General features: G+C 43.4%; 4 protein-coding genes across 11 annotated transcripts; 1 reads left to right on the top strand and 3 right to left on the bottom strand.

Annotated features, from left to right (window-relative positions):
• Positions 1-78,989: 78,989 nt before the first annotated feature.
• On the bottom strand, positions 78,990-104,029 carry GCNT4 (glucosaminyl (N-acetyl) transferase 4). The gene is made up of 3 exons (XM_039544042.1): positions 103,652-104,029; positions 99,181-99,394; positions 78,990-83,964 (listed from the first exon to the last, which is right to left on the bottom strand). The coding sequence occupies exon 3, from the start codon at positions 83,961-83,963 to the stop codon at positions 82,596-82,598; it is 1,368 nt and encodes a 455-aa protein (XP_039399976.1). The 5' UTR covers position 83,964; positions 99,181-99,394; positions 103,652-104,029; the 3' UTR covers positions 78,990-82,595.
• An 11,467-nt stretch (positions 104,030-115,496) lies between these two features.
• Positions 115,497-250,627, bottom strand: ANKRD31 (ankyrin repeat domain 31). Its single transcript, XM_039544026.1, has 26 exons — positions 242,856-250,627; positions 242,152-242,423; positions 241,270-241,346; positions 238,378-238,466; positions 237,139-237,185; positions 228,705-228,787; positions 219,641-219,684; positions 214,493-215,161; positions 208,886-209,178; positions 208,369-208,508; positions 205,458-205,643; positions 203,217-203,359; positions 194,057-194,201; positions 183,309-183,370; positions 181,117-182,677; positions 180,285-180,545; positions 173,723-173,914; positions 170,035-170,177; positions 167,145-167,304; positions 166,548-166,657; positions 165,280-165,367; positions 155,240-155,336; positions 145,929-146,973; positions 141,762-141,902; positions 138,921-139,017; positions 115,497-117,147 (listed from the first exon to the last, which is right to left on the bottom strand). Exons 2-26 carry the CDS (start codon positions 242,253-242,255, stop codon positions 116,996-116,998), a joined length of 6,129 nt encoding a protein of 2,042 aa, XP_039399960.1. The 5' UTR covers positions 242,256-242,423; positions 242,856-250,627; the 3' UTR covers positions 115,497-116,995.
• LOC120407835 (vegetative cell wall protein gp1-like) lies at positions 199,584-201,873 on the bottom strand. 2 transcript variants are annotated; one of them, XM_039544044.1, is made up of 2 exons: positions 201,699-201,873; positions 199,584-200,365 (listed from the first exon to the last, which is right to left on the bottom strand). In XM_039544044.1, exons 1-2 carry the CDS (start codon positions 201,838-201,840, stop codon positions 200,115-200,117), a joined length of 393 nt encoding a protein of 130 aa, XP_039399978.1. In that variant the 5' UTR covers positions 201,841-201,873; the 3' UTR covers positions 199,584-200,114. The 2 variants fall into 2 exon arrangements, with proteins under 2 accessions (XP_039399978.1, XP_039399977.1); XM_039544043.1 differs by having other exon boundaries at positions 199,584-200,044; positions 201,708-201,873.
• Positions 250,628-250,710: 83 nt separating the features above from the next.
• Positions 250,711-280,736, top strand: HMGCR (3-hydroxy-3-methylglutaryl-CoA reductase). 7 transcript variants are annotated; one of them, XM_039544030.1, is made up of 21 exons: positions 250,732-250,834; positions 255,358-255,439; positions 258,442-258,628; positions 259,027-259,138; positions 260,699-260,786; positions 261,053-261,137; positions 263,696-263,801; positions 266,001-266,107; positions 267,832-267,948; positions 268,201-268,352; positions 269,112-269,356; positions 269,489-269,661; positions 271,173-271,367; positions 272,147-272,305; positions 272,452-272,609; positions 274,927-275,032; positions 276,111-276,281; positions 277,333-277,473; positions 277,567-277,725; positions 278,045-278,199; positions 278,340-280,736. In XM_039544030.1, the coding sequence occupies exons 3-21, from the start codon at positions 258,464-258,466 to the stop codon at positions 278,392-278,394; spliced, it is 2,649 nt and encodes an 882-aa protein (XP_039399964.1). In that variant the 5' UTR covers positions 250,732-250,834; positions 255,358-255,439; positions 258,442-258,463; the 3' UTR covers positions 278,395-280,736. The 7 variants fall into 7 exon arrangements, with proteins under 7 accessions (XP_039399961.1, XP_039399964.1, XP_039399962.1 ...); XM_039544029.1 differs by lacking the exon at positions 250,732-250,834 and adding an exon at positions 250,940-250,972; XM_039544027.1 differs by lacking the exon at positions 255,358-255,439 and having other exon boundaries at positions 250,711-250,834.
• The last annotated feature ends 252 nt before the right edge of the window (positions 280,737-280,988 follow it).

Here is a 280,988-nt window from a genome sequence, read left to right as displayed (position 1 = left end):
TGTTTTCTTCCTAGTTTTTGCTCGATGACTCCTTGGAAGATCAGGGAAGTGGAGCAAAACCTTCCTTATCCCTCAGTAGAATGGATGGGGATGTGTGTGAAGAATCTTTTATTACACCTATTAAGCATTTGAATTAAATAGACCTTAACAAAACAAGAGCTTTAATCTAACTAAAAATATCTCCCCCTTTCAGTTGCTCAGGATTGTCTCGCTTGGCCCTTTTAATGTCAGAGTTCCAGCCAGCCAGCCCATTTTCCAGGGAAGCAAAGGGATTGCTATGACCTGAATTTCTGACAAGCGGGGAGAGTTAGATATAAAGCAGGAAAAAAGCAAACATTTCAGGCCCTCTTTCTACATTATAAAGAGACCATAATCCTCAAATACTTTCATTGCGGGTCATCTTCAGTGTTGTATTAAAATAGTTTTGCATTTAATTCTCTCCTTGTTTTTTCATTTTGTTTCTGTGTTGCCCTTATTCATTGAGATTTCTCCCTGTAAATATCCACAAAGGTATCATATTATCCACCTACCTTCTGATTAGACCTTAAAACTCACCTCTCTTGTAATCCCTACAGAACTGTTGGCAATAGAGAGTTATGACCACTGCTTTTGACCTGCGCTTTTTATAATCATAATCAACTTACTATGAGCTTACACTCTTCTCATCTGTTTGTTGTATCCAAGAGTAGTCTCTCATCTCATACTTAAGACCCAATCCTGTGAACATTTATGCATGTGTTTAATTTTTCCACTTTGAGAAGTCAGGGTAAAGTTGTGTCGGTGTAAATTGCATAAGGGCATGGCTACACTTGTGAGTTAGAGCGCATTAAAGCAGCCCCGTGCGCTCTAACTCACGACACATCCACACTGGCAAGGCATGTAGACCACCCAGACTCCATGGCTAGACCGCTCCTGGTACTCCACCTTGTGGAGTGGAATAAGGTTTGATGCGCCCCCACTGGAGCGCTGCAGTGCCAGTGTGGATGCCCTGGTCTGTTAATGCGCTCTGCTCGGCCTCCAGAAGTGTCCCACAATGCCTGTTCTAGCCACTCTGGTCATCACTTTGAACTCTACTGCCCTGCCCTCTGGTGACTGACTGTCAGACCTGCCCTTTAAATTCTCTGGGAATTTTGAAAATCTCTTTCCTGTTTGCTCAGCCAGGTGTGGAGTGCTCTCAGTGAATCTTTCCAGGTGACTATGCCTCCACGCACCAGGTGATCCCCAGTATGGAGCAATGGCAAGGTGCTAGACCTCATCAGTGTTTGGGGGGAGGAAGCTGTCCAGTCCCAGCTGCGCTCCAGCCGTAGGAATTATGATACCTTCGGGCAGATATCAAGGGACATGATGGAAAGGGGCCATGACCGGAATGCACTGCAGTGCAGGGTTAAAGTGCAGGAGCTGCGGAATGCCTACCACAAAGCCCATCAGGCAAACCGCTGCTCTGGTGCTGCCCCCGTGACCTGCCGTTTCTACAAAGAGCTGGATGTGATACTTGCGGGCGACCCCACCTCCACTCCGAGTACCACCATGGACACTTCAGAGCCCAGTTCAACATGGCAGGAGGAGGAAGAGGAGGAGGAAAGCGGGAGCTGAGGAGGAGGAAGTCCAAAGGCGACGGTGAACCGGTGTGCCTCCAGAGGGGTGACCTGTGCTGCATCCGCAGCATTTCCCCCCTGCATGGACAGCCTTTTGGGGACGCTTAGCCTCCTCTGACCTCTTATACATGCCGCCCATGATTGTGATCACATCGTGTATTCAGTGCAGGTGCATGAACATTCATCTAACCATATGTTCAACTTATCTAATAACACACTGAAATATACATATTTGCCTATTCTATAGCGTGTAATCTTGGGAGAAGGTGGGGGTGGACTTGTCATTGGAGGAAATCAAGGGAAATTTGATAGCTGGGAGATAGTGACAGGTATATCACTGGTAGAGGGGAGGAAGGGGACAGGAAAAATATTTGTAATATTAGATGGGGTTAAAATGCTTGAAAAGCCAAGTTCTGTATAAAAGTTCTCACTGCCATCCATTAAGAGGGACTTTTGAAAAATGCCTCACAGTAATGAGGAAAACTGCAGGTTGCATCTAGCCGAACATTTTTAGTCTGCAGACAATGAGTCAAAGATTCAGGGCTTGAATGGGGAAATTTACTGGCATAACTATACTGGTATAATTATACTGCTATAATTTATATCACCATATCTCCCTCCCTGAACACGCACATTCTGGAGTCAGAATGCCTTTTTCCAGTTTAGTTAATACCACTTCTGAAGCAACATAAGAGTTTCCATACAGGGAATTACACAGGTATAGCTATACTGATATAATTATACTGGTAAATATTCCTGTGTGGATAATACCAAAGTTATAGGCCAATAGTCTTTGATCAAGGTACACAGATTTGCAGACCATCTTCATCTTCCACCCCTCTCTTTATACAAAGTTCAGATAGGATTAACCTCTCACAAGTCTAGGGGAAAACTGCAGGAGAATCATTGTGCAAAAGTTAATGTGTATACAGGTGTTACCAAACAGAGAGGATTACCAATTTTCCAAATAAACACAGAGCCTATTTGAATATCAAATGCAATCAGTATAAGTACACACAAATAGAAACACAAAATTAACCATATACATGCAGCCAAACACAAAAAATGCCATTTGCAGACGTATATGATTTTTAGGGCTGTCGATTAATTGCAGTTAACTCATGCGATTAACTCAAAAAAATTAATTGTGATTAAAAACATTAATCTTAATTAATCACAGTTTTAATCGCACTGTTAAACAACAGAATACCAATTCAAATTCATTACATATTTTGGATGTTTTTCTACATTTTCAAATATATTGCTTTCAATTTTAACACAGAATACAAAGTATCCAGTGCTCACTTTATACTATTTTTATTACAAATATTTGCACTGTAAAAATGATAAAAGAAATAGTATTTTTCAATTCACCTCATACAAGTACTGTAGTGCAATCTCTTTATAGTGAAAGCGCAACTTACAAATGTAGATTTTTTTTGGTTACATAATTGCACTCCAAAAAAATCCAATGCAAAACTTTAGAACCTACAAGTCCACTAAGTCCTACTTCTTGTTCAGGCAATCGCTAAGATAAACAAGTTTGTTTACATTTATGGGAGATAATGCTGCACTTCTTATTTACAATGTCACTTGAAAGTGAGAACAGACATTCGCATGGCACTTTTGTAGCCAGCATTGCAAGGTATTTACGTGCGGGATATGCTAAACATTCATATGCCCCTTCATGTCTTGGCCACCATTCCAGAGGACATACTTCCATGCTGATGACGCTCATTACAAAAATAATGCGTTAATTAAACTTGTGACTGAACTCCTTGGGGGAGAATTGTACGTCCTCTGCTCAGTGTTTTACCCGCATTCTGCCATATATTTCATGTTATAGCAATCTCGGCTGATAACCCAGCACGCTGTTCGTTTTAAGAACACTTTCACTGCAGATTTCACAAAATGCAGAGAAGTACCAATATGAAATTTCTAAAGATACTTTCACCTCTGGCTGTAGCTAAGCCGGTATGCCCCAGTACGGCATACCGGCAAGAGCCTATGTGCCGTACCGGGGCAGATCAGCTTCCCTGGCAGCAATTTAAAAGGCCTGGGGCTCCCAGCAGTGGCTGGAGCCCTGGGCCCTTTAAATTGCTGCCAGAGCCCTGCTGCTGGAGCCCTGGGGAAGCAGCGGGGCTCAGGCAGCGATATAAAGGGCCCGGGGCGCCTGCCGCAGCTACCACCCTGGGCCCTTTAAATCATCCCTGGAGCCTGCTGGAGCCCTGGGGTAGCTGCGGTGGGGCTCTGGTGGCTATTTAAAGGGTCTGGGGCTGCAGCAGCCCCTACCACCCCGGCCCTTAAAATAGCCGCCAGAGCCCTGCTGCTGCCACCCCAGGGCTCCAGGGACGATTTAAAGGGTCCGGGGCTCTGGTAGCCGCTACCACCACGGGCCATTTAAAATCATCCCCAGAGCCTACCGGAGCCCTGGGGTAGTGGTGGCGGCAATTTAAAGGGGCAGGCGCTCGGCCACCACTACAGCCCCGGGCCCTTTAACTTGCTGCCGGAGCACCATTGCCACTACCCCGGGGCTCTGGCAGCATGGCTCTGGTGGCAATTTAAAGGGCTCAGGGCTTTCACTGCTGCTACCCTCTGGGGCCCTTTAAATCGCCATGAGCCCTGCTGCTGGAGCCCTGGGGTAGTGGCAGTGGGGCTCTGGCAGTGATTTGAAGGGCCAAAGGCTCCCGGTTGCCGCTAGTGCAGTGGAGCCCCAGGCCCTTTAAAGCTCCGCCAGAGGCTGGGGCCCCCTCTGATGGTGATTTAAAGTGCCCAGGGCTCCACTGTGGTAGTAGCAGCTGGAGCCCCGGGTCCTTTAATCACCCTGGGGCTCCCAGCCGCCTCTGCAGCTGGTACCTCTGGGGTGATTTAAAGGGCCCGGGGCTCTCAGCTGCTGCTACCACAGCCCCAGCCCTGGGCCCTTTAAATCCTGATTTAAAGCACCTGGGTATTTAAAGACCCCACCTCTTCTGGTACAGACCACGCCTCTTCCAGTAGAGGCCCCGCCCCCTCCTAAGGACGCCGAAGTACCGGTAAGTCCTTTAAGTTACTTTCACCCCTGGCTACAGCACTAGACCCAAGATTTAAGAATCTGAAGTGACTTCCAAAATCCAAGAGAGATGAATCCGAACCACCAAAAAAGAAAAACAAACCTTCTGCTGGTGGCATCTGACTCAGATGATGAAAATGAACATGCATCAATCTGCACTGCTTTAGATTGTTATCGAGCAAAACCCATCATCAGCATGGACGCATATCCCCTGGAATGATGATTAAAGCATGAAGGGACATATGAATCTTTAGCACATCTGGCACAAAATAGCTTGCAACGCCGGCTACAACAGTACCACATGAATGCCTGTTCTCACTTTTAGGTGACATTGTAAACATGACGTGGGCAGCATTATCTTCTGCAAATGTAAACAAACTTGTTTGTCTGAGCAATTGGCTGAGCAAGAAGTAAGTCTGAGTGGATTTGTAGGCTTTAAAGTTTTACATTGTTTTGATGCAGTTATTTTTTTGTACATAATTCTAGATCTGTAAGTTCAACTTTAATAATAAAGAGATTGCACTGCAGTACTTGTATTAGGTGAATTGAAAAATACTATTTCTTTTGTTTGTTTTTTTACAGTGCAAATACTTGTAATAAAAAATAAATATAAAGTGAACACTGTACACTTTGGATTCTGAGTTGTAATTGAAATCAATATATTTGAAAATGTGGAAACCATCCAAAATATTTATATGATATTATTGTTTAACAGTAATAATAATGATATTATTGTTTAACAGTGTGTTTAATTGCACAATTAATCACGATTAATTTTTTAAATCATGCAATTAATCACAATTAGTTTTTTTAAATCCCTTGACAGCCCTAAAAAGAAAAGTTGGTCTTCAGTATGATCTTCCATCACATGTGAAATTACTGCGCCTATTCCACCGGGCAATGAGGTAATGTAGTGTGTAAGGATCCTTTCAGATCTTCTGAAAACTTCTTGGCCTCATCTAAAGCATTGGTGCAGTGTGCATTTCTGTCCACTGTTTAATAGTTTGTTTACAGGATGTAACAATTTCACTATGTTAGGCAAGAATCTGTAGTAAAAATTTATCAGCTTCAGAAAGGCATGTAATTGTGACACATTTTGAGGTTGAGGTGATTTAAGGATAGCTTCAACTTTGTCTTGTTATTTTGCAAATTATATTAATAGTATGGCCATAACTGAATCTTTGAAAAATTCACATCTTCCTTATTTGCTCTAAGACCGCCATCAGACAGCCTCGTCAGTGCCTTCTGGAGGTTTATAAGGTGCTCTTCATCATTAATTCTTGTGACCAGTATATTGCCCAAATAACAATGAGCCCCAGAAATAATCTGTAATACCTGGTCTATGGCACACTGCCAAATAGGAATCCTGGTGCAGATAATGGATTCAATTCTGGGACCCACCAATCAGTGGTCCTCAGAACTGTCCTATTGTTCTCATGGAACTGGTGCCCAAAAGGGACACCATTAACTGTTGGAGGAAAGTTGACCTACGTATTGATCATTTCTTTCAATAAGCAATGAGGGTTCCACAACCTTTTTAGGGGCTGGGGTAGGTACCAGCCAATCAATCAATCTAAAATGACCAGTTCCCTCTTCTCCTCACACCAACTTTAATTTTCACACTAAGACCTTGTCTAGACTTAAGAGCTTTGCCAATATAGCTATGCTGGCAAAACCCTCCTAGTGTACATGCAGTTATACCAACCAAACAGTGCTTTGGTAGTATAGCTTATGTTGGTTTGGTGAGCTCAATAAGCTATAACACCAAAAACATTTGTTGCTAGTAGAACTGTCCACACTGGGGCTTTTGGCAGCATAGGCATGTCATTAAAAAAAAAATAAATCAACCTCTAACCAGCATAGCTAAGCCTGCAAAACTTTTAAGCATAGATGTAACCCAAGAGGCCTTTCTAACAGACACCTTTCTAACGGAAGGAATTCTTCATCCAATGGCAACTGCACAAGCTCTGCCTCTCCTTTTCACAATTGGGTGCATTTAAGAGGATATGTATAAGGTTCTTTGGAGAGCATATTACTCAGGATTTGAAATAAATTTGGAATCCAGTGTTCATATATTAAAAAAATCACATAATTTATACCAACAAGGCGTGGGGCTATGAGGCCTTCTAGTCAGGCATGAGAAGGACAACTTGCCATCTACACCGTATTCATCTGTTTTCAGACATTTCCAGCTGAACTCAGTATGGTGCAAGGTTCTTTTTGTTAAAGAAAGAGAAATATTGTGCATGTTCAGTATGTCATTTTCAAACATTCATGACTTTATTTCAAAGCCATGTTTTCAACTAATGCAGTACAGTTTTCAATACTCATTTAAAAGCAAGAATATGCCAGGTTTGAATTTCTAAATTTAAGGCATTTTTTGAGTTAAGCAAGAGCAAAAAACATCTGACGTTTACATTAAAGGTGAATTGCCACAGTTTACAAACAGCATAAGGTTTCTGGCAAGCTTCCAAAAGTGGAAAATAGAATAAAGTCAATTTTCTTAATGAGGAGGGGGTTGAGTGTGCTGGCAAATACTGGTTGAGATTTTGCTGAGTTATGAAGATTTACATACGCTCAGTATGTTTTGGTTTTCTTTTTTTTAGACAATGAACCACCAAGTTTTCAGAGGATGTTAACTGGGCCTCACACGTAACCATGTAGCAAGCCTGAACGTCTCCCAAAGTTCTCATTAAGACTCTGAATCCTCTGCCCAGCAGCCAGTCCAAGCAGGCATGTTGGGCACTGGTTACATATACAAGAATTAAATGGGAGGGGGGTGGGATCCCACTCCCTGGGGCCCTCAAGCAGCTGGAAATCTACTCTTGCAGAGCATTCCCTAGTTCAACAGCTCAAGGAGGAGTCACAGTCCCTAATTAAGCTCACCTACATAGCAGAGGGTAGAAGGATTTTTGCAGTACCAGTTCCCTGATCTTGCACCATACTCCTTTCTTCCACCTACATGCTGCTACGCAGGCACTCCCACCTGGTGAATTCCATACCATGTTGGGCAAACTTATCTTCTGCACAGCCCCCTTACAACTAGCACCACCACTGCACAGCAAAACCACACGAAAAACTGTATAAATATTAATTTGTATCCCCCTCAGTTGTGTTACTTAGAAATCTCAGCGTGAAATTTGTTTTTAAATCTAATTTGTAATTCTCCAGTTTTACGGATTCTTTTAATATGCTAATTCCTATGCAGACTGAGGAAGTGTGCTTACACATCCTGGGACTTGCTGCTGACATGCACCAGCATGACGACATCAGCATTCATTGCTCTGGAAACCACATATGCACTCCCCAAGAAGCCTGTGTATGAGGAGAGCTGCTGCACTAATGCGTTAGAGAAGTAGAAAAATAAGGATATTAGATTTGCTTTTCTTTCCATCACTGTCAAACAGTATTCTGTGGGAGAAGCAATAGCATTTGGGGGAAGGATGGGAATCCCCCACAGTAGTATTTTGGGGGTGCAGTAACCAAAAAAGCATTTTCAGGGACGGTGGGGATGAGGCATCACACCAGCGCTGCAATAATATACTGGCAGGGGGTGGTGCATATTCCCCCTGCAATAGAATTTGGCAAGACCCCAGCAAGAACATTTTAGATAAGGCCTGTTCTGCACTAGCACCCACCATTTTTGGGAGGAAGGGGAAGAATGAAGGGGTGTCCAACATATTACTATGAATTTCTGCATCTTCTGCCACCCCACAACAGCTGGGGCTTTTATAGCTGCTAAGTTTTGCCCAGCATTGTGTGTGACATTTATTATTCGTGCAAATTATTTGCAAATATGCAAGATAATTTATAAGAATGGCCATACGGAGTCAGACCAATGGTCCATCTGGCCCAGTATCCTGACCTCTGACAGTGGGTGATACCCGATGCTTCAGAGGAAATGAACAAAACACCACAATGTATCGAGTGATCCATCCCCTTGTCACTCCCACTCCCAGCTTCTGGCAGTGAGAGGTTTAAGAACACCCAGAGCATGAGGTTCTGTCCCTGACCATCTTGGCTAATAGCCATTGATGGACCTGTCCTCCATGAATTTATTTAATTCTTTAACTCATTAAATTATTTGCTAATAGTTTGTAAATTACCGTAATTTTCATCTTAATACACTCTGTCCCATGCGGTAGCAAGGGTAGGACAATGAGACAGAAAAAAACGTGACAGTGTAGTAGTAGGATTCTACTACAGCAGGCGGGTGAATGCTGAGGGATGGGAGTAGTGGGCCTGGACTGTCTGGGTAATGTAGGGCAGTCAGAACAGCTGAAGACTGTAAGAGGGACTGAGTTCGCTTGGGGAAGCTGGGGTTGTGGGAGTGGCTGGGCAGATGATAGGGACAGCTAAGGAAAGCTGGTGTTGTAGGGGTGACAGCTAAGGAAAGTGGGGGTGACTGGGCAGGTGAGAGCGATAACTGAGGTAGAGGCAGCTAAGGGAAGCTAGAGATGTAGAGGTGACTGGGCAGGGGCTGGGGGCTGTGTCTGAGGAAGACGCTGTGGGGTAGCTGGAGAAGGAAGCTGGGCACAACAGGAGCAGGATGGGGCTTTTGAGTGGGAAAAAAAATTGAAATTAAATTGTCTAGACTGTTTCCATAATAATGTTTATTTCAATAAGGTGAATTTGTTTAAACAACACCATTTTGCTTATTTTTGACAAGTTATATTAGGATATTGATTTATGTATTATATTTAATATTTCAATAGTATCTATAAGATAAAAATGCCTTGCTTTGAAACACTGATTTGACATCAAAACTAAATATTTAAATAATCCAAAACAAAATTTCCTGTGGAACAAAAATTATAATGGTTGGGCTTTTGGTTCTAATTCAGAATGAAAAAAATTTCCAGTGGAACAAAAATTCAGTTTTCTGACTACTTGAGACAAGTCAAGTAAGGCTAGATAACACAATAGGACTTTTGCAATTATTTATGCAGAATAACTATAGACCCAACTATATGCGCAGATCATCATAGTATCTGAGCACTCTGAAGAGGCCCCAGAGTGATCTGGAAGAATGTCCTCATTTTGCCCCAAGCAATTATACTGAAACAAAAATGCTGTTGTCCCAGTTTCAGTATAATTAAGACATTGCTCATTAGCCCTATTTGCAATCTCCCACTATGCAATACCCCTCTGTGTACCTAAAATAAATTTGGAGAACAGCTGCTTCTGGTCTGACACTGCATTTCTATAGAACTGGCTGTGTGCTGATAAACAATAGGGTCCAGGTTACCCTATAACCTGTAGCCTCACAGATCAGGCCATAAAACACACAGACAAGTTTAGGACAGGAAGTGAAGAATACCAGACCCACTTGAAATTGCAGGGAGAACTTAGATAGGCAACATGTAATTATGCGAACTGAAATTAGGTCTGGCTACTGGGATTATAGTATCCCAGTTAGAAAGGAACATGAGATCTATAAAGGGACTTTAAAAAAAAAAAGATTGCCAGCAGCGTAATTCTAAAAGCAGAAACAGCCATTTTTTTTATAGAGATAACTTCTTCAATAAGTTTGTGAAGTATACAGGTATGAGATGCAGTTGCTAAAATTTTAATTTGACCAAACATTTTTGTCAAGAGTTCATCTGAAATTCATGTTACTCTATCTAAAGACTTAAGACTTCCTCTGTACTTATCAGTTTTATTAACCAAAATAAAATTAGAAAACAAAAGCAAGTTATGGAAAGTAACACAAATACTTCCATGACAGGAAATAACAAGAACTGAATGTCTGAAGTATAACTTGGGATGCTCAATAATTTATCAAAACTAATACACAAATTTAACAAATGTAATACATATAGTTATTCAGGCATGATTACAAAGCATTAACTTTGCTTAATTCTATTCTTCTGCCATGAGAAAAAACTTTTTTCCAAACATGGTTCCATTTAAGGTAAGGTAAGTTTATCCCAATTAGTATTTATGGACTGACAGTGACAATCAAAAATGAACACTAAAATTAGAAATTAAGGCCCAGATTCTGCAAATAATCTTATATTTAAACAAACAAGTCATTTTTGTTTATTCCAGTACCGCTCTTGACCATGTTTGGCTGGGCTTTCAAGAAATAGGTAGATTCTTCAGTTCATGATGTAACAATGACTGTAGTCTTTTCTCGTAATGCAGGTAGGCTTCTCTGTTCATGGACTGAAAGGGTATATGTCTACACTGCAGTAAAAACCTGTGGTGGCCCATGCCATCAGGCTCGCAGGTGGGATCCTGCACATAAGCCTGAACAGCCACATTGCAATTAAACAGCCCCTTAGCCTGAGTCCCACAAGCCTGAGTCAGCTGGCATGGGCCAGCTACAGGTTTTTAATTGCAGTGTACATACCCAAAGAGAGACAATTAAAGATTGTGCCTGTTTTCCAACTGATCTTAGTGCTACCAAATAAGGTCTTTCTTGATGGTCAGCCAGTCTGTCCAGCTGTTGTTCAGTTTACAGGAGGGAAGCAAAGATTTTGAGATGAGTGGGGTTTTCTATCCAGAACTGAAGGGTGCATCCAGCCTGTTACATCAAAGAATGTAGGCCATAATTTCAGGATGGGGACCCGATCCCTGGAAAGCAGCGACTCTGAAATTGTTTTGAGAGTTGTGGCATATAATCAGCTGAACATGAGTTCCCAGTGCTATGCTGTGGCCAAAAGGACGAATGCGATTCTTGGATGGATAAACAGGGGAACCACCATCACTCAGCTCCCCATCTGTAAAGTGAGAATAAAGAGTACTTCCCTACCTCACCAGGGTGCTATGGAGGATAAAATCCTTTCCTGATTGTGAGGCACTTGTTATGCAGTTCAGGAGGCAATCCAGACCAATGAGGGGTTATATCACCGTTTACTCTGTAACCCTGGGTGCCTTACAATGCTTTGCTGCTCCCAGCCTGAGACCCTCACAACCAACTCACAAGCATACAGGTCACACTCTGAAATGTCTGTGTGCCAGGTAGGCCTAGTTCAACAGCTCTGACTCCAGCAGCCTGCCTACAGCCCCACACGCCGATTCTGGCTTCCACCAGCCTTGATTACAACCGGTAAGGTGTCCCCAATGCGCACACAGACCTGCAGTTTTCCAAAACGGTGTGTGCTATAGTGTCCAGCCCTCTCCTAGACAGTTCAGGGAAATAATAAGGTTCATTTGCTGAGCTGAAGACACAAAAGCACATCCAAGAGTATTAACTTAACTGGGGTAAATACACCCTCCCCTTTAAACACTGCATTGAACGTGTTTATAGTAGGAAAAAAAAAGTTAAACAATAGGACATAAGTTAAATGATGCCAGGTAAAAGGAATAAAGTTAGAAAGGATTAAAAGCAAATCAAAGTGAAAACATGCACCTAAAACTTAATCTAGCAAGTTACAGGCTTTGTTCAAGAATGTTTCTCTCACCAATCTTCCTTCTTCCCAGCCATGGCTGATTTTCCCTCAGTCAGGACCTTCCACAGAAGTACAAGGCACTGGCTTCCCTTGTCTTCCTAGGTGAAAGATCTTGGCCTAAGGGGGTTTCTCACCTATATTCAGTTTCCAGAGACTTTGACACCCCCTTGGTTGAAACACCCACCTTTCTCAGCTTGCAAGAGCTCTGTTCCCTTGTGTCAGTCTAGTGATGGATGCTAAGGATGGCTTCTATTTTTGCTTATATCTTCCATAATTCAATGACTTTGTTTCAAGAGGCAGGATGACCTCATGATGTTTTTCCCTTTCTGTGGGCTACCCCTGTTTGTGAATGGGGCTTCCGTTGTTTTGATTCTACCATGCTTAATTTACATAGGACATTTGAAATGTTCACAGGACTCAGAGTGGAGGAGTTTGGAAAGGGAGTGCTCTGTAGCTGCTACTGCTACTGCAGCCTCGTGGATATAGTAGCCCCATCTCTGTGGTGTCCCCCCTTAGTGTGAGGGCTGGGGTAAAGAAGATACAGATCCACTGGCCCCTTTTCTGGCCTGCTTCCCTTTGCAAGACTTTCCTGTGTAATAGGATGCAGGGAGCTCAGAACAAAGCTGCATGGTACACAGAGGATATGTACCCTTTGCAAGGAGTTCCCTCAGTTTTGACTGACCATCACCTGCTATGCAATGGAACTTCACTGACAGCAATAACAGCTGTGTTCAGGGCCTTCCACAATTATGGTAAGGTGAGATGAAGTAGAATTTGCCCCATATGGCAGCAACAATCAGTTTTCAGTGTATAAATGACATGACTGGCATTAATATTTTACATTCTGAAAACCTAATGAATATATATACACACACACAGTATTATTACATAAAATGAATACCTGGTAAAGGAATATTGCTGCTGAAAGAATGAACTCCCTATGTCCCAAAGGGTAACGCATAACATAGCACTAACTTCATGAAAGAAAGCATGTGCTGAATGAATAAATACAATTTCTGTGCACCAAATTGAAATATTTTTAAAACTGAGCACTTTTAAATGGACACCTGCTAATCTTAATGGAGCATCGTTTTATACTTTTAGGAGATTTGTATACTTTGCCACTGACTTTAGTGGGAATAGGGTTGGGAAATGAAAGGACTGATGTGTATGAAGTGTACAGCTCTGACTTTAAAGCTGCATTATGGGGGAAAAGTAATTATCTTCCTTTCCTCTAGATGGTGCTGCTTTAAAACAGTTTGCAGTTTTTTAAAGGTCACATTTATGAGAGGGAAACTGGCTTCTCCCTCTCTGATCTGATAACTTCCAATTTTTAACTCATCTTAATTAAGATGTTCAAACACGTGATTGATTTTTTAAATATAAAGCTTGTGAATTGTCTTTGCTTAAAGAGTTCAATCCTGCTGAGCTTATTCTAGGAGATGCTGGGTGGATTCTCAGTAGCCTTAGCATGTAAAAAGTACATAACACCTGGTTCTGACTCCCTCCACATGCACAGACCCGTGGACCCTCAGAAAAAACTTCTCAGAAATGAGGGACAAAGAAGATCACTGACTGCACTACTACCACCACTTTCTGTGCAACTGAAGGATGAGATTTAGGGAATCAGTCTCAATTTTTCCAGCATCTAATCCTGGTTCTGACACTTGCTGTTTTATCCTGGGTAAATCACTAATCTCTTTGAGACTCAGTTCTCCCGTCTGTAAAATGGGGCAGATATTTACCTAATGGGCATTGTTAGGCAATACTGGAATGCCGGATTACAGGATCCCAAAGAGTGTGCTGTATTCTGAAACTCACAAAGGGTCTAGAAAGAGAGGCAGACCACTGCATAGATTTCAGGATGATTGCAAAGATGATTTATATCCTTTGGAATCTCTGTGGATGACTGGGAAAAGAGTGTAGAATGCTGCTCTGGTTGGCGGAGTCAGCTAGTAGATAGAGCAAGGTGTTGCGAGGCAGACTGGATCACATTTTGTGATGACTGGTGTCTGAGGAGGAAAGAATCTGCTGCTCGGATTCAGAGCATTGCTAGTGTGTGGGTGTGCCCTACCTGTGGACAGGACTGCCACTCATGCATCAGACTCAGCAGCCATCAAAGAACTCATCGGCTCATACACCATGTTCTGTGAAGAGCAATGGTGCCATTGATTGTTAGGCAAATAGGAATGGCAAACATGGCAGTTCTGGAGGGAGTTTGAGAGAGGCGTGCTTTTCAGGTGTGATTTGAAGTGCAAGTTGGTGGCTGTGCTGGAAGAAAATACTGGAGTCACCGAGGAAACAAAGAAACCAGAGAGGAGGCTTTACAGTTCATAACTACCTGACGCAAGAGAACAAAGCAGCTTTCTCCACAGCTGGAGGCAGACTAGTATGGGCAGTATGTGACCATCAGAGAGGACCAAGAGGGATTCCACACTATGAGAAGTTTCCAGTAGTTACCAGAGCCTGAGCATGGAAACTGAGAAAGATATCTCTGAAGATCCAGCTAGTCAAATAGATGGAGAGGTGTACAGGACACAGCTATGGGTGGCTGCTCAGCCCAACACACAAGACTATTAAGCATGCTCACAAAGATCTCCAACCTGCCAAGGAAGACAGATGATCCTTCTTGTGGATTTTGTTCTAAGAAGAATGGAAAGAACATTCTGCAAGAGACAGACAAGAGGATGGTGTGGTGTTTTCCCAGAGCTAAGACAGGATATGTGATTGTAAGACTAGATAGGCTTCTGAAGTTGGAGGGCAAGGATTCACTGGTGATAATACGTATCAGCACTAACCATAGGCCACAGAGCCAAGGGGCACCAAATGGACCATAGCCCAACCACTTTTTAACCTGGCCACATCCTAATGGTGCTTCAACCCTGGGTACCAGGTTGCGACAGCACTCAGTCAAATTTGGCTCAGCTACTTGGGCTCCATCATGATGGTGTAGCAGCCAGGCCAAATCTGAGTGAGTGGCATTGCTACTTAGTGCATGGTGTTACAGCAGCATTCAGAATTGGCCTGGCAAATTTGAGAGACCAGCATTATGACCTGGTGCAAGGGACTCATCACCACCACCCATATTTGGAGGGAGGTTCATGGGCTGGGAGGGAGGGTGATCAGGCTGCTGGTGTGGGGAGGGGCATGCCTGAGAAAGGAAGAGGAGGGTAAAGCAGGAGGTGATGCAAATCTATGCCCTTATCTACACCCAGCCTAAAGGCACTCTGCAGCCCCGGCACTAACACTGTTTCACAGGATACCTCACAGATTGGAGACAACTTCAGAGAACCTGGAAGAGTGCTGAGGGAGAAGAATGTCCAAGTGATCTTCTTGGAGATCTTTCCTGTCCCACAAGGAAAGAAAGACAAAGAAAGAAAGGATTCTTGAGGTGAACCGCTGTCTAGGTAAGTGGTATAAGGTAGAGGGGTTTGGTTTTGTAGAAGATTGGAGTCGGGATGGTCTCCATCTCAGTAGAATGGAAGCCAACCTTTTACAGGATTGGCTGGTCAAACTAGTTAGGAGAGCACTAAACTATTTTAACGAAAGGGAGGGATGAAAAAAGGGAACAAATGAACACTCATTTAGCACCAAAATCAAGAGGTTGAGAACAAAATTAATCAAAGCACCAACAGATGCGAAGAAAAGACATTTTTTAATTGCATATACACAAATGCTAGGAGCCTAGGTAACAAACAAGAGGAACTGAAAATTTCCCATTTATGAACATATGTTCAACCTATCACTGAAACCTGGTAGGAAGACTCCCATGATTGGAAGGTTATAACTGGTGATTTTAACATATTTAGAAAGGACTGAGTAGGCAAGAAGGAAGGGGGAGTGTCATTCTATATAAAAATGGCATTACCAGTTTCCAAGTAATGACAGCTGAGAAGCAAATGATCATGAACGCTTACGGATCAGCCTTCTAACAGATAAAGCACATGATGGGGGTATTCATCGGTGTCTGCCACAGACCACCAAATCACACTAGAGAAGAGGATAACTGGCTCCTTAAGCACTTATTTATAATATGTAAGTAAAAAAGTTGTGTTATCGTCATGGGGGATTTCAATATGAGTGAAATGCTGGCAGTCTCATGCTGCCAGTACTGAAATGTTTTTGGAATTTCTAAATATAGATAATTTTCTAACTCAAAAAAATGTTGCATCCAACATAGGGGAATTTTATGCACAAGGCAAAAGTGATCATGATTTGTTCACTATTCTGTCTGCACATTACAAATAAGTCCAAACCAGTGGTGCTTTAAAAGGGCCAATTTCATAAAGCTGAAAACAATTATGAGCCAAATCAATTGGGAGAAAGAACTTTAACAGAAAAATGTGAACGATAATTGGGAACTGCTTCAGAATGTAAAAAAGATAAACAAAAGAAATAGTATTTTTCAATTCATCTCACACAAGTACAGTAGTGCAATATCTTTATCATGAAAGTGAATTTACAAATGTAGAATTTTTTTTTACATAACTACATTAAAAAAAACTGCATTCAAAAACAAAATTTCAAAAACAAGTCCACTCAGTTCTACTTCTTGTTCAGTCAATTGCTAAGACAAACAAATTTGTTTACATTTAAGGGAGATAATGCGCCTGCTTCTTATTTACAATGAAAGTGAGAATATGTGTTCACATGGCACTGTTGTAATTGGTTTTGCAAGGTATTTATGTGCCAGATATGCCAAATAGATATGCCCCTCATGCTTCGACTTGCAAATATTTGTAATAAAAATAATATAAAGTGAACACTCTGCACTTCGTATTCTGCATTGTAATTAAAATCAATATATTTGAAAATGTAGAAAAACATCCAAAATATTTATAAAACATTTAAATTGGTATTCTATTATTTTTAATAGTGTGATTAAAACTGTGATTAATCATGATTAATTTCTTAAATCTCACGATTAATTGCGATTAATTTTAAATATATGTTTAGGTCCTACTGAAGTAATGCTTACACACTTTTCTGAATAAGGATGATTTAGGCATGTATTTAAGTGGTTTCCTGACTCAGGCCCTCCAACTGGTTTACACTTGCATGTGATTCACCAAAAAAGCCTTATCTGAAAGAAATTATCTTGTGTGCAGGAATCAATGTAATTTTAGACCAAGAAGTTGCTCTGCAAATTACATTTTTCAGCTGTGAAAAAATTGCATTAATCTCTGTAAATGAGCCATGGGGGACATTACAGAAGATCATAAAATTGCATTATGATTATATTAACTGCATTTGATTCGGTATGACAAAAACTTGTTTCACTGCTATGTTGATGGCTTACTGAAAAGAAAATACAGACCCATCTGTTATTAGATTCTGATATTCTTTTAATGCACCATGTGTAACTGTGCAAATAAAATAAATTACTGTTTTATGTGATATGTTCAATGGACCAAATTCATCCCTGGAGTAAATCCACTGACTTAAAAATAAAGACTATATTTGGCCCCATATCCACAACAGAGCAGTAGACAAATGAGTGGAGCTTTTATTTTTCTGTACTGTTAGGGGAATATCCAATAACAAATGAGTTTATTGTTTATTATTAATGTGGCTAGCAGATGGAAATAATTGCATTCATGCCTTGTCATTCTCCCTTTCGGAGCTCAAAAATAAACTATTGCGTACATTAAAGAACTGATCCAAGGAAGGGGAAATATACTAAAAAATCATCAAAACAGGCATCTGTTAAATATTACATGTGATACACTAATACACAAACACTAGGGCTCCAATACTGCAAAAAGAAAAACTAGCATCAGCCACTGCACCCCTACAAAAGTACTGTACACTCTTCAGAGCAAAGACTGTCTGCCTATCCGTTTGTGCAACACCTAGCATAATAGAGACCCAATTCTGGCTGGAGTTTTGGAAGCTACTGCAATAATAATTAATAATTACTTCTCCTGTTGCTTCTCCTGCTCCAATGCTAGCACATCTGTTTGCAGGCAATAATCACTAGGGGTGGGATTTTCAGAGGCACCTAAGGGAGATTGAGGCACAAATTCCATTGAACTTCAATGGAATTTAGGTTCTTGAAAATTCCAGCCTAGACTTCTAACACATTAATATAGTGTGTGATGATACATATTAGATATATACAGAAAATCCATGTGTCTGTGGGATGGAGGTATTTATATATTTTGCAAACAATCCCCATTCTCTGCATTTAGGTTGTTTCCTCCTACATCCATTGCTTCTATGAAGATGTCCTCCTGTTAGCTAAACCTTCATTTATTTGAGTTAATTAAATGTCCCTGGGATGGGCTGTTCACCCCACACCAGCCCTGAAAGGGTTAAGGAAGCTGAGAAAGGGTCACTTAGTGTGATAGGCCACACACGAGAAGATTAGGCTGGCAAAGCAACCCCTGATTACAAGATGAAGCTCAGCTGAGCAAGTGTGGGCTGAGCTAGTAAAAGCCAGGAAGCAGCAACAGAAATGGCTGTAGTGGGGGAGCCTGTAGCCACTCTCTGGATATTAGAGAGGGAAGAAAGGAAACCCCAAGATGTTATGGGATACTCATTCACCGGAGGCAGCACCTCTTCCTGGCTGTTCTGGGCATTAGCTCTCTTCCATGTCCAACGACTCACCTTGCAGGCTCTCAACTCACTGTCCTCTCTCTCTGCAGCCCCTTTCTCACTCCAGAAGCTGCAGGTCCTCTTCATGATTTGGCCTTCTGGCCAGGTCATTATGTGGTTTCCCCTTCTGGGGTACAGAGCCTCACTGGAGCCGCTGTCCAGCCTATGCCACTGCAGCAGTGCTGGTAGGGGAAGTCAGGCCGGCCCACTATTCCAGCTTCCAGACCAGGGATCCTACAATATTCAGCCAAGGTCTGCTCAATTCCCAACCTTGCTGCTCTCTCCCTGGGCTGCTTCCTACTTTGCCTCCTACTCTTCTCCACCCTTCTCGGTACCTCCTTCCCTCAGGGACCGGCTCCTAGGGGTTCCACTCTTTCTTTGGGCTCTCTCCTTCCCTCTGTAACGCACAGAGGGTGTCTGTTGACTTACTCAATGCAGCCCTTATACTAGCCCAGCTCACACTTGCTCAGCTGAGCTTCAGCTTCCAGTCAGGAGTTGCTTCTCCAGCCTAATCCCCTTGCGGACAGCCTATCACACTGATTGGCCCTTTCTCAGCTTTCTTAACCTTTTCAGGGCTGGTGTGGGGCGAACACCCCATCACAGTCCCCCACTCCTTTTGAATAGCATTATTAGTTCCTGTTTGTATTCTGGCAGCACCTAAAGACCCCAGCTGGAGCTGGTGCCTCCTTGTGGTAGGCATTCTACACACAGACTAGGAGACAGTCCTGTTCGGAAATGCTTAACCATGTAAAACGCAAGACAAACCGATACAAACAAAAGGTAATATGTCAAAATTCAGTACAATTTCCCCTACTTTCCATTCACATAATAAGCCAGCGTCCCCCTCACACACACCGTTGAGCTGCCGGTTACATTCTCTCACAACCCTTGCCTACCTCAACCATCCTCCTTTCTTTGCACCTCCTGCCCCCAGGAAGATACTCCAGCTCACTCTGTTTAGAGGAGTTCATCACAAATTTCCCCCACCCCCTAGGTTTGGCAGGATTGCCAGCCCTGAACATTCCAAAATCCCGAGTCAGGCCCTACAAAGTCATGGAAATGTTAAAAAGTAACACAATGGGAGTTCTTATTTGCCTTTTGGGTTTTGAGACTTTAAGATAAACTTGAGCCACGTTTTCAAGCTTTTCTTCACAACTTTAGAAACTTAGTTTAAAAAATGAAAGCTGAGATTCTTGCAAAATGATGAGGCTCTGGGTGAGCCGGGGGTAGGGGGCGGGGGCTGGGGGGGTTGGATAAGGAGCAGGGAGTCCCAGGGACAGTCAGGGGACAGGGAGGGGGCAGAGGTTGGGGGGGCGGTCAGGGGACAGGAAATGGGGGGGTTAGACCGTGGGCATTCCGAGGGTCTGTCAGGACTCAGCGGGGGGGCGGTGGATAGGGGTCGGGGCAGTCAGGGGATAGGGAACAGGGGTGGGGTCCCAGCGTGGTGGGGTCTCTGGGGAACGGTGAGGGGACAACGAGCAGGATGGGTCAGGGATTCTGAGGGGGGGCAGTTGGGGGGCAGGAAGTGGGTGGGGGTCAGATAGGGGGCAGGGCCTGGCTGTTTGGGAGGTACAGCCTTCCCTACCCTAAAGCTCATTCAGCAGTTTGAGGCTTGCAGAAGAGCCAAGCTGTTAGCTTTTCCGTTAGGGCTCCCATCCCTTTCACTTCTCAAATGCCAAATTATAGTCTATATGTAATTTCAGTGCCATAGGAAGATTCATGTCAGGGGAGGGTAGCTTCATTTAAAATTAGCCACTGGGGGAGGGACCACATGAGAAGAGCAATATCCTACACCACCTACCTCCTTCCCAACCCTACCAAGGGAGCCCCCCACACTGCATTCCCTGAGGCTTCAGAGGGGTTAATTCATTGGTTCTCAAACTTTGGTACTGGTGGCCCCTTTCACATAGCAAACCTCTAAGTGTGACCCCCCACTTAAATTAAAAACACTTTTTAATATATTCAACACTATTATAAATGCTGGAGGCAAAGCTGGGTTTGAGGTGGAGGCTGACAGCTCACAACCCCCAGTAATAACCTCATGACCCCCTGTGGGGTCCTGACCCCCAGTTTGAGAACACCTGGGTTAATTTAATTTTAGCACCCTGTGTCCATTCACATGCATGTGCTATTTTGAGCATTTCAGTTTTGACAACATAGGCTCATCCCAGATTCTGGAACAAGCTCAAATGCTCAGTTCGTGGAGTATGTACATAAGCTATACTAAAGACAAACCCACAGTAACCGTCTCCAGTTTGTGAGGGACCCCATGGAGCCAGTCTCTAGGAAACAGATAAATGCATAGAGGTTAAGTCCATTAATGGCTATTAGCCAGAATGGGTAAGGAATGGTGTCCCTAGCCTCTGTTTGTCAGAGGGTGGAGATGGATGGCAGGAGAGAGATCACTTGATCATTACCTGTTAGGTTCACTCCCTCTGGGGCACTTAGCATTGGCCATTGTCAGTAGACAGGATACTGGGCTGGATGGATCTTTGGTTTGACCCCGTATGGCTGTTCTTATGTTCTAACCTAAATGAACCCAAAGTTATGGAGACAGATATGAGTCAAGGAAACCAGCAGAGTATCAGAAACCTGGAAAAATCTCTGACTGGATGGGCTCAGGCGTTTGGTCACAAGCTGAGGTGGTTCAAAAGTTTTGGATTTTTTTTGATTGTTTCTTTAAACAATCAAACACAGCAAGCAGCAAATATTTGGCCACACACTTCTGAAATCCCAAACCATATTCAGGTTTTGGCAGACTAATTTCAGCTTTTCAATTAAAAAAACCACAAGAAATTTTGAAGGAAAGCAGACATTGTCTGTGATTTTTTTCTGCTTTTTAAAAACCCCTAGTTTTCGATTCAAAAAAAGTTTTGACAGAAAATATTTGCCCAACCCTTTTAATGAGCTTTAGTGCCTTTTAGCACTAGCTGATGCTGAGAACCAGTGATACCTTGTAAAGAAGTTTTCTCAAAATTGGGTTTGTGCTGAGATGTGGAAGGTTTATTTTTCCCAGGGCCACCCGTGGGGGGGGGAGCAAGTGGGGCAATTTGCCCCGGGACCCACAGGGGCCCCCCACGAGAATACAGTATTCTATAGTATTGCATTTTTTTTTATGGAAGGGGCCCCCAAAATTGCTTTGTCCCAGGCCCCCTGAATCCTCTGGGCGGCCCTGGGGGGCCAATGCTTTGCCTCCCACTCCCCCACATCACCGCCCCAGCAGCTGTGGCCGCAATAAAAGACTCTGGTGGCCACATGCAGCCACGGTGGCCACATTTGAGAAATGCTGCTTTAATCTCATTTTGTCAAATTATTATGGTCTCCTAGCAGAACGCTAGGCAATGCTGCCATCTGTTCAACCATGCTGTGTATGTGTGCTTTTGAAACAGCAGTTGTCTAAGTAAAGTAAGCTCTTTTCCGACATCAGAATATGCGTACAGGAATTTCTATGTGCCATTTCTGCCCTCTCAAAGATGATTTCATTTCCTCTCTGTAACAGCTTAAGCAAGTTCACACACACAATCTAAACAGCAGTAGTTGCTTTAGAAGATATAAATCTTGCTCTCTCTCTAGCTGCTTCTTGATTTTTTTACTTATTTGCTATGAACTTTTGTTAAAAGCTGCTGTACAATCTCTGGAATTCTCTTGATTAGTTAAAGCAACACAGATACAATTACTAATCATTTTATAAGGCTTTTATCATGTGCCTACTCTATGTTCTGGAGAATATTTTATCTGGGATTAACAGTTTGTCCCATGTAAATTTTAGACAAGTCAGTTTATAATTTCTGTTAGGGTGAGAGAAACCATAAAGGACATACTGAACTTTAAAGATGAACTAGCCACTAGGGGACAGCAAGTAATCTGCTATTGTGATACATAATAATCAGCTATAATGTAACTATAGATGTCAAAAGTAAATGTGTTGTCATATCTGTCTGAAAATAAGATGTCTCCCAGTTTACACTGGGGAATTACCCATCAGATTTAGTTGATCAGATAGTATAAATAAGAATTATTTATGATACAAAATGAAGAATACAGTAATGATTGTTAAAGGTCCTTATAGAAAACAATGATCCAATATTTAAATTCTATTAATCGTGACACAACCCTATATATGTGCAACATCAACTTTTAAATACATATAGGGACACATTTGTCCCTGGTGTAACTCTGTTGACTTCATGACCAGAGTTGAATTTGGTTCATATTGTAGAGAGGTTAAAAGTATCAAGTGAGACTCACACTTGTGACTACTTTTAAATATAGCTATTTAAATTGTGTCTGGACAAATTGCCATATTTTCAGGAAATCTATTCAATTAACTCCCATGCTGCAGCTATGGGGAATACCAGAGGTAACAATTTCCTAGTAGAAACTTGTGACCACTTAACAAGTTCAACTGATTTTTTTTTTCCCCAGCAGAGTGGAAACTAAAAGACCACATTTTTACAATTGCAACTCAAATATATTATACATAAGATTTATCTAAGGATGCTATCAAACTGAGCTTCACTTTTGCCACTGTTGAGTCTCCACCCACATTTTCTATACAACTCTCCTCTTCTAGTAAGCAATTGGGTCAGTCCACTTCAAGATTTCTTCCAAAGTTTTTAATCTGAATTTCTGAAAGCATCCTTTGACCAACATTTGTATTAAGTGATGCAATGCTTCATTGCCATTTAATGGATGTTTAAACAATGGGGCCTTTTGCTCATGTGCTTTGCAATTGCATACTGAGATCGACGCCAAATTGAAAGCAAGACTCTCCCACAAACATGGTCTGAAACCATCAGACAATAAATCATCTATTGCTGTTCTTGTTATAAGATATTGGTTTGAAACTCAATAGCTTTCATGGTTTCCCACTAGAGTTGATAAACATGTGTCTGGTCCCCAGGAAAGAGGTATAGTGTAAGACAAAGGAATAGTAATGTTATGATCTTGTAGTTTTCCCTTGCATCATGTGAATATAACTCCTTACTAATTGGCCTGGAAAGCAGATCTATCGTGAAGGGCATGGTAGCTGAAAGCCATAGGAGACTATTGAAATATTTCAATGAACAAACACAAACTAGTATGTATCATCAACCCGAGCATTCAAAATTTGTAAGTCAAGTCCCCACCCCATCAAGATATTGGCTTAAAAATCATGAGATTTAAAAAAAATAATAAACGTTGGGTTTTCTTTATTTGCTTTCTGGTTTTCAAGCCTTAAGTATTCATGCCTTTTCAAGCCTTAAGTCTGCAGACAATACCAAGCTGGGAGGGGTTGCAAGTGCTTTGGAGGATAGGCAAAATGATCTGGACAAACTGGAGAAATGGTCTGAAGTAAATAGGATGAAATTCAATAAGGACAAATGCAAAGTACTCCACTTAGGAAGGAACAATCAGTTGCACACATACAAAATGGGAAATGACTGCCTAGGAAGAAGTACTGCGGAACGGGATCTGGGGATCATACTGGACCACAAGCTAAATATGAGTCAACAGTGTAAGGCTGTTGCAAAAAAAAACAAATATCATTCTGGGATGTATTAGCAGGAGTGTTGTAAGCAAGACACAAGAAGTAATTCTTCTTTTCTTCTCCGCACTGATTAGGCCTCAACTGGTGTATTGCTTCCAGTTCTGGGTGTCACATTTCAGGAAAGATGTGGACAAATTGGAGAAAGTCCAGAGAAGAGCAACAAAAATAATTAAATGTCTAGAAAACATGACCTATGAGGGAAGATTGAAAAAATTGGGTTTGTTTAATCTGGAAAAGAGAAGACTGAGAGGGGCCATGATAACCGTTTTCAAGTACCTAAAAGGTTGTTACAAGGAGGGAGAAAGTTCCATTTCACAGGAACTCAGAACAGCCCTACTTGGCAAAGCACTGAAGCAGCAGAGTGAGCTTTTTTTTATTCTTTCTTATCTGATTTACGGCAAAGATACTTTTCTGCCTTGGCGATCAGACAACATCCTGTCCTGGGCACCACTCTGCAAATGTAGAAAAAGGCAACCAAGTAATTTGGGCCAAAATTCTATGCAACGTCCCAAATATGTAGACCAGCAGCTTTTCCTCTTGGACAGAAAGATGATAACTTAAAAGATGGGGTGCCAAATCCACTGGAGATCTTTTCCCAGGACCTAACACTACTGAACTTAGAACATCTCAGAATTAATTTACCTTCAGTTTTGAACAAAACAAATCAAGATCTACCTTTAAGATGCGCTAAAAATGCTTGTCAACCTCATTCCTACATAGTTAATGAAGCCGCCACCATATGCTGTATGCCAATTTGGGGCAATAATGAATAATTTCATACCTTCCATGTTAACAGGTGACTCAATGTTGAAGCCTTTATTATACATCCTGGAAGCTGAACTTAAAGCCGCCTCTCTAGCAATGACTTAAGAGTACAAACTACAATGTCTTTTGTGGTTAAAAAAACACCCATGTCCTAAATCTATTGACTGTACCAACAAAGTCGCTTTACAGATGTGGCGATAGGAAAGCTGAATCCCCCTTAACCTACTGAAAACACAACACAGAGCAGAGCTTCTATAATCTATGAGGATACATATATAAATAGCCTGTGACTTTGCTAAAATGGTAAATCAACTGATTACCACTTTAGACTATAGAGATACCCAAGTGTTTCCCAAATTCAACCTGTGGTCCCCAAAATATTATTAGCATTTAGTAATTAGATTTGTAATGAAGTTTAATAGGGATGTGAAGAAAAGTTCATTACTTGGAAACTTTAATTTCTATGTGAAATATAAATTGTAAAAAGGAACGAGACAAAACTAGTCATTAATGGATACTTCAGAAATGTAATAGTTTTCCTTTCCTTATTGTGATTTGATGTAACTTTTGGTATTCAACCATTTCCATGGAACTTTTTCTCTTTGTTTTATCCTAAATGCAATACAAGTAAGATTAGGAAAAAAAATAGTAAAGTAAGATGGTTTGCATATAAAAAATGACTGTGTTGAGATATGTAAGGGCATCCAGGTGACAAGAGGACATTATTTATGCATTAAGGAAAGGAAGTTTGGTCTGTTGCTATGGAAGGCAACCCCATCATATAATCCTATTCATAAACTTATCTTAAAGCTAGTTAGGTTGTTTGCTCCCTTTGGTGAGCTGATCCAGAACCTCACTCCTCGGATAGTTTGAAATCTTCTAATTTCCAGCCTGAATTTATTCATGGCCAGTTTATACTATCTGTTCTTGTGCCAACACAGTCCTTCAGCTTAAATAGCTCTTTTCCCTCCCTGGTGTTTTTCCCCCCGAAGTATTTGTAGAAAGTGATCATATCCTCTCTCAGCCATTGATTTGCTAGTCTATAAGCTAAGCTCTTTTAGACTCCTGTCATAAGACAGGCTTTCTATTCCCAAGATCATCCGAGTAGCCCTTCTCTCCACTTATTCCAGTTTCAACACATCTTTCTCGAACATGGGTGGCCATCCAGACCAAATGGATACCAAGCCATATGGTGGGGGTAAGTCTGTTACGTATTTTGAAATAATTGTTATTTCCCATTCCCTTTCAAACTGGCTGCAATGACTGGGGCATAGGCAGTCAGGCCTAGTGCTCAGAGAAGAGGGTCAAAACCAAAGACAGCATCAGGTGTCAAGCCAAAGGGCAGAGCCAGAGTCAAGTACCAGGCCAGGGGTCAGAGCTAGAGATAAAGTAAGGGGTAAAGTGGAGGAGTGGGGGCCTGGAGTAGGGCACAATAGCAGGAATGTAGAATAGACAGGAATCTGGGAAGGGAAGACAAGAACCAGGAGCAGGTCTCAGGTAGCCATCTGAGATCATCACAGCCAGCCCTAGTTGCTCAGAAAACTTCCTGCTATTACTTCCTGGTTTATATAGTACTCCTTAGCCAATTGCAGGCTGGATGTTTCCCCCCAATCAGGAGCTTTGCTGGCAGGGTCCTCTGCAAGTTAGCCCTTCACTGGACCCTTCCCTAGTTATTGGGGTGAGCTGCTAGTGGCATTTGTGGCCTGAGTGCTGTCTGTGGGCCTGCGTTCAAGGCCTGTGAACCTTCCATCAGTCTAAGTCCAGTGTTGCTTTTGAGGTTTACTCTGCTCGAGTTGAGCTATGCAGCCGTGCTGAATGTGTCCAGGATCCTACTTAATTATTGCCCATTTTCAAGAAGAGCTTTTAGACATCCTAGTGATGGCAGAGGAATTGAAGAAACAAAGAGCAAAGGGTATAATTCAAAGCCCGTTGAACTCAGAAACTTCCATCAAGTTCAAAGGGCTATGGCTCAGGCCCTAGAAGAGCTGAGAATAGCACATAGGGACCCTGATTGCCTGTTCCCTGCTCTAACCATTGCCCTTCCTGCCTACTGTTATTACAGTGATTACCAGCATGTCAGTAATTCTCTTCATCAACCAACCAATAAGGCTTGTTGTTTGAAACGTCAGGCTGGGGCCATGTTTCCTGATATCAATTTCTAGGAAGAGCATTAAAGGGTTTGTACTGAAATAGATTTCCATAACCCTCTGGGTAATATCTAAACAAAGATGTTTCTCTTCAGAGCACAAAAACATCTTCTCTGCAATCCATTGGCTTCTCATTTCTATTTTGATTGCACATGATTGTGTTCCCCCCTACTTTTTTTTTTATGAAGTGGAGAGACCTGTCATATCCTTTGTATCCCTTTTTCAGTAGGGAGGTCTCTTTGTATTCTCTCTCTCATATTACAATCTCATCTAACTTCATTATTTTTAAACATGAAAAATCTGTTCCCTCTTCATTGCACTAATTTATTTCTTTGCTATATGTATTACTCAATAATGTAACACAGTGGTAGAAGAGAAAAATGCAAATTCAACTTGCACGCAAAACCTACAGCAATGTCTGGGTACTGGTGAAGGGAGGAAGATGCTAAATATAGAAATTAAATAGCTTCTATAGTTAAGATAGAGCGAATTAAATATTTACTACAGAAATTAACTAGTCTACATGGCATTTAATCAGTAAACTGATGGGTCATGTTTCCACGTATAAAAACAAAAAATTGCTTGTTCAATATGTTTTCCAAGGGTAGCTGTTATGATCTGGAGCATTTTTTTTTTTAGTTTCTGTTCATTGTGCTCACAAATCTGGATCAGATGCTTTAGATCATGTAATTGTTTAGCCACTAGCCAGCTGAGGATTCACCCCAGGGTCTACCATGGCTTCTGCCACACCTGGCACCCAGAGGCTGAAAATCTACTGGGTAGAGGTTGCAAAGGCAAAAATCTGCCATGTCAGCAAGAGGCTACAGGAGCGACCTGAGTGTACCAGGCCAATTTAAGTACAATTCTGCCCCAGAACCATTGTATTCTATCTAAATTATTTCCTGTTTGATTTGATGCTGTAGTATAATTTTGAGTCACTGTTCTGCTGGCATCTGCTGCAATCCATGGATTAAATAGACTAAAACAGGAGAGGGAGCTCTCCCTGCACCAGCCAAAGAGGAGGAGGGGGAGCTGAAGGGAAACACTGCTTATCCAAGCCAGGGAGCTCCTTTTTATTTCAGAAGGGAGAGCTGACATCTTCTTCATTCCCAAGTTATTTAAGCCATGGCTGCTACAGTATCAACCTCTCCACCTTTGATATCTAAATGTAGTGCTTTAGGAGCTCTGTCTCTGCTCCATCTCTAGCATCATATCCCAAAGGGATCCTGAGGGTCTCCATTCCTTTTATTTCTGGGATCATTGTTTTAATCTATTCTTCAGTCTACCTTGCACTCTTTATCCAGCAGGGAGGGTGGCTCAGCACGACTGCGGTCTTACTTCTGGGCATAATTTATTCATCTGCACCAGTACAGTGATTCTCTAGAAGCCATGTCATAAAATCATTCTCCCAGTTCCACAATAAATACATAGCAGGTTTTGCCCCTTTCCCCCGATCCAGGGCCCAATTCAGGCCTCGGCTGCCCAAGTTGGGGTCAGCTAACTAGTAGCAGTTGCACTGGCTTCTTCCCTCTTAAAGGGCCAATGCTACCCTCTGACAGACTTAAGCATGGGTTTCCCACATCTAGAGGCGGTGCTGGCCATTAGAGGCCCTACACAGGAATATTTCCCCCCACTCACGCAACACATACTAAAAAAGTAAATGGGGACCCCCTTGATCTACTCAGGGCCCAAAGCAGGTGCTTAGCTCACTTATGCCTAGTGTTGGTACCTTTCCCAGACCTGAAGAAGAGCTCTGTATAGCTCGAAAGCTTGTCTCTCTCACAAGATGGTCCAATAAAAGATATTACCTCCCCCTACCTTGTTCCTCTAGTATCCTGGGACCAACATGGCTACAACAACGCTGCACACAATAATTTATACAGCTGGCATGTAGCAGTAATGTCATCATAAACACTCCAGATGTTTTAATGTTTACTGCAGCCCGTATTAGATATGTTTTGCTATGCCTAACAATGTTTTGCTGGGCAATAACACGACAGGATGGATAAAATATTGAGTGTGTTTGGAAACAAGTTCTGAAACCTGAATATTTCAGAATTTGTGCATCTCTTCTTCAGATGTTTAAACTGGAAGTTGAACGGTGCAATATATGCCATTAACAAGGCCTAGAGTTGCTGTGACTCCATTTTTATACAGTAGAGCAAATCCCTGAAAATAAACAAGCTGGTATCTTTTGAAGGTGCTATGTAATTGCTAAGTAATAACTTTGCTCCACACACATAGCATAGGAGACATAAAATTAAATAACCTCACAAATTTCTTCTCGGAAGGAAAAAGGGGAGAGAGAAAGACTCTCACATGATAAATACTAATCATATTGCTTAATGCATTTTTGCAAAGTGCTCAGATACTACAGTGATAAGGGGAGTATAAGAATCTGATAAGACTAGACTAAACTCCCAAAGTGCTTACAGACTATATGACAGAATCAATTCCCCTACCACTGAAATGAAGACATATCTGGGTTGAACACCATTTAACAGCACACAGTAACATTGCACACTGGTTTTGGAACAGAAGGTAGAGAATACCACTGAATTGCATAAATGTCATGATACACATCGCAAGAACTGAATACCTGATTTGTACTGTAAGGTGTGGTTCCACAATGCAGACACTGCCCTGTTGCCTATGGTGTGAGTGACTTTCTTTGGACTGTTTAATTGTGCACTGTGTAATTTTCATGCTCTTGAATTTTTCTCTCTTTTGTGGTAATTTTGTGGCAATTTTCACAGAGAAACATAGAACCAGCGGTCCATCTAATAGAATAATGATCAGACCCAGGCCCCTCCTTCCCACAAAAAAGTATTTAAGATAGAGTTAAGGTTCTAAATAAATATCTAGTCATTCAAAGCAACATCATTACAATGCTAGTTATTAAAAAAATCAAATTTGAAAGTGAGGCAATTCATAGTTAAGAAACCACAACCAGCTTTAACTTTGCCCCATATCCTTGCTCAGTCTCAGCCTAGGGCTCTGAAGCAAGAGGACACCTGCCCTACAGTCTCTCATATACATTTCTATGATGGGCCACAAGCCATCACCTATGGACCAGAAAGTCCAATGTACTCCATCCACCCTTCCCTTTACAGATTGGTTACTCCACTATAGCTTCCTTATTCAATCTCCCCACATGAATCAGAGACGCCAGCCTGCAGGCACAGACCTCACCTCCATCGTTACCTGATCCAGAGTAGCCCGTTCATGAAACTAGATGGTGACTCAGCAGTTCTGGTTTTTCTTGGCTTAGCTTTAAGAGGTCCTGCTGACTTTTAGTTTACTAGGAATCTCAGAGATAGTGACCACCCAAATTGTGGTTTTCATATGCAAAGTGTGAAATAAAAAGCTCCAAACCTAGAGCTCTGAGAAATGCATTTTCTCAGGCTCCGAGTCCTACCTGACTTCCCTATCCCCCCTAGGACAGGGGCGGCTCTAGCTTTTTTGCTGCCCCATGCACGGCATGCAGGCTGCCTTCGGCGGCTTGCCTGCGGGAGGTCCCTGGTCCGGCAGCTTCGACGGCTTGCCTGTGGGAGGTCTGCCGGTCCCTGGCTTCAGCGTATCTGCCACCGAATTGCCGCTGAATCCGCAGGACCGGCGGACCTCCCACAGGCAAGCCGCCAAAGGCTGCCTGACTGCTGCCCTTGCAGGGACCGGCAGGGCACCCCCTGCGGCTTGCCGCCCCAGGCACGCGCTTGGAGCACTGGTGCCTGGAGCCGCTGCTGCCCTAGGGTCAAAGGAAGTACAGAGCTTTTGTAATGTAACAATACACTTTAGCTCAGCACTAAAAGTAGCATTGGAAGATTATAGGATGCCCTACTATTTTTAGCAGATAAATTGAGCCTGATGAATATTAGTATAATTGGGAGAATAAGAAAGTGCTTTATCTCGACTACAGCGTATCTTCAGACCAACTGTAATGAATGGCAGCATATAGGCAGAAATATGTGTTTAACAGAGATGTTAAACTAATCTAGAGTTAATGCCAAATAACTCTGGCATGTTAATGCCAGCTTAACAAAACAGATGGTTACACTGTAATTTGCAATGTCCTGTAACAAAGTCCCAGCCCAATACAAGCCCTATGTCCAAAGATAATATAGATAATGCTAGTGTGAGACGAACATCCTTGCTGAGATCAAGGGGCCTGATTTGCCTCTCACTCCCACTGATGCCAGCAGGAGTAACACCTTAGAAATCAATGGAGTAACATCTACGTGCAACTAGTGTAAGTGAGAAAAGAATCAGGTGCCAAGGGAAGTACAGAGAGTCCAGACAGTGCAGTGCTGTGTGTTGTCACTGTGGGAACAGAGCCCCCCTCCCTCCCCCAGCCGGCCGAGCAGAGCAAGCCCTGGGCAGCTCAGCGCTTGCAGAAATGGGGGTGGGGCAGTGACACAACCCTCCATGCTCTCCCATGCTTTGCCTCTGTTGTGGGTATAGTTTTGTTGGGAGCATTTCCCACCCCCGTGTGCAGTTGACCAATCAGTTCATATCTCTGGTGTTCATATTTCCAAGGTTCTACTTTACTTGAATCACTGTGTTTTCTTAAATCAACTTCCACTTGATTTAACTATAAACATATCTAACTGCTGTGAGTTAAGAGGAGCACTGATCTGAAGTGGAACTGGGAAGCTGGGGTGTTCTGTTTGTTTGGAAGCAGCGAATCTGTGACTACCGCAAGTGTCCAGTGGAACAAGGGCTGGACACGCCAGGGAAATGCCCAGAGGGTTTGAGGGTTGGGTGTGTCTATCATTAACCCATAGAGAGACAGTGGGGCATAGGAGACGTAGGGATGAGTGCTTGTTTTGCCCAGGTCCAGTGGACTTGGTGAGCGGACCCTCAGCAGGCACAGATGAGGCTTCCTCATGCTAAAGGCAGGTGCGGTACCTCATAACCCTGTGTACCTCTGGGAAGCAGCATAAAGAATCAGCGTGAGGAAGAGGCCCAGTAAGTTGGAGAGATTGTGAATCAGAGCTGCCTCGGTGGTAGTCAGGGGCAGGTGAGAGCTGGCAGAGATTGTATGTTTAGGACCTGGGAGAAAGCTGAAGGCAGGAGAACAGCAAGAGGAGTTTGCTGGCTGGTGCCCCAAAGCCAGGAAGCCAAGAGCAGAGAGGGCTGATGGCCAGAAGCAGCAGAGGGCGATGTCTCCTGGCCCTAAGTCAGAGAGCCAGAGCCAAGAGGGCTGAAGGCAGGGGAGTAGCTAACTTGCTGACATCTCTAGGTCCAGAAAGATGGATCCCAAAGAACCATGAGAGGGCCACGGGGAGTGAGGGATGCTCCCCGCTTAAAGATGATCTCTCAGCGGAGAGGCTGCGGGTATCCCTGGGGGGAAGAGTACGGGCTGCACTCCAGGCAGAAGGGCTGGAGTCACTGTCCTGGTACAAGGACAGGGGAGGACTGCTGGAAAGTCTGGACATGATCAAAAGCACCAGTGTATGGAATGTGGGGCATTATGGGATGAGACATCAGGTTATCTTAATGATTGTTTGCACTGGTGTGAGAAATGAACTGTCTGTGTTTGGGAGTTATGTTTTGGACCATTTGTACAATGTTTTATAATAATGCCATCTTTGTGGCTGGTTTATTGTGTCAAGAGAGCTTGTATGGAGTTATTAGGGACTGTGAATGGGGAAACGGAGGTAGATGGTGCCTGTCATGCTGTGGCCTGACACAAGGGGGAGCTCACAGGTGGGACTGCCCTATGATAGGCACTATATAAATAATGCTGCTTAGCCTCACAACACCGATTCCTTTTCTAATTCCACCAGTAAGGGAATGTGCATTAGAGAGATGTGATGTCTAAAGTGCATAAACGTGTTGCCCACTAACTGGCCCATGTAGCCCCTGCTGGTGCCCACTAAAAGTTCCCTAGTGTACATTAATATAATGGTATTGAAACAGTACTATGCTAATGTGCACTAGAACACTTTTAGTGCACACCAATAGGGCCCAATTAGTGCACAGCTTCTGGGCACATTTAGAAACCACATCCCCTTAGTGCGCATTGCAGCACTGTGCAAACAAGCCATCTGTGGCAGAATCAGAAATAGAATTCAGGCTCCTGGCTCCCAGTCCCCTGCTCTGACAACTAGCCACATTGTAGAGATTATGGAAACAGAGGGCAGGATTTTCAAAAGTGCTCAGGGTTGGCCCGATGCTGCTCCCATACCATGGTGAAGAGAACAGTAATAGAACAGAAATCAAAGTAAAACTCCCATTGACTTCACTCAGAGCAGAGTTAGGTCAGAACTGAGCACTTTTGAAAATACCCAGTGATAGATATTAGTGCTAGAAGAGACCCTATTACAATGGACAAATTCCTCAGAATGCCTAAGAAATAATTATGCTGGTTATCCATTGAATTAACCACAGTTCCTTGTTATATATTTAGCATAAGTACATGAAACCAAGTATTTGTTCATACCCGCGGCCCACTGCATCAATCTATGAGAAGCAACAATACCAAACAGACTTTATATTGTGTGTCCTGTTTGTCATAGAAGGCTGTCATCATGAGTATAATCAAAAGTTACGTGTCTGATGCTAGCGGAGATTGTTCTCCTCAAGGGGTTGTGCTTGGGCTACAGACCGAGGGAGCTGAACGCTTGCTGCTCAACTGCCTTCCGCCATCTGATGAGCAGCATTGGAAAGGGACTCAGAGGAGGCCTCCGAGCTGCCAGAGAAGAGCGCTTTAATTACAGCCAGCAGGAGAGAGTTTGCAATGAAAAGGGTTACTGAAGAAATGGTAGCGCAGTTCATTCTCTCTTTGCAGCATGGCCTCAGTCACAATTTAGCCAGTGAAACTGTTGCACTCAATTGTGTAGTTAAAGGGCTTGGGAATTATCAGACAAAGTAATTGGGAGGCCAAATTCTGATCTCAGTCACAGCACTGCAAATCCAAAGTAACACAGCTGTACTCACAAGGCAGTGTCCGCACTACAGTTACTAACTAGTGTTAAATAAAGTACATCCACATGGCAACTTTAAAAAGTGCTTTGTCTGTGTTGAAGACTTACATTTGAGCTCTGCTAAAAGTGCTGCTCTTCAATTTTGTTCCAGATAAACTAGCTTAATTTTAGGATTTACAACAGAACAATGATAATGGGCCCTGCTAGGGCAGCAACCCTGAAATACACAGGACAACCCCATCAAGCTAGATGAAGTGCTTGCAGAGGGGAACCTCTTTGAAACCAGGAAGTAAAAGTGGAAAATAGAGGTGTGTGCAACCTGGTTCTTATTGAAGGAATTACGCCTATTCTGAGCCATAGTGATAAAAAATACCTTATTACTTTTTGGATCATTATTGCCAAGGAGAGAGACAAGCTTATTTTCTTCAAAAGAGAGAACTCATATTTCTTTCTCTTGCTGTAGAAACTAAAACCTCAAAGTCTGCTTAGTGATCTGAACTCCCTTCCCTGTCAAATCAGGTTACAGTTGGTCAATGTTTGAGTCTGTCCAGGCTGTACCCAGCACAGTGCAAGAAAGATAGGGTATAAAACAAATCTTCGTCAAGCAATTGCTTAGTTGATTGCTGGTATCACCTTTCTTACAGGTTTTTCATTTCAATTCCTTGACTAAAGGAAAGGATTCGAGAGCTGAATTTAGTTTTATATATTTTATGAATTATCCTTAACAACAGCCACTAATAGTATAGGATATAAGGCAGCAAAAGTTGTATTAAATTATGATTTGGTTACATAAATTAGAAAACTGATCATTATAACAATTCAGGTTTTCAGAATCAAATTACCCAACCACCATAGAGAATAATATTTATTCTTAATTACTATCGTGCGAAGGTGACTTTGCTTAGATTTTTTGACCAAGCATGCCTCAGAAGGAAAACATTCTCAAGCCAGATCATAATTTGAACAGTTACTTTCATGCCAATTCACCGAGGCCTCCTTCCCAATACATCTATGTAGTCAACCCTTTTGTGGTGCTGGGGCTTAGACCTACATATCAACTAAGACTGTCAGGTTTAATGCTGCTGGAATGTTAAGTTGTTAAAATTGCAATAAAGGATTTAGTGTTTGGACTTTCCTTAATGCTGGTGAATGGATGACTGTAGTGCTAAGCTCCAGATTTGTCTTGTTAAGAGTAATGTCTGTACATTTGTGTTATGTAACTCTCACATGGCTGGGACAGACCCCAGCATAACAAAAGGCATTAAGTGTTGCTGAGTTTCATCCATAGAACGAGATCCCTTAGGGGAAAGAGTGATCTATTAAGACGCATTAAAAAACAATGTTTCCCTGGGAAACACCAGTACAGCTGATAGAAACCAGTTGCCAGAACAATAGAGAAGGGATGAGTCTCACAGGATGACTTCACTGAAGAATTACCTCATGGACCTCTACCCTGCACACCCACCCCACCTTTGCATCTGGGAGCCCTGGGGTCAGAATGGTTACATGGCTGAGTTTTCAGATAAAAGCTATCTAAGGAAACAAGGTTCTTTTCACCAGACTTAATTGTAGGATGTAAAGACAGTGTGCCAGGTAAAGGAACCCTCACTGCCACAGCTGAGATAAGCCTTAGAATCTGGACCTATCAGACTTTGTTATGTTGAACAGAAGTTTTATAAGGTAATAACCAAAGTTTGTCTTTGTCTGGCTGTGTCTTTAGCAATGTGCAAATATCTCTTTATTAATTGATTGAAAATGAAGCAAGCCTACATACATTTATTACAGGTTCAGACAGAGCATTGCCTTATTGGGTAAAGGAGGGAGATCAAAGAAGGAGCTGACTTGTGGTATGTGTCTGTCTGGTCCTTTTGAACAGAAGACTTTGGATTTTCTGTGACATTACGGTGAAAGGGGCCTAATATCAGAGGGGGCTGCTTACTTGGTGTCAAAAGGGATTGGAGGTTCCAAGGAGACTGTTTAAACTTTATACTGAGGCTGGCAAAAGTCTAGGCCAGTGTTTCCCACACTTGGGCCGCCGCTTGTGCAGGGAAAGCCCCTGGCAGGCTGGGCCGGTTTGTTTACCTGCTGCATCCGCAGGTCCGACGGATCGCGGCTCCCACTGGCCTTGGTTCGCTGCTCCAGGCCAATGGGAGCTGCTGGAAGCAGCGTGGGCCGAGGGATGTACTGGCCACCACTTCCAGCAGCTCCCATTGGCCTGGAGCAGCGAACCGCGGCCAGTGGGAGCCGCGATTGGTCGGACCTGCAGACGCAGCAGGTAAACAAACCGGCCCGGCCCACCAGGGGCTTTCCCTACACAAGCGGCTTCCCAAGTTTGGGAAACACTGGTTCAGGCAGTTCAACAAGCAGTGTGGTTAGCCGGTGTGTCTAAGAAGTTAAAGACACAGCTGGCACTGGGTTAACGTCACTGCTACTGAACAATCTGTCCTGAAGTGGAACCCATGATCTTGAGATAACAAGGGGTGTGACACCTTTTAACTTATTTTCCAGTGAATTATATTAACTCTAGGATCTGACTAACACTTCTAACTATCCAAAATAAATTTTGACATTTGTGATCGACACAGTGGAGTTTAAAAAGCTTGCACATATGGTCTTGTTTTATATCTATATACACCTAGAACTTGACAGGCAATATGAAACCATTAACTAGGGCAGACACATGTACAGTGTTCTATAATCCTAGTTAACAATAACTTGGTCAGTTTGAGAGCTACTTTACAGCAATCTCAATTGAAAGCTGTTACAAGACAAAGACCCACACTGTAACTCTGACAATTCATTACAACATATACACAAGCATATCAGGGATCAAGGGTGGGGCTTGAACATCTCGAGGTCAGCTTTCCAGGCCAAGGTCAGTGGTGAGAACTTATGTTGGGGTTCCATGTTCAGAGGCAGAGTGAGGGTCAGACTCCAAGTCAGAGCCAAAGTCGATGCTGAGAGTTTGGGAGCAGAGAAGCAGAATCAATCATGGCAGCTCACTGGTGAGCCATGTTGTTGCTTGGATGCTTCCTGGTATGCCCATGAGATTGTATGGAGTCAAGGGGCCAACTGAGAGCCTCCACAACAGCTGCCAATTGGCTCTCAGGTGAGATTTTCCGTGGTATACATCTGCTGTGATCTGTGGGTTGCAGCCAGTTTACAGCTGCTGCTGAGTGGCAGTGTGGAGGTGTCTGTTGCCTTGTAGCTTTGATCACCTGGGTTTGAGTCTCACCAATCCTTACAAAGTATTCACACTTCCTTACTAATTAGGTGCCCTGTTTCAGGAAGCGCTCAATTGACTCATTTGCATCTTCACACAAGAACATGTCTCTGTGTTACTTAGCAGCAGATAAGCTTTCAGCTCAGTTATCAGTTCACAGCAGAGTTTGACACTGCAAACACAGGTGGAGAAAAGATAAGGCACAAGTGTTGTCTCTTCCTGGTGCCCAGCAGGCAACCTGAACTGCTGGAAAATATAAAGAGACAGTTAAAGGTGCCTATATCCAAAATAGGTATTTGATGTCACCAGGAGGACTCTCCACATGGCTGTCCCAGGGCTTCAGTCTTCCTCCTTCTAGGTGTCTTTGGCTTTGGGGAAGTGATATGCTGAAGGGTGATCCGACCTGGCTCCTCTTCTTGGAGGTGCTGGCATAGACCAGTCAGATGGTGACCCATACTTCTTATGAAGATTCAAAATTCCAACTAAAATGAGAGCTGTCCTCTTCCCTGATTGGATGGTGAGAGAGGACATCGGCTTTTGAGTTCTTGCAGCTGGGAGTAGAATTTTTCAGTCTCTCTGTGTAACACATCTTGTCACACTAGCTTGTGAAAGACAAGTTAGGCCATAACAATTGGTACAACCGTCTTGGGACATACATACCTTGAGCACTGTCTAGTTTGCTGCAGTCAGCAACTTACCTCTCCAAAAGCAGCAAAGAGTCCTGTGGCACCTTATAGACTAACAGACGTTTTGCAGCAGGAGCTTTCGTGGGTGAATACCCACTTCGTCGGATGCATGCAGTGGAAATTTCCAGGGGCAGGTATATATATGCAAGCAAGAAGCAGGCTAGAGATAACGAGGTTAGTTCAGTCAGGGAGGATGAGGCCTTCTTCTACCAGTTGAGGTGTGAAAACCAAGGGAGGAGACACTGCTTTTGTAGTTGGCAAGCCAATCACAGTCTTTGTTTAATCCTGAGCTTATGGTGTCAAATTTGCAGATGAACTGAAGCTCAGCAGTTTCTCTTTTAAGTCTGGTCCTGAAGTTTTTTTTGCTGCAGGATGGCTACCTTTAGATCTGCTATTGTGTGTCCAGGGAGATTGAAGTGTTCTCCTACAGGTTTTTGTATATTGCCATTCGTAATATCTGATTTGTGTCCATTTATCCTTTTCCGTAGGGACTGTCCAGTTTGGCCAATGTACATAGCAGAGGGGCATTGCTGGCATATGATGGTGTATATTACATTGTTGGATGTGCAGGTGAATGAACTGGTGATGCTGTGGCTGATCTGGTTAGGTCCTGTGATGGTGGTGTTGTTATAGATATGTGGGCAGAGTTGGCATTGAGGTTTGTTGCATGGATTGGTTCCTGAGTTAGAGTTACTATGGTGCGGTGTGCAGTTACTGGTGAGAATATGCTTCAGGTTAGCAGGTTGACTGTGGGCAAGGACTGGCCTGCCACCCAAGGCCTGTGAAAGAAAGGGATCATTGTCCAGGATGGGTTGTAGATCCCTGATGATGCGTTGGAGGGGTTTTAGCTGGGGACGGTATGTGATGGCCAGTGGAGTCCTGTTGATTTCTTTCTTGGGTTTGTCTTGCAGTAGGAGGCTTCTGGGTACATGTCTGGCTCTGTTGATCTGTTTCCTTATTTCCTCGTGCAGGTATTGTAGTTTTGAGAATGCTTGGTGAAGATTTTGTAGGTTTTGTAGGTCTCTGTCTGAGGGGTTGGAGCAGATGCGGTTGAACCTCAGTGCTTGGCTGTAGACAATGGATCGTGTGGTGTGCCCGGGATGGAAGCTGGAGGCATGAAGGTAGGCATAGCGGTCGGTAGGTTTTTGGTATAGGGTGATGTTAATGTGACCATCATTTATTTGCTCCATGGTGTCTAGGAAGTGGTCCACCCGTGTAGATTGGTCCAGGCTGAGGTTGATGGTGGGGTGGAAGCTGTTGAAATCGTGGTGGAATTTTTCCAGAGTTTCCTTCCCATGGGTACCTCTGCAAGTCACTTTCTGTGGGCCCCTTTGTGGTGCACGACTTAGCCAATTTTGCAATTATGCTTTTTCAAGTTGCAGTTTCTTCATCAACACTCTCCTAGCTGCTGAAGCGTCCAGTTTAAAGTATGTACAATCTGCACAAAAATCTCTCCATATTCTTTGATGCTCTTTAAACTTGGTTTAACAATCCATTATATAAAGTCACTTAAAGAACTCTTTGCAAGCCAGAACAGCTGTATAAATCTTCTGTGTCTGTTCTCGTGTTTTTACAAGAATGATAGGATCTTAGTATGTATGGCTGAGCTGACTCTGTGCATTATGAAAGAAACAGTTAATTTCGAAAGCTCATGCTTAAATAAATTTGTTAGTCTTTAAGGTGCCACAAGTACTCCTGGTTTTTTTAGTTAATTTCTGGTTATTCCACTCTGTGGTCAAGTGGGCTTATAAACATACTGTTTGATTTAAGTTCTTTTTATTTAAGTCTCCTTTCAACACAGGTATTTCATGAACTTGCTAGCATAAGCACGTTTGACTGCAAATATTAGCCTTACTTCTTCACTGTTACTAACTTAAGAGAAATCAATATGAATGCAAGCCCTTTCTTTCCCTAAAAGGATTGTCTGAGGTAAATCTTGTCATTAACATTTACAATATTTTGCTTACAGCTGTATCACTTATAGGTGACTTCCCTTTTATACACAGTTTAAATTAAATCAGATTCTATCATCAACTTCCCTAGTTTAGTACTGTATCTAGTATATCACACAATATCAGTGTTCAATATTAATGTAGTATGATTTTTAATTTATTAATAGACAAGGAAAAAATGGAAATCTCTTTAGCTGCTCCAGTGGCACACTCTTGCAAAAGGCAGCAGCAGCTGCATTTTCTCATGGTATGTCTACACTACCCACCGGATCAGCGGGTACTAGTGATCGATCTATTGGGGATTGCTTTATCACATCTAGTGTAGACGCAATAAAATTGATCCCCAATCGCTCTGCCATCGACTCCGGAACTCCACCGTGGCGAGAGACGGAAGCAGAGTCAACGGGGGAGTGGCAGCGGTCGACTCACCCCCATCCTCACAGACAGGTAAATCGACCTAAGATCCACCAACTTCAGCTACGCTATTCGCTAGCTGAAGTTGCATCTCTTAGGTCGACCCCCCTTCCCCCAGTGTAGGCCTAGCCTGACACTATTGAAGAAATCTAGATGTTAGATCTTGGATTTTTATTTTCTCAGCTTTCTATTCTATCTTTACTAAAAAGTCTTGAGACCTGGGTAATTCTTAAATAGCAATACCTCATAATTTGGGGGCCTTAATTACTACAACAGGATGCACCATCTGTACACCACCTTTGTGTCTTCCCCTCTCTGTGATCCTGGGGCTGAGTCAGCCCCACCCCTCAGCACAACTCTGAGCAGTCTCAATGCTGCTCAAAATTACACCCAGCTGCAACAACCTGTCAGAGATCACAGCTGCTGCACTCCAACCCTTCTATTTGCACCACTCTCTACATCAGGGGCTGTGAGGAGGAGTGGTGTAGGGCCAGCACACAGACCTGGGTGCCTCTGGAGGAGTCACTCAGGTGGAATTATCAGTTGGCCTCTCAGAACAGCAGACTTTGGTACCTTTTTCCCCCTCAGTCAGTCACATGAGTAGTTGATAACTAATCCTTCTAGTCTAGTCAGGTTCTTCTAATGCGCCCAGCACCATGGTATCCAGGTGCCCCGAGGTCCCTACAAGATGCAGATTGTCTTAAACTGACATTGACTTCAGTGGGCATTGAAAATGCTCAGCCCCTTGCAGGATTGGGGCTTAAATTTAGAGTCAGTTCATCAACGCTTCTTGCAACTGTTAATTGAGGCCACAAGTGAAAGGTTCCTCAAAAACTGATATCTGAGCACTGGGGTTGCCGTGCTGGGAGGATGCAATTGCTTGAGTACTAAGTCAGGAGGTCAGACTAGATGGCCATGGTCTCTTCTGGCCTTAAATATATGGAAGAGAAAGGGAATCTATGGAGAAGATTTCAATCTTCCTTAGAAAACAGGGCCACAGGAGGGATGGTGATGGCAACTGGGGGCCTGGGAAGAACTAAATGACTTGACAGGTACTCACCACCATTACAGGTTAGCTTACCTGTTCCTTCCATGAGTCCTTGCCTCACAAAGCACCTATGGCTGGTTTTCAGAGGTGCAGTGTGCTTTGGCTTGGTTGCAAGAGCAGTTTAATACAGAATGCTGTGCAGCTTCAGCTGTTAAGCTGGTCCCTTTTTAAAGTGGTTTGTCTTTTTTGCTTGGGAGGCTAGAGCCACAGGAACCCGCTTCGCTAACCACTAAGAAAAACAACGTTAATCTTTGATCTGTGCAAGTTCTAGCTGCATCTTGTTTCTAGCCCCATTTGAATGAACTTGTTCACAACCCAATTCTAAGACACGTTACCACGGAGCCCACTTTACTCAACAGTAGACAGGAAACAATAACATGTTATTCTAAGGTAATTCTCAACATTAAAATAGCCATGCACGACAGATCATGAGCTATGCTCAGCGGAGAAATGAGACACCATCTTCGTAACACTCTGATGGTAAAAGCTTAGATTGTCTCCTAAACCAGTGGAGAATGTTTGTGATTTTTGAGTCCACCATATACCATGGGATACATGGGCATCACCATCAGTCCAGAAAGCACTGACAACCTGGTAAAGCCTGACTTTTGTTGATGGTGGTGTCACATTACTGCAAGAAGCAGGGCCGGCTCCAGAGCCCAGCGCGCCAAGCGCGTGCTTGGGGTGGCACGCCGCGGAGGGTGCTCTGCCTGTTACTGAGAGGACGGCAGGCAGCTCTGGTGGACCTCCCGCAGTCATGCCTGCTGATGCTCCACCGGAGCCACGGGACCAGCGGACCCTCCGCAGGCACGTCTGCAGGAGGTCCACCAGAGCCGCGGGACCGGCGACCGCCAGAGCGCCCCCCGCGGCGTGCTGCCGTGCTTGGGGTGGCGAAATTCCTAGAGCTGCCCCTGACAAGAAGAGGAACAAATAGCTGCCTTGAACAGGAGAAGAGGGTGAAATCATGCCTATGGGACCCCAGAGGGCAGAGGTAAGGGTGTGCCTGATCAGGGGTTAGCAGGCAAATAGATATGGGGAGGATGCTTGTAGCCTGAGTCAATATGGTCACCAAAGAGGGCTCCAGGATTCTGACTGGGTACATAGGAATTATTTTTTTCAATGTGTTATTTTTGGTAGTGATGTAACAGGACTAAACAAATTCATGATACCTGGCAAAGGGTGGGGGAAAGCCTCAGAAGGGTGTGAAGCAACTGCTGGGAAGATGTAGATGGGAAAGAGGGGGACGTTGCCCTTTAATTTATGGTTTCAGGGTGGTCAGTTGAGATGTAATTTAAACTGGAGGGGATCGGTGAAGGAAATTCCTCATCCCTCCCCAAGGGGCTCTGACCTGTGATACTGTCAAGAAACTATTTTGGTATGATCATTGGAATTGTTTACTGACTAAATATATGAAGTTCAAATTAATAAGTAGTAACAGCAGATGCTCTGTCTAGAAAGTGGGCTGTCACAACTTCCCTGAGGTACATGTCGTGTACCCCTGCTCTGTTCTTCAAACGGGGAGATGACCACAATGGTCCCTTCTGACCTTAAAGTCTATGAAAAGTTCTGTCTGTGCCACTTCTGAATTGCAGATGATTTTATGAAGTTGTATCATGATATTTCCATAACATGGGAAACTTCTATGTATGTGGCTCCCCCCTGAGTAGGGTGACCAGATGTCCCGATTTTATAGGGACAGTCCTGATTTTTGGGTGTTTTTCTTATATAGGCTCCTATTACCCCCCACCCCATCCCGATTTTTCACATTTGCTGTCTGGTCACCTTACCCCTGAGTTAGCTGGGTTGTGTCAAAGTCTCTGCCAGGCCAAAGACAGTGGTGAGTGATCAACATTCAGCAATGGTCTACTCAAAGTAAAACACCTTGGAACAATGGGATTGCTCTAGCTGGGAGAGGACACCTCCCCCTCTTCTCTGAAGGAGAGAGGGAGGTTTGAAATAAAAAAAGTAATAGAGAAGTACTAAAAGGCAGATGAAAAGCAGCAGATGACCCTCCACTCCCCCCACCCCACCCTGGATTCTTTAAAGGGACTCAACAGAGGTGGGGGAAGCCAGTTTGCACCAGACTAAGATGAGGGAGGCTGCTGCAGAGGCAGGGTAAACAATGGGATAGAGGACCCTCCCTGCCTGATGGAACACAGATGATCCCCCCAGGATTCCCAGGGAAGGGTGAGCTAGTGAGAGACATTTCAGATGTTCTGTTGTTTTGTATGATCTGTACTCTCCAGTGCTTTACATGGTTAAACATAACATGTCAGACTGGATGAAGCGTGTGTGTGTGCTGACTGCTTCACAAATACCATGTGCACCTCAGGGAGTTACTGTGAACCAGAAGCTTCACACCTTCTGGGTGGAGTTCTGGAAGAGGGTGTGTTTTAAGTACCAGGGAGTCTGAAGTGTCAGGGCTAGAGGGGCTAGGTAACTGGGCAGCAGGTTCCAATACTCAGAGAGGGGTGCCAGAGATCTGCACCCTGTGTCCATGCCTAGGGACCCTGAGGTTGGAGCAGTGGCTGGATTCTATTCAAGCTCCAGGAGCCTGAAACATGCCAGGGATCCAGAACATCAAAGGCTTGGATTCCCCTCTCAGCACACCTACTGGGTGGCCAGGGAAGGGCGCTCACTAGGGTCTGTGACAGAAGATAGGGTGGCCTGATGCTGCATTGCTTAGACCCATGACTCTGCTAAGGGAACTTGCAAATGTAAACATGCAGGCATGTGAAGGTCCTGCCCATGTCACTGCAGCTATCCACAGAAGAGCTGCTGGACCAGGTCCTCTGGAAAAGGCTTGCCTCCCTTTCTGACAGATATAAACACTACCAAAGCAGACTGCTAGCATTCTACAGCCACCTTACACAGCTAAAAGCAACTACACAAGGCATAAGGCAATGGAGAATCAGAATCATCAGGGATATCCTTCCTGCTGCACCATTCATTTTAGTGGGCATCCCATTGAAAACAGCCATTCCGTGGAAAGGATTATCTTGAGAAGAGGATGGATTACTCTAGTCATGTGTCATTTTAGGGCTTGATTCTGCATATTCAAGGTGCAAAAAAAGTGTTGCACTTAAAATAAGTAGAAAGTGATGTACGGGATAGCGAATGTAGGGGAGCCTGATCCTGCATTAGTGAAAATGCTCCTATGCAACAACCAAGTGTCTCTTCTTTGCAATAGCTAAAAAAAATGGTCTAATGACCAGAGCATAGGACTGGGGCCAGAAATTCCTAAATTCTGACACCCAGCCCCCTCTGGAGGGGCATCATAATGATTAGTTAATGTTAAAATGTGTGGTAGATAAAAATGTCAAATAACTAGCTTTTTTCCCCTCCACTGGCAATTGTACCAGAATAATGAGTTTTGTTGCTGGTAAACAGCTGAAAGGTGTTTTCAGAAGTATATGATCATAGAATTACATATATAGAAATATATGTCCCATCATGTACTGAAAATTCACACACACTGAAATTCTACTTCTGTGTTGGATTCTAGTGTTTTCTTCTTCACATGAGCACGCTGAGCAGTTTATATAGACTCATAGGACTTTAAGGTCAGAAGGGACCATTATGATCATCTAGTCTGACCTCTGATACAGGTGATTTAAAATACATTGATATTGCTGATTCTTCTTGTAGAAGCTCAAAAGAGCTTGGTAGTTTTTCTCTGTCTGAAAAAAAGTGTTTCCTGAGTTGTAGTTGTAGACAGAGCTGTGAAACATTTAACCGGAAACCCATTCATCTGCCTATCTCACAATTCATTGATTGCATCTAGTACTTAGTAGTTGCATCCCCAGGGAGAAAATTGCCTACCCTACTAAAGGCTCAGTGTAATGTTTTGAGAAACACAAATGCACAGCCTTAGTGCTTAACAGCAAACTAGCTACAACTACCCTCAGTGATAATCTATTGATTTTTTCCTTTCTGTTTTTTCCTGGCACATTACAACATTGCAATCACATATTTTCTATTTGTTTCTCATTAGTTTAATATTTCACACCACATACCCACCCACACACTGAACACGAGACTTGTTTATTCTGAAAACTGAAAAGGCAATTGTGCTTTTTGTATTCCATATTTCAGAAGTTGAACAAACAAGATAAAATATGAATGAAATTATAAACCATAAATACGCACGGTATTTAACAGAGGAAAGATGTGGTCCCTGCTCAAAAGAGTTTAGAAGCTGATATACCTTATTCAGTTAAGCAGTTCTTATTCAGGAAAAGAATCTTGTTGGGCTAGATTCTGATCTCACTGAGATTGGTGTAAATAAGAGTAACTCCACTGAAGTCAATAGTGTGATTCTGGATTTATGCTAGTGTAAATGAGGTCATAGATTCATAGTCTTTGTCTACACGATGAGCTAGAGGTGCAAGGCCCCTGGTCACAGACACATACTCACACTAGCTCTCCCAGTAGCATGGGCAGTGGGAGCAGAGGCATGGCTTAGCTGTACTGAGCACATACCCACCAGTTTCAGGCGGGTTTGTGTTTGGCACGGCCAAACCAGGCCTCTGCTGCCTGTGCTACTGCAGCTACATACTCAGTAGCTCAGGGAGTTACCACAACTATGTGAACGTGAGCAGGGGAATCACAACCCGAGCTACTGGCACAGACATAACCACATATATTCCAAGACCAGAAGGGACTATAGTGATCTTCTAGTCTGACCTTCTGTATAGCACAGGCCATAGAACTTCCCCAAAATAATTCCTAGAGCAGGTCTTTTAGGAAAACATCCAATCCTGATTTTAAAATTGTGAGTGATGAGAATCCACCATGACCCTTGGTAAATTGTTCCAATGGTTAATTACTCTCATTGTTAAAGTTTATGCCTTATTTCCACTCTGAATTTATCTAGTTTCAGTTCTAGCCATTGGATCTTATAATACTCTTCTCTGCTAGATTGTAGAGCCCATTATTAACTATTAGTTCCTCATGTATGTACTTTTAGACTATACCATCACCCCATAACCTTCTCTTTTTTAAGCTAGAAGTGCTTTGCTGCCAACTGAGACCACTGGGCCAAATTCTGCAATAGTGTATATCCAGGGTAAGTTAACTGAATTCAGTACAGATTCCCTCGATTTATATCAGTGTAAATGAAAGCAGAATTTGGCCCCTTGTATTCTGCCACGAAAATGTTTGCACAGTTTGAGGGGTTTTAATGTTATTTTCAAAATCCCCAGAGACCATGTTATGTACAAAGTGAAATCCTAAGGATTTAACTCAGGCAACACCTCCTTGATGTCAATGGGAGTTTTGCCTAAGTAAAGATTATGTGGAAAGCGGAGACCTAAGCGTAAAACACTAGCACCAGTATTTGTAAGTGGGAAAATCCTATTTGGCAGCATTTTTAGTCCAGGCAGTGGAAAGTGAGGTCTGGAGTAAATATTACAGGAGCAGTACCTACAATGTGCTCTCTTTGCAGGGCTTAATTGAAAACAAACAAACAACAACAAAAAAACTTTCCTTTTAGTATGTGTACACCTAAGGGCGAGTCACAAAATACTAACCACTCCCAGTGCTGAGTGACATGAGAGCCACAGAAAAATAAATACTTCTGAAATAACTAGGCAAATATGTAACTCCTTCTGTGGACATGGCAGAGAGAGTCACAAATATTGAAAAACAGGTCACTCCACAGTTTCCCAGGTAAGTTCCAAAGAATCTGTGGTCTTGACTCCCATATCTTTTACAATGTTATGATACAGGCACTTCAACCATTCAAAATGTCTTAGTTATTTTACTGCTGAAAGCATAAATTGTACCCAGTTTATGTATAAGAGGATTTGCTAATCATATTATCATCCAACATGCAGCCAACTCAGATGAGGCAAATTACTATTCTAGGTTTACACTAATGCCAACCATAAGAGTTAAAAATTATGAGTCAAGCCCTCAAAATTTGAGATTATTATTTAAAAAAATCGCATGATTTTTAAGCCAAATACATTTTGGATTTTTTATTTGCCTACTTATTGAGTCTTTAGGGTTCACTTATTCGAGTTTTTATCCACTCCCAGGCATCTGGGGAGGGGCATGTGACCAGTCCTGCCTCTCCTTTGTGTCACTCCTGCTGGCAAGCATCAATGCTGGCGTGAGTGGAGGCTAGGCATGGGTGCAAGTAAAGTTCTGCACTGAACAGTTGACCCTAGTCCCTTGCAGGTCTACTCACTTACTTTCTGGAATATGGGGTAAATAGGGGATAGGGGTTGTGCAGAGAATGAGGATGGAAGGCCCTGTCTTGAGTGGCAAAAGTGAATTTTTCATTGAGCTACCTTAACACAACTGCAAAACACTCCCTTTTTGCCCATCAAGATAGGATCTCTGAGATACACTTAGCTACAAATTCCCCTCTTTGGTCTTATTCATGCTACCAGTAAGGAGAAAAGAAGAACTGTCAGCAATGAAGGATCAGGATCTCCTATGCTCCCCATTCCGCTCACCAGTGTTTACCATGTGTTAACAATATATTATGAGCTGGGTGAAACCCACAGTTGCCAACTTTCACTGGGTAAATAAGCACCCTGACTTTCACAATAAGCCAAAAATCAAGCTAATCCCTAAGAACCCCAACACTCTGTGATTAGATTCCCCCTGCATACAGTCTGGGACTGTAGTGGGCCCCCTGACTCTCCCCGCACCTTACTTCCCCTTGTCCCTAATTGCCAGCAGCTGATCAAAAAAAGAAGCAACCAGCTACAAGGCAAACAAGCAACCAGCCAAAAACTAGACAACAAGCAACTCACAAGCCAATTAAGCCAAAAACAAGCCCAATTTCTGTGGTTTTTTCACAGGTTTGGCATGTCTGGTGAAACCTTGTTAATGGGCGGAGTTAAAAACCCCTTGAGCGGCATAAGTATGAACTCATCCTTCAATTAATTTAGCTGTAAGCATAGACCCCCATTTAAGACAAAAGGTGTGTGTGAACTCATCTGGGAGCTTTTGGCCAAGTATTGTGTTTTGGGGAAAGGGGAGAGAAACACACACACACACACACACAAACTAAAAACAGACAGGAACAAAGGGAAGGCCAAGAAACCAAGCAAACGCATGTAAGCACTGTGTGACCCTGGAGAAAGCTAGAGATCTCAATTTTGTGTCTGGTGTTGGCTAAAGATGTAGAGGCTATAAGCTAAGAGCTTTCTCCTTTTGTTCTTGGTTCCTTCTACATTCAGAGACACAGAACTTTGTACAGTCCCTCCAAATAAACAAAACTGCATTAAAAAAAAAAAAAGACTCCATCAGTTTCTACTTCCAACTAGAACATCCTCAGGGCCCCAGATGTTGACTTCCTTTTTAATTAATTATCTGTGTTACTCTTCTCCAAGAACATCATGCAATGGACTCTGCTCTGTAGTGCTAGGAGAATCCATTTTTCTGAACTATAGCATCTGGCTTCCAAATGATAAGCATAAAAAATCCTGTGGGTACAAGCAGACTACATCTTCTGTGGATGGGCAAAAACAAACAGACCCTACTTTTACTGAAACACAAGACAGAGTGCAGAACCAGGGCCCAGTCGTGCAAAGTACTGAGTGCCTCCAGTGAGCGACTAAGCACTGGCAACTCCCATGAGTTACAGGGACTTCACTGGAAGTTGAGGGCATTTGGCTCCACACAAAAGGATTTCAGCAACTTGTAGAGTTGGGTCCTTAAATCCTACTGTTATGATAGATTAACAGCATACATCCAATGCCTCTACCACACAGATTTGCATTCCCCCAGGGGGAGACAGAGGAATGTTGGGAGGCAGAAGTGATACCAGGTGGCTTGGGCCAACCCTGCGCAGCCGGCTTGGGGAAGAAATGCCACCTCCACTCCCTGACTCACCTCAGCGGGCCACCCAATCTGTGGGTTGGTGTCAGTGCCGCTGTGCCCAGCACTAGCTCTGCCCCCAGAGACCATCGTGCACACGCCTTTTCCCACCTTGAAAACCTGAGGGGGAGGAGCAGCTATGGGGGGGGGGGGTGCCCCGCAAACAAGAATTGTAACTCAAAGGGTGGCTCAGCCCAAAAAAGTTTGAAAACTGTTTCTCTACCACTTCAAAGGTGGAAATTGGTTCCTTATTCATGGGTCCCAGGAGTCTAGTCAAAGGCCAAAATTATTTAAATATATATCAATGTTAGATTCAATTTTCAGAAATGTCAAATTAATGTGACTGAACATGATTAATTAATTACTCAATTTTATCAATGAATGAACTGGGTTTTGACTGACAATACATAACAAAATAAGTTGTGGGTCATCCCAAGTGACACATCCCTGTGGCCCTCAGACTGTTCTGAAGGAGCTGTAATGTGCTGCTCCCTGAAATACTATATAGATGGTCAGAGTAGATGATTTAATGGTCCCTTCTGGCTTTATACTATCTATTAGATGATTTTACCAGCCTTCTGCACACACACCTTTACCAAAGTTTCCCCTCCATCTGGCTGTTTGGTGCAGCAGTTGGTTGTGTCAGGCTTAAAGCTCATGAAAGTTTTAATGAGAGGCAAACAGCACCAAATTTTACAGGAATTCTATACAAGAATTAATGAAGAAAGGTCCCTTCTGTGCAAAACAGGGCCCTCTAATACAAATTCTTAGGAATGCTTTAATATAGGTGTCACCAGTGATCAGCACTAAGAACAGCAACAACAATTGTTCAATTAACAAAAAAAAGTTTGTAAAAAATAACTTCACTTATTCTACAATTTTAAAGTGCAGTGGATTACATCTGTTGAGTAAATCTCACTTCATTAATGGTGAACCATGCATCTTACTCATTCCTCTTGCAGTTAGGTTGGATCACAAAAAAATCATAAATTCAACCCTCAAGTATGTCCTTCAGAAATGAATGTGCATGATAGCTAGAAAGAGAGAAAGCAAGATGAACTTTTGTTGCTGTTATGCTTGCAAACCGGGTGCCACCTCATGCCAAGGCCCCTCGGCCCCACTGACCACTGACAAATGCATAGCTGGAAACCAGTCTGGCTCACCTGTGTGTTAGCATCGTTGAAACAGATGTAAAGTTTATAAGAATGTGTTTAGTGTTTGGATTTTATGAAATGCGTGTGAGTTGCTGCTTCCATTATTCTCACTTACAATATCTGTATCCCACGTTATAAGGTAAGATTTAAGTGTTTGTTTTGTAACTATAAAAGTGTTTGCTATGAAACTGGAAATTCCCACAGTCTGGAGAGAAGCATTACCAAGTGTAAGATACAAGTTTACCACAAGAGGTGTCATCTCCTGCCCAACAAAAGAAGGCCTATAGACACCAGATGAACATCGGTGGACAAAAGACTGATTGCTTCCCCCACATCCAGGAAGAGGGGACATACACAAACCCTCATCCCATCACAGTTTGAACTGAGGGAAGGGAATAAAAATCCCTGTCAAGGAGGAATTATCATCACTATGCTGCTTGGAATTTGGTGAGGGCAAAATTTCTAAGCATCACCTTATCTTGGGGTGGCCTTAAAGGACATATAGAGCTTGCACATTGCAGCAGCTTCTATTACTTTTTGAAACCTATGACTATAACTCACTTGTATGTGTATCTTTTCCTGCTTTAACCTTGTGAATAACTCATTTCTTTTCCAGAGTTAATAAACTTTAGTTAGTTTAATATAGGATTGGCCTATAGGCATTATCTTTGGTAAGAGATCTAAGGTACAATTGACCTGGGGTAAGTGACTGGTTCTTTGGGACTGAGAGTAGCTATGCATCCGATGAAGTGGGCTGTAGCCCACGAAAGCTTATGCTCAAATAAATGTGTAAGTCTAAGGTGCCACAAGTACTCCTGTTCTTTTTGCGGATACAGACTAACACGGCTGCTACTCTGAAACCTGAATATTGTGATTTTTATATAAGGGACCATCTATCACAAAGGTAGGTTTGCCTGGATGGCAAGATAGACCGGAGTGCCCAAGGGGACTGCCTGTGACTCCATATTAAAGCTGTCCTAGAGCTTGAGCAGTTCACACTTGATTGGTGAAATCTACTTCTAGAACATACAACCAGCTTGGTGTTTGTGCCCTGGTTTGTAACAGTCTGCCCTGAGGTTGGCACTCTCAGTCGTTAGCCACTCCAGACAGCGTGACCGTTGCTAAATCCAATAACTGAATGGCATCTTTTCAAATGCCATTCACCAGCTAGTTACAGAATGAAATACTGTAACCCAGAAAAAGCCTTCATCTGCACTCTAACTCTTTTCCATGTAATTTGAAAGTAGCATTATTAAGATAATAATTCAAGTATTTGACAGACGATATCTAAATTCTTTGCATAAATAGTTTATTAAAGCAAAGGTTTTGTCATTACAAATACAACATGTGGAACAATTTTGTATGCTTCCACAAACTTGATGAAACTCAGAGCTTGTGTTTCTGTGAGGAAGTTTTGGAAATAAAAAGGAAAGAAGAATTGTCCAAGTTCCTTGGAAAAGAACATGTATCAACCCTCGCTGCAGCTGTGAGAGTCTCAAAGCAATACTAAAGACACTAGCTGTTTCAACTAATTGTCATGTGTAGGAATAGTGTAGTATCCATTAAAGTAGTTTGTGAGACTTCTAGAGGTGCTCACTGTTTTCTATGTTCTGGAAGCTGTCAGAAACCAGTCAAAGCAGCAGTGGGCATTAGGCTAGTCTTATGTTTGTACATAGTTAATAGAGGATAGTTATCTGGGGGTCAAATGTGTCCAGGTACTTTCTTCATATTATTTTTGCTGTGTAATGAGCAAAAGACAACGATAATCATAACAAATGCATTTCTAAACACACTTAAATGTTGATAAATGTAGCGATTTTCCTCATCTAACCTGCTTTTAAAAATCTCCAAACACCTGTCAGGGATGGTCTAGATAATACTTAGTCCTGCCTTGAGTGCAGAGGACTGGACTAGATCCCTCCCCGATTCTATGATTTCTTAAAAAAAACCAAAAAAAAAAACCTACACCCTGTAAAATGATTGTTTTCTATTAAATTCTACAAATCTTTTCCATATAGGTTAATTTGTCCATCTAGGTTCTGAAACTGTCCCAGTGCCTCCAAGAAATGCCTACAAACTGTCTGAGCACTTTCACTGGGCAACAACAATTCAAAATCCATTCAGACAAAGATCTTTTGATTTTGTTTTTCAGAAAGCATAGAAGTCTGTTATTTATAATGTAATGGAAGGGAATCTTTGCTAGTACATGAGATTACTAGGTAGAAATTACCATTATTCACAGTTAATTGTCATACAAAATAAAACTATTGCCTGGTGGACATCAATTTTCAGCTGTACAGTGAGCATTATACTGGATTTTTATAAATAAATTGGACTCCCCAGCTCCCTATAGAAAGGGATGTTCCCCTCTCTGTTCTGACCTGAGGCCTGTAAAAATGCCACCCAAAGCACATTGCCCTTTCCTGCTGCTCCACACTAAACACATTACAAACTCTTATTTCATTGGTGGGCTTTGACCACCTCACTGCTTTCAGAATTACTAATGGTTATAGCTGTGTTGGTCCCAGGATATTAGAGAGAAAAGGTGGATGAGGTAATATCTTCTATTGGATTGGTCTTCAGACCTGAAGAAGAGCTCTGTGTAAGTTCAAAAGCTTGTTGTTCTCACCAGTAGAAAGATGGTCCAATAAAAGATATTACCTCACACATCTTGTGCCTCTAACTTCTAGGGTTTGGGTTTGTTTTTTTTTAAATGTCTTCCCCAAATGCATTAGCTTGCATTTTACCAAGCAGAACCTCATTTCATCTTCCACTTATGAGTAACCTCCAGCAAAGCAGTTGCTTAATTTTCAGCACCTGACTAGTTTTCAATGGGCAGATGCTTAACTGCTTTACTGAATTGGGTTCCAACTCCCTTTATATTATTACTCTGTCCTCACTGGCGTTCACGACACTTTCCAATTTTGTATCATCTGCAACATTCATGACTGTGTTGCTTACCCTCTCTACCAGATCATTAATGAAAACATGAAATAAGACTGGCCCTAACACTGAGCTCTGTGGCAAGATGTGAAACAATGTCATATTTATCATTCACTATTTGTGACATTTCTCATGCCATTTGGCAAAACACCCTTACGTTGGTGATTCCGAACGTGTGTGACCCACAGATATTACGGTGTTGTGTGCTAATCCCAGTGTAAATGTTCATGGAGATCATTGTATTCCATTATTCTTAGCTAGGCTGACATGCTGGGCATCTAGGAGGAGGTGCTGCAGAATGCTATTACCGCTTGCGTCACCCTGCACTGAATGCTCTACCATGGTCAACAGTGATAATCCCCGTGAACAAAAGCTGCCCTGGAAAATGTTCTAGGCAATATTTTAATAGCTCTTGCAGATATAAATACACATTAAAACCAGATGCTTCATGGATGTTTATACAATCACTAGAGCAAATAAGAAAATGTGTGTCGCACACCTGTTGTGCCATCACATTTCAGTATTACAACCAGTCTCAGGTTTTAATATGGCAGTCCCCAACCCTTCCCCTATTTCCCCTGTCATACTAAATGCTGCTTATCATAGCAACCTTCTCACGAGCTAGCCTCCCTTGCCTGCAGCCATTCCCACCTTGTGTTGTGAGTATATAAGCTAGACCCAATCAGTGTTTGGACTGGAGATGTCCCAGGAACGTCCAAGGGTTGCAAGACATGGTGCTGGTTGGAGGATGTGCCAGTTCAGTTGGTGGCATTTACTCCCTTTGAGTCACTGCTGAACTAGAGGAGTGGCTGTGCTTCTGGAGTCTTTCAAATGGGAAAGCCCAGCTCATTATGGCTTGAGATCATTAAAGATCCTGTGTCATTTTCCCCACAAGACTAGGAGGCTAAATCCTAGTATAAGCCCCAGGGCCAGAGACCTTAGAGGGCTTTAACTCTCCACTCCTTCTAGAGGGTAGAATGGTAAGAGCCACATCTAGACAGCTTTATTTACCTTAATTATAATATTGTTTACCTATAATTCCATCTGTTCAGTTTGTTGCAATGGTTGGAAGTATTTATGGTTGGATTGCATCAACAGATTATTGTTGTGCTCTTGAAAGGGCATAGAAATTGTGCAGGCTCTACCCTGGAATGAGTGGGTCACACTGAGCTTACAGGTAGTGGACTCTGGTTTGGTAACAAAACTCAAGCTTATCAAGGTGGAGGAGAGAAAGGGGTCTACCCTCGCAACAAAGCCTGCTTGGATCAGCAGTAGCACAGAGCTAACTCTGCAACAACCTGACACAAGGTAATAGTGCTAGGATGACTTCACAGCACACCAGGCCAGCCCATGCAGAGCTGATATCGCAGAACTAGACCAACTAGCTGCACAACAAAGCGGGCACTTGTGAAGCCGTTCTCTCTGCACTGGAGTGGCCTGGCATGAAAGACCCACACCTTGTCTGTCACTGGATCTACTTGGACGCAGGAGTGAAGGGTTTAGCTGGGAGGAGCTTGTGATGGGAATAAGGGATCTGGATCTCCTTAAATTAGACAATTACTTGGTAAAATTGTGGTGATGCCCAGACTCCTGCTTCATTGATTTGGGATGCCAATTTTCTGATATTTAGGTAGACTGAGAGGTTTCATGTTTGTTCGTATTTTTTTCCTTTTACCCCCAGATAAAAAGATACTTTGTAGTTGCACATTCCCAAAGGACTCAGTGCTTTTAAGTGGGGAAGATGATGCACCACCCCCATAGAATTCCCATGATGAACCATATTAATGTCCACCCAATCTGAAAGAAAATATTTAGTTTTGGGTAAACAAACTGGAACGGTTCAATTTGGAATGTTAAAACTTTTCAACATTCTTGAATCAAAGTTCAGAACTTTTCTTTCTACAAAAAGCTTCAGTATTTTGATGGATTATCATTCTAAAGCAGACCAAAGTATTGAATTTCCCTGAGATAGAAATTCCCTTTTTCAATTTGCTCTAAACTGAATATAGTATTGTTTGTCTATGAAATATGACCTTTCCTAATTTGTTGCTCAACTTAGCTGTGCACTGTTAAACAGGTGTCCTGTTCCAACCCAGAGGTGGATGCACTTCAGTGATGGGCAATTGATTCCTGAACTGCTCATACATTTTGTGAAGGGCTTTTGGATGCTCCATTAGGAAAAATGCAAGCATTTTAGATTTTTTTCCCCTTCTCTGGAGCCCATTAACATCATTCTGAGCATTAGCCATGATGGGAGAGGGGTTACCCAGACCCAGAAGGGGATGAATAAAACACTCCTAGCCATTACTAGCCCAGAGAGCTTAGGACACCAGCTGGCAGCATGCCACAACCTCCAATATTTGTATACTTTATCATGCAAACATTCAGATGACTTTTATAAGAATGTGCACGTTAATAGCTAAAAAGTAGGTTAATGTAGTAGGGAGAGAAGATGGACAAACTGTCATTTGAAAATGATTTCTTTAATATCCTCTGTTAGCTCTCTAAAGACAGTCTCAGTATGTTCAGTGTAAGTGGATGCATCAGGAATGGATTCCATGTTCTTGCTCAAGTCCGGATAGGATTTTGTATGTTCTGGTTGTCCCAGATTCTGAAGCATAAAATAGCTTTTGCTCTGCCTAAGTTCAGCCTTAGGAGAGTCTGCTGCTCCACATGACTGTCCTCACAAGCTCCTCAAAAGCTGCTCTGTGGGCTCTTTGGACACTGCAAGAGAATTATCTGTGCTGAAGAGGAAAAAATGTGCAGGACAGACTATTCCAGTGTCAGTGAGGATACAAACCCTCACAGCATGCCCTGAAGATTGCAGAGAGAAGGCACAACAGGAGCATTCTCCAACATATACATAGATGGATCTTCACACATTGGGCAAGTGGCTATTTAAAAATTAAAAAAAATAAAAATAAAAAAGGCAGAGGGAAGTTGCTATAAACCAACACAGAGAAAGAGCCTCAGAGTGACCTTTTCTGGGCTGCTGCACACTGCAAACATTCCCAAGGCTGATGCAGAAAGCATGATTCATTTTCATAAATTATTGAAGCAAAACAAAACTTCCAGAAATAAACATCACATCCCTGGCTGTTGTATTATTCACCATACATGTGCTGATTGCAAATGTATGCCAAGGAGCATGGAGATGAAGGAGTCAAATGCATTCCTAAGAAGCTACCCCATAGAGGAAAAACACACAGCTCATTTCCTATGCAGGCCCCATTCTTGTAAATAAGTCTTAAAAAAAAAATACTAGAGCTGAGGCCCAGTACAGAATTTGGATATGAATTTTGATTTCCCCCCAAATTTTGCTTTGGAGCATAGGGTGGGAGAATACAACAAGGAGACTCACTTTCCCATGAGCCTTTTTACTAAAAACGATTTACCTTCCTACAGAATCTCACACAAGCAGTATCACAAATATGCTTTGTGATGGAATTCTCCCACAGACAGATACAGGCAAGTCCACCAAACTGAATCGTTCAGACGTGAGTAGAAGGGTTATGGAGTCAACAAAAGAAAGAATGCATTTTTAGGGGGTGGATTTGAAGAGATTTTATCTGAGACAAGTTATTAGAACTACCAACACTTACAGCCAAGCACTGCTTTTGAATAGACATGCACCATTCTTATTAGCACTTCAAAGCATTTAACCAACATTAATAATCACTTCTCACACCATGGTAGCTGGTATCACAATGTCTATAGGGAAACGGATCCCTTAATCCCATCACAAGCGCAACCCACCTTGATGCCCCCACTCCTGGGTCCAGTTAGATACAAAAAGTTCTGTAGTGTGCCTGGATCTACTGCTATATTTTCTACTAGCGTTAAAGCAGTAGATCAAAGCACACTACTGCCAAAGAACATCCTAGAAGTGCATATGCAGTGTTGTTATAGCCATGTTGGCAGGAGCGACTCCAGGCCCCAGCACGCCAAGCGCGTGCTTGGGGCGGCAAGCCGTGGGGGGCGCTCTGCTGGCGCCGCGGGGGCGGCAGGCAGGGTGCCTTCGGCGGCTTGCCTGCGGGAGGTCCGCTGGTCCCGCGGCTTTGGTGGACCTCCCGCAGGCGTGCCGCCGAATCCGAGGGACCAGCGGACCTCCCGCAGGCAAGCTGCCGAACGTAGCCTGCCTGCCATGCTTGGGGCGGCGAAATGCCTAGAGCTGCCCCTGCATGTTGGTCCTAGGATATGAGAGAGACAAGGTGGGTGAGGTAATATCCTTTACTGGACCAACTTCTGCTGGTAAGAGAGACAAGCCTTCAAGCTACACAGACCTGAAGAAGAGTTCTCCCACCATCAGAAGTTGCTCCAGTAAAAGATATTACCTCACCTGCCTTGTCATTCTAGAAGCTGTACACACTAAGTTGTGTGGGCCACACCACCAAAGTAGCAAGTACATTTCATCTTTAATATAAACCATGGCATCAAAATATGTCTACTTACACTTGAGGATGGATGCACCTAATGGGTGTCTTTCAGTAAATATATAACTTGCATATTTAAAGAGGTACTATTAAATAGCATAGCCCACATATTTTGTCTTCCTAGTAGGGGTTTGGCCTTCAGATTCTAAATATCTATTTTTTAAGTCACAAATCTGTTGATGAGACTATTTTAAGCCATTATTTATGCTTGATTCTTCCATAGTTTTGCTCTGCAGCTTCAGATCCAGACATTCAGCATGCAGAGGGAGAACAAGCTAGCTCATCCCAAAGCTATGCTGATATCATTGACAATGTAGAGGACATCCTCGTGTTCCATAAGGAAAAGAGTGGGTGGAGAATTAATGTTGGTCATGGAAATAGACCAAATTGGTAGAATACAGTATTGTTTAAGCCTTTAATGGCATAGCGCAATAGACAGGAAAAACCAAAGGACAGTTACTTGACCATCTCTCTAATACATATTTTTAAGTGTGTTGCTCATTTGAAATTAGCAAGATTACTTAAAAATAACCACACAATATTTTTTGCTAATAAATGCTGCATCCAATATTATGGACAAAATTCACACCTGGTTTAAAAAACAGATGCCACTCTACCGCACTCAGTTCTTACCCTAGCTCTGTATTTGGCCCTTGATTTCTAATAACAATGTAAGTCCCTAGTCCTGCAACTGTGTTTCTGTGGATAGACCTCTGCACCAATATAGCATCCCACTAAAGTCAGTATGGGTCCTGGCAGTTTCAGGGGATTCCCCCTGCAGAGCCAGTTGCAAGAGTGGAGTCTAAATTCATGCACTGTAATGTAATGAGAGTCATTGCCAGTTCATTTAGCAAAGTTCTAAAATATTTATAATCACAGAGAAGTGACACTGGTGTGGGTCACTGGGTAGTTTTGGCAATGGAATATTGCAAGGCTTCAGTACATAAGATTATCATAAAGAAACTTGATGAGCCAGATTCATCTCTGGTGTAACACCTTTACAGGGCCGGTGCAACCATTTAGGCGACCTAGGCGGTCGCCTAGGGCACTGGGATTTGGGGGGGCGCCATTTTCTTTGGCAGCGACCATGGCGGCCGGATCTTCGGCCACCCTGGTCACCGCCGGCATTTAGGCAGAAGGATCTGAGGCAGGGGAGCGCAGGGAGGGCCGCCTGCAGCAAGTGGGGGGGGGGGGCGGCACGCAGGGGAACTCCTCGCCCCAGCTCACCCCTGCCCCACCTCCTCCCCAAGCATGCTGCTTCACTTCTCCTGCCTCCCAGGCTTGCGGCGCCAATCAGCTTAGGCGCTGCAAGCCTGGGAGGCAGGAGAAGTGAAGGAGCGATGGCTGCTTGGGGTGCTCGTGCTTGTGCACGGAGCAGGGGTGAGCTGGGGCGAGGGGGGTGCCTCAGGGTGGAGGGTGGGGAATGGGGAGCTGCCGCAGGGGGGGTGCCTCAGGGCAGGGGCTCAGGGACGGGGGAGGGCGCAAGGTGGAAGTTTTGCCTAGGGCGCGAAACATCCTTGCTCCGGCCCTGCACCTCTATAGTTGTTGGTGTTGATTTAGAGAGTAAAGGTACATATGTAGTAGAAGACACACAATGGCATTAAGAGAATTACATTTGTTCCATGGCTTGTAGTTCACATTTTAATTGTGTTTTCCCCTATTTAATTACATTTTAAATTCCATGTGAAAGACCCTGCATGGTGCCTAGCAAACTAGGGTTTAAAACACTGTCTCAGGCAACCAGAGGCTTCACGACTTCCCATTATTATTCTGGAAACTTCTCCTCCTATCACCTAATTGTCAGCAGATATCAGATTCCTTTAGAGGGTGGGAATATAAACATAATTAGGAGAAATTATTCTCGTAGTCTGAAGTGGAATTCTGCTTGAAAAAGAGAGATCAGACACAAGAGGAAGTGTTAATGAAGTGATGGTGCAAAAATGGCACCTATTGACGAATGTTCAGTTGCAGATGTTTATTTTAGGTGATGCATCACTGCAAGACTGAAAAACCCCCACATGCACACTTAAAATAAGGCTAGAAATAGGTGAAAAAACAATATTCCTCGTTGTTAGTGAAATGATGTTAAAACTTAGCCCCATGAAGAGCTCACTTTCAGTCCAGACTGGATTATTGTATAGATGACAGCTGTGGCATCAGCATTTCAAAATAAAAAATTGCAAACTTCTTGCTAAGTAAAAGATAGTGAAGTATTCTTGGCCATTGCTGTTAACTGGATGTCCAGGAGCAGATGCTGATTTGACAAGAGCCACAGTTCATAGACTTTAAGGTCACAGAGACTGTTATAATTGGGTGTTTCTACAGTAGACTCTTTATCTTGAGGCCTGGCCTTCACCTGAAAGTTTTCCCAGGAGCATTATTTTACTTAGGGCTGTGACTTTCCATTGATATAGTTGGGCTTGTACAAGCCCTAGCATGGCTACAGTTATACTATCTTACACCATTATTGCTTATTCCCCTTATTCTCCTGGAATAAGTTCATTGTTTATAGGTTTCACAAAAAACGTTCCATTCAATTACATCATATGAGGGCAGACAGCTGAATATTCAAAGAAAAAATTAAGTGCTTGTATACAAATACAAGAAGGCTAAATACTAAGATGGGTGAACTTGAGTGCCCAGTATTATATGAGGATATTATTATAAATAGGCATCACAGAAAATTGGTGGACTGAGGATAATCAAGGGGACACAGTAGGGTACAAAATATATAGGAATGACAGTAGGTCACGCTGGTGGAGACGGGGAGGGGTGGCACTAGATGAGAAAGAAAGTAGAGTCAAATACAGTAAAAATCTTAAAAGAATCAAACTGTACCATGGAATCTCCATGAACAGAAATTTGATGCTTGACTGGTAAGAGTAATATACTACTGATCACCTGAACAGGAAGGTGACAATGATTGTGAAGTGCTCAGGGATATTAGAGAGGCTACAAAAACATAAAATCCAGTAATGAGGGGATTTCAACCTGTGGTGACGTTGGTGGGGGAGGGGCATACAGGATCATATGCCCTGCCAGATTTCTGCCGGGGTTTATATGCCCTGCCCTGAACCCAGCTGCACACCATCAGAACCTTTAAATTGTGCCCTACCCCCCTCCCCCAATCAACAGTTACGTGCCATCTCTGATTTCAATTATCCCCATATTGACTAGGTACATGTCACCTGAGGATAGGATGCAGAAATAAAATTTCAGGACATAATTAATGACTGCATCTTGGGACAGCTCCTCCTGGAACTCACAAGGGAAGATGCAAGTCTTAATTTAGTCCTAAACCGAGCACAGGATCTGGTCCAAAAGGTGAATATAACCGAATCACTCAGTGACTACAATGTTAAATTTAACATCCTTATAGGGGGAAGTGCAAAATAAACCCACCATAGTAGCATTTAACTGCAAAAAAGGGGAACTACACAAAAATGAGGAGGCTAGTTAAATGGAAAGTAAAAGGAACAGCCATAAGAGTGAAATGCCTGCAAGCTATTAAAAAAAAAAAACAGGCTAGAACCACACACACACACACACCCCCACACAAATTGTGGGTGGGGAAGGAATGCTACTATGGCTAAACAGCAAAGTAAAGGAGGGGTTAGAGACAAAGGGGTATCCTTTAAAAATTGGAAGTAAAATCCTACTGAGGAAAGTAGAAAGGAGCATAAACTCTGGCAAGTCATGTGTAGTTAGGCAGGCCAAAAAAGAATTTGAAAAACAACTACTGAAAGACGCAAACTACCAGCAAAAAACTCTGTAAGTACATCAGAAGCAGGAAATATGCCAAACAATCAGTGGGGCCAGTGGATGATCAAGGTGCTAAAGGAGCTCTCAAGGGGAAAAATAAAATAATAATAATAATAATTAATTTAATAAAGGCTGTTACAGAGAAGCTAAATTAATTCTTTGCATTAGTCTTCATTGAAGAGGATGTGAGAGAGATTCCCCACACCTGAGACATTCTTTTTAGGTGACAAATGAGGAACTGTCCCAAATTGAGGTGTCAATAAAGGAGGCTTTGGGACAAATTGATAAAGGAGGAAGGAACTGAAATATGAAATTGCAGAAATACAAACTGTAGCATGTAACCTATCGCTTAAATCAGCCTCTGTACCAGATGACTAGAAGAGAGCTAACGTAACCCCAATCTTTAAAAAAGGCTCCAGGGATGATCCTGGTAATTACAAGCCACTAAATGTAACTTCAGTACAGGGAAATTGGTTGAAACTAGGGCTGCTGATTAATCACAGTTAACTCACGCAATTAACTCAAAAAAAAAATTAATCACGATTAATCGCAGTTCTAATTGCACTGTTAAACAATAGAATACCAATTAAAATTTATTAAATATTTTGCATGTTTTTCTACATTTTCATATATATTGTATTCTGCATTGTAATTGAAATCAAAGTGTGTATTATTTTTATTATAAATATTTGTACTATAACAGTTATAAACAAAAGAAATAGCATTTTTCAATCCACCTCATACAAGTACTGTAGTGCAATCTTTGTTCTGAAAGTGCAATTTACAAATGTAGAATTTTTTTGTTGCATAACTGCACTCAAACAAAACAATGTAAAACTTCAGAGCCTACAAGTCCACTCAGTCCCACTTATTGTTCAACCAATCTGCTAAGACAGAGTTTGGTTACATTTACAGGAGATAATGCTGCCCTCTTACTTATGTCACCAGAAAGTGAGCACAAGCATTTTCATGTGCATGGCACTTTTGTAGCTGGCATTGCAAGGTATTTACGTGCCTCGTATGCCCCTTCATGCTTCAGCCATCATTCCAGAGGACGTGCTTTCATACCGATGACACTTGTTAAAAAAATGCATTAATTAAATTTGTGATTGAACTCCTTGGGAGAGAATTGTATGTCTCCTGCTCTGTTTTACCAGCATTCTGACATGTAGTCCATGTTATAGCAGTCTTGGATGATGACCCAGCATATGTTCATTTTAAGAACACTTTAACTGCAGATTTGACAAAATGCAAAGAAGGTACCAATGTGAGATTTCTAAAGATAGCTATAGCACTCGATTCAAGGTTTATGAATCTGAAGCGCCTTCCAAAATCTGAGGCATGAGGTGTGGAACATGCTCTCAGAAGTCTTAAAAGAGCAACACTGATGCAGAAACTACAGAACCAAAACCACCAAAAAAGAAAGCTGGTTTGGATTGTTATTGAGCAGAACCCATCATCAGCACGTCCCTTGGAATGCTGGTTGAAGCATGAAGGGACATATGAATCTTTAGCACATCTAACATGTAAATATCTTGCGACACCGGCTACAACAGTGCCGTGCAAACGCTTGTTCTTGTTTAAGATGTCTCCTGAAAGTGAGAAGCATGCAGCATTAATTTTTTTAATCGCTTGACATCCCTAGCTGAAACTATAGTAAAAAACAGAATTATCAGACACATGAATATGATATGTTGGGGAAGAGTCAACATGGCTTTTGTAAAGCCTCACCAATCTATTAGAGTACCTTAAGGGGGGTCAACAAGCATGTGGACAATAGTGATCCAATGGACAGAATGTTCTTAGACTTTCAGAAAGCCTTTGACAAGGTCCCTCACCAAAGTAAGTAGTCATGGGATAAGAGGGAAGGTCCTCTCCTGGATCAGTAACTGACTAAAAAGATAGGGGGTAAAAGGTAAGGAATAAATGGCTAGTTTTCACAATAGAAAGTGGTAAATAGCAAGGTCCCCCAAGGATGTGTACTGGGACTTGTGCTGTTCAACCTTCTCATATATTATCTGGAAAAGGAGATAAAAAAAGTGAGGTGGCAAATTTGAAGAAAATACTAAATTACTCAAGTTAAGTCCAAAGCAGACTGCAAAGAGTGACAAAGGGATCTCACAAAATTGGATGCCTGAGCAACAAAATGGCAGTTGAAATTCTATATTAAGTGTAAAGTAATGCACACTGGAAAACATAATCCCAACTATACATACAAAATGATGGATTCTAAATTAGCTGTAACTCACGAGACAGAGCTTGAGTCATTGTGGATAATTCTCAGAAAACATCTGCTCAGTGTGCAGCAGCAGTCAAAAAAACCTAACAGAATATTAGGAACCATTTGGAAATGGATAGATAAAAGGGAAAAAAAATCCTAATACCACTATATAAATCCATGCTATGCCCACACCTTGAATACTTCATGCAGTTCTGGTTGCCCCATCTGTACCTTTTCCAATTCCAATACATCTTTCTTGAGATGGGGCAACCAGAACCACACACAGAATTCAAGATGTGGGCATACCATGAACTTAAGAGTAATTATGGTGTTTTCTGTCTTAGGCAGAAAGGTGTCTAAGGCAGGTATACTGATCCATCAGGAGCACTGGCATAATCTCCAGAGCCTTCTGGTTCCTTTCCCCACCCTATTAGCATTTATTTTGTCTTAAGAAGGTTGAGTCACAGCTACTTATCATAGAAGATTAGGTTGGAAGAGACCTCAGAAGGTCATCTAGTCCAATCCCCTGCTCAAAGCAGGACCAATACCAACTAAATCATCCCAGCCAGGGCTTTGTCAAGGCGGGCCTTAAAAACCTTTAAGGATGGAGATTCCACCACCTCCCTAGGTAACCCATTCCAGTGCTTCACCACACTCCTAGTGAAATAGTTTTTCCTAATATCCAACCTAGACCTCCCCCACTGCAACTTGAGACCATTGCTTCTTGTTCTGTCATCTACCAACACTGAGAACAGCCGAGCTCCATCCTCTTTGGAACCCCCCTTCAGGTAGTTGAAGGCTGCTATCAAACCCCACCACCACCACCACCATCCACCCACCCACCCACACACTCTTCTCATTTTTAGACTAAATAAGACCAGTTCCCCTTATTCATCCTTGGCCCAGTTTCTAGTCAATATTCAGTATGTGGCTTGGTTGCACCAGATGAGGTAAAGAACAACTGACAAGTAGTGCCTTCTGGAGCCTCTTAGGAAAAAAGTTACATCCTTGTTTTGTGTTTTGTGCAAACTAGAAAAGGGGAGCATGATCAGAAGCTTGCCCAAAATGTTAAATACGATAAGAAATATTTATCCTGACAAGAATTATAGAGCTTTCATCCAGTAACCAGGGAGAGGGAAGGGGCAAGTATGAGTCTGTCTCTCCAATGACACCAGAATTGTGATTACTGTGAAAGAATATAACCACCCAGCCTTTACAAGCCAGCATAGAGTTTTCATCTCTTACTTTTTGGATTTTGCTGCTTTGCAGTGGTGTTCAAGTTCCAGGAAATGCACTGGCTGGAGTTGTTGACATGTTTGGGGAAGGATGGAGGAGACATCTCTTTCTGTTCACATTAAACTTTATATCATAACTTAATGGATTGTTTCTTATTGGTGTGTGTAGAGACTTATCAAGATAAATTCCTTGAAGGTGCAAGATGGTAGAGAAACCAGGTAACAGTCTAAGGACAGAGATATTGGACTCACTGAGGTAGATCCACCACAATGTTCCTATTGTTTTACATCACTCTGGCAATACAAAGCACTGTAGGATATCTTAGGTACTTATAAGGCTCCCATTACCATAGTGTCTGAGTGCTTCAAACTTCAGTTATTTATCCTCACAATGTCCCTGTGAGAAAGGATGTGCTATTATCCCCATTTTAGACATGGGAAGCTGACGCATGGATGTCTAGATCCACAAAACTATCTTGAAATCAGTGGATGTTGGGACCCTAAATACCTTTGTGGATCTGGGCCAGAGAGACTAAGGCCTAGATCTACAGAAGGTTTGAGGTGCTGTTACATTCAGCATCATAATGCAACTTCTGGGTGCTTAGGGTTGTTCCTGTGATTTTCCTATGATCCAGAAAGCCTGAGTTAGATATCCAGGCTCCTTGTACAATGAATGGGGAGAGATAGGCATCTTAGAATGTGATCTACAAAAGACAGCACATGAGGCAGGGAGACTCCTACACTAGCCAATGGGAGATAATGAGGAGGGATGTGTCCTAACCCCACCCCTCTCATGCACATAGCCACCTATGCTCTTCCTACAGCTGAGGCTTACGTCTGCTAATGCTCCACAGCCCAGAACCCCTGTCAGGCAGCTTAGCTGCCCAAGTCATTTCTTGCAAGAATGAGTGAGGCAGGCATCTAATGCCACACAGCCAGAAGAGGAACTGGTGTTCCCCCTCCCCACGAACTTTTAGCCCACGGGTTAGAGCACTCTTATGGAGCGTGGGAGATCCAGGTTCAATTCTGCTCTCAGCCTGAGAGGGAGAAGGGAGACCTCTGTTCAAATCCCTTCTCCCCAGCAGGGAGAGAGGGAAATTGAACCTGGGTCATCTCACCGTACACATGAGAGTGTGCTAAGCCTGAGCTATGGGATATACTGCTGTGGGACTCCTCACTCTAACGAGGAAGCAGTTTCATTGTGAACAAATCTTAAAGAGTCATTGGGCCATAGATTCCAAGACCAGATGGACTAGACTAGACCTCCTGTAGAGCAGAGGGTGCATAAGAATCATTCTGGAGCCTGGTAGTTAGGGCATCTACCTGTGAGGCCCAGAACCTGGTCCCCCTGCTCCAATAAATTTTTTGTGGGGAGGGGTGGATGGGAAGGGATGGATCAAGGCCTAACTGCAGTGGCAGCTTTAGCATGGGCTCCATTGCACCCACAGAAACAAAACCAGCCATGCCAAACCTGAGCAATGGTGCGACCCCCACAACACCTGGAGCAGGGAGCCAGACCAGAGCCACCACTACAGGGTGAGTGCAGCTCAGGCTCACTTGCCAGTCCCCACCCTCCTGGGGCCTTCCTTCTTCACTGGACTAGGATTAGGGTTGTGGTGCTGGGGCGCAGGGTGCTGCTGCTCGTCTGTGCTCTCTTTGACTATAGCACAAAACCATGTCCAAGCAGAGTTTATTTTACTGTATCCATGGAGGCTACATCTGCCTCTGCCTAAGTGACTTGCCCATGTGGCTGAGCAAATAATTGAATGCCAGTCTCCCAAGACCCAGGCCAGCACCCTCTTTGCTGGGCCATCCTTCCTCTGACTCCAAGTGGCAGAGTAGAACAGAGCAGCTGGAGCATACTGGGGAATCTAGCTCACTGGCCTCAAAAGGCCCAGTCTTGCAAGCCCTCCCTGCATGGAACTCCTCTTAGAGTTCCAGGAGCAGAGGGCTTGTGGGATGAGAACACAGTTACTTGGTTATTTGCTTGCTCTCACCACATGGGAAGTCAGAGGAAATCAAAGAAAGGAGTGAATACTAAATACATCATAATATCTAGACCATACAAGTGATTTCTGTTTACGAGCATCCAAATTTTAGCAAGCCACACAATCTGTCTGGATACAAATACAAGGTAACAGGTTATCTAGAGTTTTCTTCAATCAGATGCATCTGAAAAGTCACCTTGAGAAGTCATCTTCAGCTGTATGGGGATATTGCCGTATTCATACCCATGAACTTTAAGTCGCTGTAAAGCACTGATAAAAATATTTTAAAACTGACCTTAATGCATGAGTGTTGCAGTTTATCTTCTAGCCAAGCTTCATAAGGAAGCTTTCTTCTCAGTAATTAGACTAATTCTATAATTCAATTTCAGACAAAAAATGAAGGGCAAAACTAGACACATGAATTTAAAAAAAAAAATTGACACTCCCCTCCCATCCCTAATTCTCTCTCTCCAGGTCTTGACCCTTTGCTGAACTGCCATTATTTACAATTAGTTGCTTTTAAACCTTGACATTTTTGTATTTTAGCTTTTTTCTATTATTCAAGTTGCTTAAGTTCTTAAATCTCAATTATCTTACATTTTAAAATTTCTCAATTTTATTTGGATATACTGTAGATACACCTCTACCCTGATATAACACGACCCGATAGAACACGAATTCGGATATAACGCGGTAAAGCAGTGCTCTGGGAGGGCGGGGCTGTGCACTCCAGCGGATCAAAGCAAGTTCGATATAACGCGGTTTCACCTATAACACAGTAAGATTTTTTGGCTCCCGAGGACAGCATTATATGGGGGTAGAGGTGTACTAGTATTTGCCTGCTATAACACTAATTTCCACCTTTGTGATAACAATTCTATTGGATGAGTAACTGAATATCCAAATTTGCCCCTTCGGCATGTCTTTTACAAGCAACTTTGTTAGTTTTATTGTAAATGATCTGCCAGGATTCGGAACATCCAAACTTTGCCCTACTGTGTGCTGATTTGGCAACATACCAAGAACACATAGAGCTGCCTGAGCTTTTGCAACACGGAGCAGATTTAAGTCACCCTCATCTTCAGTAAAGAAGTGTGAGCAAGCAGAGATTAGGGCCCAGCTCATACTGCTTAGCACTTTTGCGTACTAGAAAATGGAGGCCACACACCTCCATATTAAGGAGAGTTGGTTCTGAACCCTAGTGTAGAACTCTTGCTAGTGGACCAAACCCAACCCACCTTTACATCACATTATAGTCCATGTAACAGAATCAGATCAGCTCTTTATGAATATTGTATGTTGCCATGGCTACTGAGAAGGTTTGCTGCATGAATATATTTGTTTAGCAAAGGAGGGGGCGCGCCGTTGTCAGGAAAGACAAGCAGGAAGGTAAACAATGGCTCAAGATAAGCTAGTCCTCAGTAAAACACTTAGGGGTTGTTAAGAGAAAGTGCTGGACAGGAAGAAACCTGGGAACAGAGCTCAAAAGGACTATAGCAGTTGAAAGAGGGATGCTAGGAGAGGAGGGAAGCAGTTGTAGAGGGGTTATTCCAGGAAACTACACTGTCACACAGACACCTGCTGGGATGTCTGACAAAGATAGGCCTGCCTAGATTCCATCGGATGCAAGTTTGACTGGTAAGATACATGGGTGTGGACTGTTTTAAAAAAGCATTTTCTCATGTTTTGTTCCCACTGTGGTAAATACATACTTGGGTTTTGAAAGCTGTCTGGTCACTGTAGTCAGCACTGGTCACAGACTGCCAAAAGGAAGAACCACAAGTGCTGAATCCATTCAGACCTGCTGGGTAAGAATGGTTGATACAGAGGGTACTGTAGCTCAGCGCTCAGTCTCAAAGTAGGAGAATTGCAGGATTACACCCCAGGAGAGCTAAAGGCACAAAGTCTGAGACCTGGGGGAAGGTGCATTCAGAGACCAGAAAGGGATCAGAGGTGCAGCTATTCCTGTAGCCGTATCTGCCCAATTGAGACCAATTGGACTGTGAGTAAAGGCTACAGGATCAGGTCCATACAGTCTGAAACCATAGCATGTTCAAGTTTTGGGGGGGGGGGTATGAAAGTGGATTTTAGGATGAAAACTGACACTCAGAGGAGTTAAGGACACATAGTATTGTCTTTAGTATTAATTGATGAATTAATAACACTGAAAAAATAAGTGGAAAAAATCAGACACAAGAAATACAAAATTATGTATGGGGGGGGAGGGGAGAACCATGCTTTGTTGAACTGGTGGCTATATACTCTCAGAATTAAACTAACAAGTCCCCCATTCCAGGGCTGAACTTGCTTTCTATATAGGCTGCTGTCACGTTCTGGGGTGTCATCCAAACCAGTGAAAGATTGTGTCACCCCTGCCCTGGGTGCCTTAAAAGCTCTGCTGGTGTGGCTCACAGCTCAGACACCAAACAGCCCTGCCGTTCCCTCAGGGCATGCACTGTGCAGCTCTAGTTCAGTACTCTAACCCTAGAGGTTTGCTTGTTACACCACAACAGCCCCATCCTGGTTACCTCTAATTATTGGGGTCACCTCTGCAACTACTACACTCCCAGTCCTGAAGTTTCCCCAAACCATCTGTCCTGAAGTGTCCAGCCCTTTCCATGGAACACTCAGAAATAATAGGGTTTGTTTGCATCTTCAACTAGACAAAAGCTCAGGGCTGTGGGGGCCTAAGGGCCAGAATCAACATGGCTGCCACCTGGGGAGGCATGGCGGCGAGGGTAGGGGCACCTGGGCCCACTCTGCTCTATTGGGTCCTAGCAGTGACAGAGTGTTCCGCCACTGAATAAGCAAGGCTCTGATTGAAACATGCCAACTTCCCACAGGACTATGGTTAGTCCCCCTGAGCCACTTCCTACCATGTCTCTTGGAACAGTAGTCAGGGCATAATCGAGGGCTCCACTCTCCTTGGCATACACAGTTCCCGGTGACTCTGGTCTCTCTCGTATGTCTGTAGGTAAGAGAACTCCAGTAAGGGTGTGAGGGCGTGGCTTCTTCAGCCCATACTGAGGGGCACGTGCCCAGTGCGGGGCAAGTGCACCCCATCACAAACACAAACAACAAAAGTAGGAATACGCTTCTAAGACTAAAACTTAATTTCAGCCAGTTATAATCTTTGCCTAAGCAGTTTTCTCACTTATACTCAATTTCCAAAGACTTCAACCCTCTTGGCTGAAAGGCCCATCTTTCTGAGATCTCGAGAGCTCTGGCCTCTTTAGTCCCTCAAATGATGGATACTTCTGCTCTCTCCTTACATCTTCCCAAATTTACTATTTTGTTCTCAGATTCAGGATGATCTCATGCTGTTCTTCCCTTCCTGTGGGCTTCTCATCCCCCTGCTGATTGGTATGTAAATGGGGCTTCCATTGTTTTTGGACACACCTTGCTTAATTGCAGTAGAGACTGGTAGATAGCTGCCTTCCCTACTGTCTGGGGAGAAAACCTGTTTCTCCCTGTGTTTGGCCACAGACTTTAAAGGAGTTAGAATAGGGGCAGGGATGGGGCGGAGTTGGGGCAGGGACTTTGGGGAACCGGCTGGAATGGGGGCAGGGCTTCATGGAAGGGGTGGAGTGGGGGCAGGGGCAGAGAGGGTCGAGCCCCCACGGAAAACAGGGAAAGTCAGTGCCTATGCTTGATACACTTTTATAATAGAGTGTTTGACCATTTGCATGAGCTGCCAGAAGCTTTTTTATCTCTCTGGTATCTTACCGATTGTGAGTTCTGGCAACAAACTAAAGCTCTGGATGTGCTTATGGTTTCACCATGTACAATCCACTGTTTTGTAAAGAATGTAGGAAGCTTTCCCTGTTTCTATCCTCCACAGCCTTGCTGAAAGTGACCATGAAGTTTCAAATCATACACTTTAGTTAGAGAAAGCACTGTCCTGAGGCCCAGTAACAGTATGTATTTTACTCCTGCTTTGTTGATATTCAGTCAGGCACTAGACACTTTTTAAATTAATTGGAATGACATTTATTCTAAACTGATTCTGGCTTCCCTTCTCTCCTTCCACCCCCAAATCTCTCTCCAACTTTATTTGTGGTTTACAGAATTCACCTCCTTCTACTTAATTTTACTGGCACTATTTCTTAACATGTCAAACATCCTTCTGCCTCCTTCACATTCTGGCTCCTAAGCCTTCGTGATGAAAATGAGAAAACAGAGTGAGGGAATAAGCATGGTTTGTGAGCAAAGGGAATAACTTTCCCTTGAAATATAATGAGGCAAATTGTGTACCATTTTCTAGCAGTGCATGCAATGGCCATTTGGCACAAAAATTCAGGCTCCAGTGCATCCAAGCACATGCATAAGGCCCATTAACGTCACCTGAATGAGAATTAAGCACATATCTAAGTGCTTTGGCCAGGGTTGCCAACCCTCCTGGATTGGTCAGGAGTCTGCCAGAATCAGCCTCAATCTCTCGGTGGTTACTGAAAGCAATCCAGGATATTTTAATAGGCCACTAAAAGTCCAGTCAGTGGCGCAGTGGGGCTAAGGCAGGCTCCCTATCTGCCCTGGCTCCGTGCGGCTCCCAGAAGCGGCTACCACATCCCTCTGGCTCCTTGGTGCAGGGGTGGCCATAGGGTCTCCGCGCGCTGCCCCTGCAGCTCCCATTGGCCAGGAACACAGCTAATGGGAGCTGTGCCTGCAAGCAAGGCAGCATGTGGAGACCCCCCTGGCCCCCGTGCCTAGGAGTTGGACATGCTGGTCACCTCTGAGAGCCATTTGAGGTAAGCACTGGCAGACCGGATCCCACACCCCTCACCCACTCCTGCACCCCAACACCCTCAGCCCCAGCCCTGAGCCCACACCCCCAGCTCCAGAGCCTCCTCCTGCATTCTGAACCCCTCATTTCTGGCCCCACCCCAGAGCCTGCACACCCAGCTGGAGCCCTCACCTCCTCCCACACCCCAACCCCAGCTCAGGGGAAGTGAGTGAAGGTGGGGTGAGCAAGCAACAGAGGGAGGAGGAATAGAGTGAGTGGGGGCAGGGCCTCAGAGAAGGGGCAGGGGCAGGGGCAGGCCAGGAGGCAGGGCAAGGCTGTTCAGGTTTGTGTGTTTATAAAAGTTGGCAACCCTAGCTTTGGCTAGACTGATGAATCAAGGGGCCTTACGACTGTCATGGGACTGAATAAAAATCCACACTTTTCTACTTGTTAAAACACAAGTCCAGAACATATAAGGCACTTCCTAGGCATTAGCAAAACAATAGAGTAGCACTGGCTCTGTATGAACTAGAAAGAAAAATTCAAAGCAAGATGTAATGGGTGGCAAATTGTCTGGCTGCCTTGACCAACTGGCAGCCTCTCAAGCTGTGCAGGATTTTGCAGCTAGTGTGGGCTCAGTTTCCCCATCTCACCAATAATCATTTAGTTCTATATTTGGTAATTTCCTGTTATGACCCCAACTAGGTCATTAATAGTCACACTAAAGAGTCTGGTGAACCAGGAGCCTAGTGACTCCAACAGAGGAGTCAACAGTCCCAGAGCCCCACATGGCCCTGACATCCTTGCTCCAAAGTGCTTACTATCTCTATGGCTGCAGAAGGTAGTGGAACCCAGGCCTACCCACTACAGTCCAGGGACCCTGTACATAGCCACTAGAACAAGTTCCTCCCAATCCCTTGCTGCTTCCTACCTCATCTCTCCTGGAGGCTTTTCCCAGACTCACATTTCAATTCTCCCACTCTGGGAAGCCACCTTCCTGGGCAGCTGCTTACCAGTCTGTGACTGAAAAAGTCACCCACAGCTGTCCTCTAGTCTGCAGCCTTTTGATCTCCCCAGAAATTAGTGTGTCAGCTGAGGAGACAGCTAGTCTCCCTGTTAACCCCTTAGTGGCTGGAGTAGCATGAGGGTCTATTCACCCCATGACAATTTGCTTTTAATTTTTTCCCCTAGTTCATACAGACTCATTGCTAGTCTATTGTTTTGCTAATGCCCGGGAAGTGGCTTATATGTTCTGGACTCCAAGATAGCTTAGAGTAAATGATAACATTAGTTTTCATTAATCAATATGAATATTTGTAAAGTTCCTAATGAGCTGGGACTGCTGTAGTAAAAAGACAAGAAATAATCTCATGAAGAAAAGCAAACATAATGCTAACTTCATAAAAGAAACATCTCATGGTTTCATTCTGCATCCTTGTAGGAGGAGCCTTTCTATTTGAAAGCCCCCGTGAATCTCCATCTCCACATGCTGGAGAAAAATGCAGACCTCTGACATTTTTCATCTTGCTTCCCAGGGTAATCAGTGATTCAGTGTTCATATATTTGGACCTTATCTGTTTCCAACTGTGAGATTTGAAATTCCCATTATGCTTATGGCCAAATAAAGCTCACTGAACCTCTGTGAGCTAGTTGTTTGTCTCCTTATTTTACACCATTTTATAGTGATGCTAATGCTACCTGCATATGTCTCTCTATGTTCTGTTCTCCCTTTCACTACTTCAAGCAAAAGTCATTCCATCCTGGAGAACAAACTGAGGCAGAAGACAGAGAAAAGGTGAAATAACAGAAATGCTGCTGCATTTAATGAAATTTCACTATTACAGGATACTTTCTGACTTGCAGTCTCTAATTGTAGCCCACGGAGGATTCTTTAAAAATAAACTCAAATGTGTTTGGGTTCCTGTCAAAAGACTGCATTAGATGAAGAGTGAAAATCTGTCACCTCTTTCTCACATTTTCACTTCTTTAAATTAGCTTTAAATAAGCAACCCAGAAAACGCTAATAAAAACCAGTGAATTGCCTTGGCCAAGGAAATTCTGAACGAAGATTAGAAGTCTCTCAGATGCTGGTGTGTTTTCCTGTCCTCTCTGACCCCAATATTGTAATCTTCTTCTCATTATTATTGTTGAACCTTTGCCAAGCAGGAGCAGATTCTTAAGGCTTTGTAGTAGGTCTGATTCCTGGGGGAAGAGAAATTGATGCAGCTTTTGGCAACTTTCTTCAAATCCATTTTTGTTTTCAAAATGTACCCAAGTCCTGTTTCCCTCGAGCAGAGGTGATAACCTCCAAGCTGCACAGAGGCAATTCCACTTGCAGACATCCCAGCTAAGATATTTCTATGTCCAGTTCTGTAGTCAGAAAACAAGCTTCCTCTCTGCTCTGCCTTAGGCACGCGGTCTAGATCCTGCATATCTCATCTGAGAAACTGCCTAGCCCTCACTGGGCATATCTGCGCTGCAGCTGGGTCTCTGCACTGACCCAGTCTCTCAGAGTGGGTAGACAGACTCATGCTAGCAGGGCTTGAGCAAGCACACTAAAATTAGCAGTGTGGCCTGGGCAGCAGCTTGGGCTCTGCAGCTTGTCCATCCCCTGAGTCTGAGCTCAGGTGGCTAGCCTGAATCTCCACCAGAGACACAACATCCTCACTGCTATTTCTAGCACGAGTCCCGTTACCACAGTCTGTCTGCCCAGGCTGGGAGGCTTACTCTCAGCCGTAGTTCAGACTTACCCTTTGTTCTGTGTTTGTACAACCCCTCGCGCAATGGAGTGCAGCTCTGTGACCGGGGCTCCTAGGTGCTATGGCAATATAAATAATAACAGCAACAGACAAGCTCACTTAAGGCCACTGGGCCTGGTGCTGACTTCTGTGTGAATCTCAACCCAACTACGTGTTGAACCAACAATCATCTTAACTAAGATGTGGTTACTGTAGAAAGACCTTATAGGGCCTTTTGGGTAAGGCCTTTTCAGAGAGAAATATTTATACATCAATGATTCATAACATTTGTCCTCACAGCCTTTGCCATACTTGTTCATTGAGTTTTATCAGTGTCCTTGCTGCTGTATAATAAAAAAAAACACAGTCCGGCCCTCAAGGAACTTAGACTGACTCAGACACACGCCTGGAGTCCCTCCATAGGCCAAAGGGATGCTGTTTGCACACACGTAGTTGGTGGGGAAATTCCTTCAGAATGGGCAGCAGTCACTCTCCTCTCCTCTCAGAGCAGGCCACCCTCTGCCAAGGGTTTTGGGACGGAGGGAGGGAGGGAGGGAGGGAGGCTTTGAATCCAGCCAGGGCTCTCTTGTAGCTCTGTTGGCAGAGGCACTGACTCTTACTTTAGTGGTCCAGTCTTCCCTTCCTTGCCCAGGAGAAGCAGTTGCACCTCACCAGGCCAAACTCTACTCACATGTGTAAGGAAAGCAGCATTTGGCCCAGAAAGGAGAGTCACTGAACCAGAATGAGAGGCGATGGAAAGGGCATCTTCTGTCCCACCTCAGACACTTCTGCTGTTCTAACTGCTCACCTCTGGCTTGCTTGTCCCTACAACTAGGGTGAAGCAGGACAATACAAGGCTCCTCTAGTTCCAGAAAGCAAGTTCCAAAGCCCTCTGAGTTACTAACTCTTATTACATCTTCTCTGTGGTCGCCTGAACTTTCCAAAGGTCAGATGCTCCTGCTCCTCCCTCTCAAGGCAGCCCATCCTATAACATGATTTGTTTTGATCTGACCTATGCGCCAACCCCTACAGTACATTCTCAGGTAACTCAGGGGCCGCACACTTGGTAGCTTGTGTAGATCGAGATCATTGCACACACCAGGGGATTCTTGCGTCCCTCCATTCTCCTCCCCCGTGTGCCACTCTCCCATCCTGCTCTATTGCAGACTCCCTGTAATTCCCCCAATCTCCCCCCAGCCAGGGGTTCTGTCTATCTGCATCCCTCTCACCTCCCATACCAGGGTCCCCCATTCTCCCCTCCTCATGGTGAGGGTTCTGTGAGTCCTATTGGCTCCTTCTCCACAGCAAGGTCTCTCTCACTCCCATTCCCCTTCCCACCCACCCCCTCCCCGCCATACTAGTTCTTCACCTCCATGCTAAGGGCTCTTTGCCCTGTCCCTCATATCAGATTTCCTTAATTTCACCCCCCAATACACACTAGGGTTCTGTAACCCCTTATTTCCTCCCTTCTGCATACCAGGGTCTCCTATTTCCTCCCCCCCATGCCAGGGGCTGTGTGCACTCTCTCATCTCCCTCTCTCCCCTCATTATTGTTTTTCTGGGAGATGAGTTATTCAGGGTGGCAACATGTTAAAGTCTATTGGGAGGAAAAGCAGAGAAGAGAAGGGATTCGGTTATGCTGGAAGGTGTTAATAGGTGCCACCAGCCTGTGTGTGATCTATAGACAATCACAGAGGTGCATGAAGCTGTGACTTTGCTGAATTTATGCAGGAGTTCCATGTGTCACCTATGTTCTCCCCTTTGGTTTTCCATTTGCCCCCCAACTCAATAGAGTTCTGGCCACTGATGCCTCGAATGTTCCCTGAAATTTTGGAATTGATCAGATGCAGCATTCAAAAGTTATTGACAGACAGATAGATAAATACCATCAAATTGAGTGTAGTGCCTCGCAAACTAAGGCAAAATCCCATTACCTTCCCTGGGATGTTTGCCTGAGTATGTAGTGCAGGATCAGGCTCTGTTATTTCATGAACTTCAGACTAAAGGAAAAGGCAACAAATTTTTCATCCAACTTGTTTTTTATTTCTGTTTAGTGCTGAGCCTATCAGCTCAGGATGACCAGCTATTGGAATAATATTCTGTTGTGCAGTGTTACACACTTGCATTCATAGGCCCGCAGGTACACTACCCATCTCATCTGTACTGTACTATGAAAAACATTGTCGCGCACTGGAATGTTTTTGAAAACTTTTATACTCTTTGTAAATGAATGGCCAAATCCCAATCCCATTGAGGGCCAGTGGGAAAATTCTCATGGAAGTCACTGGTGTTAGAACAAAATCCTATCTGTAGAAATACTATCCATGGGCCAAACTCTTCTTGTCTTACTTCCACAATAATCCCACTGACTGCAGTGGGACCATCCATCTGAGAAAGCTGGAGCAGGATTCGGCCTTATACCTTATACCAGTGGCTTGAGATGAAGAACAAGGGACAGACTGAGGAAGATGCATGATGTTCATTTAGTCAGATCGTAGTCGTGCATGTATACATGTGCTCCATCGTAGGGCCTGATCCTTCTTCTGTTGAACTTTTGCTATTAACTTGAATGGGAGCAGGGCCCAATCCTAAATGGCACTGAGTATCTGCAACTCAGTTCCATTGACTGCTCAGGATTTGGCCTCAGTGACTAAATAACTGTTCTAAACTCATTAACTCATTAAAGCGTGAGTGGTTACACTGTCATAAAATACAGTCCTTGTCTTTTGACCTGTCCCTTGCAATGCCCCTGAGATGAGTGTACAGCATAACATTATGTCTACATTTCCAGCATGTATTATTGATGGATTGACCTCTGCAAAGGGAATGCGTATTTAAGACTATGAATACTGCATCCACTTACTGCCATTCATTAAAGGAGAGATTGATTTGGGGAAATAAACATAGCAGCAGTGTCTGCAAAAAGCTGTCACCTATTGAAATCAAACATTTTTGGAAAGCTTTAGAAAGGAGTGTCAAATTATTCCCTTGAAATACAAGAAGCAAAGGATTATTTTCAGTAGATACTAGAATAAAATACACATTAATTACATTATTCTGGAAAAAAAAGGAAACCATCGTTTTCACATAAACAAAAATCATTACCTTCAAGAACTATTTAAATTCTACAAAAACATCAACAAATGCTATCCCTGTACTTAACAATCAAGGTCACACTGCTAATTCACAATAAAGTACCATCTACTCACCATTTTCATCTCCTGCATTTTGCTTTTCTCATGGGTCCACATTCTGATTTAAATGACACAAGCTAATGATACAGCAGTCATAGAAATTCTCAACCGACACTTTTTTTTATTGCAAATATAGAATGTATGATCATTTTCTATATTTGCTAATCTTCCTTTTAAAATCCTTTTATTCCAACATGAAAGAAAATATGAACAGTGAAACCCACACATTCAAATTGGCAATCTCCCTCCTGCTCTCACCCCAATCCATTTATAAGCATGACAAGTTACACAAGGGTTGTCTGTAACTATTTTTCAAAATTGATCAATCTGCTGGCTAAACTTTTAAAGGCCCAGTCTAATTCCCCTTGCTGTCAATATCAATCTTTCCATTGACTTCACTGGAAATTAATCAGCTTAGGATCCTTAGTACCAAAGCTTGCTTCCATTGGCATTAATGAGAGTTTTGCCATTGACTTCCATGACACCAACATTTGGGCTCTTGGAGACACTAATCCTGCAAAGACTTATTTGCTTAACTTTTAAGTATGTGAGAAGTCCCATTCTACTTAAAGTTAAGTACGTGCCTCAGTCATTGTAGGACTGGGGCCAAAGTGACCTGCATATTCACTTGCCTGCCAAGCTCCAGAAATCCCCTTTCAATGAACCAAGTAAATTCCCACCAAAGCCATGAAATTCTCTATCTTCTGTGATTTTTTTGTTTTTTCTTTCACATTTTCCTGTTTCTCTGACCTCTCAATTTCAGGGAGGCTGTGGTGGGGTGAGACTCATGGGTAGATTTGGTAGGTTGGGGTTGGATCTGAGCACCGGTAAAGGGTGTGATTGTGAACAGGTTTGGCAGCAGAGAGGTAGGGTTAGATTACTGGTTTAGCAGTAGGAGTTGGTTCAGCAACTAGCTAGGAGGAGAGTCCATACTACAGCATACTCATTTGGAGGTTGTCAGTAGCAGAGCACCGTTGACTCACCAGTGATGTGTATATCATTAATCCATGGATTTTCACATTCTTAATTCTGAGATGGAGACAGTGCAGGTAACAGTGGATAAAGAATGTCTAAATACCTTGAGTTGTAGTTGCTGAGCAACAGTGCTATGAAACAACAGAGATAAGCTTGGGCTGCAAATTTTGGATCCAAACTTTCCCAGGATTTAGGGTGTCTGGATGCAGGGTCTTGTTTTAGACTCTCATATGTATCATACTTATTCAACTGCTCTACCGTTAAAAGGAGCAGTTACTAAATAAATAGCTGCCTCTGATTAACTGTATGTATGATAGAGACACAGAGGAGTGGGGGATGGACAGATGACCACATCTACCAAATATGAATTTTTCTCAAGTGAATTAATGTGTACTTTAATTATTGTGTATACGAATCATAACAACTATAGTAGAGAGAGGAGACAAGACAATTTTAGATGTTGTCACATTCAAATCAGCTTTATTGTGGCATTCACAATAATGTCCTTTGATGAAATCTGTGGCAAATCGTGAACAAAGTCAACGAGGCGCTTGGCAAGTACTGCCCTCCACCACGAAGGTTTGCTTGGTCTCCTAAACTGGTCATTTTTTCCTCTTCCTTAAAAAATGCTTCTTAGTACAGAGTTACCACTTTTGTCAACCTCCCCCATTTCCAGCCACTAAAAATATCTTTGGCGTGATCCTGAGGATTAATTCTTCTTCCACAGCACAGCTTGGAAGGTCCAAGTAGCAACTTGAGCATTGCTCTAAGCTGTGTTGTCTGCAAAGGCTACTCTGGCAGCCAGGAACTGCAGCAATGTTCTACAATGTGCATGCCCTCTTTCTGCTGGTAATATCTCTGCCATGTTGCCTTCTCTGGGAAAATCCCCAGCTGGCCAGATAAACTGCTTTTCCACCTGCTTTGTGCTACTGGAGCTGTGCACAGGAGGTGTAATGGGATCATGAGCAGGTACCTTGTATTTAATGGGATGGAAGTATGGGAGGCCATCTAATAATGCAAATATATTTTCCATTTGAAAATGCTATGGACAAGAACTTATATCGAAGGCTTTTGTGGAGGGTGTGGGGGAAGTTTCTGGCTTCAATAAGCAAAAATTCCCCATTGAATTAGAATACCTGCTTAATAATTGTTTGTTAGTTAAGTTTCTGCCCACTCTAAATTTTATACTTATCTCAGCATATGTTTGGTATGGCCACATTTCTCATGAATGGCAAAGCCATAGGTGGGTCATACCAGTCATTTCAAACAAGTCCCAGAAGAGAGACAGAGAGAGGGATGGATGAGGGGCAGAGCCAGGTGATGACCTCAAAGATGCATAATGATTGTGATTTTTTGTTCATATTTTATCACAGAACTATGCCATGGGTCTCGACACTGCATGTATACATGCATACTGTGTGGGTGTTATACATTTATGTATAACCAATGTTAAATTTTACAAGTGAGGGGGAAAAATAATCTTAAATTTTGGGGATAGACTATATTTGAAAACATTTTGTAGACTGTCATGCCACAAGGTAGAAGAGCTTTGGATTATATCATCAAAAAGAACAGATATTCATCAGGATATTTACAATTCGCAGCATTGTGACTGGGCACACCTTGTACTTCACTTCAAACAAATATTTCATGGTAACGTGTAGCATGATGGGGGCCCAGGGACACTAACTCAGCAGACAGCATCATTTCTACATTCCCTTATTTTCCATGGTCTAGGAAGTATATAAGGCCTTGTTCACACAGACTCATAGTAACTTAAGATGTATTTTTAACCTGATTTAGTTAAACTGGTGCAAGTTGTCTTGTGTAGACAAGGCCTAAGTTTGACCCTCTGACATCCTAACGGCCTTTCATGATATGACAGCATAATTCAACATATTCTGGAGTTCCCAAGTGTGAACATGGTAATGCACAACTCTGTAAATACGATCAATACTTCCCATTCTAGAAAGTCCCCATACACCATATTATCATGATAAACCAGAACAGCACCAAAAGAGTAATGGCAGGCTACCAGCCTAAATTACATTTAGTTTTAAAAATATATTCCTATTTATGTGAGAACATCAAGGGAATTTCCATGCATTTATAGAGACTTCATAAATCGTTTTGGTGAGAAGAAGTTGTTGTAATCTATCATTTTAACCACAATAGACTCATCAGCCACAGATCTCTAGGTGCTTTACAAAGGTGGTTGAACAGCATTATTCCCATGTTACAGATGGAGCAACTGAGGCACAGAAGTTAAGTGACTCTACACAGCAAGTTGGTGGCAGATTTGGGAGGAAAGCCCATGATTCCTGACCCTCAGTGCCATTCTTAAACCACTAATGACTAGTCCATGGCTGCCCTATGTGCTAAAGCTAAGACTGAATAACTTGCTCAAATTAAGTATGTCCTCAATCCTGTCAGTTTGAGTCACAATTTTATGTAATCAGCTAAACACTTTCCATGAGGACTGTGCATCAAGGGTAGTTCTGGTCCCGTCTGTAAATGAGACAACAGGGCATGGTATTACTGCAGCAGTTTATGGATAGATAAAGACAAGAGCAATACTGTTATTGAACACTGCGAGCCAAATCCTGGGCTGTGTTGGGACAGTACAAAGCTATTCTGGTCACAGATCCAGGGCTCAGATGACTTCCCCTTGCATAGTGGGACTTGGGGGTTATAACAGCTGTTGTAGAAACTCCTACACCACCACCTCTCCTGGCCCCCAGTGTAGGGGACATAGCTGAGAGAAGGGGGGTGGCGAGGGCTCCATCATGCCCCAAGATCCACGGCTACTAGGATAACCTTTGGGGCAACTGGCAGCCAGAGCAATTTGAAGCAAGTGGGTTCTAAGTTGAAGTGGGAGCCTGGGCTGGCACAGATCAGCCCAGGACCAGGGAAGCACAAAGGTGGCATAAAGCCACTTCTGCACAGCCCCCTCCTGAGCTGCACTGACTGCACCTCAGCCCCAACTCAGGATCTCGGCCTGTGGCTAGGACAAATTCTGGACTTGTCAATATTTTGCATTTTAATGTAACACCAAACTGTTAATTAAAAGCTAATTAAAAGCTCCATGTGTTACCTACTATATCTACATAGACCCAGTGCACCATCCTAAAATGGTGTCCCTGACCTGAATGACTGTGGTTTTGCAGGAGGATGTTTCTAATGGAGGAGATGGCAACTGAACTAGAATAATACGTTTTTCTGGCACTGATTTCTGTTAGGTAGAGCTCTGAAAGCTGTCATTTCCGGTGAATACGTACAGACTTCAAAAGAACTGCCATGTGTAATGCTGCCTCTATCAACCATCACAAAATTCACAGGTACAGAAAAGTGTATGAAGCATAAAATTAATAGAGGGGGAAACTAAATACAGAGACAGACAGACAGGCGAGAACACTGCTACTTCCAATGCAGTGGGCAAGGTTCCAGGATCTCTTGTCTCTTCTATCATCCAATCATATTCACATTGCAAAAATCATTGTTATGGGTCTAATCCTGCAAATGGCTAAGCACCATCATCTCCCACTAACTGGGAGTGGAGGGGTCACAGGATTAGTCCTATGGCTCAGTGGTCATCAGACTTTCTCTTTAGACTCATTTTAGTTTTGGGTTTTTTCCTTCCAGCTTTTCTGAGGTAGCAGACCTGGACATCTTCCTTCCTATGTTTCAAATCTTTTAAAGAAGAAGAGGGGAATAAGGAGGACAGACATGAGGAATTATCCTAGCTATTGTGCAGGAAGCTCAATTTGAAGCATTCCATTACCACAAATAGTGCCACAGCTCCCTAAAAACATTCAAAAGTGGAGCTGATTTTTATAAGAATCACCTTGAAAAATATTAAGGACACAGTGTTGTTTTGGTGAATTATACAATGATCCTTAAAGGGCATAACATATAACATCACGTCTGGGGGCTGACTCTCCATTGCACCTTGTGTCGTCATTTACACTTGTGCAGAAGGAGCATTCTGATTTGGTGGCTTTTACACACTAAGGCAATGGAGCGTCAGACTCCGGATAACACTGACTACTGAGTGTAGTGTTCCGCTATAGTGAAACATCTGCAGAACTTCTGTGCATGAAAGAGCTTTCGGAAGACAAATCAACCCATTCCTTCTGTTGTTTGGCAAGTTTTTCTGCCAAGCATTTTATTAAAACAGGGTCCACTTTGGAGTCAAATTTATTGGCAAACCAGTGTCCATAATTTATAAGCCACCTTAATTCTGCAGCTCCATAGATGCACACACTGCGAATATGGGTACCAGTACAAGGAGGATACAAGTGGTCCTCCAGGTAATTCCATTTCACCAGGCGAGTCTTGCTTTGCAGGTCTGTTATATCGTGAGCTGACCTTGAAATCTCCCCGGGTATTCCAGGCACACGTGCAAGGGTTGCCCAGAAATGTTCATCTGGAGAATAAGTGTCCCTGGACCATTCAAAAAAATCTTTAGCAAGAGATTTTTCAAAGGTATATTGGATGAATGCTCGACTTAAAACAAAATAGGCGCTGCCTACAAAAACCTCAATGTTATGAGGTGGTGGATCTTTAGAAATGTTGGTTTTTACAGGCATCTGCATGTATTTATAAGGCACACTCTTAAGTTCATAGTGATATGTGAATCGTTCCCTTTTGCTGCTACTTGGCTTTACAGTCTCCAGCATGTTTCCTCCATTGAGTTTCTTCAAATCAGATACCAATTCAAAGTTTGACCTCAAAGGAAAGTCTTGACCACACAAATTAATAACATACTTCCATGGAACCGACAACTTCATCAAGTCAGACAAACAATTAAAATCAGCTTGGAGCCTAGAAATGTGTGCATATGCCACTGTCTCCAATTTAGATGCAATGAAAATATTGGGGAAGCACTTAGCTAAATTGTCCATAGCACATTTGAAAGTATTAGCAGACTTTTGGTCATAATGGATGCAGTAAATATTTTGATGGCTGTATATTGTGTGTATGAGTCTTTCAACCATTACTGCATCTTTGTGAACAACCAAAGAGTAGGCTAACGGGAAACTTTCCTCCTCCAGGGAAACAGGCTTCAGGTGGTATCCTCTAAGTGTACGATACACCTGACAATCACTGGTCATAGCCATAACGTCTTCATCTTCTAAATCAATGATGTCTTTTCTTCTTATCTCTAAACTCTTGCCAATTTCACTGGGTTCTTGTTCGTATATACACGAACAGTTAATTTCATACTGGAAGTTGTTTCTAAGATGGGAGTATTTGTTTTTAACATAAGAAGAAGTGCTTAAAAAGTGCTCAACTAAATAAATACCTTTTTGAGGGAATAAGAGTCTTTCAACGTTGAGGAGTTTCAGAAGTGAAAGCAGCCACACTGTTAAAAACAGAATCAGGATCTTTTGTCTCATGGGATACTTGAAGGGACACTTATATCTCTTCATTCTGTAGGAAGATAGCAATATAGTGAGATTTTAATCATGGAAGGGTACAATAAAGATAATTCCAGCTTCTGCCAGAAACAAAACTGCATTTAGCTTCAGCTTAAAAACAATGATAGCAGAAAGATAGGGCATGGAGAACTCTTTATTATTTTCTTATATTAAACCTCACTTAGTAGCAGCAAATCATAAACATGTTAATTCAGGGCCAGATTTTGCCAGCCTTGTTTGCATCAACCCGTTCCTCATGCTGAATTAGCCCAGTGAAGTCAATGGAACACTTTGCAGAGTAAGATACTATTCAGCCTGAGTAAGGGTGTCTGTATCACATGGTTGATTTGCCAACTCCCTTTCATCTCCACTTGTGCTCCCCCAAGGACGAAACCAGCAGCAGTCCCTGGGGGTGTTGCAGAAGTGCAATTTTCATCTCTGTGCTATTAGGAGGTGGGGCTGAATTTAGCCCCTTGGCTAAAATCCTATTGAATTCAGTGGAAGCAGGATCAGAACCTTATAGTTATTTTTCTACAGGTCAGTTGATAGTAGATATTTATTTTGTTCAGATATTTTAAATATTGCTTTTAAAAATTAAAAATAAAGAATTAAAGCCAGTGCTTTAAAAATCAGACAGCGCATCCTCTTTATCGATAGCATTGGGGCTGGCCAACGTGTGGGTGTACAGGGGACAGGAGGGGAAAGGCACTTCCCCCCATCACCTCCAGGTACAGCTGATCCTGGCACGTAAGACCCTTGCGGGGTAAGGGCTGCTCCTGCATGGTGGCAGCAACTGCTGTAAAGGAAGTGGTGGTGAGACTGGGTCATAGCCCTGGCAGCAATGGAGGGGAGCACACAATGCACCTTCTGCCTCCTGGAGCTCTGGGAGACTGCTGCAAAGGAACTGCTGAGGTCTCAGTTGTGAAACTGCATATTAAAAGCCATCTGCTATGTAACAGCTTTCAAACTTAGGTTTTATTGCAATGAAAGTGAAGCACAATGATCCTTTCTCCACATGTTTTTTGCTTTCAGCAGCAGAGTGTGAAGAGCATCATGTCTATTACTGGATTAAAATGAGACAGGAGTCTGCATCTGGGTGCGGTCTTAGTTATAATTCCATTTTCCCTCTTAATGGAACTGCTCATGCGTAGAGCAGTCTGCAATGTTTTCTCCCTAAAAGGAACTGTTTAGCTACTGCTGGTATTGATGTGTGGTTAATAGGAAAGGAAAGAGCAGAAGACAGCTTTGCTACCTTATGGTTGTATGTTTTGTTGAATTTGAAAAATATGGAACTGAACAGTCAGCAAAGGATACACGTGTAAACTGCTGAGAAAAAGCCTTCTTCAGGAAATGTGCAAAGGAAGTACTATTCTATTCTTGGTTTGCAAAACTGCTACAAGATTAGGAGCATCTCAGCCTTAGAATGGGTTGATTAATACACTAATAACTATATAGGTACCTACAATGAAATAAGATGATTGTAGAATAGCTTTTGAACACAGTGTCTGGCTCCAGGATTAGGGGAATCCATAGGTGGCATAAAGCCAGTGTAACTGTCTCTATACTTCTATCCCCAGCACTCAGGGGCGGCTCTAGGCACCAGCAAACCAAGCTGTTGCCTAGGGCGGCCAAATCTAGGGGACGGCAGGCTGGGTTGGTGGACCTGCCGCAGTCATGCCTGCGGGAGGTCCACCGGAGCCGCGGACGACCGGACCTGCCGCAGGCATGGCTGCGGAGGGGGGCTCGTCCCGCGGCTTGGTTGGACTTCCCGCAGGCATGACTGCGGCAGCTAAAGCGGAGCCGCCGGACCGTGCCCGCGGGAGGTTCGCTGTTCCCGCGGCTCCGGAGGAGCTCCCGCAGTCATGCCTGCGGCAGGTCCGCTAGTCCCGGGGCTCCGGTGGACCTGCCGCGGGGAGCTCAACCGGAGCCGCGGGAACAGGGGACCCGCCGCGGGACCGAGGAAGGGCGGCGCAGCACACCGCGCTGCCTGGGGCAGCCTAATTTCTAGAGCCGCCCCTGCCAGCACTCCCCCCATGTCATAGGCAGGCTAGAGGTGGGTGGGTGAAAGGAGCTGGTGTAACAACTCCTAATGACCTATAATTCTGTAGCAACTTCGCCTTAGACCTGCTCTACATTATCCTAGAGTCCAAAACAACCTCCAGCTAGCTCCAGGATTGGGGCAGGGTCTGTAGATGGCTTACAGCCACTATTTCCTCCCTCCTCAGCTCAATTCCTGCACCCGTATAGCTGAACCCAAGCGTCCATCCCCTTGTGCCTCTAATCCAGATTTCAATTATAAGAGCAAACCTCCCATCAAATTCAGTGAGAGTTTATGTGAGAGCAAAATGGGTCCTTTGGTGCACATTTTCAGCCCAGGTTTAACTAGACTCTGTTTTTGCACTCATGATTTTACAAATGCAAAAAACTTCAAAGGATGAAATTGTGGGCACAATTATAAGTGGGTACAATTAGTCACTTAGATGTCTATGTACCTGCTCTGCAGGTGCAACCATATATTCAGAAGTCCAAGTGACATTTATTGAGGGTGCAAATAATTCAGATGCACTTATTACACAATATTAGGGCTGTGGGGAAAAAAACGAGTTCTTACTGTGAGGTTGGTTGCAACATGCCAGAGGCAGGTTTTTTTTTTTTTATAAACACTTGCAAGGGGAGAGTACTCATGGGCAGGGGTTCCCCTCCCGAGGCAGGTCTCCATTAGATAAACAATTAAGGCAAGCATTTATGCCTTTTGTGACATACAGTAAATGATCAACAACTGCATTTTGTTTATACATATTCCTTTTTGTTATTTTACATTTTTTTTTTAGCAATTTTTGCTACAGTTTGCATTTTATTTTGATTTAACACAAGGTCGAAAACCAGCATCTTTTACAGTTCTTTTCCACTCGCCCAGGCCCTGCTTGGAAGTCTCACGTTATTAGCTGTTAGAGTTAGCCTGACTCTTGCTCTTCCTGGAAGACTAAGATGTCTGCTCTTTTCCCAACTTCCACACTCCCCACTTTTGTGCTTTTAGCACAACTATTAATTTTAAACTTTTATTTTTATTAAACTTTGTATTTTTGACTTTAGCTTACATGGTATAACTTTTGGGGGTTTAATTAAATACAATAACAAAGCATGGTTAGTATGAACATGGAAGGTGCTATTATTAGTACATTTTTTACAATAACAATAACTTAACTTTAAACTAAACAACAACAATAAAAGCATTAACATTTTTATTGTAATAATATAATGGGGTTGCTGTACAACTTTAGTCACAGAACACAATACATTATACTTAGTATATAAAGTAGACACTTTATAGGCTGTAAGAAAAGCATAGTTTTTAATCTGATAGATATTTTGGAGCATATGAATTTGCCCTTGTAATTTAGAAATTTTTTGAACCTTTGGTAGGAGTAAAAGCAAATTCAAAAATTGATTAGGTGCTAAGACAGTCCAATTAAAGGGTAATTGGAACCGAAGGGCTGATTGTAGAATTTTATTTGCAGGCCAATAAATGATATTATTGCCTGCAGCAGTGGTGAGATTAAAATGCATGTCTTGCAAAGTGGTGGCCTTAATATACTCAAAGCTATTATTAGCTTGGAAAAGCAGGTGTTCTGTTAGGGTAGGTTTAGTATACTTAGAGTGTCTATTGATTTTTTATTTTTATTTAAATGTTGGGTGTTATTTCAGGAGCACTGATTATAAATTGATTAGGCATACTAGGTAGTTTAATTTTTTAAATGTTTTGGTGACTTATTTAATTCCACATGCATTTTTTTCACTGAGCCGGCAGGATTTGGTATGTGGAAGCCCACACCCCTTTAACCGGCCCGTGTGCTTGGAAGGAGCATGGTGAACGTCTGCACTTCCATCCAGAAAATCTTTTAAGTACGTTTCTATGACCAAAAATCAGATGGCATTTCTGAAGCACTGTAAGGGCAGTAGGACGCCTGATGCTTGAGATTACTTTGAATGGCCATAAGCTGGTCATTCAGAAAATCCCTTTTTAAAACTTGCTAAATTCCACTGCGGTTTTTTTTTTTTTTTGGTCAATTTAGTCAATAGCTTAGGAGTGCTGTTGGATTCTTCGCAGACATTAAGCTCTCACATAGCAGCATCTGCGAGAAATGCTTTCTACCATCTCCTGTTGGCTAGGAGACCCTGTCCCATCCTGGTGGATGATGAGCTGGCCTCAGACAGACCTTCATCACTTCCCATCTGGGTTACAGCAATGGGATAAACCTGGGCATGAAGCCATTAGCCCTTAAGAAACTCCATCTAGCACAGAACACTGCGGCACTTCTCTTTAGCAACATGGTTACCACAAGCACATCAGACCTGTCTTTGCTCCCTACACTGGTTTTCCATAGAACATAAAGTCAAGTTCAAGGTCTCTGTTCTTATCTTAAAGATGCTGAGTGGCCTGCGCTCAGCATATCTAAAAGATTGCCTACAGCTCTCAGAGGAAGACTGTGGTTGACAACTCCACCTCTCTGGCAGAAAGGAGATGTCCACCTCATCTGTGCAGCAGACCAGGCTTTCTTGGGGCGAGTTCATCACAAACTTGCCTATTTTACACAAGATATTTTTTCAACCTGCCTGGCCTAACAAACACAAAGCATGCGGGAGGGGGAGCTACGGGGTATCCCCTCTGCTGTTTGAAGTGGCGGGGAGCTGCGGGATACCCCTGCTGTCCATGATGGCTTGGAGCCCCCGCTGCCTCAGATGGCAGGTGTACCTCACAGCTCCCTGCTGCTGCGGGAGGCGATGGGACCCTGCAGCTCCCAGCTGCTGGGGCTGAAGTCACGGAGGTCTTTCAAAGTCACAGATTCCATGTCTTCCATGACCTCTGTGACAAAATCGTAGTCTTAGTCATGACGCTTAATGCGCTACTGGAAGGTGCTCAGATACTATGATGATGAGAGTGGTATAAGAAGCTATACAGAATAGAATAGAAATGCCCAAGTTTACCCTTCTCCTGGTCCTCTCATTATCTAATCCAATCTCTGGCTGTGCCTAACAACATATCTCTGGTGCTTATACCATTCCTCTTATTAAGTTCCATTTTCCTTATGTGTTGCATGCAGGGTCAATATTTTTTTCCCCTTATATAGAGGATTGTTATGGTAGGAAAGGAGGTGGGAGGTCACCACCTTCTTTTGAAGGCTCCATCTGATTGGGTCCCACCAAAGTTATGCCACCTGGTAGGTGTAGTAATTCATCTACCTGCTTAAGGATAGTCCCTAAGGACTCAGCGAAGGCTTATTACATCTTGTAGCCCTCACTACTCTGCACTCACTATCCAGCCTGTCTAAGTTAGAGCGGGGACTTGCTAGCAGTGTAGATAGCAATGAGAGAAGGTAAAACGAGTGCTTCTATTTACCTTTCCACATAATGCAAGACCACCATAAACTGATAAGCAACACATTTAAATCTGATTGAGGAAACACTTTCTAACCTTGTGACAGGCTCATTATATGTTGTAGCACAGAGGCCAAGAGCTCAGCAGCTTTGTAGGATTAGGTATTTATCTGGCTAATGAGAGCATCCACAGTTACATGAGACAGGATACAAGTATGGAAAGAGCATATGAACCATCGTGTTTCAAGGTAAGTGCTGACTGCTAACTGCCAGGTTTTCAGAGCAGAAACCACCAACAGGCATCTTATTTCACATCACCTATTATGCTATTCTCTGCATGTGGGTTTGGCCACTGATAGACCAGTCTAGGTGGATTCACAGCTGCATCCTCCTCTGTTCCTGTGGGGTTTTTGCAAGTCACAGGTTTGAGCAGCTTTATAAGTATGAAAACCACAATAATCTGGGGCAGTTTGTGATGGCCTTGTGTAAGTGGATAAGGGAGAAGAGAGAGAAAATGGAGGAGCCTTTCTCTTCCTTGTGTTGCTGCAACAGGGGTCAACTACAGTTACCGTCCTTGTACTCCCTGAATGTAGGGATGCTCCAGGCTAACCCAAGCGGCTGTAGCCAACCCAAAGGGGGTTGAGTGAGGGTAGGGCCTGCTCCTCTCAGTACAGACATCGATGTTCAGCTGGATACACACTATGCCCTTCAAATTGGTGGTGGGCTGCCACTCCACCATGCACTCCTCCAGAGGCCATGGAGGAATTTTGCAGTTCCCCAGGGGCTTCGCCTGCAGTGCAGCTGCATCTAACCCCCACAAGGAAGGACAAACCTTAAACGCACAATCTAGCCGCCCCCCCCGAGCCACCCCCATTTTTTTTGTCTGTAGGATACTAGCCAGACACATCTCATGCTAGAGTAAATCAGGAGCTGCTCCACCGAAGTCAGTCGAATTTCACTGCTGTAAATCCAGTCCAAGAACAGGATCATGTCCTTCCTTAGCAGCGATTGTTCCTCGTCAGTCACCAATTTGGGCAGATTATAGAAGTCGGCACCAATGTAGCAACACTGATGTAGTTAGACCTGAGCAAACCCCAGCTATTTGCACACCAGTGCAAAACAGGGCTTACACCTGTACATCTTACCCCAGTAATTCACCTGGCTAAGTCACACAGAGTGACCCCTTGATGTACAGCAGTGCAGTGCAGCTATACTGTGAGTTTGCACTCATGTAGTTACATCGGGACAAAAAATCCCAGTGTAGACAGAGCCAGAGAGGCAGGACAAACAATGAATATTTTACTAAGCTAAGAGTTAATACAACAATGCAGAAGGTGTTGAAATCCTACTGAGGCCTGGTCTACACTACGCGTTTAAACCGATTTTAGCAGCGTTAAACTGATTTAACGCTGCACCCATCCACACAACGAGGCCCTTTATATCGATATAAAGGGCTCTTTAAACCGGTTTCTGTACTCCTCCCCGATGAGAGGAGTAGCGCTGAAATCGGTATTACCATGTCGGATTAGGGTTAGTGTGGCCGCAAATCGACGGTATTGGCCTCCGGGTGGTACCCCACAGTGTACCATTGTGACCGCTCTGGACAGCAATCTGAACTCGGATGCACTGGCCAGATAGACAGGAAAAGCCCGGCGAACTTTTGAATTTCATTTCCTGTTTGCCCAGCATGGAGCTCTGATCAGCACGGGTGGCGATGCAGTCCCAAATCCAAAAAGAGCTCCAGCATGGACCGTACGGGAGATACTGGATCTGATTGCTGTATGGGGAGACAAATCTGTTCTATCAGAGCTCCGTTACAGAAGACGAAATGACAAAGCACTTGAAAAAATCTCCAGAGGCCACAGCAGGGACTCAGCACAGTGCTGCGTGACAAGCGTAACAGAAAGCCAAAGAATCAAATGGACGCTCATGGAGGGAGGGAGGGAGGGCTATCCCACAGCTATCCCACAGTCCCCGCAGTCTCCGAAAAGCATTTGCATTCTTGGCTGAGCTCCAAGTGCCTGAAGGGTCAAAAACATTTTCCCAGGTGTTTCAGGGTGTATGTCGTCAATTTACACCCTTCACGCCCCCCCACCGAAAGAAAAGGGAAAAAAATCGTTTCTCGCCTTTTTTCAATGTCACCCTATGTCTACTGCATGCTGCTGGTAGACGGGGTGCTGGAGAGCTAAACAGCAGCATCCTCTCCCCTCTTCCCGGTGGCAGACGGTACAGTACTGAAGGACTGGTATCCGTTCTCGTCATCAGCCCATGAGTGCTCCTGGCTGGCCTCAGGTGAGGCTGGCCGCGGGCGCCATCCCAGTCATTCCCAGTAGATGGTACAGAACGGCTGATAACCGTCCTCATCATAGCAACTGGGGGCTGAGCTTCATCAGCCCCCTCCCTTTCATGTGTAAAAAAAAAGCTTCTGTACTGCCTGGACTATTGTAGCAGCGGGATGCTAGACTCCTCTCCGCTGCACCGTTTAATGGCCTGCCTGTACTCTCATAGCAGCGGGATGCTGGGCTCCTCTCCCCCACACCACTTAATGTCCTGCCTGGACTATCATAGCAGCTGGAGGCTGCCTCCCCCTCATTTTATTTCACTAACAAGTCACTGTTTCTTATTCCTGCATTCCTTATTACTTCATGACACAAATGGGGGTGGAGGGGACACTGACACGCTAGCCCAGGAAGGTTGGGAAGGAGGAAAGCAACGGGTGGGGTTGTTGCAGGGGCACCCCCCGTGAATGGCATGCAGCTCATCATTTCTGCGGGGTCTGACACGGAGCAGCTGTGCTCTCTGGTTCTCTGATACACTGGTTCTCTAGTACACTTGCCCCATATTCTAGGCAGGACTGATTCTATTTTTAGATACCATAAAGGAGGGATTGACTCAGGGAGTCATTCCCATTTTTGTCTTTGCGCCCCCGGCCGACCTCAGCCAGGGGCACCCATGACAGCAGCAGACGGTACAGAACGACCGATAACTGTCTCTGCTATCATGCAAAAGCAAATGAATGCTGCTGTGTAGCGCTGCTGTATCGCCTCTGTCAGTGGCTTCCAGTACACATACGGTGACAGTGACAAAAGGCAAAACAGGCTCCATGGTTGCCATGCTATGGCGTCTCCCAGGGCAATCCAGGGAAAAAGGGTGCGAAATGATTGTCTGCCGTTGCTTTCCCGGAGGAAGGAGTGACTGACGACATTTACCCAGAACCAATGATCTACCCAGACGACAATGATTTTTGCCCCATCAGGCACTAGGATCTCAACCCAGAATTCCAAGGGGGGGGGGACTGCAGGAACTATGGGATAGCTACGGAATAGCTACCCACAGTGCAATGCTCCAGAAATCGACGCTAGCCTCGGACCGTGGACGCACACCACCGAATTAATGTGCTTAGTGTGGCCGCGTGCACTCGACTTTATACAATCTGTTTTACAAAACCGGTTTATGTAAAATCGGAATAATCCCGTAGTGTAGACGTACCCTGAGAGATACAGAGCCCCACCTAGCATACTAGTCTATAGACCAACCCACTGAGAAACCCCAGACAAGGCACTGCACAATGTAAACAGAAACCCGCTCTTGAGATTCTCCTGGAGAAATATACTAAATAAAGTTAAAGTATTATAATCATTGCAGTGACTCAACCGAGTCACAGCTCTTTAAATACAGCACCATGTGCCTAGCACAGCCTACCCCACAAGCTTCTCCAAATATCTCTTTGTGGGTGGCCAGTCAGATTCTTTCACAATAGGATCTTCAAAGATCAAAGCACAGAGAGGACTCTCTGTACGCTGATCTCTCCCATTCTGCGCAGAGCAGGAGTCAACAACTTTCACTGATGCCTTCCTCCGATTCTGCCCATCCCCCCACTTTGGACCCTGTAGAAGGACCCTCCATGGATCCAGAGCGCTGCTTGTGGGGAGGAATCTAGAAAGGGAGGGCCAATGGAACGCATCATTCCCTCAACCCAGCAACAACAAATCCAGCTACAGCAGCCTCGGTCGCCTTCTACGCTGGGAAATCAAAACCGCCTCCTCCCCACAACACATACACTTCCAAAGGCGTTTTCGAAGCAGCAATGGGTGGGGGAGTATCCAATGTCAGCAACCCAGGAGGACAGGGGCTCTGAATCTGGAGTGGCAGCACAGGACTTCCGTGTGGCTCTCCCCCAAGATCTTATATGGATATTAGACGATCCATTGGCTCTAGGGGAACAGCTCCCCTACACTTTTTGTAGGGGGCTCAACCCTGCCCCCTTGGCAAACCTAGTGGGATTCTCCACTCTCCTGCCCACCGAGAGCAGACAGCTCTGATAACACCAAACTGTCTTGGTTGCTGTTTGGAGTTAAAAAGCCCTCCCCAGACACACTGACATTTTATGGTACCAATGTCCATAGAATGTTCAAATCCAGGGCAGTTCATCTGAAGACGTTTTTGTTTGACACATGCGTATCTGCAGCTTATCAGAGATGAAATCTGTTGTATCCTCCAGGCTCTAAATCGTAGCCTTCAGAGACAATTGGATTAAGAAGAAAATGTATATTTGACTAGGAGTTCAGTGTGTGTTCCCAGAGCCATGCCCTGTGATTTCTAAATGGAAGTATTTGAATGCATTCAGGGGTCTCATCTCTCCGAGTGCCTCCCACTGTTTCCACTACAGCCAGGATCCTGATGGGAGGCGGGAGCACGCTGAACAGCTGCTGTCCCTCTCCTGCTGTTCCTCAGCCTGAGAGGCAAAAAGGAAGTGAAACAAGGCAGAGAATCTGTCACCCCTAAGGGTGGATTGTGGTCTCTTGACTTCTTTGAAGTAAGAAGTTCTACTGTTACGCTACAAACGTTGGACACTGCTGACTGAAAGGGTATTGAGCGTATCCCAGTCAGAAAGCCATGAATGCAGCTCAAGATTCTTCCAAGTACACATTTAACAAAAAATGAATCCCCTCACAAGCATGGGGGGGCAAATTCTGCCCCCTGCAGCTGGGCTTCACCGGTGTAACTGAGAGCAGAATTGAGTCCAGGGTGTATAACTAAATGCTATTGACTCTGAGCGCCCACTTGCAGATCACAGAGGTCAATTATAGTTGTTTTGCCTGACAGCAAATCTCTAGACTAGAGTGCGCAGCTGATGATTTGGAAAATCAAACTAAAATTAGAACGCAGGTATCCCTGGGAAGGGTTCAGCTGGGAGGAGCCAGGGGTTCTGCTGACATCAGATGCAGTTAATTCAGAGGCTAACATAAACCTTATGTCTTGGCCATTGGTAGCCAGTAAAAGTCCCACTTGACATTTTAAAGAATCTGTGTGTTAATCCTGGTATCCCAGACAAAGTCCAGGTGGAATAACTATGTTCAGCAGCAAGCATCCTGTTAAGGGAACCATATATATGAAAAGAATTTGGCCCATAGTTTGTGAACAGAAGATAATGTTATTGACTACACTGCATGAGAAACCTTATAAGCTAGCATACACTATACTACGAAACCCTGCTATGTGAGATGGAAATTCCACTGTACTGCATGGAGTTATTACATGATATCTAGGAACATTTCATGGCAGCTAGAAGATAATGGGTGTCCCCATTGTGGTTAGGGTTAATCTCTCTGGAGAGATTTTAAGTTTGTTTTTTGTTTATAGGCTACTCAGGAAAAATATCATCATCTTATTTCCTTCCTTTTTCATGCATTCTTTGTACTCTAGCTATCTAATCAATGCATAGGGCCTATCACAATGGTATCTAAGTTCTTCGAGCTACTTGTGAGTGCTCTGGCAATTAGGAGCACTAGATCGGTTTCTGACCTCACTCTCCAGTTACAGTGTTGTAACTCCTGGGAGGTCGGTGGAGTTAAGTGGCATAAAACTGGCACACAAGTTCTGAATGAGGCTCACTGTCTTGAAATTGCTAAGGGCAGCAACAGAGCCTGGAATTTCAGGGCCAAGATTGCAGGTGCATTTCAGCATTAATCAAGAACAGAAGGGCTTTGCACCAATGCATGGGTCACTCTAGCTATAGACGAACTGGGTACCACCGAACCAACAGATGGCTCAACATAACCTCCCACCCCAAAAGTCTGTTCCAGGAGGGGCAGCACACTGAAGTTTTGCCTTGGGCAGCAGATTGTTTTGACCAGCTCAGTGATAGCATTGCTATTTCAGCTGGGTTGCAGGGCAAGAAAGGCTTAAATTGGGCTTCAAATGAACTATACACATTTATGGACTTAAATAACCAGAAGAGGATAGTAAACATAGTCTATGGGCTTGTGGTGTGGCTATATCTGAAGACCCAGACTTAGGCATCATTTCATTTGACTAAGACTCTAACGATTTACATAGGGAGCATTTGGGTTGTTGGGAGATAGGAGTTGCAGTAAAACATTACAAACTATTATTACATTGTTACCATAAACTGCATGTACACAAAGTAACAGCAAATCCCAGGCTCCTTGTGAAACTTAGAGATGCCAATGACCTTTTCACGGACCACCAACTTGTAGATACATGGACTGTACACAAGAACAGAGGACTGCCTCCTACCTCTTCTGGGTAACTCCTTCCTGCATTAGGCCATTCTATGCTCAGTACTGCTTCTTGCCTATTTCCCACACAAGCAGCTGCGTCTAGCTGCTTCCTGAACTAGCAATAGGGGGAAGTAGGTCGCATCAGGACTGCAGGCTAGGGGAGGAGGAGGTGGTGGTGGTTCTCAGCTGTAAAATGGTAGGTCAGGTAATCCCCCCACCCCCCACAAGCACTCTTGCCCTGCACTCTGCCAGTCTTTCCTGTGGAAGCTTCCACTCTGTCTCTTGCACCTAAGTTAGAGCCCGAGTTCTAAGTACTTGAAATACAGAACGCAAAATCCAGGAACTACTTCCCTCAGGTCACCATTTACATAAACTTGCTTTTGGCTTTTATTACCAGCAATCTGGAGGTCCCACTGATCTTGGCAGGTGTGGTCACACGTGAGGTAACTCTTGTTTTGGTGGCATGCCAGATTGATAGCTGGTTGCTGTATCTCTCTTTCAGACTCATCTCTCCATCCACATATCCAATCTTATATTTGGTTGAGAGTGATTATTCTGGCCAGTGGTGGAGCAGCATGCAATACAGGCTGCTGCAGAAATCTGGACTCTTGGAAAACCTGAACCCTCTGTATGGCAGAATTCTCTCCTCCTCACTATCTGAAATTCACCATCCTCTAAGAACATTACCATTGTGCAATTCAGTCTCCATTTCTGTGAAAGAAGGGGAGGCAGGCCAGGTATCCATGATTTAAGTCACAGAAGAAGAGGAGGGTAGGTGCCAATTCCACCACATCATCCTTCTTCTTTTACAGAGAAGCCTTTCTGCAGACATTCTGCAGGAACTGGGCTCATGTGAGTGAACTGCTCATTTAAGTGAGGAGAAGGAAACATGAGGAGGGGGAGGAAAAGAGTTAGGACAGTGGAACTGAAGCAAGGGAATAGTGTGGAAAGGAGGTGGAGATGAGGAAGCTGATGGGGGCAGGTGCCTCAATATGTTTAACATTAGAATTAAATGAATTTAAACACCGACTTGCAACTAATAAGCTGTACCAAGGTCACCCTGATCCTTTGTATGTAGCATCTCATTCCTGTACCTTTTGTTGGTCTTTGCTTGGAAAAGCCTAATACATTTTGGGTACTACTATAATCTAAATAATAACTATGACCAACCCCCAGGCACCCACCTTTCAATAAATGTCATGAGCTCTCCCTTCTGACCCCAGTTAGCAGATCCAGCAATCTCAGGTTGCTTAATACACACTTGTTCCCCCAACAATGCAATCTGTTGACGTATTTCCATTAACAGTATTGCAGAATAAGGCAGATTCTTGCCTCTGGGTCTCTTTCTGCTCCCTCCAAATCAAACTATTTGATAGACGAAGGATGAGAATATGTTCCTGGGATGGAAGTGAGAGGTGGTGATTGGCTTTTCCAAGCTTTTTTTTTTTTTTTTAAATTGGTTGGCTGAGGAACCTGTTTATCCCCATTTGATTATTTAATGCTGCTGGCTGGCAGAGTTAATTTATTTGTATATTAGCATTTAATGCTCCTGAATGGTCATTACTGTCATTGCAAGTATAATTATTATTAATGGCCTCAGAGCTTCTGTATGAGTATTTTTGTATTGGTGTTAAATCTAAATAAATAAAATAAAGAGTTGCCTGATTATTCTGGTTTACCAACTTGAGTTTTCCCCATGACAGTAGCTGTCTAAATAGTAGTATCTGGTCCTATTGTCACCTGCTTTGTGGTGTATCATCCACATTCTTATTCAGTTCTTCTAATGCATTGCATATGCTTTCTGTGATTGGCAGAGAGCTTCAGTGGAGGGACATATGTCTACTGCCCACATGCTTTTTGTTGGGCCTCTAGCTGTGGGGCTCCATATGTCAAACGTGTCCTGTTGTAGTGCCTTAGTTTTAGACTGGAGCATGCTTGAATGATCCATTCATTATCCTTGCCCAGTTTTAAGCTCTTGCAGGTTTAACAGTTGTATGGTGCCTTAAGGAACAAATAGGAGATTTTACAACGTGCCACAGCGCTCCAGAAACACATACAGAGCAGAGAAGAGGCATCTTATTTCTGCTTTTGCTTCTAACCATTCAGTAGCATTTGGAGTCTAGTGGAACACTCCAGTAGTTGGACTGAACTTTCTGACCTTACCTTCGATTAGTTTAAATCTTACCTTTGAGAAAGGATGCAGGGAAATTGCTAATTTATCCAAAATTAACTGTGGTTGTCTTTTATGGGTGCCATATGTGACTTAGTTGTAGCTCTGCATGCTAATACTTTATATCAGCAGTAAGCATAGGTTCGTTCACTGTCTGTGATGCACAGACCTATTTCTATTTTTCTATAGTACCAGATGCACCCAATGTTAACTATTTTACTTGTCTGTCTGTCTCTCAGTCCTACCTGTCTGCATGTTCTTTAAACTTCCTGTATGTTCTTTTCCATCCGTCTTAGGTATTTATATGGCCCAAATCGCCATAGTATCTGATTGCCTGATGCTTTTGAATATATTTATCCTCACAACACCTTGTGAGGGAAGGAAGAACTATTATCACTATTTTACTGATGGGAACTGAGGCACAGAGAAACTAAGTGACTTGCCCAAGGTCACACAGGAAGTCTGTGGCAGAGCAGGGAAATTAATGTAGGTCTCCTGAGTCCTAGGATACTGCTCTAACCACCAGCCCATCTTCCCCTCAAGCAAAGTTTAGGTTTGGCCCCCTGTGGGACCTCTCAGGTGCAATACCTAAGATTCAGTAGGCAAATTTCTTCCCCTTATTTCTTCCCCAAATTACTGGGTCATGCCAGCTGGGGGCCAGAAATGAGGAACCTAGCAGGAGGGGGGGAAATAAGTATAAGGCCTAAGGATAAGTAAAGAGATAGTTAATGGACAAATTTTCAAAACTTAGTTGCCTAAAAGTTAAGCATCTAAATCCATATTTGGACTTCTAACTAAACATAACCTGATATGCTTCCCATGAGACATGAAGGTGAAAATTAGGCTAACACGGCTGAAACTGGGGAGTGTTTGCAGAGGGCATTAGAAGAAGAGAGGATGATGCTTTCCTGCTAAGCTGCAATGGAAGGGGAAACAGTGACTCACCAGCCACCCTCAGCTAGTTACCCCCAAGTTTTCTGTCAGCATGAAGCAGCTCACATTACTACTGAGTTCCTTATCGACTCTTTGGTCTGAACTTTACCTGTGGATGAGATACTTCGGGGCTATTATTCCACACACATGTTGAAATCCTCACCACTCCAACTTATACTTGCTGAGTCAACAACATTGCTCAAATCAACATTCGGTCTAAACCTACCTTTTGAACTTTGCTTTATCGTCTTTCCTTGGGAAAGTGTTCTAGAAAGCTTTGCTCGAGGGACACCATGACTGACTGGATACACAAGAGTAGTTCTTTTCCTCCATCCTCCCAGAACCCACAAACAGTGTTCCAAGCTTTAGTATCCTCTTTAACTATGTTTCAATCGAGTGTGCAGCCATGTATATGTGAGGACCAGGGGGAACACTCCTCCCTACAAAGAAAAAAAAAGTAAATTAAAATGTTAATTACAAAGTACAGTAACTGTGGAAGTGTTATGTAATAAGCACATCTCTTTAGCTGCTTATATTTAGTTCATAATTTAAACAGCTTGGTTTCATGATTTCACTGTAGCAAATCCTCTACTATCCATTCTTAGCAGTAATTTCACACAATTCATGCTGTCTTTAACTGCTGACATCTTCTAAATACCCACAATGACCTGAGTTTGACACTTGCTCAGAATTTCTCCTTATAGCAGGAAAACTATGTAAAAGAACATTTAGCATCTGAAAAATTTGATCTCAGCCTGTTGTTCAAATGTACCACTTAATACACTGAGGCTTAGCACATTATGCTATCACTCATTTTCTTGTTACATTATACAATGGAACATAATATCTGCCCCTGATGGTACCTGATGTGATGTAGCTCAATGTGGCAAACTTGAAAAATACAGTTTTGGAGAACTGCAAGTAAAGATTTTTTTTTTAAATTAGACACCAGTTACTTTGAAAGACATTGGGCCTAATTCTACTTTGGCCTGGTCTACACTGGAGGAGGTGGGGGGTCAATGTAAGATACGCAACTTCAGCTATGGGAATAGCGTAGCTGAAGTCAATGTATCTTATTTCGACTTACCTCCCGTCCTCACGGCGTGGGATTGACGACCGTGACTCCCCCGTCAACTCCACTTCCGCCTCTCGCCCTGGTGGAGTTTTGGAGTCGACGGGAGCATGCTTGGGGATCGATTTATTGTGTCTAGACGAGACGCAATAAATTGATCCCCAATAGATTGATCGCTATCTGCCGATCCGGCGGGCAGTGTGGACGTACCCTTTCAGAAACACTGGTATAAAAAAGAAGTAACTCCCTTTAAGTCAATGGAGTTCCACTAGTAAGCAGTTCCTATATAAGTGGGGAGAGAAACAGGCTTTATTTCTTCAGATCAGTTGCAGGTACAAGCAGCGAGAAATTTTGCTCAGATGTTCAGTTTTTGAAATTTTGATTCATATGTGTTTTGAAAGAAATAGATTTCAACCTCAGAGGTGCTATTGTGATCAGAAAGGCAACATCGTAATTTGTGCAAAACCATATGACATATATACACACACACAATATCTACACTCTACCCTAGCACTATATAAGAGGGGAGGAATCATTAGAAACCTACACTAAGTTAACTGGGTCTCCCAGTGCATCTTCTTTTATGCATCTGTTTTTGGATGGTAAACTCCTTGCAGCAGGGATGGTCTTATTGTTTTGTCTTGCACAATACCCAGCACATCATGGATCAAATTTTCTAAAGCGCTTAATTAACTTAGAAGCATAAGTCCCATTGCTTTTCAATTGGACTTAAGCTTCTAAATCACTCAGGTGCTTTTGAAAATGTTGGCCCATTTTCTCTTTAAAATAATCTGCAATAATAATTCTCATCTCTGTTCTCACTCTTGATTTACAATTACAAGGGGCCTAATCATCCTCTGAGACAGCGGCGTTGGAACAATTTTTATGTTGGAGGTGCTGAAAGTCATTGAACAAAATTGTAAACCCTGTAAAGCCACTTCAAGTTAGGTGGTGCTACCACACCCCCAGCACCCCTAGTTCCAACAACCCTGCTCTGAGACCCATGTTGCCATTTTTTCTTCCCCTTCCTCCTCTCTACAAAGTCAGAGATCCTCAAGTGGAGAGAGGCTGGGCATGTATTGCCTTCTCCAAGACTCATGGGAATCTGTAAAACAGTTAATGTAGCTTGAAGCTGAAAGAATTTTTTCACTTTCCCTCTCTAGACCTTGAAATCGTCATTCATGGACATGGGGAAGGAGCTATCAGTAGCTGCTGGTGGAAGACGCTCCCGCAGCATGGTTCCAATAAAGCTGTGCTACCGAGAATCGTAAAGGGATCATGGGGCCACACAGCCAGGCTGAAGGCTCAGCACCTATGCACAGATGTACCCAGCCTCACAGACCTCATGATATATGTGTGGAACCCTCTGTTCATTACACAGCCCCTGGAATAATTTAGGGAAACCTCTGTGGACCAGATCCTCAACTGGGGTAAACCAGTGTTGCTTCATGAAAGTAAATGAAACAATGGTGATATACATCAGCCAAGGATCTGGCCTATTATGTGGAACTTCCTGGGTAATTTTACTCCCCATGGCCCAATTCATGTGTTTTTCTGTGGGATGAGGTGATCAGGTTTGCAGCATGGAAAAAGGAGAGTTCACTAACTCTCTTTACCGCTAACTCCTCTTCTCAAGGGGGAAATGTTCTCCTGACTAGATTAGCACTTAACATTTTTTACCTCTACTAGGAAAAAGTGGTCTTGAGTTTAACAAGAATAAATATACTAGGAAGCTAAGTGCTACTATAGAATAATGCACTAGCCCCAGGGTAGGCAACCTATGGCACGCGAGCTGATTTTCAGTAGCACTCACACTGCCCGAGTCCTGGCCACCACTCTGGGGGCTCTGCATTTTAACTTAATTTTAAATTAAGCTTCTTAAGCATTTTAAAAACCTTATTTACTTTACATACAACAATAGTTTAGTTATATATTATAGACTTATAGAGACAGACCTTCTAAAAACATTAAAATGTATTACTGGCACGCGAAACCTTCAATCAGAGTGAATAAATGAAGACTCGGCACACCACTTCTGAAAGGTTGCTGACCCCTACACTAGCCTTTCATCTGCAGAGACCTAAAATCTATTGATAAAAAACAACTCCTTAGTAAATTTTAGTTCCCCATTACAATACCACTTAGAATTTGGCATGATTAATGGTTGCTGCTCATAAAAAGGCCTAAGACTGGAACAGTAAGGCATGAGTGCTGCAGGTCAGACTGGAAGTGCATTAGCAGAATGAGTTTGGAGTAATCGGAATGCCTGACCACAGCCAGTAAAACCAGTCCTTCATTTTTACGAGCCTAACAGTTCTCCTCAAATTAATTTTAAAAACCATCCAGTATTCCTGTCAGAAATCTCCAGCTATACACCACTGACAAGAACACGGAATCTCCATCTTGAAGGAAAACTCTTGATATCTTTCACTAACTACAAAAAAGAAGATCTACGATTTTGAATTCACTGCTCTGATCCTCCTCCCGCTTGCATCTACATGAGATAGGAGTAGTCAGTGACATTGCACTGGTGTGAAACTGATGCAGGTAAGTGCAGAATCAGGCCCACATGCACCCTCCCGCCCCAACCCCCAAACACACACACACTTACCCTGTCCATTCCTTGTTTCATTTATTTAAATGGAGTGACAGATGTGGTGCATAGAGCTGAGGCACAAGCAGCAAATGTAAACACACAATATAATTCCTACAAGCTATCCTGTAAATATGTACATACATCTTCTCCAATGACAAGTTACAATTACAAATGTATGGCTAATAAAGCAAACAAACAAAAGTTCCATGCCATCCCGGTGCAACACCTGGCACAGAATATTCATTATTAATTACATGTATTAATAAGTTTTCAAGGAGCATTCAGCACAAATACAGCCTGTGGAGCCTAAATTATGCAACCGTTTTTGCAACAATTTGGCCAGGAACTGTACATATTGTGCCAAAAAATGTAGAGGGCACTTTACAGAGTCAAACATTCCTGCCTCAAAGAACTTGCAGGAGTCTGATTTCTCTTGCGTACCCCAAGTTTCACCTCACTTAAAAATACAAGTACAGCACCTGTTACTGAACAAATTGTTTCCTTTCTCATTTTTACCATATAATTATAAAATAAATCGATTGAAATATAAATATTGGACTTACATTTCAGTGTATAGAGCAGCATAAACAAGTCATTGTATGAAACTGTAGTTTGTACTGACGTCGCTAGTGCTTTTTGGGTAGCCTGTTGTAAAAGTGGGCAGCTATCTAAATGAGCTGATGTATCCCCCCTCCCCCGACTTCCGCATACCCGGGTTGAGAAAGAACCACTTGCTCCTTCTAGCCTAGACCCACAGGGCACCGGCCCCCGCAGCTGGTATCAGCGAGCGCAGCAGCAGCGCAGGGAAGTATTAGTTCACATTGAGGTGGCTGGTAAGTCTGTGCCAGCCGTTTTCCCAGAAAGGCATGTGATTGGTGTTCACTTCATTAGCTCTATTACACCCCGGGCCCGGGCTGGATTTACACCAGCCCCGGGATACTCACTAAGGCTTCTCGGAGCACGAGGACTCTGAAGAGCCCTGGCCCGGTAGCACCGGGCTTGCACACGGACAAACCAGTCCCGCTTTACCTGTGCAGCCATTTGGCTGAGCGCAGCACCCAGTGGCTCTGGGGTCCCGCCAGTCCGGGCTTCCTTTCACCAGCGACCTTTGCTCGCCCCGCGCCGGGCCGGGGCAGCCGGAGTCCCCGGGAGGCGGCCAGCGCCCGCAGTGGCGAATACCCCACCCGAGCCCCTGCGCGCCTCTCCCCGGCTCGCTCGGTCCTCCCCCGCCGCGGGCCAGGGGCCGCTGCTGCCGCTCGGCTCGGCAGCTTTGGACACGGTCCGCGGCGCGCCCAGCGGGGCCGAGCCCGTGCGAAAGTTTGGGGCGCCGAGTCCCGCCGCGCAAACTGTGTGTGGCGGGCGGGTGGGCGAGCCCGCCCCGGGGGAAAAGCCCGCTCGCTTCGCAGCCCCGAGCTGCTCCGCTGGGCTGGGCGGGGCGGGCCGGGCTCCCGAGGGGCACCAGGCGCGCAAAGTTACAGCGGGGCCGGAGCAGCCAAGAGACGGTGACCCCGCCTCCCGGCAGGGAGCGGCGCTGAGCCTGGGGCGGGGAGTTCCCGGGCCAGTCGCTGAGGAAGGCGCCGCAGAGCGGAGCAGCCCGGGCTGCGGCCGCAGCAGATGTTGGCCGCGGGGCTGCGGCTGGCGGAAGGCGCGCCGGGCTCCCCCTCGCTGGCTGGGGGGCGGACTGAGCACCCCATGACGTGACGGGAAAGGAGGGGCGCCTCCGCCTCCCTCAGCCTGTCCGGCCAGCAGGAGCCAGAGGCACGGGCGCTGGGACATTTCACTAACAGCTGGAGCGGCCCGCAATCCAGCTGTGCCCGGACAGGCCGCGCCCCTCCCCGAGCCCCGGGACCTCCCCCCTGCCCCGAGCCGCGCCCCTGGGGCTTGGCTTCCTGGCGGCGGGGTCGGTTTGCAGCTAGCGAACGCTTTGCGCACCACCTCCCGACGGGGCTACTTCTTTATTTTTAAAGGGATTCGCTTTTGCACAGGGCTTATGATGCTGACAGTCACTGAGATAATGTGAATTGGCATCAAGCCTCCACTTATCCTCTCCAGATAAGCCCTAGGAGGACGCTGAAAGTTACGACAATGTGAAGTGTTGACTTGGGAAAGCAAGCATTTCATGTGTGGAAACACCAGGTTGGGCTGACCAAGTCTTACCAAAACTGAAGCGAGGACTCACGTAGGGCAAGGAGCTGTCCCACAAATTCTGAACATATTTTTTGGTGATTTTCAAGGGCTGCCTCTCCCCCACCCTCCCACATACACTTTGTAACCAGGCCCACTGACGGCAAAGGGCAGAACAGTCAATGGGCCCCCTAGAAAGGATGGGCGTGGAATCCCCTACAGTTGGACCCAGGGGAACCTTTGCTTCCTTCCAGTCTCCTACTGAAGGAACAAAATGGACACCATGTAGAATCAAGCACCTGGGTTTATTATGCACAGCACTGGCGGAGTGTCACTTTGCTTATTAGGCTCAAAGACACTGCCAACAATTGATTACAATGAATTATATGGGTGGAGGGAAATGACAGGGTAGGAGATCCCAAGCCCCTGGATAGGTCTAGCAGCAAGACAAGATAAGCACAGAAAGCCAATGGTTTAAAGATTATGAAATGTCTCTGCCCATGGTTTCAGGTTAACATGTAACATAGTTAGTACATAGGTGTTTTCCTTTAAACAATGTATAAAAAGTATAAAATGTATATACATGTTGAATTCTGATTTGGGGTCCATAGGAAAGAGGTAGCTCCTCTGTTTGTACAACAGGTACATTCCTGGGGGTTAAAGCCAAAAGACATTGAAAAAGTACATGGCAATAGAAATTGTTTTTTTCAGGTTGCTCATTGTGTTTCTAAAGGCAGAGACTGGCATCTGGGAGAGAGGAGGGTGTACCAATGAGGAGGGAGGATGTCATATCTCATACTGACATGCTTGAACCTTTCCATGAACTCAAGGTTGATATGTGGGGAGGGCATGGCTCTCTTTTCCTGCTGAGGAGTGGACATAGACACAGGGCCCCTTTCAATCCTTTGGTCTGTTTGCAGCTTCAGATAAAAGAGTACCAATTACTGCTCCCCATCTGAAGTTTTGCTGACCGTGCTTATTTTAGTAAAAAACAAGGATGTCTCTTGTTTGTTCTGCTTCTCTTAGCTAATGTTGTTCACTGTTTGGTAGGCCTTAGGCCTCTGGTCAAGCTCTGGACTTTGGACATAGCCTGTGTCAGGATTTTACATACACAGTACATGGATTTTTGGCCTTTCACCTACTGTCTATGTTTCTGTGGATCATTTTCTCTAATACAATTTACTAACCTCAGAGATCCTAACTTACAACTCTTCCCCATGGGTATCCATCCAGCTGCCTTTCCCATCCACCTGGGACTGGTGCAAACTTAAGAGCTGCTTCAGAATTCATTTGTTTCTCAGATACCTCTGTGTCTGGAACCTGCAATGCAATGTCTCAACACTGAAGAATTCCCTCTCCCATTCCTTCCCCAGCCAGAGGTAACCTGATGCCCTAGTAACCAGCCGAGATCTGCCCCCACCTTTTAAAAAAAAAAAAAAAAAAAGTATTTCCAGACAACTGGTCCAAAAACTAGGAATGTATGCAAAGGTACCTGAGCATGCAGACACCATAACTCAGGTCTCAGTGGATTGCTGTCACCGTTTTACAGATAGGAAATTGAGACCCAGAGAGATTTAAGTGATTTACCCAAAGTGGCATTCTGTCCCCCCACCTCCTCTGAACCAGTCCACAAGCAGCCAGAGAATTCCCCTGCCATGGGCACTGCATAGTGCCATCATAGGCAGCCCTACACTGTCCCCACTGCACACTCCAGCTGTGGGAGGCAGGAAGTCTATGACAGAGAATTGAACTCAGAGCTCCTATTGCTGTACCCCCAGGACCATCCTTCATCTCTGTATAAAAATTCTTCCCAGAAATATGTATGAACTTCCAAGACATGACAATAAATACACTGAAAAGCAGTCAAGCAGTTCAACCAATTCCTAAAGCCTACAGCTAAAAGAACCCCAACACTGCATTTGTGGCACACAATTCGTGCACACAATCATTTACATATGCAACAATCTGAAAAGGAGGCCAAACTGAGTTTCCTTTAAAAATATAGCCCTTTATGCCTAAGTTTAGGGGACACTTAATATCATGTTCCCTAAAGGTTGGAGCAGCACACTGGGGTCTCTCTCTGTCTGTGCCACTGATTCATTGGGTTTCCTTAGGCAAGTCATTTAATCTCTCTGAGCCAAATTCATTGTGACGATGTGTTCTAGCTAATCTCTCTCTGCCAATTTCCCATCTAGAACATGAAGGAAAATCCCGACTAAAAGTCTGGCTGAAACAAACAGAGGACTAATATACAGGAGATGCAGGGTCCCAACATTAACCAGTGACCTAAATAATTATTACATTTACCTACTGTGCACTCATGGGCTTTATCCTGTATAAACAGCTGTGGATGTATGAACATTTTCAGGATAATCCCTCAAGGCTTGTATGTCCCTCTTTGACATGTTACTCATGCACCAATTGAAGTTCTTTTTGGAGTGTTACATTCTCTTAAACAGAGGGAATGGTTGGGTCATTACACTATTTGAATCTATTTCCCTATGTTAAGTTCTCCTCACACCTTCTATAGGTCATCTCAATTATCACTTCAAAATTTTTTTTCTCCTGCTGATGATGGCTCATCTCAATTGATTAGACTCTTCCTGTTGGTATGCATACTTCCACCTTTTCATGTTCTCTGTATGTATAAATATCTCCTGTCTGTGTTCCATTCTATGCATCCGAAGAAGTGAGCTGTAGCTCATGAAAGCTTATGTTGAAATAAATTTGTTAGTCTCTAAGGTGCCACAAGTACTCCTGTTCTTTTTGCGGATACAGACTAACACTGCTGCTACTCTGAAACCTATTCTTATTCATAGATTCCAAGGCCAGAAGGGACCCTTGTGATCATCTAGAAAGTCAGACCTCCTGCATAACAAAGCCCCAGGACCTCTCCAAAATAATTCCCACCACAGATCTTGATTTAGAAAATGGTCAGTGATGGAGCATTGTAATAGTCCGAGGTTGGGGCCGTGTCCTCTCAGGGGCCGTCGGGAGCCAGGCCGCCTCACTACACGGCCCCAATCAGTCTCCGGGTTCTGAAGGTCTTGGGGTTCTGCCCCTCAAGCAGGGGCGGAACAGAAGGCACACGGTTAATGCAATGAGTCCCAGCCCTCAGTCAGGGCGGGACAGCAGACACTAGGTCTAGGCTCAGACCCTTCCCGCAGGCTGAGCACCCATACAGTCAATAAGCCACGGCCCTCATTCAGGGCGGGGCAGCGAACCAGTTCTAAGCTCCGGTCCTGGCAGCCGGAGCTGAGCCGTTACAAAGTCAGTAAGCCCCAAGCCCTAGCTCAGGGCGGGGCAGCACACAAGAGTCCAGGGAGCTCAGATCCCCCTGCAGGCTGAGCAGCAACAAAGTTAACAAGCTAAGCCCAGGCCCTCAATCAGGGCGGGGCACCAAACACAGCAGTTCTAGGCTCAGCTCCTTACAGCAGGAGCTGAGCAACAATAATAGTTCAGGGCTCAGGTCCTTGCATCAGGAGCTGAGCAACAATAGTCAGTAAGCCCCAGCCCTAGGTCAGGGTGGGGCAACAAACAATAGTCCCAGGGGCTCAGGTCCTTGTCTCAGGAGCTGAGCTATGGCAATAGTTCCGGAAGCCCAGGCCCTTAGTCAGGGAGGGGCAATAAACAGGAGTTCAAGGCCCAGGTCCTTGTAGCAGGAGCTGGGCTGCAGCCATAGTCTCAGAAAGCCCAGGTAAGTTCAGGCTTCTCCGCCTAAGTGCTGGCAGGAGGGGGAGTCTGCCACCCGTGCGTGGGGTGGCAGGGGGGACACAGGCCCACCCACTCCACTGTGTCCCAGCCCGGGGCCCTAACAGCGGCGTGGATCCGCTGCAGTCAGTGGGGATCCTGGCCGCAACACACTGACATGGGCACGTCAGTGCCCTCAGCCGGACAGGGGTCGGCTACCCCCAGGCTACACTCCATCTCCCCCTCCATGGGTACCTGCTCCTCGCTGGGCTCTGCAGCGGGGTCCCACACCATGGGCTCCTCGGCGTGCTGAGGGCTCTCTAGGTCGGGCTGCTCCTCCGGACTCGGGTCACGGGAACGCTCGGGCAGCTCCTCGGGGTACCGGGCTCGGGGCAGGCTCGGCCAGTCCACCTCGGGGTACCTGGCTCGAGGGAGGCTCGGTCCGTCCGCGTCAGGGTACCTGGCTCAAGGGAGGCTCGGTCCATCCGCGTCAGGGTACCTGGCTGGGGCAGGCTCGGTCCGGCAGGAGCCTGAACAGGAGCATCCGTCCTCTCCGGCCGCTGGGCTCCAACTGAGTGTTGAGGCCGGGCTTTTATACTTCCTGTCCCGCCCCTTGACTTCTGGGGGGCGGGAACAGGCGGCGGTGGCTCCGCCCACTGAGGTGGCTGTTCCGGTTCCTCCCTCTCAGGGGCCGTCGGGAGCCAGGCCGCCTCACTACAAGCATCCACCAGGATTATTATTAGTAACCATAAATAAACCCCTGGTGAGACTCAATCACTGTTCCCTTTACAACAGTCCCCTTCCCAAACCCACATTGCCCTTCTCTTCCCTGGCGGACCCCAGACAAAGTCTGGCCAGCGCCTTTGCTGCAGATGTTGGACCAGCAGCTGCTGGATCCTAAGTCCGATCTCTAGTCCTATGCCCGGCTCTGCCCCCGTTTTCCTTTCGCAGCCCGGTTCCTCCGCCCCCGCTCCCCGAATTCCTGTGTCCATCTCTATGCCCCGAGCTTGGCTCCCCCGCTCTGTTCCCATCCCGGCGCCCCCCACCGCTCACTCACATGGATGCAGAGTTTCACTCCTGGATACAAAGTTGCAGCGATTGTTGCTGCAGCCTGGCCGGCTCCTCCCCCTGGTGCAGCTGTGGGGCTCCTGCCCCTGACTCATCCTCCGGCCGCCCAGGGCCCCTCCTGCACCAGCACTGTCTGGCAGGGTACACAGAGCCTCGGGCGGCCTGCAGAGCTGCCCTGCAGCCTGCAGCGGGCGCTGGGACTGGGGAATGCGCGCCTAGGAGCCCTGCGCCCTGCCCAGGTGATTTAAAAGGGTCTGGGCCTCGCCCGGCCCTTTTAAATCGCTCGGACCCCTGGGAAATTGCCCCCTCCCAGCAGCGGGCTTGTTTGTAACACTGAAACAAACAAGCAAAATTTAAGGACCCACCTACCCACCATATAATTTATGGACAGGCCCCAGCTCTAAGTATGAATTTGGGCAAAAGTGAAATAATAATAAAAAAAATGTAGCTCACCCATGGGTTTTAGTTACACTTAGTTATTCTGTCTTTATTCCAATATTTTCCTCCATGGAAAAAGTGGCTTGTTTAAATATTTTATTCCACTTAATTGTTCATTACTTGAAACCATGGGAAAGGAAGCACATTCTCTTGCCTAATTTCCTGTCAGTTTCCTCTCTGCACAGCAAGTCTTACAACTGTTCTGAGGACAACATAGGACTACAGGGCCCCAGCTTGTATGCAACAAGCGAGTAGGGAATTTACTTATGAAAAGAACAGGGGTATGACTGGGGGGAAAGGAGTTATCTGATCTAATCTGTAATGAAAAAATAAGGGCCATGAATCAGTCCCCAGGAAATGTTGGTCTTTGAGCCAGGAGACACATTTTAAATTAATAAAATAACATTTTTTACAACATCTAAAGAATATGTGGAACTCACTGGCACAATATACTGTTGAGACAAATGCCTTGTCTAGACAGGACAGTATATGCAGTTTAAACGCCTTCTGACATAAACCGGAAAAGGTACACTTATACTAGAATAACAGCACCCACATAGGTGGTTAAACCTGTTAAACTATACATGTATAATCGGTGAAACTTTTCCAAGGCCAAAAACCTAGCACACAAAAAATACAAACACACACACACACAAAAAAGCTTTAGAACCCCTTGCATACAGTCCCCTTTCAATTGCTGCACAGCCTTCCTTAAATCCACTGTATCAAATTTATTATTATTATTTGTATTAGCAGAATGCCAAGTCATAAACCAGGACCCCGTTGTGCTAAGGGTTTGGCAAACACAGAACAAAAAGACTGCCTCTCCCACAAGGAGCTTACAATTTTAGTATGAGACAACAGACGGCAGTTCTTATCCTTGTTTCCAAGGCCCTGAACAACTCTGTGTTAGCATAAATAAAGATCTCTTCTCTTATTGAATCCTCCATGTCCCTTCCTCTCCACCAACAGTCTCACTGGATTTTTTTTTAATTTAATAACTCAGTTCTTCACTGTTGAAATAAAAAAGGAGGGAGACACTACTTTCCAGATAAAGCTGAGGAACACTTGCTGAAATTATTTATACTTTGCTCTTAAAAATAAGAAACTGCTAGTGGGGCTATTGTTAATATAAACATATGGACGTTTTCTGAGCAAGCAGTTAACCAAAGCACCTCTGCATATTTCAGCCAATAAACCTGGGTAAGAGAGAGGTAATCTGAGATACTTGGACCCCAAGTCCATTTAACAATAAGTAGATGAGGAACAGGAATTTAAACTGGACTATATGGGATCTGGATGTTTATTACTAGCTGACTGGCTGCTGGACAGCCTACCTCACTCCAAGAAGAAGGCAAAATGGCATCAATCACTCCTGTCTTTTTGTTTCTATTTTTTCTTCCCTTAATTTCTTTCAATTGTTTAATTGTTAAGTTTTTCCTTTTGTCTCAAATTAGGACTTGAAAACCAGGGTGAAAAAAACACACAACTCTGTGACATAATTGTAACTGGTTCCTTCTTGTGATGCTGTCAGATTAGGTGCCAGCACCAGGGGCAGCTCTAGGAATTTTGCCGCCCCAAGCACGGCAGGCAGGCTGCCTTCTGCGGCTTGCCTGCGGACGGTCCGCTGGTCCCGCGGCTTCGGCGGACCTCCCACAGGTGTGCCTGCGAAGGCAATCTGCCTGCCGCCCTCGCAGCACCGGCAGAGCGCCCCCCGCGGCTTGCCACTCCAAGCACGCGCTTGGCGTGCTGGGGCCCGGAGCTGCCCCTGGCCAGCACATGCCAAGGCCCAAGGCCTCACAAAACACTGACAAATACATACCTGGGCACCAGTCTGGCTTACCTGCAGGATAGTAGAGTTAAAATAAAAATTAGTGTTATAAGAATGTGTTTAGTGTTTAGACTTAATAGAATCTTTGTAGGATGCTGCATGTGTTAATCCTACTTATAATATCTGTATCCCCTGGCAAAGGATAAGATTTTGTCATGGAGGTCACAGAAGTCACAGATTCTGTGACTTTCAGAGACCTCTGTGACATTTTCCCTTCACCTTCAGCCCTCTGCAGCAGGCCCCACAGCTTTCAGCCACCGTGGGGCTCGGGCATCAGTCATCCCCTCAGCAACCCTCCCCCATTATTTATTGTAAAAGTAACAGACAGGTCGCAGGCTTCCATGACTTTTCGTAAATTGCCTGCATCCTGTCCATGACTTTTACTAAAAATAACCATGATAAAATCTCAAGCTTACCCATGGTCTAAAGCAGGGGTGGGCAAACTACAGTCCGTGGGCCGCATGTGGCCTGTCAGACCTTTTGATCCGGCCCTCGAGCTCCATTGTCCTGCTCTGGCACTCCAGCCAGGGAGCGGGCTTGGGGGCTTGCCCCATTACGCCCATCCAGTACTCCTACTGGGGAGCGGGGTTCGGGGCTTGCCCTGCTCCGGCGATCCAGCCAGGGAGCTGCCTGCCCAGTGCTCCCACTGGGGAGCAGGGTTGGGCAAACTTTTTGTCCCGAGGGCCAAATCTGGGTATGGAAATTGCATGGCGGGCCACGAATGCTCATGAAATTAACAATTCAGAGATATTCAAATAAACTTCATATAATAAAGATACGTTTTAGTGGAAATAAACATAAAACCTTACTTACTATTATAAATATACCATCATAACAATGTATTATAATAATTAAACCAAACTTACCCCCTTTCCATGCCCTTTCTCTCTAGCCTGGATTTGTCAGGGGTCAATCATTGGAACTCATTCAGATTCACCAGCCCCCTGCTCTGAGAAATCTCCTCCCATGTAGGTGCTGACAGCCCATAACTTTGAAAACTGCCACTGAGCACTCCCATGCCAACAACTCTTTGTTTTATCCTCAACAATGGAAAATTAACACTACTAAAACATCAGAATCACCTAAGCCAACAAGTAGCAGGCACGTGGGCTTGCACATTCCAGGCTCTGATGGCGCCTGAGGCACATTTGGGTTGTGGAGCCAGAGTAACATGCATGTCCTCAAGCCCATCACGCAAGTCCTGAACACATGGGAGCGCCAGGCGAGTGGAGCAGGGCAAGCCCTCTCCCTTGCTCCCCAGCTGGAGCGCCAGAGCAGGGCAGGCCCCTAACCCCACTTCCCGGCTGAAGCACCAGAGCGGGGCAATGAAGCTCGAGGGCCAGATCAAAAGGTCCGATGGGCCGGATGCGGCCCAAGGGCCTTAGGTTGCCCACCCGGGTCTAAAGTTATACTGAGTGTTTGCATTGTAAACCTCTGTAATTGTATAACTCACAAACAGGAAAAGAAGCATTAATTAAAGTAAAGTGCTTATCCTGTACACAAGATGGCCCACTGAAGGCAAATGAGGCATTGTGTAGCACCAAAGGACACAGACAGACCTTGTTGACCGCATTCCTAACTCCCTCCAGGAAGGGGAGCCCTGTCCATGATCTCATCCCATAAGCTTGGATTCTGGGGTGAAGGGAATAAAAAAATCCCTGACAAGGAGAAACTTGGTCTCTTTCTGCTGTCTGCACTTTGAGAGGCAAAGACTTCTAAACATACACAAGAGATCCTCATGCTGTTTGGCAGAGGTCAGCCCAAAAGGACGTATAGAGCTGCTTATTATAGAAGTTTATAACACCTTTTTAAATCTAAGACTGTAACTCATTTGTGGGTTTATGTTTCTTCTTTTAATATTGTAAATAATTCTCATTTATTTTTGTAGTTAATAAATATTTAGTTTATTACAGGATTCGTTACAGACGTTGTCTCTTTGGTTTGAGATCTGGGTACAACTGACCTGGGGTAAGTGTCTTATCTTTTGGGACCAGTAACCCAAATATTATTGTGATTTTTGGTGTAAAGTGATCATCTATCACATAATCCTTCTTGCGTGGGTGGCAAGATAGACTGGAATGCCCAAGGGGACTGTCTGTGACTCCATGGTAAGACTGTTGTAGTGCTTTAGGAGTTCACATTTGTTACTGGGTGGGTGAAATCTAATTATAGAACTTACAACCAGTGTGGGTTTTCTGCCCTGCTTTTTGACAGTCTGCCCTGAGGTTGGCACTCATGGTCATGAGCCACTGCAGACAGTGTGATGTTTGTATCTTTGTCTCATTCAAAATTCACTCTCCCAGGCTCCATTGCTCATTCAAACTGTACTTTTGCGGTAAAACTTGAACTCTTAGAGCAATTTCTAGAGGTGTTTGGGTGTCTAAAGATGCAGAGACATACCTGGTGGGATTTTCAAAAGTGTCTAGATGCCTAATACCTATAGGATTTAGGTGCTCAGATGCTTTTGAAAATCCCACTAGGCATCTGTCTGCATTGTTAGCCACATAAATACCCTTTAAAATCTGGCCTTTACTATCCCATGTCTCTTGATTTGCTCTGTTCTCTCTGGGTAAAATTCATCCCTGTGCAGAGGGCCAGTGCACCACTTCCTGCATAACCCTTGTGCTAGCCCTCTGCACTGTGTGCATTTTATTCTGTCCTTCTTGTTTCTTGTTCCATTGACACTTCTCCCTTGCTTCCCTTCCCTATGCAGTTCTTCCATAACCTATGACTTGTGTTATTCAGGAGGTCAGACTATCGTAGTAGTCCCCTTCTGGCCTTAAAATCTATTATTCTATATTTTATTGTCTGGTCCCCAGCTACTTTCTTATGTTCCTGTCTCTCCCTCCCTATTCTTTTGTCAATCCCCTTTGCTTTCTTCCTCACTTATTTTCATCTCCCCTTTGCCTCCTTGACTCTTCCTGGCCCCTGAAATCTTTCCTTTTTTCCTTATATGAAATATTAACAGTGACCAGGGTATCAGCTGATTCCTCCTCTTGGAATTCTCCTTCTTGACTCCTCTGCTCTGCATAGCATGAGATGTACATTCATTCAGAGCATAGGAGAGGAGAAGTCATTTACTAAATAAGACGAGTCAGCCAGTTGCTGAAAGCAGAAGGGTCAGGAGGACTAGCCCCTACTGTCTGTCACCTAGGGTGTAATGCACCACATTAGATTCCCACTAGAACAGGGGTCTGGTGATCCTGCATGTATTGCACAGTGTCCAGGATCAACCGTTCTTCTTTAGTATGTGATTGTAAAGGCTTACATTTTAATGTAAAACCATAGCTGGAATGAAAAGTAAAGCATTTTCAAAGACATCACCCTTCTCATGTCCTATTTCTTTAAGTTATGAGAAGAGTATGGATTTGGAAAGTAGAAAACTAGGTTTACTAATGTTATTAATAGGTAGTTAGGCCATATTAATTTCTTGCTGTCAAGCTAACACCTTAACTCTATTACTTGCTTAAAGTGCACATGTGAACACTGATAAAAAAAAAATCAAAGAAAATTAAGCTTTTTTACGTTCACATACAGAATCAGTAAAAAAACAGCAGTTTCCAAATACTTTGCATCCTTTTCCCCTCACCTATGAATCAGCGTGTGATCTAATATTTTTGTCACCACCTCTCAATCGCACTTTGATCATGTGCAATATTATATTATAATTATTATATTATATTATTATACTGACTAAAATAAAGTGTTACTGTCAAGACCTTACAGTTTTTGTTAACAATTTTATTTAATACCTTATAACAAAGAAAACATTCAAAATAAACTGACAAGCAGTACAGTAGGTCTGATAGTCAAAGGTAATTTTTCAAATAAGATGGTAGCCTCCTCCAAACAAGACATGAACAATATTTGAATAAGCATTTATTTTAAACTGATTTTGCTTTCTATTCTTCTATTGTAGCAGCTAAGAAAAATGGTTTCTCTCTTTTCTGTGTGGAAACTGACCTTTATTAAATACCTACCACTCAAAAGCATTTAACTTTTTGGCTTCATGACAGTTTGTATTTTTTTAATCTTTAAGGCCTTATCAATCAATGACTACTAATGCATGACAGGGCACTGTATTAACACACTTCCCATTAGAAGCATCCCTCTCTTTCCCCTGTATCAAGTTCATGCCTTGATAGTCTCCTTTTGCCTAAGGCGGTATTCAACTCCCCTTCAAGACAGTAATTCACACCCCAATAACCATTACAGGCTGCCATGTTTTGGCATTAGTCTCTCACTCTGTCCCATTCTCTGGAATTAATAGTACTGGGTGTTACCTTTGCATTTTTTCTATTTCTTGTAATCCAGGGAGTGAAAGAGCAAGAATGCAGTTTGAATGCATATCACTCTTGTGGTAATAGTCAAATGTTATATAAATGGGGACGACTCAGACGTTTTAAAATTAAAACAAATACAAATCCTCAGGAGGCTGGGGCAAATTTGGAAGCTGCTGTTAGATTAAAAAAAAATAGTTATTTTACCAGTAAATTATCTCATTGCACTTTCTGCCATGCACTAGTGCTTCCACTGTCATTTCATATTGAACACATCTGGTAATCAGAGAAACCCCACATTTGAGAACTTCAAATGGATAAAATTTTGCTTTTACCCACCCTGCTCCCATTCCCTTCCCCCACCGTCTAGAAATGTTTATACATTTCTAGGTCATGTAAAGCAAAGCAATTGGCTATTTTAAAAGCTGTTTATCTTAATTTTTGCTTAACAGAATTGCTTATATTGGTACATGGACCTTTGCAGTCATTTAGGGTGGCATGTGCTCAAGTAGACTGCCTCTAAAGTTAGTTTCAAATTGACTGTCAGTGATGCTTTTATCTGGACAAGTGAGGAAATATTCAGCCCTTGTATAAGCAGGTATAATGCCACTGATGTCAATGGAGCTGCACCCACCTATGCCAGGACTGAGTATGACCGGAGGTGAGTGCCAAATTTATAAAAGGACTTTGCCTCTACACTCCCTTGTCTCAATAGTGAAACAAAACATGAATTCAGCATTGACAATTATCTTCAGCTGCTGCAAATTAAGTTTCTTGTATTAAATTTAGATACTGGGTAATATTTTAGTATATCTGATTTACATTCAGACTACCAGGCTAAAGAAGCTATTTTAATGCTAGTAACAAGGCAATTTAATTCTAAAAAGTCAGTTTTACTCTTAACTGATGATGAAGAAAAAATGTTATAAATCAGAAGAGTTCTTAAAATCCAAAATTCTCACATTCCACATAGAACTTCCAATGCTGATCCATTATATGACATGGCAGAAGTTCCTCATTATTTATTAATACTATCTCATTTAACTGAAGAAAGCTTCTGGAGTTTTTTACGGAGTCAGACTGGAGGGACAATTCTGTTGGGGGAAAAAAAGCAAATGATTAAAAACACTATATTAAAATAAGGTCCAATTATTCCCACTATTATTTATATAGGATCATAGGTGTGAATGACTCTTTACAGACATATAAACTGCGACAGATCCCATGCCCAGGGATCTTACAATCTTAGGCCCCGATCTGCAATTTATAGTGAAGGCACATTGCTGCACCCATTGACTTCAGTGGGGCTGTGCATGGAGGCAGTAGTGCACCTGTACATAGTAAATTGCAGTGGATCAGACCTAAGGCTCCAATACTTGTCACCTGAGTATGTGCAGGATTGGAACCTTCTTTAAAATGCATAAAGTAAAGGAGACTGGGTAACGGAGGGTAGAATTTGGCCTTATGAGGTTTAGTTTGCATTATTAAAAACAGTATCAATGTCACATTATAAAAATTCAACCATGAAAGATGAAGCAAGGCAGCAGTTCAGCAGCAGTATGAAATTTGCTGTTCAAATCCGATAGTCAGTGAACTGAGGTCTTTGGAAAGCTGTATTTTTTTATTTACTGTTTTATTTATCTTTTTGTTAAATATATTTGCATGCAATATCACAGCTGCATGTTAGAATATGTTTGATGGGGCTTCTGGACACAACTATCACTGAAGGAATAGGTCTTACAATAACAGCGCAGCTGAAAGTATTGAAAAGGGGCTGCACTCAAGCATAGCAGCTGCTAACCATGGCAGAGTTGTTACAGCTAGCAGTTGCTCTTAGGAGGAGGAAGAGGGTTGGCATGAGAATAAGAATAAGAGTGGCACCAGAATGAAAAGCTCAGTGTTCAGTCCCTATTAAAATGTCCAGGGCTCTCTGGGCTTGTCTTAACAGACAAAAGGGATGTGTGCTGGACTCTTCTTAGCTCAATATTTTAACATGATTAAAAAGCCCCATTAAGATGCACACTGACATCTGAAGGTATGTTAGCTGGCCATGTTGTAGCCTAGCCTCCCCTCTAGGCAACCACATGGCTTCAGATGTGTTAGTCTGCATCTTAATGGGGCTTTTCAGTTGTGGTAAGCTAACTTGATTGAGCTAACACAAATTAAACACACCCTTTTTGTCCTTCAAGACATGACTTCTGACAAAACACAACCCCATCTCACCCCACCCCCTCTGAAAAAAATAATGAAAGAAGGATCTTGCACAGTGTGAAAAATGGCGAAGCTCCTTTTGATTGCAATGGGACCAGGATTTCACTCAGTCCCTTAAAGATAATTCTTTAATACTAGGGAGACAAGGTGGGTGAGGTTATATCATTTACTGGACCAACTTCTGTTGGTGTGAGAGACAAGCTTTGAGCTTACATAGAGCTCATATTCAAAGCTCAAAAGCTTCTCTCTCACACCAACAGAAGTTGGTCCAATAAAAGATATTACCTCCCCCACCTTGTCTTTCTAATATCCTGGGAAAAACATGGCTATAACAGTACTGAATACAATTCTTCATAGAATCATAGATGGAAGGGACCTCAGGAGGTCACCTAGTCCAACCCCCTGCTTAAAGGGGGGCTGCTCCCTAGATAGACTTTTGCCCCAGATCCCTAAATGGTCACCTCAAGGATTGAACTTATAACCCTAGGTTTAGCAGGCCAATGCTCAAACCACTGTGATAGTCCTCCCCTCCCAAAAAGGAGTTTTTCCACCCCAGATGGGACTTGAACCCACAATCTTTGACTTTAAAAAAAAAGCCATTGGCTTATCTATTAGGCCACTGTGGCCCTTATCCTGAGATGAAGGGTGGGGGGAAGTAACCACCAATAAACAGTGCTTTAAGAAAAAAAGAATTCCAGGGACCAATCTTGAACCCACGGCAACAAACAGCCCAGACACAAAACCAACCTCACACAGTCTTTCTACACAATATGTTCATTTCAGAACACAAGACATAGAAGAACAAAAAGTACTAAGGATCTACAATCTGATGTCCAGCATACATTCATATACCCTGGACCCCAGGCAAGCAAACGCTGATAGCATCAAATAAGTTGTTTGTGTATCTCTGAAGAGGTTATTAAAATGCTGTTCTCACAAAGACCTTTACCAACCAATCTGTGAAACAGTAGGCAGTAGCTCCAGAGGGAGCCACTTACCTTCCTGACTATAGATAATGTATTAGAAAAATAACTGATAGAAACAGTGGTATTGGGTGAAAGTCACAAAGTAGTTTGAAAGAGATCATATTCAGACAGGCAGACAGCTGTTAACCTCAGAGGTAATTTTTTAATATATATAGGAACATAAAATCTGCAAAACAATCTGGAGCTAAGGGCTATTATTATTATAGAAACATAGGACTGGAAGGGATCTCCTGGGTCACTCTGAATAGTTCCCTGCTATATAACAGGTAACCCCATTCATGAATTTATCAAATTCTATTTTAAAACTAGTTAGATTGTTTGCCCACACTACTTCTGGTGGAAGAACCTCTTTCCTCTGATGGTTAGAAACCATCTTTTAATTTTCAGCCTAAAGTTATTCATAGCCAGTTTGTATCCATTTGTTCTTGCGCCAATGTTTTCTTTTAGCTTAAATAGTACTTCACTCTCCCTAATGTTTATCACCCAGATGTATTTATAGAGAGCAATCATCTCCCCTCTCAGCCTTCATTTTGCTAGGTGAAACAAGCCAGCTTTTTTATTCTCCTCTTGTAAAACAGCCTCCCCATTTCCCTGATCATCCTAGCAGCCCTTTTCTGCACCTGGTCCAGTTTGAATTCCTCTCTCTAGAACATGGATGACTAGAATTGTACACAGTATTCCAGATGAAGTCTTACCTGTGTCTTGTACAATGGCATTAATACTTCCCTCTCTAATGGAAATATCTCACCTCATACATTCTAGGATCACTTTTGCTTTTTTATGACCACATTATGTTGATGGCTTATAGTCATCCTCTGATTGACTAATACACCCAGGCCTTTCTCCTCCTGTATTATTTCTAGCTGATGGGCCCCCAGTTTATAGCAGAACTTTCGATCCAGCAGTAGCATCTCCATAGTTAAAATTGCATGAAATTTCCCATTATAAGGCTGATTTTGACCCCTTCTTCTAATTTGTTGAAACATTATTCCTTTCTCTATAAAATTTCCATATGTAGTTTCCAGCCAGAGAAAAACTTCTTCTCAAAGTTTGAAACTAATTAGACAAGGCATTTTTGAGATACAAGATAAATATCTCCAAATTTGTTTTATTCATTAATTACCAACATTAATTACCAGTACACATAGCTATTTTAAAAAAAAGTTGGGGGCTAATATTTTGAATGTAGCTGCTCGGAAAAATTAGAGTTCTGAGAACTCTATTAGGTTTTTGTAAGTGTTATAAAGTTCTTCAGAAGTTTTACAGAGCTTATAAGATCATAGTGTATGGATTGGAGTCTGTAACCTCTCTAAAGCAAATAGCTCTGGTTCAAGGAACTCTGGAGACCTTCTAAGCATTAGGAACTAAAGAGCTCTTAATGCAGGAACTGAGAATCTTATGTAGACATGGTCTGCAGCCTAATTTTTAGGCCTTTTAGAGTGTCAGGGAAAGCATCCTTTCTGAGCCCTTTATCTAAGAGTCTTCCCCAAAAAGCCAGGTTCTCTGCTTTAAATTGTCTAGTAGTTTCATGGGGCTCTAAGTTCTCTAAAGGATAATTCTTCACATACAATTGACAAAATATCTCAGGCTATGTATTGAATCACAGTTTTCCTTTATCCTTACTAACTCAAAGAAGTTAATTTTCCTACTCAGATAATTTATCTTTCATCTTCTCTGCAAACCAGAATGTATTTTGAGGGGTTCGTAGGCTATCAAGGTGATTGCCACTAAAAAAACCATTACTGAGTGCTTTAGGAAGATTGTAGGATGGTAGACCCAAACATTTTAGTATGTCCCAAGGTGGGAAGGTTTACCTTGCGGGGAAAACATCTGAATCTCTGCTAGTGGCCTGACAAGAAGTTCCTGGCCTGCTTGTTTTTGAAGCCATACTTGTAGGTCTGAAACCATGTGAGAAGGCTTTAGTCTTACCTGACAAGCTTGTTTGATTTACTGGTTTGTAGAACCAAACCTTTAGGCCAGAGACTGGATAAGGAGATAAATTTGTCAGACAAGTCCCCTGACTCTTCCTCAGGGCAAACAGCTGTCTCTATACTAGCTATGAAGAGTTCAGCACCTTATTCCCTTTGCTCCTCAGTTTATTTATTTCTTTATTTTAATTAATTTTTGAAGGATTTCTCTTTGTGCTAGCTGCTTGCTGTGACTGTCTCACAAGAGCATGTCATGGAAGAAGGAACCAGCCATTGGGGGAAGTGACAGCTCAGTGGTTTGAGCATTAGCCTCCTAAATTCAGGGTTGTGAGTTCAATCCTTGAGAAGGCCACTTAGGGATGTGGGGCAAAATCAGTACTTGGCCCTGCTAGTGAAGGCAGGGGGCTGGACTTGATGACCCCTTGGGTCCCTTCCAGTTCTAGGAGATTGGTATATCTCCATTATTATTTATTTATTGGTACATAGCAAAAAAAAACCCACTGCTGATGAACTGGTTGCTGCTTTTGTGTTTGGTGGCATAAAAAAACTGGAACCTATCCATTCAGAGATTATACTCTGTCCCTTTGCAAGTTTTTCTTTTAAAAGAAAAACTAAGGCTATTTTAGAGAAAATTTCAAGATAGACCTAAAGATATAAATCAATAATGCAACAGCATTATTAAAATGTTACAGTTATAAAGCCAAATGTGTGAAAATCAGAAAATGTGCATTTAAGGTTAAAACATAAATGTTTGGAAATGAGGAAATAGCTACTGTAGAAACTGAGTACAGTGTTCTAGCCCCTTTTAGAAAAGCATTTCTAAAGTCAAACCTTCTAAAAGTATAGCTAGATTTAAGTGGCCCTATTGAAAGAATTTTCTTCAGCAGTTAATGACTTTGAGTGCTTTGTGGTCAAACTCACACTAAAGCTAAAGTCCCACACTATCGGATACAGATTTTGTAAATTAAATGCCACCATTCTCTCTTTAATAAATCCAACTTGAGCTGAGTGGATAATTGAGCTGAGTCACTACTCTCTTTAGTCTCATTGCAATCATTTTAGAAATTAATTTACAGTCAACAATTAACAAAAAAAAGTAAGCCTGTAATATACACATTCCAAACTAATACAGCAGAGAGGAGAAGCTTGGATTGGTGGGTGGCTGCCTGAGCCTTCTGCCATCTACATTGGGGGCCACATAGGAGCAGGGAGGGAAGATGGGTGGCTTTCAAAGAGCAACTTGCTGTTTGTCAGTGAAGCATACACCACGGTGCATTTGCGGTGTGTATATAGGGCATGGTGGAGGTGGGGGCTGTATCTGCTTTACAGCATTCACTACCCATCCTGTCCTGTTCTCTGCCCCACCTTCCCACTATAGGGTAATTCACAACTTTCATGACTCATATTGTAAAGACTCATTGTAGTTCACACTAATATCAGAATGACCCTTCTATATAAATCAGGGAAATATCATTTCGTCTCCTAAGATTTTTTCCGCCCTGCTCACTAATATCTTTTCCATCTTTGTCTACAGCTATGAGTTTATATATGATTAGTTTATAGGGTTTAAACCATTCTTAGTATGTTTGAAGTTTTATTTTCATTTTGTTTTAGTTTTGCAATACAAAAATGTCCATTTCAGATCAGTATCTCCAGTAATTGAATGAGGGTTACTCAAAAAGCTTTTTCTTCTGTAAACAGAGCCACCATTCTCTGCTCATTTAAATCCCTACTGAAAACTCAACTTTTGCATGATGCCCACAATTTGCAAGTCAAAAATATCTATTCTTATTTTTTTATCTTCATATATTTAATTTAAAAATTGACTGAACTGAAAAGTTGTGCACACAGCTAACAAAATACAACTCTTGTACTTCTGTAATTTATTTGTAATAGGATTTTATACTATCCTGTACGTTTATCACTTAAATATATGACCAGCTTACAAATATTAAAATCTAACCTTAACATTTCCATAAGGTAAGGGAAGGATTATTATCCCCATTTTACAGATGATAAACAGAGGCACATTAAGTTCAAGTGACATGCCCAAGGTCATACAGGGCATTTGTGGCAAAGCCAGGGATAAAACCCAGATCTCTTGCATTTTAGTCCAGTACACTAACCACAAGACCATCCTTCTTCTCTAAAAACTTGTTCTTTTACCTTCTTCCTACTATATATCACCTCCTACATTCACTCATATCTAAAATTTAGACTAAGATCTTTCTACATTTTCTGAAGCACCTGGTATTCTTTTGGCACTACAAAATAACACTCTATAATAATACAGTCCCGAGAGGAGTAACAGATGTGAGACCTTTTTTATGGCAGAAGACCTGAGTGCTCCTGGACCTAAGTGAGGCTCTCTTGTGGGAGATGCCTAGGGCCTAAGTTACAAGTCTTTGGCCTCTTCTTCAATAGGTTGTGCTGTTGAATCCTCTAAAGCAGTGGTTCTCAAACTTGGGCCGCTGCTTGTTCAGGGAAAGCTCCTGGTGGGCCCGGCCGGTTTGTCTACCTGCTGCGTCCGCAGGTTCGGCCGATCGTGGCTCCTGGCTGCGGTTCACCTCTCCAGGCCAATGGGGGCTGCAGGAAAGGCAGCCTTTGGAAAATGCTGAACAATCACATACGAATTTGTAAGCCTAGAAGCTGAGACAGTGGGGGTTCTGAGCTGGTGATGCTTCTGCGTCACCACTGAATGCTTAGGCTGGCTTCCTGCTAGAAGACCGTGTGAAGCTAGGGCTGGCAATACGTACCAACCCGCAGGGTCTACATGGTACTCTCCCACATCCCATTGATTGGCTGAGGGCTGGCTAATATTTAAACCAGGAAGCCACCATGGGGAGTAGTCTGAGCAACATCACAGATTGCCTGCCTGCTTCCGCTCCAGACTCTAGAGTCTGGCTTCTGATCCTGGTTCATCCTCGACTTTGTTATTTGACCTCTGTCTATAACCTGGTGGCTGACCCTAATGTCTTAGTATCCTGAGCCAGTTCCACCCTGATCCTGCTATCTGCCTATTGCCTGCAACCTGGTACCTGACCCTGAATTCCTGGCATTCTGATCCCCCTCACTCCAGACCCCGCTACTTATCTCCCGACTGCAATTTAGCAGCAGACCAGTGCACACAGGCTGCCCACAGCCTGGCCCTGACAAATCATCTGGTTCTAAATCTTTTGGTCCATCTCTCTCAGCCTGGTTTGCACCCTGTTGTGGTTCTGCATTCCAACAGCACTTTCCTCCCTATGGATTCTGCAGTCTGAAGGCTCTACCTTGACAGACAGATAGATCGGTAACGGAGGATCCTTGTGTGATGTTATTGACATGAACTGTGACCATATAGATCATTGTTGCAACTAGGGTCCTATAGTGGCACCAGGTCTTGTACAGAGGAGGTCAAGTGGGGTGTCTATGGAAAGGCTGTAGTTTGCTGGTTATGATTATGCTGTCCGTATGTGTGTATCATTTTTGTAATTGAAGTTATGAATATTGGTTATGTACTTGTTTCTCAATGTGTTTGAGTCTAAGTAGCCTCATTTGGTCAGCTTCTTGAGAAAGGACTATTCTCAGTAAGTGCCCAGTCAAGAAACAATTAACTGACAATGGACTTTGGGAGACGCCAATCCACATCTGAGCTTTCCTGGGAACGTTCAAACTAACATGTAAACAATAGCGTCGGCCTGCAAAAAGCTGAATCATTCATGGACATGTGACTTCCCCAGGTGGCTAGAAACTCCATCTTTTTGGTGTGATTCTGCACAGGAGAACAAAGGGGTTTCCACCCCCAAGAGATGCCTGAAAGAAACTGGAACAAAGGACAGTAACTACGGGGGTGTGAGTGATTGCTGGACCCAGACAAGGAAGGAGTCCAGTCTGTGAAAGAAGCTTCTTGGAACACCTCCGGTGGTGAGATTTCATCTGTAATCAGTTTCTTTATGTATTAGGCTTAGACTTGCGTGTTTTTGTTTTATTTTGCTTGGTAACTTACTTTGTTCTGTCTGTTATTACTTGGAACCACTTAAATCCTACTTTTTATACTTAATAAAATCACTTTTGCTTATTAATTGACCCAGAGTAAGTAATTAATACCTGGGGGAGCGAACAGCTGTGCATATCTCTCTATCAGTGTTATAGAGGGCGGACAATTTATAAGTTTACCCAGTATAAGCTTTATACAGAGTAAAACGGATTTATTTGGGGTTTAGGCTCCCAGAAAGACTGAATACTGGGTCCTGGGAAAGTCTCTGTTAACTAAGAAGTCCCTGAGCGGAGTGGATCTCAGTTTCAGTGAACTGCAGGAGGGTGTGGCCCAACCTCGTGGTCTGTGCTGTAGTTGACTGGAGTGTCGTCTACTGAGCAAGACAGGAGTGGAGGGAAGCCTTCTCTGGCAGGGGGGTTTGTTCTCAGTGGTATTCCAGCACATCTAGTGACAGTTTTAAGGGGGTTTCTGTGAACGAACCCATCACACCTTGTTCTAGAGGAAGGACACAGCAGGCCTCCTTAAGGTCTAGCTGTCTGTCTTCTAAGAGGTCCAGGCCTGCAGAGATTGTTTCCCAATTGCCTTGTAACTCTTCCCAAGAATCCACTGTACTAAGTACTTTTCCAAAATCTCAGGATCTACCAGGTGAAACCAGGTTATATATGTTGGATGTTAAAATAAAGTTATTAATTACTACTTTCATAGGACAAAGCCTTTAGGAATTCCAAAAAGTTTTGTGTATCATTTTGGAGGGGGAGGAGGGGAAAAGAAAGGTCAAGGTATTTCAGTCCAGATTAAACTCCAGACATGTTATGCATAGCTAGTGTTGTACCAGAAAGACTTAAACCACCTTCTGATACCTAATCAATCTATCAGTGGTTCTCTCTCTCATTTATAAGACACTGATCACCAGAGTCTCTACATGTCAAAGGATAAGAGCTTCTGCAGCTTATCTGTCAGGTGCCCTTAACTGACATTTGTACAGTGACAACTTGGAATTCAATTAATACTTTTGCAAAACATTATTTGATTGATGAGGCCAGATAGGACACCTGATTTGAGAAAGTAGTACATCACGCCCTATTTAACAGTAGTACTCCTCTGCATTCCTAAGGACTGTCACTGTTTGCTGGTCTCCTAATGCAGTAGTTCTCAAACTTTTGTACTGGTGACCCTTTTCACATAGCAAGCCTCTGAATGTGACCCCTCTAATAAATGAAAAACACTTTTTAATATATTTAACACCATTATAAATGCTGGAGGCATAGCGGGGTTTGGGGTGGAGGCTGACAGCTCGCGACCCCCCCATGTAATAACCTCATGACCCCCTGAGGGATCCCTACCCCCCCAGTCTGAGAACCTTTGCCCTAAAGTGAGGACCTGCAAAAGCAATGTCATGAAGGAGAAAGAAAGTTTGTTTACTAGTAACTGTTCCTTTCTGAATATATTGCATCAGCAGATCCAGTCTACTCTGGAAATATAAAATTAGTGTCTGGAGGTAGAAAGCAGCTAACAGATGCTTAGGGCTCTGGAATTTATGTCCTCCATTACATAACATCGGCTTCAAGGGTTACGTGTGTGCACCTTACCAATTCACTACTTTGAAAGGATTCCTTGGCTCACAGGGCAGGGAATATAGTGTGGATCTACAGAGGCTATACTTTTGGAGAACAACAATTACTGGTAAATCTTTCTTTCTGTCCAGGGGCGGCTCCAGGCACCAGCGCAGCAAGTGCGTGCCTGGGGTGGCAAGCCACAGGGGCCAGCCTGCCGGTCGCTGTGAAGGTGGCAGTCAGGCAGGCTTCAGCGGTGTTTTTGTGGGAGGTCCGCCGGTCCTGTGGTTTCGGCAGCAATTCGGCGGCGGGTACGATGAAGGTGCAGGACCGGCAGATCACCTGCTGAACCGCCGCCGAATCTGCGTGACCGGCAGACCTCCCGCAGAAACGCTGCCGAAGGCTGCCTGACTGCCATGCTTGGGTCGGCAAAAAACATAGAGCCGCCCGTTTCTGTCTCTACATGTCTGAAAATTGTGGATCGTTAATGATGGATAGCTATATCCTATGGACACTCCCTAAGTGATTGTTAATTTGACAGAAATGCGGTATAAAGTCCTTCATTCAAAATCTTCACCCACACCACAATCATATGCAATAATTGTTGAACTTTGTTTTCAGTCTTTTCCTATCTTCATTAGATACATAAATGTAGCCACTAACATCTTCTCTGCGTTAAATGATACTTCCTGAATTACCCATTGTCCCTCAGGATCTTTGGACTGATTATGTATTCTGATACTTAAATTATTATTTAGCAATATGATCACTCCTATTTTTGAACTTCAAAATCTATGTTGATAATCCAGCAACATTATAATGACCTAATGGGTAAAAAACAGGATCCACTGAGATCTGAAACTCAATATCTTCCTTAAGTATAGATGTAATCTGATCTTAAAAAGATTTAAGAAATGGAGGCATGACAACCATAAACGTATATGCCAGACAGGGAATTCATACATCCGGCTACATAAAGAACTATATTCTAGACTGACAACAGTAAAATTGATATATTTAAATTTGATGATAAAAATATATAATGCCCAATTACATGTTCTTAGTGCACACAGATATTTTTGTGTAGCTGTCCAGATGGCCTTCCAGTCCCTCAGATCTAAATCCAGATTATGTTCTTCATTCCATTGAAATATCAAATTATTTAATCCTCCATCACCTAATCTATCCCCAAGTATTCTTTATAAAAAGGCAATACGCTGTCTTTTGAAGGATTCACAGTAGAATATTTGTTCAGTATCACCAGTGGGTTGCAGTTTCCAACCATATGTTAAAATTGTTAGTAACATTTTATTTCGGATTATAATTTTATTTCTATTCTCCAGTGTGTACACATGTGTGTAAAACACGTAGTATACACACATACTGGAATGTAATAAAACAATCATATGATAGTTCTCTAAAATGTTAAATTTAAACTAATATGGATTTTATTAAGGAAGGTAGAGGATTAGAAACAAGATTTAAGGGGTGGTCTGGGGTAAATGTATAAAAAACAAAAAATCTGTTTAATTTTAAAGTTCTTGCAGCTTTAAGGGCAGATTGATGAGTAGACTGGAAGGAACAGGGAAGAGATGGGCTATAAATTAAATTAAAGTGCAAGATAAATCTACTGTTTGAAAGGAAAGCCAACAGCTCATCGTCATGCAACAAGATCTACAGGAGCTGTGACTAAGACTCTTTGTCCCAGATTTGTAAAGAGACACTCACCAATAAAAATAAAAATGTCTTGTGCACAGATAGCTCAGGCAACTGCTAATGAAATTTGTAAAATGGTCTTTAGGTCATCCCCACACACTTTCATTTGACATTACCAAATGGTTCTGTCTTATTCTTCCTTTGCCAGAAAGTCCTCCAAGTAAAACAGTAGGTAAGGCCACTTCCTCTTGAGGTTTGCATCTTAACCATATTCACTGTCAGTTATTGTCCTTGCTAAGTACAACAGAAAAAGTGGGATGTACACAAAGGAAGTTTACTTACAGTATTGTTGTTTGTCTTAGGCAGCACCAAATTAGAATTATTTCGCAATTCCACACCACGATCCACCTTAGCCGAGGGAAGGGAATTACCTCGAACTCGAGGCTTACTGGCGAATTAGTTCGATTGCAAAACAATGGACCTTTCCCATCCCACAGGTCAAGTCAAATGCTGTGGCTTGGACAGAAATTAGAGCTCCTGGCTCTCCACTCTCACACAGCCTCACAGGAAAAGTCTTGATTCTTTTTCTGGTCTGTTCTCAGCAGGACAGCTGGACAGAAATCGGACAGTTTTTGATTTCCTCATGGGCAGCAGAGTTAGCCTCTCTCAGCAAGTTAGAAGCAGAGGGTTGAAGCCATCAGAGGAATGCATGAGGGACCAGCAGCAGTGGAGATGGGATAATCTCTGAATAGAGGAGTGGCTCTCAGCTCTCTGATCGCGCGGAGTCTGGGAGAGCGGAATGTAAAGGAGCGGAAAGAGGGAAGTCTTGGCAAGAATTCACAGCGTGAGACTGACGAACATGCCGCGAGAAAAATCAAGAGGATGCAACAGCAGCCAAAACAGAGCCAAGCGAGAAAACGGAGCGACCCCAAGGCTACCAAAAACCCCACCAGCGATGAGCTCTACACCAGACAAGTGGGATGCCCGCCAGTGACCATGGACTCGCGGGCGGGAAAGAGATGAAGAGGTTTGTGAGGACGAGGCAGGCGACAGTGGGATTTACGGTGGTTTCCGACCCAGCGGATCTTCATCACCTCACAGACAGACTACCAACAACCCCCCCGAGCCAGAATAGATGCATCAACCTCACGAAGGAGCCCTACCAACCGTTTTTCCACCATGTAAACTTGAATTAAGGATAATAGTCCTAAGTGTGTGAAAAGGGTAATATCTATATATGGGGATATAACAGAATCCTCCCCTGGAGATCTCATCTTCCTCTCTAGGGGAGTTCTGTCTAAGAAAGAGGAATTCTTCTGACTCCCCTAGCCTTTCCTTGCCTAAAGCTCCAGCTCTTTCTTGAGGAGGCGAGTGCCTTTGCGAGCTGTGCAGCACTGCCCACCGCTGCATAGGGCCTTGTCTGCCCTGGTAGCTGGCTTCGCCCTGGCTTTCGCGCATCTTCATCTCCTCTGCCCCTGTGGCTCATACCTTCATCACTGGCTCTCATCTAATTAAATTAGGTCCTTATTCTCTCGCTTTTTCGGTATTTCAAAGAAAAAATTAAAATTAGAGAGACGAGAGACGCCTCACACTAGACACAGGTGAGCGCTCGCACGAAATGGGAACTCAGCACGCAAAAATCTGATGGACGGAGAGGGGGGGAAAGGACTGAGGACGCAAGGTATCCCACAGTTCCTGCTGTGAGTCAAAAGCAGCATAGGGTCCCTGCTGTCTCCAAGGCTAGGGTCAAAAAGGCTCCAAGGGTCCAGCATCAGCAAGGGCAACAAAGCTCAAAAGCCTCACCACCCACCCCAAGTCTTCACCGGTCCCCTCTCTCAAAGTAGAAATGAAAACAATCCTCTCTTTACTGCCATGCAGATTGAGAGACGCTATCACCTCAGCATCCTGGTACAATATGGCTGGTATGCAGCTATGATGGGCATGCCCCTAGCCATGGCTGGCATCACTCTTGGCAAACAATATGGTCACCATCATCTGTCAACCACAGACTATAACCTCCAGTACAGCAGTGCTGTCAGGTTGGCAGTGTCATGGTGCACCTAATTTTTCATGGTAGAGGGTGCAGAGTCAATTTTGGCCACCCATCAGCTTCACTCAATAGTAACTCATCATGTCACTGCCCCTTCAACCCTGATAACTGGCAGCTCCTCATCATCAACCTCTGCCCTCTCTGTTGCCTGCTCCCCTCCACACTCTTTAATGCCCTTCTGGACTATCACCTCTCCTGGCACACTTCCTCTCACTGTCTATTACTATCAACACACTTGTACTTTTTCATCATTCAAGTCAACTCATCTCATTCATGGGGGAAGGAATTCTTGGGTAGATTGTAGGAGGGGGTGGGGGAAATTGCAGAACAGGTGGTGTTGCAGGAACAGCTCCTAATCTATGCATGCACACAGCTCTGCTTCTGCAGGCTCTACAGCAGGTGGTCTATAGTTCCTCTTCACATACACTAGATCTGATCTTACAGCAGCTCTTATCTCAATTGTTGGGATAAAGGAGGGATTTACTCAGGAGTCATTCCTACTTTTTCTTTTAAAGGAGGCTTAACCAGCCCAGCAGGGGCATGGCTGCAAGCAAATGCAAAAGGGCTGGCAGCAGTGCCCATCTTATTAGCAAGCAGCAATTTATGGTTTGGTAGATGGTTGCATATGGCCCCATATTGGTCATGCAAATGCAAAGTAGATGGCATGCTGCTGTGCTGCCTCTGTCAGCGCTCTGCTGTCAAGAGCTGTCATGTCAGCACAGCACGCACTGCAGGCAAGGCAAAACAGGCTCGGGTGCACACCAGGCACGCTGTGCAGGCAAAATGGGGCAAAACAAATGGGCTTGAAGGCTGAAGGGATGACTGAGGACATTTACCCAGAACCACCCACCAAAATGACTTTAAAAACACCCATTTGCCCCATCAGAAACTGGGATCTCACAGATTCAATAAACCAGAACCTCATTGTTCACAGAGTTTTACACAAAAACAGAAATTTTCTCTTTTTCCTCACACACATCCCTATCTTGTTCTTGGACCAATTTCAGACTCTCCCCTCATCCACCTTTTTCTATCAAAAAGATTAAACACAAAAGAAAAAAGAGAGATGAAGGAGCAGCTGGAGGCTAGGCAGCGGGAGGTGACGACCACCAGAGCAGGGGAGAGATTGGGAGAGAAGCTCACACAGCGAGAGCGCTCACACAGCACAGAGGAGAGGAGAGGTGGCGACTCAAGCGCTGCCACAGATAATGAGAGGAGGGGAGGTGATGCTCCAAACTGGACATGTTCTGCAGGACCTCAGGACATGGTGACAGAGCCCTGCAGGCAGACTGCAGGAGGATGCCTCCCCCTGCAGTGTATCCCCCCCCCCCCTCCCCTAACCGCCCACCCAAGCGCCGCCACCTCAAGGAAATAAGAGGCCGTGTAAAGCTGAGGCTGCACCCAAAGCCTGCACCCCAGCATAGTGCACAAGTACCCAAACCCTCTCCTTCCTAAATTTCCCCAAAAACCCCTTCCCCCTCCCCATCCCCCCATAATTCCTTCCAAATACCTAAAATTACTGTTAATAAATCATGTTTTTTAGTTTTTACTGTGTTTACTTGTGTTCTTTGGGAAGGACTGTTTGAAGGAGTGAAGGGGTTGGTAAGTACCAGGACAGGGACATGGGAGGTCAGCAGCAGGCAGCACACACACTGCAGTCAGGGCAGTCACTGGGCAGGTGGTCGGAGGCACCCTGGTCGGTATGGGAGGTGGTTTGGTGGGTCTGTGTGGGGAGGGGGTTACGGGGATCTCATGCGGGAGGGGTGCAGCGGAGGTGCAGCCACATCGCAGAGGAATCTGTACACACAGCAGCCCCGCCAAAAGTATCCGTCCCCCCCGTCCGCCTCCCCAAAAACACAGACCGCATGGCAGGAACTGAAAGAAGGGGGGCGGATGGCTCTCTCTAGCCAAGGGAGTCCGGCACTGCAGACCGCTCTGGGGCATCTTCTTTCATTCCTCAAGTTTACCACCCAGCTTTACAGCACAGTCACCAACCCAGTTTCCTGTAGTGCTCCCAGTTTCAACCTTAAAGAAGTTGTAAAGTTACATGTGAAAAGTTTTTTTTTTTAAACGTGTGTTGGTTTAAAAATGGGGTTGGGGTATGTAACTGGGGGGGTGGGGTAAGTAACTGCAGATGCACTGCAGGCAGTAGTCAACAGTGGGTCTGTAGAAACAGGCTCAGGTTCAGAGAAACTGACTGAGTCACAGGCACGCTGCTCCACGCTCTGCTGGTACTTTAAGAGTTCCTTGTGCAGGGGCTTGCGAGCACAGAGCTTAGCGAGCCAGGACATTAGCGGGTAGGTCAAGGCCCGGCATCACAGCATCAAAGCATCCCCAGAGTTCATTTTGTGGACGAAGAGCATGCTACCTTCTGCAGAGCAGAAGAGAAATGAGTTCCTGAAAACCGCGCGTCTGAACTTGGCCACCCCCACCGTTGGTTGATAAACGTAAACCGTCCCCCACCACCCCAGTGCCAGCCAGCACCATTGAAAAAGTGATTTCTCAGCAGCTGCTGTGGAAGGGGTGGACAAATAATAAGAGTTGAGGGAGGAAAACCAAAGCCCAATCCTGCAGCAAGTGCGTGCTGTGGCTGCTGCGCTGCACTGAGCAGAAAAGTGCACAAACAGATTGCACAAAACAGAAAGGAGGAGGGAGAGGAGGGAGGAGATGATTGTGACGGTTCAATGATGAGTTACCTCCAACACCACGACACATTTTTTCCCATTCATTGCATTGGAAATGGAAAAAAAAATGGCTGGGGGGACGGGGACTGGCGGGAGGGATAGCTGCACTGCAGTGCACTGCTTCCAAACACTGGCCGTGTTGGTGGGTTAGTGTGGTGAAATTAGTGTCCTTAGTGCGGATACACAAATTCGACTTCATAAGGTCGAATCCACAAATTCGACCTAAGTTAAATCGAACTACTCTTGTAGTGTAGACATACCCTTAGTTTTCTCTTCTCTCAGCCAAAATCAAGCCAGGTTTTGACTTGCTGGGAATACCGCCTGCATGTCCCCACTGATGAAAGTGAGGCAGGGGTAACCAGCTGGTGTGAAAGGTGTCAGTTGGTGGAGTCCCTCAGGAATCACAGAACCGTAGGATTGTAAGGGACCTTGAAAGGACATCTAGTCCAGTCCTCTGCACTCATGGCAGGACTAAGTATTAGCTAGACCAGGGCGTGCAAACTTTTTGGCCTGAGGGCCGCATCGGGTTTTGGAAATTGTATGGAGGACCAGTTAGGGGAGGGGGTTATGGCCTGGCCCCCACCCCTTATCTGCCTCCCCCCAGGACTCCTGCCCCATCCAACCCGCCCTGTTCCCTGACAGTCCCCCCTGGGACCACTGCCCCATCCACCCCCCTACTCCCTGTCCCCTGACTGCCCCCAGAACCCCTTCCCCTGACTGCCCCTCCGCCGGCTCATCCAACCCCCCCTCACTCTTGACTGCCACCCCCGGGATCCCTGCCCCATCCAACCACCCCTTCTCCCTGTCCCCTGACTGCCCCCGGAACCCCTGCCCCTGACTGCCCCTTGCCACCCCATCCAACCCCCCCGTCCTTCCTGACTGCCCCATCCAACCATCCCTTCTCCCTGTCCCCTGACTGCCCCGGAATCCCTGCCCCTGACTGCCCCTTGCCACCCCATCCAACCCCGCATCCTTCCTGACTGCCCCATCCAACCACCCCTTCTCCCTGTCCCCTGACTGCTTCTGGAACCCCTGCCCCTGACTGCCCCCCGCTGCCCCATCCAACCCCTCCCTCTCATTCCTGACTGTCCCCTGGGGACCCCTGCCCCCATTCAACCCGTTCCCCGCACTCTGACCACCCTGACCGCTATCCGCCCCCCGGCCCCCTGACCACCACCCTGAACTCCCCTGCCCTCTATTCCCAACCCTCCCACTCCCTGCCCCCGTACCGCGCTGCCTGGAGCACCGGTAGCTGGCGGGGCTACAGCTGTGCCGCCCAGCTGGAGCCAGCCATGCCATCGCCACCGCGCAGCACAGAGCACCGGGTCAGGCTGGGGAGGGGGAGCAGCAGGGGAGGGGCCAGGGGTAGCCTCCCAGGCCAGGACCTCAGGGGCTGGGCAGGAGGGTCCTGCAGGCCAGATGTGGCCCGCGGGCCATAGTTTGCCCACCTCTGATCTAGACTATCCCTGACAGGTGTTTATCTAACCTGCTCTTAAAAACCTCCAATGATGGAGATTCCACAACTTCCCTAGGCAATTTATTCCACTGCTTAACCACCCTGACAGTTAGGAAGTTTTTCCTAATGTCCAACCTAAACTGCCCTTGCTGCAAATTAAGCCCATTGCTTCTTGCCTATCCTCAGAAGCTAAGGAGAACAATTTTTCTCCCTCTTCCTTGTAACAACCTTTTATGTACTTGAAAACTGTTATCACATCCCCTCTCAGTCTTGTCTTCTCCAGACAAACAAACTTGGCATAGTGCATCTTCACCCAGACGTGCTATAGCTGCACTTATGTAGCACTGTAGTGTAGACTTCCCTATAGTCCCACTATTTGAGGTATTATGTTGCTTGGATAGTTTCTTACTGGAGAAGAGGTTAGTAAGGAGGCATTTATATATTGGCTCTGATTTAGTTTTTTGCTTCCTTGCTTCTTGGTTGGTGTAGTAGAAGACAGTTACCTTTTCCGTAATTGGTGTTCTTTGAGATGTGTTGCTCATGTCCATTCCATATTAGGTGTTTGTGCTTGCCACATGCACCGGTGCCAGAAGTTTTTCCCTCAGCAGTATCCATATGGAACCAGCTCTGGCGCCTTCTGGAGTGGCGCCCACATGGCGCGGCACAAGGGGCACCGCTGGCTCCTCGCACCCTCAGTTCCTTCTTGCCAGAAACTCCAACAGTGGGGAAGGAGGGCGGGTTGTGGAATGGACACGAGCAACACATCTCGCAGAACACCAGTTACGGAAAGGTAGCAGTCTTTTCTTCTTCGAGTGCTTGTTCATGTCCATTCCATATTAGGTGACTCCAAAGGAGTACCCCTGGAGGTGGGTAGGCGTTCACGGATGTGAAGATTGCATCACAGCTCTGCCGAACCCAGTGTCGTCTCTGGCCTGCTGGGTGATGCCATAATGAGCAGTAAACGTGTGAACAGAGGACCACGTTGTGGCTTTACAGATGTCCTGGATAGGGATGTGCTCCAGGAAGGCTGCCAAAGACACCTGATTTCTTGTTGAGTGGGCTCTGACAATCAGTGGCGGCGGAACCCCCACCAAGTCATAACAGGTCCTTATGCATGAGATAATCCCATTGGAAATCCTCTGCAAGGACACCAGGTGACCCTATCTGCTGTAGCGATGAAGAGTTGAGTCAATTTTCAGAAAGGCTTGGTACATTCTAAGTAGAAAGCCAAGGCCCACCAGATGTCCAGGGTGTAAAGATGCCTCTCCTCACTGGACTTGTGCGGTTTGGGACAGAACACCGAGAGGAAAATGTCCTGGTTACTATGGAAGATGAAGACCACCTCTAGCAGGAAGGCTGGCTGGGGCCGCAACTGAATCTTATCTTTGCAGAAGACTGTGTACGGAGGTTCTGAGGTCAAGGCTTTAATTTCAGAGACCCATCTTGCCGACATCACTGCCACCAGGAATACGACCTTCCATGACAGGTGGAGAACTACTACTAAGGGTAACTAAGAAAACTACTAACGATGTATAACTATTTTACAGGATTTCAAATTTAGCAAAAACAGAGAAGGAATCAATGCTAGCCGAAGCAGCAGATGTTCCAGCACCATCACTGGCGACAAGAAGGAACTGAGGGTGGGGGGGAGCCGGCAGACACTCCAAAGGGCACCAGAGCCAGTCCCCTATGGATACTGCTGAGGGAAAAACGTCCAGCACCAGTGCACACACATCTAATATGGAATGTACATGAGCAAGCACTCAAAGAAGAATAAATAATGCAGTAATACTGCTCTCAATTATTACTACAGAATGGAGAAGAGTGGGTACAGCCAACAAAATTATTAACATAAGTAATCTTCTCTAAAATCCTTCTTGCAAGCCACTTTTTAATTGATTTTAAAACTTTAATTTCCTCACATTTCCATATGTTTTTATGGAGAAACTAAATAACTTCTCTCAATAAAGATAGACAACAGTGATCAGGGATTTGAAAGGTAATGGCACCATCTGATGCACAGTAGTGGTTTCAGCAGCTGCAGATGGCAAGCTATGGAATAGTGGAGGCAAATTCGTTTCTTTGGGTCTTGCCCCAGGATGACAAAAGTGAAAGTGTTCTCTGAGGTTTCGAGCCAGTGGTTCTCAGACTATGACAGGCAAGAATGGTGGATAGAGCTCATCAGATAAAAATGCTATTGGACAGTTGATGAGCCAGTTCCCTTCTTCCCTCTTTCTCTTCTACTTCACCAGTTCTCTTTCTCCTTTCCACAAGGCTTCCTAGCCAGTGCTAAATAAAAAGTCTTACTTCTTAATTCTCTGGACACAGGTGGTACTTCCACAGCTTCTACTTCAAGGGATGGCAGTATTCCTGATTTCTCCATTTGTGGAAGTGGTGGAATTTTTTGCTGCATGCTGTCTGCTTCACAGACTCCCAGTATGCTGAAAGGTGGGGGTAGTACCATGACTGAAGTGGCACCATGTGTGACTGCCTGGGTCCAATGTTACAAAATGCATCCTTGGTAGTGTAAAAGGTTAAGACAATTTTTTTCTACGAACTGATACATTATTTAGTGCATGCAGGTCCTATGAAAGAATGATTCATCATGAGGACTGAGCGAAGATATTTGATTTAATTGGGTTCTCTTAGTGAGCTAAGTGGGGATAATTATGAGTATAATGACTATAATTACAGAGATGAGATTAGAGAACTAAACAAATGTATTCAAACAAACTGAATGTATCCTGCTTTGGAGATGCATTTTAAAGTAGAAAATTATTTCCTTGTGGGTTGAAAAAGTCACTGCCATTGGGGTAGGGGGTTTAGAGTAGCAGGACAGCAACGTCTCAGTCCTGCAATTTACAAAGTTACCAAACCCCTACACCCACACGGAGACCCACTGAAGTCATTATGGTTTACATTTAAACACTGGAACAAATCCTCAATTTAGTGTGAGATCCTGTAACTTGTAGTGCGTGGGCAGACCCCTGTTCCCCCATACAGTCACGTTAACAGCAGCTGAGTCAATAGCAGGACTGGACATTAATTTTTACACAGTCTTTCTTTGGTAAAATTCCATTGGTTGCTATGTAAATTTTGTCAGAAAAAGAGATGAGTATAAGCTATATAAGGACTCCATGATTTGGTTAAAGGAAAACAGAAATACACGGTATTACATATAGTGGGGGAAATTCTGCTCTCACTTACATCCATGCAATCCACTGAAGTCAACAGTTCACCACAAATTTTGAACCTGATCCCCAGCTATGGCAAAGTCAAAGGTAATGTGTAAGGCCCTTGTCTTCACTAGAAAAAAGAGCGTGTTCCTAACTCCGCACAAATCCACTGGAAGAGGAGGAGGACATGCCTTATAATCTTTAGCCCAGTGGTTATTGGTGGTAGAACCCTGTTCAAACCCCTTCTCATCAAGTAGAGGGGGGACACACTGGTGATCTACCACATCTTAGGTGAGCATCTTACTGAGCTAATGGTCATAATGGAGGTATTTCTCCTCCTCCTCCAGCTGTTTTGTGTGGAGTTCGATGCCCTCTGAGCATATCTACTAGATCAGGCTCTGCATGCAATTTATGAGAAGTAGCACCTATCTTCCCCTGGTTTGTAGATCACTTGCAGAAGTAGGCATCTCTCTGCAGCCTGGACTTAGGTGCTTATCTCTGTGAAAGGGGCAGAGCTTAGGATACACCCTTCTGATTGTCATCTCCCATTGACCACCTTATGCAGCTCCCTGCCTAGCATGCTGACTTTTGTGGAATAAATTGTAAGGTGCATATCTCCCCGCATTTAATGTACTGCTTAACTCAGGCTTTGTGGATCACAGTGCTGTTCCTGTGACTTTTTAGGTTCCTAAAAGTTAGGTGTGGCAATGCTTAATGTCGCCATGCCTAAGTCCCTTTGTGGATGTCTGAATTAATATACTTTGTTCTTGTATATTGTTAGAGAGAGAAACACTCAGGATAATAATTTGTCTTTTGAGCATTTCTAGAGGTCTCCACTTAAGCAGTTTATTTCTTCTGTTTGAAAAGCATGGTTTGCATACCTAGCACAATAAACAATTACAATGATTAGTAAGATTTTTGTTTTTCTGTATTTTAAATAGTTTTATTTGGCACCCAAGGCATTCAAAATTACTCCTCCAGTACACTGCACTGTGTAAGGGCAGAAGGGAATATTTCTTTTACCACACACATCAATTTTTGAGAGAATTTTTTCAAGTCTAAGGTAATGAGGGCAATTCCTGAACCAAATCAGTAAGGAGTGAGTGAACTGTGGAAGCTTGAGCACTTCAGAAACCATTTTCTGCTACTTCCAGCCAAAGTGGAAATTAGGTTTTAGTTTGTACATACCAGAAGGCTGTTTTTGTTGTGCTGGTAATTCTGGTTCATTGGGAATACATGCTTCTTCAACAAGAATTTTTGACAGCTCCGTTCCAAGGTATGTGACCTGTATATAAATAAACCTATATAAGTTACTGGTTATTTTATTTATGTTGTGTTTTCTTTAATAATAAGAGGTTTCTTTCAAAATTAGGTGTATGCAATTATGGGTCTAATTTGGTATATGCTGTTACTTACTGCAAGAACATATCTTGAATACACAATTTGTATAGATAATGCATGCAAAAATTAGGTATGTTACATGAAATGCAATTTTTGCATCTGCACTTGAAGATGTCTAATTTTGAACATTAGATCCATTGAGAGTCTACTAGCCAGGGGATATGAGTTCAAATCTCACATAAAATCATTTTGTGACTGGGAAAAGGTTGTATCTACTTTGCTTCTGAGGAGTTACTTGTATCCTCAGGATCCAACCACTTTTCTTTTGCTCTTCTTTAGCACTACTCCCTGGGCTCTAAAATGGTCACAGGAAAGATGCATTGGTGTGGGAAAGTTAAAGAGTCAATGCTGAGGGAGCATTGACTCTTTAACTTGACACAAAATGCACTAAATCTACCACAGAAGCAAGTACAAATGGTAAACATGGCAACTGCTGAGAGAGAGTGTGTGTGTGTCTGGAGCTCCAGACAGAAGGGCTGCAGCAAGCAGGCCCTCACAGAGTGAAGGAGCCAAGAACCTGCCCAAAGCCTGGGAGGGACAGAGACACAGGCGCTTCCAATTGTCCCAGGGGTGCTCAGCCATAGGCCCCGCCCATACTCCAACCCTCCACACCTACTCTGCATCTTCCCACCCCCTCTCCACCCTCGCCCTGCCTCTTTCCCCCACTTCCCCAAGCACGCCCCATCCCCTCCCTCCCAGCGCCTCCTGCATGCCACAGAACAGCTGATCATGGCAGGTGGGAGGTGCTGGGAGGGGAAGGAGTTGATCAACAGAGCCACCACGGGCAGGAGGCACTGGGCAGCGGGGAGCTTGGAGAACCCACAGAATTGACACCTATGGACAGATAGGCCAACCGGGGACACGCCAGGATAGGGTCCAGGAGGAGCACTGTGCCAGGGAGGAATCGCCCGAGAAGGATAAACCAGAGCTGGACCCAGTGTCACTGCTGCCCAGAGCTGTCTGGAGCCGAGAGTACTGGGGCTTGTGACTTTGCATTGGGAATAAGGAGGGAAGCTGTTAGCTAGTTAAGTGGGGAGGTTGTAACTCTGTGTGGCTTTGCAGAGAGTGACAGAAGAGGGCACTGGAGGGGTTTGTTGGGGTAAGTTTACTGGCACCGAAGACAACCAGGAGCATAGGTGCCAACTCCGTGGGTGCTACGGGGCTGGAGCACCCAGAGGAAAAAAATGGTGGGTGCTGAGGACCCACCAGCAGCCCTGATATCAGCACCTGCCCCTCTGCCCCAGTGCTTCCTGCCTGCTGGCAGGCCCCACTGATCAGCACTGGGGGGGTAGGAGGAGGAGCAAGAGTGCAGCGGGCTTGAGGGAGGGGGCGGAACTGGGCAGGGAAGGGGCGGGAAGAGGGGGCGGAGCAGAGGTGGGAAAAAGCAGGGTGGGGTGGGTTATTGGGGGAAGGAGTGGAGTGGGGGCGGGGCCTGGGCTGAGCTGGGAGATTAGAAACTCTGCGCCTATGACCAGGAGCACCCAAGACTCACCATTGGACTGGAACTTTTCCCAGGACTCCTGAACTCTGTGTGCAGACACATTGCTGGTGTCTGCCCTTTCAGACTGTGGTACAGCTGGGCCTGTCAGGCCTTGTGTTGAATGCAACCCTGTTTTACCACACCTCTTATATTTCCCCCTGTTGTTTTTCTCCTCTCATCTCTCTGCAAATAAATATTTCTCTTTCCTGTATTCATTGTTCTGTTCTGGTGTGTATGTGTTCACTCCGGTGGGTTTGGAACAGGTGTCCCTGGGGTGGAAGGGAATTTCCCTGCTGCATTTCTGCGCGCGCCTTCTCTTGGCCAGAGCTGCCTGCAGAGCAGACTCCATTTTGGCCATGAGAGCACTAAAGTTACATTTGTTAACACCCATTTAACTAAACTTTATCCTTATCCCTTTTAATAAAGGAGTTAGAGCTCACTATAGACATGTTCTGAGTCACGCTCCAGAAAAAACAGGGAGTAACAGACTTCACATATATAAGGTAAAAACATCTTCTTCAAGCTTCCTTTATCTTACAGAAATAAAGGCACAAGCCCAATTTAAAAAAAATCTTAGCACCTTTAAAGAGATCAAATAGGCCTGAAATGTGAATGCACTGACAGCAGCCAAAGGCTAAACACTACAAAAATGCTTCGAAGTCCCCAGAGACCACAGGCTAGATGATGCTCAGAGCCTCATTTATGCAACTGGATACAACATCCCCGTAGAAGCAGGCCACAGGGCCAATAGCTTGGGTATGCTGCTCAAGCATGCAACACTGGCCTCTCATTCACCCGGTTGCAGCTGTGCAGTGAATCTACTATCCAAAGGTGTTGAGGAAAATTGCAATATCCACTTTGTAGCGAGTGGCATCTTGATGAAACAAAATGCAACTTTTAAAAGGATGCAGGGGGTTAAAAGATGGACAAAGTTGTTTAAGTGTCCATATGAGCTGGGATAAATGCTGCAAAAGCGCTGGCAGATCTTGGGGGACTTCTCAGATGTTTGGTGCTTTATGACTTAGAACTTTCACACTAGCCATCTGATCACAAAGCTAGTAGCGTGTATCTAAAAGTGACATGGGTATCGTTCTACAAAAGAATACAATAGCTTTTAAGCGATTTTTTAGAAATAACAGTGAGCCTACCTTATTCCACACATACTTCCAGCTCACAGAAATGTCATTTCCTAATAGTGCCTTAACCCACTGAACTGGATTCCCATAAATTCTATTGTCGCTCGTTCTGATTTTACCATCTTCTAAAAGAGCAACTTTATGGCTGAAGTCCTAAAAATGAAAATTAAGAAAAAAATTACAATTAAATTGACAAATTAAACTTAATATCCTTTAAATTTAAGCAAAATTCTAAAAGTTCATATGAACTGAAAAGTTGCAGCTAGCTATTTTGCATCTTTTCTTTATTCTAGGGTTTTTATGCAGCAACTCATACCACGATCATAAATAGAAATAAATAAATATTTCAGTTGTAAACTGAGATAAATTTCATTGTATGAGCAACTTTAAAAAGACAATACAAACACCATCCAAATCACTATCTGCACAAATATTAATCTTGATAATTTTAAAAAAATAGAGAATTTGATGGTCTTCAGACTATGCACTGTTAATTAGGAGAGATTATAAGTATAGGTGCTTTAATAATACTAAGAGTATGATCCTGCAAACACCTATGCAAAGAAGTAACTTTGCATATGTATTTCCAGTGTAGTTAACATGCAGCATGGCTTATACTGCTTATTGACAGTACGGTATCTACACTGGGCTTAAAATTAAGTTCAGATAACATAGTTAAGCAAGGTTTAAACGAAACTGTGCTCTAACAAGGTTAGGCTGACTGGTGTGTGTGAGGTCAAACTGTTAAACAAGAGATGGGCTTGACAATGTAACATTGGTCCACTCTCCATCCCCTCTCTCCCCAGAGGCAATCTCCCCAAAATTTGTGACTTGGCTCTATGTTTATAGAGTGTCTGAATTGGAACACACTAAATCCAAGCACCTTGAGGAAACCTGACTTCAGATCTCAACTGTACAGCTTAGGTCCATCTCTGGTTAGAATAGTGTTCAAAACTGCACCCTGTGAACCCAAGGTAAACCCTAAGTAAGTACCACAAACTCATTGCATCCCACTACCATGTGGTTTTCCATAATCACAAAGGAGGAAGCTTTTTTGTGCTTTTCCTCTGCACAAAGCAACAGACCTAAGCACTAATCCCTATGGTATCTACTGCATCCCATAGGATGTGTGAGTGCTATTCTCATCACGGTGCAGAAATACAGCTCTTCTACCACCTAGAATAGCTACATTCTCTTCCTCAGGTTGCAAGTGTTAAAGGCTAGGGTCAATAATGGAGATCATAACTAGAACGGTCTTAAGACACTGCAACAGGCAAACTGAGTTCTTCATCCTTCAACCTGGGTCATCACATGTTCTGGAGCAATATTACAAATCCCGTCCATAAAGGAAATGATTGCATATACTGATGGTTGACATGTGACCCAGTATAGAGGAGGTCTGTGTCCAACTTAAGAGACTTTCATGTCATGTAGCATGATGATGCATAAAATGGCTCTTCCATCAAGAGAGGCTCTTCCATGGAAGAGAGTCAGTGGGCCACAGGTGCAGACAAGGAACCCTTCCCATACTTGGGTCCATAGGCGGGGGGGTGTAAGAAGCCCAGGGAGGCTAAGCCTCACCAAACAGCCGGCCTGCCGCCTTTGGTGCGCCGCCGCCGAAAGGGCACCTTGGCCATGGCCCTGCCCATGCTCTGCCCCAAGGTCTCGCTCCCACTCGTCTCCTTCCCCCTGAGGCCCCACTCTCGCTCCACCTCTTCCCGTCCCCACTCTGCCCGCATGGGACTGGGGGAGGAGGTGAAGAGGCACGTGGAAGTGGTGATTGGCCGGCTGGCCGCAGGGGGGAGGCAGAGGAGGAAGCAAGCAGTGAGCAGCAGGCTGGCAGCGGGGGCTGGAGAAGGGTGTGAAGCAGCAGGCAGGGGGACCTTGGGGCTGGGACAGGAGTGGGAAGGGGCCATGCGGGGCTGGGGGTGGAGCAGGGTGGGGCTTCGGGGGAGGAAGAGGCTGAGTGGGGGCAGGCCAGCTTCCCCAAATGGAGGAGTCACACAACGCCCATGCTTGTATGCCTTTCATAGCTGACTCTCTACATACTTAATCAGTTATATACTTCAGCTGGTTGATCAGCACTTTGAACTGGAAATGACCTGGTAGTCACTTCTGAGGCAACTACCTTGTAAATCTGCTCTATGTTTGAAGGCGGGGGGGAGGGACGGGGGGGGGGACACATATTTGAAGGCGGGGGCTTGATCTTGTTCTTAGATATAGGGTGCACATTACTGTGTCTCTTGTATCATCAGCTAGCATAGAAACAAGAGAAATAACTTATTTTTCAAACTGTTCAGCTGTTTCAAACATGCTCATTTATCTAATAGTGGGATCAATCCCTAAGGGCTTGTCTGCACTACTGATTAAGTTGATGTATGTTACATCACTCAGAGGTGTGAAAAAAACCACCTCCTTGAGTGACGTAACTTACATCAACTTAAAGCAGTGTCTACACTGTGCTATGTCGGCGGGAGATGCTCTCCCACTGACATAGCTTCCACCTCTCATTGAGGTGGAGTAATTACGTCGACAGGAGAGCACTCTCCCGTCGACATAATGCGCCTTCCCTAGATGCGCTACATTGGCGCCGCTGCATTGATACAGCAATGCTGATTTAGCATAGTAGTGAAGACAAGCCCTTGGTGTTATATTTTTGGCCTAAAGGACTTGACAGTGTCCTCTTAAATATCACATTTAGTCATAAAAAAACTAAAAACCACCTCTGAACTTTCAAAATCAAATATTATGCAGTCTAAAGGACCAACAAACCATTCTATTTTGCTGCGAGCAATGACAGTAAATGTTAAACAGATAATAGAAATTGCAACCAAAAGCTGTTTAAATATACAGTATTCTGAATGCTGCTATTTGCTACATGGTTTGGAAGAAGGCATTTCACCCACTGAAATGCTTTCTTATAAGACTCTTGGTAGAAAATAGTTTTAAAAGCTGATCTGTAAATATTAAATAAAAATTCAGTATTACGTGCTGAAGATACTGAATAACGAGATTAAGGAAACACTTGAACACATTTTTAAATTAAAATACTATTATGCTGGGATATGGGCAATTATGGCACCTTGCTGACACTGTTAGGTGTGGTAACTGCCTTCCATTCAGGCTAAATGAGGGAATAATTAAAGGCCCTTTTGTTCAGTGTTAGCTGAATGGAAAACACCACCCAATGAATAGACCACATGCAAGCCTGGGCAGTGGCAGGGCCGCGCAGTCTAAGGGATTTTCTCTTAACAGAAACTACCAACAAAACTTGAATTTTGGATAACTGCTCTGATAAAAAAAGGTAGCAGTATTTTTTTTTTTCCTCTACAGGTTTGAGGAGTCCATATTTCAGCACTGAAAACTGGCAACCGTCTCTTAATGGAGTCCCAATTTTTCTAATATTGCATGTTTTAAATAGTCTTTTGTCTGACAGGTTACAAGGATATTAAAAAAAAACCTTGTAACTTTAAAATATACGGGGGGTGGGGGAGAACAGGTCTCTACTTAGCCTTCTTCCAACAAGCTCTGGTCTCCAAGCAAAGGTCAGTGAGGAATAACTTCATCAGTAGAGTGGATGGGGTGGGCCACTAGAGTTGGCTGTTCAGACAGGAGTTTATTTTGATATTTACAGATTAACGTAATACTCAAACTGCTTTGGTACAGTATAATGTTCAATATTTAATTAAAAATGATTAAAGGTCTAGAAAACATGACTTATGGGGGAAGAATGAAAAAGGGTGTGTTTAGTCTAGAGAAGACTGAGAGGGGACATAACAGTTTTCAAGTACATAAAAGGTTGTTATAAGGAGGAGGGAGGTAAATTGTTCTTGTTAACCTCTGAGGATAGGACAAGCAGCAATGGGCTTAAATTGCAGCAAGGACAGTGTACTTTAGACATTAGGAAAAACTTCCTGTCAGGGTAACTAAACACTGGAATAAATTGCCTAGGGAGGCTGCAGAATCTTCATCATTGGAGATTTTTAAGAGCAGGTTAGACAAACACCTGTTAGGGATGGGTTAGATAATATTTAATCCTGCCTTGAGTGCAGGGGACTGGACTAGATGACCTCTCGAGGTCCCTTCCAGTCCTATGATATTATGATTTCCTACATTATGTGGTTTATTTCTTTTCATTATTTTCTAATATTTACATTATTTTGGTGGTAAACCAATTACCTGCAGTTTGAATTCTAGAACATTTTCTCCTGGCTTAATCTTTCCTAATTCAAGCAGATCTTTCAGTCGATTTTTTTTCCTTCTATTTCCTCTGCAGTTCAATTGCTGTTGTTCACTATCCAGATTATCAGAGTACTGTGAAGAAGAATTTTGACAGCTGTTTACTGGATAAGGTACATATGAGACCAGACCTGTAGCATTACATGAGGTTCTATTATTTTGGAAGATATTTTGCTGAAGAGTAATAGGAGAGATTTCTGCAGATTGTGACACCACTATTGGTTGCTTCTGGGAAGCTTCATTCCAATGTCCACATCTTTGCACAGTCTTACCAGTGAGAACCTGTTGACTATCAGCAATTGGCTGATGGATATTATTATTATTATTGATAACAAAGCTTTCAGCTTCTGAAATATTTAACATGCTGGTTACTGGACTGGGATTTGGAGACTTGCTTCCTTGTACTGCAATTGCTATATAATTATTTTTTTCTTGCTGTGAGCACTTTGTTGGAGTAATGCAACTAATAGGTTCTGACGGCAATGTTACCATTTCTATAGTATCTATGGATTTTGATGTCTTATCAAAGGTATATTCTCTAACCTTGTTTTCATATGTCAAAGCATGGGAAGAAACTTCTTTGCTTGTACTTGCCTCTTCATTTGCTCCTGTCTCATCTAAGCAGCTGTTTGGATGTTGGCTGTATTCTTGATCTGAAAATTTACCTTCTCCAGGGAGAAGTGTTTCCACCGGGTTTCCATTAGCCAATTTGGCACCAGGGTCTACACTTACTGTTACTACATTAGGATGAACTATTTCATCAACAGTCAGATCATCTCTGTTGTCCTTTTCCTGAGAAATAATTGAGTTTCGGATTTGTTTTTTTGAACATCTAGAATACACTTGCTTTGCTTTCCTATAGTTTTTTATTTTTTGGCCTAGTTCTTTCTGTTTTTGTGCCACAACCAAAAGACTCTTTTGCCTAGAAGCAAGTTTAACTAGTTGTTCCCTCAATGCTCCTTGTTTAAAAGACTCCACTGAAGCCCTATAGGAAATAAAACAAACAAACAAAAGATTAATTCAGAACACAAAATACAAATATGTGTGTGTGCGTGCGCGCGCGCGTATAAAACCTCTAAAGAAACGGAAATATTTTAACAGGACTCTACCGAGGCCCAAACATTGAACAACCTTTTTATTGTTTGTACAGTTTATGGTTCAAATCCCAATCATTATGCATAATAAGCGGTGTGCAGAGAAACCCTGTAGAGGTCAGAATCTTCCTCCTCAGCCTGGAGGCATGATGTGAAGCATCTTGACCTACCATGCATCCCTACGAGTGGAATTGAGAAACTGGATCCACATAGTCACTGGCCAATTCCCTGCCCTCATATCACCAGAGGCCAGTACACAGGGGATATATAAATCTTCTGGGTATTCCTCTAGACCCTTCCTCTCACAACACTGGTTTATTGCATTCAGACCTTCTGCAGCCCTCACTTGGGCCCTGATTCTGCAATGAGCTCTGCATGAGCAAACTCATGGGCCTGGGTGGAACCATACTGAAGTCCACAGAGCTCCAAACAGATGCAAGAGTCTGCCAGGATTTGACACTGTGTAATCCTTCAAATAAATGTTATTTTGTAAAACAAATGCTTTCATATTCTTTATCCAAACCTCTGCTCCCCAAAATTGACATTAGCAGCCCGGAATTCATGACCTGCTATGAAGTGATAATTGTGTGTGCGCGCATGTGTGCATGTACACTTACATAATGAATGAAAATTGCAGTAAGAAGAGAGATTTCAATTTCAATCTTCTACTGGGTTACTATAAGTAGAAGTAAGTAAAGCAATTATTTTTAAAATTGTGAAAAATATCTTGATAATATCCTTTATAGTCAACTGATTTCCATGAGTGTCATAGCCAGCTCATGGGTGGCCAGACCTATTAGTCAGATCCAAAATCCACAGTCATGAACCAGGAGTCAAGGACCAACCTGATTTGGATACCAGGAGGTCAGAAGCGAGGGGGGGCAGGGGAGGGAAATGGAGGTTAGAATCATGAGTCGGGAACCTGAGTCAGGCCAGGTCAGGATACTAGGAGGTCAGAGGCAGGAGACAAATTGGCGGTCAGGAACCACAAGTCAAGTCAGGTCAAATGCCAGGAGATCAAGCTGGGGAAGCAGGAAGCACAAAGCACACTATCCAAACCAGGATGGAGCCCAATTGTTTGGACATGTTCCTGTTCCTGCTGCTGGCCTAAGTAGGGCTAGCAGGCCAATCAGCTGCTCTGGGACTCCACCAATCAGACCTCGGGACAGAGTCTCACATTGGGTTTGGGCCCAGGAACGTATAGTCTAGTTTCCAAGAGGGTCTGTCCCTGCGGAGGTATCTTGTTGAAAGCTGTAGTTGCATCTATGAAATTGTCCACTGCTCCAAAATCAATGAAGGCCTGTTGGAGGAGAATCCACTGGGAATCCCCTAGGATGCACAGCTGGATAGTAACCTGCAAATGAGAAGCCCCTGGATAGGCATCAGGGTGCCTCTCAGTGAGAAATAGGTTATAGGGAAGTTCTTTTCTCTCAAGGCCCATGCCAGTCTCCTCCCCCACAATTCCAGGGCTGGCTTGTGTCCCCAAGCTTCTTAGTGTTTGCAGTGGGCAGGCCGAGATGGTGTGGCCAGGCTCACCACAGCAGAGTCACAGGTGGCACTGATTGGGCCATTTCTTTTCTTCAGATGTGAGTTCCTGATGAGATAGATCTGCTTGCATGTGTTCAGCAGGTGATACAGAAGCTGATGTTACTGTACCTGGGCATTGGGGCTGCAGAGAACTTCTTTTCTTCTCCCTTCATTCCTGTAGCCAATTATATATGTCGATGATAAGGTCCACCAGGGTATCTGGGCCCTTAGGCATCTCTATGGGGGCCAGTTCATCTTTGCTTTCCTCACACAAGCCCCACTGGAACTGATACTGCTGCTTTGTTTCACTCTGTATCTGCTATGAGGCAGCGGAAGTGCACTGAATAGGAAGCCACTATGCCTTGCCCCTGCCTGAGTCCCCTCAGAGAGGCCTCAGGCATTCAAGCTCAGTGCAGATCATGGATGATGGTTGACTTCAATTGGAGAAAGGTGTCTCAGTTTGACAGCACTGGGCTATGGCCTTCCAGCCACGGGGGAGGCCCAGTCTAACATAGCTTCCCGTCAGCAGGCTGATTACCAGAGGCACAGATTTGGGAATGCATCAGAAACTGAAGGTGGTGGTTCCTGTCAAACCATTTGGGCAAAGGGCTTGCAGGCTCCTATATGGGGAAAGACAATGCAGGCTATGTTTGTAGCGTGGTGTTCTCAGTGCTCAGCTGCCTCTTTTGCTCTACAAAATGGCATCCTTTGCACAGCATGACCTCGCATGCACCATACGCATACACATGCAGTTTGGAGGATGCTATTTTGTAGAGCACGATAGTGTTCTCCATGCAGCGTGACCTCACGCATACCATGCATGTGAGGTCATGCTTTGCGCAGGACACCATTTTGCTCTAAAAAATGGCATCCTCCATGCTAGAGTCCTGGGACGAAACAATTCATTCAAATGGGCTCATGCCAACAACAGGTTTGGGAATTCCTCGATTGGGCTGTGTGTGATTTTTTTTCTTCCAAAAGAATTATATCAGTAAAAGCTCTAGATTATAAACGTCCTATATTGTATAGCTTATTCTATTTCCTGAATCAGAATAAGCTATATCAGTGTAAGCCATTTTATACCAATATAACTGTGTCCACATGAGAGTTTGTTTTCATTTTTTTCTTCCCTGCTTTAATTATACTTTAAAGAAGCAAAACTTTTCAGTATAGACAAGGCTTAAGAGAAAGTACCATGAAAAGAAGATACTAGTGACTTCAAAGTAAGCACAATAATGAGCTCCATTTCAACTACTTTTCACATTATGTGTGGCTCAGCTAAATGAAGGATGGGAAAATGGTTTACATGATGTCCCCTTATTTACAAAAGGCTATTTGCTAGTTGGTTACAAAATTAAAAGTTCACAACAGAAATAATCAAATGGAAGTGTAAAGCTGGCATGCAGTTTCATTACACGTGAAAGATAGCAGCTGTATTGGTTGCAGCACATTTTCAACACCTCAGAAATATTTATCAGTTCAGTGCTATAGCGCACAGCTTCACTAATAACATTCAAAGATTGTCTGATAGGCTTGTGCAAATGTTAAATCAGCTGTAATTACTTCTCTCTAACTACTGAGGGTTTGTCTATGGGTATGTCTACACTACAAGACTATTTCGAATCAACTTAAGTCGAATTTGTGGAATCGACGTTATGAAGTCGAATTTGTGTATCCACACTAAATACACTAATTCGACTGTGTGAGTCCACAGTAACGGGGCCAGCGTCGAATTTGGAAGCGGTGCACTGTGGGAAGCTATCCCACAGTTCCCGCACTCCCCGCTGCCCATTGGAATTCTGGGATTTTCCCCCAATGCATGCTGGGGGAAAAATGTGTCGAGGGTGGTTTGGGGTAACTGTCATCATTGAACCGTCAATCACGCCCTCCCTCCCTCCCTGAAAGCGCCTGCGGGCAATCTGTTCGTGCACTTTTCTGCTCAGTGACAGCGCGGGCGCCACAGCACTGCGAGCACGGATCCCGCTGCAGTTATGGCCGTTGTCAACTCCTCGCACCTTATCGTCCACCTCTTCCACAGTCAGCTGCTGAGAAATCGGGCTACTTTTCAATGGTGCTGCGAGCACTGGTGGACCATGGGGGACGTTTTACCAACATCAACGTCGGGTGGCCAGGCAAAGTTCATGACGCGCGTGTTTTCAGGAACTGTGCTCTGTTTAGACGCCTGCAGGAAGGTAGTTTCTTCCCGGACCACAAAATAACTCTTGGGGATGTGCAGATGCCTAAAGTGATCGTCGGGGACCCAGCCTACCCACTAATGCCCTGGCTCGTGAAGCCCTATGCAGGCGCCTTGCACAGCGACAAGGAACTCTTCAAGTACCAGCGAGCAGCGTGACCTGTGACTGTTCAGTTTCTTTACATAGAAACTGAACCTGCCCCTGTTTCTTTACCAAGTTACTGTTGACTAGAATCTGCAGTTACATACCCCGTCCACCCCGCTTCCCCCACTTCCAACACACATTTAAAAATAAAATACATGTTCCACTGTAACTTTACAAAGGTTTCTTTATTGATGACTTTGCGTTAAAGGGTTGAAACTGGGATGCGGACTGTGCTGGGTAGGGTGTGCGGTGATGTAAAGACCGCCTCTAAACTCGAGGAATGACAGGCTCCTGCTCCCAGAGCGGTCTGCAGTGCCGGACTGGTTGTTTCAACGGAGCCTGCCATCCCTCCTTTTTGGGACTCTGTGTGCGGGGGCTATGTGGCCTTTTGGCGGGGGAGGACGGATACAGATTCCTCTGCTGCGTGGCTGTGTGGTCCAGGACAGGGACCGTTGCATGAGATCTGTAACCCCCCTCCCCCGCTACAAAGTCACGTACCCCCCCACCCACACAGAACCTGCAAACTACCTCCCATACCGACCAGGGTGCCTACTGACTGCACACTGTGTGTGACCTGCTGCTGATTCTGCCCCCGTGTCTGTACCCTGGTAAAGGTGATTGTCCTGTCCAATTACCAACTCCCTTCCCCCCCTTCAAACACAGTCTCCTCTAAAAGAACATGACGGAAACAGTAATTAACAGAAAAGTATTTTTTATTATCAACTAGACAGTTAGGGGATGAAACTGGGACGGGGGCTTGGGTGAGGCGGGAAGGAAAGGACTTCTCAAAATTTAGGGTATGAGAGCTTTTGGGTACTTGAGCACTCTGCTGGGGTGCAGTGACAGTTTTCACTGCCCCTGCCGCCCCTCCTTCTGGTTATTTTGGGTGAGGCGGGTATGGGACTTTGTGGCGGGGGAGGGCGGTTGCAGATACACTGCAGGGGGGCTCTGTCCTCCTGCCTGCGGTCCTGCAGAACATGCACAAGGCGCCGGAGCGTGTCCGTTTGCTCCCTTGTTAGTCCAAGCAGCGTTTGAGTCGCCTGCTTGTCTTTCTCACGCCACCTCTTCTCCCGTTCGCTGTGTGAGCGCTGCTGCTGAGAGAGGGTCTCCCTCCACTGGCTCTGCTGGTCCGCCTCGGCTCGGGAGCACCCCATAACTTCAGCGATCATCTCGTCCCGTGTCTTTCTCTTTCACCGCCTAATCTTTGCCAGCCTCTGTGAGGGGGATGCTGTGGCAGGTCTGGAGACAGTGGAAGCTGTGTGATGGGAAAGAGGGAGTGAATTCCTTGCAAAGATACATTTCTGCGAACAATGAACACAGTCTAGTCTGTGTCTGTGAACAACACCATGCACAGCACCTATCTCGTCCGCACTCCTGCAGCAGGCAATCCGGAAAGCATAAACTCTGCCCCTGTTCTACCCCATCGCAGTGTCCCCCGACCCTTGCACTTCTGGGTTGAGATCCCAGTGCCTGATGGTGCAAATTTCATTGTCGCGGGTGGTTCTGGGTAAATGTAGTCAGTCATTCCTTCCTCCGGGAAAGCAATGCCAGACAATCATTTCGAGCCCGTTTTCCCTGGATTGCCCTGGCATACGCCATAGCGTGGCAACCATGGAGCCTGTTTTGCCTTTTGTCACTGTCACCGTATGTGTACTAGATGCCGCGGACAGAGGCGATTCAGCAGTGCTACACAGCAGCATTCATTTGCTTTTGCATGACAGCAGAGATGGTTATCAGCCATATTGCACCATCAACCACGCCAATGTAAATTGGCAAGGTGATGACGGGTAGCTGTCCTATTGCACTACACCTTCTGCTGCTGTCATAGGTGCCCCTGGCCGAGATCGGCCGGGGGCGCAAAAGACAAAACTGGGAATGACTCCCCGAGTCAATCCCTCCTTTATGGTATCTAAAAATAGAAACAGTCCCGCCTAGAATATGGGGCAACTGTAATAGGGTTTTAGTGTATCAGAGAACTACAGAGCACAGCCGCTCTGTGTCAGATCCCACAGGAATGACGAGCTGCGTGCCATTCACAGGGGGTGCCCCTGCAACAACCCTACCTGTTGCTTCCCTCCTCCAGCCTTCCTGGGCTACCGTTGTAGTGTCCCCCCATTTGTATGCTGAAGTAATAAGGAATGCAGGAATAAGAAACAGTGACTTGTTAGGGAAATGAAATGAGGGTAAGGCAGCCTCCAGCTGCTATGATAGTCCAGGCATTACAGAATCTTTTCTTTACACATGAAGGGCGGGGGCTGATGGAGCTCAGCCCCCTGTTGCTATGATGAAGACGGTTAGCAGGCCGTCTACTTATGGGCTGATGATGAGGACAGGTAGCAGTCCTATTGCACTACATCATCTACCGCAAGGCTGATGATGAGGACGGGTACCAGTCGTTTTGCACCATCAGTCACCCATGAGGCGGGGGAGGGGGGCGAGGATGCTACCGTAGCGTGCCGCAGCATCGCATCTACCAGCAGCATTCAGTACACATAGGGTGACATTTACAAGAGTCAAGAGACGATTTCTTTCCCTTTTCCTTCTGGGGGTGGGGGGTGGCTGTACATTGACGAGCTATGCCCTGAACCACCGCGGACACTGTGTTTGACCCTAGAAGCATTTGGAGCTCAGCCAAGAATGCAAATGATTTTCGGACACAGCGGGAACTGTGGGATAGCTTGCGTCCTCAGCCCCCCCCCCCTTCCCTCCATGAGCGTCCATTTGATTCTTTGGCTTCCTGTTACGCTTGTCACGCAGCAGCGTGCTGACTCTCTGCTACGCCGTCTGTCCGGAGATTTTTTTAAAATACTTTGGACCGGGCGTAACATTATGGTAATTTTCCTTATTAGATGCAGGAGTCGCAGAGCGAGATCGCCCTGAGGAGGGTCACTGAAGGAGATAGAGAGCGCATGCTGCGTGAAAGCCAGCACAAACTAGGGGCCTATGCAGCCGTGCTCGGGGAGGCAATGCTCCCTGAGTACCTCATGAAAGCCTGGCGCGGAAAAGTGTGCCACCACGGAGCACCCAATAAGGCATCTCTCCCCAGGAACCTCCTGCGGAGGCTTTTCGATTACCTCCAGGAGAGCTTCGTGGAGATCTCCCAGGAGGATTTCTGATTTATCCCCATATATATAGAGACCTCCTTTTCACATACTTCAGATTCCTGTTATATTAAGAATAAAAGTTTACATGTTTAAAGCACTTACCGAGTGATCCTTCCCCTGATTCAGGGTCCGGGTTAACAGCCGGGGAGGGTTGGTAGGGGCTCTCCGTGAGGGTGATGAAGAGATCCTGGCTGTCAGGGAAACCAGCGTTGTAAGCGCTGTCGCCTGCCTCGTCCTCCACAAACCCTTCCTCATCTTCCCCGTCCGCGAACATCGCCGAGGAACTGGCCGTCGACACTGTCCCATCGTCAGAGTCCATGGTCACTGGTGGGGCAGTGGTGGCAGACTCCATAGCGTCCGTTTGCCGCTTTGATTTTTTGGTAGCCTTGTCTGGGGTCCTTGATTTTCACGCGGTGCTGCGTTGCATCCCGCCTGTATCCTCTGTCTCTCATGGCTTTGGAGACCTTCTCGTAGGTCTTTGCATTCCGTTTTTTGGAGCGCAGCTCTGAAAGCACAGACTCCTCGCCCCACACACCGATCAGGGCAGGTGGCATGGCCACAGCCTTCCCAGCCCTAGAGCACTGGGTGGGTGGGGCAACGCAGCCCCAGCCCCAGCCCTAGTCGGGGCCACGGCACAAGGACAGGGGAACTGGCAGGAGGGGGTCTGGAGGAGGAGCGTGGGTGGGGCCATACCTGGCTGTTTGTGGAGGCACAACCTCCCCCAGCTTATGATACCCGCTGCCTGAATGATCTATGGAATGAAGAGTGGTTAAGGGCTTGGACTGGAGTCAAGAGATGTGGGTACAATCCCTGACACTGCCACAGATTTCCCCTGTCACCATGGGAAAGTAATCTAATATCTCTGTGCCTCAGTTTCTAATCTTCTATCATATCCCTTTATCTCAACCCTTATCTGCCTTTTTATTTAGACTGCTCTTTGAGGCAGGAAACATCTCTTATTATGTGTTTATACAAATATTTTACTTGTTAGAGTCAGCCAAATCCTGAAATTCTCACGCAGGCACAAACTCTCACTGATGCCAATAGAGTTATACTTGATAAAAGACTGAGTTAGGACCACACAATTTTGCCTTCGTGTTACTGCTTGCTCGCCTTCTAACAAGATCCATTTGTGATGTTTTTAAAAAATAAACCTTTAATAAAACCACAGGTTACGTTTCACTTACCTGTATTTTTTAGCTAGGACATCCCTTTCTGCTTTCTGTTTGGCAAGCACTTCATTCAAAGTGTCTTGTATCTGCGATAGGTCATGAATATACAGTCCTGTTCAGCATTTAAACATAGTCAAAATTATTATTAAAATGAGAGGCAGAATTGTGATCATTACAATTATTGAGGCAGCAAAAACAAAGCTGGAGAATGAAAATATTGTTATGGCAACAGGTGATACTGTCATGTACGTTATGAGTCATTGCTTTATAAGTACTCAAGATGAAATTCTCCACAGGAAGTTATATTTAACTACTTACATTTGAATAGCTCAAATTTTAGAAAGTATGGAAATGCAGCAGCCACACCCAGACAGTAATTAAGGGAATTGTGTAGATTAAAGCACACTCTTTTGACTGATGGGCAATGAAATCTTTTTGAGGTCCTTTGAAATCAATGGAGTTATGCTGACATACACCAGCTGAGGACCAGGTCCACTAAGACTATAGAAGCAAGAATTTGATAAATTTAGTATTTTATATATTAGAGAACAGCCTGGATTTTTATTTCTCTGAGTCAAATATGACATCTGAATCAATGTATAATAGTTTCACATACTGTATTAAAACATACATCACAGAAAAAGACTGTAAAAGAAAAATAGATTAGAAATTGATTAAGTTTGCTAGCTGTATGTATCCCTCTGTGAAACACAAGGAGGAACAATTTTTAAAATGGTCCTATTAGATGCCCTCTTTTCTTTGGCCTACAATACAACAGAAAATTGAAAGGTTGCAACATCACAAGCGCAGTTTAACAACATCACAAGCGCAATTACCAACTATGAGCCAGGGACCTCTAGGTGCCAACTGGCAGAGTGCACAGGCATGCAAAGGGGTTACAGGGCAACACAGTAGTTTGCCAAAGAGTGTCAAATAAGGTCTCTATTGAAAGCCTTTGTCACACTGCTCATCATAGTCATTGTGAAATGCATAGTATGTGAGGAGTTACGTACATATACTGAAAACTGTGTTCTTGAGGTATGTAAGACAGGTCACCAGAAGGTGATAAACAGGTTCTGTTCAGACAAGGAATAAAAGAGATTTATTTCCCTGGCTGACCATTGTGCATCTTACAACAGAAGTCTATTTGCATACAGAATCACCAGCTAATCAACACTACAAAGTCAAAAAGCGATCACAAAATTAACAGAAAGGAACACACAGCAGGAGAGTGTTTGGTTTATGACTAAGATGAAAGAATTAGTCTGCTATATCAGGAGAATGCAAGGAGATGCCAAAGGTCTTTAATCTAGGAAGTAAGCTCTTTGTTAAATAAGCGTATACTTACTTTCACTATAGACAAATCTAAGGGCAGTGTGTTAAGTGGAGCTATGTACTATGGTGTAACTGGAAAGGTGCAGTGTACTTTTCCTTTGGGAACAGAAGGTCTGGTAATTCTGTGAGTGTCCAATGATTGACAGCTGGACACTGCAGGGGGACCTATATGACTAGGGGGTTAGAATATGCCTTTCGCTAACCAGTAAAGAAAGTGTGAGTTCTGAGGAGGCCTGGAGGGGAGTGCTTTTATTGCCCATAGCCGGTGGACTCATGGAGTTGACCTATGGCAGGCACAGATAAGGTTTGTTCCCACTAAGGGCAGGTGGTAGAAAGATACCTCATAACCCTAGGGATCCCTGGGAAGCATCACACCAACATGTCCCTGTGGATGCCAGTGGGATGATATGATAATCAAATATTATCAAACCCATTAGTAAACAGGAAATACACAATTTTTATTTCTATCAACCATTATACTTGAAAATGGAACATTGCAGAATGAAAAAAAACAACCCACAACTCACAGAATGTGTTCAGAAAGCTGATTTTCTCATTTTACTGAGTATTGCATGTATTTATTTATTTATCAATCAAAATAAGGGAAATGTGAACATTTTGTGTTTATTAAAGTGACAGATCACAGTACTTCTAAGAGCTGAGTATACTGCATGTAACTGTGTTGCTAATTTATCTTCACAGTAATCCCAATGCACCTTTATAGTGTTGATCATTCTTGTGCTCTTCTAAGGCCTTGTCTACACTACAAGACTATTTCGAATCAACTTAGTTCGAATTTGTGGATTCGACCTTATGAAGTCGAATTTGTGTATCCATACTAAATACACTAATTCGAATTTCGGAGTCCACATTCACGGGGCCAGCGTCGACTTTGGAAGCGGTGCACTGTGGGAAGCTATCCCACAGTTCCCGCACTCCCCGCTGCGCATTGGAATGCTGGGTAGAGCCCCCAATGCCTGCTGGGGGGAGAAATGTGTCGAGGGTGGTTTTGGGTAAGTGTCGTCATTGAACCGTCAATCACAACCTCCCTCCCTCCCTCCCTCCCTCCGTGAAAGCGCCTGCAGGCAATCTGTTCGTGCACTTTTCTGGTCAGTGACAGCGCGGACGACACAGCACTGCAAGCATGGCGCCCGCTGCGATCATTGCCGTATTCTCCTCCTCGCACTTTATCATCCACCTCTTCCACAGTCAGCTGCTGAGAAATTGGGCTACTTTTCAATGGTGCTGCAAGCACTGGGGGACCATACGGGACGTTTTACAAACATCAACGTCGGGTGGCCGGGCAAGGTTCATGATGCGTGTGTTTTCAGGAACTGTGGGCTGCTCTCAGACGCCTGCAGGAAGGTAGTTTCTTCCCAGACCACGAAATAACTGTTGTGGATGTGCAGATGCCTATAGTCATCCTCGGAGACCCAGCCTGCCCGCTAATGCACTTGCTCATGAAGCCCTATACAGGCGCCTGGGACAGCGACAAGGAACTCTTGAAATACCAGCGAGCAGCGAGCAGCGTGACCTGTGACTGTTCAGTTTCTTTACAGAGAAGCTGAACCTGCCCCTGTTTCTTTACCCACTGACTGTTGACTCTCCTCTTCGGTTACATACCCCGTTCACCCCGTTACCCCCACTTCCAGCACACGTATAAAAATAAAATACATGTCCCATTATTACTTAACAAAGGTTTCTTTATTCCTGACTTTTCGTGAAAGGGTTGAAACTGGGACGCAGGCTGTGCTGGGTAGGGTGTGCGGTGATGTAAAGACCACCTCTAAACTCAAGGAATGACAGGCTCCTGCTCCTACAGCGGTCCGCAGTGCCGGAAGGCTTCTTTCAACGGAGCCTGCCATCCCTCTTTATGGAATTCTGTGTGCGGGCGGATATGTGACCTTGTGGTGGAGGAGGACGGATACAGATTCCTCAGCTGCGTGACTCAGCGGTCCAGGACAAGGACCGCTGTATAAGATCTGTAACCGCCCTCCCCCGCTGCAAAGTCACATCTCCCCCGCCTACACAGATCCTGGAAACCACCTCCAAAAACCGACCAGATTGCCTACTGACAGCACCGTGTGTGTGACCCACTGCTGATCCTGCCCCCGTGTCTGTACCCTGGGAAAGGTGACTGTCCTATGCAATTAACCACACCCTTCACCACGCCCCCCATTCGAACACAGTCTTCTTTGAAAAAACATAACGGAAACAGTAATTAACAGCAAAGCATTTTTATTAATTAAGTAGACAATAGGGGATGGGACTGGGATTGGGACTACTGTGATTCTGGAAGTGAAGGACTTCGGCAACTGTAGGGTATGAGAGCTTTTGGGTACTTGAGCACTGTGCTGTGGTGCAGTGACAGTATTCACGTCCCCGGCCGCCCCTCCTCCTGATTATTTTCGGTGAGGGGGGTATGGGACTTTGTGGCGGGGGAGGGTGGTTGCAGATACACTGCAGGGGGGCTCTGTCCTCCTGCGGTCCTGCAGAACATCCACAAGGCGCCTGAGCGTGTCCGTTTGCTCCCTCACTAGTCCAAGCAGCGTTTCAGTCGCCTGCTTGTCTTCCTCACGCCACCTCTCCTCCCGTTCGCTGTGTGAGCGCTGGCACAGAGAGACGGTCTCCCTCCACTGGCTCTGCTGGTCCGCCTCTGCTAGGTAGCAGCCCATACGTTCCTCGATCATCTTGTCCCTTGTCTTTTTCTTTTGCCGCCTAATCTTCGCCAGCCTCTGCGAGGGGGATGCTGTGGCAGGTCTGGAGACAGTGGAAGCTGTGAGATGGGAAACAGGGAGTGAATTCCTTGCAATGATACATTTTGGCGAACAATTAACTGAGTCTAGGCTGTCTGTGTGAATTCTGGGTTGAGACCCCTGTGCCTGCTGGGGCAGAAATCATTTTCACGGTGGATTCTGGGTAAATGTCGCCAGTCATTCCTTCCTTCGGGAAAGCAACGGCAGACAATCATTTCAAGCCCATTTTCCCAGAATTGCCCTGGCATACGCCATAGCGTGGCAACCATGGACACTGTTTTGCCTTTTCTGTATGTCACCGTATGTGTACTAGATGCCTCTGACAGAGGCGGGCCAGCAGCGCTACACAGCAGCATGCTTTTGCTTTTGCATGACAGCAGAGATGGTTACCAGCCATATTGTACCATCAACCATACCATAAATTGGTAATAAGATGGTAATAAGATGGGCATGGTTACCTGTCCTTTTGCACTGCCCCATTTGGGGCTGTCATAAGTGCCCCTGGCCGAGCAGCCAGGGGCGCAAAAGCAAAAATTGGGAATGACTACCTGAGTCAATCCCTCCTTTTTGGTATCTAAAAATAAAATCAGTCCTGCCTAGATTATGGGCAAGTGTACTAGAGAACCAGTGTATCATAGAACCAGAGAGCACAGCCGCTCTGTGTCCGATCCTGCATAAATTATGAGCTCTATGCTATTCACAGGGGGTGCTCCTGCAACAACACCACCTGTTCATTCCGTTTTTACCCCAGCCTTCCTGGGCTACCATACCATTGTCCCCCCACTTGTGTGATGAAGTAATAAAGAATGCAGGAATAAGACACAGTGACTTGTTTGTGAGAAATGACTGGAAGGAAGCCTCCAGCTGCAATGATAGTCCAGGCAGGACATTAAGGAGTGTGGATGAAGGAGCCCATCATCCCTCTGCTAGTCCAGGGGCAATTGAATCTTTTATTTACAATGAAGGGTGGGGGCTGATGAAGCTCAGCCCCCTGTTGCAATGATGAGGACGGTTACCAGCCATATTGTACCATCAGCCATCAAAAATTAGGGACAGGCGCCCTTGATCGACCGTACTGATACTAGTCGGCATGGTTACCAGCCCTTTTGCACTGCCCCATATGCCAAGAGGCTGATGATGAGGATGGATTTCCATCTTATTGTACCGTCAGCCATCAATAGCGTGGGGGGAGCAAGGATGTTGGTGTTGAGTGCTGCACCATCGCGTCTATCTGCAGCATTCAGTACAGATAGGGTGACATGTAAAAGAGTCAACAGAGGATTGTTTTCACTTCTGGTGGTGGGTGGGGTGTGTGCGCAAATTGCCGAACTATGCCCTGACCCACCGCAGACACTGTGTTTGACCCTAGAAGCATTTGGAGCTCATCCAAGAATGCAAATACTTTTCGGAGACAGCAGGAACTGTGGGATAGCTTGCGTCCTCCTTCCCCCCTCCCTCCATGAGCGTCCATTATATTCTTTGGCTTTCCGTTACGCTCGTCACGCAACTGCGTGCTGAGTCTGTGCTATGCCGTCTGTCCGTAGATTTCTGAAAAATACTTTGGACCAGGCGTAAAATTACAGTAATTACCCTAATTAGATGCAGGAGTCTCCGAGCGAGATCACCCTGAGGAGGGTCACTGAAGGAGATAGAGAGCGCATGCTGCGTGAAAGCTAGCACGAACCAGGGCCCGATGCAGCCGTGCTCGGGGAGGCAGTGCTCCATGAGTTCCTCATGAAAGCCTCGCGCAGAAAACTCTGCTACCAGGGAGCACCCAATAAGGCAGCTCTCCCCAGGAACCTCCTGCTGATGCTTTTCGATTAACGCAAGGAGAGCTTCGTGGAGATCTCCAAGGATGACTTCTGTTCTATCCCCATATCTAGAGAGCCCTCCTTTTCACACAGTTCAGATTCCTGTTATATTAAGAATAAAAGTTAACATGGTTACAGCACTTACCGACTGCTCCTTCCCCTGATTCAGGGTCCGGGTTAATGGCCGGGGAGGGTTGTTGGTGGATCTCCGTGACGGTGATGAATAGATCCTGGCTGTCGGGGAAACCAGCGTTGTAAGCGCTGTCGCCTGCCTCGTCCTCCACAAACCCTTCCTCATCTTCCCTGTCCGCGAACATCACCGAGGAACTGGCCGTCGACACTGTCCCATCGTCAGAGTCCACGGTCACTGGTGGGGCAGTGGTGGCAGGCTACGTAGCGTCCGTTTGCCGCTTTGATTTTTTGGTAGCCTTGTCTGGGGTCCTTGGTTTTCACGCGGCGATGCGTTGCATGACGGCTGTATCCTCTGTCTGGATCATGGCTTTGGAGACCTTCTCGTAGGTCTTTGCATTCCGTTTGTTGGAGCGCAGCTCCGAAAGCACAGACTCCTCGCCCCACACACCGATCAGATCCAAGAGTTCCCAGTCAGTCTATGCCGGGTCCCTCTTTCTATTCAGAGATTACATGAACTCCTCTGCTGGAGAGCTCTGCATTGCTGCCAGCGCTGCTGAGCTCGCCCCGATGTGCAACCACAAAATGAGATTCTAACTGTCCAGACAGGAAAAGGAATTCAAATTTTCCCGGGTTGTTTCCTCTGTGGCTGCTCAGAGCATCGAAGCTCGGACTGCTGTCCAGAGCGTCAACAGAGTGGTGCACTGTGGGATAGCTCCCGGAGCTACTAAGTTCGATTTGCATCCACACCTAGCCTAATTCGAGCTAGCCATGTCGAATTTAGCGTTACTCCACCTGTCGGGGTGGAGTACCAAATTCGAACTAAAGAGCCCTCTAGTTCGAATTAAATGGCTTCCTAGTGTGGACGGTTGAGCGGTTAGTTCAAATTAACGCTGCTAAATTCGAATTAAAGTCCTAGTGTAGACCAGGCCTAAGTAACTACTACAGTTTATGTTAAAAGGTGCCAAATTATAGGTGGTTTTGTCACAGGGGACTTAAATAAAGACCACCATATCCATTTCTCTTGTGACCTTAGCCAGAGAAAGTCTGATACTCCTTATTTCTATTTTATGAAACTGGGTCTCCGCTTCAGTCACACAGGAGCCTGTCTGGTTAATCAAACACAAACACATGGAAATGTAACCATTTTGAGCAGTAGTTCTCAAATTTTATTTATTTATCTGAAGCTCCATGGGTTTGACTGAATATTCTACCACTGCTGAGCAACTGACTGTAGACTGAAAAGCTTTTATATACAATCACCTGAGTCTTTTTTTCATTCCCTTTCTCTATGAACAAGAACAACTTTCTCCCTTAAAATACAGGAATACTTGTGGCACCTTAGAGACTAACAAATTTATTTGAGCATAAGCTTTTGTGGGCTACAGCATCCGAAGAAGTGGGCTGTAGCCCACGAAAGCTTATGCTCAAATAAATTTGTTAGTCTCTAAGGTGCCACAAGTACTCCTGTTCTTTTTGCAGATACAGACTAACACAGCTGCTACTCTGAAACTTTTTCCCTAGTTCACATTTCTTTTAATGGGGCTCTCTTGATCTTTGCAGGACCTCAAATTTAGTTAGTTTTAAAGACATGTGGCTATATTCATCTTGGGTTTACACTAGCGTCTGCTAGTGCAAACCTAAACACTGAGCCCCAGCAATAGAAATTACACTAGAAGTGGTTTCAATGATGGAAAATAGCTATAACTTCTTTCTTTTGGGGAATAGAGTGATCACAGAGGGTCAGATCTGCCTGAAAAATGGACAGCACCAGCTGGGAAGGCCACAAGTCAAGTGAGGCCAGGAGATGCACTGTTTAAATACATTCCCTCAGCAGCGGCTGCCAGCTTGGTTCCTCTGAATCTCCAGCAACAAACTAAAGCTGATCTGCACCAGCAGAAAACCTGAGGTGGTAGGAGATCTGTACCATCAGGTATCTTCTTTTTAAATTAATCTTTCGGGCAAAAGTAATTTACACCTCCAACTGCCATCACTTATGAATCGGCCCCATCATTTCCCCTAACACATTTTTTATCATAAAATGTTTTGGGTCCCTACAACTATAATTGCACTGGAATGAATACGCTGCATTCATTTGTGCATATACATGCATTGTTCTTCTTGGCTATGGAGGGGCTCCAAAACAACTATATCCAATCATGAATAAGAGACCACTGTCAATAATATTGGACTTGCGTTACTGAGCACTGTGTGACTATTGATGGCTGCTGTTCTTATTCAGATATTCATGTTTATGGCTAGCCTGATTTGTTTAAAAGGTAATATTTAAAAGGTAATATTTCCATACCTCCAAATAGTTAGTTTCACTTTTTATCATCAGGTATATTGCAGATATGACTGAAAGTATCCTGAAAGGTACGTATACCAGAAGTTGAGAATCCCTACTTTAAAAGTCTTGAATTAAATACTATCCTAGAACCTTGCATGGTGACAGGTTTCAGAGTGGTAGCTGTGTTAGTATCAGGAAAAAGAACGAGGAGTACTTGTGGCACCTTAGAGACTAACAAATTTATTTGGGCATAAGCTTTTGTGGGCTAAAACCCACTTCATCGGATGCATGCAGTGGAAAATACAGTAGGAAGAGAGAGACACACAGAGAACATGAAAAAAATGGGTGTTGCCATACCAACTCTAACGAGACTAATCAATTAAGGTAGGCTATTATCAGCAGGAGAAAAAAAAGCTTTTGTAGTGATAATCAGGATGGCCCATTTAAAACAGTTGACAAGAAGGTGTGAGTAACAGTACGGGAAAAATTAGCATGGGGAAATATGTTTTATTTTGTAATGACCCATCCACTCCCAGTCTTTATTCAAGCCTAATTTAATGGTGTCTAGTTTGCAAATTAATTCCAGTTCTGAAGTTTCTTGTTGGAGTCTGTTTTTTGAAGTTTTTTTGTTAGAGAATTGCGACTTTTAGGTCTGTAATTGAGTGACCAGGGAGGTTGAAGTGTTCTCCGACTGGTTTTTGAATGTTGTAATTCTTGACGTCTGATTTGGGTCCATTTATTCTTTTGCATGGAAACTGTTCGGTTTGGCCAATGTACATGTCAGAGGGGCATTGCTGGCACATGATGGCATATATCACATTGGTAGATGTGCAGGTGAACGAGCCTCTGATGGTGTGGCTGATGTGATTATGTCCTGTGATGGTGTCCCTTGAATAGATATGTGGACAAAGTTGACAACAGGCTTTGTTGCAATAATAGGTTCCTGGGTTAGTGTTTTTGTTGTGTGGTTGCTGGTGAATATTTGCTTCAGGTTGGGGGGCTGTCTGTAAACGAGGACTGGCCTGTCTCCCAAGATCTGTGATAGTGAGGGATCGTCCGTCAGGACAGGTTGTAGATCCTTGATGATGCACTGGAGAGGTTTGAGTTGGAGGCTGAAGGTGACGGCTAGTCACTCAATTACCGACCTAAAGGTCGCAATTCTCCAACAAAAAAAACTTCAAAAAACAGACTCCAACGAGAAACTGCAGAACTGGAATTAATTTGCAAATTGGACACCATTAAATTAGGCTTGAATAAAGACTGGGAGTGGATGGGTCATTACACAAAGCAAAACCTATTTCCCCATGCTAATTTCCCCCCTACTGTTACTCACACCTTCGTGTCAACTGTTTTAAATGGGCCATCCTCATTATCACTAAAAACATTTTTTCCTCCTGCTGATAATAACCCACCTTAATTGATTAGTCTTGTTAGAGTTGGTATGGCAACACCCATTTTTTCGTGTTCTCTGTGTGTATCTCTCTTCCTACTGTATTTTCCACTGCATGCATCCGATGAAGTGGGTTTTAGCCCACGAAAGCTTATGCCCAAATAAATTTGTTAGTCTCTAAGGTGCCACAAGTACTCCTCGTTCTTTATCCTAGAACCATTCTCTCAAATTGTATTTTCCAGAAGGATGTATGAAAGTATATTACTTAGCAATATACTACTAGCAATATACTAGAGTAATGATTGCAAACAGAGCAATAAAATTGAACTTGAATTCACATCTACCTTCATCTTTTGGGTTTCTTACTTCAAACAGCGACAGTTTTTCCTGCTTCTTTTCTATATCTTGTAATGTGGCAATGATGGACTCATACTATCAAATAGAAACATTGTTAACTTTATTGTTACAGAGGTACAGACAAGATTTTACTGAACCTAAGCAAGGTGAACCTAAATATTTCTGACTTCAACAGTACGTTGGTGTGGTTGATTCATTTAAATAAAGAAAACAGAGGTTTATAATTAAATATGAAAATGAACCAGTATGAAACCAGTACAGCAGCCCATGTGGTTTATTTTGATATTAAATTCACTCTATCTGATCTTTCCACACATTTTACACTTTTGTTATGCCAAAGATTTTTGTACTGACAAGCCTAACTGCATCACAGAAGCTGTCAGGGGCAAAGCTGAAGATTTTGACAGCGGGGATAGGAACAGCTGGGGTTTCTGGCACTTGTAGAAAAGTGGGAGGTAGTTGAGATAAGCACATTAGCTGAGAGCTTCTGTTAAAATGATCAGCAGTGGAATAATTAATGTTGATATTTAGAACCATTTTTCAGGCTTTTTGGCAGATTTGGGAACAGAACACTGCATCAGTTTACATTTGGTTAATGTTTTCAAGGTTTCCTGTGCAACCATATGGGCTAGAACTTTTTTTTAATGAACGTTTTGTTTCGGCAGCACAATATGGGTGTTTTCAGCAGCAGCTGCTGCTGCAGTGGAATGCATGGGACTCTAGGTATAGACAGTTTAAAGAAAGGCATTTCCATCACCTCTAGTGCTGCGATTTGAGATGCCACAGGCTCATATGTCTCCATGAGAGTTCTACTTTCACAGGGCCTATGTTCAAATAAGCTTTGTTTTAAACCAAAATAACCTTTCATCTCTCTCCAATTAACTTGATTGCCAAGTCATTGCTCCTCAGAAGGGCCACTTTGGAAATGCTGGTGAGAGACTTCATGGATCCTGGCATTTTCCATCCATATGAACAATATGAATATTAATATAGCATGCTAATGGAAAGGAAGTATAGATGCACAGGAATCATGAACAGAAACAGATGGAGATAAATTCAGTTTGTACAATCTATCTTTACTTTGTTCACACTTAGCTTCATAACATGCTGCTGCTCTCAGCATGCACTTCAGGGATTATTACTTTATCTAAACACATGGTGTAATTACATTATTCAATCAACAGATGACAATATACAGAATTGAAATGTACTGCACTGCAAAGCAATATTCAAAAAACTCAACATCTACACTTACTGTGCCACATTTTTCTCTGGTCATATGGTGCAAAACCAATGGAATATCAGTCTTTTTACAGCAATCACAATAGGTATGTGTTGGTCTTCTTGACCTAGAAGGACCTATATCTTCCCTCCCCCACACACAATTAAGAAAATTAATATATTTCCATTATTATTTTAAAATTATATGTATAAAACCAATAGAAAAGATTCCAATTATACAGATTACTAAGACTCAAAAGCAGACCATGATATAAATAAATGTATATGCAAATGAGATCAAATCAAATTAGCTAAATACTACTGTTCTGGAGACTGTATTTAAGTCTAAGACCCACTAAAACATTATTCCAGTACTGAATGCAAAAACTACAAGGTTTATGTGAGTGAAATACAGACCAAATACATCCTTTTTATAACTCCACTGACTTTACCAGGAAAGAATTTGTGCCATACATTCTACTGTCTTAATTATATAGATAAATAACCATCAAGGATATACTACCGCTAGAAAATGCCTGTCCCTGACATGAAAACAATCAAGCAAACTTGCAGTATTTTTGAGACAAGGATGTAACATTATCATATTAACATTATGAAATAGCTAACATACCAGTAATCTCAGTTGTTTCATAAGCAACTTCACTGTCAGTAGCCCCGTAAGACTTAAGTAATTCCTTCATTTTATCATTGCATGCTTCATCCAAAGCATTTTTTCCATACGTGTCCTTCTCATTAGGGTTTGCTCCATGATGTAGTAGAATATTGACTGCCTAGAACATAGTTCTTAATTATTATCATCATCACAGTTGCCCCTTAAATGTGCTAAGTGCTGTGCAGACAAATAAGATGACACAGTTCCGGTTCTGATGAGTTAACACTTTAACAAGACAAAGAAACACATGCAGGGAGGAGGAGTACAGCAATCTAGCTTGCAAGTATCTTTTGCATTTATCTACTTAGTTCCATGTCTTATACTTTTAATTTTTGTTTATTAAATATATGACCAATTCATAATTGCCTGTTTAGTTTGTCAACTTCATAGTGTCACTATATGCAACACATTCCCATTATGCTACAGAGAATCATACATCAATTCCAAATTAACAGAATCTGGTAAATGTCAAATAACCATTTTGGATAAATATAAACAAGATACAGAAAATAAGTGGATTTTTGTTTCTCAGTGGTATGTGATGGCGACTTTGGCCCCAATTCTACAAATACCTATGCACATGCCTAATTTAAACACATGACTAGTCCCATTGAAGTTAATGGGACTATTTAAGTATTTAAAGTTAAGCTGTATATGTTTGCACACATAGGCCCTACCTGCTAAAAAATTTCAGATTTACTACTCTTATTTCCCTGCCTGAATCCTCCTGGTCCACCATTCATGCCAGTGAAATTCTCTCTTTCATTTTTATTTTCTGCCACAGAGAAGGTGAAAGAGATGGAAAACCTGCTCTTTTGACTAACTGGAGGAAGGGTGTGTATGTTTGAACCAATCTGGCATCATCTACCCAGTACTAACTTAATGGAAGTCCCTTTGCAAAACAGCATGGACTTTTAAGTGTCTTCTATATGGCACCTTTCCATGGCAAATATACAGGAATATTCTCATTTAGATTAATACTGTCAGCACTAATTTACACAGACTACTATTTTGGGCCTTCAAACTATCTCACATGGAGGTGAAGTGAGCGTTCAAAGGGAAATATGCTGCTATGGGGGATGGAATGCCCCAGTACAACTGCAGAAGGTATGTACCTCAGTGCAGATGCTCTGGTCCTTCTCAGATTCTCCCTAAAGGATCAATTCATTCATGAGTTGCTCTCCTACCAAGCAAACCTCTGATCCCCTCTCCTTCTCCCTGATTGCATGCTACCTTAGAAACTCTGGACCTGTAAACTTGCTGGGAAGTTCTGAGTATCTCTTGTCCTCCCACAGCTTTTCATTTAGGAAGAAAAAAATAAGGTACTTTGTTTATCTGTAACAACAATTCCCTCTTACTACCTTGTTAGTACATTTCTCTGCTGAAAAGTGAAGGTGTCAAGAAACAAAAACTAATGAAATACAGTAGCAAGACAACTACCTGGCCATTAGCTAAACTTCTCAAGGTAGAATCTCCCTTTTATGGGTACCTTCCAGCATTCTTTTCTGATAGCTGATGCTTTACATTTTGCAAATACAATCAGCTGCTACCATTAAGGGCAGGTCTACACTAGAAACTTGCATTGGTGCAGCTGTGCCGCTGTAGCGGTTCTGGTGAAGACACTTTAAACCAACTGGAGACAGCTCTCCTATCAGCTTAATAACTTTCATCTCCATGTCTACGCTAGCGTTTACGTCAGCATAACTATGTCAGCTATGGGTGTGGATTATTCACACCCCTGAGCGACATTGTTATACCAAAGTAATTCTGTACTGTAGACCAGAGCAATTGGCTAACTGGAAGGTGGCTTCAGCTTGATGCATCTCTCTCCCTTCCAGCTGTTAAGTATTCCTAACATGCTTTCAACTTTCTCTTAACATTGAGGAGATGGCACAATCTCACATTCATTCTTACAACAAAATTAAGACATATTTCTTCAAAGATTAATTGAAACACTTTTTAACAAACTGTTTATGATGCAAAATCATTAACACAAAAATGGAGATGTCAAAATTAAAAATGAATGCATTTTAAAAACACTGGGTTTGAGTCTTCGTTCACTTTCATCTGTTTTAATCAAATATAACCTCATTAACTTCAGTGGAGCTACTCCTCAGTTACCCCATTGTGAGAGCAAAATCAGGCCCAAAATCTGATTTTTTAAAGGTATTTAAGCGTATTTAGGCACTTCACTCCCCTTGAAATGAGTGGGGTTAGACACATTAATTCCTTTAAATATGTGGCCCCCATTGTTTAAAAATCACTTATTTCTTCACTTACTGGCAAAGACCTGCATTTCAGGCCTACAGGGTTCTGTATCTTCTTACGACAAAATTCTGCCCTCTGATATATGTATTCAAGTCCCATTATTTCAATGAGAGTTATACATGCACATCCCAAAGCAGAATTTGGTTCTTACAGTTAACATCAACAGTACATAAAGTAGCAGAAGAAATACAGCTACATGCTCTGATTTAGATGTTCATATTGTCATTGTTTGTTGCAGAAGAAACACAAAGCTGAACTTCAATTTTGACAGGTTAAAAACTTACGTTTATCTATTTTTTATGAAAGTCTACACCAGCGGTGGCTCCAGGCACCAGCGCTCCAAGCGCGTGTCTGGGGCGGCAAGCCGCGGGGGGCGCCCTGCCGGTCCCTGCGAGGGCTTGCCTGCCGTGCTTGGGGTGGCAAAAAAGCTAGAGCCACCCCTGGTCTACACATGTATTCTATTAATAATTTTGGATTCAGTTATTTAAACCATCATTTTCATTTGCATGCACAATTGCGGCATTTGTATGCCCATGATTGAAAATTAGGCCCAGGCATGGTAATGTGAGTAGAATTGTACCTTGAAATAATTGCCAGAAACTGCATCATGTATTGGTAAAGTCCCATCCAGGCTTTTGCTATTAACATCAGCACCAGCTTTTAGTAACTCTAAGATCACCTCAGTAAATCCCCTGTTGGAAGCTTCATGAATTGCTGTCCAGCCTAGTAAAACCAGATCAGAATTTAGATTGTGATTCTGATGTCTGAAACCCACACAGGTCACAGACAATTATACACTTTTTTGTATTCAGTCTGGTAACTGTCAGACATCTTTGTTTATAATAAATCTGAAACAACGAATTACCCTGAAACACTGGGGCAATTTTTCCCTGTTGTAATTCAGTTGACTCCAAAGATAAATTTATTCCAATACTGGCTAAAGAAATGTACTATCTGCTTTTTAAATCATACTATCAGAAATAATAATAGCATAAAAATTGCAGATTAGAAATATAAGAAATGAAAAGCATTTCTAGCACTGGTGGCATCATGTCAGGGCCGGCTCCAGGGTTTTGCCACCCCAAGCAGCGCGTGCGCAAAAAAAAAAAAAAAAAAAAAAAAAAAAAAGCCGACATTGCGATCTGCGGCAATTCAGCGGGAGGTCCTTTGCTCCGACCGGGAGTGAGGGACCCTCCGCTAAATTGCCACCGAATACCTGGACCTGCCACCCCTCTCCAGAGTGGCCGCCCCAAGCACCTGCTTGCTGAGCTGGTGCCTGGAGCCAGCCCTGCATCATGTGATATCAAACTTTAAACCGGCCATGGATCCAGAATGGAATACTGGCCATCCCTGAGGCTAAGGCTTGCATAGTTTAGGAGGAAATTCTACATTTAGGAGGAAAAGAAAGAAAATTCTACCTTGTAATTCAAAGTGGCTCAAAGGCTGAGAGCTTGGTTCTGCATTTACACATGTGGATAACTTTACTTGTGATACTCATTTGCAGTGAGTAATGCCACTGCATTCACAAGCCAAGTGGGCAAAGTGAAGGGGAGGTACATGATAAATGTGTATCATGTGTGTCCACAATTTATTAAACACCTGAGCAATTTATTACATGGATGTTGTGATACTACACCCCATATTCATCCTAGTAATATTATTTTGATATTATCATGGCATAATTGTGATGCATTTTGTACAAGAAGGGTCATGTAAGGTGTCATTGGAAAAGTTATGATTTGCTGAATATGATTATCTATTTATATGCATATATCATTTTTGTATCTGAAGTTCTGAATATTGACTATGTATCTGTATTTCACATATAGTCACGCCTGGGTGACACCCACTAGGCAAAATGCTTCCAGTCTAGATAACTGACTGAAGGGCCTTGTTGCAGTGCAGAACTCACTGCTGCAGCACAGAACTCACTGCTGCAGCGCCTCCTGATGGTCATCTCAGGGAATTAGCATTTCCAGCTTTCGGAGCACCCTCTGCAGGCTGGTGTCCCGCTGCTGCTGGCCCCTGTGTCCCTCCCAGGACCCGGTGCCCCTTGTCTTTGGGGTGCTGCCCCCTGACAATACTCCCACAGTCTCAGGGTCTCCCCACCCAGGGGAACCCCCAACCCTCTATCCCCACCTTGCCTCAGTCATGGGCTACTGCCAGTCACCATCTAGCCCCCACTCACTGGGGCAGACTGCAGTGTAAAAACCACTCATCATAGGCAAGGGGGGGTTGGACCTGCTGCCTCTGTCTACCCATGGGCTGCCCCCTGCAACCTACCTAATTGGCCTTCCACTAGGCCACAGCTTGGGGGGTTTCCAGGCCGGAGCTCACCAGCTCCCTTGGCCTTCCCCCAGCCCTGCTCCACTCCAGGTATCTTCTCTCAGCTCCCTGCAGCCAAGTCCCTCCCTCTCAAAGCTAGAGAGAGTCTCTTTGTGCAGGGGCGGCTCTAGGGATTTTGCCGCCCCAAGCACGGCAGGCAGGCTGCCTCGCGGTGCCGGCAGAGCGCCCCCCGCAGCTTGCCGCCCCAAGCACGCGCTTGGCTTGCTGGGGCCTGCAGCCGCCCCTGTCTTTGTGCTTCTGGCCCACTGCACTCTTATAAGGGCCAGCTGGGCCCTGATTGCACTGGCTACAGCTGTGGCTGCTTTCTCCATCAGCCCAGCCTTTCTCTGCCACACAAGGCTGCCGGGGGAGGAGGGGAGGGGAGGCAAGTGGGACAATTTGCCCCAGGCCCCGCAGGGGCCCCCACAAGAATATAGTATTCTATGGTATTGCAACTTTTTTTTAAGGAAGGGGCCCCCGAAATTGCTTTGCCCCAGGACCCCTGAATCCTCTGGGTGGCCCTGCTGCCACAGCCCTCTCCCAGGCTGCTTTAAGCCCTTCCAGGCAGGAGAAGGGTGACCACCCCGCTACAGGCCTATTCAAGGTAATAGGCCATAGGGAATAACTTAGGAGAAGCTTTGGTGAGCCTTTCTGAGAACACCCCAGACAGCCTGTAAGTAATGGCTGCTATGACTCATGCAAGGACATGTGACCAGGCCACATGACATGGAACTCCATCTTGGATACCAGTGTTTTTCCACAAACTGAGTTTGGGACAAAGTGTTCCAGCCATATGCTAAATCCATATAAGGCAGGGAGTGACATCATCTGTTATTCTTCACTCCCCACACAAGAGGACTCCTGAAAACACCTGAGGAACAAAGACTGAACTGGAGGAAGTGCTGGATCCAGGCTTAAGGAATTTCTAGCTTGAGTATGGAACCCTGGGAAACCTAAGTTGCAAAGCAAATGCAACTTGTACCTTAAGAATCTGCAAGCCTGCTTGTATCATCAGTCAGGGTGAGATTGTTAATTCAAATCTTATCCTTCTAGTACGTTAAGCTTAATTTGAGTTTTTGTTTATTTACTAGGTAATCTGCTTTGATCTGTTTGCTATCACTTATAATCACTTAAAATCTATCATTTTGTAGTTAATGAACTTATTTTATGTTTTAATCAAAACCAGTAAGTTTGGAGTGAAGTGCTTGGGAATCTTAGCACAAGGGGCAGGGGCTGTTGCATTTCTTCTCCACATCAAGGGAGGGATGAGCTTATGCTGTATAGCTCACTGTGCAGCACAAGATGGTATAATTTTGGGTTTATACGCCAGTGGGGGGTGCATGCCTGAGGACTGGGGGTAATCTTGGCTGTAGCCTCTCTACCGTTGGTTCATGCAATGGCTGGTCAGAGAGCCTGCATGTAACTGCAGCTTGGTGTCAGCTCTTTGAATGCTGGTGGAAGTGTAGGACTGGAAGTGGGTCTGCAGCCTGTCACAGCAGCACAGTGTGAGAGGAAGCCCAGGCTGGTGAATCAGAGGGCTCAGTGGCACCCCAGTTCCAGGTGGCACCCCGGGGGGTACCCACCACAGATGTCACCACAGTATGTGATATGTGTGTATATGCATCCACATACACATTCATACAAGTGTGTATATAAATATATATACAATTGTCTGATGTGCTGGTCAATATACTGCATATTATTGCCAAAAGATTCATATGTATCATTTGAAAGACTGCAAATACAAATTCAAGGATAACAATGGTATAACAAAGTAATCCTTATTACTAACCTTGTTCCATAAACTAGGTACCAATATGTTATTTTCTAAAACATCTTGGTTACATTCTTTCAAGAGTTTAAAAAAAAAGTTGAGTTTCTTAATTGTCATCAAACTGAATCACTAGAGACTCACCAAAGAAGTAATTTTTAAACATCCAAACCTGCATTATCCTTTAGATTTACACATATTCCAGATGCTATAAGAGTTTTCACTAAAGATAAATCTCCTTTCTTAGCAGCCAGGTGCAGGCGACTTTCCCCTTTGGCATTTCTCTTTTTTATCCCAGCTCTTATAATATGGGTAGGCTGAGCAGATACAGCTGCTTTCTCTTCTTTGCTTGATAGTGACGATTCTAAAGACATATTGAACACCAAAATTTCTTATTAGAAAACTGGGACAAGCTTCTGATCTCACTTCAAACAGCATAACTTTATGCTACTCCATTGTTTTAATTATAATTATTAATTGACAGAACCAAAAATATAATACAGATCAAGTATGCATGGATTGTGGCCCAATGAGTTTATAATCCACTACCAGACAACTTGCAATAAGGGTGCAATGGGGTAAAGTTGGAGGGAGAAGATTACATAGTTATTCAGCACAACTATGTGGTATAGCAACAAGAAGGTTGACACATTTCTCCATAGACTCCTTCTCAGTTACCAGGAGTGACTTCAGGAGATATTACTACTTGCTGGGACTTCATCTCCTCTAGACAGAAATGGGAGGAAGCTGCATAGGGTTAGGTACCAAAAGGAGGAGCAACTGACAGTTTCTCTGGATAACACTGTGTGATGGTCTATACTATTATGTTCACCACTTTTACAAGACTATGATACATTTTGTACAAAGTATGCCTTGTGAGGAATCAGTTGAAAACTCATAATCTGCTGAACATTGTCCTGGTAAAATATGTGTATCAACATTGTATGTAAAGTTTTGATTTTCTACTGTATAAAATTGCTGTAACATGTTTCAGAGTTAGACAGGCAGGCCCAAACCAGTTCTTCAGAGACAAAGACACAGTAACACGCCCAGCCAGGTATCAGCATAATCAATTGGACAATCACCTAGTTAAATGGCCATTCCTTGGCAGGAAGAAGGGTGTGAGCCAGGACTTTACATATTGGCAAAGACACAGTGGGAGGGGGAGGCGAGTTTCTGTGTAAACAGATTGCCTGTCACCTGGACCCCAGCTGGAGATAATCATCAAAAAGGGGAGAACTAAGGGTATAAGAATGGAGGACACACACAACACAAATTACCTTTCTCATCCCCATCTCTACTCATGACTGCTACAACGGTCAAAAGACAAAGAAAGCATCTTTGAACTGGGGGAGAGGTGGTCTGGCTGGAAGGCTTTTCAGCCAATACAGACTGCTATAAATATATGATGAGACAAAACCTTTTTGCTTTTAAGTTCACTTGGCTTGTTAAATTAGGTATTAACTTGCGTTTTACTCTTCTATTTCTTTTGTAACCCATCCTTTTATGCATCATTACTTGTAATCACTTAAAATCTAGCTTTCTATAGTTAATAGACTTATTTTATTGTTGTATCTTAACCAGTGTGTTTGGATTAAAGTGTGTGGGGAAACTCCATTTGAGATAAGAAGGTTGGTGCATATAATTTTCCACTGATGAAATTACATACTTTATAGTGTAGTGTACTGAGCAGTACAAGTCGCACATTTCTGGGGGACAAAACTGGGATTAGGAATCTGCTGGTATTCGTCTGCAGTGTAATTTATGAGGGGCTAACTAGTAGCACTCAATACTGTGCAGTTGGGAGCAAGTTACATGCTGGAGTCTGTGTGTTAACTGGCCAGGAGTGGCTGTTCACCAGTAAAGCAGTGTAAAAGGCATCCCAGGGAGAACTGAGGAAAGTTATTCAGCAGTCCAGATTGTACCTTGGGGAATGTCACACTTTGCTGTCAGACAATGAAACCAGGCATAGGTATGTCACCAAAACTAAAGCAATCTGCTTGAAATTTCTCATATGTGGTCCTTGGTCAAAGGATTTCATATTCTGTAAAGTATTAGGCTAACTGGAAGAAACATTTGTGAGATATGACAGTTTGAAATGTTAAATGTTTTTCACTATTGTAGAATGGTTGAAACACCATGGGCTAAATTTTGCTCTCTTGTAAACTTGTGTAAATTTGAAATAACTCCATTGTTTTTATTGGTGCTAATCCAGATCTGCCTCATTGTAACAGAGCAGAACGTGCCCATTTATCACGTTCCTGAATTTTTCAAATACAGTTTTCAAAAATATGTATTCTTTATTTACCTGAATACTGGCCATGTTAACATTTAACTGGAACCCCGGGAGTCTTTTAGTGCCCTGGGTTTGTATGATCAGAAAAGCATCTTTTTAAACAAGTTAGAGTACACTGTAAATGTAAATTTATAATAATTTCCTTGACTTCAGTGAAGTTATTCCAGATTTACAGTGGTGTAACTGAAAGCAAAATTTGACATTGTCTTTATGTGCTACCTATAAGATGCTGTATACACAGATTTCACTTTGTGCAAATTTTATATTATACCTTTCATACTATGTATAGTGATGGAGAAAACACATTCCATTTGACTAGGATTTAAAACCTATATTATAGAATCATGGGACTGGAAGGGACCTCGAGAGGTGATATAGTCCAGTCCCCTACACTCATGGTAGGTCTAAGTATTATCTAGACCATCCCTGACAGGTGTTTGTCCAACCTGCTCTTAAAAATCTCCAATGATGGAGATTCCACAACCTCTCTAGGCAATTTATTCCAGTGCTTATCCAGCCTGACTGTTAAAAAGTTTTTCCTAATGTCCAACCTAAACCTCACTTCCAAGCTCTCTCCAGAAAATAAGCTTTGCCCATCTGAGATGCCAAAATTAGATGTCAATCACAGTGGATTGCCATAGTTTGAACCTCTTCACAATGTTTAGTCTGCTGGGCTCCTTGAGTTTGGCTCCCTCTACATGGGGTCCAACTAGACCCAGGGGCTCTGCTGATCCCTTCAATTTTTGCTTCTCCTCAGTAAATCCTCAGTTCCCTGCATTCCTAGAGCTAGCCTCCTTCCTGATACAGGAAAAAAAAAGTGGTGGTATTCTCTTAAGTGCCACTTGCTCATGGTGCCAAAATGAGCTGTAACTCACAGAAAATTAGCAATACTGATATTTAAATGATCATTACTGAGTATCTGAGTTAACACCCCTTAGAGATGGATAGGGGCAATACACACATCTCTCTCTGCTATTGTTTCTCGCTCTTTGCAAACTCAGGTACATATCATTGCATCAGCTGCACTTGATTCACATTATCTTTGCAGCCTTAAAGGCTGGGGAATTACTTTTTCAAAATGAAAGCTGAGATTCTGGAGCACACAATGGCAGCTTGTATCATCATGTCCCCCTTCAACCCTTTGTTTTTCTTTGAGATAATGTACTATATTTTAGCCTAAAAGCTTCTGGCTCTGAAATCCCAAATCAATCATCTGTTCTCCAGTTCCTGCTTCTTCCTTAAGCTCCTGGGACTGGAGGATGTCCAAGGGAGTCTTTAGAGATGTAGACAAAAAAAAACCAACCAACAACAGCCCATTAAGCTAATGACTCTTAGCAATTGGCTGCAAATGAACACAAATAATAGCAAAGTTTTCCAGTGAAGTTGTCATGCACAACAGTCTTTGTTTGCTAAAAAATATTTGCAGCAGCACAATGAGGAACTGTTAGATTACTCTAAGAACAATGGTTCTCTCTGGAGTGCATCCTCAGGTGGGTTGTGAGTGGGAAAGGACAGGAACTTGGCAAATACAGCATCCAATTTGTTGGATGATTTTTTGTTTGTTTTTATGTAAAATGTTTTGTGTGTGACTCAGTATCAAAATCCTATCAAACATAAAAAGCAGAATTAAAAATCAAATATGCAACTGGGTGGTATCCACACTTTAAACAAATATTCAAAACCTCAGCACTGACCTGTTAACTGTTTAATGGGAAATGTGTGACTCTTGTGACAGACCAAACTGTAGGAAGAGAGTTTAGCAATTTTCACTTAGTTCTATGTAAGCCGAAAAGGAATGGGTAGGGCCTAATGAGTGATATACTATAGATGGGTGAAGCGGATACTCATATTGATCACTGCATATATGACAATGTAGGAACAAAAGGTTTCTTTTCAGGAACAAAAAGGGTCAGAAAGTCCACCGGGGTGTGGAAGAGATACGATAAGGAAAAAAACAGCCACGGAAGGCATCTCCTTCCGTGATTCATCAAAACAGCTGCTTTCCTATGGGTCCATGCAGCTAACAAAATACTGGATGAATAAAATGTTTTCTGGAGATAGTATTCTCAACTGGGGATGGAGGTGGGGATGGAGGCAGAGGGAGAAAGAGCTGAGCTGTGAAATGATCTTCCAGAGGAGATTACACTGCAAAATACATGGTTTTGATAAAGTTTTCCCACTACAACTGGAAATACAGAATGGGAGAACAAAATAATATGCATACAAGTATATACATGTAACTCTCCTGCCCGTCAGAGTTGGCAGCAACAAGGGCTGGGTTCAGTATCTAGGGGTGCCGTTTCAATAACATAATGTAAAACCAGCTCGAGCCCCGCTCAGTGACCTGGGACAATTACATACCACCACCACCCCCCGGGTGCCTCAACGAGGCAATACTTCCCCTCTCGCAAGCACGGAGTCTGAGTGTAGCAAAAGCCTTTTAATAAAGGAGGGAAACAATGAGGCATTATGTTGGGGAAACACCACAAACAGGATTCATAACACAAATCATGAGCAAAAGACCCACCCGCAAGTAAGTTTGGCAGTGTCCTTTTCCCCTCAGGGTCTTAAGTCCAGCAACCCAACAGTCATCCTACCCACAGTTTCTGACCTTGGTCAGTGCAGCCCCCAGAGTGCAGAAGTTCCTCTGCAGAGTTTACCTCCCAGCTCCCCCCACTCTCACATGCTCCGCTGCTCAGGTTGATTGCCACGCCTCTCCATGGGGCTCTGCTGCAGTCTTCACTTCCAGCTGCCTCTCTCCGCAAGCTGCCCTGCCATCCGCTCCGCTTGCCACGCCACAGCTCTTCGCTATCCGCTCCTCTCTGCTAGCTGTCCTGCTAGCTGCTCACCAACTTGTCTTCAGCCCCTCCTCACACTTAACATAGCTCTCAGCAATCTCAGCTCTTTAGTGACATCAGCTCTCAGTGATTTTAGCTGGTAGAAGGGGAGCCTCAGTGCCAGTGCACCACTAGCCCGAAGTAGGTCTAATGCTTAGACCTAGGTATCAGTGATTTCAGTACTGTAGCATGTAACAAGACTCCAAATGGAGTCAAAACTAGCTCTGTTATTGCACACTGGAGAGAGGAGGGATAAAAGTGGTGTTTTGGGCCCTCAGAAGGGGCCCACACTACCAGGCACAGATACCTGTCCCCAGCCTCTCTCAATCCACTGGAGTTTGGAACCCTTGTCCCTTGCCTAGTGAGTGCTACATAGGTGAGGGCGAGTCCCTCTGTCATAAAATGCCAAGTACAGTTCTACTGTCCTTGCAAATGAGATCAGCCCCTGAAGTCCTTTTCCACAGCTCACCACCAGATATCAGGGGAGAGCTCATTCTCACTCTGCTTACATCCACATACATATCTCATAATACAGATCAAACAGGAGCGACAACCAGGGGTTTTGGAAGGAGTTTGCTGAAGGCAGTGTGAGAAGCTTTCTTTCTAGGTACAGTTCTACATTCGTTACAGTGATGGCCAGTGATAGAACAGTTACTGTGATCTGCAGTGGATATGCCATGTCTTCTTTCCTGCCTGAAGACAGAATGGACTTCCTGTCTATAAAGAGCAAGTTTATGGCTGTGATGAAGGAAAAGATTAATGGTTTGAAGAACAAGTACTGACACTGCAGAGCATCAGAGAAGCTGAGGAGTACTTGGGGAACCAGATTCAGGAAGCATCACCATCCCAGATTCAAGAAAGAAAGGAACTGTTGATCAGGGAATCAATGAGAGTGGAAATCAGAAAGGACTGACAGTTTATAACCACCAGAGTCAAGAGGACCAGGCAGCATTCTACACAGCTGGAGGTGGATGAAGAGGAGTAGGCTTTGATCACCAGAGAAGAGGATATAGTATATGCATACAGCTGTTATCATGTTCCCAGCCTAAAAGCTGCAGAACACCTCTGTGGCTATCCGAGTGGTCAAGTGGAATGGAGAGCTGAACAGGACAAAACTGCTGCTCAGCCCAACCTGCAAGACCATCAAGTGTGCCCACAAAGATATCTTCAATCATTCAAAGAAGACAGATGAATCCTTGTCCGAGATTCTATGCTAGATCTGTGCTAGCTCAGCTGGCATGCAGTGTCTTTACTCTACATGCCACTGTAAATGTAGACAAACCCTTTAAGTCAGCTTTCTTCCCTGTAAAGAAGTAAGCATCAACACTGTGAAAAAGTGCTTGAAACTTTGTTCATTCTTGTAGCTTTGTCAGTAAAAATATTAATCGTTTAAGTGCTTACTCTCCAATTGCTACATAATAACTATCAATACATTTAGAAGCCCTGGCAGTGGTTCACACACTTGGCATTTGTTGGGCAGGATATATGCTTCATACACTATGCTTATTTTTCTAAATCACTCATTATAAATTACCAAAAGTCTCCTTCTTATAAATCTTGAAAAATAAATGTTTCTTTATAAAATATTATTAACAACTCACCTGATTTCTCAGACATTTCCTGTTCTGCTGCTTGACTGAATTGTGATAGATTAGGTGAATTACTGTTATTGGCACATAAATCTGTATTTTGCCTGGTCTCCTGAAGGTCTTGTCTTATTCTTTTAGTTTGGATTGTTTCTGTTTCAAGTAATGGTAACATTATAGGAGGAGTATTCTTTGCAGTTCTTTCTGCTTCACTTTTCTCAATGCAACATCTTCCAGTGCTTTGCTCTCCACTTCTCTCAGCAGTCATTCCCTCATCTGTTTGTTGAACAAAAGGACTTAAAATATCTGTGCCATGACTCTCATTACCTTCAGAAATATTAGCTCTATTAACTGATTGATGAAAATTAATGTCAAAGTCTTTATGTTGCATAGGCAAAGTACTTCTATGATATAATTATCTAAATCTTTGGAAATATTTTTGCATTATGAACATTTTGTTCACTATATAATGAAACTGTAAAAACGGAATCAATAAGGATTCAAAAATTGTTCTGTGAAAATGTGGTTTTAGTCTGCTTTCTCTTTAAAGAAAAATTCTTTAACAAAGAGTGCTTAAGAATTTCTTCATTTTCATAACTTTAGTCAATATCAATATTATAGTTATATTTTGATAGTAACAAAATAACTACCAGGGGCTCGGCTGCAAAAATGTCCAATCAATTAATTTTGCACACCTGGCAATATTTCTGGAATGCAATTCATGCATTGCCATTTGTGTATGCTACTGTATATGCTGCACATATTGCGCTGCTCGAAAAGATCTATTACAAACTACAACATGCCTACAAAGAATTCCTAAAATTGTATAAAAAATAAAACTTTTCACCTGATTTTTGGGAAGTTTCCTGCTCTGTTTCTTGGGTCAGCTGAGATGGATGAAGTGAATTCTTGTTCATACAACTAGTGGAATACAAATATGTGCCTAAGCTGATTTCCTGAAGGTCCTGTCTCTTTCTTTTCACTGGAAATGCTGCTTTTTCATGTAGCTTTAAAGCTGTAGATGTGTTAATCTCTGAATTCATTTCATCTTCAATTTTCTCAGTGCAACATCTTCCAGTGCTTCCTTCTGTGCTTAGCATCATCCTCATTCCCTCATCTGTTTGATGAGCAAAAGGCCTTAGCACCCTGATGCTAAAATTCTCAGGACTTTCAGAATCACTAGCTCTATTAACAGCTGCTGAAAATTCATGCAATGAAAGCGTTTCTGTACTTGTTTGAAGTGTTTGTACAGTACAGTTATCTACATCTTTAGAGACATTTTTATAAATGTTTTGATTCTCATTGTCAATATACTGTTCAGATAGGACTGTATAGCCTGAATCAGTGAGGTTTACAGTTCCCTGTGGTGAAAGTGTAGTTAGGCTTTCTGATTCTAGCCGGTTTCCCTGTAAAGAAATATCTTCAAAAAGAGGTAAAGAGTGTTTTAAACTTTGTTCCTCCTCATTAATTCTGTCTCTATCGATATCAAAGTTAATTTGATCTTTGGAGTTTTCCGAATAAATAAACTGGTCTGATGGTCTATTATTCTCATTGTAAATGATATTTTCTTCAACAAAGTGGATACTACTTATTCTCTTAGCTGCAGTCAGACTCTTGTCACCCATGCTACCATCTTTATTGTGATTAAGACAATGGCGTTCATTATCCTGATTCATAAAACATTGCTCTGCAGTCACAAGAGGCACACTGATTTCTTCACACAAAGAAAGTACTGAGTGAGAATCAAGTTCTGTTAACTCAACATTCTCAGACTGCTCTATAGATGCTTTTACTACAGGAATTGAGGATTCAGTGCACAGTAAACTAGTTACCTGGTCTGTCATTATTATTGAAGGTTTGTTGTTGCTTCCATAAGTCTTCTCCCTTTCTTCTGAAACTGGAGTATCACTATTACAGAAGTCATGTTCTTTTTGCATTTCTGCCTGTTTGGGTATGCTGGGCTTTTCCCCTACTTCACAAATATTATCTGAACTATAATTATGATGTACACAGGACCTAGTTATTCTTTTTGAGAAAGAGGTATTAACTGTGAACCCAGTGTTATGTCCAACATGAGGGTCATATGTTTTGTGGCTTCTGCTTCTTGTTTTGTCTCTAGATGTATCTGAAGGAGACACAATTGTCCTGTACTCACTGACATTCTCGATAGATACAATCTTTTCTACAGTCCCTGCTGATTTCTTTGTCTGTGTTGGAACCAGTCTTGTATCTTTTGAGTTTTTTTCATTCAACAATCTTTGATCCTCAAATACTCTGGAGATGGAACCTTTGGCATTTCTTATTGAATTCTCTTTGCTACTTTGTTCAAAGTTGACAAATCCTTGCTTTGATATATTATTATTACCAACACCAGAATTGTGAACTGTGCTATCTGAATGTACTTCCAACTACAAAAACAAAACATGATTAATTTAATTTTCTGGTAGATTGCTTTGTAATATTTCATTCTAGGTTGCTGCTTCAACTGTATAGTCAATGCTACAAGTCACAAAATATGGTAGAACTCAACTGGACTTATCTTGGTGATTATTTCACATCTGATGATCTGCTTGGAGCAGAAACACAACAAAAACTAAACTAAAAGTTGAAAGCATCAATGACACTATCAAAAACATGTTTTCCAAATAAAGGGTCTATTTTTGTATTTATGATACTCTGTTTGGTGAATGCTTATCATCAATAAAATATAAAACAGTGTTTTAGGATGTAAGTTAAACATAGAAAAAATGAAAACACTTATATTCCAATACAGTATTTCTGAGAATGATAGTCTCTACCAAGGTAAAGTACACAGACATTTACCATAACACATAAAATTATAGCAAGTAAGAAAAAAGGTCTTTCCACACCTCATTATATGCTAAAAATATTATTAGTCATGAAATGTTTAGTATGTACTGTTTCTGAAGAGCATTTCAGAAATGCTCTACCTTTCTACTATACTTTATTGTAGAATAGCAGATGCATGACTGTTCACCACCAAATGACAATGATTGTTCCTTAAAAAGAAAAAGTTACCTGATGCTGGTTTGTGTCATTTATTCTTTGAGCATTTAATGTACTCTCTACATCCTTTTTAGCTGAAAGGAAAACGAGAGATTGAAAGGATCAATATCAAAAGAAAATTACAATTCTCTGTTTTACAGGCACAGCATCCTATGCTCAGAGTCTAGCTCGTAGTGAAACCTAACAGCTATTTGCTATCTGGAAATAACAAAAAAACCCATAAGGAGCAAAAAAGTTAGACATTAAAATCATGAGCTCAGATCTCCAGTTGTACCAGAAGTCTGCTTGGTACAGTTGAGGAGAAGAAGGAGTAAATGTGGCTTTAAGCATCCTGATTCCTGAGGAGGTTGGTAGCCTGTCTGACCCTCAGTGAAATTTAAGAGTAGCCACAAGGCTTCTCTAAGTTACACATGCTGCGCTGGCCCTTTAGAGGCCATTCTGAAGCCAGTGATAGCTGGTTCACAAGTTGCTCAAGTCATGCCCCTTCCACCCCCAGCATGCTTTGTACACTGGGCAGAGGAAGGAAATGGGATGGTGTAAAAGGCAACTCATCAGCTCTACACCTGCCAGGGATTGCCCCTGAATCAGTTTAATTGCTGGCTGGTTGTTTAAATTAGCTTTCTGGCCACCCCTTTGTGTTGCCAGAGTGGCATAAGTGGGCTGGAATAGGGGCCAGGATCTGGCTCTAGGTATTTATGTAAATAAATCAGGCACTAAAATCCATAGCATATAACCACTGTGATCTTACATTCCAGTATTTATAGCTTTATCAACAGTTAAAAACAGTCCTTCTAGAGCTGGGAGCTTTCTCCTAAGGCACATGTAAAGTTAATCAGGAGAGGAATAAAAGACACACATTCACCTTCTATCGGTTACTAATTAGTCATACAACAGGACAGAAAAACGTAAAGAAGGAATTCTTTATACAGAAAACATGGAGAGTGTAAAAATTCTCATGTGTTCAAAAAATTTGAAATTCAAACCACATAACAGTGACTACTTATTGGCTATGAAACTGGTTTCAATAAAGTTCAAGTAACTGAAGAATTTTCATGGTGACGACCATGTCTCCATGGCCCACAAGCATCATGAAACTTTGCACTAAGATATCCTACACTGAAACTCAATACCTGACTGAGACACAGAATGAGAGGTTACTCACCTAGTGCAGTAACTGGAGTTCTTCAAGATGGGTGTCCCTATGGGTGCTCCACTTCAGGTGTGGTTGCACTCCATGAGTCTTAGAGCTGAGATTTTCTGAAGTAGTGCCTGTTTAGCCCATGCATGTGCTCCAGATATCCTCATGCCCTGTGCCAAGGATATATAGAGTTGCATGGGCAAAACGGCCTCAGTTCCTTCTCTACCATGAAGTCCTATAAGACAGAACTCCAAAGCAGAGGGGAAGGAGGATGGGTATTAGAGCACCTGTAGGGACATACATCTCAGAGAATTCCAGTTACTGCATATGACAGAATACACCCCTGTATTCACACCCTACACACTACTGTAATAATCTTTGTATAAAGTACAAAGCTGCCTTGTAAGGTATCATTTGAAAACTCATAATTTGCTGATCAGTATTGTCCTGGTAAAATATGTGTGGTAACATTATATATGAAGTTATAAGATTCCCCTGGATAGTGTTATTAACACATGTTCCAAACCCCACAGCTCTGCTCAACAGATGGCCGGCAAACAGGTCTATCCTAAACAAAGAAATGTGTGCTCTGCTTAATTTGCATTTAAGCAGTAAACAGAGTCATCAAGCAGGAAGGAAAAACAAAGGAAGTTCAAAAAGGTGGGGAAAAACAGCAGGGAACATCCTTCCACATAGATTCTTTGTCTCCTAGTGTCCAGCTGGAAATGTTTTTCAAGAGGGGGACTGAAACTATAAAAAGGAGAGACAAACATCCCAAGACATCCCTCTCTCTTTCTCCCTGCCTATCACATTCATTACACATGAAGAGAAAAAGGAAGCAGATGTTGGACTCTGGGAGAGGGGTCCTGACCTGAAACTTTTGGCAGTAATCTGGTGAAGCATATGGTAAGAAACTTTGCTTGAATCTAATATAGTTTGTTAGGTTAGACATTAGTAAACATTTTATCTTTATTTTTCTTGTAACCATTTCTGACTTTTATGCCTCATTACTTGTATTCACTTAAAATCTCTCTTTGTAGTTAATAAACGTGTTTTACTGGTTTATCTAACCCAGTGTAAAAGTAACAACCATGTAAAAGAAGCAGTGAGAAATAAAAAGACTTCCTTTAAAAAGTGGAAGTCAAATCCTAGTGAGGCAAATAGAAAGGAGCACAAACACTGCCAACTTAAGTGCAAGAGTGTAATAAGAAAAGCCAAAGAGGAGTTTGAAGAACGGCTAGCTAAAAACTCTAAAGGTAATAACAAAATGTTTTTTAAGTACATCAGAAGCAGGAAGCCTGCTAAACAACCAGTGAGGCCCCTTGACGACCAAAATACAAAAGGAGCGCTTAAAGACGATGAAGTCATTGCGGAGAAACTAAATGGATTCTTTGCTTCAGTCTTCACGGCTGAGGATGTTAGGGAGATTCCCAAACCTGAGCTGGCTTTTGTAGGTGACAAATCTGAGGAACTGTCACAGATTGAAGTGTCACTAGAGGAGGTTTTGGAATTAATTGACAAACTCAACATTAACAAGTCACCGGGACCAGATGGCATTCACCCAAGAGTTCTGAAAGAACTCAAATGTGAAGTTGCGGAACTATTAACTAAGGTTTGTAACCTGTCCTTTAAATTGGCTTCGGTACCCAATGACTGGAAGTTAGCTAATGTAACGCCAATATTTTAAAAGGGCTCTAGGGGTGATCCCGGAAATTACAGACCGGTAAGTCTAACGTCGGTACCGGGCAAATTAGTTGAAACAATAGTTAAGAATAAAATTGTCAGACACATAGAAAAACATAAACTGTTGAGAAATAGTCAACATGGTTTCTGTAAAGGGAAATCGTGTCTTACTAATCTATTAGAGTTCTTTGAAGGGTCAACAAACATGTGGACAAGAGGGATCCGGTGGACATAGTGTACTTAGATTTCCAGAAAGCCTTTGACAAGGTCCCTCACCAAAGGCTCTTACGTAAATTAAGCTGTCATGGGATAAAAGGGAAGGTCCTTTCATGGATTGAGAACTGGTTAAAGGACAGGGAACAAAGGGTAGGAATTAATGGTAAATTCTCAGAATGGAGAGAGGTAACTAGTGGTGTTCCCCAAGGGTCAGTCCTAGGACCAATCCTATTCAATTTATTCATAAATGATCTGGAGAAAGGGGTAAACAGTGAGGTGGCAAAGTTTGCAGATGATACTAAACTACTCAAGATAGTTAAGACCAAAGCAGATTGTGAAGAACTTCAAAAAGATCTCACAAAACTAAGTGATTGGGCAACAAAATGGCAAATGAAATTTAATGTGGATAAATGTAAAGTAATGCACATGGGAAAAAATAACCCCAACTATACATACAACATGATGGGGCTAAATTAGCTACAACGAGTCAGGAAAAAGATCTTGGAGTCATCGTGGATAGTTCTCTGAAGATGTCCACGCAGTGTGCAGAGGCGGTCAAAAAAGCAACAGGATGTTAGGAATCATTAAAAAGGGCATAGAAAATAAGACTGAGAATATATTATTGCCCTTATATAAATCTATGGTACGCCCACATCTCGAATACTGTGTACAGATGTGGTCTCCTCACCTCAAAAAAGATATTCTAGCACTAGAAAAGGTTCAGAAAAGGGCAACTAAAATGATTAGGGGTTTAGAGAGGGTCCCATACGAGGAAAGATTAAAGAGGCTAGGACTCTTCAGCTTGGAAAAGAGGAGACTAAGGGGGGATATGATAGAGGTATATAAAATCATGAGTGATGTTGAGAAAGTGGATAAGGAAAAGTTATTTACTTATTCCCATAATACAAGAACTAGGGGTCACCAAATGAAATTAATAGGCAGCAGGCTTAAAACAAATAAAAGAAAGTTCTTCTTCACGCAGCACACAGTCAACTTGTGGAACTCCTTACCTGAGGAGGTTGTGAAGGCTAGGACTATAACAATGTTTAAAAGGGGACTGGATAAATTCATGGTGGCTAAGTCCATAAATGGCTATTAGCTAGAATGGGTAAGAATGGTGTCCCTAGCCTCTGTTCGTCAGAGGATGGAGATGGATGGCAGGAGAGAGATCACTTGATCATTGCCTGTTAGGTTCACTCCCTCTGGGGCACCTGGCATTGGCCACTGTCGGTAGACAGATACTGGGCTGGATGGACCTTTGGTCTGACCCGGTACGGCCATTCTTATGTTCATATGTTCTTATGTGTATTTAAATTGAAGGGTCTGAATAACTATTTGAGATAGTAAACTGGCATATTATTCCCTTAATGGAATAATGGATTTAAAATATTTGTACTGTCTAAGAGATATTGGGCAGTACAGAACATGTATTTCTATGTTTGGTCACCCTGCAGTATAACCAAGGCTGGTGAGAGACAGAATGTAACCCAAGTGTGGCTGGCAGGCTGCAGTTACACACAGACACTCAGGGTGTGACTTGCATGCCAGAAGGCTGTTTGTGAGTGGCCCAGGTGGGAGCTACTTCACTAAGGCACCCAAGGTTGCAGAGCAGGGGTAACACAGCCCCCCACTGGTCTGGATTTTACCCTGGTATGTCACATTGCACAAGCAGAGTAACCTCTCCTTCTTCTTTGAGTAGCATCCCTATGGGTGCTCCACTTCAGGTGACTTCCAAGCAGTATCACCTGAAGGTGGAGGGGGCTTTGGAACTGGATCCCAACACTGAAGAAAGGACTGCCATAGCAACAGTCACATCTGATCTAGTGTCATTTATCAGCATGTAGTGTTTGGAAAAAGTGTACACTGAAAATTTCAGGTATTTGGAAAAAAATTCATAGCCATGGAGACAGCTTGGGATATTGCTGAATGGGTCATTACTCTTGAAGGGGGCTAAATATTAGCAGTTTGATGATGAACAAGAATATAACATGAAGCCCACTTTGAAAGTCTTTGGGTGGAAAATGAAGATCCTTTGGATCTGTCTGCAACTGAAGTAAACAGTGTGGGAGAGTTTCTGAATGGTTTACTTCTGTCCAAATAGAAGGTTAAAGCCCTTCTAATGTCCAAGGTATGGAGGGCAGCTTCCCCTCTAGGGTGGCGAGGCTTTGAAAAGTACACAGGAAGGCAGATAGCTTGATTAATGTGGAAATTGGAGGATATTTTAAATATTGCTGTGCCAGCATCCCAAGTTCATATCTTTTTATCCTTGAAGAAAATCATGAAGAGAGGACTACCCATTAACCTTCCTAGTTCTCCAATCCTGTGGGCAGAGTTAAGTACAAGGGATAATGGACTTTTCACCCATGCCTCATGGAACACTTGGAGGATGGTGATTCTGTGTCAGGCAATGCTGGCTGGCTGTCCACCAGGGTCTTCAGAGGGACTCTACCTTTCTGCTTCTGTTCCTGCAGTTCAACCAGATGCCTCAACATGTCTGCTTGGTCCCTCATAATCTGAAGCATCTTATCCGGTGCTGCACGCTCTTGCTCATTGGAAGCTTTCCTGCTCTCCATGTCCATGTCTAACTTCTCAGACAGTGAAATCCTCCACACTCTCAGCTTTGTGTCAGCTGTCCTAGAGGCGTTCATTCTCTCGGTGAACATGTCCTCACGCATTCCCTTTCTCCTCCTTCTAATCAGCGAAAGACTTCTTTCTGGTGTTGATGACATGCTGAAGGACACATTTCCAGCTGTTAGTCATGGGAAAAAATAAAGGAGCCATTGTACATGAATAAAATGTTTCCATAGCAAGGCCATTTTCATAAAAAGAAACAATCCCTTATTACATTAGGTGCAGGCCACAACATAATCAGAATCTGTAACTGTTCACCGTGCAGTTTTGCTTCTCCAGCCATGGTGAGTAGGCCCCCTGGGCCATGGGTGACCGCACTTTTAATGAAGTTTATGACAGGCTCATGTCAGGAGCAGAGGTAGCTAGTCAAACAATGGCCCTTCCCCATAGCATCACGGGAAGCTGTTTACAAACTGGGTAGGGAGGAATGTTTTCACTCCCAAATTGCGGAATCTCTCATGTGGGGCCCCAGTCCCCTATCAGTCACTTTAAACTACTTGCTGACTTGTGCTGAGCACAATAAAGGCACATTACCGGCTGCATGGTTTGGCGATCCAGTATGGGGGGGTGGGGTTTCTACATGCCCTTTTTTTCCTTGTAAGAGCACTTTTAATGAGAACTTCCCCCATTTCTCCGAGGCGACCCTATGTGATATCAGTCTCCTGAGGGTAACAGAGGTAGAAAGGAAGGAGATGCTGTATAGATCCGGTCCTTATGCTGCTATGTTGTGTACTGCAATGATGCCAGTAGAATTAATTCAGGAGTTGCTTGGGAATGTATCCTACCATGGTGGAAGAAATAAGACTGCCCTGCCCAGAAACTTTCTGCAAAGGATTGCAGAGTATCTCCATGAAAGTTTCCTAGAGCTATCCATGGAGGATTTCTGGGCTATCCCAGTCTACATAAACAGTCTTTTCTGGAGGCCACTCTCTGCATAGCTGGAGTGGCCTCTTGTAAGCAGAGAACCACAGCACCTCGCTTTTTCTTCACAGTAAGCATGCAATACCACTGAATGTATGCACTCACTAAAGTTTCACTGGACTTTGATTGTAACTGTATACTCACCAGAGGTGCCTTCCCCGGCATCACGGTCGGCCACCTTGATGTCCTGCGACTCACAGGACTCCAGGGTTAAAAATATTTCCTGGCTCTCGGGGAGAATGGATCCACCACTCTCCTGTCTCCCATTCTCCTCCTCCTCTTTTTCATCCACCATATCATCCTTCTTGTTGTTCTTAGACTCACACACCTGTTAGGTGTCCATGTTGCTTGTGGGGGTGCTAGGGGTCATCCTCAAGAATTGCATGCAGCTCATTGTACAACCTGCATGTGTGGGGTTCAGCACCAGAATGACTGTTCACCTCCCTTGCCTTCTGGTACACTTGGCGAAGTCCTTTTATTTTCACACAGCACTGTTGTGTGTCCCTTGTGTAGCCCTTCTCTCCTATTCCATGAGCGATCTTTGCACAGATGTCAGTGTTTCTTCTGCTGGATTAGAGCTCTGACTGCACAGACTCTTCTCCCCACACAGAGATGAGATCCACCACCTCCTGTGAAGACCAGGCTGGAGCGTGTTTGGGGTGTGTAGTCTCCATGATCAGTTGTGCTCAAGCTGGCACGCTCCCAATGCTGATCAAACAGGAAATGGGAAATCAAAAATTCCTGGGGCTTTAGCAGGGGAGGGACTGCTTCCTGTGCACCTAGCTGCAGTGCAGCAGAGTTCAGAATGATCTCCAGAGTGGTACAGATGAGCATTGTGGGACACCACTTGGAGGCCAATTAAGTCGAATTACACAACACTGCGTCTGCACTACCTCACAGTCAACCCATGAAAATCTAATTAAATGCTACGCCTCTCGCAGAGCTGGATTACAGAAGTCGACATTAGAGGTGACTTAGGTCAGTGTAAAGGACCTGATAGACACATACATTAACAGGTCAATGGGACACAATCATTCCGGGGTACAAAATATATCAGAAGGACAGAACAGATTGTGCGTGAGGGGGTGGGGAAGTGGTACTATATGTGAAAGAAAATGTAGAATCAAATGAAGTAAAAATCTTAAGTGAATCCACGTTTCATAGAATCTCTATGGATAGCAATTTCATGCTCTAATAAGAATATAACATTAGGGATCTATTATCAACCATCTGACCAGGACAGTGATAGTGATGATGAAATGCTAAGGGAAATTAGAGAGGCTATCAAAATTAAGAACTCAATAATAGTGGGGGATTTCAATTATTCCCATATTGACTGGGAACATGTCACCTCAGGATGAAATGCAGAGACAAAATTTCTCGATACTTTAAATGACTGCTTCTTGGAACAGCTGGTGCGGGAACCCACAAGGGGAGAGGCAATTCTTGATTTAGTCTTGAGTGGAGCGCAGGAGCTGGTCCAAGCGGTAACTATAACAGGACCTCTTGGAAATAGTGACCATAATATAATAACATTTAACATCCCTGTGGTGAGAAGAAGACAACACTGTGGCATTTAATTTCAGAAAGGGGAACTATGCAAAAATGAGGGGGTTAGTTTAACAGAAATTAAAAGGTACAGTGACTAAAGTGAAATCCCTGCAAGCTGCATGGATGCTTTTCAGACACCATAATAGAGGCCCAACTTAAATGTATACCCCAAATTAAAAAACACAGTAAAAGAACTAAAAAAGAGCCACTGTGGCTTAACAACTATGTAAAAGAAGCAGTGAGAGATTAAAAATGCATCTTTTAAAAAGTGGAACTCAAATCCTAGTGAGGTAAATAGAAAGGAGCATAAACACTGCCAAATTAAGTGTAAAAATGTACAAAAGAAGCACTTAAAGATGATAAAGTCATTGCAGAGAAACTAAATGGATTCTTTGCTTCAGTCTTCACAGCTGAGGATGTTAGGGAAATTCCCAAACCTGAGCTGGCTTTTGTAGGTGACAAATCTGAGGAATTGTCACAGATTGAGCTGTCACTAGAGGAGATTTTGGAATTAACTGATAAACTTAACAGTAACAAGTCACCAGGACCAGATGGCATTCACCCAAGAGTTCTGAAAGAACTCAAATGTGAAGTTGCGGAACTATTAACTAGGGTTTGTAACCTGTCCTTTAAATGGCTTCTGTACCCAATGACTGGAATATAGCTAATGTAATGCCAATATTTAAAAAGGGCTCTAGAGGTGACCCCAGCAATTACAGACTGTTAAGTCCAGCAGAAGGCAACAAAAATGATTAGGGGGCTGGGGCATATGACTTATGAGGAGAGGCTGAGGGAACTGGACTTATTTAGTCTGCAGAAGAGAAGAGTGAGGGGGGATTTGATAGCAGCCTTCAACTACCTGAAGGGGGTTCCAAAGAGGATGGAGCTAGGCTGTTCTCAGTGGTGGTAGATGACAGAACAAGAAGCAATGCTCTCAAGTTGCAGGGGAGGCGGTCTAGGTTGGATATTAGGAAACACTATTTCACTAGGAGTGTGGTGAAGCACTGGAATGGGTTACCCAGGGAGGTGGTGGAATCTCCATCCTTAGAGGTTTTTAAGGCCCGGCTTGACAAAGCTGTGGCTAGGATGATTTAGTTGATGTTGGTCCTGCTTTGAGCAGAGGATTGGACTAGATGACTTCCTGAGGTCTCTTCCAACCCTAATATTCTATGATTCTACCTGTGGGGAAGGTAGCCGTGAACTCCGCCATCCCCGGAACTGACAGCCAAATGCGACCAGCCATTGTCGTCATCAATGAGGACAGGAAGAAGATCATCATGGTGGACGTCACAGTGCCCTTCGAAAACAGGATACCAGCTTTCCATGATGCTCGATCTCAAAAGCTGGAGAAATACACCCCTCTGGCTGACACTCTGAGAGCTAGGGTCTATGAGGTCCAAACTCACACGCTGATCATCAGAGCCCTGGGCACATGGGACCCTGGTAACAAGTGAGTGCTAAGAGAATGTGGAGTCGGTTAACACTATGCTTGGCTGATGCGGCAACTTATGGTGTTGGACACCGTCAGGTGGTTGAGGGACATCTATATAGAACACATCACTGGACATCGGCAATATCAGGAGGGATGAAATGGAGTGTCGATGAGAAGCGCAGTTGGGAAAGTAACTAAAATACTTTCCTGATTAATTCTTTTTTTCTCTAAATGGACAACTTATCCTAAATTCTCAATTACAAGGGACAATCTTCATTCATTGATATATTTTGCTTTCCGCCACCAACTCTCTGTATAACTTTTTTCATGAGTAATGTATCCGAATGCATGGATGCTAAATATTTAAACTGTATCATTAAATTCTTTCACCTAAATTGGGGTTATTGCTGATTATGCACTATATGTATCTTATGACTTTAGATTATCCACAAATACGTTTGTTTTTAAACACTATACCCAGATGTACAGACACACTTTTCTCAGCCTATGCATTTTATAATATTTTTAACATTAGCTTTACTAAAAAATTTTTAGTCTATATACTGTTCAAATATACACAAATGATAAACTCTGAGCATGTCTTAGTTGTCATTTTATTTCATCTCATGCATGCATGTTAATGAAGACAACCAACAAGAGGACTCTGCTCCAAGGCCACTAGTACAGTGGTTCTCAACCAGGGATACCCAGAGGTCTTCCAGGGGGTACATCAACTCATCTAGATTTTTGCCTAGTTTTACAACAGGCGACATAAAATGCACTAGCAATGTCAGTACAAACTAAAATTTCATATGACTTGTTTATACTGATCTATATACTGTACACTGAAATGTAAGCACAATATTTATATTCCATTTGATTTATTTTATAATTATATGGTAAAAATGAGAAAGTAAGCAATTTTTCGGTAATAATGTGGTGTGACACTTTTGTATTTTTATGTCTGATTTTGTAAGCAAGTAGTTTTAATTGAGATGAACCTTGGGGGTACACAAGACAAATCACACTCCTAAAAGGGGTGCAGTAGTCTGGAAAGGTTGAGAACCACTGTGCTAGTATATCAAGTGAGCCAAGTCCATAGAAGTGTTGGCTATAAGTAAGGGACAATGGGATTTCTGTTGTTCTCTATCTAATAGTAATGAATATGCCAGAATAGCTCATTCCTACCTGATGATGAACCTCTTCTAGATTTAGTTATATAACTTGCAAGCAGTTTCTTCATACGCTGGTCAGTAGCTTCATCAAAGGCACACTTCCCTGTCTCATTTTTGAATAACGGATCAGCTCCATACCAAAGCAGTAACTCTGCCACCTAGAGGTAAAACTTTTCAGATACTTTTTCTTCTAATATTTTATTTTCCACTCCTCTCTCCTCATATATGCTTCTCTGTGGTGTACACAGAAATACCTATCACTAGTGTTAAAATACCACTAGAGTTTTAAAATTCCCAGTAATGGAATTTACCAAGACCAGTTATTGCGCCCCAAACATTCCTCTAAATACAAGTTTGTTCCAAAGCCTTCCATTTATTTTTTTCATTTTCACTGCTTCAGTGAATAACCAGCTGACTTTCTAAAATCAAGGTCCAATAATAGAGTGTCTTGTTAACATGCTATTTCTTAAGTTATTTTTAAAAGGTTAATGTCATGATTAATGCCATAGTAATTCTGTCCAATTTTACTCATTATCCAATAAGCGTGTGTAGAAAAATTATTTTTAAGTATTAGAAAATATGTAACTTAATGATTTCCTTTCTGGGACTTACTCCTCCCTCCCTCACTTCAGCACTATTGCGGTTTTGTTTTTCTCTCTCTCCACATATCCAAGAGGCAGTTTAGTTCTTGGACTAGGTCACATCCTCTTCTCGTCACTAGCAGAGCACTTCCTAAATTCACAGTTTGCAGGTAATTCTGTCACTGACCCAGTTCGATCTCTGCCTCCCCTGTTCACCTAATGGTGAAGGAGAATTAAGTTAAAGGAGTACTCAATCCGCAGTGAAACCCTCTCTAAAGCCACACATTAGGGGAATGCTTCCAAAGATGCTGTCAACCTGCAGACCCTCACTCAGCCAGAAACATTGAGAATTCTTAGGCTTTGTCTACACTGGTAAGTGAAAGACAAAACTTTTGTCGTTCAGAGGTGTTCAAAAAAAAAACCCTAAAAAGACAAAATTTTTGCTGACAACAAGCACTGGTGTGAACAGCGCTTTGCTGGCAGGAGCACTCTCCTGCCGATAACACTAACCCGGCTCATTGTGGGGTGGAAGTTTTTTGTCAGCAGGAGAGCGCTCTCCTGACGACAAACAGCGGCTACATTGTGCGCCTTTTAGCAGCACGGCTGTAGCAACACAGCTAAGTTGCTAAAAGGTGCGTAGTGCAGACACAGCCTGCCTTACCCAGTGTTAGCTGGAACTTCTATCCATGTAATGTACTTATACCATTCTCATTACTGTATTATCCAAGGACCTCACAATCTTTACTATAGTCTTCCTCGCCACATTCCTGTGGGGTAAGGAAGTATCCCCATTTTACAGATAGGAAACTGAGGCAAAGGGAAACTAAATGACTTACCCGAGATCACACAGGAAGCTTGTGGAAGGGCAGAAAATTTAACCTGTGTTTCGCAGGTCCCAGATGAACACCCTAATTATGGGATTGGTGACTGACCTTGAGAAAGCAGGATAATTTTCTTCTGGATTTGGAGAGCTGGAGAAGATTTTAGGGACAGAACTTGCTACTGCCCAGCAAAAAAGCTAAAATCCTGAGATGAATAAGGGTTAGGCAGGAGCAATAAATTGCTTTCTGGGCAATGCTGGAGACAGACATTCTGGCAGTGGTGGAAGAAGTATGCTTAGACTTGGTCTACACTACAGAGTTAGGTCTACATAAGGCTGCTTATGTAAACGTAACTGTCAGTGTCTACACTACAGCGTTGTTCCTGCCAAGGTAAATGCCCTACTACACCGACATAGTAACTCCACCTCTATGAGAGGCGTAAGGCTTATGTCGGTGTAGGAGAGCTGTGAGCTGTGAAACTGACAAGAAAGATGGCTCCTAGCTCCCCAGCCAGGCTGCTGCTAGGTCTCTGCTCCCCCCTAGGAACCATGCCGCTGGGGTCCCAGCTCCCCACCAGGAACATGGCAGCTGGATTCCAGGCAGAGATCTCCCTGCCAGAGGCAAGAAGCCCTGGGTGGCTTTCTCCCTGCTCCTGGCTGGAAGCAGATAGGCAAGAAGCCCATGGGGCAACTGGGCTCCTAGAGGAGCGTGGACCTGTGTGGAGCTGAAAGCCCAGGCTCTCAGCCCCCGACACTGCTCCTCTTCAGTCAGTGGAAGCGCTCGTGGTGAGGACATGCACCACTGACAGAAGGAGTAATTACTGCGGTGGCTGTTAGTCAACCTAACATAGGTTGACATAAGATCAGGGCCGGCTCCAGGCACCAGCGAAGGAAGCAGGTGCCTGGGGCGGCCAATAGAAAGGGGTGGCATGTCCGTCCGTGACTGGGGCAGCACGTCCGGGTCTTTGGCCACAGCGCTTCGGCGGCAGCTCAATCGGGGATTTTTTTTCCCCTTCGCCGCTTGGGGCAGCAAAAGAGCTGGAGCCAGCCCTGTGTAAGATTGTAGTATAGACATGCCCTTAGTCCCAGAGCTCCTGTGCAAATCTGAACTGTGTATGTTCTGTATGTTCAGAGAGAGAGGCAAAGCCCACTAATGCCAGACTGGAAGAGAGGTCAGAATCCAGAAATGTGTTATGAAACTAGAGCATAGATACTAACAGAGCCCAATAAATCCACTCTAACATTGACTATTCGGTTGACTTACTGCTTAAGACCACAGGAGTAATTTCTCTTCAGTGTATTATAACAAGAAGGGCCAGTTTTCATAACTGTGCATGCAAAAGTGCACACAACTAATTTGCACGCACAGCTGTAGAATTTACACACAAACCACACACACATTTATGAAAATGTGGCAATAAAGTAATTAAAACTCAAATGACTCACCCTGTTAACATAATGCTTAAGTGCAAAGTGAGCAGAAAATAATTCAGACCAGTGATTAGAGAACAGTATTTCCTTGCGTGTCATTCATTGTTTCCCTCTAGGCTAAATGCTTGCACAGCTGGACACCCTGCTAGCAGGCACTAGTGGAGGGGAAAGTTTCACTGTGCTCCCCCTTCCTCTCTCTAGCCCTTGCTGATAAATTTCTTCATTTCTCTGTCTCTCAAACTTCCTCTTCTCTTCCTTTTGCCTGTTCTTTCCTCTCTCTCTCTCTCTCTCTCTCTCTCACACACACACACACACACACAAAATGAAAGGGAGAAAGTGAGTGGTGGAGAAGAGACAATCATAAATGTCGAGTATGGAACAAGTGAGGAAGGAAAATGATGCTCTGTCTACACTGGCTTGCATATTTGAACACTGGACTGTATACGTGCTCATGCATGCTCCTCATACCTGCCCCAAGTGCCTGCATATGCTGTGCTGGACACAAGTATAACGAAATGTACACACGTATATACATGTCCATACTGCCGCTGTTGTTACATGAGATTAGTGCTACTATTTCAGGCGCTGTATCCAAGATTCTGTGCAGCCGAGGGAAACACTCTAGGAACCACTTTGCTGTGTGTTGTGGGTACTATCCCCTGCCTTCACACATTTGCTGATGGCAGTTCCTAATCACATCACCCCTCACTGTTATTCCCTGAAAAAGTAGGTGGAAGACATTTCGCAATGAGATAATGATCTGAATCTGTTCCTGTTTCTTACTGTGGGACAATTGGTTATGCAGTGGAGCAGGTGACTGGTGAGATGTTGGATGGAATTTGGGCAGAACTTTCTGATACACTGAAGTCAGCTGACTATGAGGGTCAATAACAATTCATTCAGCTCACATGGTACTGATATGGTGAATGCCAGTGTTGTCAAGGTATGTCCTTGGGTGGACCATCACTTCTGGTGCCGGAGAACCGGCTTGGTGTGCTGGGATCACATCATTTTGGAAACCTGGAATGACCAGCAGTGGCTTCAGAACTTCCAAATGAGGAAACAGACCTTCATAGAGCCATGTGAGGAACTTGCATCAAACCTCCGGCACCAGAACACTCAATTCAGGGAAGCCATACCAGTTCAGAAGCAGGTTGCTATTGTCCTATGGAAGCTGCCACCACCAGATCGGCTGCATGTCACTTTGGGGTTGGAAAGTCCATTGCTGGGGTCACAGTTGTGCAGGTTTGTGAGGCAGTTAACACTGTGATCTACTCACACGTGGGTGCTATAAGAAAAGTTCCAGAAATAATAGCTGGATTTCAGAGGATGGGGCTTCCAAACTATGCAGGGGCCATCAATGGCACCCACATCCCAATACTTTGCCCACCAAAAGAGACAAATGCGTATGTGAACCATGTTTTCTGCAAGGCTTAGTGGTCCACAGAAGCAGATTCGTAACTACAAACATGGGAAATACTAGAAAGGTTCATGACGCCAGAGTGTTGAGGTGATCAGGATTGTACTTGAAGGGAGGAGGACTTTATTCCCCAGAAACAATATGGTTCTGTACAGTGTGTCTGTGCCAACTGTTATTTTGGGGGGCCCTGCATACCCACTCCTAACTTGTCTCATGAAGCCATTCCCCAACACCAATGACACTGGAAAAGGGGAATTCAATTATAAGCTCTGCAGAATGGTTATGGTGTGTGTGTTTGCTAGGCTGGAAGCTCATTGGCGCTGCCTACACACCTATCTGGATGTCAGTGTCAAAATGGCCATTCATATACTCATCCCCTGCTACACACTCCGTAACATTTGTGAGGGTAAAAGAGGAGTGTTTCCATTCCAAGTGGGCTCACAAGTCTGATTTGCAAACTTTTACAGAAAACCAGATCCCACGTACGTGCACATTGGTCCTGGTTCCCAGCGGGCACGGGAAATTATGAGCACCATACATGCACACATCTTGCCACAGCAGGGAGGCAGAGGGTGACATCTGTCTGTGCTGAGGGATACCTTCCCACCTTATGCAGCTGCTGGGAATGCATATAATAAGGGAACATTGGTGCCTATTTGTGGGGCTACATAGCTTTGTGAGGGTTTCATTTCCCTGTAGCCAAAGATCATTTACTGTTTGTTCCTGTGACATTGCCCTGATGCAGTCATTTTGTTTTTTGACCATTCATTGTCAGCAGTCCTAACTGCATTTAGGGGCTATTACAGAGCACTAATCCCTATTACCACTGAAGCTGGTTAAGCTTTCAGTGGGGAGTGGGGGGCATTTATGCACAGGGTAGTGGCAGATGGTGTCATTGCCTGTGTTGCTACTGGTACTGTTTCAATTTTCTGCATTTGAACTAATCCATACAGATATTCATCTACCCATTTTCTGTGTTTCTGACTTCCATTGCGTTGAAAACTAGTAGCACTTTCTGTAAGAACACAATACTAACTGCACTTTCCCATCCCTCCCATGTATACTTCTGAGCCTCAGGAGGGAGGGTTTGGTGGGAGACAGACAGAAAAGTGTTTGCAGTATCATGGCATCAGATAATTATATACCATTCAATTTCATGAGCTTTGAATTGTGGGGCCCAATTCTGAATCTGAAATCATCTGCAGCTCACCAAACGTAGGAAGAAGGGGCCACACACAAGTCTAGGAAATGATAGTATTTATTAGAAGTATTAGATAGAATGGGTAACTGAAATATTTTTTAAAAGGAAGGGTCAAAAACAAATCTTTAAAAAATACAGGGAATGCAAGTGGGAACACCGGTCATATACTACTGTCTCTGTATCTGTCTCCTTGACCACCTCCTGACAAGAAGGAATGACAGGGACTTGGGGGATGGGCACTTGGTGGGGTTCTGGAACTCCTGCAGACTTGGGGGATGGGCACTTGGTGGGGTTCTGGAACTCCTGCAGACTTGGGGGATGGGCACTTGGTGGGGTTCTGGAACTCCTGCAGACTTGGGGGATGGGCACTTGGTGGGGTTCTGGAACTCCTGCAGACTCATCATTCCCCTCCTGGTCACTCAGCAGGGTCCCCCTGTGAGGGGTTTTGGGTGCTAGTGAAGGAGTCCTGCAGGCTCTGTTCTTCTCCCAGTCACTTAGGGGGGTTCTTGAAACAAGTTCCTCTGGCTCAGCAGCATCCTGCATGGCAGCTGGAGAAAGAAATGGAGATAGCGGTTCATGGACTGGTTCCGTAGCCTCACCAGCAGGTTGACCTCAAACTCATTCAGCCACAAGTCCAATGGGGGAATGCTCCCATTCTCTGTGCTTTGCTTTCTGCTCCATGAACCAGTACATCAGTGTCTCTTCCAGATGAAGTGGCCAATCCTTCCATGCCCAGAGAAATTGAAATGGTTCCTGGTTTCCCCCGCCCATGCCTAGATGCAGCTCTTCCTGGGTTCTTCTCTGTCTATCTCTGGGGCATTGCTCCAGCCCTCTTTGTGGAGTGGTTTCACTCCCAGGAACTGAAGGTCCTACCAATTGAAAGAGAAGGGTAGAATTACAATTTTTGTCCTTGGGAAAAAGCTCAGAAATCCTCCCACATGACATAACTTTACTGTAGAAGGCCATAATTTTTATACTTTTCAGCATTCCATAAATGTGACTTTTGAAGGATCCTTGGTTCTTAGGCAACTTTTGCAGCCCATGAGGAAGGAGCACAGGCTACTAACAGTAAATAAACTGTACTAATATTTTTTAAAAATGTAAATGTTCATAGGGTCTCAAGGTAGTGGGCAGGGGGAAGAGAGAGTGCCAGTTCCTTCCAGGGTCCTAAGTTACCAGTTTGCAATTCCTTTTTTAAAGGCTGGCTAACATTTGGAGAACATAGCTGTTTCCAAGATACCAGAATGGAAAAGAGAAGTGTCTCTCTGTCCTGTGGAGGAGATCTGCAATCTATGCCAGAGAGATGTTTCTGCTAATGGTCACTCCTCTACATATTGCTAAATGAAGGGGGTTGGTCTGCTATGAAGGTGGACCAAGCAGAGTTGCACTGCTGTAAAACCTCAAGACGCAGTTAGAGTTTCTGCTACCCTGGAAACTTGCTGAAATATGCTTATGCAGCATAGCTCTGTGCAGGTGGAGGCAACACACCAGGGACAGGGCCAGTAACAATTCTGTAATCTTCCAAGGGAGAAAAGACTGCGGTGACTAACATCTCCTCAGAGAACCAAAGTGTTCTACAACTGTGTTCTGTTCCCTCCCCATTCCCAGACCCTACATCCCCTCCATCCGCCCACCCCATTCCACATAGCTGCCATTTGTAAGGTGATGGTAAGCTCAGGCAGGTGGGAGAAGCACTGAAACTGTGTAATCTTTAAAAGAAAAAAGACAGCTGTTACTAACTTTAGACAACCTACTATAAGCTTTCTGCAACTGTCCCACCCCCAACTGGGATTTTTCTAACCTGACCCCTTCCTTCCCATGGTCTGTGCAGCCCCAGAACCTTTCCTGTCTGACTGCTGGCCAAGAAAGACACAAACACAGGGACAGTGATTTTTCCTGAATAATCTGTTTTTAAGAAATAGCTTTATCCAAATGCATAATACAGGTTCGTCAGAAATCAATAAAACCATTGATTTATAACTATGTCTTGCTCGGGGACCATTGAGGGGAGGGGAAGCAGGGGAAAGTTGGAGGAGTTTGGTAGGGATCGGGACATGACAATTCCATGGCTTTCAGCACTGCAGTTCAAACTCACAGACACATAACAATGCATGGCATATTATCCAGAGGAGAACTGTCAGTGCACAGTATTTCAAATACATGAAGAGGGGATATTGGCAGGGAAGGTCCATTGTAACTTACCAGCCTTACGTTTTGGTTCCTGCCATGACTCGGGACCCTCGTTGGGTTCATCGGGGTAGGGGGCTTCCTCAACAGGCTCCACTGGAGAGAGGTGCTGAATCACATGCTCTTCATCCTCCAGGTCTTCTGGGGCACCCTCCATGGTCCGTGCTGCCTTCTCACTCTAGCCTTCATCAGCATCCGACTGGACAATGAGGCTGGTGAGGTTGAGGAAGGGATCATGAACCACTTCAGGTTCTGTACCGGGAGCCCTTGACAGCACCTGGTCAAGCTCCTCGTAGAAGGGGCATGTACAAGAAGTGGTCCCAGAGAGACAGCTTGAGTCTTTTGGGCCCCTGTATGGGAGCCGCAACTGGTTCATGTGTTCCCGGCACTGGGCTGGAGTCCACTCAATGCCTGCCTGCTCCAGCCTCCATGAAATTTCCCAGTACAGGTGTATGTTCCTGCCGCTCTGGCTGAAGTCATGGGAGACAGTGCACTCTGACCAGACATTGAAAAGCACCTAAGTGTGCTCAGTGGGCCAACTGGCTGCTCTCAGAGCAGGATGCATTTTCACCTGTATTGATCTGTATGAGTTCAACGGAAAGCTGGTCACTGCAGCACGCTACTATCACTGAAAACGGTGGGACAGGAACCTTTATAGAGTTGGTAAGGGTCAGGAAGAAAAGGTTCAATGCATTGTCAGAATGGGAGTGGAGGACTATTGAAACTTGAGTCCTGGTACATGGCTCTTACCCACACCCCTCAGGCACGCTAGCTTACTCACTCTCTACACTCCTTCAGACACATGATTTGGGGTTCAGGTGTGGGTTATGACACAATCGCCTGCATAGGCATGTGTACAGTCACTAATACGGAAATAGTTCTTAGTCAATGGAGAGGAAGGAAATAAAGATTATGAGTGACCAAAGAGGTAGCAAGAATAAGGGAAAGGGCAGAGTAAGTGGAGGAGATAATATAGCAGGAGAAACTGCATCCATAAGTTTTAAACTTGTGCTCTAGAAGCCATTTGTTATGCACACGGGGGAAAAAATAGAAAAAAATATTGGTGTCAGTCCAGATCAAAACCCTGATCTACTTTCAGTCCAATATTTTGTCTCCAACAGCAGTCTCATACTTCAAAAGACAGTACAAAAACCATATTCAATTGTGCAATAATGTGTTTTGATGTCCTCAGACAACATGAAGCATGAGACTCGTAGCATTATCAATTTGGATTACCTTTTCTGTGTTATTTTAGTATACTATTTAGTAAAATATCTCAAAGAACAGTTAGAAAAATGCAGCTAATTTCTGCTATCACACACTAAAGAACAAATCTGTAAAGTGTTGCTCATGATTGTATCTGAAGTTGGGCAGCAAGAAGTCCAAATACCCTGAAATCTTAAAATGTAACCCTAAATTCTAAATAATTAGCAGCATATGTAATGAAACTGAAATGCGATGTGACCTTCCTGACCCAATCACAGGAATTTTTATATGTAAAATGTAGTTTGTGCCCAAATATAGAAATCATACCTCATAATGGCCCTCTTTAACTGCATCCTGTATTGGTGTTACTTGTTCACTTCCTTTACAGTTAACATCAGCTCCTGCTTTCAAAAGCTCATTTGCTGTCTTATAAAAACCTGCCACACTGGCTTCATGTAGTGGAGTCCAACCTATGACAAAGGAAAATTGTCAACTAAATCTTACATTTCCTATTTGAATAATATTCTTGACACCAATTTTTATCAATTTTGCAGACTATTTGATAAAGTTTTAATTTGAAGATAATCTACATTTATTAGAAATTGCAATATTTTAAGAATAAGTTGACCATATGACAAATTTTTATATGGTTCAAAAGTGATGTAGATGAGAGGTCCTAACTGTCAAAATCTGCACTTACCTAAGAACTGCATGCCATTATAACAAATGTAGATGTTAGATTACGTATTGGCTCAAAAAGGAAAGAAAACTTAACCTTTGCATACCAGCAATTTCTCTGTGAATGAAACTTTTACATTATAGGTATGTCTACCCAGCAGTTGGGATATGTAATTCCCCACGTGGATAGACATACATGTGCTAGCTCTGCTTGAGCAAGCGTGCTAAAAATAGCAGTGGGGCTATAGCAGCATGCGGGGCGGCTTGGGCTAGCTACCTGAGTACAACCTCATCTGAGGTCCTAGACAAGCCACTGCTATTTTTAGCATGCTAGCTCAAGCACAGCTTGCACGTGTAAATCTCAGCCCGGCAGGATCCAAGTGTGGAGGGACTTAGTGTGGGGGGGAACCAGGTGTAGGATGAGAGGGTTCTGTGTGAGGCAATCTGGGGTTGGGAAGCTCAGTGGGGGATCCGTGTGTGCACGATCTGGATGCACAGGGGTTCTGGGTGCAACAGTAATGGGACTCTGTGAGAGGTCCAGACCAAGGTGGGGGCTCAGTGAGGTTGGGAATCCAGGTGCTGCTGGTTGGGGCTCAGTGGGGTGGGGATCCAGGTGACTCATCATGGTGGCCCAAGTGCAGGGGGAGTGGAGCTTGGCAGGAGGGGTTCTGGGTGTGTGTCGGGAGGCTCGGCTCGGCGGGAGGGTCTGGGCATAAGGAGGGCTGGATGCATGGGGGATCCCTCCCCTTGAAGCTGAGGAGCGATGGGTGCGAGGAGGGCGGAGGGGGGGGGAGTTTGCAGAGCTTCCTGCAGCCTGGGGAGAAATCTGGGGCTGGGGCTGACCCAGTTCTGGATGCTGTGCAGGGGAAGAGGAAGTCCTGTCCGCCCAGCTGGACTAGCGGCTGAGCCCAGCACAGGGTAGGAGCCACCAGCCAGGTCTTCCCCAGTCCTGCACCCTGCCTCACAGTGATTTACCTCTCTGCCGGCTGCCCTGGGCACCCAAAACATACTGCTGGGGATGGTCACATGACCACTCTTGTGGCTTCCCTTTGCTTCCCCTTCAGAAAGTCATTTTTCTGCGGGGAAGCAAAGAAATCTGTGGTGGGGACATGAATTCTGCGCATGCAAGGTGGCGCAGAATTCCCCCAGGAGTATTCCATTGCAGGGGCACTAGCCGCCACTGCCCCTCACCTCAGTTCTGCCACCCAAGCAGCAATTCTACTCAGTGGAGGAAAGAGGATTTGGGAAAGATGTATGCAGTATGTAAGCCCTAAGCTGCACTGACCATAGCTTTGCGTGAGTTCCCTGTATGGCAGTGTTCTTATTGAATCGGCAGAGTGAACTGAGGGAGAAGATAGAAGATCTACCCCCAAGTGCTTTCCAATCCTCCTTCCACCACTTCCTGCATCAAAACATACTAAGGTTCTGTTGATCACAGTAGCTTTTTCCTTCAACTATCTCCCCACAGGTGGAGATACCCCAGTACATATCTAGAGTGTTGGCTGGGCTCTAAAATTGACATAATCCTTTTCCCATTTAAGTCAAGGGCAAAACTCTCATTAACTTCAAAAGGAACAAGACTGAATCCATCAAGCCAAATTCTGGGCTGTTTTACAGATTGTGCATGCCAGAAGGGAGTAATTGGAGGTAATTGCGCATGCCAGAATGGAGTCTTGGAGGTAATGTCTATATATTAAATATATGGGTTTACACATTTATTACCTGTCTTGTGAGTACTTATAAGAACTTAAACTAATAAGAATTCAAAAAAGTGGTGGATCAACTCTAAAACATCTGTTTGTGATCTGGTAGCATGAACATTTATTACTTATGCATATATATTTGTTATAAAAGATATAAAATTATCTTTTAACTGGAATTGAAACTTACCAGCATAATCCTGAACATTTACATTTGCACCAACTTTTATAATTTTGCGTACAAAATCTGTATCATCTTCAGCAACAGCTTTATGCAGTAAAGTCTCACCAAAAAGATTTTTCCTACAGATTTTTGAAAGAGGAATGGAGGCAACAGGTGCACTATTTGAATTTTTTTTAACAGAGGTTTGTTTTGCTGAAAAACATAAAATAAAGATCTGGTAAACTGAAAAAAATATGTTTGATTATTGTTTTGGCCTCAGCACTACAGTTAGCATACAAGTTTTCTGAAGAAAAATCTTGTCAACAGGAATTTTTGCCCAACTACTGTCAAAAACAGACATTTCAGAAAGTTGCTCTTTCAGTAAAATATGTAAACATCAATCTCACTCATTAAAGATTGTATTTAACCCCACAAACTTTGCATCAATCTCCTGATATCAAATGGGTTCAATGCACAGAATGAAAGAATATGGATTTTAAACAGTGGTTTTTTTAAACTCTTGGCTGTCTACATTTTAGGCAAAGTGTATTAATCATTTTCAACAAGTTTGATCAAATCTGCTCTCCTGCGCTACAGTTTCCTGAAAGAAAAGCAGTCAATATATAGCTAGTTGCTTAGTCAGTCTTCTATTCCTTACCAAACCTATGGCATTTATTAGCAATTCTTTTATGTTTTGTGTTTTACGTGTTTCTAAGTTTACAAAACAAAATATAGAAACAAACACTATTATTATACTTTGTAACAAATTCTGCTTTCCATTATGCACCCATGGAAGGATTCAAATGCAGTGGAACCATTTCTACTGTACTGGGGCATGAGGATACACTTTACCAACAGTGGGAAATTCTGCATGCTCCCTTCATGCTGTGGAGAAGTGTTCCAGGGCTGCTGTCTATGCTGGAAGGCAGGAGTATGGGGATGAATTATGGCCAGGCAGGAGGCATGGCAAGGGCACGAGCATGGTTCATGCATTGTGCAGATCCAATAACTAAAATATTGCTCATGTGGGAGTAGAGAGCTACACCGCTCCATAGTCTGTGGTTGCAGGCAGCACAAGCAGCTTGGCTGGTTGTGGCTAAAGATTCCAATCTTTAGCCTTTTGATATTTTTGAAATGGAGGAAAGTCCATGTACATGAGTGGTCTCCAACCTTTTTCCGCACAAGATCACTTTTTTAACTTAAGTGCAACCCAGGATCTACCCCATCCATTCCGAGGCCCTGGGGTGCAGGCTCTGGGCTGGGGCCAAGAGATTCGGAGTGTGGGATAGGGCTCCAGGCTGAGCCTGGAGCAGGGGGTTGGGGTGCAGGAGGGGATATGGAGTGCTGGCTCCAGAAAGGGGGCTCAGGGCTGAGGTGCAGGCTCCTACCAGGCAGCACTTACCAGGCGGCTCCTGGTCAGCAGCGGCACAGCGGGGCTAAGGCAGGCTCACTGTCTGCCCCGGCCCCACACCACTCCCAGAAGGGGTCAATGCACCCTTGCGGCCCCTGAGGGGGTTATGTGACTCCGCGTGCTGCCCTTCTCTGCAGGCACTGCTCCCGCAGATCCCATTCTCCACAGTTCCCCGTTCCCAGACAATGAGAGCTGCCAGGGTGGTGTTTGCAGGCAGGAGCAGCGCACGGAGACCCCTGCTCCCCCTCCCCCAGGGCCATGGAGGCATGCTAGCTGCTTCCACGGGTGGGGCTGGGGCAGGCAGGGAGCCTGCCTTAGTGGCAGCCCTGCTGCAGCCAGAGATCGCCATCAACTGGTAGAATCTCTAGGATCGACCAGTCAACGTGATCGACCGGTTGGTGAACACTGATGTACATTAATTTTGCTCTATGCAATAGGATTTGGCCATATAACTACAGCCAATCATGATGAAAACAGAAAAATATATTTTATTTTGAGCATTTTGTTTTTAAAAAAATATTTTGCTCTTGAATGAAAACCTGTTGCTGACTTTATTTTAAATAAATATTAGTCATCTGATTAGAAAACCCATCATAAGCATGGTTATAGTGGAAATACTGACAACTCTTCATGAAAGCAAGGTGCTGGGTAGTGGTAGATTTATAATTAACAACTTATATTATACTACTATTATAGTTCATATAACGTATACCTTCAAAATTTATTAAATATATTATGTACACAGTTAAAGCCAAACTGGACTTGCATAAATGAAAATAATTATAACACTCCAATCTTAAAAGTAATTAGGATTCACAATTGTTAGGGGACGAAGGAGTCAGGAGGCCCAGGTTCAATTCAGTGTTCTGCCACAGACTTCCTGTGTAACCTTAAGCAAGTCTCTTTACATCTCAGTTCCTCACATGTAAAATGGGAATAATAAGACTTCTCTACTTTACAGGAGTGTTGTGAGTATAAATACACCACAGAGTGTGAGGTGCACAGATATAACTATGATGGAGGTCATAAAATACATAAAATAGATTGAAACCTGCAATCTGCTCCATGGGGGTGAATTCTTGTGCATGTTGAGTCTCACTGACTTCAGAGAGACTCTGCACAGGCAGAGTTTGCCTTGGCAAATCAGACTGTAGGCTCTACATTTGTACTCTGGATCTATTTGTTCTTTTGTTTTGGTGTTTCAGAATATTCAGTCATTTCAATTATAATGTTACAAAATTAGATTTCCACCCCTGAACGCTTTTCTTAAATTTTATGAAGGATGTGTCATTTTATTAGAGTCTGTACTGTAAGTAGTGAAATAAAAACTGGTACAAAGTATCATGGATTATTATTAAAACTAATGTATATAAAGGTTTTTAAAAAGGTAGCTCATAAATCCACATTTCAGCGGCTTTGAAAACACCATCCAACAAATTTATACTTTTCTGGTTCAGTACATTTGTTTGAATCAGTTCAACAGAAGAGTAACTTATCAGGCAAATAAATGTCAGAAGCATCTCTTACTAATTTTCTTTGCAAGCCTTTGGCTTTTCCTCATCTGCTCAACCTTGCTGTTTACATCCATAGTTGATCCTTGGTATGTACTGGCTTCCAGCTCTGAACGCTGTTCTTTGCTGTCCTTACAAGCAGAGTCTTGTGTTCTACTGATGAGAGATTTGTTCAGAATGAATAAAAATATTCTCCGCTTTATAAAACAACAATGTAGTATTTATACTAAATTTAGAAGTAAACATTTAATTTGTAAAGGAGGTTTATAATTATGTGCAGATGCATACTTCTCATAATCACACAAACTTCAATGGGATTGTATGGAGTATAAATCAGTGCAGAATATGACCTTGAGTGTTTTAAAGAAAATGTAAAATCTTTACCTTTCAGGTAACTTAAATGAACATTTACATAGTACAAATGAGGAATGAATGGCATGTAAGTTGCATATTTATTAAATAAATTGGGAGAGAGAGAGAGAAAGTGTTCATGCATGAAGAGAAGTAAGCTTTTTATGTTATATATGTCATACCCAAAATCTTTAGATGAAAGTTTATTTCCTGTTTCTTCATCATTACTATATATTCTCCGGTGCGTTTCTTCTAGCATTTTATAACAACTGGAAGCTTCATCTATGTGCTTTCTAGTGCAGTTTTCTCTTAATCGAGTTGACCTCCTTAATGTACAAGAAGTTGCTTTGGTAGTTTCTATACCCGAGGTATTTTCTATTGAACCTGAATTTCCTTCACCAGCTTGTTTGTCATAAGAGGCGACATTGCAATAATCAGAAATGATCAAATCCTGGTTCTTCTGGTTACCTATAACCTGTGACAAAAAGTATTATTTCAAACTACTGGTAGTCAAGCTATTAAAAGAAATGCTGTGCCTGGATTATTGTGTGTGGTGTTAAAAGCAAAATGTCATTTAAGTTATACATGCACAGATAGATAGATAGATAGATAGATACTTAGATTACTTAATAACTGGAGTTCTACACAATTATTGCCTGCACAGAGGAACACACTTGGAGTTGTGTGCCATGCTATACAGGCCCTGGAACTACTAAGAACACCCAGCAAGGGAAGTGGATGGCTCAGGAGATACCAGGGCCAACGCTTCCATTAGGTGACCCTAGGCGGTCGCCTAGGGCGCCAGGATTTGGGGGGCGGCATTTTGTGCGCTCCCCACAGCGTGCACGGGAGCTTCCGGTTCCGCTCCCGTTGCGCCGACGACAAAGGACCTTCTGCCGACGTGCCATGGAAAACAGCGGCAGGCAATTGAGCAGCTCAATGACTGCCGATGTCGCCTGCGGCATTTTGGCGGAGGGTCCTTCTTCGGCGGCACGATGGGAGCGGAACCGGAAGCTCCCGTGTGCCCCATGGGGAGCGCACAAAATGCCGCCCCCTGAATTCTGCCTAGGGCGCCAGAAACCCTGGCGCCGCTCCTGGGAGATAGGAATGTAATGGGACAAAGATGTAAAGTCTGTGGATGAGATGGCTTCTTTAGCTGATGCCTTCTAACAGAATCAGGCGTCTATTGAGGGCAGGCCACAGAAAAAAGGGGTTTAAAGCTGGTGGGAAGGGAGGATCCCATTTTGGGAAGAGAGAAGGAGGTTGGAAGCCTAAACATTCTCTTACCCTTACTCTTACTCCTAAGCTGTCATGGGATAAAAGGGAAGGTCCTTTCATGGATTGAGAACTGGTTAAAAGACAGGGAACAAAGGTTAAGAATTAATGGTAAATTCTCAGAATGGAGAGGGGTAACTAGTGGTGTTCCCCAAGGGTCAGTCCTAGGACCAATCCTATTCAACTTATTCATAAATGATCTGGAGAAAGGGGTAAACAGTGAGGTGGCAAAGTTTGCGGATGATACTAAACTGCTCAAGATAGTTAAGACCAAAGCAGATTGTGAAGAACTTCAAAAAGATCTCACAAAACTAAGTGATTGGGCAACAAAATGGCAAATGAAATTTAATGTGGATAAATGTAAAGTAATGCACTTTGGAAAAAATAACCCCAGCTATACATACAATATGATGGGGGCTAATTTAGCTACAACGAGTCAGGGAAAAGATCTTGGAGTCATCGTGGATAGTTCTCTGAAGATGTCCACGCAGTGTGCAGAGGCGGTCAAAAAAGCAAACAGGATGTTAGGAATCATTAAAAAGGGGATAGAGAATAAGACTGAGACTATATTATTGCCCTTATATAAATCCATGGTACGCCCACATCTCGAATACTGTGTACAGATGTGGTCTCTCATCTCAAAAAAGCTATACTGGCACTAGAAAAGGTTCAGAAAAGGGCAACTAAAATGATTAAGGGTTTGGAGAGGGTCCCATATGAGGAGAGATTAAAGAGGCTAGGACTTTTCAGCTTGGAAAAGAGAAGACTAAGGGGGGATATGATAGAGATATATAAAATCATGAGTGATGTAGAGAAAGTAAATAAGGAAAAGTTATTTATTTGTTCCCATAATACAAGAACTAGGGGTCACCAAATGAAATTAATGGGCAGCAGGTTTAAAACAAATAAAAGGAAGTTCTTCTTCACGCAGCACACAGTCAACTTGTGGAACTCCTTACCTGAGGAGGTTGTGAAGGCCAGGACTATAACAGTGTTTAAAAGGGAACTGGAGGTGGTTAAGTCCATAAATGCCTATTAGCCAGGATGGGTAAGGAATGGTGTCCCTAGCCTCTGTTTGTCAGAGGATGGAGATGGATGGCAGGAGAGAGATCACTTGATCATTGCCTGTTAGATTCACTCCCTCTGGGGCACCTGACATTGGCCACTGTCGGTAGACAGGATACCTAGATGGACCTTTGGTCTGACCCGGTACGCCGTTCTTATGTTCTTATGTTATGTTCTTATGTACCCATAAACATTCCTCTAACCCTCATCCCAAATCTCCTGTAACAGCAGAAGAGCCCAAAAGGTGCTATCAGTGTAATTTCACTGATCACCCAAGGAATAAATGCCTTGTGCTAAGAGGAAGCAGGCAACCAATAGCTCATGTTAGTTCTGCTGTCCTCAACACAGAAACTCTCCAAGCAATTGAAACCTATCATATTGGTTCTGTGAGGTTAGCCTCAGAGAAACAGGTGGCGGAGGGTACCCCAATCCAGGTCCCAATTTTTCAGGATGCTATTTCTGATAAGTTTTTGGAAAGTAACTGTGTCTCTTTAAATCAAGATGCAGCTCCAATACCAGTAACAGCAGAGAAGTTGGGACCAGGAAACTGCCAGGTGGTAGTTTGTGACAATACAAATGGCTCAATTGACAGAGAGGGGGATGTCTTCCCCCACGCTGGTGAGACACAGAAAGCAATTATGGGAGAGCTGCTGGGAAAAGGTGCATCTGACCGAAGAGTAAACACACCTAGCCCAGAGAGCACAGATCACAGCCCTTTAGGGGGCAGGGCAGGACTCAGTGCTGGGAGGGGGAAACACAGGGTAACCCCAAAAGGGGAGCTGGATTTTCTGCATATGTACAGTCCTGGGGTTGGGAGACCACTCTCCAAAGGGCCAGCCAATGTGCAAGATCCCCCTGGACATCTATCTTGCCAGACCCTGAGGCACCAAAGTTCTAGAAACATGATTAAATTAAGAGCTCACACAGAGGGCAACAATGGAGGGAAGGAAAAGCCAGTGACTGATTACATGGGAGAGAGTCAAAGAACACCATGGATAATGAACAAACTAACTTCAAACTACACTATCTGAACAGAGGGTGTGGTATCATAAAGATACTTGTAAATGCACATCTGTGATAAAAATTTTAGTATTAATGTTAAGTTTTGGGGATAAGAATTTTGACATGGATGTTAAACCTCATGATAATGCTACTTTTCAATTAATACCTGTAAACAGATTTAAAGCTTATCACAGCAGAGAAACCATAAAAAATGTGGTTTGCTGTGTGTGAATGGGGAAACTGAGGCACACCACCTCATGGCCTTAATGCCAAGAGAACTTTAACACAAACTGCCTTTGAGCTAGTCAGTGACTAACCCTCTGCAGTAAACTAAGAGGAGAGGTGTGACGCTCTGTACCTTGGGGGAACATCCAGCACCTCCATGTTATTCCTCGTAAAATGATTGTGTGGTATCCAATGCTAAGTTTGTCATGTCGGGTGTCTTTGGAAGGCTCATCATATACTGAGCATGGCTGTTATAGTGATGTTATTATAATTGTTACAATAATGTTACAGAAATGTTATAGGTTATAATTTCATGTATAATAGTTATGAGGCTGAAAATGTATCCTAATGGGTTAAAATAAGCCCAGGCAAAAACTCTCCAAGAGCAAAAAGGCAGTTCACACCTCATCAAGGGAGGTATGGGACAAACCCAGCCCACGCTCACAGGAACAAAGGACGCTGGCCTAGGCTGCAACAAAATAATCTGTTAGACTCTCCAAGGAGTCACCCCCCTTTGGTCAGTTTGGAACTGCGATGAGGTAATGCTCACCTGATTCTGAAGGGGGGGGTCAAAGCCAAGAGGGAAAGGACATGATAAAAGGGAGAGACATTTGCCATGCTCCTCCTCCCTCTTCCACCTACATCTACAGACACCACACCAGGCGACTGAAGCGCTGATCAAAGGGGAGAGCCTAGCTGAAGAGCAACCAGCCAGCCTGTGGTGAGAAGCATCTAAGTTTATAAGGGCATTGAAAGTGTTAAGATTAGCTTAGAATGCGTTTTGCTTTTATTTCATTTGACCAAATCTGACTTGCTATGCTTTGACTTATAATCACTTAAAATCTATCTTTATAGTCGATAGATTTGTTTGTTTATTCTACCTGAAGCAGTGCGTTTGGTTTGAAGTGTATTAGAGGCTACCCTTGGGATAATGAGCCTGCTACATATCAATTTCTTTGTTAAATTGACAAACTCATATCAGCTTGCAGTGTCCAGTGGGCATAACTGGGCACTGCAAGACAGAGGTTCCTAGGGCTGTGTCTGGGACCGGAGATATTGGCTAGTGTCATTCAGCTGCACAATTCAAGGAGCAGCTTATATGCCAGTGGCTGTGCGTGAACAGCCCAGGAGTAGGGGTTCTCACAGCACAGCAGGGTAAGGCTGGCTCCCAGAGTCAAGGAGTGGAGTGACCTAGCAGATCACCGCTCCAGATAACACCAAGGGGAACGTCATATTCCCTTGCTGCAATTTAAGCCCATTGTTTCTTGTCCTATCCTCAGGGGTTAAGAAGAACAATTCTTATCCCTCCTCCTTGTGACAACCTTTTATGTACTTGAAAATGGTTATCATGTCCCTCTGAGTCTTCTCTTTTCCAGACTAAACAAACCCAATTTTTTCAATCTTCCTTCATAGGTCATGTTTTCTAGACCTTTAATCATTTTTTGTTGCTCTTCTCTGGACTTTCTCCAATTTGTCCACATCTTTTCTGAAATATGGCAACCAGAACTGGACACAATACTCCAGCTGAGGCCTAATCAGCACAGAGTAGAACAGAAGAATTACTTCTCGTGACTTGTTTACAACACTCCTGCTAATACATCTCAGAATGATGTTCGCTTTTTTTTTTTTTTTTTAAACAACAGTGTTACACTGTTGACTCATATTTAGCTTGTTGTCCACTATGACCCCCAGATCCCTTTCTGCAGGACTCCTTCCTAGGCAGTCATTTCTCATTTTGTATGTGTGCAACTCATTGCTCCTTCCTAAATGGAGTATTTTTTCCCTCCATAAATTCTTCCCACACACACCACAAAACTCTGACACATAAATATCTGTACAAAATAATCCTTTCAGCTAATCATGCTAGTTATTCTACAGGCTGAGAAGAGAGATTATTTCTCTTTTTAAATATCTGAGAGATGCTTAGATACTATAATGATGGGGAACGCACAAGCAGATAACATTGCATAGTATAGAATAGTATGAAGCAAGTAGACAAAGTTTACTAGGATTTCTCCATTCTAAAAAGTTCAATAACTGATGTGAAAAAGTAGAAAAGGATTAGAAGACTTTAAATAAAAAAAAGACTGTAATAAAAATGTAAATTCCAGACTCAATAATTCTATACCAAGACTAATAACGTCTTAGAAAAAATTAACTCTTCAGTAAAATATTGTAAGATACGCAAAACATTTCAAATAGGTATTAAAATATGTACATACTTGTTCATCTAAAGTACCCTGAAATGCAGCCTCTGTTAATGTTTTTATTTCTTCCAATTGCTTCACAGAAAATTGAGGCTCAAATTTATCATCTGTTATTTGAGTGCAGTCATCTACCTGGAAAATACTGGGTTCTGATCTCAAATGTTCTTCTTCAGCATTAAGCTCTCTTTCCTTCCCTACTAATTGACGGACAGGCTGTACTACAGATTCTGAAAAGGAGTTCAGTGCTGTCAGAAGCTCTAGTGGCAGAACATTGCTGTTCTCATCTACTGATATATCTACAGATAGAGCATCACCTTGACATTGTAACGTGTCATGCAAGGGGTTTATCATTTCTGGACTCTCTGAATCACTGAGTGGTTTCAGCAAATCTCTAACTTCAAATTCATCATCCATTATACTTTGTACAGTTAATGTTTCCCTGGAAATCTTCTCTGATGTTGATGATAAAATAAAGTCAGGTATAGACTTCTCAAGAGAATTATCTTTTACCCCAGTATCTATCTCAGTAATGATCATAGTGGCACTTTGACAATCTTTTAAAACACCTGGAAATACATTCTGTGGTGTCCATTCCTTTGGAGCCATTAATGTCTCTTTTACAACTGCATTTGACAGTAGGCTTCTTTCTGGAGAGTCATCTTCATCATTTAATTGATATGAAATCTAAATGAAAAAAATTTCACAAAAATGGATAAATGTTCATTACATGTTTTTAGAAACATTTACTTTACAGTTCATTAATACTCCTAATATTAGGTTTACAATTTTTTGATAAAGCAAGCTACAAGCCCCTAAGAATTTCCACAATGGAAAAATTCCCATTAACCTTAATAGGGGTTAGACTGTACCCTTAGTCATAAAGGCAGAATGAATTAAGTTGCTGACTCCCCTATTACGGAAGATCCGGGATCAGATGCAGAATAAATCTACCATTATTTTGAGATCAAAGGTCTCATCCTGCTCTCAGGGTACTTGTGTCCCATGTTAATGCTCAGGATGATTTCTCTTCCTTTTTTAGCACGACATTAAATCATTATGTAGTCAAAGCAAATAGTAGAAGTACGGACTACTGCAGATATAGTATGATATGTATGTTTCGTTTTAAATCACATGCAACTACTGACAGGGTGCAGAAAGTTTGTCCCACATCCAACGCTGAATATTATGCAAAAGCAGGGTAAATATAGTTATTTAGACTCATTGACTTTAAAGCAATAAGGGACCATCCTGATCATCTAGTCTGACCTCCTGCACACTGCAGGCCATAGAACATCACCCACCCACTCCTGTAATAGAACCTTAACCTCTGGCTGAGTTACTGAAGTCCTCAAATCATGATTTAAAGATTTCAAGTTACAGAGAATCCACCATTTACCCTAGTTTCACCTTCAGTTGACCCATGCCCCATACTACAGAGGAAGGCAATAAAATAAAATAAAATAAAATAAAATAAAATAAAATAAAAATAAAAATCAACCCAGGGTCTCTGCCAATCTGACCTGGGGAAAAATTCCTTCCTGCCCCCAAATATGCAGTCAGTTGAACCCTGAGCATTTTGGCAAGACCCACCAGCCAGATACCTGGGAAAAAATTCTCTGTAGTAACTCAGAGCCCTCCCCATACAGTGTCCCATCACTGCCTGTTGGGGATATTTGCTACTAGCAGTCACAGATTGGCTACATGCTATTGTAGGCAGTTTCATCAGTTTTATAATCATTTTTGTCATGACACCAATAGATGTGCCTGTGACAGACTGACAATAGGGTCCTGTAATATCCTGAAAAAACCTTATGGAATTAAGATAAAGATAAACTTTACTGAATTAAGCTAATCCTTACTGAATTAGGTATAATACCTTTGGTTTCCATTGTATTACAAATGCAATTATATATGTGTTATTGTGGAATTGTATGTTCCTTCTCTAGTAAGAGGGGGATGCTAATGTACTTCTTCCATTATTCTCCTCTGACGCCACCCCCCTTGGAAAGGTTCACATTTACTAGTTCAAAGTGGATTCTCCAGGGACCAACAGACAAAGAAAGGATTTTTAGATAAATAGCCTGGTTTTAAACTGGCTCAGGGCCTTCTTTCTGATCCAGCAAATGGACAGAACCTCTAGTCCACAGAGGGCCCCAATCTTTACAGAAGGGTTAGAAGGACTGGGCCTACTGAGGCCCATAAGACTGTGTGCTTGTTCTGAGCAGAAGCTGTGATGAACTGGTAACCACAACCCCTTGGGTGGGTCTGGAAGGACTGCTCCAGAACCCATGTTAGGGTAGGGGTAATCTCTGGTAAACTTCTAAGCACGTGTGTAGGTTCTTTTACTGTTTTTAATATGGTTTTTCTGTAGTGCTTGTACCTTACGAATAATATAGGCTTACACAGAAAGAATTTTTATAAGAATTTTATAATTTGACAATAACGCTTATCAGTCTCTGAACAGAAAACAAGCAGGTGTGTTTGTGCAGCCTGCCAGTGCCTCTGCAGTGAACAACACAGTGAAGGCAGGGAACTGCACAGCCTGGAAATATCACCCCAGAAGGGAGAGAGACATGGGACTTCACGTAAGAAAGGCAGTGACTGGGGAGCTGGAAACCTGAGAGCAGGTGCCCTAGCTGAACCACTGAGGGGAAATACAGGTGCAGTTGTTCTGAATTCTGATAGTGCCTGTTCTTCAATCAATGAAAATACTGAATTTTTTCTCCTTCCTATGAAGGATTGTCTGAAATTTCTGAACCAGGTACCTCAGAGGACTGATATGCTTACAGTTTTTACCAACACTGTATTTTTCGCTGCCCATACTGTTGCCCAACATTGTATTTTAAGGTAAATTTCCTTCAAGAGACTTTTTAAAGTCGTTTGTTGCCAACACATGGTAAAATTGTATAGAGCAACGGCATTTTAATATCAGCAATATAAATCTGATCAACCACACTGACAATTAAAAGTGTAATAAAACAACAAGAGGACAAGATCACTGAGGAGAAGAACCTTCTTCATACCGATTTATGGATTTTAAGAACAAATTTGGAACATGCAGTCCCTTAAAGAGACTAAATTTGAAGCATTATAATATAATCCAGTAACCAAGGATGCAAATTAAAAGATCTATTGGCAAGTTAGGAGGGAGAAGGAGAAACAAATTTGTTAAGTAACGGGAAAATTACTACTGTCATATGATAAATATGATTTCCAAAAGAGACTAAGAATATACTTAAAGTGTTATAATTATACAACAGTTTAAGGGACTGAGACAAGGAGGGATACTGAAATGATAATTTGATCCAGTTTAAAGAGATGTATTTTATAATATGGAGAATTCACAGTTACTGCAAAAAAGGGCTTGATCCTACACCCATACAGTGTATGCGCAGGAGGGTTAATTGAAGAAGAATTATGGCTTATGAAACACCAACAATGGCAACCTTTGTGAGATATGAATAAAGATTACTGCAAGATACTAGGGCATAAGGAAACTCAGAAAACAGAGGAATGGTAGAATAAATAGGAATACTACTTTGTCAAAATCAGTAAAACCCAAATATAACTTGTTTTAGGATGTCAATGTTCTATTAAATTACAAAATCTTGACAAACAATTTGTCTTGAAGTTTCACAGTTCTAGCTGCAAAACTGGCAAGCTTTAGATAGTCAAGGTGTCTGTGCTGGGAAGACTGTAATGGCTATCAGTTTCTCTTGCTACAGTGCTTTCTGGAGCATTTTGGGCTGTACATCAAATAGTGCAAGAGATCAGAAAATACGAACAAATATAATTTACTGTAGTAACTGTGGGTCTCAGGTTCAAGAAAAAGCAAACTCACAGGAGCTAAAGCAATAAAGTAGCCTTTTACTCCTACTAGTTTGTCAGATATCTCTGGGAATTCTCCCTAGACACTGTAATTCCTAGTTCTCCTAATATCTTTAGGTTTTACAACCTCCTTTGAGACTATTAATCATTGGCATTCTGTTTCAAGAACTTTCATATTAGATTTTATTCAATCCTGAAATATAGGGACGTTTTACTTGATGAAATTTGTTAATATCAATATTAGCATGTACTGTAAAGAAAAGAATCTCCTGGCTTTGTTTATGATAGGATTACTTACTCATATAGTTTAATCTGTTACAAGATATATGTTTTACTATATTGTCTTTAGTATTTTCTTTTGGGAACTTTAGAAGATTCTGTTATTTTCCAAGTGTTAATCTCACTCAGAATTTACGAAGAAAGTAAATTCTATTTATATGAAACTTTAACAGCTTTCTTTTGGATGCAAATTTTGCTTCACCCACCTTATATAACTTAAACAAGGTGGCAACCCTTGTATGAAAAAATGTGTCTTTATTCCTCCCAAACAAACAGAATAACCTGTGGCTTAAAAAAAAAAAGGAGGTAAATTATTTATCTGTGTATGTGGCACAGACTTGGTCTTTTGTTACTTGACACTAGAGTATAACTCTAGTATGGAAAATGGCTTGCACAAATTACAGATTCATATCTGAAGTACACATACGTGAGTGAAGTGATCATAAGCAAGGATTCACACAGCATGCGTGATAACACAGGAATCTTTGGATTCAACACCACAGACAAAAGAGATGCAAAATGTATCTCCCTGAACCAGCAAGGGCCAAGGTTCTAGAGAGTGATTCACTCCTCATGCAAAATAGGCCATTTTATCATCAGCAGCCTCCATCACTGGTTTGTCAATCAGGAGAAGCTCTAAGTTTAGCACTGCTAACTTTTTGGATTACTACACACCTGTTGAAGGAAAAATTGCAACCACTTTAAGTAACTACAAGTCTGCCAGCAGGGGAGGTTTCCTAGGGCCTCAGCATGTAGATCAACAGTGATTCTGGCCCATTAAAGAAAGCCACACTGTTTAAAAGTTCACGTCTATTTCAGCTTCAGACACAGTTCTTGCAGTAAGATATTGCCCCTCACCAAACTGCTTTCAAGCTAAATTATGCATCTGTGTTAAGAACATGTGCTTCAGAGTGGATTTGGACAAAGACTGGTATTTTTGCTTTAAATATTCTAAACATATGGAGCTTCATTTTTTCCCCCCAGAAAATATTCTGTAAGTGCTAATTAAATCAAATCAAGCTGTTGACATGCATTCTGTTGTACGAATATACTCACCTTTCTCTCGGTTTTCAGAAATCCAGACATGTCAGTATCTAAACCTATAATGATGGTAAATAAAATAAAATTTACTGTCACTGAATTGCACATTTAGAGATTCTCAGCCTTTTCTGATTAAGGGGCCCCTGGATGTTATAAGATGTTGAAGTTTCAAATTCCCTTCACACTTATACTGGCATTAGAAAAGGTTTAGAGAAGGGCAATTAAAATGATTAGGGGTTTGGAATGGGTCCCATATGAGGAGAGATTAAAGAGGCTAGGACTTTTCAGCTTGGAAAAGAGGAGACTAAGGGGAGATATGATAGAGGTATATAAAATCATGAGTGATGTAGAGAAAGTAAATAAGGAAAAGTTATTTACTTGTTCCCATAATACAAGAACTAGGGGCCACCAAATGAAATTAATGAGCAGCAGGTTTAAAACAAATAAAAGGAAGTTCTTCTTCACACAGTGCACAGTCAACTTGTGGAACTTCTTGCCTGAGGAGGTTGTGAAGGCTAGGACTATAACAGCGTTTAAAAGAGAACTGGATAAATTCATGGATGTTAAGTCCGTTAATGGCTATTAGCCAGGATGGGTAAGGAATGGTGTCCCTAGCCTCTGTTTGTCAGAGGGTGGAGATGGATGGCAGGAGAGAGATCACTTGATCATTGCCTGTTGGGTTCACTCCCTCTGGGGCACCTGGCATTGGCCAGTGTTGGTAGACAGGATACTGGGCTAGATGGACCTTTGGTCTGACCCAGTATGGCCTTTCTTATGTTCTTCTTTCTTGAGGTGGTCCCTGGCTGAAGCTAACTGAGTTTAGTGATGGAAGCTCTATTTAAAAACAAAATATTTTCGAACTTAATTATCTATATTTTTATTACTTTTACCTCCTGTTTTCTTATATCTGTGACCCATAGTTCTGTGCCTTCAAAGGTTACCAATCAACTACCACCATCTGTTTCAGGGAATGCAGCATATTTCTCACACCCTCCACACTCAGTCAGCTCTGTTGCCCACTTCCTCCCCTTTTAGGGGTGTCTTGAGCCCTGGGAGTGCTAGGAAGGCGCACAGGGGCCCACAGCGACTGTGATTCTCACACCCTCTCTTCCCCTTGCACATCACTGGAACATCCAGGCACAGTCTGACCCACAATTTTATTAAGCAGTGCTACCACAGTAAACTCAGCTTCAATCTAGAACTATATCAATATCTTAGGAAAACCATGAATAGTAATTATTTTATATCAAACTTGCAAAAGTTATATAGTCCCAACATTACATGAAAAATAATGTAACCTGTACTCGAGTCCAGGACATCTCTGAAAAAGGAAGCAAGGGCCAGATTTTTAAAGGTACTTAGGCACAGGGGCATCATTTAGGGGGGGCAGGGAAGCTCCTGCCTCCCCTACCCCCAAGTTTCATACCGGAGGTCTACTCACCCTAGCCCCAGACGGAGGTGTTTTAACTGCAACACAGCTAAGCCTGAGTGGAATATATGATGAGTTCTGAAGCTGGGAACAGTACAGCCTTTGGGGCAGGGAGTTTGTTTATAAACAGAGGCAGAGTGATTAAGATAACAAAAAGCTTGTCATTAAATTAAGGATCGTGACATGATCCCGAAAGAATTGCCAGGCACTCCTGTTAAAAGACAGGAAACAAAGGGTAGGAATAAATTGTGAGAGAGGTACATAGTGGTGTCCCCCTGGGATCTGTACTGGGACCAGTCCTATTCAACATATTCATAAATTATCTGGAAAAAGGAGTATGCATTGAGGTGGCAAAATTTGCAGATGATATAAAACTACCCAAGATAGTTAAGTCCAAAGCAGATTGCGAAGAGCTACAAAGGGATCTCACAAAACTGAGTGACTGGGCAACAAAACGGCAGATGAAATTCAATGTTGATAAATACAAAGTAATGCACATGGCAAAATATAATCCCAACCATACATACAAAATGATGGGGTCTAAACTAGCTGACCCCATCAATAAAGAGATCTTGGAGTTGTGGATAATTCTCTAGAAACATCTGCATCCCCAACCCCTCATTTCCAGCCCCACCCCAGAGCTTGCACCCCCAGCTGGAGCTCTCACCCCCACCCCCCGCTCCCCAACCCCCTACCCCCATCTGAAGCCCCTTCCCACACCCTGAACTCCTAATTTCTGGTCCCACCCCAGAGCCCTTACCCTCTCCCGCACCCCAACCCCCAATTTCATGAGCATTCATGGCCCATACAATTTCATACCCAGATGTGGCTCATGGTTTGCCCACCCCTGCACTAGACCTCACTCCCCTCCCAGAGCTGAGCTAGAACCCAGGAGTCCTGACGGGGGTCTCTCCCCGCAGAGTTAGTAACAATGTAAGAATATACATTAAAATTTTAAACCTAACCAGTGTCCCTTAAGTGACTTGCCACAAGATGTGAGAACATGTGAGTATTAGAGCTGAGTGGGTCTAATATTTATTTCACTTTCTTTTTTTTTTTTTAATAGGAATTAGATACAGGGCTCCTGTCAGCTAATTGCTAAGTTATCTGCCAAAAAAGTAGAGCTTTCATGTGCCTAAGTAGCCCCCGGAATAATGGTTAAAGTTGGATCCCCCTACCAAAATCTGTAATGGCACCCCTGCTTAGGCACTGTCCCACTCAGCATGTCTCCCACAGTGTGCACCCACCTACCGGAATTTTGAGAGCCAGGACAGGTGCAAGTTAGGCATTTTTCTCCCTATTCACTTAGATGGGGAACATCTAAGCAGCTACATATGGGACTTTAAAAAGCTGAAATGAGTGCTGCCCTGCTTAACTGGACATCTTCTTACTCAAGCAAGGCAAGCTTGGAACTTTGCAAAGCGATGAGAGGCTGACCAGCCCTTACACACATCTGACTGCTCCACAGTCCATAGGCCATTTCCACCATCTAGCACAGCACTGGAAAAGAGAAAATACTTTTTATTCCCTCCCTCTGGAGTCCCCCTGAGCATTCTTGGAACCCTAGCCACTTGATAAGACACACTCCTCTTCCCTGCCTCTTAGGCCTGGTCTACACTAGGACTTTAATTCGAATTTAGCAGCGTTAATTCGAATTAACCGTGCACCCGTCCACACCAGGAAGCCATTTAATTCGACATAGAGGGCTCTTTAGTTCGAATTCTGTACTCCTCCCCAACGAGGGGAGTAGCGCTAAATTCGACATGGCTATGTCGAATTAGGCTAGGTGTGGATGCAAATTGAACTTAGTAGCTCTGGGAGCTATCCCACAATGCACCACTCTGTTGACGCTCTGGACAGCAGTCCGAGCTTGGATGTTCTGTTCAGCCACACAGGAAAAGCCCCGGGAAAATTTGAATTCCTTTTCCTGTCCGGACAGTTTGAATCTCATTTCGTGGTTGGACATCGGGGCGAGCTCAGCAGCACCGGCAGCAATGCAGAGCTGTCCAGCAGAGGAGTTCATGTAATCTCTGAATAGAAAGAGGGACTCAGCATAGACTGACCGGGAAGTCTTGGATCTGATCGGTGTATGGGGCGAGGAGTCTGTGCTTTCGGAGCTGCGCTCCAAAAAACGGAATGCAAAGACCTACGAGAAGGTCTCTGTTCCAGGCGGTACCCCTGCCGCACCTCCGTCTGCGGTCCGGTCGCGGAATGTCCTCCCGGCCCCCCGCGGGCTCGAGGGCTGCTGCTCTGGGCCCCCTCCCCTCCTCCCCCCCCCCCCCCCGTGCCCCCTCCCCCCCTATCTATAATCCTGTCTCCCCCCCCCTACCCCACGCTCGCCTCTTGCCTCAGGTCAGGCGTGGCAGGTCTGTCCACTGGTGGGGCCCCACACCCTGGGGCAGACTGCAGCATCAGCCCACCATCACAGGGCAAGGGCTTCCTGCCTGCTGCCTCATCCCCCCCCCTGCCCTGCTCTCTCCCCCCCAGTACCCCAACCTACCGGCCGCAGCCTGCAGGGCGGGGCCTCCTGGCTTCCCCAGCTCCTCGGCGGCCTGTTCCCAGCCCTGCTTCACCAGGTACCTTGTCCTAAGCCCCTAAGCAGCAGGCCCATCTCTCTCTAGAGAGAGAGAGACTTTTTGGGCTCTGCTTTCCCTCTTATAAGCCCCCCCAGTTTGGTTGGTTGGGGGGGGCCCAGCTGCCAGCAGCCACCCATCAGCCCAGCCAGCCTGCAGCTCTCCTCTCCCTGCCAGGCTGCTTTTCCAAGCCCTCAGGGCCGGAGCAGGGTCCACCCTGCTACAGTCTCCAAAGCCATGAGAGACAGAGGATACAGCCGGGATGCAACGCAGCGCCGCGTGAAAATCAAGGACCCCAGACAAGGCTACCAAAAAATCAAAGCGGCAAACGGACGCTACGGAGCCTGCCACCACTGCCCCACCAGTGACCGTGGATTCTGACGATGGGATAGTGTCGACGGCCAGTTCCTCGGCGATGTTCGCGGACGGGGAAGATGAGGAAAGGTTTGTGGAGGACGAGGCAGGCAACAGCGCTTACAGCGCTGATTTCCCCGACAGCCAGGATCTCTTCATCACCCTCACGGAGAGCCCCTACCAACCCTCCCCGGCCGTTAACCCGGACCCTGAATCAGGGGAAGGAGCAGTCGGTAAGTGCTTTAAACATGTAAACTTTTATTCTTAATATTACAGGAATCTGAAGTATGTGAAAAGGAGGTCTCTATATATATGGGGATAGAACAGAAATCATCCTGGGAGATCTCCACAAAGCTCTCCAGGAGGGAATCGAAAAGACTCCACAGGAGGTTCCTGGGGAGAGCTGCCTTATTGGGTGCTCCGTGGTAGCACAGTTTTCCGCGCCAGGCTTTCATGAGGTACTCAGGGAGCATTGCCTCCCCGAGCATGGCTGCATAGGCCCCTGGTTTGTGCTGGCTTTCACGCAGCATGCGCTCTCTATCTCCTTCAGTGACCCTCCTCAGGGTGATCTCGCTCGGAGACTCCTGCATCTAATTAGGGGAATTACTGTAATGTTATGCTTGGTCCAAAGTATTTTTAAAAAATCTCCAGACAGATGGCGTAGCAGAGACTCAGCACGCTGCTGCGTGACAAGCGTAACGGAAAGCCAAAGAATCAAATGGACGCTCATGGAGGGAGGGGGGACTGAAGACGCAAGGTATCCCACAGTTCCTGCTGTCTCCGAAAAGCATTTGCATTCTTGGCTGAGCTCCAAATGCTTCTAGGGTCAAGCACAGTGTCCGCGGTGGGTCAGGGCATAGCTCGGCAATTTACGCCCCCCGCCTCCCAGAAATGAAAGGGAAAACAATCCTCTGTTGACTCTTTTACATGTCACCCTATCTTTACTGAATGCTGCAGATAGATGTGATGCTGCAGCACTCAAACACCAATATCCTTCCCCCCCCCCCGCCATGGGTGGCTGACGGTACAGTATGGCTGATATCCATCGTCATCATCAGCCTATTGGCACATGGGGCAGTGCAAAAGGACTGGTAACCATGCCGACTAGCATCAGTGAGGTCGATCAAGGGCGCCTGCTCCTAATTTTTCCTGGTAGATGGTGCAGTATGGCTGGTAACCGTCCTCATCATAGCAACAGGGGGCTGAGCTCCATCAGCCCCCACCCTTCATGTGTAAAGAAAAGATTCAATTGCCCCTGGACTAGCAGAGGGATGCTGGGCTCCTCTCCTCCACACTCCTTAATGTCCTGTCTGGACTATCATAGCAGCTGGAGGCTGCCTTCCACTCATTTCTCACTAACAAGTCACTGTGTCTTATTCTTGCATTCTTTATTACTTCATCACACAAGTGGGGGGACAATGCTATGGTAGCCCAGAAAGGCTGGGGGAAGAACGGAATGAACAGGTGGGGTTGTTGCAGGAGCACCCCCTGTGAATAGCATACAGCTCATAATTTATGCAGGATCTGACACAGAGCAGCTGTGCTCTCTGGTTCTCTGATACAGTGGTTATCTAGTACACTTGCCCATATTCTAGGCAGGACTGATTCTATTTTTAGATACCAAAAAGGAGGGATTGACTCAGGGAGTCATTCCCAATTTTGGCTTTTGCGCCCCTGGCTGATCTCAGCCAGGGGTACTTATGACAGCAGCAAATGGTGCAGTGCAAAAGGACTGGTAACCATGATCATCTTATTACCAATTTATGGTATGGTAGATGGTATAGTATGGCTGGTAACCATCTCTGCTGTCATGCAAAAGCAAAAGCATGCTGCTGTGTAGCGCTGCTGGACCGTCTCTGTCAGCGGAATCTAGTACACATACGGTGACAGGCACAAAAGGCAAAATAGGCTCCATGGTTGCCACGCTGTGGCGTCTGCCAGGGCAATCCAGGGAAAACGGGCTCGAAATGATTGTCTGCCATTGCTTTCCCAGAGGAAGGGATGACTGACGACATTTACCCAGAACCACCCGCGAAAATGGTTTTTGCCCCATCAGGCACTGGGATCTCAACCCAGAATTCACAGAGACAGACTAGACTGTGTTCATTGTTCGAAAAAATGTATCTTTGCAAGGAATTCACTCCCTTTTTCCCATCACACAGCTTCGACTGTCTCCAGACCTGCCACAGCATCCCCCTCACAGAGGCTGGCAAAGATTAGGCGGCGAAAGAAAAAGACACGGGACGAGATGTTCGCTGAACTTATGGGCTGCTCCCGAGATGAGGCGGACCAGCAGAGCCAGTGGAGGGAGACCCTCTCTCTGTACCAGCGCTCACACAGCGAACGGGAGGAGAGGTGGCGTGAGGAAGACAAGCAGGCGACTCAAACACTGCTTGGACTAACACTCCGGCACCTTGTGCATGTTCTGCAGGACCGCAGGCAGGAGGACAGAGCCCCCCTGCAGTGTATCTGCAACCGCCCTCCCCTGCCACAAAGTCCCATACCCGCCTCACCCAAAATAACCAGAAGGAGGGGCGCCAGGGGCCGTGAAAACTGTCCACTGCACCCCAGCAGAGTGCTGAAGTACCCAAAAGCTCTCATACCCTAAATTTTGAGAAGTCCTTTCCTTCCCGCCTCACCCAAGCCCCCATCCCAGTTTCATCCCCTAACTGTCTAGTTGATAATAAAAAATACTTTTCTGTTAATTACTGTTTCCGTCATGTTCTTTTAGAGGCGACTGTGTTTGAAGGGGGGGGAAGGGAGTTGGTAATTGGACAGGACAATCACCTTTACCAGGGTACAGACACGGGGGCAGGATCACACACAGTGTGCAGTCAGTAGGCACCCTGGTCGGTATGGGAGCTAGTTTGCAGGTTCTGTGTGGGTGAGAGGGTACGTGACTTTGTAGCGGGGGAGGGGGGTTACAGATCTCATGCAACGGTCCCTGTCCTGGACCACAGAGCCACACAGCAGAGGAATCTGTATCCGTCCTCCCCCGCCAAAAGGCCACATAGCCCCCGCACACAGAGTCCCAAAAAGGAGGGATGGCAGGCTCCGTTGAAACAACCAGTCCGGCACTGCAGACCGCTCTGGGAGCAGGAGCCTGTCATTCCTCGAGTTTAGAGGCGGTCTTTACATCACCGCACACCCTACCCAGCACAGTCCGCGTCCCAGTTTCAACCCTTTAATGCAAAGTCATCAATAAAGAAACCTTTGTAAAGTTACAGTGGAACATGTATTTTATTTTTAAATGTGTGTTGGAAGTGGGGGAAGCGGGGTGGACGGGGTATGTAACTGCAGATGCTAGTCAACAGTAACTTGGTAAAGAAACAGGGGAAGGTTCAGTTTCTATGTAAAGAAACTGAACAGTCACAGGTCACGCTGCTCGCTGGTACTTGAAGAATTCCTTGTCGCTGTGCAAGGCGCCTGCATAGGGCTTCACGAGCCAGGGCATTAGCGGGTAGGCTGGGTCCCCGATGATCACTATAGGCATCTGCACATCCCCAAGAGTTATTTTGTGGTCCGGGAAGAAACTACCTTCCTGCAGGCATCTAAACAGACCAGAGTTCCTGAAAACACGCGCGTCATGAACTTTGCCTGGCCACCCGACATTGATGTTGGTAAAACGTCCCCCATGGTCCACCAGTGCTCGCAGCACCATTGAAAAGTAGCCCGATTTCTCAGCAGCTGACTGTGGAAGAGGTGGACGATAAGGTGCGAGGAGTTGACAATGGCCATAACTGCAGCGGGATCCGTGCTCGCAGTGCTGTGGCGCCTGCGCTGTCACTGAGCAGAAAAGTGCACGAACAGATTGCCCGCAGGCGCTTTCAGGGAGGGAGGGAGGGCGTGATTGACGGTTCAATGATGACAGTTACCCAAAACCACCCTCGACACATTTTTCCCCCAGCATGCATTGGGGGAAAATCCCAGAATTCCAATGGGCAGCGGGGAGTGCGGGAACTGTGGGATAGCTTCCCACAGTGCACCGCTTCCAAAGTCGACGCTGGCCCCGTTACTGTGGACTCACACAGTCGAATTAGTGTATTTAGTGTGGATTCACAAATTCGACTTCATAACGTCGATTCCACAAATTCGACTTAAGTTGATTCGAAATAGTCTTGTAGTGTAGACATACCCTTAGTTTCGTCCTGGCCTTAGAGAATATGCCAATAGGAAAAATACATGAAAATCCTTCAAATACACAGGAAGAAAGTAAGAACTACCATCACTGAACTCCTAAAGTGACCCAGATGGGTCCTGGTGCCATTATCCCAACCCTGCTACTGACCTTCCCCACCCTCCTTTCCTAACTTCCCCACTAGGATGCTCATGGACAGCCATCCATTTCTCACTCACCCCTGCTCCACACCACAGTTACTGGGTTACAAAGCTACAACCATTTGCTGTGGGGGAGTGGCAGCACTTAGGACACCAAGGCTTAGGTATTTCAGTGCCAACTGGCAGGAAAACAGTCAGCTGGTGGGGTTAGGCAACAGCTGAGCAGTGGATTTAAAAATACCATGGGCATGTAAATGGTGGATTTAGGCATTTAATTCTTCTTTAGGTACCTAAGTACTTTTAAAAATCTGCCCCTCTGGTCTCAAAGGTCACATATCTATATCCTAAATAAATCTATATGTATACTCATTTGCAGTTTCTCAGTTGTTTCTCCCAAATTTAGAGTGACTGTATTATAGGTTGTTTTTTACAATATAAAACATACCTACAGAGTAATTTTGCTCTCTACCTACTGAGGCATTTAGTGGAAGACCAGGCTGAGAAATCTTTGTAGTAAATACTGTACCCCTAAAAAGAAATAAATATAATGTTAAAAGTCTGCCATTCAAGAAGCAATGCACAAAAATACTTTGCCCGTTCTCATGGGCTACGCCTTCCCTGGGGCAGCTGCCGCCGACCTGCTGCCGGACACCTGGGCCACAGTGGCCCTGCTCCTTTCCCAAGGCCCCCACCGTCTGTTGCTGCCTGCCTGCTGCTGCTCACCGCGTCTCTACTCCTTGGGGGCGGGGGAGTGAGGAGGGAACACGATGAGTCAGTGGTGGGCAGGAGGCTCTGGCGGGGGAGTGAGGCAGCTTGCTTGGCCATGCACTAGGGCTTGCCAGCCATGGGAGGGGAGGCTGGCCAGCCATGGGGGGCAGGGGATGCTGTCCAGGGCTGGAGGACGGCCCGGTGTGATTGGGGCCGGTCTGGCGGGGGGGTGGGGGCAGCAGCGTGGCGTGGGCAGGCCATGAGGCTCCTCTTGTTATGGGGGGGTTGGGGGCTCCGGCGTGCAGGTGGGTGCAGCCTCTGGCAGAAGAGTCACAGACAGCAGGCTAGCCTCCCCAAAGAGGGGCTTCACCCACCACCCATGCACGTTCTGGTACTCTGGACAACATTTTCAGCCTTGTCTTAACCAGGCCTCTGCAGTGGTTAAGACAATTAATGTAATTTTTCCGTGCAATTATTTGTGGAAGCACTTTAGGTCTTTTAGAGGCATGAATTCCCAACTCACAAGTGTAATCAGTAACACTCTTCTCAATTACCTAAATTGGGCTGGCTATTATCCTCAAATTGCCACAACAGCCACACTCTGGCTTGCAGCAGCCTTGGCTACTAGCTGCAGGGTGGCCCCAACATACTCCCCACCCTGAATTTTCCCTCAAAACATATATTCTGCACCGTCCAGTTCAGATATTAGAGGCCCATTGCCCCTGTAAAGGGTCAACAGACAACAGTTTGCTACTTTAATTGGAGTTACCAACCTATTCAGTGTAAACACAGCACTGGATTAGTTTTGATTAAAAAATAACACAAGTTTGTTTAGCTATAAGGAGAGATTTTAAGTGAGTACAAGTACAAGGTATTAAAGTCAGAAATGGTTACAAGAGAAATAAAGATAAAATGCTTTCTAGTAGATAAAACTTAACAAACTAGACTTGGATCAGGAAAATCCTTACCACATATCCCAAGCAACCTTGCTGACCAAATTCTCAGGTCAGAACCCCTCCCAAAGTCCAAAGGCTGGTTCCTGTCTTCTTAGGTGAGAGAGAGAGAGAGAGAGAGAGAGAATCTGGGGTGCTTTTGCCCCTTGCTTTTATAGTCGAGGCAATCTTTGAAATGCATTTTCCTGAGGATTATCCCTAGATAAAGTTCCTTCCCGTTGTGAGGACAGAGATATGGAATTTCATGATGAAAGAGATTCCACGCTGTTGCTTGCTAAATTGCAGAACGATCTGTTCCTGTCCCTGGCTCATTGCCAAAGAATGACCACTTGGACAGGTGATTGCCAATCAACTTTCAGGACACCTGACTATCGGCATTAGCTTGTCCTTTGTCTTTGAGGAACAGGTTTACCCCCTTCCCAAACTTATCTGGTAAACACATTTAGGTCATAATTTCAGCTTATGTTCATAACTTTACATATAATGTTGCTACACAGATTTCACCATGATATTACTGATCAGTGAGTTATTAGTTTTCAAACAATACCTCACAAGGCATATTTTACACAAAGATTATTACAGTAGTGTGTAGGGCAGAGGTCCCTAAACTGTGGGGTGTGCCCCCCCCAAGGTTAACATAGAGGAACATTCAGGGCCAGGCGGTGGGCAGGGCCAGCCCCCACGGGGGCAGGGAAGAAGCACCCCCCAGCCCCTAGTCGCGGCCCTGGCTCCCAGCCCCACCTGACTCCCATCCCCAGCCTCGGTGCGGTTCTGCACCCAGCTAGGAGCCTGGCTGCGGCTCTGCTCCTGGCCCCGCCCCCAGCCTTGGCTCCAGCACCAGCACCACCCCCAGCTGTGGCCCCAGCCTCATCCCTTTTACCCCTGTCTGTGTCCCCCACCGCAGAGCTGCGGCCTCATTCCTGGCCTTGGGGGGGGCAGAGAGGCATGAACAGAGGGAAGGGGGCGCAACTCTCAAAAGTTTGGGGACCACTGCTGTAGGGTGTGAATATAGGGGTGCATTCAGTCACAATGTGCAATACCAATGTGACCAAATCATTGAGTCCTCTTCATGAAGCAGGCAGGCAGGTTGTAGCCCAACCAGATGCAGGATTTTTGTGACCAGGAGCTTCACCAGTGGAGAACTTCCAGAGCTGGAAAAACATATGATCTGCTTACACTATGTTGACCTGCTAGTTACTTTAAGCCTGATTGTTCCATGAGGTATCCTACACAGGTGCCCATACTGGTTTTGCCACATCACAGAAAACAAGTAATGCTGGAAGAGAAATTTGTTTTTCTGTGTTGTGGCAGCCACCAATATGGATTACTAACTCTGACCTGCAGACCGCACCCGAGGGAAAGAGTAACTACAGAGATGTTAAAATAGGCCTGGCTAAAATGACAGTAGGGAAGAAACTGGGAAAGCAAGGGAGGAAGATGTGTCAGAGCCTGCTGGAGTCTGGAAGAGAACTTCCAGAGAACTTACTGACCAAATTCAGCTTCAACTGAAGTCATCCACTGAGGCCACACCACGCTCAGCGAAGGGCATGGCTGATGCCAACAACATGGCCACCACTCGAGTACAGTAGCTCAAAGCCTGTCTGAGCAGAAGAGATCTGCAAGGAAGGAGGAGTGCAGATAGAAGGTCTGAACCTGCAGGAAAGGATATACAGTATCTACGCCCTTTAGTGAGGTTCTTTGAACAGGATGAACAGGGACTTGGATTTGCAGACCTATTCAGTTCAGGCAAATCAGACTAAGTTTGGCAGACATGCAGGGAGTGCCACCAGACTTCAAGTCTGACTTTTGGGTGTGGGTAGAAGTTGGGGAGAGGGATCTCCTAGCTAAGGTTGGGCCATTTGCAGGAGAAAACTGGAGCATGTTTGGAGAACTATTTTCACTTTGTGTAAAATGAGGCATGGATACTACAAGTCACATCTGGGTGTTCCCTGAATCACCAGGCTGTGGAGACCAACACTAGAAAGGCCACTTTCTATGCCAGGAGACAAAGTTGAACGTTGAGGATGGGTTCAAATGTTACGCAACAGAAGTCATTTAGCATCAGGTTTGGGCTCCAAAGAGAACAAACTTAACAGGAGGCCTAAGGTAAGAAACTACTCTAAGGCCTGGTCTACACTAGCCTGTTAGTTCAGAATTAGCCGAGTTATTTTGAAAAAAAAAAAAAAAAAAGATTCTGTCCACATGACCAAACAGTTTTTTTCTATTTAAAGGGCTCTTTAATTCGATTTCTGTACTCCACCTCGGCAAGTGGAGTAGCGCTTAAATAGAGATCGCAATCCTGGGTTAAAGGTATTGTGGGCGCAATTCGACGTTATTGGCCGCCGGGAGCTATCCTAGGATGCTCCCTTGTGACCGTTCTGGTCAACACACTCAACTCCAATGCACTAGCCAGGTGGGCAGGAAAAGCCCTGGGAACTTTTGAATTTCATTTCCTGTTTGGTCACCAGCAGCACAGCTGACCATCAGCACAGTCCACCATCACAGGCGACCATGCAGAGACCACCATCACAGGAGATCACGCAGTCCCGGATTCACAGATGAGCCACAGCATGGTCCGAACAGGAGGTATTGGATCTCATCGCATGTTGGGGAGTCGCGTCTGTTATGGCAGAACTACGTTCCAAAAAAAGGAAGGCAAATACCTACACTAAAGTCTCCAGGGCCATGACGGAAAGAGGCTACTCCAGGGACACAGAGCAGTGTCGTACAAAAAATCAAGGAGCTCAGGCAAGCGTACCAAAAAGCCAGGGAGGCAAACAGGCACTCTGGGTCACAACCCTATACATTCCACTTTTACCGTGAGCTCCATGCAATTGGGGGGTGATGCCACCACTACCCCACCACTGTCCGTGGACACCTGCAAAGTGGGAGTTGCACGGAGCAAGGAGAATGAGGAGGACAATGCACAGGCGGCAAGTGGGGAATCCATTTTCCTCCCAGCCAGGAACTAATCTTAATGTTGGATCCAACAGCCTCCCCTCACTCCCAAGCCAGGCTCCTGTTCCATGACCCTGGAGAAGGTACTTCTGGTGAGTGAGAGCCTGATCGGAGCCACGAGGTGAGGGGTGGGGGACGAACCCAGCCGTGCTGGGTCATTCACGTTTAGAGTAAATGGATCATCCCTGCTCTGAGCCTGATCAGAGCCACGCGGTGGGGAGTGGGTGGTTGTGTGTAGTGATCATCCCAGAGAGTCCACAGGCCCTCCTTTTATATGGCAAACCCACCAGGCATTGCTTGCTGTGGGAAAGGGGGCCCAGCAGTTTGAAAGCATTGAAATGAATGTAGAAGAAGCAGAACCCCACATGCCCCTAGTGGCTGCCTGCAAGATGAATTCTGTTGCCCGGCCATGTGTGATGGCTTACTCATACCAAAGTGCCCCCTTTGTTCTCTGCAATGTATTTTTTAAAATACTACCCTCCCTTTTTCTCCTCCCACAGGTGCAAATGTTTCAACACGGCCTCTATCTACTCCGTCCCAGAGGCTGGTCCAGATTAGAAGGCGGAAAAACAAACTCGAGAGGACATGTTCGCCGAGCTCATGCAATCCTCCCGCACTGAATGCATGGAGGCAAACAATTGCGGAGTCCCATAAAGCATTATAGGAACACAAAGAGAGGAGGGAGGCGCGCGATGAGAGCAGGCAGGACGCTATGGTCAAGCTCATGGGGGGGGCAAACTGACATGCTTCGCTGTATGGTGGATCGAATGCGGGAAAGACAGCAAGACCGCAGACTTCCGCTGAAGCCCCTGTATAATCAAACTCCCTCCTCCCCAAGTTCCATAGCCTCCTCACCCAGATGCCCAAGAACACGAGGGGGAGGCTACAAAAACCCACACTCTCAATCCCAGAGGATCACCCAAGCACCAGAAAGCTGGCATATGCAAACTTTTGATTTGGTTTCCGGACTTGTCCTTCCCTCCTCCTCCACCCCCCCAACCCAGTCTACTTTCTAATTGCTCTCAATGCATTGTGCATCAAATAATAAAGAACAGTTTTTAAACAATTTTGACTTTATTTCCTTTCATATATATATAGGGTGCGGGTAACTTCAAGAGAAACAAACAACTGTCACACCGTACCCTGGCCAGTCATGAAACTGGCTTTCAAAGCTTCTCTGATGCGCAGCGTGCCCTGCTGTGCTCTTCTAATCGCCCTGTTGTCTGGCTGTACAAAATTGGCAGCCAGGCAAGTTGCCTCAATCTCCTACCCCGCCAAAAAAGTCTCCCCCTTACTCTCACAGATATTGTGGAGCACACAACAAGCAGCAGGAATATTGGTTGTGCTGAGATCTAACTGAGTCAGTAAACTGCGCCAGCGCCCTTTCAAACATCCCAAAGCACATTCCACCACCATTCTGCACTTGCTCAGCCTATAACTGAACTGCTCCTTACTACTGTCCAGGGTGCCTATGTACTGCTTCATGAGCCCTGGCATTAAGGGATAGGCTGGGTCCCTGAGGATAACTATAGGCATTTCGTCAAGTATCGGAGAGGTAGCCGTGTTAGTCTGGTTCTGTAAAAGCAGCAAAGAATCCTGTGGCACCTTATAGACTAACAGACGTTTTGCAGCATGAGCTTTCGTGGGTGAATACCCACTTCGTTGGATGCATCCTTGCATCCGACGAAGTGGGTATTCACCCACACTTCGTCGGATGCATCCTTGCATCTGACAAAATGGGTATTCACCCACGAAAGCTCATGCTGCAAAACGTCTGTTAGTCTATAAGGTGCCACAGGATTCTTTGCTGCTTTTATAGGCATTTCAACATCCCCAACAGTAATTTTCTGGTCTGGGAAGTAAGTCTCTTCCTGCAGCTGTTCAAACAGACCAGAGTTCCTGAAGATGCAAGCGTCATGCACCTTTCCCAGCCATCCCACGTTGATGTCGGCAAAACATCCCTTGTGATCCACCAGTGCTTGCAGCACCATTAAAAAGTACTCCTTGTGGTTTATGTAGTGGCCGCCATGGTGTGCCAGGGCCAAGATGGGGATATGCGTTCCGTCTATCACCCCGACGCAGTTAGGGAACCCCAGCGGATTAAAGCTATCCACAGTGGTCTGCACATTTCCCAAAGTCACTACCCTTGATAGCAGCTGCTCAATGATTGCGTTGGCTACTTGTAGCACAGCAGCCCCTACAGTAGATCTGCCCATTCCAAACTGATTCCCGACTGACCGGTAGCTGTCGGGTGTTGCAAGCTTCCACAGTGCTATGGCCACTTGCTTCTCAATGGTGAGGGCTGCTCTCATTTTGGCATCTTTGCTCTTCAGGGCAGGGGACAGCAAGTCACAAAGTTCCATGAAAGTGGCTCTACGCATACGAAAGTTTCGCAGCCACCGGGAATCATCCCAGACCTGCAACACTATGCGGTCCCACCAGTCTGTGCTCGTTTCCCGGGCCCAGAATCAGCATTCCATGGCATGAACCTGGCCCAATGCCACCAGGATCTCCCAATCGCCACATGCCGTACATCTGGGAACGTCTGTGTCCATGTAGCCCAGGACAGCTTCCGCCGCTTTCTCCAGATTGTCTGTGCAGCTCTGTTCACGATGGCCGAGAAACAGCAGGGAATTGTTGCCTTCTGTAGCTTACACGGAAGCCCAGGACCGACAACACGGAAAAAGCGGTGGAAGCTGTGTGGCTCTGTTCATGATGGCCGAGAAACGGAGGGAAATGGTTAGATGAAAGAGTAGATAGAAAGAGGAGAGGACATTCCAAGTGGATTCAATATACCAGAAGACAGGCGGTGCACACCCAGGAAAACCCGCAAGAATGTTTTTGCCCCATCATGCACTGGGAGTTTAACCCACAATTCCAATGGGTGGCAGAGATTGTGGGAACCGTGGGATAGCTACCACAGTGCAACGCTCCGCCATTTGATGCTAGCCTCAGTACTGTGGACGCACTCCACGGAATTCATGTGCTTTAGTGGGGACACATAACATCGAATGTATGAACTCGATTCTTGAAATTCGAATAAAATAACTTCGAATTAATTTTGTACTGTAGACGTACCCTAAGGAACTTGGTTGGGAGCTCATTAAAAACCTTCCATGGAACTCCTAAGGGTGCTGCTAAAGGATGAGGCCCAAACCATAAAAGATGAAGGCCCTTTCTCAAGCCCATCTAGATGAACTCTGCTAATCTGGCATTAGCAGATTTTCTGGTTTAGGTCCCAGGGAAGAGGAAAAGAAATACAAGATTCTGTAGTAAGAGGAGGAAGCATCCTTCAGGGCATAAGCTTGCAGGAATCATGAACGAGCTTTTTCTGCCATGTATATACCACCGACAATTGGATAGGTGCATTACTGAGTTGGTGAAGCATCAAGTACTGGTTACTGATAGCGACAGGATACTCGATTAAAGGGACAAATGGCATGAAGCAGTATGGGAAATATAAAAAGATGTACTTGCTGTTGTTTACAAAGCAAGTTTAAAAAAAACCCAACCATTATCTCATGGTACTTACAAACTGATTTCCATAATCATAAATTCATAGTATTGAAACACCTATTAGATCAATGATACTCAAACTGAGGCTCGCAAGCCACAAGTGGCTCTTTAACATGTCTCCTGTGGTTCTATGTAGCACATGATATTAAAACACTGTGTGATTTATTTATTAACCAATCAAAGTTATTGACAAATCAAAATGTTTTTCCTACGTTATTAACCAACTGTAGTTGATAAAATAATACTTGGTCAGTCATTTTGCTGTGAGAATTATATAACTAAATATTTCCCCAGTCATACTGTTTAAATTAGTACATAGTACTATAGTAAATGAAACAATGAATTCACACTACCATGGCTTTTTCGGGTAATGTTGATCGCTAATTTGGTTCCTGAACCACTGAGTATCACTGTATTAGATCATCCAGCCTCTTTTCTTCCCAACACAGATTATTCCCTACCGGATTTTAGGATTTTGTGTTGTCTAGTGTTAATTGCTCCAACGGATGGTGCTTCCACAAGTTATTCCCTGGCATAGGTCATTCTATGGTTTCATAAATCTCAGTGTCAGGATGTTTTTTCTGACAACTTAAATTTTCCTTTATTTTTTTTCCAGTTACACAACTGCTTATTAGCAACCAGTAAAACTATTTTATAATTCAAGGCTGGAAAAAATATCCCATCCAAATGAGGCTACAAGGGAAATTTTTTGCTGGGAATTTGTCCAGCGCATATTATACTCACTGTAGCAGAGACTGAGATTGTTCAGTTTCACTCATCTTATGAGCCAGCTGGGAGAAAAAAGTGTTTGAACAACTTGGTGAATATAATCTACTCAGTGATTTAATTTTTCAGACTTATTATACACCTAGCTTCTTCCTATTATCAGTGGTTTTGGAAGACCTAAATACAGCAGTTAGCAGTGAGACTCCAAATTCTGCTAGACCAGATTATTATGTAAAATATTGCTATGGCATATGGGCAACTTACTTAATCCAAGTCATGGAAGACAAAATACAGTCAGAATGAAAATATACCTCATATAATTAAATTGTATACCCTTAAGCTTGAGCTTTTTTATTTGTGAAATGACCAAAGAACAAATTAAATATATTCCTCACCTCAAATTCACCCTCTTTAGTTGAGTCCTAGAAGCAAATACTCTCCTGTCCCCAATTATTTCTAATCACTCTTTCTTCCCTCTGGTAACAATAACCACATCTTCCAAATAAAGAGGATAGGCTGTTACTCCAGAAATGGCTGAAGTAATAGCATCAATCACAACAACTACTAGTAACCCAAATTGTCCCCTAAACTAAGACGTTCTCTACACTGGAAAGTATTTTTAACCTAAAATGTGAATTTAAATTAATATAGTTATGCCTATATAACACACACTCCTCTCCCCTCCAGTGTGGACCCTCTTATCTAGAATAAGAGTTCCTTCTTCTGGTTTAGTTTATGTCTCTTGGGAAGGGTTTAAGCTAAACTAAAAATAAGTCATTCTTATATCAGAATAAGAGCGTTCACACAGGGGATTACATTGATGTAACTACACCAGTATAACTGGAAATATTTTCCCAGTTATGTAAGTCTAAAGAAACTCCTATACAAGACAGGAATCTCCATCACATCAGTCTAGAGTTTCCTCATACTCATTCTGTCAGCCTGTCATCTGCAGGTGGAAAAAACTGGTTGCCAATTTGAACATACAGTAATTTTACAGGCTAATTACAGCCCTGCTCCTGAAACTGTAGCAAGGTCCACCCCCCATGAAACTCCAGAGGAGACTCTTCTGTGCATTCCTGGGGTGAATATATACTGCAGATTTGGTGCTCCTCCTTCCATAAAATCCTTTTCAGTGACATACACTCTGGCTCTTTCCACATACAGAAGCGGGAGGGGCACAGTCAGGCACAGTGACTCTAATAATTATTCATTGCAGTATGTGAGTAGCTGAGGAGCTGTAATTTCTATACATACCGGATTTATCTGGTTCTTTTGCTTCATATTTTTTAGATTATCACGGAATTTACAGACAAGCTGAATCTCTGGGGAGAGGTTTTCTAAAACTAAACACAAAAATAGGTAGTTAAAGCCACTTTTGTTGCACTACTGTTATACAGAGGAATTTCTGCAAATTCCAACTGCCTGAAAAAATAATTTGACAAATCACACCTTCACACTGGTCACTTCTATCAGTCTAGATTCTAAAACCACAATATGGCAGATGCAAGAACTGAAAAGAAAACAATTTAGGGAAAAATTATTAATTCTTTTGCAGACAGTATTTTGGAAACATGGGCTACAAATCAGACAGTGTGATTCATTTCTGACAAGAGGTTTTTTTCTAACAACTGGAATTTTAGTCAGTGTCCTCATGCACATAACAAACTTTAGTATTCATCTTTACACATTAATTATCAAACTGAGATGGGACTATTAAAATTACTGACTGATCATACTGAGAAAAAACTCAGCTCTAGAGTAATATAGAATGCATCTCTGTTGAATTTGACTCCTTATACTGCAAAAATCACAACACTGGTATCCAAATTATTTTGTTGATTATTTTATCAACTTCGATTGACTATAGTGCATATTTTCTTGTCATTAAATTGATGTGATAAAAATTAGCACAAATAACAACATGCTAACTACAATGGGCTGAACAGAAACGCCATCAATGTAAATATGCAATCACATTTACAGGGACAACAAAAAACACACAGACAAATCCCCACTCCTACAAACCAAAATCTTAACAATGAGCCAAACAGAAGCTCTGTACTCTGAAGCTCTAATTCCAGTGGATGACCAGAAGGAGCAAGTTCTTTCAGGTGAGGATCCTCTCTGCTGACAAAACTCTATCACCAGACCACAGAGAATTCAGCTCCAGTAACTGACACCAAGAAAATCCTAGCCATTTAGAAAGACTCCCATTGCTTTCAAAGGGGTTTGGAATCAGACCCCTACCTACTATGAGTAGATATAAGGTGAGAGGTGATCTCTCAAGGGGGCAGATTTCAAACCATGCAGAGTCTTAAAAATAGACAAAAATACCATGAATTGGACCCAGAAACAAATAAGAAGCTAGAATAGAGTTCTGCACACTAGTATTTTGTGTTCGGAACAGCTCAAACACTTGCAAGGTAGGCAGGAGAATTCTGCTTTGCCAGTCAAGTTTTCACTGCCATGCATATGGGATCACTATGTTACTTAAAAGTGATTAAGTGAGGCTGAATTATGGAAGGCAACCCAGACAGGTAAGAACATAAGAAAGGCCGTACCGGGTCAGACCAAAGGTCCATCTAGCCCAGTATCTGTCTACCGACAGTGGCCAATGCCAGGTGCCCCTGAGGGAGTGAACCTAACAAGCAATGATCAAGTGATCTCTCTCCTGCCATCCATCTCCATCCTTTGACGAACAGAGGCTAGGGACACCATTCTTACCCATCCTGGCTAATAGCCATTTATGGACTTAGCCACCATGAATTTATCCAGTCCCCTTTTAAACATTGTTATAGTCCTAGCCTTCACAACCTCCTCAGGTAAGGAGTTCCACAAGTTGACTGTGCGCTGTGTGAAGAAGAACTTCCTTTTATTTGTTTTCATCCTGCTGCCTATTAATTTCATTTGGTGACCCCTAGTTCTTGTATTATGGGAATAAGTAAATAACTTTTCCTTATCCACTTTCTCAACATCACTCATGATTTTATATACCTCTATCATATCCCCCCTTAGTCTTCTCTTTTCCAAACTGAAGAGTCCTAGCCTCCTTAATCTTTCCTCATATGGGACCCTCTCTAAACCCCTAATCATTTTAGTTGCTCTTTTCTGAACCTTTTCTAGTGCTAGAATATCTTTTTTGAGGTGAGGAGACCACATCTGTACACAGTATTCGAGATGTGGGCATACCATGGATTTATATAAGGGCAATAATATATTCTCAGTCTTATTCTCTATCCCCTTTTTAATGATTCCTAACATCCTGGTTGCTTTTTTGACCGCCTCTGCACACTGCGTGGACATCTTCAGAGAACTATCCACGATAACTCCAAGATCTTTTTCCTGACTCGTTGTAGCTAAATTAGCCCCCATCATGTTGTATGTATAGTTGGGGTTATTTTTTCCAATGTGCATTACTTTACATTTATCCACATTAAATTTCATTTGCCATTTTGTTGCCCAATCACTTAGTTTTGTGAGATCTTTTTGAAGTTCTTCACAATCTGCTTTGGTCTTAACTATCTTGAGTAGTTTAGTATCATCTGCAAACTTTGCCACCTCACTGTTTACCCCTTTCTCCAGATCATTTATGAATAAATTGAATAGGATTGGTCCCAGGACTGACCCTTGGGGAACACCACTAGTTACCCCTCTCCATTCTGAGAATTTACCATTAATTCCTACCCTTTGTTCCCTGTCCTTTAACCAGTTCTCAATCCATGAAAGGACCTTTCCTTTTATCCCATGATAAAAGGGTCCCAGTGAAAATTTTATGCCACACCATCAAATACTTGTTTATGTCCCTTAATTTGAGGAGCTATCGTAGAAAGCCTTTAGAGTTAACAAAAAATAAATTCATACCCCTGCTCTTCTTAAACTAGGTACCCTTAGTAACAACATACTGGCAGAATGAAGGAAAATGAGCACTAACAAATGTATGTTTTAAATGTATATATTTAAAATATATTGAAAATTTGGCCTGAAAGATTAACTAACTGTTATTCAGATTTTATTAGAGATGCAAAATTATTTTGCTTAAAAATACTATACAAAACTGTTTAGCCTAAAAATTAAGAAAGAGTCAAAGAAATAAAGTCTCAGGGAAAACAACATACATTGTCTACTGAAAAAAGAACAATTTCTTACCTCCATTTACTCTTCTTATTTCGGCAGCAAAGATGGTTTCAGTTGTTAGAGATACTTCTTTATTAACAAAAGATAACCTTTAAAAAAAATTAAAAATAAATCTAACTCCATTCCTTCCCTATATTATAACTTATTAAATACCACTGTAATTATGTGAGAGCATTTTTAAGGTAAACACTATTTTTCAGAAGTTTAGAAACTGCTTGTAAAAATCTGCATCAAGCTGCAAATTGGCATAGAAGGACATGAGTCATTAATACATCTCTGTTTTTACAAATTTCCAAACATTTTCAGTCAACATTTCTTAGGAGATACACAGTAAGGGCAATGTTGTTCTGCGGATTTAATTTCTCAGTAACCAAAGTATCAGTTTGAATGAGAACATCAAGAGAGTTCTGAAATTAAAAAACAAAATAAATGTCCACATTTGCAGTATTTTTATTTTACCAATGCTTTTATCATTGATTTTATTTTCTTTGGGATGTATTCTGATACCTTTATCCCATTGAGCAATACATTGTTTCTCAGGTAGTCCCATAAAAATCAATGGGCCTATTTCTAGAGTAAGCTACTATTCCATATAAGGGTTCCGGAATACCCTATGGAGATTTTTTCCCCTCACACTTTAACCTGTCACAGAAAGTCTTAAAAATAGGTATTTATCAAAGAATCTAGGAAGGCTATTCTAGAGCCATTTTAGTCAGGTTTATATTTGGTAGATTCCAGTCTCATAGGACTGTTCTTTGTGCTTTTTGTTTTTGTTTTCAAAGGTGACAGTCCTACATGGCACAGATGCAGCATTCAACTCATCACATATGTCCCAGAAATGTATTAACACTCATTTTTAAGTCACACTTGCTCCTGTACATATATATTTATCACCTCTTCATGTGCAGCTCCTCTTCGTCTAGGTCACTCTCAATTACTGAGCCCTCCACTATTGTCTCATCACTGTCACTGTCAGAAATGTCACCTCCCTTCTTCATGGCTCCTTCTCCACTCCTCAGCCTCCTAGGGACAGCTCCTCCAGGCAGCCACTCCCCCCGCCCAGCTCCTCCTACTCCTGAGGCACTGAATTATAAGCAGGAGCAAGCAGAGGGTGCTGCAATGCCTTCTGGGAACTGTAGTCCTCAATGGAGCCTTGTTGTGATCATCTGAACAACAAATTTACCCTAATTGTGAGCATAACTGTAAGGAGTGAGTGAAAGTTCATAAAAATGTCACAATAACCCATAATAAACAAACACTGATGGGAAAAGGTGCAAGAGAGAGAGAAGGGGAGGGAGGGAGAGAGAGCCTGAATTAGTCCAAACAAGAAGGCCTACTAATATAATTCAAGGACTATGTTACGATCAGGCCTGATTAATATGAAGTGTGTGCCACAGTACATCAATGAATCAAAATTGGTGTGTCAGAAATTAGGTCTAACTGACGAACAATATAGTGAGGGGACAGGCTATTATGCTCATCACTCCCTTTGGAGGTCCTTAAAAGAAAAGACTCTTGAGGGGAAAAAACAAAGAAGCAGGTGTCTCCCAACAATTTCTGACTGAAAGACAAGCGAACAGGAAAGGGATGAGACTTACCATCCTGGCTGCCACCCCCATCATCTTCTTGGATCCACCATGAAACCATTGAGCCTTTGCCAGCCTGATAAACAGAATCAGACTTTAACAACAGCTCCATCCCATACCAACTAACTTCTTCTCTGTTCCCCAAAAAGGATAGTGATCACCATCGAAGAGACTATCAAACAAGGGTTTTTTTCCTTCTAGACTTTCTCCAGCTAGAGGGAATGGGAACAAGAGGTACTGGTAAAATGAAAGCCTTACTTAATATTCTATATTTCAAATGCTTAAGTGTATCTTTAATAAAAGGTGAAAAAGATTTTTAATGGTGTGTTCACCATGGTAATAAGCAGGCTGAGCTCATTGTATACTAAACCCCAAACCTGGTATAAGACTGTTTAATGTTGGATATGACAGGGTCATGTTAACACTTTTGACTCTTTGGGCCCATTTATTCCATCTAAATTAATACAACAACCTGAGGCATATGAAGCTGACAAGAACTACAAATGGCAGACTCTGAGGGACAGGGCATTAAAGGAACTGCTGAAAGTGGCAGGAAACACTGGGCTTGTCTTCACTGGCTGAGAATTCTAATTGGTGGGAAGTGCCTCACTGAGGTCTATCAGTTAGGCACCAAATTCCCTTTTGTGGATCTGCCCCCCAAGCCCTTCTTCTTTACTCTGCATTTCTTTCCTCCTGGCTATATTAGGCAGCTCCCTAGACAGCCTGCTGTCTTCTGTGAGTCTTTCTTAAAAGACTAACTCTCCCCCTACAATGCATGGTGAGCCTGGGCACTTAACTGAGGGCTGTGAATTCCACTGGGAGGCAGGGATTGGGCATTGCATTGCAACACTGAGCATTGAAACACTTTGTGACACTAAGCATCTTTGTACACACACCCTACAAACTATTTCAATAATGTTTGTACAAGATATGCCTTAGGTGGAATAATTTGAAAATGAATAACTCAGTAGCCAATAATATCATGGTGAAATGTATGTAGCAATATAATATGTAAAGTTATGAAATCCCCCTGTATAATGTTATTGGCACATGTTCAAAAGCATTACAGCTCTGCCTATTCTAAACAAAGGCCTGTTTAGTAGTAGTAAACAGGGTTCCCGAGATAGCAGGGAACGGAGATGTCAGAAAACAGAACAATATGCAATTCAGCAAATACACATGGGGCAAGAAAGATCATGGGGCCTCCTTCACCAACAGACTCCATGTCACCATCTTCATTGCTTGATTTACCTTTACTCTGAAGGGTAACCCTCAGAAGAATCCCCTTCAGTGGTTTACTGGATTATAAAGGAAAGGGGCAGAGAACCCCTAGTTCTCTCTCTTTCACCTAAGACAACAAAGGCACCAGCACCTTAGGGCCTCTGAGAGAGATCCTGACCAAGAAAAGAGTCAGTAACCATCTTGCTGGAAGACTGTGGGTGATAAAGGCCATCTTAAACAAAGCTTTGAACCAAAACTTGCTAGGTTAAGTTTCAGATGCTTGTTTTCACTTGTATTTGCTTGTGACAACTTCTAACTTTGGCTCTTACAGAATGTGCTTAAAATTCTATCTTCTTTTGTTAATAAACTTTTTTACCTTTAAAATAAAACATTTCAGTTCTGTGTTTAAACTGAACTGCTTAATAACTCCAGTTAAAGTAACAAACTGTTGAATACTGACTCCTTACAAGGCAACAGGTCTTAATATCTGAACAGTCCAAGAGAAGACTGGACAGTGCAGAATACATGTGTTGAGAAAATTCAGGACTGGGAGTGTTTGGGAGGGGTTACCCTGCAAAGCACTAACCAAGGCTCGTGGAAGTCACAATGTGACTAATGTGTTGCTGATAGGCTGCTGGGGTCAAAGTTGCTAGACCAGGGCTGCAGCTATACATAGACATGCTGGGTGTGACGTGCATGCTGTCAGGCTGCTTGTGAGTGGCCCAGGTCAGGAACTGCTGCATTGGTGCCAAGCAGGCATTGTTAATACTAGTTTACGAATGTTTGTGAACACAGAGTCAGTGGAGGATATTAGGAATTGGGAGGTGTGTGTATAACAGTGTACTTCCTCCCTCAATGGTAGCAGCATTTCGGAATTTAAAGAAGTGTTAAAAAGTAAGTCCACTGCTAGGCCCTTCTTTGGTGTACAGTTACAGCGCTTCAGAAGCACTGGTCCAGCCTCTTCTGTGGGTAACAAGGGGAGGAGAGGTTAAAGCACATCTGCATTGGAGGGATGCTCCTGCTCCTGAATCTAGGTTCACTTTACGTTGGCCCAAATTTTACCCCATTCAGATAGAATTACGTAGTAGAACTTTTTGTAAAGGAGACTTACCAGATGGTCCTTCACATTTCTAGGCAGTCCAAACCTCCCATGCCCTCCACTGAACGGACCATTCCCCAGCGGGCATTATTTGGTCCTCAGTCAAGTCCAGGGCTAACTGCATGAGCTGCCACTACTTAAGCCAAAGAGCCACAGCTCTGCAGCTGTGGTTATAACAACAGAAAGGATCATAAATTGTGGCAGGTAACTATAAAATAGAAATTAGAGGGCTAAGAGACAATTTGAAAAGCAAATAGCTGAAGACGTAAAAACACACAATAAGAAACTCTTTAAATATATCAGAAACAGAAAAGCACCTGATAGTAACAGGGGACAGTGTGTGTGTCTGTTTCTGATAGACTACCAAGAAGTAAAGGGAAGAAGTGATGACGATAAGGAAGCTAAATGATTCCTTGGCTAAAGATACTGGGGACATAAGAGTCCTATCCCCATCCTTTTCAGATAATAAAGATTAAATGCTGTCAGAAATTGAGGTGTGAAAAGAGAAGATAAGTTAAAGAGTACCAGGAATGGATGCAAGTGTTCTGAAAGAACTTAAGTATGAAGTGAAATTACTATTAGCTGCTCTGTCAGAGGTTAACAAATGTCATGCCTATCTTTACAAATATATCTAGAGGTGATTGTAGGAATAATAGACAAGTGAGCCTTACTTCATTTGGTTGAAATTATAATTAGAAATATTATAAAACACGGACATGAATATGATATGGAAGGAACAAACCAGCACAGCTTCTCTAAGGAAAAATACTATTTTTCTAATCTATTAGAATTCTTTGAGCCTGTCAACAAATCAGCAAATAGATTATTGGACAGTTTTTATATAATTTGATATAATTTGACAGTTTTTAACACTCTCTCATAAGACACTATTAACAAAATTAACTTTTCACATAGAAGCAAAGTACTGTCATGAATCAGAAACTGTTGAGAAGATAGAAAACAAAGACAAGGAATGGTCCATTTTAAGTATGGCAAAAGTTTAACAGTAGGGGAGCCTCAAGGTCCTATCCATGGGCTGGTGCTTAATGTATTTATTTATGACATGGAAGAGAAGTTGACCCATAAAATGGTAAAATTTAGATAAATAAAGACTAAAGACAGAAGAATGTTAGTGGGGCCTAGAAGAGCCAGGTGAATGGACAACATGATGGAAGATTAAATTAATCGCTGACAAGGCAAGGTAATGCACTGGGAGGAATAATCTGAACTACTAATACACATTGCTGTATTCTAAAGTAACTGTAACCCCTCAGGAAAAAGTTATGCTTATCAGTGACAATACAATGAAAACCTTTTTTTTCCAATGTACAGCAGAGGACAACAACAACAACGGCAAACAATATTAGACTGCATAAGAAATGAGATATATAATGATATATTTTCAGGGTTATTTTCTAAATCATTGGTATGCCGTCACCCAGCTGATCATCTTATCTCAAAACATCTCTGTCGTCATCACTCCCATAACTGCATTGGTCATTGGGGCACCATCACTGATGAGCAATCAACCAACTGTCTCCACCCCTGACGATTGTGTGTCAGTGCTTGAGTCTCCACGAAGTCCATTCCTATCCACTCTTATGTGGTCAATCCATCTCTTCTTCTGTCTGCCTCTTCTCAGTGATATGTGAGCTGATCCCATCATGTTTGTCATCAGCTTGGTTTTCTCTGCACTGATTTCCATGCCATATTTTGTGGAGGTTTCATTCAACTGTTTCACAAGGCAAGTTCATCTTTGCTGCCTGCCAGGCCATCAATGTCATCAGTGAATCGAAGATTTGAGATTTTTGCCCCCACAATGCTGACTGTGCAGATGTGATCTTCTAGGGCATCAGTCATTATGCGCTCCAAGTAGATGCTGAACAGTGTGGACAAAAGAAGGCAGCCTTGCCAGACTCCAACAATGGTGCGAAACCACTCTCCTATTGTGCCATTGATGAGACCTGCACTGCTGGCCTTGGCATACAGTTGTTTAATAGTAAGAATAAGCTTACAACCAACACTGTACTTCTTCATGGCTGCCCAGAGAGCTTTGTACCATACTCTGTCAAACACCTTCTTGAAGTCAACAAAGACGTGGTAGATGTCCTGCTGGTGATGTAAGTACTTCTCACATAGAACACGAAGGTTGAAAATCTGCTCTGTGGTACTTCTTCCACCACAAAAGCCAGCCTGTTCTTCAGTGATGATATTCTCTGCTTGTGGCTTCAAATCTGTTCAATATGACTTTCAACATCACTTTGCTATGATGGCTAATTAAGCTCATGGTCCGGTAATTTTGACACAACTGCAGGTTGCCTTTCTTTGGCAGACTGATGATTAGTGATTGTGTCCACATGGAGGGCCACTCACTGGTCTGCCAGATGTTGCAGATCTTGGTGAGTACATCTATTACCATTTCTCCTCGGAATTTCATCAATTTGGCTGGGATGTTGTCAATACCTGTAGCCTTTCCATTCTTGAGTGATTTCACAGCTGTGTCCACTTCTTCATGCAGTATTGGAAAGTCATCCTTCTCTGTTGAATCTAGGCTAAGACACTAGGATCTCCATTTGTCTGGTGGTTGTATAGCTCAGAGCAGTAGTCTGTCCACCTATTGATGATGTCCCTTTCTTATGTAAGGCTGTTCCCTTCTTTTTCCTGAATTGCGTTAGCTTTGGTCCCTCTTTTCTTCGTCAGATCTTTTACAACCTGGAAGGCTTGTTTGCTATTTTTATTACTGATACTCTTCAATTTTAGAAAATTGTTTTTCAATCCATATCTCCTTGGACACCTTCATTCCTTTCTTGATCTTTCTGCCAATCGCTCTGATTTATCAGCTCCCTCCGTACTGTTCTTGTCTCTCTTAATTTCTCTTCTAATGTCACACATTTGTAGTACTTCATTTGTGACCCATGGTTTTGTCTTTTTACGATGTTTCCCCATCTCTCCCCTGTAGGTCCGGGGACAGAATAGGCTCACTGCTCCTCCTGCATGTCGTAAGAGGCAACTAAAAGGAGGCTGCCTGGAGATGGATGGGCTCTGCCAGGTTAGACATTTGCCCAAGACGCACCATATGATGAGCAAGTCAACGATTTCCATACTGGATTGATCGCAGCCCGGGTTAATAATGACGGTGCCATCCGTCTCCCACCAGGGCAGGTGCAACAAGTATACTACTGGTGTAACCCCAACAAAGAGGATCTGTGGAAGAGATAACATCACCATAGACACATGGAATGTAAGGACATTGAGACAAATAGGGAGGTTCAAAGAACTCACGTACAAAATGGAACAATACACCTGGCACCTCCTAGGACTCTCTGAGGTCAGATGGAAGAACTTTGGAAAGGTACTAAAGGACGTCCATGTACTCTATTACAATGGAGAGGACAAACATGTCAATGGCGTAGGATTTCTTGTGCATAAAGATATCAAGAATTCAGTATTAGGATGCCGCCCAATGTCCAGCAGGCTTATTTCCATCTGTTTAAAGGCAGTACCATTTAATATCACAGTGGTACAAGTCTACACCCCTACAACAGACTATGACAAGCAAATTCAAGATTTTTACAATCAGCTCCAAGACATCATCGATAAGGTATACAAGAAAGATCTCCTGATTGTACAAGGAGATTGGAATGCTAAAGTGGGTACTAAAGCACAGACAGATAGGCCACAATAATCTTGCCATTCTGTAATGCGGTAGCCAATGAGAGAGGATTGAGACTTTTGGAGTTTGTCAGCTATAACAATCTGGTTCTTGAAAACACATTAGGAGCACATAAAGCATCTAGATGATCAATATGGCATGCACCTAATGGTCTATGTCACACCCAAATCGACTACATCATGGTGCAAAACCAATTTAGTTCTGAGATTAACAGAGCTAAAACAAGAAGCTTCTTGGTGCTGATATTGAAAGTGATCACCACCTTGTGATGCTAAATTTTCAGCTGCGGCTAAGGAAAAGCATGCCAAAGTTCACCAGAAGTTTGACTTAGAAAGACTCAGAGACCAAAATATTGCAGAGCAACTCCAAGCAATGATCAGCGGAAAATTTGCCCTGCTGCTTGCGCTAGAGGAAGATGTAGAAACAATGACCAACAATTTCAACACTGTAATGAACGAGGCAGCAATGGACATCCTTAGGAAACGTATCTCAAAACACATGTAACAAAAACAGAAGTGGGGTTCAGAGATGGGTGATTTCTATCTGAGAAGAGGCTGAAAACAATAGGACTGTTTAATTCATGGAGGAGAAAAATCCAAAAAGACATGACAGAAGTATACAAGAAAAAGAATGGGAAAGATCAGGTTTATCTGACATTCCTGTTTGCCTTCTTAGTGCAAGATCATGAAAGGCAACAAATGTAAAACTGATAAAATACTTTTTATACAACACAGTTAACCTGTTCAATTGATTGCCATAAGATATCATAGAGGGCAAGATTTTAGTACTATGCTAAAAGAGATAAGACAGTTATATGGGTATTGGGAACATCCACAGTTACATCTGATAGGATTTTCAAAAAACATTTATTACATACTTCAAGGCATACACCAAACACTGTTAGGGCCAGACAAAACCTTTTCTTTAGAGAGATTATTCCATAATTGTCCATTATGGGGTTTCTTGCATCTTGCCCTTAACCACCTAGCAGCCGATGCTATCAGGGGCAGCACACTGTACTGGACGGACCACTGGGGTCATCCAGAACGGCAAGATTTAAGCTCCTGCCTCAAAGGGGGTAAGCAAAGTTGGAACAAGCCAGAGGCAGCAGAAGACACAGACCAGCCATGTTGTAACTGACTGCGCAGCCCAGCCCGAGTAGCCTGCACTGGCTCCCCTGGGGGAGAGCAGCGCGGAGAGCGCACAGCTCAGTGGAGGAATCGGGCATTAGCTCGAGCAGCAGACGCCCGCTATGCCAGGCCAAGCCTGATGCTCGAGGGGCGCGGGACCGCGAGGCGACTGGCAGGAGCCCGCGAAGCAGAACCCCATGGGCAGGTCACCTCGGACCGGCGGCCTGAGGGGCCCTGCGGGAGTTTGCCCCGACAGCCCGTTACACGCCGTGAGGAGGCCAGGCCAGGCCAGACCGCTCCGGCAGAGCTCGGGCGGCACCACGCTCCCAGCACGGCGGCGCTGCTCAGCCTGGCACGGGGCAGCGGTGCCCGGGCAGGTGCGCGCGGGGGCCGTTATTCAGGCCGGGGGAAGCGGGACCCCGGTGGGAAGGAAGGGGCCAGGCGCCCCGCTCTTCCCGCAGCACGGTAGAAGCTCTACCGGTCTGGACAGCCAGCCAGTCGCAGTCGCTCACTAGATGGCCATATGCAAATAAACCTCAGTCTGCCGACCAATGAGAAAGTACTTCAGGGGCAGCACAACGGCCCATTGGCCGTCGGCCCGTGGTGAGATGGCGCGTTCTCCCCTCCTGATCCGTCTCGCGCTGTGCGGCTTCCCTGGCTGGTTACTAAGGCAACGGGCGAGTGACGCGTCGTGTTGAGCGCCCGCCATTGGTTGTGCGATCGGGCGATGGCGGCGGCCCGGGTGTCGCGCGCTGGGGTTGTCCTTGTCGCTGCGTGTGCGGCTTGCTCAGTCTGCTGCGGCACTGCGCGCGAGAGGCGAGAGGAGGGCAGCAGCTGCAAGCGCGAGCTCCATCAGGCACGTCCAGCGGTGAGTGGGGCCCGGGGAGAAGGGTCAGAATTTCCATCAGGCGGGGTGAGGACTGGCCTTTTTACGACACTGGCCCTTCCGCACCGGGGGACCGGGACCGCCTAGGCCTGATTTAAAGGTGCAGAAAGAGCGGCTGCGGTGAGTGGGTCCTGTCCCTGCTAGTGTTCGCCCCCTCCCCGAGTCTGGGGCGGCTGGATAATGGCGGAAGCGCCCGTGGCCACTGCCGGAGGGACGTGGCTGGCAGCTGCTCGCTCCTCCGACGTGCCCGCTCCGGCGCGCGGCCGTGCCCTGGGCAGCGCCGCAGGGAAGGTCACAGCCGGAGCCCCTGGGGCGCGATCGTTCTAAGTAGCCGGGCGGAGGGAGGTGGCCGGGGCGAGAGGCCATAACGTGCCGCTGACGCACCGGCCCCTGCCCCTGCCTGCGCGGCGGGAGCTCGGGCCAGCGCCCAAACCCAGGCACCTTCACGCCGTTTGGGGGGTGGGGGGGGTGTAGAAATGGGGAAATCGTGTCGCCGATACGCGCCTGTGCCCAGGGGGATTCAGACATCACCCCCGCTGTCTGTACAGCGAGCCCCTGTTTGACTCCGCCCCGTCCGGGTTCCCATTGCTTACCCCGAGGGACCCTCTCACGGGAGCGCATCATCGGATCCAGAAGTGCAGCGCCCACGGAGCTGAGGTGGAGCCCTTGGGCGGCACCTGCTTTCCCGGTTGTAGGTTTCTGCAGTAAGATAAATAACATCTTTGTACACTGAGGTGGTGGCACTGTGAGGAATCTCCACCCCTGCATCTGTATTAATTCCCAACACATCAAATTAACATGTCTCTGCATTGTGCCTGTTTAGTGGGTCTGGCTGGCTACAAGGAATTTTTGCATACTTAAAATTGATGGGCTGCTACTAAAACTCGGTGATACATTTTTTTTTACTGGCTGTGGGGACCCATGCTGAAGACATCCATACTGTGTCAACCATCTTTTTAGCTAAGACCTGGACAGGATTTCCTTGGGAAATTGTCACTGTAACTCAATGAGTTGTACAACAGGCTTTCGCATAATATAATTAGTTCCTTCCAAGTCAAATAGCGAGAGATGCCTTGAGGCTTGTGAGATTACTCAGTGTATGACAGTTTTAAAGATAACCAGATCATATTAAGTATCAGAGGGGTAGCCTGTTAGTCTGGATCTGTAAAAGCAGCAAAGAATCCTGTGGCACCTTATAGACTAACAGACGTTTTGCAGCATGAGCTTTCGTGGGTGAATACCCACTTCTTCGGATGCAAGTCCGACTTCAAGTCCGACTTGCATCCGAAGAAGTGGGTATTCACCCACGAAAGCTCATGCTGCAAAACGTCTGTTAGTCTATAAGGTGCCACAGGATTCTTTGCTGCTTTTACAGATCATATTACTGAATGTCAGAACAATGGGATTAATAGAAAATTATATCCTTGGAATGCCACAACAAATGCCTAGCACTTTTTATGCTTTGGGACAGTTGGCTTCAGTTGCATTTTTGGAATTAATTGGTGTTGCAACTGTACTGTTTACATCATTCCTGAAAGGTAGGAGGCCTTCCACTCAGAAACTGTATCAAACACAGCATGTCCATCTTATATGCAGGCTCCAGGATGGCGCTTAAAAAAGAGGTGAATGTAGCTAAACCAGTCGGTAATAGTGACCATAATGTAATTAAATTTAACATTTATAGAGGGGATACCAAAGAAGCCTACTACAGTAGAGTTTAACTTTCAAAAGAGGAGCTACACAGAAATGAGAAAGCTAGTTAAATGGAAAATAAAAGGAAAAGTCACAAGAGAGAAATGCCTGCCAGCTGTTTGGAAACTTATTGAAAACACCATAATAGATTAATTAATAGAGGCCCCAGAATGGGAAAAAAAAATAGAGGACCAAAAAATGCCACCATGGGTAAATAAGTAAAAGAGGTGGTTAGAGGCAAAAAGGCAACTTATAAAAATTGGAAGTCAAATCCTGCTGAGAAAACTAGAAAGGAACATAAACTCTTGGCAAGCCAAGTATAAAAGTATAGTTAAACAGGCCAAAAAAGAATTTGAAGAGCAACTATCATAAGACACAAAAATGAACAACAAATTTAAGTATTTCAGAAGCAGGAAGCTTGCCAAACAGGCAGGGATGACTTGACTGAGGTGCTAAAGGAGCACTCAAGGAAGAAAAGGCTGTTGCAGAGAAGCAAAATGAATTCTTTGCATTGATCTTTACTTCAGAGGATGTGGGGGAAATTCCCACCACATGAGCTATTCTTTTTAAATGTCAAATCTGAGGAACTGTCCCAGATTGAAGTATCAGTAGAGGAGGTTTTGGAACAAATTGATTAATACTAATAAGTCACCAGAATCAGATGGTATTCAGACAAGAGTTCTGAAGGAACTCAAATATGAAATTGCAGAAATACTAACTGTGGTATGGTATCTATCACTTAAATCAGCCTCAGTACCAGATGACTGGAGGATAGCTAATTTAACTCCGATTTTAAAAAAAAAGGTTCCAGAGGCAATCCTGGCAATCACAAACTGGTAAGCCTAACTTCAGTACTAGGCAAATTGGTTGAAACTACAGTAAAATTTTGCTGGGGAAGAGTCAACACGGCTTTTGTAAAAGGAAGACATGCCTCACCATTAATGCGTTATTCTACTTGCTGCCAGAACATTTCCTTACATTTTTACTGCTATTTTTTCTTTTGTTCATCTTCTCATAGTTTCCACCTTTCAGACCTTTCTGTTCATGTGAGTGTCTATACTACATTATAAATCAATATGCTTATTATGCCATTCTATCAAGTGTTTGCAATAGTTGTATAGTTTCCCTTATAACAAGGAAGATGTATTTGTAATTAAAAATTCAAAATAAACATAGGAACATCTTAATGGTAACAAACAAAGTTTGAAATTGCCAGAATAATTTGATGCTATTATAATTTTTCTATTAAATAGTAAAAGTGTTGCAGAATATCGTGATCTCAAGGCTGCTGGGGTGGAATCCTTGCACCACTGAAATCAATGACAAAATTTTTACTTACTTTAAGAGTCAGGATTTCACCTTTGTTCTCCAAAGTAATCAAGGCTAGCAACATTCCTGAACCTCATTCCCATCAATACTTTAAAGCACTTGTACTGTTCTGAGCAAATAAAGTGACATTAATGGAAGGTTTTCCAAAGCAAATTTCACTTCAGATGCTATTTCAGACACTTAAGAGCACAGCCTAAACAAATGTTTGTGTTACCAAATGTAAGAGATCTCACTAAAATCTGTTAAGAAAAAAAATGAAATTATTTATTTGACTGGGAAAATAAATTATGCAAAATATCTAGTATTTGCTACTGTTGTACAATTAATTATTGATGATAAACACAAGGTGCCTCATTGCCAAATCTGCATAAAAGTGATTGCATCAGCCAGTGATGGGCTCCTGTTCCTAACCTAAAGACATCTTGTCATGGCATTGTTAGCTAACGGAGCTCTAACATGGCTGAATGCAGCAGCAGTCATTAAAATATGCTACTTGTTTTGTCTTCATTTAAAATAATTAACATTTTAGATGGTATCAAGATATTGAATTACGTTATTAATTTGCTTTAAGAAATTTGCATAGTTACACTAATTTGTGGCTTGAAATTAGCAAGACATGATTTTAAAAATAAGAAGCTACACTAATGTTTACTATAAATTTGAAGTTTGAGTTTTCTTGGTTTCTACTACATTTTTAGATGGTGTTGAAAAATAGAAACCTTAGAAATCTATCACCTTCCTGCCTGCCATGTTCACCCATAGCCAACTTTATTATTCTCAACACAATCAATCAAGGCTTCCTGACAAACAAGCCAACAAATAGAGGATTTTAAATCCTACCTTCTGAAAACCAGAACTGCAAAAAATCTCTACAAATTTGTCAAATCTCATCAATAGTCTCTACAGAATCATTACATTTATTTGATTTAAACTAGTTTCATACCTATAGTTTTCCAGAACTAGAAGTTTATTTAATGGATTATTGCAGAAGCTTGATTTTCTTGAAATAATGGGGAACAGTTCTGCTACTCATCAGTCTATGAAGTAGTGACCAAATGCAATAATCTACAAAGAATAAAGTATCAGTTATTATTTAAATTTATACAAGACATTAAAGAGCACCTGTGCAAAATAAGAAAGAGATTCTAGATGCCTTTGCCATATATTAAAAATGCAAGTCGACTAATACAAACAAATAAATCCTGTGGTAGCCTCCCCAAAACCTAGAAGGTAATTGGGGGTTGGGAAGAAGTACTCTTAACCAGAAAATGCAATCTGAAACATAATTAGCCAGATTGCAATTATCAAATGATGGATACCCAATCCAGTAGGTTCCCTTATTCCTGTCAAAGCTGTTCCATTTGGATAAATATATAAACAATTGCACCAGAGAGACAATGACTCTAGTCCGGTGGTTAGGGCACCCTCCTCAGAGGTGGGAGACCCTGGCTTGCTCTAAGCACTCTTTCATTATTTATCCACAGTGGAACAGCTTCAACAGGAGGGACTGAAGGAGCTCCATCTTGGAAAGCTCACAGCTCAGTGGTTAGAGTACTCTCCTGAGAGGTGAGAAAACACTTGTTCAAATTGTTTCTCCCTCATTAGCAGAGAGGGGGAATTGAATCTGCATCACCGGCAAATGCTTAAACCACTAGCCAAAATGCTACATGCTGAAGGTGGGGGGTGAGGATAGGCACCATCACCTCCTCTGGCTCTTTTGCGTGGTGTTAGTCAGGCACCTAACTCATTCCTGCAAGAAACACCACACCTGACTCCAGCAAAGATGTGCCTGTGGGTAGATTGCTAAAAAGAGATAGGCTTCTCTCTACAGCACAGACTTAGACACCTATCTGTGAGAGAGGGTTGGGGCGTAGCACCCCTCTGGCTATTGGCTAACTTAGGTGGCTCTTTGCCTTGCCTCGGGCTTTTTTGGATTGTATTCTAAGACCTCGCTCTCTCCCCTTTATTGTATAGGGAGCGTATGTGCCTAGAGTGGCTTTTTGGATCTCAGTGATGTTCCTGTGATTTTCTAGGCACCTAAATATTAGGTGCCATGATGCTCAGCATTGGAATGCCTATATTCCTTTGTGGATCACACCCTAAATGATTATAAAGGCCAGCATGGGCTCAGTTGAAGGGAAATGGAAGAGAGAAGCTAGAGGAAGGGACAGGCTCCTTGTCCACGTTTGCTGACCCCTCAAAGAATGCTTGGATATATAAATACAGGCAGAGCTCATGCATAATTAACAATTCTTAACTCACACAAAAATGCTGCAGAGTCCTCCGTCTATGCAGGAGGATGAAGAAAAATATTTTAGTGCTAGAACCCACCCCTGTGATTAAGAGATGCACTTGGACAGAAGAAGAGTCTGCCAGCTGCTGAGGCCCTCGCCTCGTCAGCCTACAGTTAAGCATTTTTGCAGGCTGGTTTATGCCTCCCTGTTGACTGACTGCAGCATTTCTGGTGTCTGAGGAGATATGGGTTGTGAAGAAGGCATATCACTTCCCTGGAGGGGGAGAGTTGCTGCTTCTAATTTCTATTAATGTGGGTGGTTTTTTTTTAATTGTGTTATGGAAATGCGTAGAGGCCCCAATCCACAGTCCTCAAAGTCACATAATGAAAAGATGTTCCGTGGCCTAGTGATCTTAGAATCTAAGTACTGATTAACTTTAAGGTATCAAATATTTTTTAAAAATTCATCTTAGACATTTAAAATTAATTTATTTCATGTCATGGAAAAATAACCCACAAACTCCAGTAGTACTTGTCACAATAACAACCCTAAGGTTCAATGAAATTCTGGTTCTAACTACGTAGCCTTAAACAGGGGTAAACATCTCTGAAGAGTTTGAAATCCAAAAGTAATAAACAGCAAAGAAGGTGGGATGTGGTTTTCATAGTTGAAGGATTTACAGAATAGGTGAGTCTTTTGGAGGATAGGGAGGCCTCTTGGTGAATGTTAACTAAGCATGTTAAAAGAATAATGTGACGACGAAAGGCAGCTCTGAAAAGTTTGTGAAAGAGGTAAAAGATACTGGAGAAGCTTGGGCAGAACATTGGTTGTGGAAGGGGATTAATATTTAGATGAAGAAATAGTGCCTTGAATTTGGTTTGGAAGCTAGTAATGGATATTGAGAGATGTGGAGAAGACAAGAGTCAGAGTAGTATGAGAGGAAAATAACCTTCACAGCAGCAATTTGGATGGTTTGAAGTGGTGGGTGTGATGAGAGGCAGGTAGGCTAGAGGGGGAATTAGTGTAGCTGAGTTGAAGACGATTAAGGTTTTAACAGGAAGAATTAAAAGATAGGATAGACTTTTAGTGGGATTTATAGAGAGGGAAGGTACAGTATTTGGTAAGGGCCTGAATACAGAGGAGGAAAGAAAGAAAAGTCAAAATGGCTTCAGTTGGGTGCTGTGGAGGATGGTGTGTGTTGTCAACATTGGTGGAGAAGTGAGCCAGAGGAGGAGGGTGAGGAGGAAAGATACCTCAAATCTGAGGGTGTCAATAAGGTGTCCAAGGGATGTTTGAGCTGCTGATGGAGATGCAGAAATGGAGAGAGGGTGAAAAGTCAGGATAGAGTGGTAGATTTAGCAGTGGTGAGTATGAAGATAATGCAGTAGTTGAGACTGTTTGGAGTGAATGAGGCCAACCAAATGGAGAGTGTAGAAGAGTAGTCAAATATGCTTGTTGAGATTCTAAATGAAGATGCAATTCCCCCCAAAGAAATATTGAAAGAGAGGTCATTGAGATAAGAACTTGAGGCCTCATCTACACTGAGGTTTTTGTGAAAATCTCCCACTGCTACAGTACCAGTAGTGGCAGTGCTAACATGGAATGGCAGGTTGCACTTTGATCACAGTAGCATTTATTACACATGGTTAGATGATGTAGTGTAGCTCAAACACCAGTGTTTTTAACACCGACTCCAACCATTGCTAGCACAAAAACCGTCTGGAGAGTTCAAAGTCACTGAAAGCCATTGAGGAGAATATGTGGAGGATGAAGGAGTTGACTGTAACAACGGCAGAGGTCAGATCAAAGTAGGGTGACCAGATGTCCTGATTTTATAGGGACAGTCCCGATACTTGGAGCTTTGTCTTATATAGGTGCCTATTATCCTCCTCTCCCCGATTTTTCACACTTGCTATCTGGTCACCCTAGGTCAAAGAGAACAAGGATAGAATAGAACTGGCCAGAGGTAAGAGGTTAGTAAAATTTGTAAATGGGTTTCAGTGGATGGAAGAGTACAAAGGTGAGATTGGAAAAGAAGAAATCCAGGGGCTTTGAGTAGATCTCTTTGAGGAAAAAAAGGCAATGGACTGCTTGCTGGTGAGGTAGGAAGCTGACTTTTTTCATGTTTTGGAGAATCTGGAGAAACAGATAGATTAGATGTTTTCAGAACAGGAGAGGCAAATACATATTTGGAGATGGAAGGGAGATTCCTTAGCGTCTTAAAACATACAGACTTGATGAGAAGTAGTAGCTTGGAGGAAATTATACAATGCTCATTCTTTTTCCATTTTTTGAACTTAATTATACTAAATTTTCTTTTGTTGCATGTTCTAGGTGTAGAAAAACAAACTTGAAAATGCTGTCTAGACTCTTTCGAATGCATGGCCTTTTTGTAGCCTCTCATCCATGGGAAGTCATTGTGGGGACTGTGACTCTCACCATCTGTATGATGTCCATGAAGATGTTCACTGGCAATGATAAGATCTGTGGCTGGAATTATGAATGCCCAAAACTTGAAGAAGTAAGAAGTTAAATTTATTTTGAAATAGTTACTCTACTACTTAACCTTGAAACTACTGTTAAAATGCAGATTTTTCTCATAGAATAAGCGCAAATGGAGGGAAATGGCCTAAAATGTTAGAAATGAAGTAATTCTCCTCATACTAGCCACCATGGAAAGGAATGTCTGCATAATTTACCCATTTTTGATGTGGACAGCCATAAGTAGTTAGTAGACAGTGTGACACAGCAGGTCTTTGTTAAATTGAGCTTTTAATCATAAGACACTTGGTGGACTAGAAACGCTTGGCATTAAGACTTCTACAGCTTCAATAATTTAAATTTATGGTACTTTTAATTGTTAAACTTTCATTGGTTTTTAATATAAGAGCCAACTAAAGCCATCTTTATTTCAAACAGGACGTTCTGAGCAGCGACATCATAATCCTGACAATCACACGCTGTATAGCAATCCTTTACATATACTTCCAGTTTCAGAATCTAAGGCAGCTTGGATCAAAATATATTTTGGGTAGAGTATCTTATTTTGTATTTATTATTTGTTATCTTAGTTTCTTAGTTGTAGAATAGTGTTAATGAATGTTAGAACATAAATGGTCACATATATAGTGGAATCAATCTGCCCCTCTAATAGGTAGAAAGATGAACATTTCAATATTGCTTAAAAGTGAAATGATTCTTTATTAAAATTTTGACTGTCTCACAAGTTTGGAAAGACAGAAGTGAGGTGCGAGTATATAACTGTTGTTTTAAAAAATGTAATTATTGAAGTGTGTATTAACAAACTTGAAATAATTACCACTTCTGTGAGATCATCCTCTCAGATTTCTCATTAAGTCCCTTTTTCCAGTGAGTAACTAGGAGATTTGTGGCTTGGATTCCTCAGGATCTTTAATTTTGTTAAAATGCAGCACTAATGACACTTATGAATAGCCATAAACTGTGATTCTCTTTGGGGAATCTTACAATTTAAAAAAAAAAAGAGTATTCACATTTAAATCCCAGTTCATCAGAACTTTGTACGTGCTTGTGATTTTCACATAGATTGACAAGAAAGAACTGAAATTTGCGAAGAAAATGGAGGAATTTCTCCAAAGAGCATGTTCTTTCAAATGTTCTTATTAAAGGGCCAAAAAGACTAGTGTGTACTGAAACTAGCCAAAGGCAAATACATTTCCCTTAGACTGAACTCCAGCCCCCACCCATTGTCTTTTCTGCCCTCATCATACAACCATAAGAGTTTTAAAACTGGATTTTGTTTATACATTTATCCCCTTGGTAATTTCTTTACTCTGTAGTTAGTTAATTAAAAACAAGCTATATTTAATTCAATCTGGAATTGATGGTTAATTTAAATTTTGTATTTTAAAGCTCTTTTGTCTTATGTGTTAATTCAGAAGGAATTTAAACTTCCAATTAAACAATTATCTTCAAACATTATTTCAGTGATTGAGAAATAGTGGAAATCAGAAAGTAGATTAAAATGTGGTCCTAGGACTTGAAACATCTTTTTGAAAAGACAAACCAAACCCATAGTATTAACAGTGAAATCTTATCCAAAGAAAATACAATCTGAAAAGCTGAAGCAAAGCTAAACATCTTCATTAACCATTTTAATTCTGTATTTTACATGTGTACAATAAGCATGCATTTGTCATGCTGCCTGGGGCTTACTCGCTAATAACAGAAAAATAAATACTTTACCATGATCATTCATAAATGATAGGGTTGGAAATGTCCTCTCCCTTCATCATATTCAGCCACTGGTTTTAAGTGGGATTTCTGGCCTCTTTAGTAAAATATATATAATCTGAACTAAACCCATCTCTCCCAAACAGAGATTAAATTGGAGCACTGTATTGAAAAGTCCCTCTTGGCTATTGTAGCAGTTAAACACTCGAGTCAGAGATACTTGTTTATTGCTGCAAAAGAGAACATTAGAGTGTAATTATCATATGAAAAAGGTCCTTTGGAAGAAGGAGAAAGTTAGTTTGTAAAATGTTTGGGTTTCAGTGCCTTCTTATTTTAGTCTGGAATGATCTAAAAATGCAACTCTTACAATTTTTTTAAGGTATTGCTGGCCTCTTCACAATCTTCTCAAGTTTTGTTTTCAGTACAGTGGTGATTCACTTCCTAGATAAAGAATTGACAGGCTTGAAGTAAGTATTGCATATTTTCAGGTTTTTAAAAATTTAAGTGGCTTGAAATCCTTATGCATATGTTAAATCATTTTTTAATTCTAATATAAAGTGTGGCTCATTCTGGTCTAAATTATGTAAAGATCTGTAATTGATAGATTAGCATGATTAGCCACTGCTTCAAAAAAAGTTTGATTTTTCCATTGTGTATAACGGACAAGTTTGGTTTTTTTAAACCTAATGTTATTGGATCATTAATGTGTTCTTCTGTGTCTCTCTTGTTTCAGTGAAGCTTTACCATTTTTCCTGCTTCTGATTGATCTTTCCAGAGCCAGTGCATTAGCCAAATTTGCACTCAGTTCCAACTCACAGGTCAGCCTTGCTTTTTATAATGTAGCTATTGAATTTAACATCTGAGTATTAATGCCTCATGAGACATATATACATGAACAAAAATATACATAGTAATGCTAGGTCAAGTGTTCCTACATAATCCTACAAACACTTAAGTGAATAGTTTTATTGAAGTCATTTGAATTAGTCAGGTGAGTAAAGTTACTCATGTGCATCAGTGTGCTTACAAGATCAGGCCGTGTGACTGTAGTGGAAACAATATTAGCAATGCTGTTTAGTGAGTCTACAGTTCCCAGACAAAAACTTCATTAGAATGAAGTAAAAAGAATGGAAGTACACAGGTACAGTCATCTGAACAAACTTAATAAAATAGTGTAAAATGTACATTGATACTGCAGAGCATGAAGTAGGATTTTTGTTAGCATCAAGGCACTGTGAGGCATCTGTTTTGGAACTCCATATCTAATATTTGTGCAAGTCCAAATCAGTGTCCTCTCCCATCTCCTGGATTTGAACTGTGTCAAGAACCTTTGCTTTTTTCGAAGATATGAAAATGTAAGAATGGCCATCCAGCACCATGAATAGCTAACAGGATATAATACTAATTATGAGTACAGCAGATGGCCTAAATTCCACCAGGATTTCTCACTACTAGGAGTGTCCTACATGCAATTAGTGCAGAATAGGTTTCTGGAATTTTTAAGATAAGAGTTTACATGTTTAAAAAATAAAAAATTAGTAAATCCTTAGTCAGTTCTCTCAGGCATGTTAGTGATTTTCAGTGCCGGATCTTTGCTCTATTTTGTCAAACTTTCATCTTATTCCATACCCAGGTCTGAGACTACTGTTGTGATTCTGATTCCATTATAGTGAATCTGTATAGCTCTGTCAAACAGCTAATTAAATCCCTCAACACTAGTTTTTACAGCCTGTTAATGCTAATGCCCTGTAAATGATACAGCATTTTAATAAGGTTCAGGCTTTTGGATATTGATACATTTTAAATCTAAGAATCTAGATTTAATGCTTCTTGTGGAGGAAGGAAGGTTCCTATTTGTCCTTAACTACAGTACATGCTGTCTGTAATGAACCTCTGGGGATCCATTTGTTCATTACAGCCAGGAGTTCATTATAGTGAAAGAGCTCTGCTTGGGGGAGGGGGCAGCTGACGCCTCGAGCCTGGCAGTGGCAGCTGATAGCTCCTTTGGCCCCGCTATCTAACTTGCCTCCTTATTGTTGTAAGAACTAATGTTTCTAAAATGAATTACATGCTAGGGATTACTAGTCTTTTTTAACTACAAACAGGCAAAGAAACTTCTACTTACATTTTTCTTTTCTATGATTTTTATCTTCATTGGCACTAGAGAAGATTTTTGTTTTAGGAAATGTAGCTCCTTTGGCCCCGCAGGGGTTTGGGGTGGGGAGGTGACAGCTCCTCCGGCCTTGGGAGAGGGGGATGACAGCTCCTCCAGCCCGCAGGGCTGCGGTGGGGCACTGAGCTCTGACTGGGGCCAAGGAAGCTGTCAGGCCCTGGGGCTCCAGGTGGGATTCAGGGACTGGGTTCACCAGAGTCCAAGGTTTGTTATTGTGTACGGCATTATAGCGAGGGTGTACTGTAGTTTCATTTTTTTTTTAAATGTCCTGAGTATACAAATTATTATTTTTTCATAATGGGGATATATCTGCATACAAACATACCCCAGTAGAATTGCCTTTTTATTATTGAAGACATGAGTGGCTTTTTAAAAAGTTGATTATACAAATAGTAGGACAAAAAGGAAAGATGCGTTAGTAACATAGCTTTGATCTGCAATATTCTAGGTTTTAGTATAGAAAGTACAGTCATTAAACTATTTAAAAACTACTAAACTACTTTAAAAGGATCAGAAGTCAAGTAGACTCATGCATAGACTTTAAGTGTTCACTGATTTTTATCTTAACAAAACTTTGTGTCCTAGTCTCTTTAATAAATATTATCAAAAGTCTATCTCAATTAACTTAAGAAATTTAGAATAACTCCCAGCTAAGGATGAAGAGCTGTACAGTCATTAATCAGATTACATAAATGGTGAAACAATACAAGTTATTATCAAAGCTTAACATCTTGAAGTAATTAAATGATTAAAGAACAAAATCAGCCTTAAGAGAATGTGAGAAATGAACCTATGTGTCTGTATTAGGCCATATATTCACATACAATATGCATTTGTATAATCAAGGCGTTAAACCTTTTTAATCCTCACTTTATTAATCATGATTGAAGCTCTTTTTTATGGGAGCTCATATACCTACCCTTGGACCTAACGGCTCTTTTATCATGTTGTGAGGGGTTGGGTAAGAAATGTTAAGAACGGCGAGTCTGCTTGACTTGTGCCTGCCTTTTCCACATTTTATCTGAATCCTACCTTTTTGCTTGATCACCGTGATCTACAGTTCACTTCCTCTACACAAATCAAAAGTTGATGTGATTCATCCCATTCTCTGTCAGAGAGCTGTCTGTTGGTGTAACTTCACAAACACATCACTGTTTGCATTTTGTCTTTATTTTAACTGAGGGAAATTCCTGTGTTTTTTAGGATGAAGTAAGAGAAAATATTTCACGGGGAATGGCAATTCTAGGTCCTACATTTACGCTTGATGCCCTTGTTGAGTGTCTTGTGATTGGTGTTGGTACTATGTCAGGTGAGTAATATAGTCAAGAGTCTAGTTATCTCAAGCTAAAAAAAGAAAGAATTCACAGCGAAGGTGTCAATTATCTCCTGGTCCTCAAACAATAGATGTTCTTACTGGTCCTATTTCAGTGTCTTGGCACAATTAGGGAGATATAGTCATTGCCTATATTTTGAATTGACTTGCTTTTTGTTATCTTAAAACAGATGTGAATAGTATTGCAGGTGCTGATGACATGAAGGAAAATGCAGATTTCTATTGAATTCTTGTAGGACACTGCATGGGTGCAAGGCTCTCTTGCACAGATCACTTTACAGGGTTGGGGTCTTATTTTGTATGCTATTCTCTTACTATTTTGGGATGAACTGAAATCTCCCACTATAGCAGAACTTATTTACGCTTTCAGTACAGATGTATGAAATAACAATAACTTGCCTCCTTATTGTTGTAAGAACTAATGTTTCTAAAATGAATTACATGCTAGGGATTACTAGTCTGTTTTAACTACAAACAGGCAAAGAAACTTCTACTTACATTTTTCTTTTCTATGATTTTTATCTTCATTGGCACTAGAGAAGATTTTTGTTTTAGGAAATGTAGCTACTAAGTAGACAAAGTAGGAGCTTTTCAGATGTAAATAATTCAGCTGTTTTTAAAATAAATAAACTGCGAGTCATAAATCTACAATAAGGGCTAAATGCAATTTTTCAGTTTTTAAAATTTATCTGTCTTACTTACTGGCATTGAATGCCACTCACAGAACTTTAAAGATGCCCTGCCAAGGAATCTCTCTCTTTTTTTAATTCATTTTTTAATGGGTTTGAACACTTTTGTGCTTCTTTATGATGTATGAATAGGGTCTGAAACTGTGTGTTTGTTTGTTTGTTTTTAAGGTCTTTCCTCCCTGCTTGTTTACCTTTAGAAACATCAGGCGTGTTCACTTGGTCTTTTGTGGTTTTGCTGTGGGACTTACTGGATATTTCAGAGGATTTATGCTTTTAGCTCTCAGATCTTAATCAAAGAAGTTAAGATTATGAATCTGTAACTTGGATGTCTTTTGTCCAAAATATTAATAGTTTATGCTAACAAAAATATTGTTTAAACAGTCTGACTAAAAATTCCTTCCCCTCAGTTTTTCAGGTTTCAGTCCTACTACTGTTGATGACATCATTTCATTAGCTCTCCAGCCCTCACAGAGTCTTCTAGGCTAGACAGGATCTGAATTTCTAATGTAAAAACAGTTTTGGTGGGATGGGTTGGAAAAACCTTTCCGGCTACTTTTGTACATCAGAAAAGTGCACAAAACTACTCCCCCTCCCGCCCCGAGACCAGGTGGGTGAGGTAATATCTTTTATTGGACCAACTTCTGTTGCTGAGAGAGACAAGGTTTTGAGCCACACAGAGCTCTTCTTCATGTTCTGTCATCTTTAACCTTGAAAGCATATTTAAACCCGCCCATCTCAACCCCCTAGTTCTAAGTTTCAGCTCAGTGTGATTTAAATATACCTTTAGAAAAACTACCTAATGAAAACTTCAGTTCTCTTCTATTTACAGAAATGCTCCTGGGGCAGACTAATTCTGAAAATATTCATAACATTTAATATCGCTTCGAAATGTTTTTTAGTTATAAAGCAAAGTTCAGAAGGAAGATCAGTAACTGCTCATATGTGCAATGCTTACAAGAGAGTAGCCACAGATCAGTACTTTGCCTGACTCCTTCAATACATGTCTGACTACCTCTGCCCAAATATCACAGATTAAAGTTTACTTTGAAATCAACTTCTGGTAGACAGATGAATGAGGAGTCACAATCTGAAGCCTGCAAACTTAGAACCAGTCCTTCATTGAGAGCTTTAAAATACTAATGCTAATTTACACTTTAAATAAGATGACAGTATTGTTCTTCAAGGTACACCTTACAGTGTAGGTCCTAATTTTGCATTTGTAGATCCTAATCTTGCATTTGTATTTCAACATCAATACATTATAAATATTTAATGTATTGATGTTGAAATACAAATGCAAGATCACCCTTGCTTAATGTGCTCACTTTTCGCAATCTAGGGATGGGATAGTCAGTCCTTTTATGATATAGAAAGTCAGCTTAATGTTGTTGTGCCACCATTGTGATACCTTTTCAGCATAAAGAAAGCACATTGTGTAAGATGTAAACACAAAATGTAAGAATGTTTATGCCTCTTTTTAATGTAGGAGTGCGACAGCTTGAAATCATGTGCTGCTTTGGCTGCATGTCTGTTCTTGCCAACTACTTTGTCTTCATGACTTTCTTTCCAGCATGTGTCTCCTTGGTATTAGAGGTAAGACCAGTTCAAGATGGCATCAGTAGTATAAGAGCATGTTGGCCTAATGCTGGTGTCCTATTTTTCTTTGTATAGCTATTAATTTAAAATGAGAGAGAACAATTTAATATGACACCAACCTTCACAATTTATATCCTATTATACATTTATTTCTTTGTTCAAGAGGAGTCATAATCGAAGTTATAACTTGCATGGTTGTGGTCAGAGGTGAAAGTAAGCTGGACCGGCTTCTCTGGTGGTGATTTAAAGGTCCTAGAGCTCCGGCCCCTGCGGGGAGCCCAGGGCCTTTTAAAGCACCGCCCGAGTCCCGCTGCTGGAGCTCCGGTGGTGCTTTAAAGGGCCCGGGGCTCCCAGCAGCGGCCAGAGCCCTGGGCCCTTTAAATCACTGCCAGCGCCCTGCCGCCACTACCCCAGGGTACCCAGGTGATTTTAAATCTTGAACAGCCCCGCCTCTTCCGGTTGAGGCCACACCCTGCTCAGGAGTACCGGAAAGTCCTTTAAATTACTTTCACCCCTGGTTGTGGTATATCTGGAACAAAATCATATGTCATGTACAGTAGTTTTTAGATGTTGAAAATAATAGTAATCTTCCAATTATCAATATTTAAAACTTACAGTTGTTTTTTGTGTGTGTTCAACTTTATTCTGCAATAGCTTCTAAACAAATAAGGTTATTGAATATTCCCTGTATACATACGTATACCTCTAATGAACATGAATGAACGGTGTGCTTGGAGGAATAAATTTCTCATAAAAACAGAGAGAAGTTATGTCCTGGGTAATATCCCCTTTTACAATTAATTTTGGAGCAGAATAGTGCATAAATTATATAGTTTCTTGTACTACAGTTCCAGTAATTAATTTGAAAGGTCAACATTCCCATTTATATGATGCCCTTTAGTTTTCAGTGTAATGTTCAGGCACAGTCTTATGCTTGGAAACGCTGGGGATCATATTTTGAGATCTGCATCAGTGTTAATCTTGATTTTTGGATATTTGATTTACAGGCATTATGACTTAAAATTTGTTGCCTAATGTTACACTCCTGCATTTGTATTTAAGCACCTAAGTGGCATGGAGTTTGTTTTGTTCTCTTCAGAACTGCTGGGCAGCTCTCACTCTTGCTCAAACAGACTTCAGTGAGATTTGTGGATGCTCAGCTTCTCTGAAAATTGAGCCAGTTCCAGGCCCCAATTCAGGAAAGCACATGCTTAAATCTTTTCCTGAATGAGGAGGCTTTTGTGAACCAAGGCCTTATTTATTTTATGGACTTAAGGGCTTAACTTTAGACACACAAGTTTGAACATTTTGGGCTGTGCGCCTCCTGCTTGGGTTTTAAATTTTCTCTTTGGTTCCTGTATTCCCACTGAGTCTTCAGTGGATCAAATGTAACTACAGGCTTGTGTACAGGAGAAAGTTCAACCAGTTAACTAAAGGTTAACTAAAGGTGTGATTTGTAAATGATTTAGTTAAATTGGTGCAAAAGGCTGCATGGACACTCTTATTGTGGCTTAACAAGCCAGTTTTAAACCAAAAAGAAAGTGCCCACATAGGTGGTTGCACTGGTTTAAAAACTGACTTAGATTAAACTGGTACAACTTTCTTGTGTTGACAGAGCCTTAGTAATCAAATTCTCTAGTGACATAATAGTAAAAAGTTTGCTTGCTTCTCTATTGCTTCGGATATATGCACTGAACAGGGTCTTTTGTTTTTCCTTGTAGCTTTCTCGTGAAAGTCGTGAGGGGCGTCCCATATGGCAACTTAGTCATTTTGCCCGTGTTTTGGAAGAAGAAGAAAACAAACCAAACCCTGTAACTCAGAGGGTTAAAATGATTATGGTATGTGGGCTTTTCCCCTTTCTTTAGAGAAAAGCAACCATATAATTGAATGTATGCATAAATATTTCTCTGTTACTGTCAAGTTATATTCCCTGCCTGTTGTCGACACCGGCCTTTGGTTTTAAACCTAGGAGGGCATGGGAGAGTAAAAAAAATAAAGTATATATATTTTTTTAATTGCTACTTGTTACTAGATTTGCTGGCTAGTTACAGCTGAAATGGTTTCACTTTTTTCTCTCTCTCCTTTTTAAGTCTCTAGGTCTGGTTCTTGTTCATGCTCACAGTCGCTGGATAGCAGAACCATCTACTCAAAACAGCACAGCAGAAAATTCAGTAGGAATGGATGAAAATGCACCAAAGAGAATTGAACCTAATGTTTCTCTATGGCAATTTTATCTTTCTAGGTGGGTGAATATCTTGGTCCTTCTAAGTATTCTGTTGCATCTTCCACTGACTGAGGCTTATTCTCTGGTGCTTTCAGGTTAATTTGTAAGGCAGAGTACTTTGCAAAGCAGCCATAAACCCATCTGCTCTGGCCACTGTAGGATTCCCTACATATGGAGATCCTTGTGTGACACGGCATTCCATAGTCAATTTAATGGTAATTGGTGTAGTCTAGTCAGGTGCTCAAACCAGCTTCCCTTTACTCTGGGAACATGTGCACAGCTTCCCTTTACATGCACCACCCATCCCCAAGGACTTGGAATAAAGGTCCTTGTCACTGTTCTCTCTCCTTGTGATCAATTTTTTTTCTAACGTTAAAGTACTATAGACTTGATTGTCAGAGGTTCTGACAACCCACAACTCAGGTGTCACTGCTGTTCTTCAAACATGCTGAACTGCTGTGCTGTTTCTTTTCTAAAGTAACGTACTTCAATAATGTGTTATAAAGGGGGTAGAGTTCTAACAACTGCATAAATTATGATCAACATATAGCTCGTGTTAAAGCAAATGGATGCCCCAGTGATACATTTTATAAAGTGTAGCTATATACACGAGATTGTATAAACATTGCAGGTTAGCTTTGTAGCATTTTCTTGTTAGGTATTAGCTTGCATGTCTTGCTTGTTTGTTAAAGCAGTCTGTGAGTTTATAGTGCTATACAAATGTTTTTATATACTCAAAACACATTTACATTTACTTCTTGTTTGATCTTCCTTCAGAATGGCCAGTTTGGACATTGAGCAAGTAATCACTCTTGGTTTAGCTCTTCTTCTTGCTGTGAAATACATCTTCTTTGAACAGACAGAGACAGAGTCCACGCTCTCACTGAAGAACCCCATAACCTCTCCCTCGATAGTTCAGAAAAAGATTCCTGATAACTGCTGCAGAAAACAATCTGTACTTGTAAAAAATAATCAGAAATCCAGCACAGTAGAAGAGGCTGTAATTTCCAAAGAGAGAAAAGGTAATAATATATGCTTTGGATATCTTAGGTACTGAAGGATCCAATGCTGGGGCTATTTTGCAACCAGAAAACTGTAGTCTGTTTGAGATTTTTGTAATCTAAATTCCAATTTTAATTTTTGTCTTTATGCAGTTGAAGTAATAAAACCTGCATTAGCAGAGCCATCAGCCAAGGCTACATTTGTGGTTGGTAGTTGCATCCCTATGGAAACGTCTTCTCTCCTTAATAGAAAGGAGCCTGAAATTGAATTGCCCAAAGAGCCACGCTCCACTGAAGAATGTTTATGTATACTTGGAAATGCAGAGGTAAGAAAAGAGAACAATGAGGTTTCCAGTTCTACTGAGAAGTTCAAGACCAAAAAATTATAAGCAGTATTTTAAAATTTCACTGTGAAACATTGTTTGTGAATACATTCTTCAATTGACTGCATTGCTCTTACAATTGAATGTATGTGTAAATAGTATGGCTTACACTCTTAGTATACAACCATTGCAAAATGCACTTTAGAGATCATTTCTGGTGCAGTCAATTCCTGCTTTTCAATTATTTGTATATGTTCTGATTCTTGAATGCATGCAGCCAAAAATTCAGTTTTTGCTCATTTTTGTAAACAAAAGATTTGTTACCATATCTTCCCCCACAAAATTCCATATCATAGTAGCTTTCCTGCTCATGAACAACTAGAGTATTAGTCTATACATCTATTAAAGGTGGCTGGTTGAGAGCAACGTAAGGTGCTCAGTTTTCTTCACCCTCTGCTCCCAAGCTCTCTGAAATCTCCGAGGTTGTGTGGCTACTGATTCTGATTCCCCATGAGACAGAGTATTGTGCTCCCTCCAGACCAGTGGTCCCCAAGCTTTTCACATCGCATTGCCTCGCCCCCCCATCTGCATCTCCCCCATGTGAGCTGCAGTCAGGAGCTGGGGCCTGGGGGAGGGCGGGGAAAGAAGGGAGGTGTGGACAGAGGTTAGGGGGCTGAGGCTGGTGCCAGAGCCTCAAGGGCCTAGGCTGGGGGCAGGGCTGGCGCAGGAGCAGAGGCAGGGCCGGAGCAGAGCTGAGGGCAAAGAGGGGCTGGGTGGCACTCCCTCTCCACCTGCTGGGGGGGGGGGGGTGGCTCGGGCCCCACTGTGCCACCTCCCCCACTAGGGGGGGCACTCCTGACAGTTTGGGGACCACTGCTACAGACCATCAGACTTCCCCCTTTCCCGCAATATGTACTTTACAGAAAAATGTCCATTTATAAACTTGTACGTAATCTGTCTTCTTTAGATAGTTCAATACACAGAGCCAGATCCTCAGCTGGCATTTGACTTCAGTGGAACTATGTAATTAATGCTACCTGAGGATCTGTCCTGTAGTGTTTAAAGTAAGAGTCTTTCTTCACTCTGGAAAAGCAATGACATTTCGTAATGGAACTTTTAGTTTATACATAACTCTTTAGTTTGGCTAGGTATTGCAGGTTATTTGATGGTAAGCATGTACTTCAATACTTTACAATGAGTAAAAGCCTCACTCTGAATCTCACAACATTTTATAAGTTTAAATTGCAGCTGTTGTATCTTGGTGAGGTTTGTTAGTTTCCTTTTGGTTTATATGGATTCATGATTGACACAGACCAAACATTCATTTAGAATGATTTTCTTTGTATGCTGCAGTTGACTGATGTTGATAATGAAACAGATTCTTTAGGTATGATTTTCAGAAGTAAAGAGTATCCTTTACCATACTGGAAACATTAAATATTACTGGAAACATTAAAAGTTGTACTGAAGTTTGTACAAACACAAACAAAACTTTTTTTTTTTTTAATTTCTAGAAAGGTGCAAAATTTCTCACTGATGAAGAAGTCATCAACCTAGTCAATGCTAAGCATATTCCTGCTTACAAATTGGAAACTTTGATGGAAACTCAGGAACGTGGTGTATCTATTCGCAGACAGATGTTATCTCAGAAGCTCCCTGAACCTTCAGCCCTACAATATCTTCCTTATAGGCATTACAATTATTCTTTGGTAAGTATAATGGAGACAAGCAAGAGTGAATTAATTTTTAAATTTTAAGGTAACTCCTTTTGTGTGTGTTCCCCAAATTCTTCTCAAAATGATAATTCATGTGCACCACTTCCAAGGAATTAAGACAGAGCTATCAATTATAGTTTGTCTGTCTTCATACAAACACAGACTGCATGGGTATTCATTCAGTTAACATCTGAAAGTTCTCACAGACATAAGTATTGGATACTTTAATTTTTTTAAATGAAAACTTAAGAGTCCAGATAGTTTTGTAGCATGATCAAAAAGGACAGTTAATAAATTAATGTATACAGTTCCCTAATCTCAGTAAGTTTAGGGTTTTGATAATACCACAGCTGAGTTTACTGGGATGAGTGAAAATGTGAGTTGAGTCATAATAAAAGGAAAGTTATTCAAAATCCAGATTGTTAGTTGAATACAGTTTTCACTTTGTACAGTAACTCTCCTAATTGATACAAGTACATAGCATTCACTAATATAAAAAAGGTCTTTCTGCAGTTTTATCTGTTACTATACATTACTTCAATGATTAAACACTTCAGTGAACTTCAGAAGATAACTGTCAAGCTTTACTAAATACTTCCAAACTTTGTGCAGTATAAAACACTGCAGTGTAAAAATGTTGTATTTTATTGATAAGTCAGTTGGTAAAGTAGGCTAATTTTTATTTATTTTATTTGTTTGTTATCAATTTCTCAACATGCTGTCGCAATGCCGTATCCTTCATGACTGTTAAATCTAACATATTTTTTTTAAAGGTAATGGGAGCTTGCTGTGAAAATGTGATTGGATACATGCCCATCCCTGTAGGTGTAGTTGGGCCACTTTTCCTGGATAGCAAAGAGTTTCAAGTTCCAATGGCAACAACAGAAGGCTGTCTGGTAGCAAGCACAAACAGAGGGTGCAGAGCAATATGTGTAAGTAAAATTCATTCTTGGATGGTTAGCTCCTTGCCTCGATTAAGAGCCCATCAGGTAATACAAAATGCGTTGAATTGTGTAAGGTAGATATCTATTTAATTAACATTGTTATAAATCTTACTCATTTTCTCCTTTGGTCTTAGCTTGGTGGAGGAGCAAATAGCCGTATTCTAGCAGATGGGATGACTCGAGGACCGGTTGTAAGATTACCCTCTGCCTGCCAGTCTGCAGAAGTGAAGGCTTGGCTTGAAAACTCTGAAGGGTTTAAAATAGTCAAAGATGCATTTGACAGCACAAGTAGGTTAGTAGCATGGCTTTCTGAAAAGTATTTACTAATGTAAATCTATAATGAAATACAGAAATCTCCCATGTTTAGGTGTACTACGATGCAAGAAATTACATGATACTAGATTCAGGGATTCAAATAACTTTGGTCTAAGTAATCAACATCATCTTTCATTGCCAATATCTGGTTAACCATTAGGGCTACAAACAAATGTTATATCCCCTAGGAAAATAAGGAATTCAATCACAGCAAGAAAAAGGAAGTTAAAACGGTATTATTCTGATTACCATTCATACTTGTTACTACCTCCAAAAACACACACACACTTCAGTTCTGACTTGATTTTAGTGGTCGTTATCCTGCACTTGTAGAATTAGAACCAATGTTGTACACCACCATCTAATCTTTCAAATGATATAACATGTTCTGCTCTAATTCTAGGGGCTAAAGAGAATATTGACCCTATAATGCCAGAACTGACAGGGTGGGGAGCATAACAGTATTAAAAGTATCATGATTTAGAGCATGAATGTCATAACTTCTTTTATCCCCATCCCTCCCCAATATTTGTTGTTGTATATTAACTCTGGAAAATCGAAGACTGATTTTTCAGTATTTGGTTAGCAGAGTCATATTCCACAAAAGCAGGTGGAGGTCAGTAGTACGCATGAGCATATTCCAGCAAGGCTTGATACCATGGTATAGAACCATCCATCCTGCTGTTGAATAATGTGCAATATCTTCAAGTTAGTTTGTTCTTGCTTACTGCATAGCAATAGAATTGGGTTGTGGGACATGCCTTCACTATCACTGCTCTAGACACTGTTTCTGTATATAACTAACTTAAGAATTGCCACATCTCCCTCTCTTAGTAGTTAATATTCAATAACAGTGGTGAGCTGGAGCCAGTTCGTGGGAACCGGTTGTTAAATTTAGAAGCCCTTTTAGAACCGGTTGTCTTGCATGGGCTTCTAAATTTAACAACCAGTAAGTTGAAGTGACCCAGGAGCGTAGCTAGGGGCGGAGCAGGGGGAGCAGCCGTTCCCCCCCAGCACATTATCCAAAAGTGGTGCCTTAGGCGCCGACTCCCGTGGGTGCTCCAGCGCCCCAGCCCCAGCTCACCTCCGCTCCGCCTCCTCCCCTGAACGCTCTGCTCCGCTTCTCCTCCTCCCCCCCGCTTCCTGCGAATCAGCTGTTCGCCCGGGAAGCCTGGGAGGGCGGAGAAGCGGTGTGGCGGCTTCACGCTCAGGCCCAGGGAGGCAGAGACGGAGCAGAGGTGAGCTGAGGCGGGGGGGCCACCCCCACTGCAGCAGGTAACCGGAGGGGGGCGTGCAAGGGGAACTGCTCCCCGCCCCAGCTCGCCTCCGCCTCCATGGGCCTGAGTGCGAAGCCGCCGCTTGCTTCTCAGTCCTCCCAGGCTTCCTACGCGAACAGCTGATTTGCAGGAAGCGGGGGCGCTGCGAGCTTGGCCTGACCCGGTGCTCCAGGTGCTGCGTGGCGGCAGCATGGCCTGGCTCCAGCCGAGCGGCACGGCTGTAGCGCTGCCAGCCACCTCCAGGCAGCGGTAAGGGGGTAGGGAGTGCAGTGGGGGGTGTTGGATAGAGGGCAGGGGAGTTCTTAGGGGTTGGGGTGGTCAGAGGGCGGGTAGCAGGAGTGTTGAATGGGGGCAAGGGTCCCGGGGGAGCAGTCAGGAAGGACGGGGGGGGCGGTGGGAGGCAGTCAGGGGCAGGAGTCCCGGGGGGCCATCAGAAATGAGAGGAGGGGTTGTATGGGGCAACAGGGGGCAGTCAGGGTACAGGGAAGGGGGGTGGATAGGGAAGAGGTCCCGGGGGGGCATGAAGGAACGTGGGGGATTGGATGGGGCAGGAGAACTGGGGGGTGGGTGCGGACCACAACCCCCTTGTGGGGTGAGGAGTGAACCGGTTGTTACGATTTTGGCAGCTCATCACTGGTAACACAGAATTTTTTTTGTTGGGGATGGAGGGAGGGAATTGTTTGAAATTAGGTAACTACAACACTAAGATCCTATATTTCACAAATTGAAGGGCTAGAAAAATTAGGCAAACAGTACAGTTACTTTCAGGAGCAGTAAATTTTCTTAAACATTTGTCTTGGATCAGCTGTCAGAGGACTTTGTGCCTGGTAGTTGTTGCTGATTTAGTTTTGAGCATAGAGCAGGAGGAGGAGTGCACATTGTGCATGGTGCTTAACAGGGTTATCTAGAACTAATGGCTGACTGTCATTTGTAGCCGAAAAGCAGCCTGTAGTCTTTAGCGAGATAAGGGAGAGAGAAGGAATTGTAAGTAGTCAGTTGATTCTCTTTTATTTACAGGTTTGCTCGTCTGCAAAAGCTTCACATCAGTCTGGCTGGTCGTAACCTCTATATCCGTTTTCAGTCTGAAACAGGGGATGCAATGGGAATGAACATGATCTCAAAAGTAAGATCCAGTCTGTTTCTACTTAGCAGTTTTTAAAAAAAACTAGTTAAAGCATGTCACTAAATTAACTCTGAGTTAGTTTGTCCTGTCTTACATGACTATACAGGGAGTGTAAGCAAGGACACAGGACTCCCCACTTCCCTCCCTTTCTTTTTCTGGGGCTTGTATAAGGGCCATCCAGAATCAGAGTCCTGTGTTAGGGTTTATAGTGCTTTTGAGAGTAAAATTTACTTTCTGTCCCTGAAGTGCTTAAATCTAAAATAGGCAAAACAGGTTTACATGAGTGAGAAATTAAAGTGATTATTAATCCTACCTCAACTTCATTCTTATTGGCCATCTTCCCATATGAACTTGATTTTTTTTACCTTTGCTTGTTTTATTTACCTTAGGCAATTTACCGAGGGCAGGCTGTGTTTCTCTCTAGTGATATAAAATGGTAAACTGTAATGGTTTAGTTTTGTGTCTTTGACCATAATCAAGGGTAGTACCTAAGCAATGAAGACTGGAGAGTTAAAATTACTATATTTAAAAAGAAAAAGAATCTGCTCATGTAACTCAGGCTCTCCTTCTTCCCCCAGTCCAGAATAAAGGGAAGAATTGATCCCAGAGTATTAAGATCCATGTTGTGTGCATACCTTGATAAGTGCCAGTGTTCTCTGGTCCTATGTGGCCACTCTGGAGTTAGAGAGGGCAGAGCTTCCACCCACCTGTGCAGTCCCAGGATGAGACACCATGCATGGTGGGGAGGAGAAAGGGCTTGTGAATTCATTATTTCCTCTACAAGCAAGTGAGTGAGATGGGGGCAGAGCAATGATTATACATTATCCCTACCCCCAGCACCATCTAACCCAAAAGGGGAGTCCAGGTTCCTCTGTGAGGAACAATTCCTTCCCATTGCTGCTCCTGGAGTAGCACAGTGATGTGCTTTCCTTGCACAGGGGTTGAGCCCAAAGGTTCAGTCTAGCCCTGATGTCTTACCGTCTCTGTGATGGTTAGTCACATATTAGTTAAGTTCTCCAGTGGTTTATAATACAATCCTCATGAGAAGTTAAGCTTCATTTATATCTGCTTCTGTCAGGGTACCGAAAAGGCACTTGCGAGACTGCAAGAAGAGTTTCCTGATCTCCAGGTTCTGGCTATTAGTGGTAACTATTGTACAGACAAAAAGCCTGCTGCCATAAATTGGATAGAAGGCAGAGGGAAGTCTGTTGTCTGTGAAGCAGTCATTCCAGCCAAGGTGGTCAGAGAAGTAAGTACCGCTTTGATTCATCTTGAAAAAAAGCATTTTTTTTCTAACCAAATTCATCCCTTTTATAAAAATTTAACTTGAAATTGAAATTTATAAATTGTACATAATGATGACTCTTCACTTTGAGCATTATTGTAGGATCATGGAAGTTATAGATAAAAATGACCTACTAGTAGAGGATTTTTCATTCAATATTCTTTTCTGCTGTCTGGTTTAAAATGTCTGAAGTGGTTGGTCTTCCACCCCTTCTTTTGAAGACTATTGCACAGTCTAATAGATCTGACACTTCAGTATTCAGTTCAGTTTTAATAACCTTTGTAACCGGTCCCTTGGATACTCCATGGCAAATTAATCTGCAGCAGTTAGCCTGGGTTCTGCTACACCTCACAGTGCACAAGACCGGAAATTCTTTGCAACCTTCATGTAAAGAGGTTTTGATTGAATTAAATATGAAAATGAGTAATGCAATCAGTAGTATTTCTTGTGACTTAATTTGATATTTAATTTTGTAGTGCCCCGGAACTTTTAACTTTCAGTTGTACTGCAGAATTTTGTATTAAAAATATATAACTACATTGTAGAAGTCATTGGGGGAAGCTGGAGATTGTGGCCAGCTGGGATGAGGACAGTTGAGGGGTTTTGCTATTTGGAGTTACCTTGGAAGCAGGTTGGTACTATCATAGCTCATTAACAGGCTTTTTCTGCCAAACTATTTTTATATTGTCATCATTAAGTTTCAAATTTAATGTCAACATTCCATTGAAATAAATGGGGTGGTTCACCACATCTCTTAGAAGTATTTATTTCAGGCTTATCTGCAGACTCAGGCAAATACCTCTGCACTGGTTTGCATTCCATTTATATTTAGAAAGTTTTAGTAACTGTAAGAGCTTAAATTATTTTCTTTTAAATGAAAGTCTGCATTTCAGAGAACTGTTCTGCAGCAAGTTCCTCAGTCATGGAATCACAGTCTGAGTGCTAATACTATACAACATGGGATTACTACTGCTGTCTAATGAGAAGTATAATAAAAGCATATGGCTTTGTCTAGGTATTGAAGACTACGACTGAAGCTATGGTTGAGGTTAACATAAACAAAAATTTGGTGGGCTCTGCAATGGCTGGTAGCATAGGTGGCTATAACGCCCACGCAGCAAACATTGTCACAGCTATCTACATTGCTTGTGGACAGGTAAGTTCAGCCAATTCACAGCACTATTGGGTTTTAGTTTTTTAAATATATTCTTAAGATAGCTGAACTAAATGTTTTTATTCTGACTTTAAGGATGCAGCACAGAATGTGGGCAGCTCTAACTGCATCACTCTGATGGAGTCAACAGGTCCCACAAATGAAGATCTGTATATCAGCTGCACAATGCCCTCTATAGAAATTGGAACAGTTGGTGGAGGGACCAACTTGCTACCACAGCAAGCCTGTTTGCAGGTACAAAGCATCAAAGAAAATTAAAATAACATCAGTTTAAACCAAAACGCCTTCTGGTTCTATTGTATACTGTGTGTCTAAGTAATACTGCAAGTTTTTTTCAAACTTTAGTAGGCTTTAAGATATGACTACCTAGAGTTCTAAAGAGTATTCATGCATCTAATTTTGAAGCTAAATGCTACTTTTTAATGTCTGAGGGACTTAAAAGCTGGTTTGTTTCACAATTTAGTAAGGACTATTAAATAACTCTTAACTGAACACAAATTTACCTTTACCAACACTTGGTTTTAAAGTGGATGTTGGATATTTTTGTCTACAGATGTTAGGGGTCCAGGGTGCAAGTCAAGAAAATCCTGGTGAAAATGCACGTCAGCTTGCTAAAATTGTATGTGCTACAGTAATGGCAGGGGAATTATCATTAATGGCAGCACTGGCAGCTGGACATCTAGTGAAAAGCCACATGATTCACAATAGGTAAGAAACGCAAAGCTTAGTACTATTCTGTGTCTTCCTCTGACCCAAATACAGCACAATATGTAATAATGGTACATGAAACAGTTAAAGCTACAGAGAGAGTGCTGACTCCAAATGGCTTATCTTACTATTTTTGTTAGGTCAAAAATAAATCTACAAGATCTTCAAGGAACCTGCACCAAGAAAGCAGCTTGAATGTCAGAGGAGCGTTGAAGTGAACCATTGCCATAGCAACTGACCAGGACTAAAGAATAATATATATTTATGAATTTTAGAAGGCAGTCTTCAGTACAAGGATTTTTGTGGAAGATAATTGAGAAGATCAGCAGACTTGTGATCAGTGAAACTCCTCCTTATGACTTTGACTTTCTTCAGCAGCTAAAAATTACTTCCTTTATGGAGATCCCAGATGTCTTGAACATGGCTTTAGAGTTTTTGATATTTTTCTTACTCTGTTCATGCTCTTCTGAAGGGTCAGCTTTATGTCATTAAGGATTGAGGGTATTTTGACTAGTGAACTCCCAGTTATGACTGAGATGGAAAACAAGTTCTGTAGTGTAATTTGTTGTATGTTTAAAAAATGATTTGGCTAAAATTGGTTTGTATGTAATGTTCCTTATGATTTTTGTTTTCTGGTTAAAAAAGTAAGTTTTAAATATAAAGTGATAGCAGCCTAATTGCTTCCATGAATTCCTGATTTTAATTTTGTTTGTTCAAGTTTTAAGCTTAGGTCTTGGGTTATGAGATAATTTTATTGAGTCTCACATTAATCTGTAGAAACATTGATCTATTTATAGTACTTCACTTGCTGCTGTTCTACTTAAGTATTAGCTCCCTAACTGAGTTAAATCATTTTTTCCTTTAAGGAAAATCTGTTGCTACAAAGTGCAGAAATGTTTGACATTCTTTAATAGGGGTATGAAACCACTGCGTTCAACTGTCTGGTCATTTTGTTCAGAGAGAAGTACTGTATCATGACTTTCTAAAACTTTCATGATACAGATATAGAAACGATTACACATCAGGCCAGTTAGAGCTTTGATAACAATACAGTTTTTTAAATAACTTTTTCTGTAAGTAGCAATGGATTCAAGTGAATGAATCAAGAACAGATGTTTACACTTTTAAAATCTCATCTTTTTAAAGTACAGTGCGTTTGCACCTTAATAATTTTTGGTGTTCAACACTTCTTTCCCAGGGATAGGTGTTTGATCTCTGCTTAACTTGGAGATGTAATAAAGCCAGAAAAATCACGTGTCTTTAATGTTCCAGTTGGTTTTTATGTTTGATTCTTTTTAAATGTTTTCTTTTGTGAAAAAAACTATAATTTTTCTTCTGAAAAATCCAGTTTATCCATCTTACGAAAACTTACAAGGGTTCATTGAAATGATGGTACTAGAAAGATTAACACAAAAAATGTAACTGTCCATTAAAATACTGTATTTGGACCAGTGAGATAACATAGGGTGTTTCTTAACATTATGCAGGAAATATTAGGTAGGTTTATTTTGGTTTGACTTACTACTGAGAAAACGAGTATCAGTTGATATGCTAAATATTTATCCTGTCCAGTCACTGAAGGAAAACTATAAATGGATTTGAACATTCCTTCTTACTAGAAGGATGTTGTCAGCAGGTTGGTCTTTTTCTGGGGATACAGAGGCATTTCGGGGGTGCGGATGAAAGAGAGGGAATGCTGTTCTCCTAATGTGCAAGCTTGGTATAACTTGTGAGGGACTGATCTTGTAGAACATCAACTCTAATATTAATGTATTGGTCTCATAAAGCTATCATTCAAGCCAGAAGACATACTACATGCTAGGTATGCTGTGGTAGCATGTAAATATCATGAATGTTTATCTTTCTGCAGTATTGTTATCAGTAGTTTTTCTTATTTATGCAGAGTTGAAACTGCTTTGTTTCTATGTTCAACCAGTGATTTATTATTTAAAGTAACACTGAGCTGGCAATAAGTGGTGGTTCAGTGTTCATTTTGGTGAATGTAACTGACATTCTGTCTTGCAGAATTAACATTTTGTATTATTACTAAATTGTGTACATTTTGGTACAGAATACTTTTTCAGTTTCAGTAAAACAATGGAAAAGCATTTTGGCTTAATTGTGATATTTAAGTATAATCAGTGACTTTACTAAATATTAATCACTGTTTCAGGGATTGCTAACATATTGTTTTTTGGTGGTATGAAGAACACTTATGGAGTTGCAATAACTTCTCAATACAGTAGTTGAGAATGAAACTTTCCATTGAGGCCTATTTTGGACACTTCTCCCTACTTTCCAGAGAAGAAGTCTATTTTGCCTGGAATTTTTTTGGTAGTGGTCTGCTAAAACAATATTTTTTGCAAAGTCTGTGATGGTCATTTCAGAGAGATGTGTGACCCGAAACACAAAAATGCACTTTTAGAAAAGTCTTCCAATCTGTTTGGGATAGGAACTCTAAACTTACTGCATTCACTCTGCATCAGTAAAAGCTAGTGCATCAAAATTAACTGACCAATATGTTACTCACTACATTACACATAACTCTTGAACATTAAGATTATTTACAAGGAGGAGGGAGAACTCTCAAATGAAAGTACCAGACACACAACTATGTAAATAAATATTTAATCTTAAGACTGAGTCAAATAATAAGTACTTATTTTTTAAGTTAGCAAATTTTAAAGTTTTAAAAAATCGTAATCTGGAAATAAGGGTTTTTAAACCACTTTTCCATTAAACAAAAAATCTGGAAATATATACCAAGTTTGACTCCCTCAATTTCAGCT

The sequence above is a fragment of the Mauremys reevesii genome, linkage group 6 (genome assembly GCF_016161935.1).
Source record: "Mauremys reevesii isolate NIE-2019 linkage group 6, ASM1616193v1, whole genome shotgun sequence".
NCBI classification, from domain to species: Eukaryota; Metazoa; Chordata; order Testudines; family Geoemydidae; genus Mauremys; species Mauremys reevesii.
The sequence above is the reverse complement of the archived record's forward strand: the minus strand, read 5'-3'. Positions and strand labels throughout refer to the sequence as shown.

What these genes read in the sequence shown, in the direction of transcription:
- ANKRD31 (XM_039544026.1), bottom strand. Translation starts at nt 242,255, where the DNA reads ATGAAGAAGGGAGGTGACATTTCTGACAGTGACAGTGATGAGACAATA. An exon ending in GAGGAGCTGCACATGAAGAG is followed by an intron (nt 241,347 to 242,151) that starts GTGATAAATATA and finishes TTTTTTTTAAAG; the next exon opens with GTTATCTTTTGTTAATAAAG. An exon ending in AGGGTACTTTAGATGAACAA is followed by an intron (nt 209,179 to 214,492) that starts GTATGTACATAT and finishes TTTTTGTCACAG; the next exon opens with GTTATAGGTAACCAGAAGAA.
- LOC120407835 (XM_039544043.1), bottom strand. Translation starts at nt 201,840, where the DNA reads ATGGAGGGTGCCCCAGAAGACCTGGAGGATGAAGAGCATGTGATTCAG. An exon ending in GTCATGGCAGGAACCAAAAC is followed by an intron (nt 200,045 to 201,707) that starts GTAAGGCTGGTA and finishes TTCTTTCTCCAG; the next exon opens with CTGCCATGCAGGATGCTGCT.
- HMGCR (XM_039544027.1), top strand. Translation starts at nt 258,464, where the DNA reads ATGCTGTCTAGACTCTTTCGAATGCATGGCCTTTTTGTAGCCTCTCAT. An exon ending in GTATACTTGGAAATGCAGAG is followed by an intron (nt 269,662 to 271,172) that starts GTAAGAAAAGAG and finishes TTTAATTTCTAG; the next exon opens with AAAGGTGCAAAATTTCTCAC. An exon ending in AGCCACATGATTCACAATAG is followed by an intron (nt 278,200 to 278,339) that starts GTAAGAAACGCA and finishes TATTTTTGTTAG; the next exon opens with GTCAAAAATAAATCTACAAG.
- GCNT4 (XM_039544042.1), bottom strand. Translation starts at nt 83,963, where the DNA reads ATGAAGAGATATAAGTGTCCCTTCAAGTATCCCATGAGACAAAAGATC.